Here is a 288,358-nt window from a genome sequence, read left to right on the forward strand (position 1 = left end):
AGGACCGATTGCGGGCCTCTGGTACAGAGCCGAGTAGAGGGTCTGAATCAGAGGCTCATACGGTTCTACGACCATGTAGGCTGCAGATTCCTCGACTTGCACCATAGGGTTGTGGGGTTTCAGATCCCGCTAAATAGGTCAGGAGTCCATTACACGCAGCAGTCGGCTACACGGGTAGTGGGGATTGTGTGAAGTGGACTGGGCGGATTTTTAGGTTAGAGGGCCTTGGGGAAACACAGAAAGGGCTTCAGTCTCAGAGGATGCAGGTCGAATACAGGAACAACGTAGATCTAGGAACCATCGGTATAACAGTTGTAAATTGTTGTAGCTGTGTTGGGAAAGTTTCAGAGCTCCAAGTGCTAATAGAAAGCACTAATGCTCAAATCGTTTTAGGCACCGAAAGCTGGCGAAAGCCAGAAATTAGTTCAGCCCTAATTTTTGCGACGCACCTAACGGTGTTCAGAAAGGATAGGCTAAATACAGTTGGCGGTGCCGTGTGTTGTGCTGTTAGAAGTAGTTTATCTTGTAGTGAAATCGAAGTAGATAGGTCCTCTGAGTTAGTACGAGTAGAAGTCATTCTTGGCAACCGGAAGAAAATAATAATTGGATCCTTTTATCGACCTCCCAACTCAGATGATATAATTACTAAAAGATTAAAAAAAAAGCTTGAGTCTAATTTCAAACATGTACCTGACTCATACAGTTATAATTGGTAGTGACTTCAATTTACCCTCGATATGTTTGCGAAAATACACGTTGAAATACGTAGGTTCGCGTAAAACATCATCCGAAATGTGTTAAACGCATTCTCAGAAAATTATTTCGGGCAATAAGTTCACGATCCCACTGGACTAATAAATGGTTGTGAAAACACACTTGACGTCTTAGCAACAAATAATCCTGACCTATTAACGAGCATCAAAATGGATACAGAGATTAGTGAACACAGGGTTGTCGTAGCGAGACTGAATACCATAACTCCCGAACCCACCAAAAATAAACGAAAAATATTGCTGTTCAAAAAAGCAAGTAAAAATTCGCTTGACGCCAACTTGAGAGACAATCTCCACTCCTTCCAAACTAGTGTCGACAGCAAGTGAGATATTAATTAACAAACGACGGAGCTCATCCCCCATGGTACTCAAAACAGGTCAGGACACTGTTGCATAGACAACGTGAAATGCATGCAAATTTAAACGTTTACAAAAGCCCCAAGATTGATGATCTTTTACATAAGCTCGAAATTTAGCGCGAACTTCAATGCGAGATGCTTATATTAATTTCCACAACGAATTTTTTTCTCGAAACCTGGCAGAAAATCCAAAGAGATTCTGGTCGTATGTAAAGTATGCTAGCAGCAAGAGACAATGTCTCTTCTGCGCAATAGTAATGGAAATACTATCGATGACAGTGCTGCTAAAGCAGAGTTACTGAACACAGCCTTCCAAAATTCTGTCACCTAAGAAGACGAAGTAAATCTGATTCGAATCAAGAATGGCTGTCAAGGTGAGGAACTTAGAAGTAGATAATCTCGGTGTAGTGAAGCAACTTAAATCACTTGATGAAAGCTAGTCTTCCGGTCCATATTGTAGTCCTATTAGGCTCCTTTCAGAGTATATTGATACAATAGGTCTGTACTTAACAGTCGTATTCAGCCGCTAGCACCGAGCGAGGTGGCGCAGTGGTTAGCACACTGGACTCGCATTCGGGAGGACGACGGTTCAATCCCGTCTCCGGCCATCCTGATTTAGGTTTTCCGTGATTTACCTAAATCGCTTCAGGCAAATGCCGGGATGGTTCCTTTGAAAGGGCACGGCCGATTTCCTCCCCCATCCTTCCCTCACCCGAGCTTGCGCTCCGTCTCTAATGACCTCGTTGTCGACGGGACGTTAAACACTAATATCCTCCTCCTCCTCAGCCGCTAGTTCGGCGAAAGATCCGTACCCAATGGCAGGAAAGTTGCACAGGTCACACCAATATTCAGGAAAGGCAATAGGAGTAATCCACTAAATTACAGGCCGATATCATTAACGTCTGTATGCAGCATGATCTTGGAATATATACTGTGATCGAACATTGTGAATTACCTTGAAGGGAATGGTCTATTTACACACAGTCAACACGGATTTAGCAAACATCGTTCTTGTGAAACAAAAAAAAAAAAAAAAAAAAAATGGTTCAAATGGCTCTGAGCACTATGGGACTTAACATCTGTGGTCATCAGTCCCCTAGAACTTAGAACTACTTAAACCTAACTAACCTAAGGACATCACACACATCCATGCCCGAGGCAGGATTCGAACCTGCGACCGTAGCGGTCACGCGGTTCTATACTGAAGCGCCCAGAACCGCACGGCCACACCGGCCGGCTCTTGTGAAACACAACTAACTTTTTACTCACTCTAAGTGTTGAATGTTCTCGACAAAGGATTTCAAATTGATTTCGTATTTTTAGGCCTCCAGAAGCCTTTTGACTCCATACCTCACATGCAGCTTGTAATGAAATTGCCTTGTTTATGGAATATGCGGCTGCATTCGTGATTTCCTGTCAAAGAGGTAACGGTTTGTAGTAATTGATGGAAAGTCACCGAGTAAAACAGAAGTGATTTCTGGGGTCACCAAGGTAGTGTTATTGGCCCTCTGTTGTTACTTATCTATACAAATGATGTAGGAGACAATCTGAGCATCCGTCTTAGGTTGCTTGCAGATGATGTTGTCGTTATCGTCTAGTAAAGTCATCAGAAGATCAAAACCAATTGCAAAACGATTTAAATAAAATATCTGTATGGCGCGAAAATTTTGAAAAGTGTGAGGTCATCCACATGAGTGCTGAAAGGAATCTGCTAAACTACAGTTACACGATAAATCAATCAAACCTAAGCGCCACAAATTTAACTAAATACCTAGGAATTACAATTATGGACAACTTAAATTTGAAAGAACACAAAGAAAATGTTGTGGGGAAGGTAAACCAAAGTCTGCGTTTTGCTGGCAGAGCACATAGAAGATGCAACAGGTCTACTACTAAAGAGGCTGCCCTCACTATGCTTCTACGTCCTGTTTTGGAGTACTGCTCCGCGGTATGGGATCCTTCCCACGTAGGATTAACGGAGGACATCGAAAAAGTTCAAAGAAGGGCAGCACGTTTTGTATTATCGAGAAACAGGGGAGAGAGCGTCACGGACACGTTACAGGATTTGGAGTGGACATCATTAAAACAAAGGCGTTTTTTGTTGCGGCGGAACCTTCTCACGAAATTTCAACCACCAACTTTCTCCTCCGAATTCAAAAATATTTTATTGGCGCTGACCTACATATGGATAAACAACCATCATTAGTAAAATAAGGGAAACGACGAACTTTTAAATGCCTACTGTGAAACTTTGAAGAAACTTAAGTGAGCCATTCAAAACGAACTTCGCGTTATGTTGACATCTGGTGTTGTGCTTTTGCATGACAACACTCGTCCCCACAGTGTCTGGGAAACTCTAGAGGTTCTGAAGCAATTGAAATGGGATGTTTTTGATTATCCCCCATACACACCAGAGTTGGCGCCAAGTGATTTTCATCTCTTCGCTCACATGAACAAGTTGCTTGTGTCAAAGTACTTCGATAATGATGAACTTCAAAATGTTGTGAAAGATTGATTGTGCACCTAGCGGGCAAAAATTCATGAAGAAGGAATTTGTAATTTACTGTTACGCCATGACAAATGCTTAAATTTAAATGGTGACTATGCTGGAAAATAGCAAAAAGCTGTAGTTTCAAGATGCATATAATAATTTTTCTCCATGCCCACTTTTTATTTACAGCCAAATGGACGTTACTTTTTGAACCGTCCTCACAGCATTAAGCATGTACGAATTCTTGCAGATCGGAAGGTTTCCGAAAGTCCTACTAATTTCATTAAGAGATTTCTTAGAAAAGTACACATGCATTTTGCTGTTCAAAAGCGATGTTTCTTGTGGTGTGCAAGCGCATAGTAAATTCCTGTAAGATCCTGTCAGCATGCTACTGGTCCCACCTAAAGACATATGAAGCATCAGCATTATATTATATATGCTTAGTGGCTGAGTACCAAGCATTGCTCAGGTATGTATTTATTGCACTCTTCTGTTAGTCCATCTCCTCCTTTCCTCTCTCTCTGTGCACCTCCTCTTCCCCCCCCCCTCTCTGTCCATCTACTCCTCCCCACTATCTGTCCACCTCCTCCACTTCCTCCTCTCTATCCCCTCCTGGTCCTCTGTCTGTCTCCTCCACAATCCTCTCTCTGTCCATCTCCTCTCCCCCCCCTCTCCCCCTTCACCTCCTCTTTCCTTTCTCTGTTCATTTTCTCCTCTCCCTCTCTCTGTTCAACTTCTCCTACCTGCTCTATCTGCCTATCTTGTCCTTCCCCTTTCTCTGGTCACCTCCTCCTCTTTCCTTTCTCTGTCCATCTCCACCTCTTCAATTTTCTGTTCATTTCCTCTTTCCCCTCTTTCTGTTCATCTTCCCCTCCCCCTCTCTATCTGCCTATCACTTCATCCTCCTGTCTCTGTACGTCTCCTCCTCTTTCCTATCTCTGTTCATCTCCTTCTCTCTCCTCTCTCTGTCCATTCCCTCACCGCCTCTCTCTGTCCATCTCCTCTTTCACCTATCTGCATCCATCTCCTCCTTCCCCCTCTCTGTCTGTCCATCTGCTCCGCCCCCTTCTCCCTCCGCCTTATCACGCTCGTCCCAGTAGTAGGCTGGTGGTTCTTACCCCACAGTACTTCTTTCCAGATCGTAGCTGGACGTGTACTAAATTTGGTTGAAAGCGCTCCAGGGGTTTAGGTTGAGCTTTTTACCTGTGACTTTGTCCATGCACGTACATATCAAATATATTTCACATATATTTAACATAGTTCATACGTATTTGTACGAATATTTCACCTGTATCTCTAGCGAATTTCACCCTACAGTTTCATTTCCACACAGCTCAAAGTTTATGATGTTGCCTCTCCTGAAAAATTTGTTTTTACAATGACGTAATTTTGCAGGTACATTCAGTGGTACGTGTGGCTATTGTCTGCGAAATGTGTTGTGAATACCGTCAGTATTAAAGAATTAATAAATTAAACCGTCATGCATGATGCAGCAGTTTTTCTATTATCTCAGTAATTGAAGTCTTATCTCCTGAACTATGTGTCGTACAATTATATATTTTTGTAGGTACATTCAGCGACATATATCAATATTGTCTGCGAAACGTGCCGCGAGGAGAGTTGGTAGTAAAGACGTAATAAATTAAAAAGTCAAGCATAATGCACCAGTTTTTTTGCGCGTCTCAGTATTTGACATCATATCTTGTGAATTATGTGTTGCAAAAGGATATATTTTTGTAGGTACATTTAGCGGTATATGTGGATACTGTCCGCAAAAAATGTTGCAAACAGATTTACTAGCAAAGAAATAATAAATGTAAATGTCTGTAAGTGTTGTGTTGCCAGAAGAGCCAACACCGTGTTACTAGAGGAGGCCGAAATGCACGCGTTTTAGCTCACGCAGGCTGGCGTGAGGAGGGAAGGACTATACTGACGTGAGGTCTGGAACATGACATGGAATTAGAATTCAGAAAGCGGACGGAATTAGTTTGATACTTAACTTTAATCCATTAATGATGAACGTCGCTCTTGACGGTACATGATTCACAATATTATCTGTTCAGATACTGAATATGGCGCCTCACTAGGTCGCAGCAAATGACGTAGCTGAAGGCTATGCTAAACTGTCGTCTCTGCAAATGAGAACGTATGTAGACAGTGAACCATCGCTAGCAAAGTCAGCTGTACAACTGAGGCGAGTGCTAGGGAGTCTCTCTAGACTAGACCTGCCGTGTGGCGGCGCTCGATCTGCAATCACTGATAGTGGCGACACGCGGGTCCGACGTATACTAACGGACCGCGGCCGATTTAAAGGCTACCACCTAGCAAGTGTGGTATCTGGCGGTGACACCACGGTAAGAATGTGGCAGTTTTTCACACACCTCAGTGTTTGAAAAATGAAATGTGTGTGAATTCTTAAGGGACCAAACGGCTGAGGTCATGGGTCCCTAGACTTACACACTACTAGAGCTAATTTAAACTAACTTACGCTAAGAACAACTCACACACCCCATGCTCGAGGGAGGACTCGAACCTGCGGCAGGAGGGGCTCATCTCAGTGTGTATGATGTCATATCTCCTACCCTACGTGTCGTGCAGTAATATCATTTTTCTGGCGCATTCAGTGGTATATGCGAATAATGTCTGTAAAATGTGTCATGAATGTAATTAGTAGTAAAGGAGTAATAAATTAAAACGTCATGCTTCATGCAGCAGTTTTACTGCATGGACTGCAAAAATGTTGGACCATAAATGATTAACTTTTTTTTCCTTTCGCCATTTTGTGTTGATTGTCAGCGAATAATTTTTGTTAGGGGTTTGAAATTACGTTTAAGGTTTGTTGCAAGTTACTAAGTATTCTCATTCTCAAATACTGCAGCCGCGCGGGATAGCCGCGCTGTGTGAGGCGTCTTGCCACGGGTCACGCAGCTCCCCCCTCGGAGGTTCGAGTCCTCACTAGGGCATGGATGTGTGTGTGGTCCATAGCATGAGATAGTTGAAGTTAGATTAAGTAGTGTGTAAGCCTAGGGACTGATGACCTCAACAGTTTGGTCCCATAGGAACTTACCACAAATTTCCGATTTTCAAACACTGGATGACTAAAATATGGGCATTCACACATCATGTGCTACACTGCTTTTTCACTCCAAACCCACCTCTTTGATAAGTCAGTGATTCTTACCCCCACAGCGATACTTTCCAGACGGTAAGTGATACATGTGCCAGGTTTGGTTGAAATTGGTCCAGTGGTTTAGGAGGAGATGTGGAACATGCATAAATACACACATACATATACACCCATGTTTATAATATGTATGGTTCTCGCATTGGTGCCTCAACGGCACCCTATACATGTTTATTATGCATTGGTGTCTCGCTGACACATAGCCAGTTGCGTCATGATTATTGTGAGTGGTAACCTTAAGTTAATTTTACTATACAGTGTAAGGCACTAACTATTGTCACCAAGAATAACTCTGAAAGTATGATAGGAGCTGAAAAGTTTATGGGACGGAAGTTGCATGAGACAACGGGAGCCATAATATGATATTGGTTTTTTATTGCTAGGTGGGGTCGCTTCAGAGATATGAAGGTCAACTTTGTTTTTTCAAATGTGATGCTATAGTTTGGTACATATTTTCAGATAGCGGCTATCGAGACGAATCCAATGATGTGCAACGTTAAGGTCTTTGAAGGTCAACGAAGGTCACAAAGGTGGCATGAACGTCCATTTACAGATGGTGTTCGAAGTGATGACCATTGGTATCACTGCAGTGCTGCAGGTCTTTTTATCATGGATTGAATGGTAGTTCTTATCACTTCGGCACTTCTCGAAGCACATGCTCGGACAATTCTCTCTCACATATCTTCAGATGTAGTTGGAACCTCTTGATAAACAATGTCTTTTACGAATCCCCACAAGTCCTTCTCAGACGCACAGCCGAAGGCCTTCCTAGAAAATGGCCTCACGGTTAGTGAGGTCTCCTTATCAGGGTGATTATATTATGCAGTTAAATGATTGTTATGCTGTTTGGGTGGTTATCTGTGTTTAGGAGTGGGGATGGTGGGCGGGTATTGTTTGTTATTTACATTTCGCATCTTAATGCGGGAGACCTTGAACGGGACTTAGTCTCTGGCGAGCCTGTTGCAACGACACGATCTCTAGTTTTACTTAGATCATGTTGCAGAATAATTCACTTCCGGTTGCGGTAGTGTGTTTACATTTTGCGGCGTGCATTGCAGCTGTAGCGGTTATAAGCTAAGTACTGACAAACTTATTTGTGCTCTGTAATACAGTTATTAAATTTAATAGTTTTCAGCTGTGTTGCGTGCCGTTTGCGGCGAAATAACGACTTAATAAACTTTTGTAATCGTTCACTCGCTGTGTTTTAGAGAGTTTTCAGTGTGTTGAAGACGTTAGTAATTTTCGTGCTTTAGTTTTCTACTGACGTTTATTATTCTTTCTAGTGAAATATTTCAGTAAAATTTTCATATAGTGTTTTAACTTCGCTTAGTGTTACAGTGGTAGTTTTAATTTTTTGGTTGTAGCTAATAATTCTGTGAAGTTTTGCTGGTATTGGTATCGGCTGTGTTGTAGTAGTATTAATACAAGTAGCTGCTTTCTTAGTAGGCAGAGAATTTCTAGACCATTATTGCTAGTTCTTAAATAGTTCTACTGGTGTAACTGAACTTTGGTAACGTAGACGTATAGTTTTTTTTTTCAGTAACTGTATAATTTACCATGAGTGAAAAGTGTGGGCTCTGTCGTAGGTTTGTGAGTAGTGGATTACGGTGTGGGATTTGTTCAAAGTATTTTCATTGTGGGGAATGCAGTGGGGAAGCCAGTGGTCATTTTAGGGAGATCCTCTCCTGGGAATGTAGAATCTGTAGTAGAAACAAATCAATAGAGGAGCAGGAGCGTAAGATATGTGCCCTTCAGGTGCAGTTACAATGCGCAAAGGAGGAACTAGATAGGTTGAGGAGGGTGAAGGGTGGTGGGGAATGGGAACTGGCAGTTGGCAAGAAGGTAGCTAGGAAGAGGAGGTACTCAGACAGTTTTACTTTGCATACATGCAATAGATACGACCAACTGTCAGAGTTGAGTGGAGAGGAGCCTCGTGTAGCCGTAGATGTAGGTAACTTGCAGCAGTCCTCAGCAATTAGGAGGCCTAGGTTAGTTGCAAAGTCTAGCAGAAAGAGGGTTCTGCTGCTAGGTAGTTCCCACGGTAGAGGTGTGGGCCAGCAGTTGCAGGAAGTGTTGGGGAGTGAGTACCATGTCACCAGCATTGTGAAGCCTAGTGCAGGGTTGGCTCAGGTGATTGAAAGCATAGGGGAGTTATGTAAGAATTTTACGAAAGAGGATCAGGTAGTGATAGTGGGTGGAGCAGGGAACAGTCTCGATAGGGACGGGGAATATGATGTCAGTGGTGACTTGGTTAAGATAGCTACTCAAACTGGTGGTACTAATGTGCATGTCGTGCAATTGTTTCAACGTCATGATCGGTCTCACCTTAATGCGGCTGTTAGGCGCGTTAATGTGGGGCTGGGGAGGGCACTGATGGCGGAGGGCATGGATCACATCTCAGTGGTGCCAGTTGGGTCTGTCAGTAGATGGGGTTTCACTAGGCATGGCCTGCACCTCAATAGGTATGGGAAGGGGAGGCTGGCTAAGCATGTAGGTGACAGTGTAGTGGGTGGTGGTGGTGGTAGTGGTATCACTCATGGAAAAATTCCTATAGTAGTTGGTGTTAGAGCTGCACCTTTTTTAGACTGAAGTCAGCTGATAGGTATACCTGCTGAAAGGAAGTGCCTCTAACTAAGGGCTCACCTCCAGAGGATGTAATGTTTCCAAGTAGAGAAGGAATTAGCATATTTCATCAAAATATGAGAGGTATTAGAGATAAAGTTAGTGAACTGCTAATAGATGTTAACTCTGAAATTATTGGTCTATCAGAGCACCACTTAAATAATTTGATAATTCAGAGGCTTCCTTTACCAGGCTACAGATTAGCTGGCTGTTTCTCAAGGAGTTCCTTGCGGGGTAGGGGAGTGGCTCTGTACGTAAAAAACAGTGTTTCATTTGAATCCATAGACGTATCACGACACTGCACTGAACAGATATTTGAAAGTTGTGCAGCATTAGTTGAATTTAGTGAAACTAAACTTGTAATTGCTGTTGTTTGTAGGTGCCCTAACTCCGACTTCAGAGCATTTTTGCTTAAGCTAGAGAGGGTTCTTGATTCACTTTGTAGGAAGTACCAGAAAGTAGTTCTGTGTGGTGACTTCAATATTAATTTTGTACATGATTGTGCAAGAAAAAGGATGTTGGTAGATCTCTTAAATTCATATGATCTAATGCAAACTGTGTTTTTTCCAACTAGGGTGCAGGGGAACAGTAGCACAGTCATAGACAATATTTTTATTCATTCTTCATTACTAGATGGGCATTCTGTTAGAAAAAGGGTGAATGGCCTTTCAGACCATGATGCACAAATTTTAACACTAAAAGGTTTTTGTACTCTAACCAATGTCGTATTTAATTACAAACTACGTAGGAAAGTTAATCCAACAGCAATAGAGAGTTTTTCAAAACTTGTCAAGGATCAAGAGTGGCAAGATGTTTATAGTGCCGATAATATAGATGATAAATACAATGCTTCGCATAACACATTTCTCATGCTCTTTGAGAGTTGCTTTCCATTAGATAATTCTAAACGGGGTACTAGCAGTAATGGACATCCCGGTTGGCTGACTAGTAGGATAAGGATATCATGTAGAACAAAGTGGGAATTATATCAAAATGTTAGAAGTAGTCACAATCAAGCTACAGTAGCCCATTACAAACAGTATTGTAAATGTTATTAGCAAGGCAAAAAGTATGTGGTATGCAAATAGAATAGCTAATTCACAGGATAAAATTAAAGCCATATGGTCTGTTGTGAAGGAAGTGTCTGGTCAGCAGCACAAGGTTGACGATATAAAGTCAGTTTGCAGTAATAATATTTCTGTTACTGATAAATCAGATATATGTACAGTATTTAACAACCATTTTCTGAGCATTGCTGGTGAATTAAATACATATTTAGTATCTACAGGAAATCATGTAAATTTCTTAGCAAATGCCTTTCCGAGAGTGACGTCTGAAATACTCCTCTGTGATACAGACAAGAGGGAGATTGAGACAATAATCAAATCACTGAAGACTAAGGACTCTCATGGTTATGATGGAGTGTCTAGTAGAATATTAAAGTACTGTGCTGCACATATTAGCCCTGTATTTAGCCATATTTGTAATTTTTCCTTTAGGAATGGTCAGTTTCCTGAGCGATTAAAGTACTCAGTAGTAAAGCTGCTTTATAAAAAGGGAGAAAGGGATAATGTAGATAATTTTAGACCTATTTCTATGCCATCAGTGTTTGCAAAAGTTATCGAAAAGGCTGTGTATGTAAGGTTAATTGATCATTTTATATCACACGATTTGCTATCAAATGTACAGTTCGGCTTTAGAAGTCGTTTGACAACTGAAAATGTTATATTCTCTTTTCTCTGTGAGGTACTGGATGGGCTAAACAAAAAGTTTCGAACACTTGGCGTATTTTTTGATTTAACAAAGGCATTTCACTGTGTTGATCACACAATATTGCTCCAGAAGTTGGACCATTACGGAATACGGGGAGTAGCTCACAATTGGTTCACCTCTTACTTTAGCAACAGGCAGCAAAAAGTCATTATTCACAATGTTGATAACGGCTGTGATGTGGGATCTGAGTTGCGTACTGTCAAGTGGGGGGTGCCCCAGGGATCAGTGTTGGGGCCACTCCTGTTCCTTATTTATACAAATGATATGCCCTCTAGTATTATGGGTAACTTTAAAATATTTCTGTTTGCTGATGACACTAGCTTGGTAGTAAAGGATGTTGTGTGCAACATTGACTCGGTTTCAAGTAGAGCAGTACATGACCTCAGTTCATGGCTTGTAGAAAATAAACTAACGTTAAATCACAGTAAGACTCAGTTTTTACAGTTCCTAACACACAATTCAACAAAACCTGACATTTTAATCTCACAGAACGGGCATATGATTAGTGAAACTGAACATTTCAAATTCCTAGGTGTTCAGATTGAAACGTCCCCTTTAAACATTTATACATGACTGTGCTTAAACTGACACACAATATTTTGTTAGCGCAACGCAATCTGACTTTCAAAATTCCCTACAAAAGAATGGGCCTGACTAACATTAAACTATACCTTTCACAAATCACTTACCTCACAAAAATCTTCGCTGCTCATGCTATTGCAATACAGCGAGCGCCACTACTGCCAGCTAAATAAAAGATTCAAACTATGGAAGGCACTAACTACTGATAGGGATAGTTAGCAAATGAAAGATATTAATAGAGAAAAAACAATGTATTTACCTTGATATCATCATATATAAATATAGCAGTTCATGACAAATTTGAAAACTCCGCCATCTCTCTCCCCACATCCACCACTGCTGGCGGCTCACCTCCAACTGCGCAACGCTACGCGCTGTTCACAGCCAGCTGCCTAACACTACAATGGCGAGTATTACAACAATGCAAAGCAGCCACAGACTGCATACAGCACAGCCAGTGATTTTCATATTGAGCGCTATGTAACGTTGCCAATAAGAAAACATAAACAGCCTACTTACTTAGCCCCCATGCTCCCCACAAAAAATTTTACAAATTGGATTGGGCAGTGGCCAATACAGATTTGAAAAATTTTTTTTCATAATTACAATAACAAAGAAATCAAATGCACACACTTATTGATACAATGTTGGTCAAAAGCTAAAATTGTCTCACACTCCATAAAGACAGTCCTAGTCGTACATAACAGGAGAATAGCAGTGTTTTTCTCAAAGTCTGAGCAGTAAAAGAAAATGCACACGGAAGTAGTGGATTTCCATGCAGTCTTGGAGAAGTAGTGTTGTCCTTCCAATGGAAAGACAGTGCTGACTCTCGACATGCAGACAGGTAATGGGCCACAACAGAGCAAACCCACAGCAGAGGCAGTCGAAATTTTGAAGAGTGTTGGTAGGTAGGTCATCACAGAGCAGACCCACTGTAGTCCTGGTAGAGATTACGGTATTGGTGGGCCACCAGAGGTGCAGACCCACTGCAGTCCTTGTAGAAATAATGGCATGGTGGGTCATCAAAGATGCAGACCCACTGTAGTCCTTGGAGAGATAGCCAGCAGCCATCTGTTGTGACTGTGCGGGTGTACAATCACCGCTGAAGAGTCTTGCGGATAATATAGCAAGTCCATAAACCACCACTTGTGCACTCACAAAGTTTTTGAAATTGTCCTTAGAACCAGCAATGCTGTTATCCAGTCCCTTGCTGAATCATTAACACACGTGCAAACACTATCAGTCCCTACTTCTCACATATTGTCCATATACTATGACCAACAGAAACGTGTGCAGTGAAATGTAACTAACAAGTTAATAATATCATGAACTGGTGACAATTACAATTTTATAACATAAGAATACAATAGCAAAGGTACAAAACACATCATTAAAAACATAATAATACAGATAACGTTTGTAGTAATAGGGGCTTTACAAAAGAATAGAAATAAACATATACATCAGTGTTACAGGAATTATGACGTAAGTAAATACATAAAAGATCAGAATAACTTTTGAAACATCAACTTTACACATGAGCATTAAAACAAAACAGAATTAATAATGTGTAACATCTTTACAAAGTAAATAACATATTATTAACGCAAATTATATTTGAGGATAACAGTATTCCTCATCATAGTTCATGTAGCTGAGTATGAGAAAAATTCTACAACAAAAGTCTGATGAGGTAAACATATAAAGACAGGAAGAACATATATACACAAGGGTACCCAAACACATAGTGGGATAACACAAAAGGAAAGGACAGGGTTTGTTTCATTGCAGTATTTTGCAAACAAAACTTTCTTTGCTTCTTGGAGATCTCCCTTCATTCATCATTATTCCCAAAAGTCCTATCTAAGCCTGCCTTCTGTATTTCGTTCACATCCTCTGTCAAAAATAGTTTTTCTCTCTGCTTTCTGTATTCTGTTCGCAGCCTCTGTCAATAATAGTTTTTCTCCACTGTACAGTATCCTTTTTATTTTGCCAGACCATTTTCTGATAGCTTCTCAATGCATTTCTTATAAATTTATAATAGTTAGTTTCTTATATAGTCTCCTCTTAAGCTAACTTAAATCTACTGAGCTCAGATACTAAACTAAGGGACGAGGCAATGCAGCAGCACATAACAAATTAACACAAACAGCAATGCAAAAAAAATGGAAAATTGCAAAGCAAGCTACAGTAAATATAAATTACCAAGCAATGCAGCATTACAACTAATATGAGCCAATGTACAGTAGCAAGAAAAATAAGTCAGTAGTAAAATTAGCTTAACAGAGTAACACAATTTAAAATTCAGTAGCACTATGCCTGGCAAACAGCAGCAGCAAATATAAAAAATATAAAACTTATATCTATACATGACAAAGCTCAAGCAGAAAAAATATTACAGTAAAAACAACAATGCAGATAAGGGAAATGTATATTCACATCTTAATATCTATGTAATTAAAGTGGTGCACCACAACAACTGATTGTAAAAAGAAATATTACCATGTACTTGAAAAGAAAATTATGTGTTACTGTTACTAGTTCCTTCTTATTGTTCTTTCATTTCCAAGTGCTCCTTTTTTAAAGAATGTGGATCATAAAATAATTATTTAATAGATCTGTTGACAGAAAGTGTTCACATTAGCAAATGCATTTTATTTTATAAAAGCAATGCTGCAACACAGCTGGAAACCAGATATCAAGTGAAATAAGCAACTACGAAAAGCAAAGCATAAAAATATCATTCAATAGTCATGTGGCATATCGTAAGTCAGTAGCTCTCAACTCTCATAGAAAGACACTTGTCATAATCAGGTCTGCAGATGTACGAATATTTCCCATCAATTCATAAGCATTGCAGTAATTAGCACAAAGTATGAGTAATCATATGTTTTCAGGTAATGAGCGTGTAATATTTGCGATGCTTTCTACAAAGGAATGTCAATAGCAAGGTTAATGGAAGTAATGAGGGTGTCGCATTTGCAATATTTTCTCTAAAGGAATGCCAATGGCGAGGATAAAGGCCTGCCTTTTTTCTTTTTTTTTTTCTACCTGTGCTTCCGGAAAGGCACACCCTAATGGCTTGTTCTCCAGGTGTTTGACACAGCTGCGTGCCCACGACGCATTACGTGCAGGTGGTCACTTAACTTTCTTACGGAAATATTTACGACACCAGTTTCCGCTACAGTGACAGTCTCACATAAAACTATTTCACAGGTCAAGAATTAGCGTTGCAAATCTGTAGAAAGAAAATCCTATGAATATAACGTTGTCCAAAAAATTTTCGCCGGCATTGTGATACATTCACGCATTTACACACATTTCATAACTCTTAAAGTACGATTCTTGGTTTCCAACATCCTTTTTCACAAGTCAAGAGTCCCTACCCACTATTCATTACTCCTTACCTTATTACACATATACATATCCATCGACACTCGTCAATATTTCGTCATTATAAATATGAAGCATAATCAAATAACTCATACAGCCTCAGCCTATTAATCGTAAACATACCTCAGCAGCATAATACACATCGTCGTCGTAAAAATAACATCATAACACCTCAGTCAAATCTCAAAATCGTCGTAGCTTCCTCCAATAATTAAAAAAATTCTCTGCTCATGTCAAAAGTGTCATCTGCCTCAAACGTACTTTAAAAATCATGAATCCATACCAAATACATCATTCAAAGCTCTCATAGTATCACAATGGTTCCAAAAAAATATGAAGAGTTCACACAGTACAGACAAAATACAATTTCGTAAGTGTGAAGTTATCCAACGGTGTAATTACGTAAACATGTGTCACTGACGTAGTAAAAAACATGTTTATCTCCCAGTTAAATGATCAGATAGCTGTGTAATTTGTGTGTTAGAGAAATATGGTACCGATGTGTAAAGTTGTATAAGCAAATACCATATTAGCTAGGGTTCCTTGTGGTTGCCACACACATGGTACACAAAGTAAGCATGTACCCCCCTGAGGATTAATGTAATTATACCCTCAGGTGTTACAGATTACAGCAATGGAATGAAATGTATCACGGAAAACTTTCTTTGTAATTCAAAAATCTTTAAAAATAAATGTTTTAAGTACAAAATTAATCACTCAAATACGTGTACTGTAGCGCTAAATGTGCGTCTTGTTGCAACATAATCTGTGTGGAAGTGTAGTAGTTATCGTCCTCCGAAAGCTAAGTTCTGCAGAAGTCAATGTACTTACCTCATAATACACAAAAGTGAAATGCTTTGCGTATAAATGTCTTAGTTATTACGCTTATTGCCGTGATGAAGAAAGTACTGTGCTGTAACGTATTGTTGTGCTATGGAAAAGACAATCTCATTGTTGCTGTACCACAAAAGTTACTACTAAAACATGTTTTACTTTCCAGAAGAATTCAGAAAAACTGTGCAGATATAAAACAGAAACACTGCAAAAGCAACATTGTAAATTGTCACTCATTAGTAGCGTCGTGATAAAATCGTGTAGCTGTCACATAAACTAACCACTGTGCCATCTGGTATCTCACTGAAAGTACTTTAAATCCAGAATATATTTTCAAGTAAACCAAAATGTTGCATTAAAATCTCATTAGCAGTACTGGTAAATGTTCTAAGTATGTAAGCCTTATAGTCGTTCCATAATCGTGCAACTAACAAGCAAGAATGTACACACACAATAACACTGTGACGTCTGTTCACTATAACAATGCATTCGTCATTTCTGTTTAAGTAAGTTCTCTTGGTTCTTGATTGGATATTTAACTTCAAACATTGTTGTATGTTAACAGATTCTAAGTCTGACAATGCATATTAGTAACGTGAAGCGAAAAATTTTGTGGCAAAGACTAAGTTAAAAAGCAGATTATCTTTCAATAAATGGTTTTACATGTGAAATGTGGTGTAAACCTTTACTCTTCCTAGTACGCAGAGTTTCAACTTCAACGCAATTATCATGTGGTATACGTTGGATTCTGTAAGGTCCATTGTAAACTAGAAAGAATTTGTGACTCAAGTGTTTCTTCTTATGTGACAATGAATGAGCTTTAATGAGAACTTTCTGACCAATATACAACTTCTTTGCATTTGCTTTACCGTGTAGTTTTCTCCTTTTGTCTGCTGCAGATTTTATATTTTTAAGAGCCAAATCAATTATGTCTTTGTGTCGAAGTTTACGTGTATTCGGGAAAGGTACAAGCTCTCTGATTCTGTTCGGTGGTTCTTCATTCTTCAGTACAAGAGTAGGTGGTAAAGTAGTGGAGTCGTGAGGCATTTCATTCAGCACGTTTTGAAATAAGTGTAAATATCTGTTCCAATGCTGATGCTTTCTGTGACAATAAAGTCTGCAAAGCTTATTGATTTCTTTCATAATCCGTTCGGAGGGGTTACAATGTGGTGAGTACAATGAAATAAAAACAGGTTTGATTTTATGGTTGCGAAGCATGCGTGACCAAACAGCAGATCTGAATTGCGGTCCGTTATCTGAAATGACTTTACTAACGTGTCCAACTTCACGTAAGAAATTTTTAACAAAGGCGTTGGATACAGATCGTCCAGTGGCTTTACGTAACGGTGTGAAAGAAACAAATTTTGAAGTAAGTTCAACAGCGACTAGAACGTACGAAAATCCATTAGATGTTCTGACAAGCGGTCCCAAGAGATCAACAGCAGCAAATTCTTTTAATTTAGAAGGAATGATAGGAAACAACGGAGCAAGATGTGAGACAGTAGATGGTTTCGCCTTTTGACAAAGTTTACAAATAGACAAGACTCTTCGAATTCTTTTTTCCATATTGTTAAAATAACAAGTCGTTCGAAGAATATGATAACATTTTCGTGGACCAAAATGTGCGTAGCTAAAATGAATGTACCAAATGAGCTTATTAACAAAATCGTCTGGAATGCAAAGCACCCATAGCTTGTCATCAACAGTGCAGCGTTTGAAGAGTATGTTGTTTCTAACCAGGTAATAATGCCGAATCTGTGTGTGTGTCTTTTCATGCCATTTGCTCTTGATGTCTTTCCAAATCGGATCTTTATCTTGTTCATGAGCAATGTCCTTTAAAGATGTGGTGATGAAGTTTTCAAAGGCGACTTTCTGAATGTAAAGAATACTGAAATTTTTCTCAATGTTGCCTTGTGTGTTACTTTTCTCAAGCCCAGCCGGTGCGCGTGACAGTGCGTCCGCAACAATGTTCTCCTTGCCGGGAATGTAGACTATTGTGAAGCGGAATTCTTGCAGAAACAATGCCCAACGTTTTAACCTGTCATGATTTAATTTTGAAGACATAAGAAATTGTAATGCACGATGATCACTGTATACTTTTACGTGCTTACCAGAAAGAAAGAAACGGAATTTGTTAAATGCCCAAACGATTGCTAAAGCTTCTAATTCAGTAACGGAATAATTTTTTTCAGATTTTGTTAGCACTCGGCTAGCAAAAGCAATGGTTTTCTGAATAGTAATGTCATTTTCTATGGCTTCTTGAAATAAATGGGCACCAAGACCGACTTTAGAAGAATCCGTGCTAAGGCAGAAATCTTGTGATAGATCTGGATGAGCTAATATTGGCGCATGAAGTAACGCTTCTTTTAAAGAATCGAATTCCAACTGTGCTTGTTCGTCCCAGTTCCAAATAGTATTTTTTCCAGTGAGAGAACAAAGTTTTGGTGTAACAAGAATTTGCATATTCAGAAAACGACGGTAAAAATTTACGAGACCTAGAAAACTGCGGACTTGTCTTTTTGTGGATGGAACTGGAATGGCTCTGATTGCTTCTAACTTTTCAGGATCCGGCTGAATGCCTTTAGAAGAAATAATATGTCCCAAAAACTTCACCTTTGTCCGACCGAATTCAGACTTTTCCAAGTTAACTGTAATTCCAGATTCTGCAAAAATGCGTAACAAACTGTTGAGGATGCGATTATGTTGTTCCCATGAAGCTTCTGCTATTAGAATATCGTCCACATATAAGGTGATGTGACGTTTTAAGAACTCAGGCAATATGGAATTTAGCCCGCGAATGAATGCTGCTGAAGAAATGTTCAAACCAAAGGGAAGTTTCCGAAACTGATAACAAACGCCGAAACAAAGGAAAGCTGTGTATTTTCTACATTCTGGATGAAGTTCGATCTGATAAAAGCTGGATCTGAGATCAATGGAAGACAACACTTTTACACCATTAAAATTTTGAAGAAGTTCTTCCAACGTTTGCGGCCTGTCTGTTTCAGGAATAATGATAGTATTGATTTGTCTCGAATCTAAGACAAGTCTGATCGATCCATTTTTCTTCTCAACAACATGTAATGGATTGTTGTATGAGCTTACTGCAGGCTCAATAATGCCCTCATCAAGCATAGATTGTACTTCTGTTCTAACACGGTCCCTATAATGCGCCGGAATTACGTGTGGTCTAACACAAAATTTAGTATGCTCACGAACACGAAATTGGTATTGAAATCCCTTGATTGTTCCTGTTTTGTGAGTAAAAACTGTGGAATGTGCTTGTAAAATCTCAAAGAGGTCCTGCCTATCAGTGTCATTACAATTCTCAATTGTTTGAATTTTATTCTGAATTAACTTATTAGTTTCAAATATGCCGTCGACATCATCCCTGTCAGTACTTGCAGAGTGATTGTTAGTGTCAAGTTCCGTTGAAAATTCCGAACTGTTGTCTAACAGGAGGTAAAGCCGATTAATTTCTTCGTCATGGTTTGAGAGCCAATCTTCAAATTTCAAAGCTACTGACTTACCTTCTTTTTCTAAACTTATTTCAGCATCGTGAAAGCTTAAGATTGCTTTGTATTCATTCAAAAAGTCTACTCCCAGTATAATTTCCGTCGACAATAATGGAACAATAAGAAAGCTCATAGAGAAGCTGTGGCTTTGACAAAAGAATTCTAAGTTGGTTTGTTGGCGTACATCTACACTTTTTCCAAAGATTGCACCTTGTAATTTAATCTTACGTAACGGAAGTGTGGGACAATCGTTCGATTTGTTGCATTTGCTAAAGGCTGTTTCACTAATTACTGAAATGGGACTGCCAGAGTCAAGTACTGCCGTAAATTTTACATCATTTACTGTAATGTGAATCACAGGATATGCAATGTTGTTATGTTTTATGTCGCGTTCCTGGAGTAAGATGTCCCTAATGTCTTCCATTTTTTACGTAATTACTAGCTACGGCAGCTGCGTCGTCAGTTTCATAAGTATGTTTTGTGGCTGCCAGCGGTGTGAGTCATTGCCTATTGTCTCTTTGTTGGCGCGCGTCGTTATTGGGGTTTGGAGACCTAACTTCTACAAATTCACCGTGACGAGAGGGCCCTGCTCTGTTTGAATCCCGCCAGTTCTGATGCAATTCAGGTCTGTCGTTACGATCACATCGTCTGTCGTCATGTCGGTAGTTCCTGTAGTTTCTTTCTTGTCGGTTAAGTGGTGGAGAATTTCTCCCTGAATCGTAACTGCGCGCTGGACCGTTGCGTCTCAAGTTATTCTGTCTCCCGTAATAATAATTGTTTTGGTTCCCATATTGTCTGTTTCTCTGATTGTCTCTGTGATAGTCATTACCGCGGAGAGGTGATCTTTCCCTGTAATTATTACTACTCTGCCAACGGTTGTCATACGGGTGGTGTCTGTTTTGGTCACGATTTGTGTTGTGAGAATAGCCTTGTCGCGTCCAGTTATTAGCGAGGAATTGTGACGGATGTGACCTGTAATTGTTGTGTTCCTGTTTCCGCATTCCGCGATTGTCAGTGTCAATTTCCAATTCTTGTAACAGTCCCTGAAGAGCTTCAATGTCGTCTTTGCAACGTCCTGCCAAAATAATGTGTCGTAAATGTTCAGGCAATTTGATTAAGCAAATGCGGATAAGTTTTGAGGGGCTGTATGGGTTTGACAGGTACTGATTCTTGTGCAACATGTCTTCAAAATATTTCATAAGACTGGAAAATTCAGATTGTTCGAAACGTTTCATCATTATGATGCTTTGTTTTACTCGGTCTTGTGTGGCCTGAGACCAATATGCTGAGAGGAAGGCATGGTAAAACTCTCCTTCACTGTGGCAATCGTGAATGACCGACCGCATTCTTACAGCTGGTTCATTCTCTAAGTAGCCACACATAAATTCTAATCTGTGCTCTAATGACCAGTTGGGAGGAAAACAATGAGAGAATTGATGGAGCCATGCTTGTGGATGAATGTCGTTGCCAGAATTCTTAAATGTTTTGAATTTACGTGTAGTAATGAACAGCTTATAGTCAAAGTCATCATGTCGGCGAGTCGCATATCGGTCATTGTTACGTCGTTTCGGCGGTTCCATTTCAAAATTCGGTGCACCTTGCCAATTTCTTTCATAACTTCCGAAGTGTCCTATGTTATTATTTTGTGGTTGTTCCGTATTTCTAAGTCCCTCTTCCCGTATTGGAGCGCGAGTGGCCTCTGAAATACGTAATTCTTGTATTACCTGAGTCAGCTGATCTTGTACTTCTCGGATTTCTCTTTGGTGTTGCGTATTAATTTGATTCTGATTTTGTTTGAATTTCCTAATTTGTTCGCACTCTTCTGTGTCATTAAAGACTACCGGTTTTGTGTCGTTCAGATTATCATCTACCTTCGTAGATAAGTTAGTGAACTGATCCGAAAGTTCGGCTACTTTCTCCGATAGTGAACACATTTCCTCAATGTGTTTTTCTGAACCAAGTTTCAGAGTGTCCATTTGTGTTGAAATCGAATCTATTGTGTTCTTTAAGTTTTCCTGAGTTTTTGCAAGTTGCGTAACCGAATCGGTAGATGCAACTGAGTCAAATTTAGCTTGCAAGGTCTCATGATTTTCATGAACAATAATTTGCAGTTCTTTTATGGCTGCTTCGTGATTCTGTAATGCCTTTTCATGCCGCGAAAAAATAGGTTGAAAATGCTCACAAATTTGAGTTTTTACGTCATTACAGACTTTTTGACATTTCGATTCAATATTATGTAACTCAGTAGTTAAATCTTCACGCGTTTGTTCAAGAGTTTGTTCCAATGAGTCTAACTTTTGAAGCTGTTGCTGTGTTTGTCTCTGATTTTGTTCCAGTGTGTCTAACTGTTGCTGTGTTTGTCTCTGATTTTGTTCCATTGTGTCTAACTTTTTAAGATTTTGTTCCACTGTGTCTAACTTTTTGAGATTTTGTTCCACTGTGTCTAACTGTTGCTGTGTTTGTCTCTGGTGTTGTTCCATTGTGTCTAACTTTTCAAGCTTTTGTCCCATTTGTTGCATTAATTGTAATAACAATGCACTGGTGTCTGAAACATGTTCCTCAGTGCTTTTCGGCAGTGAAGTTGCACCGGCAACATTCACATTTTGACAAGCGGAAAATGTGTCTTCACTCATTTGAGAAAACGGTGAGAACCCAAAACCTGAGTCTGCAGTATTTGCAATATTGTGTTCTGTCATTCCCGATTCCTGAGGCGAGCTGTTGCCGACCAATCGATCGATAACGCTTCCCTGTTCACTACCTGTTTCACTGTCTACACCATTGTTTGCCGCCCGCTCCATTTCCCTATGCGCAATTACCAAATTACTACTTTGAACATTAGTTAATTCATTACTCTGCGGCGCTAACACACTGCTTTCGTCTTCACTGTCATTTCTCAGTTTACTTTGGAGCCTAGTATTACGTTTTTCACACGCCATAATTGTCACAATATTTCACACGATAACACAGAAAAGCACAATTTGAAGAGCAAAATAAAATAACATAGCAATGGAAATAATGTCTACTTAATTGCCAGCGCAGCTGCGAAATACTTGGTGCAAATCTACATGCATGCCACAACTGTTTTACTGTACAACAATGAAAAACTACAACTACAAAGGAAATTCTCTCTATGATTACGCGCTATCAATAAACAAAATCTACACTAATTACACAAACTACAAGAAAAAAAATCAGAAGATTCCAGTGAGGTATCCTCGGCTAAGGGTCGACATATGAAACGTCCCCTTTGAACATTTATACATGACTGTGCTTAAACTGACACACAATATTTTGTTAGCGCAACGCAATCTGACTTTCAAAATTCCCTACAAAAGAATGGGCCTGACTAACATTAAACTATACCTTTCACAAATCACTTACCTCACAAAAATCTTCGCTGCTCAAGCTATTGCAATACAGCGAGCGCCACTACTGCCAGCTAAATAAAAGATTCAAACTATGGAAGGCACTAACTACTGATAGGGATAGTTAGCAAATGAAAGATATTAATAGAGAAAAAACAATGTATTTACCTTGATATCATCATATATAAATATAGCAGTTCATGACAAATTTGAAAACTCCGCCATCTCTCTCCCCACATCCACCACTGCTGGCGGCTCACCTCCAACTGCGCAACGCTACGCGCTGTTCACAGCCAGCTGCCTAACACTACAATGGCGAGTATTACAACAATGCAAAGCAGCCACAGACTGCACACAGCACAGCCAGTGATTTTCATATTGAGCGCTACGTAACGTTGCCAATAAGAAAACATAAACAGCCTACTTACTTACAGATAGATAGTAAGTTGTCGTGGAAAGCCCACGTTCAGGATCTTGTTCAAAGACTTAATACTGCCATTTTCACTATTCGAACGGTATCGAAAGAGAGTGATATTTCAACACGTAAATTAGTCTACTTTGCTTATTTTCATTCACTTATGTCGTATGGTGTTACGTTTTGGGGTAACTCTTCCTATTCTAGAAGGATATTTTTGGCTCAGAAACGGGCGGTTCGGGCAATAAGTGGTGTGAGTTCACGAACCTCTTGTCGACCTCTTTTCACGAGTCTGGGTATTTTGACATTGGCCTCTCAATATATATATTCCTTATTGTCGTTTCTTGTTACCAATATTAGTTTATTTCCAACAATAAGCAGCTTTCACTCGGTTAATACTCGGCAGAAATCAAACCTCCATTTGGATCGGACTTCCTTAACTCTTGTGCAAAAAGGTGTGCAGTATACTACTGCATCCATTTTCAATAAGCTGCCACTCTAATTCAAAAATCTTAGCAGTAATCCACGCGCGTTCAAATCGAAACTGAAGAGTTTCCTCATGGGTCACTCCTTCTATTCTCTCGAGGAGTTCCTTGAAAAATTAAGATGATTCTCATTGTATTGCAGATAGCGTTTGCTTAAAGTTATGGACTGATTTTCTTTCAGGTTCATGAACATTTATTTTTATCTATTATTACTTTTTATGTTGTAAGTTCATGTACTGACACGTTCCATGACCTTGGAGATTTGCTCCTCAATTTGGTCCTACGGAACTTGACATTTAAATAAATAAATAAAAAAAAAATCCAGAGGCGTCAAGTCTGGCGAACGAGCCGAGCCGACCACGACACATCTCCTCCGCGTTCAGTCCAACGATTTGGGAATTGTCTCTGAAGCTCATTTCTAGCCATCAGCAAAAAATGTGCCGGACACCCATCGTGTTGGTACCGAATTCTGTTCCTTGTTCCTAAAGGTATTTCTTCCAACAACAGACCTAATGTTCCTTGCAGGAATATGGTGTACTTCCTACCATTAAGCTTTCCTTCGATGAAATAGGGGCCTATAATTCTGTCCTCCATAATCCCACACCATACATTTACCGAACACGGTTTTTGGTGTGCAACGTGCTGCAGTCAACATGGATTTTCAGTTGCCCAATAATGCATGTTACGCAAATTAACATTTCCATGGTTCGTGAATGTAACCTCGTCTGTAAATAAAATCAAATTAATAAATGTATCATCCCTCTAAATCTGAAGTTCAGCCTATCGGCAGAATTCAGTGCGACGCATACAACTCGTACCAGTTAATTCTTGGTGGAGACTGATGTGGTAAGGATCATGTTTATGGGGATGCAGAACACGAACAACACTACTCTGCCTCATGCCAGATTGCCTTGCGATTTGACGCGAATTAACACAAGGATCTCAAACCACAGTGGCAAGAGTACCAATTTCCGTTTCCTCGTTAGCAATTTTCCTTTGCCGGATATGTTTCCCATGCGTTGTTCGCCATTTATCATACACATATTTAAATGTACGACGTGTAGGGTGAGTACGTTGAGGATATTTTTCAGCGTATAGGTCTCTAGCTCTCACTGAATTTCGTTGGCAATCTCCGTAAATGAGAAGCATATCGACTTGTTCTTGGAAGGAATACATCATTTTAAAAAATGGCTCTGGGCACTATGGGGCTTAACTTCTGAGGTCATCAGTCCCCTAGAACTTAGAACTACTTAAACCTAACTAACCTAAGGACATCACACACATCCATTCCCGAGGCGGAATTCGAACCTGCGTCCGTAGCGAATACATCATTCACATTCGCTTGATTCGACGATACTAGTCTTACCGTTCCTGTTAGTGTTGTATTGCGAAACCGTAGAATGATGTTTACATGTATGTGGCACGGAAGATGGACACGCCGTATTCGGCGAATACTTGCTATTTGCACGATATACAAGAGAGAATTGTCGGAGCATATGCTTTGGTAAGAGCCGAAGTGATTAGGAATACCACTCAATCCACCATAAGAAGATCGCAGCAATGCAGCGATACCAATCGTCATCACTTCGGACACCTTCTGTAAATGGACGTTCATGCCACCTTTGTGACCTTCGTTGACCTTCAAAGGCCTTACTGTTGCACATCGTTGGATTCGTCTCGATAGCCGCTATCAGGAAATAAGTACCAAACTATGACATAACATTAAAAAAAAAAAAAAAAACCAAGGTTGACCTTCATATGTCTGACGTGACTCCACCTAGCAACAAAAAAAAAACATCATATTATGGCCCCCGTTGTCCCATGCAACATTTGTCCCACAAACTTTTCAGCTACTATCATACTTTCAGAGTTATTCTTGGTGCCCATAGTTAGTGGCTCACCCGGTATAATGGAAGAATGTCTTGACATTTTTATAAGACATCAGCGTTATATACTGCAGAGGAGCTTCATCTACTATGAGGAAATAAGAGTACACACAATTATTTCAGTACAGTTAAACACTAACATTACAGTGAGAAAACATTATTTATACACTCCTGGAAATTGAAATAAGAACACCGTGAATTCATTGTCCCAGGAAGGGGAAACTTTATTGACACATTCCTGGGGTCAGATACATCACATGATCACACTGACAGAACCACAGGCACATAGACACAGGCAACAGAGCATGCACAATGTCGGCACTAGTACAGTGTATATCCACCTTTCGCAGCAATGCAGGCTGCTATTCTCCCATGGAGACGATCGTAGAGATGCTGGATGTAGTCCTGTGGAACGGCTTGCCATGCCATTTCCACCTGGCGCCTCAGTTGGACCAGCGTTCGTGCTGGACGTGCAGACCGCGTGAGACGACGCTTCATCCAGTCCCAAACATGCTCAATGGGGGACAGATCCGGAGATCTTGCTGGCCAGGGTAGTTGACTTACACCTTCTAGAGCACGTTGGGTGGCACGGGATACATGCGGACGTGCATTGTCCTGTTGGAACAGCAAGTTCCCTTGCCAGTCTAGGAATGGTAGAACGATGGGTTCGATGACGGTTTGGATGTACCGTGCACTATTCAGTGTCCCCTCGACGATCACCAGTGGTGTACGGCCAGTGTGGGAGATCGCTCCCCACACCATGATGCCGGGTGTTGGCCCTGTGTGCCTCGGTCGTATACAGTCTTGATTGTGGCGCTCACCTGCACGGCGCCAAACATGCATACGACCATCATTGGCACCAAGGCAGAAGCGACTCTCATCGCTGAAGACGACACGTCTCCATTCGTCCCTCCATTCACGCCTGTCGCGACACCACTGGAGGCGGGCTGCACGATGTTGGGGCGTGAGCGGAAGACGGCCTAACGGTGTGCGGGACCGTAGCCCAGCTTCATGGAGACGGTTGCGAATGGTCCTCGCCGATACCCCAGGAGCAACAGTGTCCCTAATTTGCTGGGAAGTGGCGGTGCGGTCCCCTACGGCACTGCGTAGGATCCTACGGTCTTGGCGTGCATCCGTGCGTCGCTGCGGTCCGGTCCCAGGTCGACGGGCACGTGCACCTTCCGCCGACCACTGGCGACAACATCGATGTACTGTGGAGACCTCACGCCCCACGTGTTGAGCAATTCGGCGGTACGTCCACCCGGCCTCCCGCATGCCCACTATACGGCCTCGCTCAAAGTCCGTCAACTGCACATACGGTTCACGTCCACGCTGTCGCGGCATGCTACCAGTGTTAAAGACTGCGATGGAGCTCCGTATGCCACGGCAAACTGGCTGACACTGACGGCGGCGGTGCACAAATGCTGCGCAGCTAGCGCCATTCGACGGCCAACACCGCGGTTCCTGGTGTGTCCGCTGTGCCGTGCGTGTGATCATTGCTTGTACAGCCCTCTCGCTGTGTCCGGAGCAAGTATGGTGGGTCTGACACACCGGTGTCAATGTGTTCTTTTTTCCATTTCCAGGAGTGTATTTCAAGACAAGAATTCTTCTTTGCAGAAACTTAACGCTATTGGTAGTGGAGTCAGCCTTTGGCAACCTGTCACAAGGCTTTCAGTACTACCCATAAACAAGACGTTTCAAGTCATGAAAGCTAAAAAGTAACCACACCATATGGACATGCTGTACTTGTGGAACTGATCATGGAAAAAGTGTTTCTTCTCTCACGATTTTCCAATACGAGTGAGGAGGAATCAGTATTCCTCAATAATGGAAATATGTTTTATAGCGGAAGAGTAAATGCGATGGAGACTACGGATTTTACCTTGTAGTAGTAAATGTTCCTGAATCATGAAAAAATGTGAAATACACATTTGGTGTTAAACTTTTTATTTCTCTCTCCGTTCTAATTTTTTACACATCGCCTCCATTTCTCAATATGTAATCATCTTACTAAAACATTTTCTTCATGTCGCCTGGCTTTCTGCAGTCTTGACTCTTTCGAGTGTATACATAAGAAGCTTCGAAGGTAACACTCTCCCTAATAAAATGGATGTCTGAGTCACAGCTATTTTGAGTCAAATATTGTACGTCACTTGTAGTCTGTGCAGAACCGGAATACACCTGCATTCATCTTTTGAATCAGCACCGTCGTGCAGTGCAATACACTGGGCTTGTTCGCCCTACATTTTGAACATATGATGTGAGGCTAGCTTCCTTCGATGGCTGCTCGTTCACAATACTCTGTGTGATTTAGCTGACATTCTGTAATATATAATGTTGCTAATACTCTCATGTGAACATACCCATTTGTTGGACATGTTGATGTTAAGTTAATTTCAGCTTAGATTCTCATAAGATCATTATTTCCAATGTGTTGAGGAAATATCATTGCATTTCAAGCTACTTGTTTGCAAGGGTACTGGAAGTGGAGCTTAATTTTTTGTGAACATCTGACTCGATACAGAAGACCAGAAGAGCACGAGTCACTGAATAGACAGTATCGTGTCAAAGACAGTTATGTCCATGGATTTCAGAAGAGTAATAAACGAGGTACTATTTGGCAAATGCTAGGCATTTGTGTGAAGCAATATAGTATGTTTCGCAAAACAGGAGTTGCTTCGTTGACGTACCTTCTTCTCCTATACATCATGACATGCAAATTTACAGTCTCAACGAAATAATTATAAACACAATGGAATGGAACATGGCAAGGACGGCATGTGTACATATTAAGGTCATTTACAGTGTACCTGCACTGCAGTAGCACAAGCTTCAGGAATAACATTATTCCATTAATATTTTCCTGGTATGTGTAGGGCTAACACTTTAGTCATAAATCGAAGCGTAACATACAAACAAACACAATAAATAGTGTAATAAGATCAGACACATACTGCAAAACGTGGTAGCACATCCTATACAACAGTGACATACAAACACACAAAAGAGTGTAGTAAGATCAGACATGTGCTGTAATACGTAATACCACCTCCTATACAACAACGTCTTGATTTCCCCATTAAATAATTAAAACTATAGACAGACAGATAACAAATGGCTCTGAGAACTATGGGACTCAACTTCTGAGGTCATTAGTCCCCTAGAACTTAGAACTAGTTAAACCTAACTAACCTAAGGACATCACAAACATCCATGCCCGAGGCAGGATTCGAACCTGCGACAGTAGCGGTCTTGCGGTTCCAGACGACAGCGCCTTTTACCGCACGGCCACTTCGGACGGCTACACAGATAACAGTTGGCATTAGATCACACTTGTTAAATGCAGTGGTTTAAGCTTATTCTACATACTGGTTATTTTTCTTAAGACTTACGGAATAACATGCTGATAGGATTAAATCATAATTCAGTAAGAGTCTTATTTGATGGTATTGTGGCGAAAAATATGTCTGTCATGTTTCTTTAATATAACACTAACGCAATGGCATTGGCATACTCTTCATTTTTTAGTTTACACAAGACATTTGATTCGATCAATAGACGAAATGTCCATACGCATTTTCATATCAGCGAGGCCTGATGAGTTGAAGGCTTGCAAAAGGCACTTAGTCAGCGAGTCAACACTTTAGCAGTCATTGGTAGAGAAGAGTTTGCTTTTCACAATACAGACTGAGACGTGTTAAAATCCTAGTTCAGGATTGTTGCTACATAATTGGCGTGTATGCCAAACAAATACTCTACAGAGTCATACCTATCATTCAAATACCAGTGGCTCAAGTCTCTCTCTCGTGACTGCTGACACATGATGTAGATCACAGCACTCTAATGTTTAGTGTAAGAGAGTGTGCTGAAAAATAGTGCGACCTAATTTTTTATGTGAAAACTCTTAAGCTTTTTAAATAGAACAAACTTTATTAACTATCTACATCGTTATTCTTCATGTCCATATATTTATTTCTCAACATACGATGAGCACACCTCTCTCAGTGAGAGATCAGTTTGTTGATACCGTCACTGTAGAATTTTGGACTTTGTTGACGGAGCCACAACCTTACTTCTGCTTGTATTGCTTCATCATTATCAAAGTGAAGTCCTCAAAGGTGTTCTTTACGTTTTGGAAACAGATGAATATCGGAGGGGGTCAAGACGGTTTGTATGAACGATGATCAATGACAGTGAACCCAAGACGTTGGATTCTTGCAGATGTCGCAGCGCTTGTGTATGGTGTGGCGTTGTCATGCTCAAGGAGATGGTGCACCATGAGTGGAGGCACGTTTTCTGCTGTGAGAAACTCGATTGCCTCACGCTGTTTCTCACACGCTGACATTGTTACATTACACACCACCATGTTACACATTACAATTTGAAACCCTCTAGTGACAGACTGGCAATGGCAAGGAAAGCGTTTCTGAAGAAGAGAAATTTGTTAACATCGAGTATTGCTTTAAGTGTCAGGAAGTCGTTTCTGAAAGTATTTGTATGGAGTGTAGCCATGTATGGAAGTGAAACATGGACGATAAATAGTTTAGACAAGAAGAGAATAGAAGCTTTCGAAATGTGGTGCTACAGAAGAATGCTGAAGATTAGATGGGTGGATCACATAACTAATGAGGAGGTATTGAACAGAATTGGGGAGAAGAGGAGTTTGTGGCACAACTTGACTAGAAGAAGGGATCGGTTGGTAGAGCATGTTCTGAGGCATCAAGGGATCACCAATTTAGTACTGGAGGGCAGTGTGGAGGGTAAAAATCATAGAGGGAGACCAAGAGATGAATACACTAAACAGATTCAGAAGGATGTAGGTTGCAGTAAGTACTGGGAGATGAAGAAGCTTCCACAGGATAGAGTAGCATGGAGAGCTGCATCAAACCAGTCTCAGGACTGAACACCACAAAAACATCAACAACTAGTGACAGAGGGTTGCAACGTCTATCAGCGAAGTAGGAAAGCCGACTGAGTAACATGCATCGTACTTGGGAGTCCAGTCAACAAACCTGAGACCGGTTAATCCTGCACGAGCTCCAAAACCCATGGATGCCCATGTGGATGTTCCCCAAAACATAATGAAGCCGCCACCAGCTTGTCTCTGTCCTATAGTACAGGTGTCAAGGACCTGTTCCCCTCGAAGACGATGGATTCACACCCTCCCATCGGTATGATGAAGAAAGTATGGGGATTCAGCAGACCATGCAGTGCTCTGCCACTGCACTAACGCCCAATGCTGATGGTCAAGTGGCCATTGCAGTCATAGTTGCCGATGTCGTGGTGTTAACATTGGCCCGTGCATGGATCATCGGCTGCAGAGACCCATCTTTATGAGTGTTTGGTGCGCTGTGTGTTCAGACATACTCATATTCTGCCCAGCATTAGAGTTTGATGTTAGTTCTGCCACATTTTGCCGCCTGTCCTGTTTTACCAGCCTGCCCAGCCTACGACGTCTGACATCTGTAATGAGAGTTGGGCACCCAACCCCATGATGCCTGGACATGGTTTCAGCTTAGTTTCACCATATATTGAAGGCACTCACCCCAGTACTCTTCGAACATTTGACAAGTGGAATTTGCGACATGCTTGTACCGAGCCTCTGGGCCATCACAATCTGCCCTCGGTCAAACTCAGATAGATCGTCTGCCTTCCCCATTCCACACGTGGGCAGCACACTCAATGATACTTACATACACCGTGTGTGTGTCTGACTAACAGTCATTCCTCGCCAGGTGATGTTTCTATCGCCTGGATGGGTTTATATCGATAGTAGGTCAGTGATTATAATGTTCTGACTGATCAATGTATGTCCTCCATACAGTAGTCAAATGGTAGTATGTCTGTACAGTCCTTCTGCATGAATGATTCTTTAAACCTTTAAACACGAGATTTTAAACGGCAGCTTTCCTTCACTGCGGGTGGTCTCTCGTAATACCAGGTAAATCTGTGCCCTGATGTTGTTGATTCCGCAAAGTTTAACCGTGGGGCATTGCACTACCACACCACTTCCTGCGAAATGAGAAAGAAATCATAATGGCAAGCGCAAAAGATCGCTCATGGGTCCAAGTGGAATTGCACTCTTCATCCATATTGCATCATCACCGTTGCGCCCTTGTCTTCTGGGATCTATCATGATGCAGTGCCCATGTCTGGATGTGGCGTTGGTGCTGACTGAATTGGTAAGGATGAGAAGTGCTGTTGGGCCTGTGAAGCCATGGAATGTGATCCAGTAACATCAATGGCATTCAGGTATGCCACTTTAAATCGATCAATGGGCACGATTTTCTTTCTTCTTTTACATGGATTGTCAGTGCTCCATCAACATGAATTATGGCCAGGAAGGGGCCTTACTAAAGCAGCTCCAATGCTTAACACACTCCAGCCTAGCCACAGTCACTGTTACAGCCCCCCAGATGTCATACACCTTTTGGACTTCTTTGTGTGGCGCCCGCTTATAAATGAAGTATCAAGCAGAATACTGTCCATTTCAGAAATACTGTCGTCGATTTCAAAAGCATTATCATCAATTTTAGAACCAGACTCTTCAAGCAGCCTCAGATATTCATCAGTCAAACTGTCTCCCATTTTACGACATACTTTTGTGATCGAGACAACCACGGAAGCGCACAGCAACAACGATTATGCGGGAGGTTATTATGCCCATAATGTGTTTTTTAAGTCGTGTAGCACTTTGTGGAAGCACGAACATCCATTTATCGGCTTTCAAAATTACTAAAAGAGCGAACAACTAACTCCACACCTTTACTGTTCGGACATAATGCATCTAGAATTAACACTTAGGGAAGTCACATGCGGAAATTCTTCGTGCGTCGATTATTAGGGAAATCACAATGCGCCCATAGTTTCTGGGGGCAGCGACCAGAATGTGTTAATATAGTGTAACTCAGTGTAAGAAGACATGTTTCATCGCGGCCAGGTCTTTGAAAACAAACATGAGTTGTTCATTATGGTGCAAGGCAGGCGTTGGTTGCAAATCGTCCTCTGGAGGTTCGTTACAAATTTAGGTGCTGTACAGCCTGGTGTGACAGATTGGAGGAAGAACTCATGTGGTGACTACAGGGTCTCACCATACATGAGATCTACCACAGATGCCTGAAATTCCTCCTTCCATGCCATTAGAAGCTGCTTGATATGGTGTTGTTCTGCTGAACAATAGTACCATGATACAGAAGCTCTCTGCCTTCCATTGGCGACTCTGTTTCATATCACCTATTCTTGACAGCAGAAACATGCTATCTGGCCTAAGCTAAAGGCACAGTCCATAATTTCCACTGAAATGATCTTGTAGTGGCCACGCTTCTGGTCACCTTGTGAACCTTTTAATCATTGTGAGGCAGTTTCAGGAGTTGCGGGGAACAGGTAGTGGGCCAAATGGCTCCACATACAGATGTGCAAAAATAATATTGGTGTTAACAACGGTCCCATGTGGCACTTGTTCGTAACATGTCTCTTTGCCCTTCTCACGGGGGGCTGCATTCCTGGGTCTGTGAATGGCAATCTTGCAGCACACCAGGTCACACAAAGCATTGTGGCACCCATGTCATTGTATTGTAGAGCAGATGCCTATTTGATGCCTTTTGGCTTAGTCCGTGCAAGGACTAAGTTTTTGGCAGCATAGTGATGCAGGTACATACAAAGATAGCCAGCCTGTGGTTTTGTCACATCAAAGGGTGACATTGGTGCCTGGCGGTGGCAAGCAACATTCCTTGCAGCAGCTATGTCAGTTCTGCATTGTTGTTCTGTGCCATTATCAGCTCATTAAAATCTATTGTCTGAGATATGGCACCAACTCTGGGCAAGACATTAGCAATCACATTTTCTGCGCCACTAATGTGGGTTGTGAAGTGGACAATTAAATTCAGGTGGTTAAGTTAGACTGGCAAGTAACTGCTCTGGGACAGAAAAATGTGAATATCAGCAGTTAATGGATGGTATGTATGGTGAAAATGTGGCCTTCGGCTGTAAACAAGTAACTTTTTATGGCTTTATAGGTAACGGGGAACTGTGTATATGATAGACAAGAACACCATTTTTCAGGCGGTTATTTGGAGAAAAGCCCAAGGGTTAAAATGCTTTGTTCATACGATGTTGCAGAACCACACTGAAAGAACGAATTAAAGCATCTGAAAAAAATTGCCAAGAGCAAACGGATGCGCAAGAAAAGCAACTTGTGTGAATCTCTCCTGACATCAGCTTGAGAGATATGGAAGTGTGGGGCCAGCTGGCAAGGTCCATGTGGAGTGACATCTTGACACTCGCAGCCCGAGGTATAAGATGGCTATAGAAGTATACCATGCCTAGACATCCATACAGTTCTCACATTGTTGTTGTCACCAGATAATCTCTAAGGGCAGCAGGTATCTTTAATCCGATGACGATCACTTCTATAGTGCCACTAACACATTTGGTGGAATCCAGTAGTTTTCTATAGTAGTCAAAAAGACGAGAAACTTCTCAGAGAAGATGTTTGTGTTCTTTTAGCGGAGATGATACTACCAGCATGCCATCATTGTAGGCAATACAGAAGTCTAGGCCCGGTAACAGTTCATTAATAAACATTTGGAATGTGTGTAGCGTTGCACAATCTGTAAGACAGATAAGGGAGTTCAAAGGCTGAAAATGGTGTTGTAATAGCCGTTTTTATGTGTCCTTTGGGGCCACTGGGATTCGGTTTTAGTCCCTGACAAGATCCAGTGTGAAAATTACCAGATAACCGGAAAGGTGACATGTAGAAATCCAATGTTTCACTACAGGTAACAGTCGAGAATCGTAAGAGCATTAATTACTGGATGGGCGCCAACAAACAGGCTTCTTTGCTACCAACAGCAGTGGCAACATCTACTTGCTTTCTGACAGTTGTTCGGTGCCTGTGTGAATTATTGCAATGAGTACCGCCTTGGTGAATTGTAGCTTGTCAGGAGTAAGATGCCATGGTTGAGAGAAGACCGGAGGACCACTGTAATTTTTTTGTATTTTGTAATATTCCTTAAGACAGCAAATTAATTGTTGTAAAATGAAATCAGTCCCACTTCTTTGTTTTCCCTAATCATTTCATTTCATTTCCTTTTCCTTCCATATACTTTAATTACATTTGTAATGTCCACCTGCTTAGCTGATTAACGGGCACGGCAGCTCAGCGTGTTCAGTCAGACGGTTAACCGCCGTCTATAAATAAAAATCTGAGTTAATGGAACTACATGGACTTGAACAAGCTTCATGGGACGTTCGCCCCTAACAAATAGAACGAACAATCACGAAATCCTGGCCAACAATGCCATACGATCATTTCATTTCATTTTTCCGTTTGTAATCCGAAACATTTTGATTTTCATGAGAAATCAGCTCTTAAAGACTGACAGAAACCCATCTGTAGATACAATAAATTTTGGCATTAATAACTGTCATGTTGTAAAAGCTCATCTAGTCAGCTTCCTGTAAGGCTGTCTTGAAATATTCCGTTGCTTTTTTGGTAAGTACTGAAACTGTTTTCCACAATACCACTTCGTTGTAATCAGTAAAGTTATTTAGTATAGCTAGTTATTTAGTATAGCTAGTTATGCACTATGGACAGAGAATCCATTCCCTACTGGCTGAACACTTATATTATCACTGATTAAATGTATCATGTACAAATACATTGCCTATTAGTTTACTGTTTTCCAGTGAAATTAACGAGGGATAATTAACAAGGGAACTACGGTTACAAGTGTTGAATAACGTTTCGAAGTCGTTTCTTGTTTAACCCTTCTAATACCGAGTATTTTTTGTTACACTGAGTACCATTGGGGTCTTTAGTGACCCCAACGGAATTTATTTTTTATTAGGATAGTTTTAATAATGGTAGAATAAAATCACATTCCTTATTTTTTCCACAATCTGAAACATGATGTCAGTGACATTACATTAAATTAAAACGCATATTTTTTAAATTATTTCTTTCTGTAAAATTTACAGACGATTCTAATGAATCTACAAACATTTTTGATTAAATTCCGAATTGACATTTATGACGCATTACACTTACAGCAATTAATTGCAGAGTGGTTTTTACACACAGAACATCAACATTTTGAACATTTATCTGTGAATTTTCTATGCTCAGACCTTTTACAAAACGGACACCTTCCTCTTTTTTTTGTCTGTACTGTTGATGGAAGTGATGGGGAAATAATTTTGTCTGGCTTTCTTCTGACGAGCTGCTTTCCTAATTCTATGATAAATGCCCGTCTCTTGTAGTTGGTCGTTTCTGCTCAGTCTGGTGTAAGATGTAGCCATATGATAAAAGCATTCAGTGCACTGATATCAATCATGTTGTAAAATAATACCACTGGCCACCTTCTGCTTATCCTCTTTGTAGTGTACGTTCTAACCAGCTTGTCCATGGTATCTACTCCTGATTTTGTTTTATTATAATCCAGAATCATTACTGACTTGCATTCTTCATGATCTTCCACTTCCTTCCTTGAATGCATTGTACTGAGCAAAGTTACAACTTTTCCTTTTTTGGGCAATATGAAACAATTGAAGCATTCTCTTGGAATCCAAAAATAGATGAATATTTGACTCGACCTTTGGTCTGAGTGAAAGCTTGTGGTACTCCTTTATTTTTTCTAATTGTTCCTAGGAGTGTGAGGTTGATTTTCATAAGTTCTCTCGCCAAACTAAGGCTAGTGAAAAAATTATCAGTTGTTACATTTCTGCCACTGTTTTCTAAGCCTTTCACCATATCTAAAGCAACTCTCTTGCCTTGACCAACTTCACGAGATTCATTCTCTTGTCGACCAGTGTAAATTTGGAGATTGAGAACTTAAGACGTTACACTATCACATACAGCCCATAATTTCAACCCATATTTTCCTGGTTTTGAAGGAATATGATGCTGAAATGGACATCTACCACGAAATGCCACAAGTTGTTCATCAATTATTACGTTGCTGTGAGGAACATATGCTTCTTGAAATGTGTGTACCCACATTTCAAATATTTCTCTAATGGGAGCCAGCTTGTGAGGAGCTTGGTTGTGATGTCTCACATCTGCGTCATCAAATCGGATGCACCTTGAAATTTGCGTAAAGCGATTTCTAGCCATTGCTTCACTAAAAATGGGTCTACCATCCTCTTTGTTCTACAGATGTGTAACTGCTTCATTATGGGCCTTGTAAGCATCTGCTAGGGTCAAGACACCGATAAAGGACTTCAGTTCAATGGCATCTACTGGTTTCCATTTACTGCCATAAACAAGACTACCCTCTTTGTTTGTCCACTTTAGAATTACATCAACAATGTTTCTCCTAAGAAACAACTGAAAAGCTGATTCTATGGAGTCTACATTTTTCACTGCGAATTTTGTTGGACCTAGCTTTACTAGCATTATGTTCCATCTCTCTTCTCTTCCACAAGCTCTTCTCAACTCGTGTTTGTGCCACAATTCTTCTTTGTTTTTAGACCTACACAAAATAAAAAAAAATAAAAAATACGAAGGGTATATCTTGGCGCTAGACCCTAATGCACATTTACGAAAATACAATGTGTACTTACATATGTCAGAAATATGTGTTACTTCCTGTTCAGGCTGGACATTTGCGCTGTCCAAATCTTCTTCTGAACTTTCGTGTGATTCAGGAATATTCTCTTCTAAGACATCAATTTCTCCATCGCTGCATGAGACATCAGAAACTATATCGCTGATATCACTATTTCATTCTCCAGATAGAGGATTATCCTGCAGTAATATTTCAAGCACTTCGTCTTCGGAAAGGTGACGAGACTTTTTCACTAAATGCAAAACACACAATAGTAGTCTCCACTTATATGGAACAAATAACTGTCGGCTTATAAAGTATTGGCAACAATCACACGTTACAACAATATTTACAAGAATAAAACAAAGGAAATATAGCAACAGTTAGGGATTCAATGCAGCATTATTACCCAATAATACCGCAAGAGAGAAATGGGGTCGCATTTAACCCCAGTGGTATTCAGTGGTTCTCTCTTGATTTTCTGCAAAACTAAATATTTTCAAAAAGTTATATTAATATGTTACGAACCCATTACTTAATTCAGGAAATGTCCGAGTTTTTCGTAATTTTAGCAATAGGAAATAAGGCATATTTTACAGAAAATTACGGCCTGGGGTCATTATAGACCCCATGGTATTAGGAGGGTTAAGAATCTTTCAGAGAATTAGTACGAAAATTTGCACTATCATTTTTTTCTGTCTGTCACTCAAATTTTCTTAAGGATATTTAACAACTTTCCAGTGGAGATTTATATACTGTAATAATTATGCTATTGATCTAAGCAGAAACTACCGGTTTCAGCAGAGTTGAATTTCATGTTATTTTTTACATGCATGACAACTCCTTTCTCCATATTTTACCTACAGAAAGAGGTTCTAATTTATTGTGTCTATATTTAACATTTAGAGTCCTGTGTTTACATGATGCTCGAACATAGTACCGTACATCATTTTTTTGTTGCCATCCTAGATCGCATAAACAGATAAGAAGTTTGTTAACTTATTTTGTTTGCTCCTCTGACATCCTGATGGATCAGGGTAAGCTTATTTGAACAAATTTCATTTGCGTGTGACCTATTATCCGGACTTCTTTTACGGCAGTCTCTTTAGGTGAAGCAGAAAACGCTTACCTATAACATCTGAAATCAGAGTAGGGTAATTCTGTCATTTTGACGGTGCCCCCATTCCCCTTATCTTTTCAGCTACCAGTTCAGCTACTCTCCCTCCTCCTATCATCCTTACATTTTCGGCAATACAACATCTTTCACGTCGAATTGGCATTTACGCACTAGAAGTGATACCCATTAGTTTAGCCCTCACGCTTTGTGAAACGATTTACAGTACTTGCTTCATGTGGGATTTGATTTGTGTCGCTGCATTTCTTCTCTGCCAATGGTTTTGACAGTAAAACTCGTCCAGCGCATTCCATCACAACAGACATCTCATTTCTTTAGGTGTTGATCATTTTTCCTCGTTCCTCTTGCAATTATTTCAGAGAAAATATAAGCAATTTTGTGTTGGCGCCGTCTTGCCTAGTACGATTGAAGTAAGTATCGATAAGTTGTAAGATGACCGAGAGCCAAGTATTTGTACAGTGAGATTCGACCAAAGTGCAAACCACAAATACATCAAGAAACCAATGAAACATATCAAGCTGACTGACAGCATTAAAAAAAAAATCATTAGAATGTTTGTAGGTATGTTACCTTAGTTGTTTACTCAACCACAGAACATTTTACACTTGTTTTATTTAATTTGGGTATAAGCAACATTGACCATGCAGCCAGCAGTAATCATTTTACAATTGTATTAGAAATGTTAATTTGGTACAACAAGAAAACAATCAAAAGTTAATAAACATGCGAGTATATAATACGGTAACTTAAGGGTCTAGTAAATCCTTAAACTAATGTTACCCCATTTATTCAGATCTTCCCACGAATCACTGCACACATTGCGCTCAGTCCAACTACTTCTTCACAACTCACTGGATATATTGGACTCAGTGCAAAAGTACACTGGCAGAAAGTATAAAGAATAGAACTAATCATGTTTTTTTTATCAAAGAATTTTGATTGAAATTGATTAAATGATTGAGCTCTTAAAAACATTTGGAAGCAGTACGTCGGCATGAAACATAGTTTTCTGAGTATTGGCTGAGAAACCGCTGCTGGCAAGAACTGTGACGTTTGCACAAACACAATCAGTTCGATGATGAATCGCTCCAAAATAATGAAAGCTTACAAAACAATATAGGATTACGGTCTGATACAAAACATGCTTATTGGTAACGGGCCCTTATAGCACGATATACAGTGAATTAGCAGTGTGCAAGCTGACTGGTATTAATCGCAACCATCTCATGTATTTGTTTTTACGGCACAGCTGCACATTAATTACAAAAAACGACTGCACTTTAGAAATGAATTTCGCGCCACAGAAGTAACGGGCATTTGTTTAACTCCCATCGTTCAGTGTCCGACTGAGGTCGGAAGCAGGTACACGCGGGTCGTAGAGTCTTGGATGTTTATTTTGTGCTTCTTTATGTACATCCATGTGTTTATTTCTATCATGTTGTATTATCCATATTGTTTCAATGTTAGATGGCAACATTTACGTTCAATCACGCCTTTTAGCTGGAAAATATGACGCATTCAATCATCTTGCGAAAACTCTCCGCCATTCCTCATGACGTAACCCATCTAGCGTCGTGTGAAGGTTTTTGTGAAAATTGTGCTCAGGACGGTGGTGTATATTTGTTCCCAATAATGAAGACTCCAATATATGTATTATTTCTTATAATTAAGTGATGAACAAGTGTACTAGTGTTATTTTAATTATATTAGTAGAATGTTAAAGACGTGTAAGGAGTAATTTACAATTATTACAATGTCCTAAAGAAAGAAAACCATGGATTCAGTCCGAGCATTCAACGCAGAGGTTAGTTAAATTATGTAAATAGTTATGAAGTGACGTATTTATTTGTTTTTATTGTTTGTACACTTCTTTCGAAATGTCCTGCCTCGTGTTGAAGCCCGATAGATTATACTCGGCTGCCAGTCAACACATCGTTAATTGCCCTTTCTCTGAATTCTGTTTCGTGTAAAAAGATGTTTTGTAGTCTTTTAAATAGTAGAGTATTTGTTGCACCTTCAAATTCGTGTCTAATTGTTGTATTCAAATGTACGTAACGCTGATCCGTATTTCCATGTCTTGCCTCGTAAAACAAATTATCTGTAGTCTCGTGGTTGATTGTGGCTCCGTTAATTTATATGTAAATAGTTGCATGTCGTATTTTTTATTCACCTTTGTATTTAATCACTTAAAATACCTAGTATAGAGCAGTTTCCATACAGGATACCGTACAGTGTCTATGAGATGGTGGAATACATGTACTGAAGTAATTCACCGCCATGGTTCCCCAAAGAAAAAAAGACTAAAATAAAAGATAAAAAATTTCTCTTTGCTTCCCGTGTGAAATGTATACTATGTACTATTTCATAACACCCCCCCCCCCCCCACGCATAAATTTCCCGCGTGGTTTTTGTTTTCAACAGCTGGTCAAGTGCAAAAATTCTTTTCAACGTGGAGTATTGTGCCCTATTATAATTACTAACGCCGCCCGGGCAAATTAAAGTATTTTTTTCAGTTGTCGTTGATGATTTTCGTATAAAGAAACGGTGATAGCGTACTGCCTATTTTATACCTTGCCCAAGTATGATGGTTAACGTTTATTTAATTATTCCATTGGTTAATCTTTATTTACTGCATTAACATTTTTCATACATCATCAGTCTTGTGCTAATTAATACATTACGAATTTCTTCTCCCTTCTCACCTTTCGTTACCTTTTATAAATCTTCATTAGGCCTAAATGGTTTTCAATTGTGTGCTGTGCATGTCACTGCCCAGGAGAGTACTTTGAAATCACAATATATGTCCAAGACTGACTGTGTGTATTGGAGCAATGTAGAGTTTTGAATCGACACCAAAAGTCAGTTGCAGTAAAAGTTGAATCCTTTGCTTTGCCATGTTACTTCAGTCGTCTGTTGTATTGATACTGTAAAATGTAGTATTGTAAATATTGACAAAAATCATGATGTTCACTTTGTGCATTATGTCGTGAACTTAACAGGCACTTATTTAGCTTCTATAAGCATTACAGATTTTATTTCTACAATTTAACACACTTCTAAATACACATCATTGGTGTAGTGTAATGTTTAGAAGATACTTTTTCTGTATAGAAGATACTTTTTCTTGCATTGATTAATGTTTTCTGGTATACACTACCCTCTCCCTTTTCATCAACTAAAATTCTCCTTTGAGTTTCTGGATGCAGTTTCTGTGTGTGGAGACTAGTAGTAAATTATTCAGTGTTTTATTGCTCTTGGATCACCAAAACATTTGTACCAGTATCCTGTTCAGAGTTAAAGGAATACCAATTGGAGAAAACCTGAAAATTTTGTGCTAATGTGAATAAACCTGCATGAATGCATGACTTTGTAGTGAATATGATTTACTGTTGTATTGAGGTCTTACACAAGCAGGAAATGTAGCAACTGTTACACAGATGTTAAAATATCAAACACTTCAGGTATGGCAAATGAGGATAGTGTTCTTCGGCTTTTGGTGGGATTATTGAGGTAAAATACTTTAGAAACTCATTGAGCTGTCTAACAGTGTTGTATCCATAGAACAGTGTGATACGGTAGAGATCAGTACTCAGTTGTAAGTGATATGATTTGAACTACTATAATATTTAGCCTCTGCACAAACCCAGAAATGAGTAATATTGAAACAAGTATTCCTGGAATTGAAATCCAATTTAAATTATTCAGAGCAAACAAGATACCATGCCCTGACAGAATTCAGATAGGTTTTTATACCTAGTAGACTGTTGAATTAACACATTGGCTTGTATTTGTTGAATAGCCCCATGCGATTGGAAAAAAGTGCGTGGAATTATTATGTATAAAAATGGTTTTGAGACAATTTGGGCAGTTTTGCAGAGCAGTAATACTAAAATCAGTTTTGCATAATCTTAGAGCATATTCTTTGCTCAAAAATATCGTCAGCACTAGAGGAAAACAAGCATCTCAAAAAATCTCAGCATATGTTTGCGAAACCAGCTTTCTTGAAGCACTGCTTCTCCCCTCCCCCCCCCCCCCCCCTCCTCCCCACAAACACACACACACACACCATGTGTTGAAAATATTAGGTGGTTCTGATTGTTATTTGTCAGAGTGTTAAGTATCTTAGGGCTAATAATACGAAATGGACTGAATACGAGGAATCAGTACTAGGGAAGAGAAGGGAAAGACTAATATTTTTGAGGATGGGGAAATTACAAATAAGTACTGCAACAATAAAGGAAACTGTATATGGCACCAATAGGAAATACTATGCAGGATTAAAAACAACTTAAATTCTTAAGTACGTATATTGATGGATGCTCAGAATTGGAAAACAAACATATAGCCTCTTCCAGTTCAACTACTTTTGCTGTAAGAATAAATAAGACCACACACAAGAGGGTAGTGTGGCCATTACTCTAGCATTTGGAGTCCTTAACAGATACAATTGCCAGCAGACGACAAACTAATTGTGAGGCAGGCTTCTATGGTCATAAGATTCATTCAGCTCGCACAAAAAGTGCGTAGCACAGATACTTAGGGTACGTCAATAGGAGTCTTTATAATAAAAGTTACACTTCTTGGGAAAAAAAACTGCTGGGTAAATATAACAAACAGTGATTTGAGGAAGACTGTTCATAGTTTTGCTTCCTCCATCATACATTCCACAAAGGGACCATGGGAATAAGTTAAGAGAGAGTAGGACTCATACCAAAGTGTATGATGTCATTTTTCACCTCAGTCCATGTGCAAATGGAAGGGAACAGGAAATCTGATACTGATACAAAATGCTTTATGCAATGCACTGAAAATTGAGTATGGAGTATATGTTCAGTAAGTGTACAAATGTGACTAGCCTCTCAAAACACAAAGCTTGTGTTTTCGATACTAAGTAACAGCTTTAATGTAGTAATCAGTTGGTAGATGAATGCTAATAATGGTGCTTTGTGTTAATAATCACACCTTTCAAATACTGACTCAGTAGCTGAGTGTTATTTGTAATAACTTTTATTCCACTACCATAGGTTAACTTGTGAGATAATGCATAGTTCCTAGAAGAGAAAAGAAAATACAATGTTAACTTATATAGTTAATTTTCTTTTCATTATCCATAGGCACACATTGATCTTACCTGGTTTTGAAAAATTGTCTTCACAGTACTGAACTACTTTGGAGCAAAATATTAACTTGTATGAACAATATATTAGTACTTAAAGATGGACACAGTCTGTTCTCTCTCCCCCTTCCCCCCCACCCCTCCCTCCCTCTCTCTCCCTCTCCCTCTCTCCTCTCTCTCTCTCTCTCTCTCTCTCTCTCTCTCTCTCTCTCTCTCTCTCTCTTTCTCTCTCTAATACCAGAGAAATTATCATTGACAAAAATTGCCAATTCCTGAGGACTTTCTGTTGTTTTATCCCCATCTTTCACTTGTATGTTGTGTGCCCCGATAGCTGAGTGGTCAGCGTGACGGATTGCCATCCTACGGGCCTGGGTTCGATTCCCGGCTGGGTCGGAGATTTTCTCCGCTCAGGGACTGGGTGTTGTTTTTCATCCCCATCCGGAGTGCAGGTCGCCCAATGTGGCATCGAATGTAATAAGACCTGCACCAAGTTGTCTGGTCCTGCCCCGCAAGGGGCCTCCTTGTCAATGATGCCAAACACTCATTTCCATTTCATTTGTATGTTGTTATTCTTGTCTGGCTTTTTCAGTTTCTTGTTTTATGACCTCCCACACTACTTTGCCTTTATTTTCTGCATTATATATTAATTTTACATTGAATGATTTTTGCTTCAAGCAGTATCTTCCTGTATATTTTTTTATACTTATGATAATTCTTGAGAACTGAGAAATTAAAGTGTATCTGAGGAGTTCTTAATATCCGCAATTATCCATCCATTTTCCTTAGCTGCAGCAGTAGAAATGGCTACTTTTACAAATATCACCTCAAAAATTGATTTAAACAATGAGCAAAATTTAAGTTTTATTTATCTGAAAACCATGAATTTCTTTTGAAATTATAGTGCAGCCAACACTGTAGTTACTATATTTGTTGACTTATGATGGACCTTTTCTACCTTTCAATATCTGCCACATACTTATCCAGTATCTTCACCATGCTTTTATTGCCAGTGATGCATGTTTCTTTTGGACACTTCAGCTGTTTCATGATTATGGTTTTAACAGATCCAGCCAACAAAAAGAAATTTTTCCTGCTTTTCTTTACAATTATGCAAGCTTGGTAGTTAATAATTTATCTGTTGCTTTATAATTTTACTTCAAACTAAATGTGCTTTATACAGTAAGCATTTTTGTATTTGGAGGCTTCATTGTTTATTTTAGAAGTAATATTCACATGAATGACAATGAATTGCGATCATTCAATTCCATAGAGCCGTTATGGGCAAAGTTTTAAAAGATTGTAAATCGTCCTGTGGACAAGTATTTGCCTAGTAAGTGGATTAATGATGGGGAAAAGACCCACTGTGGCTTAGCAACAAAATTTGATTTGGAAAATGCTGAGAAAGCAAAGATTGTTTGTAGACTCTTGTCAAAAGAGAACACGCACATGATAAGAGGCAAAGGTTAGTAGAAATTCAAGCATCTGTGAAAAAATCCAAGTGCAAAGCATACAACTTCCACCGTCATATCTTAGCAAAAGATCTGGCCTAAAACCTGAGAAAATTCTAGTCCTACGTAAAGTCGCTAAAAGGGTCTAAGGCTTCCATCCAATTACTCATTGACCAGTCTGGTGTGGCAGTTGAAGATAGCAAAACGAAAGCCAAAGTTTTAAATCCCGCATTCAAGAAATCATTCACGCGTCATTTGACCATCACCCAGAGTCCCGTGTGAACAACATAGTAATAAGCGTCCCTGGCGTAGAGAAACAGTTGAAAACAAATAAGTCACCAGGACCGGATGGAATCCCAATTTGCTTTTGCAAAGAGTACACTAAGGCATTGGGCCCTTAGTTTACATTATCATGAATCTCTCGCCCAGCACTTCTTAAAGTCCCAAGCGACTGGAAGAAATGCAGGTGACTCCTGTGTACAAGAAGGGCAAGAGAATGGACCTGCAAAGATACATGCCAATATCCTTAACATTGGTTTGCTCCAGAATTCTAGAAAATAATCTGATGTCGAATATAATAAATTTCCTAGAGATTGAGAAGCTTATGTCCACAAATCAGTACGGTTTCAGAAAGCATCTCTCTTGTGAAACACAGCTTGTCCTTATCTCACATGATGGACTGCGAACTATGGATGAAGGGCAACAGGCTGATTAAATATTTCTTGATTTCCAAAAATCAGTTGACACGGTACCTCACTGCAGACTGCTAATGAATGTACAAGCATATGGAATAGGTCCCCCAATATGTGAGTGGCTCAGAGACTTCTTTGTTAATATAACCCAGTATGTTGCTGTTGATGGCAAAGGTATTGCCAGGACTGCCCTGACGAAATGTGATAGGACTGCTCAAAAGCAAACCCGTAATGCTCTGATACATAGGTCCTGCTTGACAGAGTCACGTCATTTAAATATCTGGATGTAATGTTGAAGAGCGATATGAAATGGAATGAGCATGCCAGTGTTGTGGTAGGGAAGACAAATGGTCAACTACAGTTTATTGGGAGAATTTTTAGGATACTGTTCTTGAGTACTGCTCGAGTGTTTTGGATCTACACCTGGCTGGATTAAAGGAAGACATAGAAACAATTTAAAGGCGGGTTGTTAGATTTGTTACCAGGAGGTTCGAACAACATGCAGGTGTTACGTAGATGCTTTGTGATCTCAAATGGGAATCCCTGGAGGGAAGGCGACGTTCGAACAGAAAAAGAGAAGACTGCATAGCTGTATAGGGTATCCTCCGCCACGCACCATACGGTGGCTTGCGGAATATGCATGTAGGTGTAATTTAGATATTCACACTGTTGTCCCTTTCCTTCCTTCCATTTATTCTCTATGAGTGATGCATGTCTCTTGAGTTAATATCTTGTAGATTGAAATTATTATTATGAGACCGATGACCACGCTGTCTGGTCTCCTTCTCCAAACCAACCAACCATTGAAATTATTATTATGGTTGAGTTAGGTAATTTATTGTTAGCACTCTGTAGAGACTGTAAAAATTTTTTCTGTGGTTTAGACATTTATTGGGGAAAGAAAGTTCGGGTATCCACATACAGTTTTGCATCTGTACAATTGACACCCACACTATAGTATTATGTATTCTCAGTTGGTATTGATAATGACCCCACACAAACTAATTTCCTGGCAGCATCTAGGGAACTACCCCCTCTAGTGTGCCACTTAACCATCCTGAAGATTTCTTGGTTACTGAATTTGGTTTTAAGGAGCTCATTTTATGTAGAATTCTCCTTTTTTTCATATTTCTGTTGGGTCATTCAATGCCAATTTGGAACATTGTCTTGCTCGACCATCGTGGATTTCATTGAATTTTTGTGTGATCATTCGCACATGGCCCCAATAAACATTTGTAAACTTTCATGTTCGTCAAAGAAATACTCATTGAGATATAGTCACTTCTTTGACTCCATGCGCGACTTCGCGCAGACCGAGGATGAATTTCTGGTGAATATGAACTGTTATATCTCTGACAATGTTTTCTTGAAAAAAATAACATTTGATAATCTTGTATGGCATCATGCATTTGGCTGGAAATAATAATGCAATGAATTTTACAGGTCATATTCAACCATAAAATTTTGGACAAAGTTGTTGAAAAAATATTAAAAGTTAGGCTACTTATATCTCTCGAACTAAATGTATGACACACGTGAAACTTGGCATGTAGTAACCAATCAACTCAAGGTTCTCAAATACAAAGTTCCATTTATGTACCACTTTCTCATACTGAATAAATGAAGTGCAGAGTTGAAGATCCTGTAAAAAAAATGCAATATTTTCGACCTCATTTTCCCAAAAACTTGTGTACTGTAAGATTTTATAAACCGGGCTCATTAGAAAGACCATAGTTTTAACCGTCAAAACAAGTCACACGCTAACAATGCTAGATAGTGTACAACAAAGTTGGGCACGAAAATTCAGCACAGAAAAAACATAAACTTCGGATTCTTTTATCTTGTAGAGTAAATGCATGACGAACATGAAACCTAATATGCAATAGCTTGGCAGCACAAGGATGTGGCATACAAAATTTCATTCACCTTCTGTGTTCCAGTAATCTGTAAATTAGTCGAAAAGATGATCTTTGTGAAAAGGTGAAAATAGAGTGTATTCAGCACTTCATTTTACTAACACAGTTTTATGTTGAAGCTACAGAAAAGTCTTATTAGAAACGATGTGTTTTAACCCCCACCCCACCCCACCAGGTTTGATTTCCAACATGGGCTAACAGTGCTGTGCAAATTGAGGCAAACTAACCGGTAAAATCACACTGCTGATAAAGTTTTAACTTTGGCTTGTTATATCTCACTATTAAAGGCAGGATAAACATGAAACTCACAACAACTTAATATCGTAAAGTATTCCAATAAAAAACATCATTCACACATTGCTTTCTAAATTTCTACAAAATCAGTTCAAACGTGAAATTCGTAAATATTACAAAAATAGATCATATTCAATTTCGTCTTAGAAAATCTGTTTTTTTGTAATCAATTTCAGACCAATCAGAGTTGGAAAGTGCGTGTTTTCAAGCATTCAGAAAATCACGTCCTATCTTTCAATGTGGGCTAACAATACCTGCAAATGACATACAAATTTGAGGGAGCCCGTCAAGCCATTCTACGTTATAGCAACCTGTCTCTGTGTGTCGTGGAATGTTTTTTTTTTAATTTTTTTTTTTAATTTTTAAAATAAGATATATAAATGAGGTACATGACAAATGACTTTGTAAGCAGGCAGATATCACCACAAGGTTTTGGAACCTGAATTAAGAAACCAAATTACAGGCTTGGGAACCTGGATGAAGAAACCCACCAGTGGCTTGTATTGCACAGCTATTGGGCATGATCCCTGTGGCATTGGGGTTGTTGGTTTGTGTTATTCAACTGGTAGTGACAATGTCTCCATGGACCAATGTGATATAGTGATATATTACTTAACAATTTAAAAATAAAATCCACATGCAACAAAACATGGACAACAGGTTGTTGCAATATAGCCTGTTTGCTTGATAAGAGTCCCTCAAATTTGTCCGTGATTTTCAGGTATTGTTAACCCACATTGGAAGGCAGAATGAGATTTTCTGATTGGTTGAAAACATACTCCTTCCAACTGTGATTAGTTTAAAATCATTAATGGAAAACAGATTTTCTAAAAGCAAATTGAATGTGTCCTATCATTGTAATATTTACGAAAATCAAGTTTGCCGGCCGTGGTGGTCTCGCGGTTCTAGGCACGCAGTCCGGAACCGCACGACTGCTACGGTCGAAGGTTCGAATCCTGCGTTGGGCATGGATGTGTGTGATGTTCTTAGGTTAGTTAGGTTTAAGTAGTTCTGAGTTCTAGGGGACTGATGACCACAGCTGTTAAGTCCCATAGTGCTCAGAGCCATTTGAACCATTTGAAAATCAAGTTTGGACTGACTTTGTAGAAATTTAGAAATCAGTACGTGAATGGTATTTTGTATTGGAAAACCTTATTTTACTAAGTTGTTGCCTACAAAGTTTCATGTTTATCATACCTTTAATCAACGAAATATAAGAAGCAAAAGTTAAAACTTTACCCACAGTGCGATACTTCTGGCTGGTTTGCTTCAATTTATGTAGCATTGCTAGTCCATGTTGGAAATTAAACCCTCTCTTTGAGGCTGGAGGCATGGATTAAAACATGTTGTTTCAAATGTGACTTGTTTTGAAGCTTTAATAGAAAATGGTATTTGTAAACGAGGTGTCGAATATACCCTATTTTTACGTTTTCACAAAAATCATCTTTAATTGTAAGTGAATGTAATTTTGTATACCACATCGTTATGCCGCCAAGTTATTGTGTATTAAGTTTAATGTTCAGGATGTGTTTACTCTACAAGATATAAGAATCTCAAGTTTACATTTTTTCCATGCTGGGATTTTTGTGCCCAACTTTGCTTTACACAATCTAGCATTTTTAGTACGCTTTGGATAATCAAATACACTATTTTGGTGGTTAAAACTATGGTCTTTCTAATGAGCTCAGTTTATAAAATTTCACAGGACATAGTTTTTTGGAAAAATCAGGTTGAAAATACAGTGTTTTTTTTTTTTTTTTTTTTTTTTTATTTTTCCAAAATCTTTCATTTTGCACTTCATTTATTCATTATGGGAAAGTAGTGCATACATGAAACTTTGTGCTTGCGAATCTTGTGTCATTCGCTTACTACATGCCAAGTTTCACTTGCATAATACCTTTAGTTCCTGAGATATAAGAAGCAAAACTCTGATATTTCTTCTGGCGATTTTGTCTAAAATTTTCTGGCTGAATATGGCTTGTAACTCTTTATAGTATTATTTTTAAGAGAGCGCATAAAGTTGTAAAAGGTGGCAAAATTTCGTTTCTTTCAACAAATTACTGCCCGAGGGATAACAGCTCAAAGGCTCCAGAAATTCATACATAAGTGACTGTTTCTTGCCGTGCACTGCTCCAACGAATGTCAAAGTTTACCAATGTTCATTGGGGCGATGTGTAAATGTTCACACAAAATTTCAATGAAATCAATGACGGTCGAGGAGGGAGGCCTAGGTGATTTGACATGGACTGACTGTATTGACTAACTTGGGTCATGTAAAAACTTCAGTTTCTCTTATTTCTTTGTTATTTCATATTTTTTCAGTGCTACTCCATCTTCTTCCCATGTTGCCTTTTCCTTGTTGTGTCGGTGTTTTAATGACTTGACTAATTTTGTAAATTTTCGATACATGCTGCAGAAATTTAATCTAAATGAAATTAAATCATCATATTAGCTATAGAATCCAGTAATGTATGTCATTTCCACTTCCTCAAGAAAAATAAAGAAAAACAGTTATTTGGTTCTTAATTGATGTTTTCAGTGTTAAGTATATGCCATACTCATTCCACATAGCTCATAATACTTAATTACCCTCTGACAATTTTATACTTGTATTTAGTATATTTTATTGTCTTGGAATAACAGTTTCTTACAAAGTTGGTTTTGCTTGTAAGAAGAGGTTTTTTTTGCAGGAATTGTTGCAGACAATCTGTATTTTAGGGGATTGCTGAGAAATTATTGTTTGTAGTTACATCTACATTTGTGCTCCACAAATACACCCATTGTGCATCATCACCATCATTATCATCATCTTGAACAGTTTCCAGCCCCAGGCTGAATCAGTTTGGAACATAAACCTCACCATCTAGACCTGTTTTCCCACTATCTTTCTGTATTGACTGTGGTCCAGTCCTGACATTTTTTTCAACATAATCCTCCACACTTTTCAGCCATCTATCCCTTGGTCTTCGTCTTGTTAATTTCCTTCACATCTCCATTTCATGTACCTTCTTGGGAATCCTCGTTTCTTTTTCTGCTTAAGTCCCTTTCCTTCCTTAGCATTGATTTTCTATCCTGCTCTGCAGGGGCCTTCTCTTTCAATATTTCCATCACCTTTTCAGTCCTCATCCTGTCTCTCCTTGTTACTCCTATCCTAATTCTGAAGAACCTCATTTCACATGCCTGTGATCTGCTTACATCTATTTTCTCCATTACCCATGTTTCAGATGTGTAGGTCAGTATTGGGATGTGGTAACTTTTGTTTATTACGTCTTTGTGTGTGTGTGTGTGTGTGTGTGTGTGTGTGTGAGAGAGAGAGAGAGAGAGAGAGAGAGAGAGAGAGAGAGAGAGAGAGAGAGAGATGTCTTTGTTGCAAATCAGGCTCCTAACACTTCGTGCGAATTCTTCTGCCTGTGTGCCACATTCACTGATATCTTTCTTCCATTTTCCTCTGTCGCACCTCCCAAGTACTTGATGCTTTCCATGTTCTTCATTCTTTCACCTGTAATCCATATTCTGCTAGTTGGTCTATTTTTCTTTCTAGTTGTAACAAGGATCTCTCATTTGTTCACATTAAATGTCATTCTGTACTGTCTCACAGTTTCTTCCCAGGTGTCCAGCTGTTCCTGAACCTTCTCCCTCTTTCCCCAGATCATGAAGTCATATGCAAATAACATTGCTTTCATCTTGTCTTCTCCAGTTTTTTCTGCCATCTTAGTCATTATCTCATCCAAGATCACAATGAAGAGGATAGGTGGCAATGCACTGCCCTGTTTCCCACCAGTTGTTTGCTAGAACCAATCTGTCCTTCATTTCCCACTTTCACACAAGTCATACTTGAAGAGACATCTCCTCCACTACTCTGCTTGTTGTCTCTGTTTCCACTCCCTTCTTTTCTAGTCCCTGCTTATTCTGCAGATGCTGTCAAATGTTTTTTCTGTATCGAGAAAGGCCATCAGAAGGTCTTCCCCAGATTCATAATGGTGCTCTTGGAGCTCTGCAAATATATCAACAGTTCACTTGCCAGATCTGAAGTCGTGCTGTTCCTCCCTCAATTTGTTCTCGATTCTTGTTCAACTTCTGCCCTCCAGGGTCTTTTCATACACCTTGGCACAGTGTGGTATCAGTGTGACTACCCTGTAGTTTCTACTATCCTTCCTACTACCTTTCTTGAATATAGGGACAGTTGGTGCCCTCTTCCAATCTTCTCATTCCATACTACCATCATCACATGATACAGCCACTGTTTCCCAACCTCTCCTGCTGGCTTCACCATTTCGACACTTCGCCCATCCATACCTGGTTCTATTCCTCCTCTCATCTTGTGCGTTTCAGGTCCCCCTCCCCCCGAGTTTACTTCTACCTCCTCCAGTTTGTTATCCTCATCTCCAACTCTTTTTGGATTTAGCAGAATACTCCTTCCACAATATCTTCAGTGTCTCTCTGTTATTAAACTCCTTCCCATTTTTATTCATCATAGTTGCATCCTCTCTCAAACATCACCTCTTACTTTTGACCATTCCATATATAGTGGTTTCTGACTTCCTCTGCTAGCTGCCTCAGTCATCTTTGTCCATTCTTCCATCCACTTTCTTCTCTTCTCAGTGACCCTCTTACTTGCCTCTTTGTTCTTTTTCTTATACTCCTCTCTTCCTAATTTGGTACTTTCGTGGAACTACAGCCTGAAGGTCTTGGTCTTCTTTCCCACTACCTGCTTGACTCTTTCATTCCGTCATGGTGTCTCCTTCTACAGTTTTCTGCCACTCATCCTTCTGCATACAGCTACTGCACTTTCTACCATAGCACTTTTAAATTGTCCCCATTGCTTTTTTCAGGTTTTTGGTTCATCCTTTGGTAATCTTTCCCTTATAATCTCCTGATATTCTTCCTAGATTTCTTTTTTTCCTTCAGTTTCTGTACTCTAGTCATCATTTTCTGGTTATCTGTTGTCTCTGATTCCTTCATGATTCTCATACTCTTCACCAGTAGTGAGGGGTACCAGCCATTAGCCGCAGACAGTAGTAGCTTTATATCCGTTACAGTCATCTTCATTTCCCAGTCATAGAGCATGTAATCCACCAAATATTGTTGCCCTTTATTCCTGCTGTACCTCATTACTTTGTGGATCTGTTTCTTCCAAAATCAGTGTTACTAAACCATTCCTCTTGCAGAATTCCTTCTTCATTTCTACTTCTCCATCCTTCTGTTCCCAGTACATTTCATACCCCTGCCTTTCACTCCTTACACGTGCATTAAAGTCTCTGATGACTATTATCCTTTGTCCATTCACCTGCTTTTGCAGTTCTTCAGAGTTCTGCTTCTCTGGTGGAGGTATACAGCTCACTTGAGGGGGCTACATCTGAACCACCTGATGTCACTTCTGTGCCAGCCACATACTTGGGGATGGGCACTAGCTAGTGGCTACAGGAGCCACAGACTGCCAGTTTCGGGGCTTCACTGCTGCCGCCGCCGCCGCCACCACCACCACCACCACCACCACCACCACAACAACAATCATCATCATTACCTGAAACTGATTCAGAGAAGCACTCACAATCATACAAATTCTCTAAGGAGAGGAAAGATAAGAAGTAGACCTCCAAGAAGGAGATTCCAGTGGCCCCTACACCACCAGATCCCACATTTTCCACTCCTGTAGTCCAGGTGGAGAGTCCGGCAGCCCCTGAGTCCCCGGGTCGCACCACACAACGGAAGCCAGAACCTGTGTGTGTTGATGCCATAACCCCTCAACCAGTGGCAGCAGGTGACCCTGTGGCATAACCTGTCTCCTTGATCTCTTCATGGCCTCACAGTAGAGTGACAACCTTATTCTCCAGTGGAATTGTAGTAGTTTGTTTCATCATCTGGCTGCAGTAAGACATATTTTAAGCATTTCCCTTGCCTTCTGCATTGCCCTTCAGGAAACTATGTTTCCAGCAATGTCGACTCCAGCCCTTTGTGGATGCTAGGTCTATTTTAAGAATCATGCTACATATGACAGGGTGGCAGGCAGTTTCTGCATGTATGCTCTGGACACTCTATATAGCACACTTGTGCTTCTTAATACATCTTTGGAAACTGTGGCTGTTCAGGTAAGGGCATTTAAGGATATTACTATCTGCAGTTCTTACCTCTCTCCCAGTGGTGAAGTGTCTCAGAACATATTGTTTGCATTGGTTTCTCAGCTTGCCCCACCTTTCTAGTTTTGGGTGATTTCAATGCCCATAGCCCTCTGTGGGGTGGAACCACGATCACTGGCTGTGGTCAAGACCTTAAAAACTTACTGGCAAAACTTGACCTTTGCCTCTTGAGTACTGGAGCCCACACACACTTCAGTGTGACACATGGAACTTTTCTGCCATTGACCTTTCCATCTGCAGTCCTTGTCTTCTCCTATCCATCCACTGGAGGTTCACGATGACCTGTGGTAGTGACCACTTTATGATCTTTCTGTTGCTCGTTCAATGTCACTCCCCTGGATGCCTGCCCAGAAAGGCTCTCAATAGTATTGACTGGGGTGCTTTCACCTCTGCTGTCACCCTTGGCAGCCCACCACATGGAGATATCAATAAGGCAATCCACAATACAACTACAGACATTCTTTCAGCAGCTGATTTAGCGATCCCCTGTTCCTTGGGCCCACCCCAACTTAAGACAGTACTTTGGTGGTCATCAGTAATCACAGACGCCATTAGAGATCTTAAGGTGGGGCTCTCCAACACCACAAGTGTCACCTGTCAGTGGAGCACCTCATTGCCTGTAAGCAGCTCTGTGTCTGGATCCGTCACCGAATAAAACGACAGAAGCGAGAATGTTTCAAACATCGGACTATGCACATCTCCTTCACAGGTTTGGGCCAAGATCGGACATCACTACAGATACCAGACACCTGCAGGTGTACCTCGTATTAGCTTGAATGGGCACTGTCTACACTAACTTAGATGCTGTCACCAAACATTTTACTCTGCATTATGCTCGAGCCTCTGTGTGAGAGAATTATCAACATGCCTTTCGTGTCCCAAAACAGTGTGTAGAGCGAAAGCAATTATCTTTTACTGGGCGCCATCTGGAGCCATATAATGCTCTGTTCAGCAAATGGGAATTTGTCAGTGTCCTATCCCACCGCTCTGATACAGCCCCAGGAAGGACCACATTTACAACCAAATGACTAAGCACTTATCGCTGGATTGTCAGTGTCATACCCTTGCCGTCTTTAACCGCATTTGGAGTAAGGGCGAGTTCCCATTGCAGTGGCGGAAAGCAGCATTGTCCCAGTACTGAAACCGGGTAAGCACCTTATAGGGATGGGTAGTTATCACCCAATTAGTCTCACCAATGGTCTCTGTGATATGGTGAGCTGACAGCTTTGTTGGATCCTCGAGTCTCGGTGTCTTGTGACTCCATCCCAGGGTGGTTTTTGCTGAGGCTATTCCACTACTGATAGTCTGGTTTACCTGGAGTCTGCCATCGAAACACCTTGCGCCTGACGTCAACAGCTTATAGCCACCTTCTTTGACCTGCAAAAGGCTTATGACACCACATGGTTACACTGAATCCTAGCTACCATACATGAATGGGGTCTCCAGAGTCTGCTACCGATTTTTATCCAGAACTTCTTATCACACCGTACTTTCCGGGTTTGACTTGCTGCTTCCCACAGTATCATCCTGTATCCAAATCTCCTGCAGTGGCAACCTAAATCAGGGATTACAATTGCAATCTGCATTGAGTCCTTCCTCTCTGAGCTCCTTTTGTTCCCTCTACCACCTCTCCTCTTGGCCGACTCATGTACACCTCTGTGGCACATCCCTCACCCACAGCTTCATCTTGACCTATTACAAGGTCCGAAAGACTTGGTTCATCTTAAGGCCCTCCACCGCCAATTTTTCTCCATTTTTGGCACATCCCGGGGTTCGGAAGTAGTCTATACTGATAGGTTGATGGTTGCTGGTCGCGTACACTTTGCTTATACTCAGGTGGGACGTACTGAACTGCAGTCCTTGCCGGATGGCTGTACTGTTTACACTATGGATTTGGTAGCTGTATTTCGTGTTCTTTAGCATATCCACTCCTGCACTGGTGAGCCCTTTCTCATCTGCAGCGATGCCTTGAGCAGTTCACAAGCTTTCAACCGTTGTTACCCTCGCCACCCCTTGGTCATGGCTATCCTGGATTCTCTGTATGCCCTTGAACAGTGTGGACACTAAGTGACTTTCGTCTGTACCCTGGGCCGTGTTGGGATCCCCGAGGAATGAACTTGCTGATAGCTTGGCCAAACTGGCTACCAGTGAGCCAACTCTTGAGATCAGTATTCCAGAAACAGACTTCTGATCTACATTACACCAGCAAGTATGAGGGATCTGGGATACAGAATGGCTCACTTTGACTTTACCAAAGAAATTACGGGTGATAAATGAGACTACACAGTCTTCTATGCAGGCCTCTTGCAAGAACTCTACCGTCCTTTGTGCACTCCGCATCAGCCGTACTTGGCTGACTCGTGGTAATCTCCTCCATCACGAGGACCCACTTCACTGTTGTTGTTGTTGTTGTTGTTGTTCTTGTTTGTTGGTGGTCTACATTTTTCTGGACTGTCAAGATATAGCCACCCTGTGGCAAACACTTCAATCTTCCAGACTTGCTACTCCTGGTGTTAGGAGACGATGCCTCAGCAGCTGACTTAGTTTTATGTTTTATTCATGAAGGGGGCTTTTACCAGTCTCTTTAAGGGAGTGCCACTTAACCTTATCGGCCCATTGAGGGGTTGGTAGAACACTCTGATGCCTCCTCTTCTCAGACTGGGCTGCTGCTGTCCAGGCTTCCTGGTCCACCCCGGCCCTCACACTGCCTGCTATTTTACTCTTCCCCCCCCCCCCCCCCTTTTCCCTTCTTGGATGATCTGTTCAATTTGTTTGTCTTACGTCTATCCATGCTTCTCTTCCCCTCTCCATGTTGCTAGTCTTTTCTGGGCAATTTCTGAGTGAGTGTGGCACCTCTGTATGCTGCTTTCTGGGGGCTTCCGGCTGCTCCCTAGATGGGGCACCTTGCCTGTCTTTCTTCCCATATCCCCCTTTTCTTCTTCTTCTTCTTCTTCTTCTTCTTCTTCTTTTTTTTCCTAGCCTTTGTTGATCTGTGGTAGACCTTGGGGTTTTCTTCCCCTAGGCTTTTCATGGTGGGCCATCTCTGATATACAGTCATGTAGGGCTGATTACCTAGTAGTTTGGTCCCTTTAACCAACCAGCCAACCAATGAATGGTTAAAAGATATACTCGAGGCTCGTTTTGTCCCCCTTGGGTGACATGAGTAAAGAAACTTTACTGAGAAGTACAAAGGAAACATTGTAACACAACTGATACTTTTTTTCCCAGGAAATGCATATAGCATGCTGCAGTTGATAGCCTACCCCCCACTCCCCCTCCCACTTCCTATAAAAAACTCGATCAGTCTGTATAGTCGGTGCAAATTACTTGCATTTCAATGTGAGCGTATAACTTTCAGTTTGTGTGTTTTATCCAGCAGCATCAGAAAGAAACAGATTGTTGTTTACTTGTCGCCCTCACCCAACATAAAAGATTCAGCTTTGAGAATAAATATGTGGAGTAACTATATCTCCACATAAAACATATTTAAGCTATGTGAAAGATAAATACATGCTATAAAAGATAGTGAAAATGGGAGACAGGTTGAAAATCCCATTGGTATTGTCTAAGATTGAGCACAGGCTGGAATTGGAAAAGACTGGGTAATGAACTCAGCTGTGTCTTTTTTAAAATAATCATTTTAACATTCATCCACTGCAGTTTAAGGAAACTGTGGAAAACCGAGTTGTGGAAGGCCTGACTGGAATTTTGAACCCTTTTTATCCTAAATCCAGTGCCATAAGAAGTGCCATTCTCACTTTGTAAAGAAAGTGAATAATGAGAAAAATTAACCATCGTTTCCCAGTGAGATTAGGAAGCATAGAGTAGCAAATACACACATCAAAAAAAGTTTTGCATTGCCCCGGTTCCCAGAACTCCTGAAGGTAGACGTTGACGTGGATATTGTATCACAGACACAGTCCCTTTGACTGTTCAGAGATGTCACTAAACCCGTCCAAAGATGTAAACAACCATGCATGAGCAGTGCCAATTATACAGAGGGTGTCAGACAGCTGATCGGTCACCCCTCCCCCCCCCCCCTTTGCCCCCCTTCCCCTGCGGGTCCGAGGGTTAGAATAGGCCCTAGGTATTCCTCCTGTCGTATGAGACGACTAAAAGGAGTTTCACACGTTTTGGCCTTTATGTGACGGTCCCCTGTACAGTTTGACCTTCATTCTTCAAAATTTTCCCGAAGAGCGAGCCAATCGGGGAAGGGTGCCTTACAAGGTGCATTGTATCCATTGTGGACTGAGATCCTTAGCCGATTTTCTCGTCGTCGCATTACAGTCCTGCCCATTCTTCATCTCTTGGGCGAGGACACCTTCCTGGGTTCATCTTCCACCATGCACTATGCAGTGCCGATTTCTGTGTTGACAATGACCATGGACTTCTTTGCACCTGATACCCAGCACAGTAGCCAGTCCGTTGTGCTGGGGCTGCCATGTACCCTGTTGGTTGTAGCCCCCTGACAACACAGGCTTGCTCTACTGATGCCTGCACTGTTAACTCCCCACATATGCCAAGGAGTGGATGCCTGTCTCCCTGGGGCATCGGGACTCCCGGCAATGGCCATCCTGCCAGGTGGCCCTTGCCGTGGCAGGGTGGCACCCGTGGGGAGGGCCCTTGGTTGGTGTAGGTGGCATCAGGGTGGGTGACACACAATGAAGCATGGCACATCTTCTCTTGCCGGTGGCCAACCACCAGCAGTCTCTAAGCGTTTGAGGGCTCACTTTAATGCAAACTTGTGTGACCCCAAATCGTTCTCCTCCCTGGCCACACCATGGGAGGAACGAAAGGCTATGAATGACAGCGAGACATATTCGCCCTGGTATCTAGTCTGTACGAGAGCTGATGGGGAATCTTTTGTGTCCATAAAGCCTCAGTTTGTTGTAGAGCACGTAGAGGACAAGTTCGGGGAGGTGGAGGGCTTGTCAAAAATGCGGTCTGGGTCAGTCTTGATAAAAACAGCAGCCTCTGCTCAGTCACAGGCATTACTCGCTTGTAAAAATCTGGGGGATGTTTCTGTTACTATCACGCCCCACAAGAGCTTAAATATGATCCAGGGCATTATCTTCCACAGCGACCTTCTTTTACAGTCCGATGATGAGCTGCGTGCCAACTTAGAGGGACGAGGTGTCCATTTCATCTGGCGCATTCCCCGGGGTCCGAGGGATAATCAGGTTGCCACCGGTGCCTTCATCCTGGCCTTTGAGGGTGACACATTACCCGAGAAGGTGAAGGTGATGGTGTACCTCTGTGATGTTAAGCCATATATCCCTCCCCTGATGCCGTGCTTCAGGTGTTGGACGTTTGGCCATATGTCTTCCCATTGTGCTTCCAGCCTCATATGTCGCGATTGTGGTCATCCATCCCATCCCGATACTCCATGTGCCCTGCCTCCCATCTGTGTCAACTGCCGAGAGTACCATCCCCCTTGCTTGCCGGACTGTAAGATTCTACAGAAGGAACGAAAAATAATGGAATACAAGACCCTGGACCGACTGACCTACACTGAGGCTAAACGGAAATTTGAACGGCTTCATCCCGTGCGTATGACGTCATCTTATGCCGCCATTGTCACTCCTGTTACAGGTCCATCTGCTGCACCACATAGTCAACTCTCAGAGCCAAAGGATCACACCTGCCTCTTTGATGGTGAGGGGCACTTCCCTCCCTGTTGCTCCCACACTACCTACCTTGAGAGCAGCATCCCCTCAACCGTCAGGGACATCAGTCCCCACTTCTAAGCTGGAGAAGTGTAAGTCTTCTCCGGCTTCTCTCGGTAGGAAGGGATCCCTTGGTCCCAGGTTCCTAACAGTGGCAAACCAGACATCTGCCAGGGGCTGAAGGAGCCCCAGGTAGCTGGTTGTAGGGCTTCGCGGTCCTCTTCAGTCCCGGAGACTGAATCAAAGAAGCCCTCCCAGCAAGGGCAACCAAGGGAACAGCATGAGAAATCAAAATCAAAGACCCCTAATACCAAGGGAATTGTGGTGGCACCCACTCCACCGCTACCTACAAGCTCTGCATCTGAGGACGCGATGGAGATTCTGGCATCTGCTGTGGACCTAGATTTCGCCGGTCCCGCAAACATGATGGACGTCGCTCCTGTCGGTACTCAGTCGGTGGCAGCAGGTGACCTAGTGGCGTAATCTGCCTCCTCGGTCCCGTCACACCTTTCTCGGCCATGGACAATGTCATCCTCCAGTGGAACTGCAGCGGTTTTTTCCATCATCTTGCTGAGCTCTGACAACTTCTCAGCCTTCACCCTTTCCTCTGCACTGCTCTTCGGGAAACATGGTTTCTGGTGATGTGAACCCCTGCCCTCCATGGCTATCGGGGTTGTTATAAGAAACGGGCGGCTTAGGAGAGGGTATCTGGTGGCGTCTGCATCTATGTCCTTCACTCTCTTTACGGCGAGTCTGTACCTCTACAAACACCTTTAGAGGCTGTCGTTGTTTGGGTGTGGACGCTTCAGGCTGTAACTGTCTGCAGTCTCTATCTTCCACCGGATGGTGATGTCCCGCAGCATGTCCTGGCTGCGCTGATAGACCAATTGCCGCCACCTTTTTTTGTTACTGGGCGACTTCAATGCCCATAACCGTCTGTGGGGTGGATCAGTGACAACAGGCCAAGGCAGCATTGTTGAGCAAGTATTGTCACAGCTCGACCTTTCTCTTTTAAATAGTGGTGCCTTCACACATTTCAGTGTGGCACATGGCACATACTCAGCCGTCGACCTTTCGATCTGCAGCCCTAGCCTATTACCATATGTCCAATGTAGTGTGCATGATGACTTGTGCGGTAGTGACCACTTTCCGATCTTTCTGTCACTGCCACAGCATCACTCTCCTGGGTGCCCCAGCAGATGGGCTATGAATAAGGCTGACTGGGACTTGTTCACCTCCATTGCCACTATCGAGCCTCTTACCAATGACGCAATTGATGTGGTGGTTCACTCGGTCACCACCGGCATCGTTACTGCCGCAGAATCTACCATTCCCTGTTCTTCTGGGTCCCTGCGATGGAGGACTGTGCCTTGGTGGTCGCCCGATATTGCTGAGGCGATTAAAGATTGCAGGCAGGCACTCCAGCATCACAAGCGGCATCCCTCGTTGGAACACCTCATCGCCTTTAAACGACTCTGTGCGTGAGCCCACCACCTCATTCACCAACATAAGCAGGAGTGCTGGGAAAGGTATGTCTCCACCATTGGCCTCCGTACCTCTCCATCGCAGGTTTGGGCCAAGATCAGGCGACTCTATGGCTATCGGACCCTCTTTAGCGTACCTGTGCTCTCACTGAATGGAGCAGTGTGTACTGACTCTGACACAATTGCAAACCGCTTAGCAGAGCATTTTGCTCAGAGTTCCGCTTCTGTGAATTACCCACTGGCCTTCTGCTCCCTGAAAGAGTGGTTGCAACGTTGGAGCCTTTCATTTCACACGCGCCACCCTGAATCGTACAATGCTCCATTCAGTGAGTGGGAATTCCAAAGTGTCCTAGCTGCTTGTCCTGATACAGCTCCCGGGCCAGATCGCATCCACTGTCAGATGCTCAAACACCTCTCGGTGAACTGCCAGCAACGTCTCCTAGACCTTTTCAACCGTATCTGGGTTAAGGGTGGGTTCCCGTCGCAGTGGCGGGGAAGAATCGTAATCCCTGTGTTGAAACCTGGCAAGAACCCACTGGAGGTGGACAGCTACCGCCTCATTAGCCTTACCAACGTTCTTTGCAAGTTGCTTGAACGCATGGTGAGCCAGAGGTTGAGTTAGCTACATGAGTTTTGGGGCCTTCTGGTTCCGTCTCATGGTGGGTTCCATAAGGGCCGCTCTGCAACCGATAATCTGGTGTGCCTGGAGTCTGCCATCTGTACAGCCTTTGCCCGCCGTCAGCATCTGGTCGCCGTCTTTTTTGACATGCGGAAGACATACAATACGACATAGTGACGTCACATCCTGTCTATGCTTCATGGTTGGGGTCTTTGGGGTCCGCTCCTGATTTTCATACAAAATTTTCTGTCACTACGTTCCTTCCACGTGCAAGTTACGGCCTCCCATAGTTCCTCCTGAGTTCAGGAGAATGGGGTACTGCAAGGATCTGTCGTAAGTGTCTGCCTCTTTTTAATTGCAATTAATGGGCTCGCTGCAGCAGTGGGAACGCCTGTCTCAGCTTCCTTGTATACTGACGACTTCTGCCTATACTATAGCTCCACTGTCATTGCAGCTGTTGAACGGCAACTGCAGGGTGCTATCCCCAAGGCACAGTCTTGGGCTGTAGCGCATGGCTTCCAGTTTTCGGCTGCCAAGACCTGCATTATGCATTTCTCCTGGCGGTGCACTGTTCACACTGAGCCATGGCTTTATCGTGACGGTAAACCTCTTGCTGTGGTGGAGACGCATCAGTTTTTGGGATTGGTTTTTGAAACCCGGTTGACTTGGCTCCCTCATATTCGGTAGCTTAAACAGACGTGCTGGCGGCACCTTAACACACTCTGTTGCTTGCGCCACACCAGCTGGAGTGCCAATCGGTCTACCCTTCTACTGCTGTACCAGGCGTTAATTCAGTCCCGTCTAGATTATGGGAGCCTAGCTTACGGTTCGGCATCCCCTTCAGCGTTGCAGTTGCTGGACCCCATCCTTCACAGCGGGATCCGACTCGCCACTGGAGCTTTCCATAGAAGCCCTGTCAACAACATACTTGTGGAGGCAGGTGTCCCTTCATTGCGATTCCGCAGCCAACAATTACTGGCCGCTTATGCTACACATGTTTGTAGCTTGCCTGGGCATCCCAATTATCGTCTCCTGTTCCCTCAGCCGGTCGTCCATCTTCCGGAAGGGCGGCCCCAGTCAGGGTGTACAATTGCAGTTCGCGTCAGAGCTCTTCTCTCTGGGCTTTAGGTTTTCCCTCTTCCACCTCTTTTCTGGGCCCCTCTGTGTATACCCCCATGGTGTGTGCCCCACCCATGCCTTCGGCTCTATTTGGCACAGGGCCTGAAGGACACAGTCCCTCCTGAGGCCCCCCGTCGCTGCTTCCTTTCAATCCTTGCCGTGTTTCAAGGCTCTGACGTTGTCTATACTGACGTTTCGATGGTTGCTGGTCGTGTCGGTTATGGTCTTACTGTAGGGGATCATTATGAACAACACTCATTGCCGGCTGGCTGCAGTGTTTCCCCTGCCGAGCTGGTCACCAACTCTCGCGCCCTGGAGTATATCCGCTCCTGCTCAGGTGAGACCTTCGTTATCTGTAGTGACTCCCTGAGTGGTTTACGAGCTATTGACCAGTGTTTCCCTCGTTCTCGTCTGGGGATGGCTATCCAGGAGTCCCTCCATACTCTTGCCTGTTGCATCCGCTCTGTGGTCTTTTTTGTGTGGACCCCAGGTCATGTCAGCATCCCGGCAAATGAAGATGTTGACACGCGGGCCAAACAGGCTGTCGGTGCACCAGCCTTGGAGATTGGCATTTCGGAGAGTGACCTCAGATCAGTTTTGCAGCAGAAGGTACTTCACACCTGGGGTGGAGAGTGGCACACCCTTCCTTCACCCAACAAACTTCGGGCCATCGAGGAGGCTACCGGTGTGTGGTGCTCCTCCTTGCGGGTCTCTCGCAAGGACTCTGTTGTCCTGTGCCGGCTGCGCATTGCCCACACCTCGATGACACACAGCTATTTACTGTGCCGCAAGGACTCACCTTTATGTTGCTGCAGGTCAGTTTTGACGGTGGTCCACATCTTGTTGGACTGCCCACTTTTACCTCCGCTCAGGCAGACGTTTGCGCTGCCCGATACGCTTCCTGCCCTTTTATCAGATGACGTTGAGATGGCAGATTTAGTTTTGAGTTATATTCGTGCAGGGGGTTTTTATCGCTTGATCTAATAAGTGTTTGGCCCTTTTTTTTTTGTGTTGAATGGCCATTGGCCTACGACTTAAGACTGGGGTTTTTAGTGCGTTTCTTGGTGGTCGGCTTTTCCTTTTTTGTTTCTATGGTCTGTCAACCACTGTTACACTCAGTGTGATTTTAATTCCTTTTTTCTGATCTCTGTCTGTGTCTTTCTTGTCCTGCGTCGTCTCTTGTCATCTCCATTGCTGGTTCTTATTCTTTGTGGGTGTTTCAAGTTCGTGGAAAAAGGGACTGTTGGCCCTAGTAGTCTGGTCACTTCAATTCCACAAACCAACCAACCAACCAACCAACCAACCAACCAGCTGATCGGTTCCAGTCATTCCACCAGGAAGGAGGTACACGGCTCGTGATGTATGTACTTCAACCATGGCTAGATGGTCAATACGGTGGTTTAATCGCGTCCGCATTGTTACTTTGTGCCAGGGAGGGCTTTCAACAAGGGAAGTGAACCAAAGCGATGTTGTTTGGACATGGAGGAGATACTGAGAGACAGGAACTGTCAATGACATGCCTCACTCAGGTCATCCAAGGGCTACTACTGCAATAGGTGATCGCTTCATACGGATTGTGGCTCGGAGGAACCCCGACAGCAACGCCACCATGTTGAATAATGCTTTTCATGCAGCTACAGGACACTGTGCAACTCAAACTGTGCGCAATAGGCTGTATGATGCGCAACTTCATTCCTGACATCCATGGCGAGGTCTGTCTTTGCAACCACAACACCATGCAGCATGGTACAGACGGGCCCAACAACATGTCAAATGGATCACTCAGGATTGGCATCACATTCGCTTTGCCGATGAGTGTCGCATATGCATTCAAGCAGACAATCGTCGGAGACGTGTTTAGAGGCAACCCGGTCAGGCTGAATGCCTTAGACACACTGTCCAGCGAGTGCAGCAAGGTGGAGGTTCCCTGCTGTTTTGGGGTGGCATTATGTGGGGCTGACTTACGCTGCTGGTGGTCATGGAAGGTGCAGTACTGGCTGTACGCTACTTGAATGCCATCCTCCAACCGATAGTGTAACCATATTGGCAGCTTATTGGCGAGGCATTCGTCTTCATGGACTGGGAAAGATTGAAAAGGGCTGTTTATGAATGACGTGACCCACTAACCACTCTGAGGGATGTATGCCGAATTGCTATTGAGGGATGGGACAATCTGGACCAACAGTGCCTTGATGAACTTGTATGTAGTATGCCATGATGAATCCAGGCATGCATCATTGCATGAGGATGTGCTACTGGGTATTAGGGGTACCGGTGTGTACAGCAATCTGGACCACCACCTCTGGAGGTCTCTCTGTATGGTGGTACGACATGCAATGTGTGGTTTTCATGAGCAATAAAAAGGGCAGAAATGATGTTTATGTTGGTCTCTATTCCAATTTTCTGTACATGTTCCAGAACTCTCGGAACCGAGGTGATGCAAAACTTTTATTTGGTGTGTGTATAAATGACTTAGCGTGGTGATTCTCCTGAAAACTCTGAATTCTCAGGGAATTATGTTTTACCTGGAAGAATCAGGGAAATCTCAAGGAATTCTGCACTTTTAACCTAGCATTGAAACTGAATTTGATTGACTTACAAACCACAAATTTTAAAATACTTACTAATTCAAAGTTTGTTAATTATATGAGTATTATTTCATATAAATTATCAATGTTTGAAAACTGCAGTTAATCTGCTGCTTGTGGATGCCATATAGCTCAGAGCTGAGAAGAAACTAAAGTCATTACTGTCATATGCTGGACCCACCCTCTGCCCCACTCCCCATCGCTGCTCATGATTAATTTATCAGGAACTTCTTGACAATATCTTCCTTCTTGCATCTGGAATTCTCAGGGATTTTTTTCTTTCCCAAGTTCGTGTAGCCACTCTGGTATATAGTGAGGCTGTGGTACATGATGGGACACCTAGTAGATTCTATATTGATTACACAACAGAACTTGTAGCCAGCATTTGTTAAATGTTGCTGGAAAAACTAAAGAAGACACAATTATTGCCAGTTATGCATATATAAGTTTCATTCATATTGGTTTGTTATATAATTACTGAACTCATTTTTAATGACTGTGATGACTTTTGGGGACGAAAGAATTGTATTAGAGCCAACATGGATTTAGGAGCTGTAGCTGTAAGATTTTCAGGTCACCTATTTCATTCAACACACTAAGAAAACTGTAGAAAGTGACAAGATGTTTGCACCTTGTTACTCACCTTGCAGAAGGGCTGTGATTCAGTTTTTCATAATTATTTTATAAACAAAATACAAAAGGAAAATCGCACCAGATACATGACTAAATTGAAGATTTTCTAACACTCAGTGTTCAGCATTCTTTTCTTGATTGCAGAACCTTCATTAATGTGAAAATAGTATTGAGCGTGCAACAAAAAAGTGTTGAAAGACTTTCACAATATATAATAATAATGTAATAGATGATGATTGTCTCTCTCTGAGCTTGTTTGGAACAATATTGCTGCACAGAGAAGTGGCATTGGCACATTATTGTTGCAAATGCCAGAAGCTGTACAGATTATCAGCAGTTCATCAAAGGGTGACATCTGAATCTCAATATAAGCAAATGTAATGTTATTTTGAGCCATTGTCATTTACAGCAGATTAAGTTGGAGTGAACACATAACTTTAGTTGTTAGGAAAGGATACACCACACTATGTTTCAGTACAATAAACTTCAAAAGAAGTTGCTTAAGTAATGCTTTTCTGACATACACTTCAATATTGTTTCATTATCTGAGATCCTTAGCAAGCAGAAGTAATAGTATAGAGAGAAAAAGATTCAAAGGACTGTGTGATTCGTCCCAGATTTATCTTGTTAAAATGAAAATGTTACAGATATTCTCAACAAACATCAGGGCAGATGCTTAAAAAAGGACATTGTGTATCACCAAGGTGCTTACTCATAATATTCTCAGTTATAACCCTCTTTTTGATAAGACACAGTACTTCAGACATATACAGGGCACAGAAAAAAATCTTGGTACTTATATCATAGCAGCATAATGGGGAATCAAATCAAGCAAATTTGGTCAAATAGCTGTAGACCAGAACTTTGCAATAGTGCAGCTGCAGCCATAAAATGCCAGCCAGACAGTGACAAGTGCACAGTAGTGTGTCTGGTCAGAGGATAAGGTTGACCATGTTCAGTGTTATAGTCTTGTTTCAGTGAGCTGTTGTATTGTGTTTTGCTGCAGTTGCTGTGCTGCACTTCAGATGAAATTTCATTGCTGTTACCACTATTATGGCAAAAATTAATACATACTGCCTGTAAATTTCATTATTAACAGCATTGTAACATACAGTATTTTATTTCAACACTCTCACTGTTTTGCTGTTTCTGTTGTGCAGTGCAACAAATTTTTGGAGTTATGGTGCTCCTAACATAGCTAATTTAATAGATATACACTATGTGATCAGAAGCATCCGGACACCTGGCTGGAAATGACTTACAAGTTTTTGGTGCCGTCCATCGGTTATGCTGGAATTCAATATGGTGTTGGTTTACCCTTAGCCTTGATGGCAGCTTCCACTCTCGCTGGCATACGTTCAATCAGGTGCTGGAAGGTTTCTTTGGGAATGGCAGCCCATTCTTCATGGAGTGCTGCACTGAGGAGAGGTCTCGATGTCGTTTGGTGACGCCTGGCATGAAGTCGGTCTTCCAAAACATCCGAAAGGTGTTCTATAGGATTCAGGTCAGGACTCTATGCATGCCAGTCCATTACAGGGATGTTTTTGTCATGTAGACACTCCTCCACAGGCCACGCATTATGAACAGATGCTCGATCGTGTTGAAAGATGCAGTTGCCATCCCCGAATTGCCCTTCAACAGTGGGAAGCAAGAAGGTGCCTAAAACATCAATGTAGACCTGTGCTGTGATAGTGCCATGCAAAACAACAAGGGGTGCAAGCCTCCGCCATGAAAAATATGGCCACACCATAACACCACTGCCTCCGAATTTTACTGTTGGCACTACACACTCCAGGCAGATGATGTTCACCGGGCATTTGCCATATCCACACCCCTCCATCAGATCACCACATTGTGTACCGTGATTCGTCACTCCACACAATATTTTTCCAGTGTTCAATCGTCCAATGTTTATGCTCCTGACACCAAGCAAGGCGCCGTTTGGCATGTACCAGTGTGATGTGTGGCTTATGAGCAGCCACTCTACCATAAAATCCAAGTTTTCTCACCTCCCGCCTAACTGTCATAGTACTTGCAGTGGATCCTGATGCAGATTGCAATTCGTGTGTGATGGTCTGGATAGATGTCTGCCTATTACACATTATGACCCTCTTCAACTGTCGGCAGTCTCTGTCAGTGAGTAGACGAGTTCGGCCTGTACGCTTTTGTACTGTACATGTTCCTTCCCATTTCCCCTTCACTATCACATCGGAAACAGTGGACGTAGGGATGTATAGGAGTGTGGAAATCTCGCCTACAGACATATGACACAAGTGACACCTAATCACCCGACCGCGTTCGAAGTCCGTGAGTTCCACAGAGCACCTCATTCTGCTCTCTCATGATGTCTTATGACTACTGAGGTCGCTGACATGGAGGACTTGGCAGTAGGTGGCAGCACTATGCACCTAATATGAAAAACATATGTTTTTTGGGGGTGTCGGGATACTTTTGATCACATAGTGTACATCCCAGAAAAAATTGGATTTACTGTTACCAGCATTGGCTACAAATCTGAAATTTTCCTGACTTTAACTGTTTGGTTTATGCAAATTAACCATTATCTGTGCTTCTTAGCATAACAGGCAAGTTACTTCCATACAGTGGGTGAAGAGGAATATTCAGTACTAGTCATTGGCATTGACCAGTGCTGTAATGTCAGTGGCTGCTGTTACATCACCTTTTGGTGCCTACTTTCACAATTTGATTGTTAGTTGTTGAAGCTGATGTATGTGAAACCAGAGGAATCTGGTTGTGGTGACTGATTTGTAGCTTAGCCAATCCGAAAATATCGCCACTGGTATCGTATTATAGTCTCCATGTTGTTTACGATGTTTGTCATATGTTTCCTATGTCACTCGTAAGATGCTGAATAGTATGGAACATTCATCTTTATACCATACACTTGTTAATCTGCAGACAGCCGTTTTATGACTGTAGCTCCAGAACAATACATTTCCAACTTATGCATGTTTTGGGAAATTTATTCTGTTTGGTGGCACCTGCCTTCTTCTGGTCATACTGTAGTTTTTTGTGTTTTAATTCTGTTCCCTATAGGACATGTAATGAATGTAATGCTAAAATTAAAGAAATTAGATCCCTAGAAGGCTCTAGCATTTTCCAGAGTCATAGAATAGTGTGATCATTTCTAAAATGCATTTCTATATGCGATTTTTACTCTTAGTTACCATAAATGTTAAAGAATGCACTTTGGGTGTATGGTATACATACAACAGTCATAATTAGTTAAATGTTTTGTAGATAATTTACACGTTTTCATCATAATGATGGAGAACAGTCAGTTCACATGCTACATACGTATGATTTTTTGTGAATATGGCTGGCTGCTGGCCATTTTCAGGTTTTTAATAGCTCACTGACCATAGGTTAATAACAAATGTATTAGCCTTTAACACTCGTCATTTAACTACCAATTTTTATTTTTTAACCTACATTTACTATCATTTTTTAATTAAAAACTAATCTATGGGATAGAAGTTATCAAGAAGAAATTATTTTAGTCTAGATTTGAAATTTGTTTTGCTATCCATCAGACATTATAGATTGTTGGACAAACGATAATATTTTTGCCTGTGTATTAATCTCCTTTCTGAGACACTGATACCTTTAGTTGTGGGTAATAAATGTAACTTTTTTCCTTATGTTGTTGCAGCTGTGAACAACATTGTTCCTATCAGTTTGTCATCATTGACAGATTTCATTAGGTGATGGTCAAAAAGTATATGACTTTGATTTTGTAAATAAATCTTTATTCAGATAAAATTGTTTGACATCAGTCACCTTCAAAGTAATCTCCTTCAGCTTCTACACACACCTTCCAATGTTGCTACCACTGCTGGAAGCAATGCTGGAAAGTGCCTTTTTGTATGATGTGGAACTGCTCCATTGAATTCTGTGCATAATATCTTCCCTGTTAAAAAATCTGCTTCCTTTCACATTCTTTTTCAGTTTAGGGAAAAGCCAGAAGACACCCGGTGCTCGGTCAGGGAAATAGCTGGGCTGGCAAGCTACAGGTGTGTTGTGTTTGGTCACAAATAACCCCTGAATTAATTGAAAATGATGAGTGTGTTCCAGTGTATAGCCCGATCGAAGTGGTGACACAGATTTGCAGTTGAGTTTAAATCTGGGGAGTTTGGTGGCCTCGAGAGTGAGGCAAACTCATTGTGGTGGTGTTCGAACACATCGTGTACATTGCGAGCTGTGTGACATGTTACATAGTCCTGCTGGTGCATGCCGGCATGCCAAGGAGAAACAAGCTGCATGTAAGGGTGGACATGATCCCTTGTGTTGATCCAGTGCGCCTTCCGGAATGACGAAATCACCTAAGAAATGCCATGAAAACATTCCCTAGACCATAACGCTCCCTCCTTCCAGCTTTCATTGCTGATGAACAGCAGTCAACATGTCATCATGGGTACATGAACCAGGTGCCTGCTGTGGAAGCCCATACACAGCTACACTCACCGAATGGTCCTTGTGGAGACACTGATGGCAGTTCCTTGGTTCATGTGGGTGGTCAGTTGCTCAACAGTTACATGTTGACTTGGCCTACACATCTATCATGCACTCTTGTCATCTATGGCCTGTAGTGCATTGCAGTTACCTCGGTGCCAGTTTTGCATGGTGCCATTTTGACATGTATGGTATATGTTACACATGATTATACACGAGCGGCCTACAAACTTAGCTGTTTCTGAAATGCTTCCACTGGCCCAAAAGCCAATGATCAAAGGTCAGCTAAATCACTCCGTTTCCGCATTACAAAAACGACTGCACTGTTTTCCGCGACCTCCCAGCACACTTTATATACCCTCTACTGCTAGTGTCACCTGCGTGTGGTTATTGCACATTGATGTTGAACATAGTTGGTGCTCACATTAATGTGACTGGACCATGTTGAAGTAGAACTACCTTTATGAGGCTCTGCGTGTGAAGCTCTTAGGCATCCAGATGAATAATACACCGAGATGACTCAAGTACATGGATAAGTTAATGGAGAAAGTTCAGTTCTGCTTGATTTGCATTTAGAAATCTCTCTTTGTGTTGACCTGCAGAAGTGATTTACTGGCATACATTTCAGACTTTGTCAGTACTGTCCTATTGCATAATTGTCAAGAGCAATACAGCTAAGGATAAAACCAGTATTTATTCTACAGGCTGTAGAAGCTTTGCCAGGGACCTTGCAATTCTTACACTAATGTGAGAATACATTTAATCCCTAATGGTCTTTGTTGTTATTATAAGTGTGAATTTAGGGTGAAGTGTAAAAGTCACATCCACAATACTAGAAGTAAAAATAATTTCCAAATAGACTGTGCACTTACATTTAGATTTCAGAAATTAGTTTTCTTTTCTGATGTTAAACTCTTTTATGGGTTGCTGGCAGGCATCAGGCAGGGAATTAGAACTGCTCCGATATTGAAAACTAAAGTAAAAGAAAATGTTATTTGCCACTCTTACTATTATTGGTTGGATTATTTGGACACTGGTAAGTAAATTCCAGTTTACATTAACATTCACCTTAAACATGTTTTTAACTTTTTCAGTGTATAGAAAGCTGGTAGTGTTCTCAGTAAAGTTATTATATGCTTTGTTTGAAGTTTTGGATAGAAACACCAAGAGAAAGAGCTGTGTTTTTATTTTTTTTATCTCTCTTTAATGTAGCTGCTTTTCTGTTGAGGTACAGATTAATTAATCTAGAAGTTATTCTCATAATTACCAGTGTGAGTAGATTAACGTTATACAATCAAGGCCTTCACGACTGGATGTTTCAGCTGCTGAGAATTCTTCCAGGTTGTATGGCCGTGGTCCATGGAACTCTTCTATCCCTGACATTTCGTCCAAAGCTACGTTGGACATCTTCGGAGGTGCTCCTGGTTGTGCTGAGTCTTGCTGACTGACGACTCGTATGTCGAAGAATTGCCCAAATACCGTGGAAAGTGGGTGTGGTCTGTATTTCACTTGATAGCAGTGATAAACCTTCGGACTAACTAAGAAAATAGGCCAAGCACTTTGTTCCGTTAAGAATAAACGCCCCCCCCCCCTCCCCCTTCTGTAAGTGGTGTATACAAGATTCTTTATACATGTGGTAGGGTCTGCGGTTGGAACTACAAAGAGAAGTGTGAATATAAGGTTGAAAGAACATAAAAGTCTTTGCCAACTAGGGAAAACAGTCAAGTCAGCCATGGTGGAACATGCTCTTCAGTCAGGTGATCACTTAGTGAAGTTTTCAGAAACTGAACGAACTATTACCCACGTCAATATAGAGAAGCCATCGAAATCCACGTTTATATAGAGAAGCCATCGAAATCCACGTCTATATAGAGAAGCCATCGAAATATATAAACATGGGGATAATTTTAACAGAAAAGAAGCAGCTGTGAAACTCTGCGATATATGGACAGTGGCGCTACAGAATCGATGACAAGTTTTTATCTTTGATGTACTATGATTAATATTTACATTTTATCCTTGACGAGGTTTATCTCTGCTATCACGTGAAATCCAAACCACAACCACTTTCCACGGTATTTAGCCTGTTCTTTGATGTCCAACTCGTCAGTCGGTAAGACTCGGCACAACCAGGAACACCTACGAAGATGTCCAACATAACTTTGGACGAAACGTCAGGGATAGAAGATTTCCATGGACCACAGCCATACAACCTGGAAGGATTCTCGGCAGATTAACGTTAGTTGTAATAAATCGTTGCTATAGTTTACAGAAGCTGCTAATTAACCTATAATTAGACTTGATGAACACCCTTGAAGGCTCTCTTTTATTATGGAATTTATAGAGCATAACGTAGAAATTAATAGGTGAAAACCAACCTTTCTTCCTTCCACATTGAGTGTGTTATAACAAGCCCTTGTGTGGTTTACTTTCCATATTCTTACAATCAAAGTGTATTGGTAAAACATGGTTTATAAACCATGTTTTACAAAATACTTTTACAAATACCTTCAACATCTTTGATTTTTTTATGTTATTTGGTCCATGCAAAATGTTCTCGGAATCCTTAGAGGAAAGGATTCCAGTCCCATTCTGAGTGTTCAGCTATAATTTCTTGTGATTTTCTAGAGTTAATATAAATACACACCGAAATTGTTTGTACAAAGCTTTATTAATTTCTCCTCCACCTTTGCCATGAGAGGCGTATACTGCCCTCTTAATGTATACATTTGATACAACATAAAAAACTAAAGATCATTGTCTGGAAATTTTAATCATCATCCATTTTCCAGGTAGTACTACCAGTGCTAGACAGAGGACCTTGTCCATTAAACATCTCAAATTTCCTATTGACTTACCAATTTTCACATGTAACACACGAGATATTATTTCCAAATACCTTGGTGGTGGTGGTGGTGGTGGTGGTGGTGGTGGTGGTGGTGGTCTGCAACCAGAAGTTACTCTAAAAAGTATTTACGCGATGTATGGATAAAATTTATTGAAGAGCTCTGTTATTCATTGATGAGCTTGGCTTATCATAACGTACAGGGCCCCAAGTTCAGTACCTGATTTTCCCAAAAATTGAGTTCTGATGAGGGCGCCCATTCTGCATTGCGATATTAACTTGAGGTGCTTCAGTGCAGATGCAGTGGATTCATTAACATGTTCAGGGCAGGAGGTATGGTACTGTATTTACTCGAATCTAAGCCACACCTGGAAAATGAGACTCGAAATCAAGGAAAAAAGATTTTCCCAAATCTTAAGCCACACCTGAAATTTGAGACTTGAAATTCAAGTGGCGATAAAAGTTGTAGACTGCCCCTCCAAATCGCAACAAAGTTGGTCCATTGTAACGTGACACACAATTGAGGTCGAATGGTTTGAAGATACAGCTACAGTAGTTTGGTTTGAGTCATAAGCTTAACAGTTAAGCTTTATCAAGTAGCCATTGCTATGTGTCAGGCGGGCACCCTTCCTTTTGCACGTGCTTCGTCTGGTTTGAATCGATTGCTTATTTTGCTTTGATCTGATAAGTGCCGTTCTCTTTGTTATAGGTGTTTACGTCACTCTAAGCTGAAAATGCATTATTGTACTGTGTCATGCATTGTTTGTCGCATTCTGATAATGAGTGTTTACGACCTGTCGCTGCTCGCGGCATGGCTTGCTTTTGTGCGCTCTACCGCAGCTTACAATTTAAAAAAAAAAAAAAAAAAAAAAAAAAAGAGAGAGAGAGAGAGAGAGAGAGAGAGAGAGAGAGAGAGAGAGAGAGAGAGAGAGAGAACTCTCCCCGAATTTCAGTAGTAATCCTCTCCATGATGCACATCATCTCTCACTTGTAGCATTTGCCATTAGAGGTTGTGGAGTATCTCCTTAACACTCTCAAGCTCAAGAAGAAACATATTAGTCATCATTGGAGCTTCTCTGGTTCTTCTATTAACCCCTTAACATATTGATATTTGTTTCAAATTATGTGCCAAAAAATATTATTTTTTTATTAATGAGAAACATCGTACAATGAACAGCATTACATATAGATGTATAAAGATAGCTTTTAAAGTTCAAAATAATGAGTTACAAAGTTTTGAACATCACCGGTAATAAAATCTTGAGTATACTCGTGCGCTAGACTTTGACTATAATAGCCTGAAACTTGAAGTCAATTTTTTAGTTTATGTGTAGCTGTGAAGACTAACCTAACCATTTATTTCACAACACTTTCCTGAAACCATTGTCTAAACAACAATGCAGGAGAGAACAGAAAGTGCGCATTTCGTTGTCTAGTATCCAAAGCTGCACACAATAAAGACAATATCTAGTGGCAACCACCTTAATCATAAAATGACAGCCGGTCTACAAATGTAGAACCAGATGCTCTCTAGTGGCCGAACACATAACTATCAGTGCTGAAATGGTTATAAGCAAGGGTTTATTTTTTCAAAGCTCTGTTCTTAAGTTGTCCAAGTATACTCCGGATTATAAGTTTCTGTCAAAATAATAAAAAAGACATAACTCTGGGTTTTGTGTTAAGGTAAGGGTCCCAGACTGATGATCAGTTCTCAAGTATAGGTTGAACAAGTGGTTTGTAAGCCACTTCGTTCTTGGATGAAATCCATTTCCATGAGATTCTTTCTATGAAACTGTCTAGCATTTGCTTTCCATATAATTTTTTTTATGTTGTCATTCCACCTTTATGTTACTTCGAATGGCTACTCATAGGTATTTTATAGTAGTTATCGTTTATAATGATTTCTCGCCAATAGTTGAAGTATATGGTAGTGGATTTCTTTGCATATTAATGCAAAATATGTTACATTTATTTATGTCCATGCTAAATGCCAGTCCCTTGCATCAATCATTGATCTCTTCTGCGGGTCCTCCTATAATTCACTTCAGTTTTCTGGCTTTGGTACCTTGTTATAAGCAACTGCACAATCTGCAAACAGCAATATGGAGCTTCTTCAAACTACCTCTACATCTGTAGATTTTATCCTATTAAGAGTCACATGTTGATGTATCTGCAAGGAAGTCTTGAATTCAGTCACAAATCTGGGCCGATACTCAATAGGCTCATATTTTGTTCACTAAACGGCAATGCAGAGCTGTATTAAGTCAAGGAAAACAGCAGCCACCTGGGACTCTGAAAGTCATAGTAGGGCCTAAGTCCTATCACATATGCAACAGTTTCGAATTCAGAGGCTCTCTGCCATCTTGTCGATAAACGGATATTTGCAGATGCATTGAGCTTCATTGACACAGGGTTTTCCATATTTTTGGCATGGCTTTTATCTGTTCATTGCTTAATGATAAATCATTAAACAGCGTATCTAGAAAGAATAAATGTCAAATTATGCTTTTGTGTCTTTCGTATCAACATGTAGAGTTTTCATAAGTTACTCACAAAATTACCATTTTGTAGCTTCTTTCTTAAGCTATGTATTGTGTGGTTTGCTACATCACATAATGCTTTTGTGATATAGTAATGCAGCAGTGGTGGGGGCAGTATACAATCATCCAAGAGAGACCACTTTATGTATGTACCCAGTCTAGGGGTTGCTTTCTCAATTTGATTTATTTGAAAATAAAGGCAGCCATAGCATGACAGCAACACAAGGATCGTTGTGGTTTTTAGAACAGCAATTTGCTGTAATGGAATCTTCGTCAAAGTCCCATACTCAGGTTGCATCCTTTCTTAATATTTAGTCGTGCCTTGCATTGATTTGTTGCTGACAACTCTAAAATTGGTTTGTTTGCAAATATAACCATTATGCTTGTTTCACATTCAGGTAAGAAAATGAATAACATAATCTCATCTTTTGGAGGGAAGCAACTCTTGATTCACAGCTAAGAGGCTGGCTTGTAAGTGCAGTAAAACTCAGAACATCTAGTTTCTTATGCAAGTTGCTTTTTACACTGTCCTTCAACACTCTTACAATGGTAATCTGATCATTTAGGTAGAGGATACCAGATATATGGCATTGATAGTAGATAGAGATCGCTTACTAAAGGCCCATCTTCATGAACTGTTGCAGAAACTGAATGCCACTATATTTACAGTTAAAATGTTTTCAACAGTTAGTGCCAGTGACAAACTAAAACTTGTTTATTTTGCATAATTTTATCATCTTGTGGTGGTGCAGTTCTTCTTACGTCTTTGAAAATAGGACAAGGAATTCCGCCTTATATAAGACACCTTTTCAGTTTCATTTTACCCAGACATGTTTCAGCACTTTTTGTGATATCTTCAGTAGGTTATTTTATTTTCTTAACTTACATGAACCTATTGGGTATTTATGTTGGTAGCTAATCTGCTACACAATCTACAACTTGTCATGGCTTTGATGTTGTAGTGTTTCCATTGAATAGTGACAAAACTCTACCCATGTTTGAAAATTCATAGAAAGTGCATTATCAAACGACCATAAGTCACAGAAATCAGCGTATTCACCTCGCCAAAACATATGAGAAAACACTATATTATCAAAGCCATGACAAGTTTTACATTGTGTAGCAGACTAGTTATCAACATAAATACCCAATAGCTTCATGTAAGCTAAGAAAATAAAATAACCCACTGAAGCACAAAAAGTGCTGAAACATGTCTGGGTAAAACAAAACTGAAAAGGTGTCTCGCATAAGACTGAATTCCTCATCCTATTGGCATACTTTTATTCCTTGATGTGGTAGAGGATATCATCTTGTGGGCAATTCTGCTCAACCACAAAGAATAGTTTTAACCAGAAAGTGAGCAACCTAACCTCTATATAATAAGCTTAAACTGACACCACAATAAATCTTCTCACTTATGAGATTTGTGATTGACAGTAGGAACTTGGTTAACAAGGGCAGTGATAGCTATTCAGTTCGTCATAAGATGACGAACAGTTTTTGTCGTGAGCATATCTTTAAGTAAGGTTAAAACATTGCACAGCACTTTGCTGTATACAGTTTCAGTAGACAACAACAACAGATGAAGGCTGTTTGAGAAAAACTGCAGGTTTTTTAAATTGAAACTGTAAGCTTTTCTCTGAGCAGGTGACTTTTATTCCATCCAGGAATGCTTAAGTAAAGGTTAATTGTGATTTATTAATGAATTCACTAAAATGAATGGAATAGTGGACAAAAATTCTAAATATTTTAGTATCATTCCATGAAAGTATGGTTACTGTTAACTATTAAAATGAATTCAAAATTTAAAGAAACTGTTGATGTAAAGAAGATTCAGGCTTGTTTATGTAATCCAGTTACGCCAATTGGGGTTTTCCCCGTTAATTCCAGGTGAATACCGCTATAGTTCCTAACATTGGGCAAAGGCTGACATGTTTCCCTTTCATATCCCATAATTAAGCGTGAGGAAATGAGGTACATTCTTATGCTGTATGTTTATTATTATTATTATTATTTCATAGTCAGCATTTTGTTTTTATATTTCTATTTTAAACGATTCTGGGTATATTACGTACCTTATGTGACTGAGTAAATGAAAAATAAATATTTTGGTAATTTGAATGTAAGATCAGAATTTATTCACTTTGCTTCTTTTCTTTCAACTAAGTGCATTTCGTTATTGTGAACATTAAAAATTATTGAAACCTATATTCCTGGCATCCCCCCCCCCCCCCCAACAAGCACATTCACTTTCACTAAAAGTGTTGACACACAACAAATAGTAAAGGGTAGAGTAGTCAGTCACAAATAATGTTTATTGCTTATCCAGACTTCAGTCACTGTGTGGCCATGTTCACTGCTCAAAGAACCAATTACAATAAGTTAACTGTTAACTGAAAAACATTAGTCACCTTTTGTAGTTACACCATGTTTGTTTTATGTAAATAAGTTTTTAAAAAAGTATAAAATAATAGCATGGGAGTTTACTAATTGTAAAGTAAAGTAAAGTAAAGTAAAGTTTTCAACACATCACACATGTAAAGAGGTCATTGTAGATTCATATGAAGAACACTGAAGCCATCTGCATTGTAACTGTAAACAGCAATCTCAGTGCAAAATTGGCCTTTGACATGAATAGTCCATTTGGGACTGTGCATATAATGTGGTTTTAAACTTTTAACTTGCATTTATTGATATGTATTTCTGATTGACACATTAAAGCTTATACAACTCTACATTTAATGAGGCATGCACATTACCTTATTGTAATGGTTTCTTTTTATGTCTTTTTTTAGCACAGATGATGGCCATACTGTGACCAAAATCTGTATATGCAATCAATGTCATTTGACTAACTACTTCCCTATGGAACCAAACATAGTTGACATATAAATATCCTTTGATGTCTGTTTCTTCTGTTGCAGCTGTCAGCTCTGTATGAGGTGAAACCACCTATATCAAAAGCCAAAATGACTAGCATAACTAAAGGAGCTATCAAAGCCATAAAATTCTACAAACATGTTGTTCAAAGTGTTGAAAAATTCATTCAGAAGGTATTTAGAATGATAATCAATCATGACCTTTTTTACTTTATTTTGTTATTCACATCTCTTGTCAAGCTGATATATGTAGAAAGTACGCTCATTGAGTTAGAGTAATGTTAATGTGTGGTTAATAATGAAGAACATGTTCTGTTAATTGCAATGGGACAACATTGACAGACTGATATACTTAGTATTGAGGTATTTATTACTGAGATATTAAGTTTTATATTTAACTTTCCTAAAGTAATTTATGAAATCATGTTTTTCATATCAGTACCATTTGCCCAGATAGGCACACTCAAGACACGTGTGGTCTCTATTTCATTATACGGTAAAAGTTAAATAACATTATTTTAAATGTGATACTATTTTTCACTGATGTAACTGAATTTTTTTTTTTAGTGCCGGCCTGAGTATAAGGTTCCTGGACTATATGTTATTGATTCAATTGTTCGGCAGTCGAGGCATCAGTTTGGAGCTGACAAAGATGTTTTTGCTCCCAGATTTGCAAAAAATCTGCAAAATACTTTTGTACATCTTTTCAAGTGCCCACCAGAAGAAAAGGTTGGTTGTCAGCTATTACTTCATGGCTACTTTTAGGAGGGGGAGTAGTCCTCGAATTATTGTTATACTATTTGTGAATGTTGACTTTTTTTTGTTACAGAGCAAGATTGTCAGGGTGCTGAATTTGTGGCAGAAGAACTCAGTTTTTCAATCTGAGGTTATACAACCTCTTTTTGATCTTGCAGATCCAAATCATCCGATACACAAGGAGCAGGCACAAGTAAACACCCCAAATAATGGCTCAATAACAACTATGAATAATGTTGGGAAAACACCACCTCAGTTAAACAGAACACCAAACAAGACTCCTTCATCAAATAATAAATCAACCGATAGCAGCACACCTTTGTGGACATCTCAAAGTGATTCAAGCAACAGTTCTTCACTTCAAGTTTCAAACCAAGCTGTTGACACTGCAAGTTTGAATAGCAATCAGGTGTGTGCAGAAGTGGTGAGTCCACAGGCAATTGGCAGTTTTATGCTATTAGTTATATTTGGTAGTACACATACTTGCTATTTGAAAAGGAACAAAGGAAGTATTGCTCTCACAGTTCAGTCCAAAATTATGACAGCTTAAAAGTTAGATGTGAAATGAACTATCTGCAGCTGGAAAAAAGCAAATCCCCATTCCCCACCATTTCCTTGTCTGGCAATTAACTTCTGCTGCCTGTATCTGGATCAGAATAATTACATGATTGATAATGGAACCTGGTTAAGCATGAAGAAAGGCAATGTTGTAAGTTTGCTATTACTTGCTCGTGCAGTATAACTTGTGGTCACAGTTGTTTGGTTTAGTACTGAATACTGTCAAAAGCTTCCTTTTAACAAGCAGTTTTGCATAAAGGGATCCAACTCTTAGTAAAAACACAATTTTATTCTTATTTATGCACAACCATTTTTCACCACTGTTGTGGCATCTTCAGGGGTCATTTTTTTCTACTTTCATTACATAACGTCTTTCCTGTGATTTTATTATTGCTTTCCATTACAGGTCTAAGCTACGTGCAGCATAGACCTGTGCTTGCAAGTGGTAACCAGGTACAGGAAAGACTAAGTGTAATATAAGAAGTAGTAAATACACACTCACGGAAGATGTCACAACAGTTAGAAACATGTTCTTGCAGAAATGCAGACCATGTTAATCATTATTTTCTGTGAACATTAGAACAGAGCATAAAAATTTAAGATGATGATGGAATTTCACTTTGTGGATTCATAATATCCTTATCACTTTTCTGCACATTTTTATTGATACCGTCAAGACATGTTGTTATATTAAATGAAGATACTGCACAAAGAGTCATCAGCTTGTGGTCTTGTGGTTAGTATTGCTGACTTGATCTCGGGGCCCTATGTTTGATTCCTGCTGGCTTGGTTGGGGATTCTTTGCACTTGTGTGCATGTTTTTTGTCTTCGTGATGGTGGTGGTGGTGATCATCGATGGGCAAGTTGCCAAAGTGGCATCAACTAAAAAAACTTGCACCTGATTGCCAAATACCCCAGAAGGGTGATTCCAGCTTCAAAAGCCTTAGGCACATTTCATTTCATTTCATTGCACGGAGAAACAAAGCACATGACAAAAACAAATTAGATCAAATACTTTGCAGGGGACCAATCCTGTTTTGTCAACTTTTGAGCAGCTCCCCCTTTTATTCTATTTTAAATGCAGTTTGCTTCCTTTTCTGTTATATCCTATTTTTCGTTTTGGGGGTACCACCCTGTTGAATAGTGGGCACTCTTTAGCACCTTGACAATAATGTATCAGTGATGGGATGGCTATAGTGTTGCATGCAGAGCTCCAAGGACACCCACTTGGTGTTTTACCTACTTCTCTCATTTTGTTTTTATTATTGGTAGTCCAGTTGATAAATCTGCCGACTAGAAGGCATTCTTTGTTCTGTAACTGCCTTCGTACTTCATCGGGTTGGCAGGGGTCAGATGCAGCAAGGGGTTTCTCTCACCAAGAATGAGTCCTCGGAGACTCCTCATCTGCTGTGACCTATGTACTGGCTATGGCATCAGCTTTGCTTTCAAAGCCTCGATTTTACCGCTTCTGTGTGGTTTCATCATCAGAACGTGTTCCTTGTGGATGTCACTAACTCTTGATGAACTACTCGTAGATTGATTGGTTGATGAGCTTGCTGTTTAGACCCTTAACTCCCAGTGAACCAATCAACCAAATACTTTTGCAGCTGTAAGTATTTTCAGGAACTGACAGTGGCAACTGGCACCTGATATAGCACACTGTTATGACACTGTTCTACAGAACAGAAGGCATAGCCAAGTTCATTCTCTGATTGGCTGCTGCTGGGGTTCTACATCTATATCTACATATATACTCCGCTAGCCACCAAGCGGTGTGTGGCGGAGGGCACAATCCGCGCCAAAGTCATATCCCCCCCCCTGTTCCACTTGTGGATCGCGTGAGGGAAAAATGACTGTCTGAACATTTCAGTATGCGCTCTAATTTCCCTTATCTTTGCACAATTAGAAAGTTGGTGGTAATAATATATGCTCTACATCCTCGGCGAAGATCGGATATCGGAATTTAGTGAGCAGCCCCTTCCATTTAGCAGGCCGTCTGTCTGTCACTTCAAACTATCTATAAGATTTGTAACACTCTTGCGATTGCTAAATGTACCAGTCAAGAATCTTGCTGCTCTTCTTTGGACCTTTTCAGTCTCTTGAATCAGACCCATCTGGTAAGGGTCCCGTACAGATGAACAATACTCTAAGACTGGACGAACTAACGTATTGTAAGCAATTTCCTTTGTTGAAGGACTGCATCACTTCAGGATTCTACCAATAAACCACAATCTAGATCTCGCCTTGCCCGTAAACTGTGTAATCTGATCATTCCATTTGAGATCATTTCGAGTAGTCACTCCCAGATACTTGACGGATGTTACCGCTTCCAAAGACTGGGCATTTTCGCCTTGTTATATGCAGTATGATACACTTACTAATATTGAGAGATAACTGCCAGTCATTACACCACACATTTGTTTTCTGCAAATCCTCATTGATTTGTTTACAACTTCCATGTGATACTACTTTCCTGTAGACTACAGCATCACTGGCAGACAGTCTAATGCCACTGTTGGTACCATCAACCAGATCGTTTATGTAAATCATAAAATGCAGTGGACCTATTACGTTGCCCTGGGGCACACCTAAAGTTACGCTTGTTTCTGTTGAAGTCACCCCATTCAGGACGACATACTGCTCTCTGTCTGTTAGAAAACTTTCTATCCAACCGCATAGAGTAAGCGACAGTGCAGAACTGAGTTGAACGCCTTTCGAAAGTCGAGAAATATGGCATCAGCCTGGGAGCCAGTATCTAGAACCTGTTGTATATCATGCACAAAGAGGGCCAGCTGTGTCACGCATGACCGCTGTTTCCTAAAACCGTGCTGGTTTCTAAAGATGAGCTTCTCAGAGTCTAGAAGAGTCATTATGTCTGAACACAAAATATGTTCCATGATTCTACAACAAATCAGTGTCAGTGAAATTGGCCAGTAATTATGTGCATCCGATTTTCTCCCCTTTTTATAGATTGCTATGACCTGGGCCTTCTTCAAGTCCCTTGGAACTTTTCGCTGTTCCAGTGATGTTTGATGGATGATGGATAAGCATGGTGCTATATTTGTAGCATAGTCAACATATAATCTTACGGGGATGCCGTCTGGGCCAGATGCCTTCCTGGCGTCTAAGGATCTTAACTTTTTTACAATCCCAGATACACTAACCACTATGTCAGCCGTCCTTGTGTTTGTTCGATAAATGAAAGGGGGACTGGTGCTGCAGTTCTCTACCGTAAACGAGTTTTTGAAAGGTAGGTGTAGAATTTCGTCCTTCTGTTTATCATCATCTGTTACATTACCCGTACTGTCAGCAAGAGAAGGTATTGAATTATTTGTAGCGTTGATAGATTTTACATACGCCCAAAATTTTTTGGGGTTATTTTTAGAATCTGCAGAGAAAATATGGCTTTCAAATTCATTAAAAGAATCTCTCATTACCTTTTGACAGCTGCTTTCATTTTGCGTAATTTCTGTTTGTCAGCGGGGCAGTGACTACATTTAAAACGACTGTGCAAAATTCTCTGCTTTCTCAGCAACTTTCTAATATGTTTGTTGTACCAAGGTGAATCCTTTCCATCCCCTATATTTTGCTAGGCACATACTTCTCTAACATGTGGTGGACAATACCTTTAAATTCCGACCAAAGATGCTCGATATCTTTGTGTCCTGCAGTGAAAGCTTGGAGCTGAGTATGAAGATATTCATTAATGACACTTTTATTTGCTCTCCCAATACCTTCTTCTAGATTAACTTCCTTAAAAAGATCAGGTCTGTTTGTCGCCAAGATATCTAATATGTTCCCATCCTGAGTTGGTTTTCTAACCAATTGCTCAAGGTTGTATGTTGAGAGCGTTCCCAGAATAACTTCACACGAGTCTTTGCTTCTGCCCCATGTGATGAACATGTAATTTTCCCAGTCAATGGATGCCAGATTAAAGTCTCCACCTATAACTAATGGATAATTTGGATATTTATTTCCTATGTACTCTAGACTTTCCCTGAAACATTCTGTGACATTTTTTGCGGATGCTGGTGGTCTATAAAACATCCTAATACAATGCTCACTCCTTGTCTGATTGACAGCTTTATCCAGACTATTTCACAGTCTGACCCAGTATCAATTCCAACTGCGTTTAAACAGCTTTTAACTGCAATGAACACATTATCTCCTGTAGCATCAGTCCTATCCTTCCTAAACATTGTCCAATCCGAGTTCAAAATTTCACTGCTATTTTTGTCTAGTTTCAGCCAGCTTTCGGTATCTAATACTATATTGGCATGGCTACAGTTTATTTCAGAGAGTAACTTGGGGAGCTTGTTACAGACACTTCGACAGTTTACTGACATGAGATGTAGCATATTTAAATCCTCTGGAATGACCTGTTTAGGTGAACTAACAATTTTTACAGTTGGCAGACCCACATCAGTGTCATGAACTGGTAATTTTTCAGGCCAGCTGTTTGTTTCCCGTGGGGAGGAACCTAATCTAAAAACCCACAAGTACTGTGCTACCCATGTAGCTGCTTCCTGTGTGTAGTGCACCCCTGATCTATAGAGGGGCATCCTACAACCTTCCATCCCAAAGCATAGATCGAGGAATCTACAACCATTTTTGTCACAGAGTCGATGTAGCCTCTGGTTTAGATTCTCCACTCAACTCCAAACCAGAGGACCGGACTCCAAACCAGAGGACCCCGGTCCACCCTGGATACGATGCTGCAGATCGTCATGCTTGACTTCCACTCCTCGGGAGATGGAGGCCACCTTCACCAATATAGCCAGTCGTAAGGACCCAAGAATTTCCTCAGAACACCGACGACAGGCATCGTTGGTGCCAACATGTACAACAATTTGCAGCTGGCTGCACCCCGCATGCTCGATAGCCGCTGGAAGAGCCTCTTCCACATTCTGGACAAGGCCCCCCAGCAAGCACACAGAGTGAACATTGGACATCTTCCCCACCCTAGTCATTATGTTCCTGAGGAGCTCCATGACCTGCCTAACATTGAAGCTCCGAATAACTAACAAACCCCTGTCCCCACATGCCTGTCCAGACCTTGCTGAAGGAGCGGCCACCATACCATCGTGGCAGAAGGTGCATTCTGATCCGGCTCAGCCCCCCCCCCCCCCCCCCCCAACCACCAAGCATCAGATAGCACACTGGATTTATTATCAAAGTGCATGGGATTTGGCAGGAGCCTGCGTCCCCCATGCAGCCTCAGCCTTTGCCTTGAGGCTCGAGACCTCGACACAGTCCACCACCCACACTGAGGTGAGAGTTGGCCGGCCAGCTCAGTCGCACCTGAGGTTGGCTCAGTGACACAGAGCTGTGACATCCCCCCCTGCACATCTAGTACAGCAGAGGCTGCCCCAGGCACCTCGTCCCCGTCACACCTCAAGGTGGCACTCTGGAGCTTGTTGACTGTGGCCAACAAAGCTTGCAGGTGCGTTTGGACTTTGGCCACCTACTCCAGCATCTGCAGACAAAAGACACAGTCCGTACCCATCCAGCTAATAACTGATTTACTATAAGAAACTTAAGGAAACCTCCTGTCACACAAGGTTAACAGGTACACTCTAGTTGGCAGAAAGGACACTCAACAATGAAAAACAATAAAAATGTATGGTAGAAGCTAGATCTGGTGCTTATTTTCCTGCTAGGGGCTGTCTAGTGAATATTATTAACAAATTAAACAGTAACCTATGGTAAGGTACACCTACTGATTATCCCTAGTATTTATAATGTAAACAAGTGTTTACGTACATGCAAAAATGACCTAATAAAACTAATAACTGTCAATCACTTTTAACATGCTGATCTAGGTATAGTATGTAAAGTTCAGTGCTTGAGATACGTGATTGTGTAGTATTGTGTTGTCTTTGCACCCTACTATGTGGTGCAGTTTATTTCAGCTGCGTGGTATCAGTAGTACCAGCTGAGGGTAGGTAATCTTACAGAGCAAATTTCATATTCGCTCTATATGTTATTTACAGATCTTGTTAGGCAGATAAATCAGTAAGGAGAAATCTAATTCAGTTTGTGCAAATTGTGTACAATGTACACATTACAAGAGACACATGTATTAAGAAGTTTGTGGGTAAGCTGGTTCAAGGACATTGTGTGATCTTGTAAATGTTTAAAGTACAGAACAAAAGAACACAGGTAGCAGTCCAAATTCCTTAAGTATGTGGTCAACTTTTATTATGTAAGAAATATTGGTTTTTAATTATTTTTTCAGAGTCTCCTTTACTTGGTTGACATCACATTTTGTATACAGTAGTTCAAGAATGAAACAATGGAAAATCCAGGATGGAATGATGACAGAATTATGAAAAGGATAGTTGCTACTCACCATATAGTGGAGATGCTGAGTCACAGATAGGTGCAATAAAAAGACTATTAAACAAATAAACTTTCGGACAGAAAGGCCTTCATCGGAATCTCTCTCTCTCTCTCTCTCTCTCTCTCTCTCTCTCTCTCTCTCTCTCTCTCTGACACACACACACACACACACACACACACACACACACACACAAAATAATAATTAAAAAAATGCAACCACAGTCTCTAGCTGCTGAGACCAGACTGCTAGCAGCAGCACATGATGATAGAAGCAACCTGGGTGGTGGGGGTAAAGAGGAAGCTGGGGTGGGTAGGGTGGAGGCCAGTAAAGTGCTGCTTGTGGGAGCATATGGGGATGAGGTGAGGAGGGGGTAGGGCAGCTAGTTCAAAAATGGGTGGTGTCTTGGTTTTAATGTAAGTTGGCATTACTGTTGTTCTATTTTATACTACAGTTTTTTTTTTTATCTGGTATTCATTTTGCAAGGAAGTTATCCCACCAACCATAGTTAGAGAGTTTCATTTTCTAATACACTGATGTTCAAGGTGTTTTGTAAATGCCAGCATCAGAGTGTTGTGATTGTTGTGGTTTGTATTGTGGCCAGGTCTCCCATATTAGTATGATGTGACTGAAATCTGAATTAATCTTCTCTCTTATGGCCTTCGTAAAGTATGCTTTATCCAGTAACCCATAACATTTTAATATTATCCATTATGGATGGCTGACACTTTTATCAGTGACCTAGAAGATAGAGTTTTAAACTTCGACCAATCCATTATGGGTAAAATTGTTTATTGTAAATGTTGTGTAGCTGAAACTTTGTTACTCATTGACAATTATGAGGAAGATATACAAGAAATAGCAAAGCAGTTCAGCAATGCCAATAGAAACAGTAAGTTTACCGCGGAGCATGAAATTGACAGCAATTTGTAATTCCTCGATTTGAAAATTAAAGGCCAGGGTAATAAGCATGTGTTCACCGTTTATAGGAAACTGACAACAACTAACTGTTCCACCATACATAGGGCTCATAAAGAATGTTCCTTCGGTAGTTTAGTGGACAGGACAATCAACATGCCAATGAGCAGGAGGGGGCACCATTAAGACAGTAGTGGTCAATAACAGTTACAGTATAGGAATTGTTAATAAATTGCTGTGCAAAGGTAATAACAACGGAAAGAATAAACTTCGTGAAAAAAATGAAAAGGGTCACTATGCTGTGTTATGGAACAGATCAAACTTGCTGGAAGAATTGGAGATCACCATTTATAAAGAAACATGACAATATTGTGGGTGCATAATGTAATGAAAATGGAATGAGATTTCTTAATGTAAATAGTAATTTTGTAGAATTATTTCAAGACAGATTCATAATTATAAATACACAATGCCTCTTCAACAAAATAGCTGGAAGCTGACAACCGTAGATGTAGGAAATGAGTAAAAGAAGGTGACCAATAGAAGAGAATTATGATTGAGCCAATAGCTGCGCTTACTTGGTAGTACTACAGGCATGTCAGTTCACAACAAACAACCCTTGGACCTCTGCATAAGCATGAAATGACATTCTTGGAGCCCAGAGCAGATCAGTAGGATGTGGCCTGATGCATTGCGCAGTGCCAAATGGGACAGCCACAGACAGAACTCATCAGTTTTATTATAAGAGGAGGATCTATAGTCCACTGTGTTTTGATTCCATTTTATTTTATGAATACCACAATTGTGTTGGTAGACGTGTTAGGGTTTTAATGTCATGGGCAAAGTTTTGCAACCTGAGAGTATCGTGTCTTGAAACACATTATTGAGTAGTTTGTAGGGCAAAAATATGGGTAAATTATTACTGTAGACACAAAACATACTTTCTTCTGTGGTCTTTATATCAGACACTAATTTACAGAATGAAATTACAATGAAATCCAGACCATTAGCTGCTTACGGGCATTGATAAATATCAACAGGGCCAGTTGAAAATGTGTGCCCCGACCAGGACTCGAACCCGGAATCTCTTGCTTACATGGCAGACACTCTATCCGACTGAGCCACCGAGCACACGGAGGATAGTGCGAGTGCAGGGACTTATCTCTGGCACAGTCCCTGTGAGACCCACATTTCCAACTTACAGCCCACACACTACACTTGCAGTGCCACTATTCTCATTACTAGTGGCAGCCAATCTACCGATTCCCATAAGTGTTTGAGCAGTGTGAGTGCATTCTCACTGAAGAAAATCATTGGCCGATAAGACTTACGTATATATGAAGATAGTACCTGTTCTTTCGGACATGTTCCCGTTGATAATTATCAATGCTTGTAAGCAGCTAATGGTCTGGATTTAATTGTAATTTCATTCTTCGAGAGCTGCAAGACCATCTTCATATATAGATAAGGCACATGTCTGAACATGTCCGAAAGAACAGATACCATCTTCATATATAGATAAGGCTTACTGGCCAGTGATCTTCAGTTGGATGCACTCATGTTGCTCAAACACTTATGGGAGTCGGTAGATTGACTGCTGCGAGTAATGAGTATAGTGGGCAGGGGCACTGCAAATGTAGTGTGTGGACAGTAAGCTGGAAATGTGGGTCTCACGGGGAGCATGCCAGAGAGACGTCCCAGCAGTCGCACTATCCTCTGGCTCAGTCGGATAGACCATCTGCCATGTAAGCAGGAGATCTTGGGTTCGAGCCCTGGTCGGGTCACACATTTTCGACTGTCTCCGTTGATATTTATCAACACATGTAAGCAGCTAATGGTCTGGGTTTTATTGTACTTTCATTCTTCGAGAGCTGCAAGATCACCAATTGTATCTGTTCTTTCGGACATGTCCGAAAGAACAGATACCGTCTTCATATATAATTTACAGAATGGCTGACACAAATTCTGCTATACAGTTGCCTTTTGATTAGTAGTATGGATTTCAAAGCAGATCAGTATCATGATTTCAGGCCAAGTGATGTTGATTGTTGGCAGCAGATCAGTGAGGAACGTGACTGAAAGTAAAATAAGAAGCTTTTTATGCCATGGAGGGAAGTGAAAATGAAAGAAAATGGCTGTGAGAAAAGGTAGTCATAGGGGGAAGCAGAAGTGATGTGTGCGGAAGTAAACAGTGTATAAAATTCCCGATGATAAGTGTATTTTTTAAAGTATGGAGTACTTATTATCATTCTATAGCAATCAAGATTGCCGTCTGCTCCATTTGTTTTGTGTTATTTGTTTGTTTTTGCTGTGGCTGTCAGTGTTTACATGCTGACTGCGAGAGGCGATGTGTTCGGCATCAACAATTCTGTTTATTCTCTGACTTGATACTACTACATTCATTGATGTTAATTGCTTGTTTTGTTAAGGATCCATTACTCTTCAGAAGTGACATTTCTACATGGATGTAGATATTTTCTTTCTGTGTTATGCAGAATAAAGGTAATTTCCTTGGTGCGTGGAACTTAAGTATTGTTTATAAGACAGGCTGAACATCATGATACCCATACAGTTAAGTTGTTCACACGGCCCTCACCTTAGCGTTCTGAAACTGATGCCTCCGACATGATTGGCCTGCATAAACAGCACAGAAAATGCAAGAATTTCCATAAAATCAAGTCAAAAGATGATAGATGAACCGACTGAGACAATTCCTTCAGTGTCCAAACTTGCCATGCGATTGCTGCCTTGCTGGCTGTACAACCCCACACTATGGTCTGCGCAAGTCAAGGCAAGTTTGCATTATGCTGGAATCTCCACAGATTACATGAAGTGTGCCTTAGAGGTCAGTCAACTGGATCACCATTTCACTGCAGAGGTTCAGGACCTGTGATTAACTCCTACAAAAAAACTAGAGGCAGAACTGCTCTGCAGTGTCTCTGCCTCACAAGAAGAATGCATATGCCAAGTTTTGACACAGGAAGGCGTCAGCGAGAGGAAACCACCAAAGTACCTGAGATTTTGAGAAGCAAAGTTAATACTGACATTGTGCCAGACAACCTACTACTCATGTTCTGCAGCAGCCACCTCCACTGCAAGTCAAGGCTATTATAGCGTCACAAGCTGAGGTGCCCTTAGACACAGTCATAGACCTGGCTGACAAAATACAAGAAGCCATGACACCCACTTCTATCAGTATAGTGACAGTGCCATGTAACAGTGTATCAGCATCATTTTTACACACATGGACAATGATTCTCTTACAGCCAAGGTCCATGTGTTAACGAAACGAATTGGTGAAATGTTGTCTCATTGTGACTCTAGAAATGATAGGGGACACTACCGCAAGAGGTCACTTACCTATACCTCAACAAATTCTTCAACTCCTGGTGCAGAACAGCAGTCCATTTATTTGTATCACAAAAAATTTGGAAACCAGACTTGCAAGTGCACTTCACCTTGCACAGTGCCGTGGGATGTAATTGTATCTGCAGCCTATTGCCAGGCAGTCATGGTGCTTATTTATCAATGATTGAAGGTCAGGTTAGAGATTCTTGGTGGACACTGGATCACACTTGTGTATTGTACCTTGTTACATGGTTGGTGACGACAGACTTTGTTCTTCTTGTCTGTGGCAAATAGTTCTTCAATATCAACAATATAGTACGCAGCAGTTTGAGTTAGCATGGGACTTTGATTGCTGACATCACAGAACTGATAACTAGAGCAGACTTCCTAGCACACTACCGCCTGCTGCCACACATGGCGAATGCAAAACTCGTTGATAGTGTTACCATCCTGACCGCTATGGGTTTCCGGTGCAGTGCAGCAATGCACACCGTTAAGTTTGTCCAAGTGGCAAGTGGTGCATAGCGTTGTTCACTGATGGACCACCTATCTCGTGTCGACCCAGCCAATTAGCTCCCAACCATTTGGACACTGCAAAGACAGAATTTGATTCCATGCTCAAGGAAAGCATTATTTGCCTGTTAATTAGTCCATAGTCAACTCCTCTCCATCTTTTGCCGAAGAAGTATGGTGCATGTCACCCGTGCAGAAACACAGGCACAGTACCGGACCATTCTATGTTACCCCTGTTGTAGGACTATAATTATGCTTTACATGGTGCAACTGTGTTCAGTGTGCTTGAGTGTGCTGAGGCTCAAATCTCACTGGCAGACGAGGACATTCGTAAAGCAACCATCATCACACAAATTGGTTTATTTGAGAGTCTTTTCATGACATTGAGCCGAGGTAATGCTGCAGTCATGACAACAGTTTATCGACCAAGTACTGCAGGGTCTACCATTTTGTTTCACCTATCTGGATGGCATCCATGTCTTTTTGGCCACTGTAGTGCATCACTAACAATGCTTAATCGACATTTTCAAACACTTGGAACAGAGTGGAGTGGTTCTGAACACTGCTGTGTGTGTGTGTGGCCAGTTGCAAATTAACTTTTTATGCCACTGGATTTCCTTTTCAGTCTCACTGGCATTACCAGAAAAAGTAGAAGCCAATTTGAAGATAACATGACCAAACACTGTTAAAGAATTATTCCACTTTTTGTGTATGTCGAATTTTTATCGTCACTATTTGCCACATTCCACTGAAGTACAGGAGTTGCTGACTGCAGCACTTGCTGCTTCCAAAACCAAAGTAAATTCTCCAATTCAGTCGATAGATACAATGAGCTTTGCCTTTGAAGTGGCAAAACAGAGCATAGTGATTACAAACAGAGCATAGTGATTGTCATGCTCTTGGCACACCCTGAAGTGGATGCATCTCTTGTGTTATTGGTAGATGCGAGCCGGACTGCAGTCAGTGCAGCGTTGGAACAATTACACAGTGGCCCATGATAGCCACTCGCTTTAATTTGCATAAGTTGTCACCATTGCAGCACAAGTGGAGCACATATGATCAGTAACTTCTCACTGTCTGTGAGGCAGTTGAGTACCTTTGCCCATAATTAGAAATCAGTGTGTTCACCAGCTTCACAGATCATAAGCCACTCACTTACTCCTTTTGACAAAACAACAATTGCTCACCATATGAATAAAATCATTTGCAGTTTATTGCCCACTTCAGTACCGATATCAAGCATATTTTGGGCATCAACAATGTGGTAGCTGAGTGTCATTCTTGCGTCATCAATATATCAAGCACCATTCATTTCGCACAATTTGCCAAGGCACAACATACAGACAAGGGGCTCCAGAATCTCTTCAGTGACATATCATCAACCTTGGAGTTGCAACTAGTTGACATTCCTGGCAGAGATGTCAAGTTATACTGCAATGTCTCAAGTTGAAAGCCTCTCCCCTTTTTACCTTTTTACCAACTACATTTCACAAGTGCACCTTTGACTGCTTGCATGACTTGTGCCACCCAGGAGTCAGACCATCATTTAATCTGGTCTTGAAATGATTTATTTGGCCTAGAATGCAAAACAACTGCTACAAATGGACTTGTGCGTGTTTCCAGTGTCAACACTTCTGTCGCTTGCATTCATCAGTGGGAGACTTTAACGACACAACTTAGATAACTTCACGATTGCTGCATGTGCACATCGATGTTGTAGGTTCACTACATTCTGGAAACATCCCCCAGGCTGTGGCTAAGCCATGTCTCCGCAATATCCTTTCTTTCAGGAGTGCTAGTTCTGCAAGGTTCGCAGGAGAGCTTCTGTAAAGTTTGGAAGGTAGGAGACGAGGTACTGGCAGAAGTAAAGCTGTGAGTACCGGGCGTGAGTCGTGCTTCGGTAGCTCAGTTGGTAGAGCACTTGCCCGCGAAAGGCAAAGGTCCCGAGTTCGAGTCTCGGTCGGGCACACAGTTTTAATCTGCCAGGAAGTTTCGTATCACTAATACATGCTTGAATGGCACCCGACCCGGGGGTAGGCCGGTTTGAATCCTGGTGGTGGAAAAAATTATCGCTGCTGGTATTTGGTCAGTGAGGGGAGGAGAGGTGGTCGCGTAAAGTTCCTACTCACCATACTTTTCGCCAGTTCCTCATTTAAATACCAAACCTCTCCACAATGTCTCATTAAGTGAGGACATATGACACTGTTGATGGTGATCAGTCCATTGGATGGGGACATTAAGCTTGGCGGCCCCCTTCGTGCTATTCGCGAGGAGTAGGCTATGTGTTGGCACTGGGGTTCCCCCACTCCCTTCTCTCACCAACATCACTACACACACACACACACACACACACACACACACACTACGTATTACAAATATTATGTAATTGAGCATATTGTAACTAAACAAATGCTAGTCTCTGCCTGTGTATAAAGTTGGATATTTCGTTTTGATTGCCCACTGCACATCACAACAGACTGCTGCTGACAATACGAATGTGATCTGTGTGCCCCAACTTGCCAAACTTTCTGGCAGTGTGCACACAAAACTACAAGTTATTATCTGGCAAGCAACAGAGTGATTGAATGTTGGCACCATTCCATAAAAGCAGCACTGATGTGTCATAAACTAATTGGATGACAGCTCTAGCAATAATTCTACTTGGTCTGTGGAACGCGTGCGTACAAGCCTGGCTTGGATTCCTCATCAACAGACCTAGTCTACAGTGAAGTGCTACGGCTTCCTGGAGAATTTATTGACACAAAGTTCCTGCAGCCTTCTAACCAAGACAAGGCAGAATTTGTTCATCAATTGACAGGTCATATAGCCAGCATTTGCCCTCGCAAAGCTTGGAAACGTGCATGCATGTTATGCTACATAGGGGTTGTGTTAAGCTCTCAGCACCTACCTTACACAGGTCTGTAGTGTCTCTGACAAAGAGGAGCACAAACACTGGACATAACAGTAAACAGCAAACCCTCTACAGTTTCCATTGACAGAGTCCAACCAGCGTCTGTGTTCCCAGATGCACTGCCAACTGATGCTCCACAGAACCAGCCTCAGCAACAAGCACCGATACTCCCCAACCCAGATCTGCTTCCACAACACGCAGCAAGTTCCAGATGATGCACACACTTCCATGCAGTTTTTTTGGATGATGCTCCGCTTCCCTGAAGAGACTGTTGTAGCAGTCAGTTTTGCCGTCTGCTGCATTTGAGTTGTGTGTTTCTTTTTGCTGCAGCTGTTCAAAATGGTTCAAATGGCTCTGAGCACTATGGGACTTAACTTCTGGGGTCATCGGTCCCCTAGAACTTAGAACTACTTAAACCTATCTAACCTAAGGACATCACACACATCCATGCCCAAGGCAGCATTCGAACCTGCGACCGTAGCGGTCGCGTGGTTCCAGACTGTAGCGCCTAGAACCGCTCGGCCACTCCGGCCGGCGCTGCAGCTGTCAAAGTGCTTATACGCCAACCGCTGCAGGTGTTGTATTCAGCATTGACAATTGCATTTATTCTCTGACTTGATAGTACTACATTCAATGAAGCCAATAGCTTATTTAAATACAGATTCATTACTTTTCTGAAAAGGGTGTTACTACTCACATGTAAGACTTCTCTCAACTATTTTCTCCTAATGAGATATTTTTTGACTGTGTTATACTGAATAAAGATATTTTCCACAGTCTGAGGAAGCTATATTTCTGTATCAGACAGGCTGAAATTGTGACATATAGTTAAGTTGTTCAGGTGGCCCTTGTCTTAGCCTTCCAAAAATTCTTTGTATCCATTGTGGATGACAAACTGCAGCTATAATGTATTAATATAATAAAATAAAAGACCAATAGCTGTAAGTATTCATTGCGGAAAGTTCTCAGGTGTGGGCATGCTAAATCATTGTTACACCAGGTATTACTTTACAGTGTGTATTTGTATGTGCCAGTAAAAAGAAAACTTGTAACCAAGAGGCATTGTAGCGATAATTCAGCTGACTATGTACTGTTGAAAGAATTATGTATTGTCACTGCACAGTTAATTTGGAAAATTACTTACCTTCATTTGAGGTGAATCATTCCACGTTTTACTGAAATTAGTTAATTTCCTTGATAGGCATGTTGAGCGAAATCTTTTTGGGTTTCTTGGCACGTCAATTCGTATTTGTGTTTGTGACCCGTTTGAAAGCATATACTATCCTCCATTTTTTGGTAGAAAATAAAAAGAGAGTATATACATTCTGAAACATGTAAACAGAAAGGATAATGTTTGGGTTCAATTGCCTGCCATGCTGATGCAGTTAAAAGGTATCATATAAGGATAATTTGTGTATAATACAATGAAAAATTTTAGAAACCCAAAAAATGCAGAGTTTGACATGAAAAAGTTCAATTTTTCACATAAGTGTAGTCAACTGACTAAATGTGTAGTACTGACATGGAGAAACATCAGTTGCTGAAGATACACTGTGAAACCATATTTGCAAATGTTTAAAATGGTACCAAAAGGAGATGCCAAAGTATTGCTACTGTCACCAAATGTCAATGAAAAGGAAGCATAGGTGAATATAATTTTGGAGAGGATGTATGCAATACTATTAGTTGAGAATGTAGCTAATACTGCGGACAGTTTTAATAGCAAATCTTTAACAAATCATTTACAGTTACCTCTTGTTTAGTACAGAAGTAACTGAGGTATGTGTTATGAAGAAAGATAACATATGTTGTAGAAGCAACATTGAATAGCATTTAGGCCCAGAAACCACACATTGTTGACTGGAGCTCATTTCTTGGTCTTGCGCACTTTGTTGGTTTGTGGTAAGTGGAGGGAGAGGTGGCGGGGGAGGTAGGTTTGTTGTTCCACTTAAGGTAATTGTTGCTTTTTCTTTGGATTGAATCATTAGGTCTCTGGCAATGGAGCATGTGACCCGGCTCTTATACGACAGCTACAACACTTACAGTTGTTACTGCTACAACAACAACAACAACAGCAGCAGCAGCAGCAACAGCAGCAGGAGTCTGGTTCTCGATCTCAAACTGATCAGGTAAGTTTCCTTGTGTGGTAACATTCAGTTCTCTTTTCTGTAATATTTCTGCACCACTAACTGAAAAATAAAATGAAATACATTTTTTCACATTTGGTTCTTGAGTGACTGTATGCTGTTTTATTTAGTTACTAACAGGAATCTTTTTTATTTCTGTAGGCTCTTCAATTACATATAATGGAGTATTAGAGTGAAATTTTTATCGTTCGTTTTGCATGTAGCTTTATACTATTACATTTTAACATTTACTTAATAGAAATTTTGTTTCACCTCAGTGGAGAATGTTATAAATGTTTAACAAGATTGTGAATGGTGTCATGAATAAAACACCATATCTTGTGTGTATCCACTTTCAGTTTTGATGGTAATAATTTCCTCCTTGCTTTAATCACTTCTGGTTGCAAGTGATCAGACCACTTTGAGTCTCAAGCCTAAGCTTATTGATTCAAGGGTTTAATATGTTGTAGAGTAGCAGGCTCATATATTTTTAAGCCATGAATCTGCATGCCACATTTTTCTGCTTTAATATTTTAGGTAATTTAACTGAATTCTTGCTTTTTATCATAGTCTGTATAACAGACTGGAAACATAATTGTAGTATTTAAAAGATTTTAGTATATGTGCGTAAGACCAGTGGGACAATAGGACAACCAATTCTCGAAGACCAAAGAGAGAACGGTCTGCTTCCTCTTTGGGAAATGTAGTATTGTATTTTAGATTTTAGTACAGGTGCCCAAGGCCAGTCTCACATATGGACAACCAGTGTTTGAGGACCAGATAGAAAACAATCTACTTGCTCTTTGGGAAGTGTAGCATTGTATTTTAGAGTCTGTGTAATTACAAGATGGATGAAATGGCGTGGGAAAAGATATATTCCTTTGCATTAAGAAACAATATTCTTACATACCAAGTTACTGAAGAAATTATGAAACGTTATTTGTAATTCAGAAACTTCAGAGCACCACTAGATGTCCAGCATAAAAAATGTTTGTACTTAAAAATTATTATTAAGGGCCACATTATGAGCTCTTTTCAACAGGAGTGGTGTGATATGGAGGGACATCATGCACAAGCGGATGAGTAATTGGAGAAATGAATTATTACATGAAAAGAGTACCATGATTGAAAACATAATGAAAATAGTCAATGGTTGGCTAGAGAAAAAAGCTTGATATGAATTTACTGTAATACATGAAACAAAGTTTGTTCACCTTAAAGCATAGCTCTGCTCCCACATCAGTTTCTAATGCCATTTCTGGGGCTATACCACCTTCACATCTATAAAAAGGATGCGACTAGGAAAAAAATTGCTGAAACGTCTTATGAGTTAGGAGTGCCATATTATTTTTTAAAGTCTGCTACTGCTTTAACTTTATTTTCTCATTTGCTTTTCTGGGGATGGCCTTCATATTTTTAGAAAAAGAAAATACTTTACATATAGGAGATCTACCAGCATACATACCTTGAAGTGAAGAAAACTGTACAAAGCTTTGTAACTGCCAATTTTTACATCTCTGTTACACCAATATTGAAAGATTCAGTCTTTAATTTAGTTGTAACAAAACCTACACTGATGTAGCATTAAGTACAGCGACTGTCAATTCATCTCTCCCTTTCAGAATTATGCCACTGAAGATAGTTACCAACCCTCATTCCAATGTGTGCTCCATGTCATGCATAAACAGAATACCTTGTGCCTACCTGTCTGTGTTCACTACCTCCCACAAACAAAATCTTGTCAAAATTGAAACTGAGTTGGAGGAAATGGGACCAAAAATGCTGATTTGACAACATATAACATAACTAATGTGAGCAACTAGAACAGAAATACAAATCGTGTTAGGCAGAGACAAAATCTCATGTCTCTCTTACCCATTATAGTTGGAAAGAAAAGGGGAAGTTGGAGCTCGATCATGAAATGCCTCACATGTTTATTTGGTATACAAATAGGTTAAAAGTTCACATGGTAAATTGTGTACAGAAGATAGATTTATTTACGTTCCCCTTAACAGTAACTAACTCAGCAAGGCCCTTCTCTTGTTTGTGATAAATGTATCTTTATTTTGGGGGTAATTGCAATAACCTAACCATTCATAAAATTTAACACTTTTCTCCTTAAACTTGTTATAACAATTTTGTAGGTAAACATACCAAGCAATGGAAAGCACTCTTAGTTACATTTACCACTCCCTGCCGCCGTTGGATAAGCAGCTGAGCAGCAAGTCGTATACTCCTAGCTCACTCATTTGTTACATAGTTTAATTCTTAATTTCTTTGCGTGTTTTTGGTACTTGCATTGTTTAATTCATAAATTTCGGGCGTATTATAGTATTTGAGAGTGTAGCATCGCGTTTTAGTATCTGATTAGTGTAAATTCGCGTAGTCTCCTTCCGCCGCCGAGCAGTGTCAGCAGTGCGCAAGTAGCAGCATTACTGCATTTACTAGGCAATCTTGTATTTTAATAACCGTTTAAATTTTGTTGATTTGTTGCACTCTCTGTAGATTAGTTCAGACGTTCTTTGCAAAACAGTTTTTAGCATGGATAGGGACTGCAACTGCTGTGTTCGGATGCAGGCTGAGTTGGCATCCCTTCGCTCCCAGCTTCAGGCAGTGTTGGCTTCGGTCACACAGCTTGAGGCTGTTGCCAATGGGCATCACTGTGGGGGTCCGGATGGGGGTTTGTCGGGGACGGCCAGCTCGTCCCACGCATCCCCTGATCGGACTAACACTGTGGTTGCCCGGGATACTGCCCGCATTGAGGCTGATCCCTCACCTGTGGTAGAGTGGGAGGTCGTCTCAAGGTGTGGCGGGGGGCGAAAGACATTCCGGAGGGCTGAACGGAAAGCCTCTCCAGTTTGTCTGACGAACCGGTTTCAGGCTCTGTCTCAGGCTGATACTGATCTTCGGCCTGACATGGCTGCTTGTCCTGTTCCAGAGGTTGCCCCTCAGTCTGCAAGATCCGGGCAGTCGCAGAGGGTGGGCTTACTGGTAGTTGGGAGCTCCAACGTCAGGCGCGTAATGGGGCCCCTTAGGGAAATGGCAGCAAGAGAGGGGAAGAAAACCAATGTGCACTCCGTGTGCATACCGGGGGGAGTCATTCCAGATGTGGAAAGGGTCCTTCCGGATGCCATGAAGGGTACAGGGTGCACCCATCTGCAGGTGGTCGCTCATGTCGGCACCAATGATGTGTGTCGCTATGGATCGGAGGAAATCCTCTCTGGCTTCCGGCGGCTATCTGATTTGGTGAAGACTGCCAGTCTCGCTAGCGGGATGAAAGCAGAGCTCACCATCTGCAGCATCGTCGACAGGACTGACTGCAGACCTTTGGTACAGAGCCGAGTGGAGGGTCTGAATCAGAGGCTGAGACGGTTCTGCGACCGTGTGGGCTGCAGATTCCTCGACTTGCGCCATAGGGTGGTGGGGTTTCGGGTTCCGCTGGATAGGTCAGGAGTCCACTACACGCAACAAGCGGCTACACGGGTAGCAGGGGTTGTGTGGCGTGGGCTGGGCGGTTTTTTAGGTTAGATGGCCTTGGGCAAGTACAGAAAGGGCAACAGCCTCAACGGGTGCGGGGCAAAGTCAGGACATGCGGGGACCAAGCAGCAATCGGTATTGTAATTGTCAACTGTCGAAGCTGCGTTGGTAAAGTACCAGAACTTCTAGCGCTGATAGAAAGCGCCGAAGCTGAAATCGTTATAGGTACAGAAAGCTGGCTTAAGCCAGAGATAAATTCTGCCGAAATTTTTACAGAGGTACAGACGGTGTTTAGAAAGGATAGATTGCATGCAACCGGTGGTGGAGTGTTCGTCGCTGTTAGTAGTAGTTTATCCTGTAGTGAAGTAGAAGTGGATAGTTCCTGTGAATTATTATGGGTGGAGGTTACACTCAACAACCGAACTAGGTTAATAATTGGCTCCTTTTACCGACGTCCCGACTCAGCAGCGTTAGTGGCAGAACAACTGAGAGAAAATTTGGAATACATTTCACATAAATTTTCTCAGCATGTTATAGTCTTAGGTGGAGATTTTAATTTACCAGATATAGACTGGGACACTCAGATGTTTAGGACGGGTGGTAGGGACAGAGCATCGAGTGACATTATACTGAGTGCACTATCCGAAAATTACCTCGAGCAATCAAACAGAGAACCGACTCGTGGAGATAACATCTTGGACCTACTGATAACAAACAGACCCGAACTATTCGACTCTGTAAGCGCAGAACAGGGAATCAGTGATCATAAGGCCGTTGCAGCATCCCTGAATGTGGACAGAAAATGCTAGGAATTTCTGGTCTTGCGTTAAATCAGTAAGTGGCTCGAAACAGCATATCCAGACACTCTGGGATGATGATGGCATTGAAACAGAGGATGACACGCCTAAAGCTGAAATACTAGACACTTTTTTCCAAAGCTGTTTCACAGAGGAAGACCGCACTGCAGTTCCTTCTCTAAATCCTCGCACAAACGAAAAATTGGCTGACATCGAAATAAGTGTCCAAGGAATAGAAAAGCAACTGAAATCACTCAACAGAGGAAAGTCCACTGGACCTGACGGGATACCAATTCGATTCTACACTGAGTACGCGAAAGATCTTGCCCCCCCTTCTAACAGTCATGTACCGCATGTCTCTAGAGGAACGGAGGGTTCCAAATGATTGGAAAAGAGCACAGGTAGTCCCAGTCTTCAAGAAGGGTCGTCGAGCAGATGCGCAAAACTATAGACCTATATCTCTGACGTCGATCTGTTGTAGAATTTTAGAACATGTTTTTTGCTCGAGTATCATGTCGTTTTTGGAAACCCAGAATCTACTATGTAGGAATCAACATGGATTCCGGAAACAGCGATCGTGTGAGACCCAACTCGCTTTATTTGTTCATGAGACCCAGAAAATATTAGATACAGGCTCCCAGGTAGATGCTATTTTTCTTGACTTCTGGAAGGCGTTCGACACAGTTCCGCACTGTCGCCTGATAAACAAAGTAAGAGCCTACAGAATATCAGACCAGCTGTGTGGCTGGATTGAAGAGTTTTTAGCAAACAGAACACAGCATGTTGTTATCAATGGAGAGACGTCTACAGACGTTAAAGTAACCTCTGGCGTGCCACAGGGGAGTGTTATGGGACCATTGCTTTTCACAATATATATAAATGACCTAGTAGATAGTGTCGGAAGTTCCATGCGGCTTTTCGCGGATGATGCTGTAGTATACAGAGAAGTAGCAGCATTAGAAAACTGTAGCGAAATGCAGGAAGATCTGCAGCGGATAGGCACTTGGTGCAGGGAGTGGCAACTGACCCTTAACATAGACAAATGTAATGTATTGCGAATACATAGAAAGAAGGATCCTTTATTGTATGATTATATGATAGTGGAACAAACACTGGTAGCAGTTACTTCTGTAAAATATCTGGGAGTATGCGTGCGGAACGATTTGAAGTGGAATGATCATATAAAATTAATTGTTGGTAAGGCGGGTACCAGGTTGAGATTCGTTGGGAGAGTGCTTAGAAAATGTAGTCCACCAACAAAGGAGGTGGCTTACAAAACACTTGTTCGACCTATACTTGAGTATTGCTCATCAGTGTGGGATCCGTACCAGATCGGTCTGACGGAGGAGATAGAGAAGATCCAAAGAAGAGCGGCGCGTTTCGTCACAGGGTTATTTGGTAACCGTGATAGCGTTACGGAGATGTTTAATAAACTCAAGTGGCAGACTCTGCAAGAGAGGCGCTCTGCATCGCGGTGTAGCTTGCTCGCCAGGTTTCGAGAGGGTGCGTTTCTGGATGAGGTATCGAATATATTGCTTCCCCCTACTTATACCTCCCGAGGGGATCACGAATGTAAAATTAGAGAGATTAGAGCGCGCACGGAGGCTTTCAGACAGTCGTTCTTCCCGCGAACCATACGCGATTGGAACAGAAAAGGGAGGTAATGACAGTGGCACATAAAGTGCCCTCTGCCACACACCGTTGGGTGGCTTGCGGAGTATAAATGTAGATGTAGATGTACAATGTTAACTCTGTCACCTGAGAGATAAATAGTTAGATGTCAACAGCCTGCAGTTTTTTCCTTCCCTTCCTTTGTCTTCCTCTACTTCAGAGGGTTGGTAGAGAAAACCTATTTTATTTCTTATTTGTGTTATTCGTAAGTTCAGCTAGAACTCTAAAATGAAAAAAATCCAGAGTAAGAATAGTAGCTACTGGGGCCTTGTTCTGTTGAATCTCCAGATTAATGTACAGCATTATTTGTGAATATTGCAACCCCCTGGAAGAATGGTCTCATTCGATCCAAACTGTGAAGATATGTGGAAGAGTGTAACAGCAATAAGTGTTCAAGATGACTGAGATCCAGTAGAACTCCCTCTAATATTATGTGGAAGGTCAGTGTTATGCTATTCTGTCATTTAAAAGATATCAAAGGGGAAATGAAGCAGCAAGTACCCTTATTCCTCTTTGACATCAAAGGCTACAGTCTCAGAGAATGAGGGAGTTAAAATGGGACAGTGATAAGCATGTGACAAACTGACATACCATAACATTTTTGGCTTATACAGGGCACATTCCTACACTCATATTTGCAGAACCAGCAGTGTAGTTGGGGTGGGTGTATATGTGTTGATTATATGCACAACACTGTTGGGGTGGATAGATGGTATGCATGCTGTTGCATCAGCATGCACTCTCTTCAATGCTGTTGCTGATATGCTGCACACCAAAATGTTTTGTTTTGAGATGGATCCCACTTTCACCTGTTCCACAGTGATAGGCGCACAGGCGATAGACACTACTGTGTTGAATGCTATCGAGCAGTCTGGGTTGCTGGATAGTGTAGCAGAAAAATGCAAATGTGGTGGTTTGGCATGATGTTGTGTGTGTAATCTGTGTTATAAAATTCTTTTCAGTCATATGTATCATACTTGACCTTATGTATCATACTTGACTGTGTTGCCATTTTCTCGAACCTGCATTTTTTATAAACTATCGTTCTTTGTTAATAGTGAGATGTTGCCATTCTAGACACACTCACTTTAATGTTATGAAGTTGTAAGTGGTTGAAATTTGTCATGGTAATATACATTCATGCAGCAGCTGGTACAACAGCAGACACAGCAGCTGCCCATACATCAAATACAACAGTCACAGCAACAGCAGCAGCAGTTGCTGCAGCAACAGCCACAGCCACAGCTACAGCTACAGCAACAGCCACAGCTACAGCCACAGCAACAACAGCAGCAACAGCAACAGCAACAGCAGCCGCAGCAGCAGCAACCACAAATACAGTCTCCATTGTCTCAACAAGTACAGCAACAGAATCAGCAGCACCAAACAACAGTGCAGTCAGTTGAAATGCAGGCTGTGCAAGTGCCGCAGCAGACGCAGGCTCAGTCTCAAACCCAAACTCAGACTCACACAATATTATCTGCCGTTACTTCACAGCCATCAGCTACTGGACTTGACAGGTTTGGTACTTTGTATTTTTTTTAACTCGCAACAGTTTCGTTTGGAGTTATAGATTCAAACAATTAGCTGAACTCTAATTTCAGTTCCAGGTCGTTATTTCTTTTTTCTGTGGAAGCATCTAATTTTGACTTTTTGACAGGCATAACTGATATTATGGGTGATATACACTGACAAGCAGAAACTGTTTGCTGTTCTGTTTTGAAACTAGTCAACCACATATTGTGCAAGATGAATAATTGTCATCTCCTTACAGTTTTGGCTAACAAAAACTGCCTTCAGATAGTTATATTTGAAATTTATAAATCATGCTTGTAAGGAACTGAAGTAATTTTAATTTTTAATGAAGTGAAGCAGTGATTCAGTTACTTGTACCGTAAAGGAGTATTTACCGTAATAGTTTCTAATAGAGATACTTTTACAGCATTTTATCAAACCCAGAACTCATACGGCAGCTTCAGAACATACAGCAGCAGATATCACTCCAACCAGTCAATCAAGAATCTGAGGATAACCTAAGGAAGTTACAAGAAATGAAACAGCAAGAAGAGGAATTTGACAAGCATTTGAATCAAACAGTGCAGGTAATTGTGAACAAAGATCATGAAAGCTGCACGCATCAGCAGTGTGTTGTCGTCCGCGAGTGTGTGCCGCAAAAGAGCAATACTGTGAACTTCCGATAGAGCCTGTCACAGACGAGTGTCTATTCACACCCTGCCGCGCTACGCTCTCGCTCAGTTATCATGTTATAACTGCTTAAATACATTTGCCTTATCTTATTGTGTTCAGTGTATGTTATGGTGATTGGCATACACGGCACAGTCTAATAAAGTTGTATTAACGTTCTTAGTTGTGTTGTGCGTGCAAGTTACAACACAAGTGAAGATGAGTGTGAGATTGTTGTCCGTGCGGTTTTCAATATCTGGTTAGCCCTCTGTTGCACCTACAATATCTGACAGTACCACTGACGAGTTTTTACGCTGGCTGGTTGATCAGCAAGGGTTTCTTACTGCAGCGTTGCAGCATCTCTGTCAAAAACAGGTGGTGTTCACCACAGCATAACACAATCAAACCCAGGTATTCCAAATGGTTGCCTCTGTTTGGGTCAGTCTCAGTCTACATCACCCGCTGTCACCCCTTGTACCTCCTGTTCCTGTTTTGCCTGTCACTACGCCGGTCGTTTATCCCCACGGTTTCCGGCTTACGATGAGTATGTTGAAGAATGGGAAGCCTACGAAAAACGGTTCCAGCAGCATTTTCACACATTTGGATTGATTGACGGATCTTATGCCAAGCTTTCTATTTGTCTTGGTTGCTGCCTCGCATTTATCAGCTCCTTTGGCAACTGTTCCCCCTGCGGGATCCATCTTTACACTCTTTTGATAACATGTACGACCTACTTTCGAAGTACTAATGTAAACAGACACATGTTATTGCCACTCGAGTTGATTTCTATTTATGCTGCAAGAAATTGGAACATACATATAAAACTTGGGCGGTTAAACTTCATGGTTTAAGCCGTCTTTGTCGCTGATGTACGTAAGGAGTTGTACGATGACTAAACGGTTCATGATGCGATCATTTAGTTGGCCCCCAGTCATGAGGTTTGTTCAATGTGAAAACCCTTTCCTCTCCAACGTTCTGACTACTGTACAATCGTTTGGGATTTCGAGGGCTGCGGGTACTCAATTTGAATCGTAGTGTGAGGTTGCAGAAGTTGAACCCACTTTCCCCCGCCATTTGTCAGACGTTTCACAGGGGGACGATACGGTGGCAGTGGTTCGCACGTAAGTGAAACGTCTCGACAGCCACCCCAACTCACTGCGGCGACCACACCTGCAGCAGTAGCACAGCAGGCCCGATAATGAACGACAGCGCAAGCGCTCCATGTGTTCCTCTTGTCCATCGCGTTTTGTCACTCATGATAGGTGAGATTGTTCTAAGCAGTGCGCTGTTTGCCGCCAGTACTAGAAAACGGTCCTCATTGCTCCTGTTTGTAACGCAAAATTCCAACAGCCTATTGCAGACGCTGACGTGGATGTCAGTTGTGTATTGGCAATGTCCATTGGAAATTATAGTCTTTTTATTGATGTCAGGATTTATCAGAAGGTTTTGCAGATGTAAGTTGTACATGGACTTGGTTTCTCGCCCTTTACCACCAGTGTCATGTACATCAGTCATCTACAGTAAACAACTCATTCTGATATTGGGTAGTTTCTCGGCCCCAATCACGTAGAATTCTGTGGTTCATCCACTGTCTTTTCTGGTGGTGAACAATGCATGCACCAGAAATTTGTTTGGTTTGGACACTCTTAACTTTCCAGGTTTACTATTTCTGAAGAAGTTAATCTCGTCTCTGATCAAGAGCCTTATACACAACTCAACTCTTTATGCTCTGAATTTCCTGCCCTGTTTTTTGTGGGCTTGGGTTTTGCCAATAATTTCAAAGCCCACATCACCATGAAACCTTTGGCCAGGTCCAGTTTCTTTCGGGCTCGCCCAGTACCAATGGCACTCCATGACCAAGTCAAGGCAGAGCTCAACAGCCTCACGGCCTCTGGGGTTGACCAACTGATTAAATCCAGCAAATGGACTACTCTCTTAGTCATTGTCATTGTCAAGAAGCTGTCGGTGGTTTCAAAGTTTCTGTCAATGTACAGTCCATCGTTGACTTGTATTCTTTGGTGTGCCCTGATGAACTTTTTGCTAAGCTCACTGGTGCTCAGTATTTTTCCAAGATCAACCAAATTGAAGTCTGTGTTACAATCTGCACTTTGACTCATAAATGACCAACTGGGTCAATATTTACTGTTAGTAACAGATGTGTCCTAGCATGAGCTGGGGGCGATATTAGCTCATAAATATTCTGATGGCTCCAAACGCGTATTGAATACACGTCGAAGACATTTAATTCGGCTCAGACTAGATATTCACAAATAGAGAAATAAACCTTCGCCATTATTTATGCTTTTAAGAAGTTCCATGTTTTCCTGTGTGGTGTAAAATTCCATCTCATCATGAATCACAATCCGTTTGTGTTGCTGTTTAACCCCTCAGCGTCATTGCCAGACAGCAGCGCATCTCCTTCAACATTAGGCACTATTCCTCTCTCAGTACAACTGCAAGATTCACTTCCGCCTCGTGGCTAAACATGCAAATGTTGACACGCTTGCCCATTTTCTGGTTGGTCCAGATCCATTTTTGATTGGGAGGAGCTATTCTGTTTCTGCGTTGACGAATGCGCTCGACAAACTGTCGATTGTTTTCCAATCACCAGTGCTTGGATGGTACAAGATAGTGGTACCGATCCGATTTTGCAGAAAGTGATACATTGCATACAACATGGCCTGATGTGCCTCCATCACGGGCTTCCGAACCTCTCCGTAACTACTATGTGTTTTGGCATCGTTTCTCTGTCATTTGATGGTGTTCTATCCTTTGATATGGACTATTGAAGTTCTCGTGTAGTGGTTTCTCTGGCTCTCTGTTTGGAGATCCTACAGTTGCTGCATTCTGATCACTGGGAGGTCTCACGCACCAAGGCATTAGCCCTTGGTCATGTTTTTTGGCCTGGTTTCTACAGCGACATCACTGGTTATGGTATGTTCTCAATGCACATGCAGCAAGCTGCCCCATGGCTAGCATTGTCTCTGTGACCCAACCTTCACAGACCGGAGACCGTCTCCACATCGATTTTACCAGCCCTTTGCTTAATGCGTATTGGTTAATAGTAATTGATGCATTCTCTCGATTCCCATATGTTGTTTTTTGCCTGTCAACTTCGGCCTCTACCACCGTGTAAGCCCTGTCAAAAAAAAATTTCCATTGAAGGTCTCTGATATCGGCCCTCAGTTTGTATCACAGGGGTTTTGTCTCCTTCTGCAGTTCCTGTGGGATTCACCACATTTTCGCCCCGCCCTTCCACCTGCAGTACAATGTTGAGGCCAAAAGGTTAGTTAGAACATTCAAAATGCAAATGGAAAAAGTATGTGACTTGGTCACTGCTTGACGTGGCCTTGGATCAGTTTCTGTTTTCCTATTGGTTCACGCTGTTCTGCGAAGACAGTCTCGCCAAACTGCTCCACGGGTGTCAACCCCGGGAACTCCTGCATCTCCTGTAGCCCAGCCAGGTACGCCAACGTGTGCAGCCGTTGGCCCATTTCCAGCTCAGTGTGGCTGTCTGGGCATGCAGGTTTGGTTGTTGCCCAAAATGGATTCTCACCGTGATCTCCTGATGCTGCGGCCACCGTCTCTTGTGATGTCTGTACGGAGTAAGGCCTCTGTGCATGTGATTATGACCAGTTACGCCTGCGTGTGGACAAGGACGACCCTGGCTGGGACACTGATTTCGCCATGCCAGTCTGCGTCATTCAATGGATCACCTGATATGGCTCAGTCCCTGCCATGACATACAAGGGATCCCTTATCACTGGTGGATGAACCTGGTGCAGCATCTCCAGTACCGCAACCAGTAACGGTGCGGCTGCTGTCTACACTGGAACCATGTTCTCCGCCTCAGCCTGCCAACTGTGGGGGCACCACCACCAGCAGGCCCTGGACATTATGTGGACATGAAGCTCACTCCACCAGCCATCCTACCATCTGGGTTGACGTTAGAAGGCAGACTGTGACACTACTCACACCACATGTACTCCCGACGATATGCCCCAGTAGCAGCATGTCATCTCAGTCAGAGCCTCGTGGAGGAAGATGCCATGGACATCTCAAGAATTGGAGCTGTTCCCCAAGGGAAGAGGAATGGAGTATTTCTTGCATACTTGATAGCCGTGCACATTAGCATCATGTTGTCATCCGTGAGAGTGCGCCGTGAAATGCAATGTTGTGAACTTCCAATAGAGCCCACCACAGTCAAGTGCCTATTTAAACCCTGCCGCACTACGCTCACGCTAAGTTATATGTTATTACCGCTTGCATACATTTGGCTTACTTTATTGTGTTCAGTGTATGTTATGGTGATTGGTGTATATGCTACAGTCTAATAAAGTTGTACTAACATTCTTGGTTGTGTTGTGTGTCCAAGTTATAACATTAACAAAAACAGTGAAATAACAATATGAATTTGGATAAATTGCTACCTACCACATAGAGGAGATGTTGAACATCATTCAGACACATTTGAAAGTAGACTGTTAGTGATTTTTAAAATAGATATCAGAGAAAGTTCTTTATCACTCCGACATACTTGCATGCATGCACGCAGGGCCACTGTTAAGTTTTGGAGCTGTGACGAGTACCAATCTGAGATGAGGTAGGTAGTGGATCCAGAAGAGCTGAGGGGAGGTGGAGAGATAACGGGTTAAGGGTGGAGTAAGATGCTGCTGCACAGCCTGTAGGAATGAACTGAGGCATGGCTGGTACAGGATGTTGGGCTGCTAGACTGCAGCATTGGTAGTGGTGTGCTGGGGGGAGGGGGGGAGGGAAGTGAGACTAGAAGCATAGAGAGGGAAAAATATATACTGATAATCTGGGTGGGGCTAGTAGACATGTGAGGATGAAGTGGGAACAGGGAAGGGTAGGATGTGTGCTGTATGTGGATGCAGTAAGACCTGGCTGCAGTTCGTGAACAGGTGAACATGCTGTTACGTTTGGTCAGTCACCTTCAGGCTGCTGCCTCGGTGTGTAGTGGTGAAGGAGAACCTGGTGTGTTGCATGGGACATTTCAGGTGTCACTTGTTTTGCTCACGGGCTCAGCTCAGCTCCTGAGGCACCTCCTAGCACGCACGATGCAGTGGATCTGCCCTCACAGCAGGGTAAAGTGGCGGGTGGTAACGTGTTCGCGTCGCTTGAAGCGGAGGGCCAATGTGGAGGCTGGCTGCCTGGTCTTGCCCATTCACCCTGTTAGTGGACAGTTGGCCGATCCTTCAGCAGGGTCTGAGCAGGCTCACAGGGGGAGGGGTTTACTGGTTATTGGGACTTTTAGTGTAATGTGTATTATGGAGCGCCTTAGGCAGATAGCGTTCAGGGCTGGAAAGAAAGTCAATGTGCACTTTGTATGACTGCCAGGGGGGCCTCATCAAAGATGTGGAGATGGCCTTGTTGGTGACTATCGAGCGTGTAGGGTTCTGTCGTCTGCAATTTGTGGCTCACATCAGCACCAACGATACCTGTCGCATGGGTTCTGAGGCGATCCTCAGTTCGTACAGGTGGTTGACGGAGGTGGTGAAGACTGCTGGCCTCGTCCACGGGATGCAAGCAGAGCTCGCAATTTACAGAATTGTTCCCAGAGTTTATTGGGGTCCTTTGGTTTGGTGCCAAGTGGAAGATCTTAACCAAAAACTTCGTCGACTCTGTGACGGACTTTCCTTGATAGGTCAGGAGTGCACTACACAAAGGAAGCAGCTACTTGGGTAGAAGAGTATTTGTGAAGTGCACATGAGGGTTTCTTAGGCTAGGCGGTAGTTTGCGTTGCTCATCAGTTGATTTACAGCAAGTGAAGTCAAATGGCATTCAGAATAAAGACACCGACTGTCACAATTTTATTTGTAAACTGTCGAAGTATTTGTAATATAGTTTCTGAATTTACTGCCCTCCAGGAAAGGTCTCGTGCTCGGATTATTCTTGGCACTGAGAGCTAGCTGAAACCCAAAGTGGAAAGCTCCGAGATATTTAGCGAATCATGGAACATATATTGGAAAGACAGATTAAAGGCCATAGGAGGGGGTGTGTTTGCTGCAGTTGACAAAATCATTTTCTCTATTGAGGCCAAAGTTGGGTGTTACAGCGAAACTGTCTGGTCACATATAATAGGTGTAAGTGAAACTTTAGTTAATTTTTCAATGTTTTTACTGGCCACCCGATTCCGCTGTGGCAGTTTTAGGGTCATTCAAAGAAAGTCTACCATCAATAACGCGTAAATACTTAGATAATGCAATAGTAGTTGGTGACGACTTTAATCTACCGATTATAGACTGGGATGTCTATGGATTTATTGCGGGTGGGGTGGGGGGTACAGATAGACAATCATGGGAAATACTTTTGAAAATGTTTTCTGAAAGTTGCCTAGAGCAGCTAGCTCAGCAACCCACATGCAATGGAAATATCTTAGACCTTGTAGCTACACATAGGCCAGATCTTAGCAACAATGTCAGTATAGAAATCGAGATTAGTGGTCATGATGTCATTATAGCAACTATGATTACAAAAGTTAATAAATCGGTCAAGAAGGTTTGGAGAGTGTTTCTGATAGATAGAGCGGATAACAAGTTACTAACATCTCACTTATACAGCATCACGTAGCACCAGTAAGACGGATGTAGAAGCATTATGGACAAAGTGTAAGCAGATTGTAGATCGTGGTCTGGAGAGTTATGTGCCTAGTAAGTGGATAAAGGATGGAGAAGACCCACTATGGTTTAATAACAAAATTTGTAAGATGCTGAGGAAGCAGAGCCTGTTGCACTCTAGGTTCAAAAGGGGCTGCACAAATGATGACTAGCAAAGGTTAGTAGAGACTCGTGTGTCTGTGAAAAGATCTATGCATGAAGCACACAACTGCTACCACCATGACACCTTGGTAAAAGACCTGGCAAGGAACCCAAGAAAATTCTGGTTGTGTGTAAAATTGCTAAGCGGGTCTAAGAGTTCCATTCAGTCCTTTGGTGATCAGACTGGTGTGGCAGTATGTTGTCCTCGACGGTGAGTATTCATCAGAGACAAGGGTATTGTCTGGAGTGCTCTAGAGAAGTGTGATAGGACCTCTGTTTTTCTCTATATAAATAAATAAGTTTAAAAACAAAGATGGTGGCAGGTCGATAGACACACAAACAAAGTGAAAGCCGAAGTTTTAAATTTTATGTTCAAGAAATCGTTCACACAGGAGAACCACACAGACATGCCATCATCACCATTAGACAGACTCCCGTGTGGACGACATAGGAATAAGCACACTTGGGGTAGAAAACAACTGAAAGATGTGAAAACAAATAAATTACCAGTTCTGAATGGAACCCCAGTTCGATTTTAAGAAGAGTACACTATGCCATTGGTCGCTTACTTAGCTTGCGTTTACCATTAATCTCTCGCCCAGAACCAAGTCTCAAGCGCCTGTAAAAAGGCGCAGGTGACTCCAGTGTATAAGAAAGGTGAAAGAACAGGCAAGCATAATTACAGACCAGTATCTGTTTGCTGCAGAATCCTTGAACACATTCTCAGTTCGGATATAATAAAGTTTCTTGAGGCTAAGCAGTTTATGTGCACAAATCAGCATGGATTTAGAAAGCATCACTCATGGACACTTGGCTTGCCTTTTTCTCACATGATACACTGAGAACGATGGGTGAAGGTAAACAGGTAGATTCCATATTTCTAGATTTCCAGAAAGTATTTAACATGGTGCCCCATTGCAGGCTGTTAACAGAGGTACGAGTATATGGAATAAGCTCACAGATATGTGAGTGGCTCAAAGACATCTTAAATAATAAAACCCAATATGTTGTCCTCGACGGTGAGTATTCATCAGAGACAAGGGTATTGTCTGGAGTGCTCTAGAGAAGTGTGATAGGACCTCTGTTTTTCTCAATATAAATAAATAAGTTTAAAAACAAAGATCCTGGCAGGTCGATAGACACACAAACAAACACAAACATACACACAAAATTCAAGCTTTCGCAACCAACGGTTGCTTCGTCAGGAAAGAGGGAAGGAGAGGGAAAGACGAAAGGATGTGGGTTTTAAGGGAGAGGGTAAGGAGTCATTCCAATCCCGGGAGTGGAAAGACTTACCTTAGGGGGAAAAAAGGACAGGTATACACGCGCGCGCGCGCGCGCGCGCCCACACACACACACACACACACACACACACACACACACACACACACACACATCCATCCGCTCATACACAGACACAAGCAGACATTTGTAAAGGCAAAGAGTTTGGGCACAGATGTCAGTCGAGGTGGAAGTACAGAGGCAAAGATGATGTTGAAAGACAGGTGAGGTATGAGCGGCGGCAAATTGAAATTAGCGGCGGATAACGAGAAGAGAGGATATACTGAAGCGCAAGTTCCCATCTCCGGAGTTCTGACAGGTTGGTGTTAGTGGGAAGTATCCATATAACCCGGACAGTGTAACACTGTGCCAAGATGTGCTGGCCATGCACCAAGGCATGTTTAGCCACAGGGTGATCCTCATTACCAACAAACACCCGCTAATTTCTAATTTCAATTTGCCGCCGCTCATACCTCACCTGTCTTTCAACATCATCTTTGCCTCTGTACTTCCACCTCGACTGACATCTCTGCCCAAACTCTTTGCCTTTACAAATGTCTGCTTGTGTTTGTGTACGAGCGGATGGATATGTGTGTGTGTGTGCGCGCGCGAGTGTATACCTGTCCTTTTTTCCCCCTAAGGTAAGTCTTTCCGCTCCCGGGATTGGAATGACTCCTTACCCTCTCCCTTAAAACCCACATCCTTTCGTCTTTCCCTCTCCTTCCCTCTTTCCTGACGAAGCAACCGTTGGTTGCGAAAGCTTGAATTTTGTGTGTATGTTTGTGTTTGTTTGTGTGTCTATCGACCTGCCAGCACTTTCGTTTGGTAAGTCACATCATCTTTGTTTTTAGATATATTTTTCCCACGTGGAATGTTTCCCTCTATTATATAAATAAATAAGTTGGCAGACAGGGTGGGCAGCAGTCTGTGGTTGTTTGCTGATGATGCAGTGGTGTATGGTAAGGTGTCGAAGTTGACTGACCACAGGAAGACACAAGATGACTTAGACAAAATTTGCAGTTGGTGTGATGAATGGCAGCTAGCACTAAATGTGGAAAAATTTAAATTAATGTGGATGAGTAGGAAAACGAAACCTGTAATTTACAATACAGTATTACTAGTGCCACTCTTGACACGGCTCGTTTAAATATCTGGGCATAATGTTGCAAAGCGATAGGAGATGGAATGAGCATGTGAGAACTGTGGTAGAGAAGGCAAATGGTTGACTTCAGTTTATTGGGTGAATTTTAGCAAAGAGTGGTTCACCTATAAAAGAGACCGCATATGGGATGCTGGTGTGACCTATTCTTGAGTACTTCTCGAGTGTTTGGGATCTGTACCTCGTCCAATTGAAGGAAGACATCAAAGCAATTCAGAGGAGGGGTGCTAGATTTGTTACCGGTAGGTTCGAACAAAACGTAAGTGTTATGGAGATATGTTGGGAACTCAAATGGGAATCCCTGGAGGGTAGGCAGCATTCTTTTTGGGAAACACTATTAAGAAAATTTAGAGAACCGGCATTTGAAGCTGACTGCCAAATAATTCTGCTCCTGCCAACATCCATCACACATAAGGACCATGAAGATAAAATACAAGAAATTAGGGCTCATACAGAGGCGTACAGACAGTCCTTTTTCCATTGCTCAATTTGTGAGTGGGACATGAGGGGAAATGACAAGTAGTGGTACTGGGTACCCTTACCACGCACTGTATGTTGACGTGTGAAATATCTATGTAGAAGTAGATGTGATGTAGATGAAGGGTATGTGGGCAAGTGAAGGTTTAGGCAAGGAGTCTTTTAGGGATCAGGGATACGTTACAGGAGAGTTTCCACATGCACATTTCAGAAATTCAGAGAAGGTGGTGTTCATAGGGACATAAGCTGTGATGCACCCTTTGAAGCCAAGCACAAGCACACCATGTTGAATGGCATATGCGGCAAGTCATTGGCCACAATTTGACGTGTTTGCATATTTTGCTAAATCTTAAGTGAAATATGATACATGATCATTATTTTCTCCCCTTTAAAGATTTAAACTGCAGGTCCACATGTGAGACTCAATAGCACAGATGAAATAGTGAAAGAAAGAAAGAAAGAAAGAAAGAAACATGTTCAGGACACTTGCAACACTTTTGGTAATCATCTGTGTACTGGTGTTGCAAAGAAATGTGATTTTTTAAACGAACACACCTGTACTAGATGTATTTAAAAGAAATTAAAACACTAGGTGCAAAAAGTTAATATTGTTAGAGAAACTGCTAATAGAAAAAATAGCACACTTGTGTTATTTAAGGATAAGTACTGAATTAATTTAATAACATCCTTGGAACTATTCCCATTCTGTCAGGCCTGACTAAATTAATCTGCCTATGTGGAGATTACTTCACTCATCAATTCCCTCACAACATGGTGTAACATGCGAATTTTGCTATTGCTGCTTTTCATGTGCTACATCATACAAACCATACATTGTCATGTCAGATACTAATGGTATGCTTGACTATATAAGTGCTAGAATAATTTGACAATTTTTGTATCAATTTATACATTTACTCCATTATGTGTTGTGGATTACTGAGAAGCACGTAACTTTCAGGAGTCGAAATTCTTTGTACTGACAATAGACAGATATGAAAATGGGTTGGGGGGAGAGGAGATACTATCCTAGCTTTTGAAACCATTAGTTTCTTCCTCAGAGAGGAAAGGAGGATTGGTTGGGGAAGGCCAAATAGACATCAGGTTGAGCGAGATCTGCCTGCTTGGAGGGTAAGGGGAGATAATCTAAAGGGTGAGACATCGGGGAAAGTAGAAGTTCAAAGGCAGTACATTAGCAAGCAATGTCCTGGTTTTATTCCAGATTTAATAGAAGGTGAAGTAAGGAGAAAAAAAAGTATCAAAAGAATGAGAAATGAAATGAATAGTGAAATTAACCCTTTCATGGTACAGACATGCTGTCTGCATTCCTTGCTGAGGGCGGCTTTAATTATGGCTGTCCTGCTTGCGAAATGCTGGTGCCTGTGCTGAGGAGCAACGTTCCAGCTTATATGAAATACATATCATCCAATTTTTCTAAAAACTATTTGCTGAAAAAAAAAATATTTCTGCATATCTTTACAAAATTTTAAAGTGTTTGCAGAGGAAAAAACGCATTGCGTAAACTTTGAATGTGATTGATCTTAGCTCATACATTGCAGTGGATGACGTGTAGACAAGATATCAAAATTTTATGCAAAATTGTGAGCAGAATGATATCTCATTTCATTCACAAGTTATTGGATTTTGTATCTGACAGACAGTTGCATGCAATGTACGCATTCACGTCCTTGCACATCACAAATCATGTGGTCATAACAATTTTCATATCTCATAATCATTCAAGATATTGAAGCAAGTTTTTGTTTTGTTGTGTGTGTGTGTGTGTGTGTGTGTGTGTGTGTGTGTGTGTTTTATGCAAATGATAGGTCACAATGAGGCACAGATGTTGTATGACAAATACTTGAAACTTAGTGTTCACTGAGACATGGAAGTAACTCACCTGCAGTGGTGAGAGGTCAGTGGCTCAAGATGCATATGGATGTCCATAGCAGTGTAGGAAAACCCGAGCGGTGCAAGTCTACATGTCCACAACACCCGGGGAATGACGTAGCAGAATGTGTGTACACGTCCACAGCAGTGAAAGGGTTAAGAGTTAGGATGGAAGCGAGAAAGAAAATGAAAAAAAAATGTAAAGATAAAGTGGAGTTACAAAGATGAAAAACAAGAAGTAATTGAGTGAATAATTGAGAAAATAACTGAAGAAAATTACAATGAAAGGGAAAAGAAAGAAAAATTGGGAAAAAGGGAGTTGGGGGGGGGGGGGGGTGGTAGTAGTGATCAAGTTCAGGAGGGTGACAGTATATTAGGATATGTTGGAGAGCAGATTCCCATCTGTGAAGTTCAGGAGAGCTAGTAGTGGGTACCTTCAGTCAGGAGGGTAGAGCATGCGCAACAACTGGGTAGTAGGTCTGGGATGACAATAACTTTTTTTTAGATACTTTCAGGTGATTTCCAGGTGAAAGAGGAGTGGGATTGGATTTGAGGCTGATCAGAGCTTGATTAGCGTCATTTTTGTGTAATGGGAGGCTCCGTGTGAGGGGTTTGGAAGGTTTACCGGGCATGAGATCTGTTTGACAGGGACTTTGAAACCTGCTACAATGAGGATTTTATTTCACACACACACACACACACACGGTAGAAGTTGTGACATGGATGATTTAGTGTCCATGGCCAAGGCATGCAACAGGTCACAATTAAAATGCACAGCTAGTAATAACAACTGTTTATTCTTAACTAAGAAATGGAACTTGGTACACTGTTTCTGTGGGTGAGTGTCCAAACTGAAAAGCCAATTTCTAATGTTGCCTTATAGGTGCTCACAATGATGAGGTCCAAGAATGCCGTAGTCGGCTTGGCTCTAAATGGTTCTAAGCACTATGGGACTTAACATCTGAGGTCATCTGTCCCCTGTAGTCGGCAGTGAGCAGATTGGGTGATGGTGGATGATTAGCAATAAGGTCCCACAGGGCCGTAGGCTTGTGGGCAGTTGATACAAAAGTCCCTTGTGTTGAGCTTCACTATGGCAGTGACACAGGTCCAATGTAATGAGGCACTCCATGGCGTTGACGGAAGTCCATTGATATGTTGAACAGCTGGTGTTCATGGCGGGGCAATGGCGAACATGATTCCATTTGATGGGCTGCAGATGCCGCCAGCCTTAAGCCCAGAGTCTGTGCTAAATACCCACCAATGGATGCATTCTTGTGGGGCATTCATAGGGCATGTGATTTCCTGTAGGAAAGTGGTGCCTGTGACTGCAGCACTGTTTACTCTGATCTGTGCACTGCGTATCGGCATGGCTGGCACCACCCAATGCCGTGGAGGCTATGTGAAATTTGATTGAAAGCAGCCTGATTTGTGTTGATGTATGCCATTTTTGTGCGATCTTATGGGTTTGTGTTACTAGTGGGACAGGTCTGTGGCTACCTGCACTACATGTATGTAAGAATGGTGGCTGTCCGGTGTGTATGGTATATGCGGGGGGGGGGGGGGGGTTAGGGAGTTCTGTGTAGACAGATATGATCACCTTTTGAGGAGCCCACACTTTCTGGCATTCCTGCAGGTTGGTCTGTATGGAAAGAATAGAGTCATTAAGAATAGTTTTGTGTGTCGAGGTGCTCAAAAGCTAAGTTTCTTTGCCATGTACTCCCCTCAGTGGTGCAGCTTTTGTCTGCAGGGAGGGTGGTGATAAGAGTGCCTTTGGATCTCAGATGTCTCCGTATTCATTGTTTTTTGTCATACCTTTCAGGAAGGGTTGGAAAACTGAAAGAAGTGAGGAATTCCCGAAATCCTGGGGGAGAGGAGGAGAATCCCAATGGGATTTGGGTTAAAACTGTTCATCTCAGTTATTTGATTGTGGGTTAAAATTGTTTAGTGAAATGGTATTTCCAGTTGATGTTGGACCTAGATAACAGATCTTTGGCTCCTTTACTTCATGTTCCCATACAAGAGATGAGTCACCACCAACATTGTCTCATGCTCTTGTTCCACAATGCGCTACAGGAAATAGATTTTAACCCAAGACATTGTGCACAATCTGCTGATTGGAAGGTAAGTCACCATGTCTCTCCCTGTATTATCACCTCACTGATCATATTCTGATAATGAAAATTTCTTACACTACATAGATATGATTTAACTGTCTAGGGTTTAAATGCCACCACACTGACATGCTAAGTCACCTTGGCTGTGGTAGTGACTTTAATTTTTCGAGAAACAAACTTCTGAATGATTTTCTGAAAACAACTCAAATTTTTGAGTGTTTACTGAAATTTAGTAAAGGCTGTAGATGAGACCACAAATAAGCGAGAGAAGTAGCAGGAGTGCTTGTAGATTGCCCTTTAGCTACCCATATTCTAACAGAACCACAGAATAGACTCTTGTTACTTATTTTATGTAGGGTGAAGTGGGTATTATTATTTTGTCTTGTTTGGTGTACTGAGGACCACATGAAATAACTTAACATCTTTCTTTCGTTCTTTTTCTTTCCAGTAGTTTTTTATTGTTTCCTATGTTTTTCTTTTTTCTTCTGTCCATACTGCACTTTTTCTTTGTTTTCTTGGGGAAGCCTGTGAAACGTTTTACTTTTGCCCTGAACTTTTCATTTTCTCCTATTTATTCTTCCATTATTTCTATTTCCTCGGGTCTGCTGAGGATCCACGTCATTGATGTTTTTGAGTTTCTGTCAGAAAAGTAAAAAAATTGTTTTTGTTGTAATTTTTTTTTTTTTTCACCTAGGCTTTTTAGGTATCCATAGAGTACAACTCTCCTCTTCCTCATTGTGTCCAATATTGGATTTATTCTTTTGTAAACTTCTTTATTACTCATTAATTTCCATTTTCTATTGTCATGTTTTGATCCCAAGATTTTCCTGATTGTTTTCCTTTGCTTCTTTTCTATTTCACCAATTGTGTGTCTGTATTTAACAAAAAGCATCCTGAAGCATAAGGGCATTCTTGTCTAATGATAGTGTTGTAGTTATTGTAGTGCCTGAGTGTGGCATTTAAATAGATTTCGTGTTACATAGGTGTTTTGTTAATTGAAAAGCTACTTCCATTTTCGTTGTCCTTGCTAAGTTAGTTTCATTGTCCAAAGCATTTGGTTGTATTAGTTCACCTACATAATTAAATTTTGTGGCCTTCTTTATTCTGTCATTATCAGTTTTCATGTATTTTGGTGCCTCATTCACATCTGTCATTATTATTATTATTATTTTGTAGATTAGTTCTCTAAGGACCACAATCAGATGTTTTTCATAAATTCACTGCATCTATCATGTTGTTCATTTTGATAGCTGTCATGAAGAGGCTTTAGATCTGTCATCTTCAGGTCAGATACTCATTTCTTCTTGATCGTTTTTAATATTTATGTATCAGCTTATTACTGTTCTACATGTTGAAGATGTAGTTCATCTATCTGCAGGCCTTCATTCTTTGTAGTTTACCATAAAACCAAACTCCATATTTTCATGTTGTATTTTGATTTTCTCTATTTTAGAATTACATTATTTTGCTATTTATGTGAAAGCACAAATGTTTATTGAAGTTTGGAAAGCTATTTCCAGTTTTCTGACTATTGCTTTCGATGCTTCTATATCTATCCTAGTAGCTTCCATCCATGTGCTCAAGAACCATTCGCACATTTTATTGTTTTGTAAATCCTTGATTCTGAATAATTCCAGTAACAGCTTCATTGTCAACTCTTATCGTTGTCACTGTGATCAGTTTATTAAGCCCAGTTGGGAGACATGTAGTCCAATGATTTATACAGCTGCTTTACTATCGACAATAATCTCAGCTGGTATTCTGGATACTGCAGCTGATGTTTGCTATCAATTAGTACAGATAATCGGCACACCAGTGTAAAGACAAAACTCCTCTGGATGTGGGTAGTCGTGTACAAAGATCACCACTGTGATCAGTGTTACTATAACACACCAGAATCTCTGCGCTGGCATTGGTTTTGTTCATTATACTTTGATCAGAAATGCCCTACAGATACTGAAGGATTTCTTTGTCTTGGATTACGTTGTGAACTATTTGATTTTCTAGCTTTCTAGGTATTGTTATTACTGCATATGCTGTATTAGGTCAAGTTCCACATATCAGGAACACAAAAACTCCTGCTGCTTGCCTGTAAGGGAATCATTAGGTGACCCTTCTTCTGTATCACTGTCCTCAATGAGTTTAGTTTCTGTAGGCTTATGCTCACTCACAATAAAGCATTCCAAAATTTTCTTCGTGCAATGAAACAGACCCATTTGTAGATATCCATCTTACATTTGATGAATTTTCAAGCCGAATTTAAATGACACTGGCTCTGAAGCAATTCTGAACTCTTTCATCAAATCACATATGAAGGGAACATTGTCCTATGCTGCCAATGTTAAAGTATCAAACTTTGTGACCAATTATCTTATAAAGTTTTCAAGACAACTACTTCCTATTTTTCACAATTAATGACTGTACTTTTTTAGATAAACTGAACTAGATTTATTACAAAAATTCTATATGAGGTGTGTTACAATATTTTCCACAAACACTTAATTCTCCAGGCAGAATTTTATAAATAAATGAACATAAAAACTAAACAAAATAGGATATTTTTATTATTTTAGTTCCCGTATGTTTTAAGTCTTATTCTTGACATGCTTTAAAAATTTCATTTATCTATGTACAGTGCTTTTTGAGGTAATGGGTCATTTACAGAAGGAAAATAAAAAGTAGTTCAGGGATGTTGTACAAATTTTTTTAATTACGGACATTTATACACACTACCAGCCCTGACTCTGTCATTCCAGAATTGTCTTGGACAGTATTCTGTGCCCTCTTCAGTGTTACAATCACCTAATGCTAGCCTTCTTCTTTACTGTCGTGCTTCCTTTGTCATTTACTGAACAGCAAATTCTGCTTGACACATGTGAAGCACATGTAGTTTTCACGGTCCTTTACGTGTGTTATGCCTTAACTTCTCCATAACCCCTGTGTTTTGCCTGAACTTCTCCAGAACCTTCAGTATTTCATAGTTCCCAGCGTTCGTGTTATTACAGCAATAGACACTGCTAACTTCAGAGTCATGAAACCAACAATAACATTGTAGGCATGTGGCACTACACATTACTGAAGGAAACAGTCACATTCTATGTCTTCCCATGCAAACATTTCTATAGTAGTTCTGGATTTGCTAAATCTGTGAATATAGGTTTGATTGCCACCATTACTGTCAAAGGAAGAGAATGTTTATGTATACACACATTTAGGTTACCAGAAAATTCGGCTTTCCTATACTTTATGCCAAACACTATGGAACATGGTCACTCCAGAAACATTATTCTTGTTATTTATGCTCCCTTCACTGCTTACACACAAGTTTTCTGCAAATAGAGATGCAATTTCAATTCTCACGTATCTGTTACCCACAAATTGGCATTTCTTTTGTGCTTAGTCATTATATAGAATAACAATATATGCAAGTAAACTACAGAAATCACTGGATAGGACATTATTTTCTGACAAACACATGCCAGAAATGAAGGACTGATTAGTTTATTTGTAATGTCAACTACTGAGACATAACAGTGGCATGGAAACATGGCATTCTCAGCCTTCTAGGCTGTGTAGTTCCCAAAATACGATTTTTCAATTCTGAAAATGTATATGAGGTGGTGGAAATTGTCAGTCACATGTCAAATTTAAAAACATTATTTGAAGATCTTAAAATTGTCTGTCTTCAGTGAATGATACACGAAAATGTTCAGGAGATAAAGTTCATCATGGAATAGAAAACAGGAAATGTAAAATTTCGTCAATTTTGGCATACAGTCCCATCTTAATGTATTAAGTTCTTTCTCACTGTTACCTGCTATTAAGTCACTGTCACTGTAAGTGGGGGAAAGTGACTGGAGTGTTTGAGCTTCACAAAGTGACGAGGATCAGCTTCATTTCTTTCAAAACCTAGCTCAGTAATGTGGTTGTTGGATACTCTATTCCAAGAATCAGAAGCTTTTTTTAGTCCATATAAAATGTTCTGTAAATGATACACCTTATCAGAGCCATCATCTCAGGTTGTTTCACATCATCTTGGATTGTTTCACATAGATGGTCTGCTCCAAATCGCTACACAAAAAGTAGTAGACACATGTATTTGGGTAATATTAAAATGCTCATTTGTAGCCACAACTGCTAGTGTGCAAATAGTGGATGTACATGCCACTGTATTAAAATTCTAATCATAATTAACAGTTTTTTGTTGTGAAAAACCCTTAATTACCAATCTAGCCTTAAGTTTATCAACAGAACAATCAGTGTTCATTTCTGTTTTGTAAATCCGTTTGCAAGGAATGGTTCTTTTCCCTGAAAGAACAGCTTCCAAAATTCAGCTCTGATCATCTTGCAGTGCATCTATTTCTTGGTCGAGTGCTTCCTTCCAGTTGTCTTGTTTATCTAATCTCATGATTTTGTGAAATGTTTGTGGCTCTTCACAATCTTTTAAATCAGAAGTTATATAAACTTTGTTTGTTATTTGCTGTACGAGTGCTGACTAATCATGTAACTGTATTTCTGTTATTTATTGTCTTGTAGCATCATTGTCAGTTTTCTTTTACAATCTTCACGTTGAACGCCAGCTTCAGGGTTATCTTCAGTTGGAGTTTACCTGAAATTCTTGATAAGGAGTATCCATAGTTACTATAACAGGCACGCATTTCTTCTGAAGTTGATGTCTTTTCCTGAGAATGATATCTCTTGATCCGATTAATTTATTTTTTGATGACATATGATAATCTTCCATGTCTTAATGAATCAAGATTTCTTTTCCAGCTTCCTGTTTTCTTTCTTATTTTCCATTAAACATGAGTGTAGCAAACAGATCCATTTATACTGTCTGACAAAAAAAGTGAAGCACTGAAAAGAGGAGGAGGAAATAAAATGAAACTTGATGGTTTGTACAGATGTTGTTGTTGTTGTTGTTGTTGTTGTTCTTGTGGTCTTCAGTCCTGAGACTGATTTGATGCAGCTCTCCATGCTACTCTATCCTGTGCAAGCTTCTTCATCTCCCAGTACCTACTGCAGCCTACATCCTTCTGAATCTGCGTAGTGTACTCATCTCTTGGTCTCCCTCTACGATTTTTACCCTCCACGCTGCCCTCCAGTACTAAGCTGGTGATCCCTTGATGCCTCAGAACATGTCCTACCAACCGATCCCTTCTTCTAGTCAAGTTGTGCCACAAACTCCTCTTTTCCCCAATTCTATTCAATACCTCCTCATAAGTTATTTGATCTACCCATCTAATCTTCAGCATTCTTCTGCAGCACCATATTTCAAAAGCTTCTATTCTCTTTTTGTCTACACTATTTATCGTCCACATTTCACTTCCATACATGGCTACACTCCATACAAACACTTTCAGAAATGACTTCCTGACACTTAAATCTATACTCGATGTTAACAAATTTCTCTTCTTCAGAAACGCTTTCCATGCCATTGCCAGTCTACATTTTATATCCTCTCTACTTCGACCATCATCAGTTATTTTGCTCCCCAAATAGCAAAACTCCTTTACTACTTTAAGTGTCTCATTTCCTAATCTAATTCCCTCAGCATCACCCGACTTAATTCGACTACACTCCATTATCCTCGTTTTGCTTTTGTTGATGTTCATCTTATACCCTCCTTTCAGGACACTGTCCATTCTGTTCAACTGCTCTTCCAAGTCCTTTGCTGTTTCTGACAGAATTACAATGTCATCAGCGAACCTCAAAGTTTTTATTTCTTCTCCATCGATTTTAATACCTACTCCGAACTTTTCTTTTGTTTCCTTTAGTGCTTGCTCAATATAGAGATTGAATAGCATTGGGGAGAGACTACAACCCTGTCTCACTCCCTTCCCAACCACTGCTTCCCTTTCATTTCCCTCGACTCTGCCATTTGGTTTCTGTACAAATTGTAAACAGCCTTTCGCTCCTTGTATTTTACCCCTGCCACCTTCAGAATTTGAAAGAGAGTATTCCAGTCAACATTGTCAAAAGCTTTCTCTAAGTCTGCAAATGCTAGAAATGTAGGTTTTCCTTTCCGTAATCTATTTTCTAAGATAAGTCGTAGGGTCAGTATTGCCTCACGTGTTCCGACATTTCTACGGAATCCAAATTGATCTTCCCCGAGTCGGGTTCTACCAGTTTTTTTATTTGTCTGTAAAAAATTCGTGTTAGTATTTTGCAGCTGTGACTTATTAAACTGATAGTTCGGTAATTTTCACGTGTCAACACCTGCTTTCTTTGGGATTGGAATTATTATATTCTTCTTGAAGTCTGAGGGAATTTCGCCTGTCTCGTACATCTTGCTCACCAGATGGTAGAGTTTTGTCAGGACTGGCTCTCCCAAGGCTGTCAGTAGTTCTAATGGAATGTTGTCTACTCCCGGGACCTTGTTTTGACTTGGGTCTTTCACTGCTCTGTCAAACTCTTCACGCAGTATCATATCTCCCATTTCATCTTCATCTACCTTCTCTTCCATGTCCATGATATTGTCCTCAAGAACATCGCCCCTGTATAGACCCTCTATATACTCCTTTCACCTTTCTGCTTTCCCTTCTTTGCTTAGAACTGGGTTTCCAATTGATTTACACCTCGTGAGATAAGCCTCTACATCCTTACATTTGTCCTCTAGCCATCCCTGCTTAGCCATTTTGCGCTTCCTGTCGATCTCATTTTTGAGACGTTTGTATTCCTTTTTGCCTGCTTCACTTACTGCATTTTCATATTTTCTCCTTTCATCAATTAAATTCAGTATGTCTTCTGTTACCCAAGGATTTCCACTAGCCCTCGTCTTTTTACTTACTTGATCCTCTGCTGCCTTCACTATTTCATTCCTCATAGCTACCCATTCTTCTTCTATTATATTTCTTTCCCCCATTCCTGTCAATTGTTCCCTTATGCTCTCCCTGAAACTCTGTACAACCTCTGGTTCTTTCAGTTTATCCAGGTCCCATCTCCTTAAATTCCCACCTTTTTGCAGCTTCTTCAGTTTTAATCTACAGTTCATAAGCAATAGATTGTGGTCAGAATCCACATCTGCCCCTGGAAATGTCTTACAATTTAAAACCTGGTTCCTAAATCTCTGTCGTACCATTATATAATCTATCTGAAACCTTTTAGTATCTCCAGGGTTCTTCCATGTATACAACCTTCTTTCATGATTCTTGAACCAAGTGTTAGCTATGATTAAGTTACGCTCTGTGCAAAATTCTACCTGGCGGCTTCCTCTTTCATTTCTTAGCCCCAATCCATATTCACCTACTACGTTTCCTTCTCTTCCTTTTCCTACTGTCGAATTCCAGTCACCCATGACTATTAAATTTTCGTCTCCCTTCACTACCTGAATAATTTCTTTTATCTCATCATACATTTCATCAATTTGTTCATCATCTGCAGAGCTAGTTGGCATATAAACTTGTACTACTGTAGTAGGTGTGGGCTTCGTGTCTATCTTGGCCACAATAATGTGTTCACCATTCTGTTTGTAGTAGCTTACCCACACTCTTATTTTTTTATTCATTATTAAACCTACTCCTGCATTACTCCTATTTGATTTTGTATTTATAACCTGATCAAAAGTCTTGTTCCTCCTGCCACCGAACTTCACTAATTCCCACTATATCTAACTTTAACCTATCCATTTCCCTTTTTAAATTTTCTAACCTACCTACCCGATTAAGGGATCTGACATTCCACGCTCCGATCCGTAGAACACCAGTTTTCTTTCTCCTGGTAATGACGTCCCTCTGAGTAGTCCCCGCCCGGAGATCCAAATGGGGGACTATTTTACCTCCGGAATATTTTACCCAAGAGGACGCCATCATCATTTAATCATACAGTAAAGCTGCATGCCATCAGGAAAAATTAATGGCTGTAGTTTCCCCTTGCTTTCAGCCGTTCGCACTACCAGCACAGCAAGGCCGTTTTGGTTAGTGTTACAAGGCCAGATCAGTAAATCATCCAGACTGTGGCCCCTGCAACTACTGAAAAGGCTGCTGCCCCTCTTCAGCAACCACATGCTTGTCTGGCCTCTCAACAGATACCCCTCCGTTGTGGTTGCACCTACGGTACGGCTATCTGTATCGCTTAGGCATGCAAGCCTTCCCACCAACGGCAAGGTCCATGGTATCCACTGCGGCAAGGCCGTCGCCCTCAGAATTCGTATATTACTAATGAATCAAGCAGGTTCTCATTTGCAGATACTGAAATAGCAATCGGTCGAGGAAACCGACCGAACTTCCAATCGCATAAATTAGACACATCGCGAGTGCATAAATTACCCTAAATCTTCGCTGTCTTCACTTACAAGAGATATGTGATGTTATTCCAGTGATTACTATATTGAGTGAAATCTAGAAATAATATGGTAGTATGAGCCAACTTACCAAAATGACATTGCACTCAATCTGGCACGGATGAATGAATTGATTTGGTAAGCCATTGTATCCTCTCCTTAGGCAAACTTGCCCACAACTGTTGTAACTGGTACCTGATATTTTGGTACTGGCACTGGGATGTAGTTGATGCACGAGACAGTAATTCCTTAGTACAGCTGCTGCTGGTCTCTGACCGATGGTGCAGCATAATACAGAATATTGCTGGAGTCCATTTTTTGTTGTTGGATGAAAGGCACAAATTTAAAGAGACTATGACATGCTTGGTGCACAATATGACACTCCTCCCTTGTTGTGGTCAGATGTGGTTGACTGGAACCTTGACAATGACACACATATGCAGCATCTTCATGTCCTTCAAAAATGCTGTTCACACCTCTTAAATGCCATTCCAGGTCTGGTAACAACACTAGTGCACACTCCTGGCTGTTTTACCTGTTACAGAGAACTGACATCCAGCCGTGTCTTCAGATATTCCACGTTTCTTGTCAGGCAGTGTATATGCAAATGCTTTGCTCTAAATTTCTTAACATAACACAGTTTGTATGGAGATACCTAAGATACATTTGAAGAATCTGTTAGATTTAAAACGTGTGTTGTTGAATCCCATTTCAGAGAACAGACACTGGATGTTATCATGAGCATGGGTCATGGCTATAACGGTTTTGAGAAGAGTATGGCTTTCACAGTAGCCCTTTTTCTGTTGAGTGTGGGGCATTGTCAAATGTTGAAATGTGCTCTCTTTATGAAGAATTCCTCTAACCTTTTTTATCTAAATTTCCTGCTATTATCATTCAAAAGCACCTTAACAAATATCGGTCTTTGGTTCAGCTATAAATTTCCTCAAGTCACAAATAACCTTGTATCTTCTTCTGATCAAATAAACATTGAAATATTGTGTAATCATATTTAAAAAGTACAGAATAATGATATCTGAACCCAGAAATTTGAACTGGACCACAAACATATGAATATATAATTTCTCCTGGTTTTGTAGCTTTTTCTGTTCTGCCAAAAGGAATTGTATGAACTTTTCCATAAACACAACCTCCTAAGAAACCCAGATCAGCATTGAGATTCAACTCCTTGTGAATAATTTATTTCACGTGACATTTATTTTGATGTCCAAATGTTTTGTTGATGCAACTGTAGTACATTAACTTGATTGGATGCATTCGCTACAGCAAGAAAATGGGCTTTAATACTTTTCATACCTGGTTTGAATAAGCCATTTACTATCCCCACTAGTAAGATATTTGAGTCGATTTTGAAACTGTATTTTACTACTGATGTTACAAATTTAGTATCTGGATTTTTGTACTGTGCAGGATGAACAGAAAGCAAATGACTTTGAATCTTTGGCACATACTACTCGTCTCCTAGTGTCAGTTTCTACCAATTTCTATTTACCTCTGCTTCAATATCCAGTTCTTTACCACTCACTTCATCAGTAAGCCCATCTGCAGACAAAAATTGTTCAAATGGTTCAAAGTTCTGTTATTTCATTGGTAATGTGGCTTGTTGCTCCATTAGTTACTTACACATCTATATACTGTAAGCCACATTATGGTACCTGGCAAAAAGTTGTTTTGGTACCATTGTCATCCCCTCCTACTCACTTTTCCTTGTTCTGTTTTGAATGGTGTGTGAGAAAAATGACTGTCAATAAAAGTCTGTGTGAGCCCTAATTTTTCTTGCGATGGTCATTTTGCAAGGTGTATGTGTGAAGAGGTAATTTCCTTAATGTAAGAGTATTTTGTGAAGTATAAAATTTTGAAATTTGTAAAAAGCTGCACCACAGCTCAAAAACAATTTATTCACAATATTGTTACAAACATTTTTCGTGGAAGTTCTGGCAGTATCAGATTTTAAATTGAGGTTGAAGTTTTTAAAAATAGTAAGAAATTTAGTAAATACTATTGTATTCTATGCTTGTACACTAAGGTGAACACAGAGAAAAGTCAAATAACGAAATACTTTATTTAATAGAAAATCGAACTAATCTTCATCGCTCTTCACTGCTATGACTGGAGTAAGTGCACGTGGAAGAGTATATACAAATACAATTCATGATAGACAAGAAACAGCTGTAGGCACAGAGCAGCATATAATGATCAGTGTGTGTCTTGAATTCTGAATGTCTGAATATAGATCAACATTCCTTGTCCATAGGGCACAAGTTAACACACTGTATAAATACAAGTCTGTTAACACTTTGAGCACTGCAGATGTGAAATTCCGCCGCACTCCACCTTTCTGCAGGAGCTGTGGACGCCATTAGTTGCCGCAGTGGTATTTCCCATGGGCACTGCAGATGGCATTCACCATCATGACCTGGCCAGTACCTGAGTCCTAATGATGGCATTTACCATCAGCCGGTTCTGCTACCTGTGGTCTTGCGGATGTCTATTGCCGCTCAATGGTGTTTCCGTTAGATTTCACGGTTGCTGTTTGACATTCACGCTAGCTGGTTTGTGTGACCATCTGCATTCTGCTTCTGTGGTGTTGTTTAGCTTTCTGCCTATTCCACAGGATTTTTAGAGTGCTGCCACTTTTTGAGTTCCACAAAGAAATGGCACATTGGCATGGTTGCACTGGCAAAGAGATACTGGAGATGCACACAAACAGTGACAGTGACATTGGGTGTGGCATCTTCAGAGACTGTAGTGATGGTGATGGTTCTTCAGAAGAATCTCGTAATAATATGCGTCCATGTACTTCACCTAGTACAGTTCCACAAAGAAATGGCACGTTGGCATGGTTGTACTGGCGAAGAGATACTTTAGATACGCACAAGCAGTGACAGTAATATTGGGTGTGGCATCTTCAAAGACTGAAAGTGAAGAGGAATCGATCGGTAAAAGACCACACCTTAGTGACAAATTTGATTTGCAAAAGCATGATTTCAGTTTGGCACTGCACGCATTTGATGACTTATCTTCAGGGCGTAATTGCCAACAAGCACTTGATTCAAGCGTGATATCCTTCTTCATGCTATTTCAATCAAAAAGTCTGGTGAAAGTTGTAACACTTGAAACAAACCAATTTTACACTTTTGCCATGGAAAATATATCGGAATTAGTTCATTCTTGACTGTCCAACTGGGAAGATACTGGTTTTGAGACACTGTATTGCTTTATTGGTATTTGGCTTCTCGTGGCCTGTGGTTAAGAAGTTGAGGGTAAGGAATTATTGGTCCAAAATTTAGATACGCACAAGCAGTGACAGTAATATTGGGTGTGGCATCTTCAAAGACTGAAAGTGAAGACGAATCGATCGGTAAAAGACCACACCTTAGTGACAAATTTGATTTGCAAAAGCATGATTTCAGTTTGGCACTGCACGCATTTGATGACTTATCTTCAGGGCGTAATTGCCAACAAGCACTTGATTCAAGCGTGATATCCTTCTTCATGCTATTTCAATCAAAAAGTCTGGTGAAAGTTGTAACACTTGAAACAAACCAATTTTACACTTTTGCCATGGAAAATATATCGGAATTAGTTCATTCTCGACTGTCCAACTGGGAAGATACTGGTTTTGAGACACTGTATTGCTTTATTGGTATTTGGCTTCTCGTGGCCTGTGGTTAAGAAGTTGAGGGTAAGGAATTATTGGTCCAAAAATGTACTACTGAGCACTCTAATTTTCAGCAAAGTTATGTTCCGTGACCATTTTATGTTACTTTTGAGAATGTTGCATTTTAGTGACAACTGTGCTAGTCATGGAGATGACAGTTTGTTTAAAATTAGGAAAATAATTGATACAGTTTGTATGGTGTTCCACAGTGTGTTTAATCTGTACAAAAATTTCTGCAACAATTAAAGCCTATTATTGTTCAAAGGTCGCTTATCTTTTTAAACAATTCATTCCTTTGAAATGAAGTAGACTTGGAATCAAGAAATTCGTGTTGCGCGACTATAAAAGTGGATATGTCTCACATTGTATACATGGGCACAACAGTAGGAATTGAAGTCCATAATTTGGGTACATCCCGCTGTATAGTGGCGACACTAAAGGAGCCATACTGTGAACGTGGACATACACTGTATGTCAACAATTGGTATACAAGTCCAGACTTGTTCCTCTGGCTGCACAACCATAGAACAACAGCATGCAGAACTGTACATAGCAACAAACACAATTTGCCGAAGCTACAGAAGAAATTGAAACGGGGAGAAGTTGAATTTATGTCAACTGACACAATGCTTGCCATCAAGCTATGGGACAAGGAAGGAGTGTTGATATTGACTACCTGTAACACTATAGAAATGTATGCCATGGGAAAGAACATCAGGAAGACTGTCGAGAAAGTAATGAAGCCGCAATGTGTTGTCGACTACAATGCAAGTGTAGTCGCTGTGCGCTGACACACACAGACCGGATGCTTTAACAAAAAAATAATTTTATTCGTGTCGATCGTTTCAATTGCGACTAATGAAAATCGTTAAAATCCTCAACAAAGAAAGAAGTGATGTTTAATTAGGTGGTGTAGAAACTTCAGTATTTCTTTATTGATTTCTTAAACAAAGGTTGTACATCATCATCTGTTTCTACTGTATAAAAAGAATTCAGAAATGTTGACTTTTTGGTTTTGAAGTTTTTCTGGAGGCAATTTATTGAGTTAGTGGTCCCAAAATATAGCAATTAGCTTAAAAAGTGTGTCTTGGCATTCAGTCTCTTCTGTCAAAAGTTGTTTGTGGGCAAATTACAGACGAATCTCAACGTTTGATCGTTATGGGTTCTCCAGCGTTTACATCATAAGTGATGTACAAAAAACTGACAATTAAGTATCAGTATACTGATGACCTCAGAAGTTAATTCCCATAGTGCTCAGAGCCAGAAGTATCAGTACATCAAATGAAACTCAGATGTATACAGAAACCTTATGTGGTTCCCAAGAACTTCATGCAGAAGAAAGAAAGCCTTTGATGAGGAGTTAGCAGCATTGGCAGTCTCAGTGTACATTGTATCAGCCATGCAATTCATCTCCAGATTCAAAGCTATGGAATGAATATCCAGATACACTGTGTTTATTTGTAATGTCGGTGATCTCTCAGACTGCCAGACAATCGTGATCACACTGGCTCCTGAAATACTCAGCACAGGGCGAGGTCAGTCAAGCAGAGAGCTCAGGCAGACAGCAGTCTGCGAAGATGGCTATCAGCACAGACAAACGGATTAGGCGACCTCAAGAGCACGCTCGACGGGCCAGTCGCACATGCAACTGCGGCAGCCAAAGGGTTATAGCTCAGCAGAGTGCCAATGTGTTGACTCTGTGCTCTAGAGGCAGAATTAGAACACCAACTAGAGATTTTGCCGAAGCTGGAACTCACACAGAACTCTCTCTCCTGATCCTTGCAGTTATGTTTTTTAACACTCGCACCATAGTGGCGTCTGGCAGCTCCGGGAGGCACGGCTCTCGCCTCGTCCAGATTTGATCTGCCAATGATGCTACTTGGACTTGCAGCATCTTTGCAGTGGTTTACCTTGGTGCGGCATTATCCACTATCGGCAACACCGCAAATAGGGTTTATTTAAAAAAATCTCTGTTTGTTTTTAGAAAATAATTTTGTAATAAAGGCTAGTCACTTAAGTCTAAAGTAAGAATATAAGTTATTTGAGGGAGAGAGCTGAAGTTAAAAATATTAGCATAAAATTGTTGTGACCATAGTCACAGCCCTATAAACAAAAAGTCTCATAACAAAAAATTTAATTATTATTAACACCATAATAGTAATTTCCTGTGTTTGTAGGAACCATATGTTCACTTCTTATTTCACAAATTTGTAACTTCCATTACCAAGCGAGGTGGCATGGTGATTAGCGCCCTGGACTCACATTCTGAAGAGTGACGTTTCAAACTCGTATCCCTAAATAGCTCTGGGCAAATGCCAGGATGGTTCATTTGAAAGGGAATGACTGATTTCCTTCCCCATCTTTGACACAATCCGAGCTTGTGCTCCATTTCTAATGACCTCGATGTTGATGGGATGCGCACACACACACACACACACACACACACACACACACACACACACACACACACAGTAACAACAAATTTTGTGAAACAGGTTTCTATTACTACACAGTGTCATTTTGAGATACATGAAGTTGTACATTATGTATGAGATCCAGAATAAAACTGCTCAGAGATGCAGCTGTTGCATCTGGTTGTTTTGTAAAACACCTAAATGTTTATTTTGAACACCTGTGTATGGTAATAGTATTACTCACAGTTAGGCATGTCAGTAATTCACCTTGTAATCTTATCCTCCCACTCATCACTCTTAAAATTCCCTGTCTTTGCACAAATTTTGCAAGCTTTGAGAGGCATAAGATATATGAAAGAATAACTATTTACTTATCTTCATTATCTCTGGTTGTTGTTGATGGCTCAGAGTCTTGTCTAGGGGTACATTCTTGCAGCTGAAATTTCGATTTTGTAGGTTCTTGATGACTAAATAACTGATGAAGATTTGTCTATATTATTCTTGAATTTTATTCTTTGTCACATCTTTCAACATCACACTGTTTTTACATTTTCCACATTCAAAACAACCAGTAATTACATTGTTGGTGATGAATTTAGAAAAGTCTACTTTCATCAGAGGCATGCCCACCACTACTTACATTCTGCGGTACTCAAATTATTCCAAAGAATTTACAAGGCAAAAGAGGTTACAAACTTTCTTTATCAAAGAATAAACTTCACCAAATTATAAATTATTTTATACATAAATCCCGAAATAAATTCAATAATCAGAGTTAGAGTGTACAATTAATAATATGAATTTTAAATATACCAGAAATTTTGTAATTTCTAATATTTTTGAAAGAAGAATAATTTTGACTGTTAGTACATATCGATTGTAACACATTAATTTCTTTTTTTATACATTTTAGTCTGAAATTCAATACACCGTATACAAAATCGCATGAATTCTTTTAGTGAAACAGCTGAGATAATTTTAACCTGTGCAAGAATCAATAGTACACATGGTGTCAGTTATCTCTATAAAAAGAAAGGTGGTGATAGAGTAGGGTGATTCGTTATAACCTTCAAGGGAAAAAGAAAGAAAGAAAAAAAAAGTTTATTAAGAATATAATCTGTCAGTACTTCATGACTCTTGGCTTATTGTTTCAGCAGCATCCATTTAACTAACTTCAAGTAATTCAGTAGAATGTTACATGTTAACAAATGTACTGCTAATACTGATTGAAGAAGAAGAAGAAGAAGAAGGATCAGCATCAGCACTGTTACTGCTGCCAAGTACAAACTTACTATGCAGCCCCAAACAACGTTGCTAATGTATCATGGAAGTCCTGATTATATATGTAACCTCATATTAAGCATGCAAGCAAAATTATGCACATTATCTGTCTTATCAAAAGAAGTTGAGCTGGAACAAGCCACACTCCATGTGATTGTTTTTAATTATGGCAGTAAGGATGTTAGGAATAAGTGATACGTTATTTCTGTCAGTAGCGCAAGTGAAATGTTTGTAGATCTATTTACGGCCTTTATTTGTGTAAAGATTTTCAGATTTCATCTGTATCCAATTACCATCTTTTGTTATTGGAGTCAGATTACATCACAACTGATATTACAGCAAGCAGCTCCATATTCAAATATGTGCAACATTGTCAACTTAAAGAATCACAGCTACTTTCAAGTTTGCTGGCATTTCATCTGCTATCCACTTTCAACATCAATCACATGAATTGCCTTTTTGTAGCAATTATATTATTTTCTCCTTCTGCTTGAGCTCAGTACAATATTTCTTCTGTATTTTTGTGTCCCTTGTGATGTAGATGTTTCTGTCTTTTTTTTTTATGAAGTCATTTCATAAGCTACCAGCTGTGTTGTCAGATTATCAACTGTTCTGTCACATAACCATCTAACTGGATTTAAAAAAAAAAAAAAAAAGAAAAAAAAAGGCAGATTTATGTACTGATTTTTCTGTCAGGTATGTACCTTCTGCAACTACGTTTGGGTTTTACAAACTTACATTCAACATAATCAAATACTCCTGAAATAACCTCTCAAACAAACACTTGTTTTGTACCTCAATGTGTTCCAATTAGATTCTTCTTTCAACTTACCTGATGTTTGTGAGTCTTGCTGTATCCATTTCCATGCCACCACTGAAACTGCAGTTTTTCGACAGCGTATTTGTACTTAACAAATTGCTAACATCAAGTACTCCAAGACGTATTTGACTGGGCCAATTTTGCAGAGAACATGTTTTCGTTTTGTGTATGGTAACACAGTGACACACATTCAGCAAAGTATAGTATAAAATGAAAACCAAGGCAAAGATACTAGCAGTGGAGAATCGAATAAACGAGATGCACGAAGTTTGAAATTGTACACAAGTTATTAACATCTTTAAACATCAAGAAAGGACTTACATCGATTGTATCACAATTATTGTTATTGTTGTTACTGCTGTAATTGAGGACATTCTTGTACTTAGGTGCTTAGAAATCTGTATCTTTACTTTCAGAGCCACCCCTTCACTTCAGACTGTGATCCTAGAATGGCAGGTGACATTAAAACCACTACTCCGACTCCTTTTGAAAAAGTTGAAATAGAACAGCACAAACCTGCATACACATATCCAGTTCTCAACATGTCTCATCCTCCACCAGGATTCATATCAGAAACCAGTAATGCTGCAACAACTGATAATCACAAAAGTCCACTGGAAGATGGTGAACATGCTGATTCTGAAGTGGAGTTTGTTGACAGAACTGTGTAAGTAAAAACATGTAAATATTTTTGCTCTGTTTTAAAATTTGTTCATGGGCTGCAATAGAACTACTTTTTCTCAGTACTTCGTCTTGTTTTGTGAAAATGTAAGCTAAATTTCTATTGCAGATTTCTATTGCTGGTGTGTGAAGTAACTTTCCAGGTAGATGTAAGAGAAAATAGTAATACTTTTGTATTTGAAATTATTTTTAGTGCAGTGCTAAGCATACCCAATGAGCATTATGGGAGCCAAGGCATTTGTAATGGCTATAGAGGTGTCACACATCTGTAGAGATCAGAAAAAGAAAATGTAAACCTAATGTGAGATTGCTATATAAACATTTAGAAAAGGTCCCAAAATTACTCTCACTTAGTAACACTATTAACAAGTATACAATAGTTTGAACAGAAAGCTACGTGGGATTACAAATAAACTGCAGCAAAACCTTATATTCTGAGTGGAATATATTTCTGAGAGATAAGTTGGACTCTAATTATGGTAATGTGCGTACGGCTGTAAAAACTCAGTAATGGGACAAATACAGAGTTAAATCCAAATAATCTGGCTGAATTCAAGTGAAAAAAGTGGAGCCAATAATAGTTACGTTTCTCTTGGCCATTCACATCACACATCGAAGCTGTGGAATTCTTTAGAGACAGCTTGTAATATATTATATAAATTGTCAAACCATTTTATAATAATAGGAAAGAGCTGCACGGGATTAGCCAAGCGGTCTACGGCGCTGCAGCCATGGACTGTGCAGCTGGTCGCGGTGGAGGTTCGAGTCCTCCCTTGGGCATGGGTGTGTGTGTGTGTTTGTCCTTAGGATAATTTAGGTTTAGTAGTGTGTAAGCTTAGGGACTGATGACCTTAGCAGTTAAGTCCCATAAGATTTCACACACATTTGAACAATAGGAGGAAAGAAATCAATTTGCTAGCTGTATACAGAGATAAGCACCTGTTTAGAACAAGTGGAAGGCTAATAATTCAGGTTACTGTGTACTAAATTTCTTTCTCAAAAATATACTCTGGAAATATTCAATACAAATGAGGGAGCAGCATTAGATCGATACAGATAGCAGTACTGTAGGTGCATCCATAATGCAGGGGTATACGTGGAGAGGCTAATTTGTTTCCCGAAAGAGGGGCAGCAGCCTTTTCAGTAGTTTCAGCAGCAGTCTGGATGATTGACTGATATAGCCTTGTAACATCAGCCATCGTGGCCTTGTGTGCTGGTGCTGGTACTGCAAATGGCTGAAACCTAGGGAGAACTACAGCCATTAGGACATGCAGCTGTACTTTACACTTAAATGAGAATGTGAAATGTTATATCCCTTAATCAGGTAGATAGGTTAGAAAATTTAAAAAGGGAAATGGAGAGATTGAAATTAGATGTAGTGAAGATCAGTTAAGTTTGATGGGAGGATGAACAGGACATTTGGTCAGGTGAGTACAGGGTTGTAAATATGAAATCAGATAGAGGTAATGCAGGAGTAGGTGTAACAATGAGTAAGAAAATAGGAATGCAGTTAAGCTGTGATGCAGCAGCATAGTGAACACTTATTATAGCCAAGATAGACACAAATGAAGCAGGTGAGAGGGCATACAAACGTTTAAAAATGAGAATGACAAAAGGTGCAAAATGGCCAAGCAGGTATGGCCACAGGACAAGTGTAAGTATAACTAGGGAAAAGATAGATACTGCCAAAAGGAAAATGAAAGAGGCCTTTCTAGCACAGAGAAGCAGCTGTATGAATATCAAGAGCTCAGATGGAAAACCAGTTCTAAGCAAAGAAGGGAAAGCTGAAAGAGGGAACAATTATACAGAGGTGCTAAAAGCAAATGAACTCGGAGACAATGTTACTGAAAGGGAAGAAGAAGTAGGCCTAGATAAAGATGAGATTAGAGTTATGACACTGTGAGAAGACTTTGACAGAGCTCTGAAAGGGCTAAGCCCAAACAAGTATAGTAGATGGCATTCCATCTGAAGTACTGGTAGCCTTGGGAGAGGCAGCCATAGCAAAAATATTCCATCTGATGTGCAAGAGGTATGAGACAGGTGAAATACTCTCCTACCTCAGGAATAATGTAATAATTACAGTTTCAAAGGAAGCAGGTGCTTACAGGTGTGATTGTTACTGAACTGTCTGTCTAACAAGTCATGGTTGCAAAAATACTAATACAAATTCTGTACAGAAGAAGGGAAAAACTGGTAGAAGCCAACTTCAGGGAAGATCAGTTCGGATTCCGGCAAAAAGTAGGAACATGCAAGACAATACTAACCCTGTGACTTCTCTTAAAGAGTAGGTTAAGGAAAGGCAAACCTACATTTTTAGCATTTGTAAACTTAGAGAGAGCTTTTGATAGTGTTGACTGGAACATGCTCTTTGAAGTTGTGAGGGTTACGGGTGTAAAATACAGGGCACAAAAGCCTATTTACAACTTGTACAGAAATCAGATGGCAATTATAAGAGTGGAGGGACACGAAAGGAAAGAAGTGTTTGAGAAGGGAGTGAGACAGTGTTGTAGCCTATCCCCGATGTTATTCTGTCTGTACATTAAGCAAGCAGTGGAGGAGGCCAAAGAACAATTTGGAGTAGAAATTAAAGTGCAAGGAGAGGAAATGAAAACTTTGAGTTGTGCTGCTGATATAGTAATTATGCGAAAGATAGCAAAAGAACTGCATTTGAATGGAATGGATAGCGTCTAAAAAGGAGGATATAAGAATAACATTAACAAACGCAAAACAAGGGTAGAGTAATGAAACAATTAAATCAGGTGATGCTGAGGAAAGTAAATTAGGAAATTAGACACTAAAAGCACACTGCACAACACACTTAATGAGTCATTTCTTTGAAACCCTGTATTTGTCTCCCATTGCAATGCAGCCCCTCCCCCCAGTTTGGCAACACAATTGGTGCCACCCACACACCTTTGTCGAGCTCTTCAGAGACAGTCAGTCACTGATAATAGGGTGCCAGCATGACAATCATCCTGTTGGACAACCGCTAGATTTCACATTTGGCTAGCGGCTGCTAGTTCAGCAACATAGGGCCACTCAGATCAAGGGTGTTGAAATAGTTGTCTGTCACACCAGCACCTAATAATCAGTGACTACCTGTCTTTGTACAGGTACAGTTTTAAAGTGCTCATCAAAGGTGCGTGAGTGGCATTGAGGATGTTGCCAAACTGGTGGATCTCAGAGGGACCCTTTAACGTTTTAGTCACACATGTGTCAGTGTTGCACACCTCAGCCTCCTCCACGATCTCCACAGGGAGGGTGTGAAACAGGAGGGCTGAATAAGTATAAACACCCTTTGCTGTTTTGGTTCACATTCAAATGTTGTCAAATGGTTTTGAATGCCCCTAGTAATTCCACCCTGGGTGTGATCACTTGGCAGACCCATAACGTCCTTAGAGAAGGGTTGAATTGTCCAGGTGGGGGACGGGGCAGTTGTTGGGTGTTAGCAATGTCAGAGATTGTCAAGAATGTCATCTTTTTGCTCGTTTCACTGAGAACTGTGGTTTTCGACCACAAAATGTGTGGGAATCAATGCCCCCTAGGAAAGGGGTGGCTTTATCGATGTCCTTTATGCGACCCTCTGAGGCCTTTTCATGTTGAAACTGAGCAGTGGTGTATCTGAAATGTTTTCCTCAGGCCACCAAAAAGAAAACTGTGGTTTCAATGCTGGGTGTTGTAGTACTGACCTAAATCATAGAGGCACCAAAAGAAGGTGTGAAATGTGGGTAAGAGGGGATGTGATGACCTTCTTTTCGTGTGACATGTCCACAGTGGCATTGGGCAGAATTGTGGTGAATTTGGTGCCAGTGTGACATCATTAACCCATCTTACACCTCACTTGAACTTCTGAGCTCTGGCTTATTTTTTGCATGTGTTGAAACCCAACTTATTGGAGCATTGTCACATCTGAGGGTGATGTCACAGTACCGCACTTTTGCGCCATTACAGAGGAATGTTGTAGGCAACCTTTGAGCCAAGTTTCGAACTTCTGTGTTACAGTCGGACAGAAGAGAGAAGGGATGGATTTTCAAAAAAGTGGCCCTATAATTGTGTCACGCAGTGTAGTGTGTGTTTTTTGTGATTTGGGCAGTAAAATAACTGATGATGGCCAAAGTAGAGACGATATAAAAAGTAGAATAGCAATGAGAATAAAAGTGTTTCTGATGAAGAGAAATTTGCTAACATTGGATATAAATTTAAGAGACAGGAAGTCTTTTCTTGAAGACATTTGTCTGAGGTGTAGCCTTTTAGGGAAGTTCAATGTGGACGATAAGCAGTTCACACAAGAAGAGAATAGAAGCTTTTGAATTGTGGTGCTGCAGTAGAGTGCTGAAGATTAAATGGTTAGATCGTGTAACCAATGAAAAGATAGTGTATAGAATTGGGAGAAAAGAAATTTGTGGTGCAACTTGACTAGAAGAAGGGATTGGTTTATAAAAAGTATTCGGAGACATCAAGAAATTGTTAATTTATAATCAGAGGGAGGTGTGGGGGGGTAAAAATTTCAGAGGAAGACCAAGAGATGATTACATTAAGCAGGTTCTAACGGATGTGAGTTGCAATAGTTGTTCAGAGATGAAGAGGCTTACATGAACATAGTAGCAGGGAGAGCTGCATCAAACCAGTCTTTGTACTGAAGACCACAACAAACAACATGATACATAAGCAAGGATCCTTGTGGCACATTCAAAGCCAAATTTTTGCTGGCAAACCAAGCTGAATAACATAAGGGCAGGTAAGTGCAAAACATTCAGCAAATTTGAAAGCAAGATTTGACCTGCCAAACTATCAAGAAACTGTAGACATTTGGCTCCTATGTAAAATTGTGAACTGTCAAAGTTACCTGTTGGATTGCTTGTTGATCATGATGGCACCAAAAAGAAAGATCATAAAATGGAGGGTGAAATACAAAATTCTGCCTCATGAAATTTATGTTTTGGCCTAATTCCCAGTCACTGATCACTGTGCAAATGCAAAAGTGACATACAGAAATAGACGAAAATTGGAAGAACAACAGGTATCTACAGAGTTGACAGCACACTCAGTACAGCTGGTCGCCCTATATGGGAATCACATTTTGATTTAGAAATACCATGCACCTGTTGACACCAGCATCATTGTGCCCGTTGTTAGAGGAGCAAGTTCCTCACGATGAATTTCTGTTTCAGCATTGAAGTTGTATGCTGAGCTAAGTTTAAATAAAACTATCATTTGCAATTTGTCTGACAATGTAACCAACGACCTGCGCCAGCTTCACATGGGCAGCACTAAGTACCAATAGCTGGACAACTTGTCTGGTGTAGCGCTAATAAATTGTACTCACAAACCTTCCTCGTGAATCACGCTGTATATTAGTGAAAACAATATAAAAATTGCTGCAGTAGTTCCTGAGATTAATCTTCACATACAAACAGAAAAATGTGGCAGGAGATTTTAATTTATAAAATATAGTGATGTACTTTCACGTCAGTTGTGTTGCAGTGCTTGATTTTTTATCTGATTGTGATTGACATTCTCTGTGGCCACACCCTTCCAGTTTTACGTGGGAAATGTAATGATACAGGATTCATTTCAGCATCATTTATGCTGTGACAGTGTCAGCAGTCTTGACAGCAATGAACCATAGTCGGATGAGATATGCCACATTAAAGCTTTCTTTGTATGTCACTTACACACTATTTTAGTTCAAGTGGACACTTTAGGTTGTGTAATGTTATTAATTTTGTTTTAATGCTGATAGTGAAACTTTGCATCTGCTTGTGGCAAGTGACACATTTTATTGAGCTGTTATCAGCTACTGCTCAGTGTAGCAGATATTTGTTATTACATCTCCTTCTATATTTCACTACTGCTTCATTGTCAGCCTAACACCACAGTAAACAGAAACAGAATCAGAATATCTCTCTCTCTCTCTCTCTCTCTCTCTCTCTCTCTCTCTCACTCACACACACACACACACACACACACACACACACACACACAAACTGATATTTAAAGTGATCTCTGTTGAATCAGTTGTGTGTAATGTGAATATCAGCAGCCCTTTGTATTTTCTTGGAGCACTCTTATAGTTACATTTGTTTCTGGTGATCTGCCTCCATGGTAATTTATTGGATTCTTTCAGTCAGTAAGTTCTCAGTACAGTAAATTTATTCAAGCTCATAGTTTTATTTATTCCTTATGAGAGAAACTAGGGTAGAATAGCATAAATTTTACGGTCTTTCTGATAATTTTATCATTGTATTACCTGTATTTGTTCTGGAATCTATGTAGATCATAGTAATTTAAGATGATGATGCAGTTATAGAGCCATAAAATTTTTGGGTATAGCGTTTATTCTGAGGGATGTGGAGTGGATCCTTTGTAAGAACCACCTTCCTTTTACAGAAACCCTGTTTAGCTTAATGCCACTTCATTTATTTTTTTTAAATTAAGGCCTTACTTTCTATTAAGTAAATTGCAGATGATTGTGACAGTAATCATTATAGTTCACGTGGGATGATTCTGAATTCCATTTAATTGATATAGAGACTGTTCAGTGATGATCTTGTTCCCCATGGCAGGATGTCATGTAGTGTTTATAGATAATTGTGAGGTCTGTGTTTTCCATCATGTAGTTTGTGTGAGTGAACCTAGCAAGAATGTGTACTTAACATCTAGGTACTTACAATATCTTTTATTTTGTATTTATTTTTACTTGGGAGATGCAAGAAGTGGTGGGGCGAAAAAAAAAGGGTCGACCTATAGTTGACCTCGTGTAGGTGAAATGATGGGGCTACTTTTGCAGATTTGATTTCCTGAATTATTTTGGGAGGCTTTATGAAATGCAGAGAACTGAGTTTCTTACATTTTAACTGTATCGACTCACTGACTCTACAACAATTGGAAAATGCAGGTTGTAATAAACAATATTATGAAAAGGAAAGTTGCTACTCAGTGTAGTGCGGAGATGCTGAGTCACAGATAGTCGCAGATACACAACAAAAAGACTGTCGTAAAATAAGCTTTCAGCCAGCAAGGCCTTCATCAAAAATAGATGACACACATGTGACTGCAGTCTCTGGCAACTGAAGACAGTCACGTGTGTGTGTGTGTGTGTGTGTGTGTGTGTGTGTGTGTGTGTGTGAGTGACTGACTGAAAGCTTATTTGTGACAGTCTTTTTGTTGTGTATCTGCGACTCAGCATCTCCGCAGTATGGTGAGTAGCAATTTTCCTTTTCATAATATTGTTCTACAACAATTGACAATTTTTTATAATTATCAAGTGCAAAAAAATGTTGATGTGTACAAGGAGTGCTTAAGTTACAGGATTTTTGAGAGATAGATGGTACTCTATATATATTGGCAGTGTATACCATGTTTACCTGATTATAAGATCAGGTTTTTCTCTAAATTTGCCATGCAAAAAATGTAGGGTCATCTTACATTTGCAGATGAAGCTTTGGCAATTGAGGTCATGTGCTGATTTATTTTGAAGAATTTGGAAGGACTGAAAAGGTAACTAGGACACCAGCTTGGCAGAGAACTAGGGCAAATGTGGGGAGGGGAGAGATGAACAGATGAATTTCGTAATGCTGCCAACCATGTAACACATACCTCGGCTTTTTGTTAACATCTGTCATGTTTAAACTGCAGTTTACCTGAACCTACTTGCAGTCAGAATTGAAATGACTTTAAAATTGGACAAATTCTCAACAATAGTGTGTGTTTCTGCAGGAGATGATAAAAGTCTAGGTAGGGGCCAGTGGCATACTTTCTTGCCCTGTGTAACACAGTTGTCACTGTGAGATATGATGGGAACAAAAGAGGATCTGTCAGCTGCTGGGTCTATACAGCCAGTGAGAGAGCAGTGGGCAGATGATATGTTTGGAAACAAAGACGAAGTAATATTGTCACATTCTCACATCTATAAAAGGTTTATCAAAATGGACTTTACAACTTCGAAAACTGATATTGATGTATTCATTTAACTTGTAGAAATGGTTTGGTGTCCATTTATAGCAAAATACATAAAGCTTTTTAACCTTTCACATAAACAGCTTCAGTGTGACTTCCATTGGTTATGCATCGCATATCCCATCTGAAGTTGATTTCTTGCGAGACTTGCTGCAGTATGACAGGCATGACTTGTTCAGTTGCGAGATAGTCTAGCTGTGAGCTCTGGTAGAGGAACCGGTAATGGTGGAAAAAACATGATATCTTCGATGAATCCCCAAAAGAAAAAGACAAGAGGTGTCAGGTCTGGTGAACATGGGGACCATGCAGTTGGCACATCTCGACCCATCCACTTTCCTAGAAAGCGGACATTTAGAAAATCCTGGATGTCGTCGGAGAGTTGATGTGATGGTGCACAATATTGTATAAGCTGTACACTGCGTTCTTGGTCACCAATGTCAGTCTGGAGGATTAAAAAGTTTTCCAGCATATCTAAGTACATAGTTATGTTGACAGTTTTGTCTTGGAAAAAGAACAATCCATTAACTTTGCTCTTACTTAATGCACAAAACACGTTCAATTTTGGGCTGTCATGTACCAGAGATTTCCATGGATTTTCACAGCTCCATATCGTACAGTTGAGTGTATTAACTTTACCACTTAGGTGACAAGTTGACTCAGCACTATAGATAATTTTTCTATTGAAATCTTCATCCAACTGATGTAACATTTCCACACAAAAGTCCTTAAGAGTCATCCTATCTGTGTCATTTAGATCGTGCACCATTGTAAGCTTGCATGGTTTGAGATTCAACCATTTTCTTGGCATGCGTCAAACAGTCACATGTTGGGTGCTCAGCTCTCACAAAGCACACAGGGTTGATTTTATTGGACTTTTCACAAAGCTGTGTCTCATTTGCTCTACAATGTCGTCAGATGCATGTGGACAACCTGAGGATTTGTTATGTCTTACTGAACATCCAGTTTTAATAAAACATGTACGTCACCCATAAATAGTAGGCCTACTGGGAGGATCTTTACCACACACTGTACGAAAATTATGCTGCACAGTTGTCGCAAACTTCCTCTTCAAACCAGAACACACAATGAGAATACTCGGGACCGGTAAAGGCAGTCATCTTTGCTGCTGCGGCCACTAGTGCTTGCATTCGTGCAGTTCTATAGTAGCATACCACGTGAGTCAAAACTTGATCTATTTTCCTTGATGATGACATCAAGACTAAATGTGTAAGTCATTCATAATAAGTTTTTACTAATTTTCAAAGTTGTAAAGTCTTTTTTGATACATCGTGTACAGATGCAAAATCGCTAGGTGAAACTGTCATCCCATTGACAATGCATACCTGACACATTGCCAACTTGTGAGCATTAGACACACTCTTTCATGACTGGTAGTGGCCCCAGTGTAAGCTATAGCCCAGGAGACAAGTTAATGCTAACAAAAATGTGTTCATACAGAACACCTGAAACACAACACAACAGATAAAAGTGCAACAGCTGTACAGCACTGTTGATTTTCATGATTTATTACAGTATTATAGAAGTCTTGAGAATTCTGCCCATTCAACTGTAGGGAGAGCTGAGAGGACGAGTTACGGTATTGTTGTTATTCAATTTGCTTATATTTCCAGTGCTGCAAGAACTCTATAATTAATGTCAAATTACAGCTGTGACTTTTGAGAAATACGGATCTACAAGTTCACAGTTTGCCGCTAGTCCACACAGACAATATGACACTAATTTTAAGTTAATAAAGGGTGATTCACGAAGCAGAAGCCAGAAGCAACTCTGTTACTGCCACAGATGCAGAATAAATGAAAGAGCACCAGACCTATGTACCGAACTTTAAGGTGACCAAAACAGGCAAAGTTTCACAAACTGTACCAGCACATTTTTCAGTATTTGCAAGAGAAATGCAATGAAGGTATCCTGGTTACTAGAGAAATTATCAGAATGAAGACCCTGGAGACCAAGAAGAATTTTCCAACTGCATGTGTTGCGGGATTCAAAGTGAGTAGTAGCTGGTGCATAAGGATGATGAGAGTGCAGGGCTAACATTATGACGCAGAACAACACTAGCCCAGTGACTTCCCACGGCATATGATGAAAAACCAGTTGTATATCAGTGTTGCATAATCAGTCTGAGGAAACTGTACGACCATTTGCTAGGCCATATGGTCAGTGCCAATCAGGTGCCTGTTTATTTTGATATGCTGTCAAATGTTGCTGCCACTGTGAACAGCATTAAGTGTTCGTATAAGGTCTGGCAGTAAAGAGGCCAGAATAACAGTAATGCTGGGTGTGCTAGCGGATGGAAGAAAGCTCTCCCCATATGTGATTCTTTGCAGGGAAAAGATAGCGAAAGTAAAACTGCCCGCAGAAGTTATCTTTAACTGCTGAAGAAAGTGATGGATGACAAATGACCATCAAGATTGGTTGAAGGTGCCTTGGAACAGAATACCAGGGTCTTTGCTTAACAGAAGGAAAATGTTGGTGATGAATTCTTTCAGGGGATACCTCACCCAGGAAGTTAAAGATCTGATAGCAAAGAACAACAAAGACCTGCCAATAATTCCTGGTGGCATAATCTCATAATTTGAGTAATGGATGTTGTCGTGAATAGACCTTTTCAGGCTCACCTGCAACAGCCTTACGATGAGTGGCTGCTTCAAGGAGACCGTCACCTCTCTCCAGGAGGGGAAGTTATAGAAAACTGTCAATATCCAGACTGGGCTGGTGGATCCTTACTGCTTGTGATAGAATCTTGAGTGAATCTATTATGAAAGGATTCAAAAAGTGCTGCATATACAGTGCTCCGGATTGCTCATAAGATGACATACTGTGAGAGGAGTATCAGGAAGAAAGAAATGCCAGTAGGCTTAAGAGGAGGAGGAGGAGGAGGTGGTGGTGGTGGTGGTGGTGGTGGTGGTGGTGGTGGTGGTGGTGGTAAGCCATTTGTTTTTGTTTCTTATTGTATTATCAGAATGTACACAATCAATAAACAGCATTAATTTAGAATAGTTATAATGTTAAAATTTTTAGCCAGGTACTTTATACCAGTAAAACAATTTGTACCTTTGATTAGTTGGAATATGTTAAAAATAAAACTTTCTTCAGGAGCCTTAAAAAAAGGGGAGGGGGGTGTGGTCTTATATTCAGGGTCGTCTTATACTCTGGTGAACATGGTAAATCACTTTGCTTATTTCTGTAGCATTTTAGTGTCAAAAATGTTAATCATAAAATAGGTGTATTTCCAAGTGTGTGTGTGTGTGTGTGCCAATAACAGGCAACAGGAGAATGGGAACTCAGTGGAAATAATAAACCTCGATCGCAGCAGATCTGGCAGTCCATCAGTCAACTCAAAGAACTACAGGCGTAGGCACAGTCGTTCTCGGTCACGAGATCGTCGCCATGGTAGAAGATCCAGGTCGAAGTCATCCGACAACAGAGCACGATCACAGTCAAGGCAAAGGAGGAGAAGGTATAGTGTGATAAAATTGTTTTTTTTTCTATTTAGATAATATTCTGAGAAAATTTGTGATACTTAGCTTTTTAATAATAGGTCAAGGTCACGAGACAAAGAACGTGATCGAGAGAAGGACAAAGAACGAGAGAGGGAACGGGAGAAGGAGAGGGAGAGAAGAAAAAAAGGTCTGCCACCATGTAAGAAAGAACATTTGAGTGGTAAGGATTCATTTCATACATTGTGCATTTGTATGAATGGAAGTGTATTTAAAAATGTATTGTGAAAAAATTTTTGCTTTTCAGTTTGTAGCACAACTCTTTGGGTTGGACATTTGTCAAAGTTGGTTCATCAGGAAGAATTATCAGACACCTTTGGAGAATATGGTGATATAGTATCAATAGATTTGATACCACCTCGAGGTTGTGCCTTCATATGCATGAATCGACGACAGGATGCTTTTAGAGCACTACAAAAACTAAAAAATCACAAACTACAAGGAAAGGCTATTACAGTAAGAAAACTAATTCATCTTTTGTCACAATATAACTTTCATTTAAAGGCTGTGCTTACATGTGTGGAGAATATTTGGCCAAAAACAGGTTTCCAAAGCTCTGTTTCAGAAAATCTCCATGTGTTTACATTATGAAGGAAGCAGAGAGTTTCAGTGTGTAAAAACCTTGACATTATCGTTTATATACAGGGTGAAGCGAAATTCGCGCACTCGGGCTTCGCAGCACGATTCCATACATGCCAGCGATAAAAAGAAGTGTGTCTCAAAATTTTGTCCGACGAGTACATCCAGCAGAAAACGGACATTAAAGAGTGGCAATCTGGCAAAACTGTAACCACAGTATGGTAACTACCTCTGTCAGCACACATTACTTGTGCTGTACAGTTGGTGCAGTGGGTAGGGTTTTGGGTTAGCATGCAGGAGGTCAATGGTTCGATCCTGGTTTGAGGCATATGTTTTAATTTGGTAAATGTAGTGCAGGTGATACGGTACTTGGCATATTAATTGTCAACAATGACTACAGCGGGTCCTCTAGAAGACATTTGCAGTTCCAAACGGCAGTCGTAGAAGGTGGAAGATTGGTCAGTTTTTAAAGCAGCCCTTTCCACATTGTGGGTGTGAATTTCTTCTCACCACTTCATTTACTAGATGCGAAACTTGTTTTCTTTGTATCGTTCTCCAATGGTACCATAAATTAATACTGAGTATTATTCTTGCCTCGTTCAGGTCCATTACATTTCGTTAGGGTCTTATGTTACCAGTAGGACTAACAGCATGCTTTGCGAATACTGTAAGTGGTTCCAACAAGAACAGGAAGCCAATGACAACTTCGTGAACACTGTAATATGGCCAGATGAAGCAGCATTCCCTCTTGAGGGTGTCTTCAGTTCACACAATGCCTACCATTGGTGTGTGGTTAACCTGTACGTCACCTGCGACTGTGGATATCAAGTTTGCTTTGGTATCAATGTCTGGGCCGGAATATTGAGTAACAGGTGTTTGGGCCATACATATTGCCTGACTAGTTGACTGCACGAAGATATCATTCATTCCTCTCAAACTATCTTCCTGATGCACTGGAAGATCTTCCACTACATGTTTGGCAGAGTATATGGTTGCAGCACGATGGTATGCCTCCACACACTGGAATTAATGTGCGACAGTATTTGGACAGAACATTTCCAGGGAAATGGTTTGGACAAGGAGGTCCAGTTGTATGACCACCGTGTTCACTTGACCTAAATCCCCTGGATTTCTTCATGTGAGGACACCTGAAGGAGCACGTATACTCTACTCCGCCAATGAATATGGAAGAATGGGTAGTGCTTGTTCATGCTGCTCTTTTTACTGTGGATGCAGATTTTCTGTGAAGGGTCCAGAGCTGCGGTGGATTGCGCAGCGGTTGGAGGTCGCTTTGGGAATCTGTTGTTCTGAGGACAAAGTACTCTGTTGTGAAGGTCATGCGGTCATTAATTTGGACATTGTTACTGTCACCGCTTGCTAATGTGCGTCATCTGAGCGCTCATATTACATGTAGTATAAATGACAAGTAGATGTGTTATTTTACTGTGCTGTCGTCTTTAGCGTCTTGAAATTGATAATGTTTTTGTAGTTATTTTGCCCTATGACAAGTCATTTGTTTCAACTGTCTCTTTCTTATTTGTCTAATCACATGTTTGTTATGTTCAACATTACAAAATGTTGTAAATTTAGAATACATGTGACCTAAGGAATGGTGTATATTATAGTATGAAATGTCAGAATGAAATTAGCAAATAAGAAAAAAATGCGCCCCAACCCAGGGTCGAACCCTTGACCTGCATGCTAAACCGAAACTATCCACTGCACCAACTGCACAGCACGATTATTGTTTGCTGACAGAGGCTGTTAACATACAAATGGTTACAGCGTTGCCAGATTTCCACTTTTTAACGTCCATTTTCGGCTGGATGTACTCGCTGAATGAAATTTTGTGAGAGACCTATTTTCATCACTGGCATGGAAGGAGTCACGCTGCGAAGCCCGAGTGCGCGAATTTCGCTTCACCCTGTGTAGTAGACTTAGGGAGAATGAAATATTGTTACTGTAGATTTAATAGTAAGGCCTACGCCCGAACTTTGGGGAAAGTAATGCAAATGTCTGCTTCTTTTATATATATAAAAATCCTTCATATCTTCTGAAAATATTTTTCTTAAATGAACATTATTTATTGAAGATGATTTGCAACAACAGTAATATATTTCAAAAAATTCATCACACAAAACTGTATTAATACTTTTTTATTACTACTACTGATTTTGGTAATATATCATCTTCTCAGTATCTGTATTAACCAAAAGAAAGCAAAGCCAACTACAGAAAAATGTGGACATATATTGTTAGGTTAATGGCTGTATATAAAGTAGTACATACGAAAAAGATTAATAGTACTTATTTGTTACCACAATTTCTGCCATGGAAATCCTCATTTTCATATAAAATCTTCACAGTTGTCCATATAAAGAAAAGTAATAAATGCTATAAGCATAGAAAGGCATAGGACTCATTAGGACAGTGAGTTCAAAAAATTTAAAATTCTTGGTTCTTTAAATTGTTTGTGAAGCTAAATTCGCTACATACACTACACAGTAAACATTACACTGTCTTAAACCATGTAGTGAACACACTGTGATGTGATTTTCCAGATTGATTTGAAGGCAGAAACATTTTGTTCCAAGGATTCTAGCAATCTGTACAGTTGGTTATTTTGTTTTAGCACAGAGGGGGAGCTTAAGGGGGCAGATATCTTGTGATGTAGATGCAGAAGTATATGGATTTTGAGCTTCCAGCTACTTGTTTGGAAAGCTGAAGGAAGCTCACTACAGCAGACACAGTTAGTTTTTATTGCTGTGTCTTCTTGTAGTGTAATTTTGACAGTTAAGTTCTGTTGCCTTGAAGAAACTACAGTGTTCTTTTCTTTTGCTAACACTCTTCGCTCTCTTCTATTGTGTTGGATAAGTGTCCTTCGATGACTCCTGCTTCATTTCAATAACAAATAGATACATCCGTCTTTAATTACAAGTTAAGATACCGAATATCATAATTATACCTGTTGAGCATCTGTTATTGTTCTTAGGTCTTCAACCATCAGGTTGGTTATCAGCAGTTCACTATGTATTTCTGTCTTTGACCTTCTTCTTGACAGCAGTGTAGGTGGTGCAGTTGGTATCCTACATGATCTAGTTGATGTATTCTAGTTTCATCCTTCCTCTCATACTTTTCCCTTTTACTCTCCTTTCAACAGTACTTTTAATGATACTATCATGTCTCATTAGTTGGCCAACTTAATAGTGCCTTCTGTGTTCACTTACCTTCGGGAGAAAAGGCTTCTCTTCATCCACTTTGTGGAGCACTTCTTCGTTGGATATCTTGTCTACCCAGAAAATTTTGAGCATTCTGCGGTAGCGTCACATCATGAAGATTGTTGTTTTACGTTTTCTGATTCTCTGAGTGTCCATGTATCACTTCCGTACAGCAGCACACTCCAAACAAACGTCTCTATTAGGTTTTTCCTAAGATGTTTGTCTTTGCTGCTGGACGTGGAAAGGTTTCTCCTCTTGTTAAAAGCAGCTTTTGCCTGGTTTGCAATATCCTTCCTTGACCTTCCATATTATGTATTTTTACTCCCTCTGTGAGCAGTGTCCAGTCACTCATTGTTGTGTGAGCACTGGGCAACAGTGTTTTGTCTGCTCACCACTAAGATTTTTGTTTTACCTGTATTTATTTTCATATTATAGGAAGATCTGAGAGTGGTTTCCATCTGCGCCAGCACCATTTCTAATTGTTCTGCATATTCACTTAACACTGTGATATCACAGCAAATCTCAGCATGTTTTTTTCGGACCATGAATTTCAATTCCTCCTATGGCTCCCAGTTTCTCCATAGCTTCATCTGTTGCCCCCTGAATGTATCCATTGAACAAGACAGGAGAGAGTGAGCAACCCTGTTGTACACCCTGCTTAATAATAGTAGCTTCTTCTTGATGTTCTCCACACCTTATCCCACCCACCTCTTCTCTTCTGTCCTTATACTTTATGCCAATCTCTCTCAGCTTTTTAAAAGGCTATGTGACCAGTCTACCCTATCAAATTCTGTTTCTAAGTCGATGAAGGCGATATGTGTATCTTGACCATCCTTTATTCTTTCCTCAAAAATTAATCATGAGCTGAGTATTGCTTCTCTAGTGCATACACCTCTTCTAAAGCTAAACTGGTTGTCCATTATCAATGCATCTATCTTGCCTTCTGTCTGCCATAAAATGATAGAGATCAAGATCTTCGAGGCATATATTACCGAACTGAGAGTCCTGTGTTGTTCACATCTGTTTGCAGTGCTTTCGTTGCTACTCTTGATTTTCTTAGCATTCTCCAGTTCCAGATCTTCAGTATTTCCTGCATAGAGTTTTTCATGGTATTGTTTTCACCTTCTACAATGCTTCTGGCTCTGTTAGAGAACATTATATACAGAGCCTTCTATTCCTGGAATAGTGTGATGTGCATGTACAAATGTTCTGAACATGAAGGTTTTACAGGCACCTGCCATTGATTCCAAGAGCAGATTGAATGTACTAGTAGGTGTGTTGGATGGACACAATGTGTTGGCACTAGAATGCATGCTTCTTTGTCTCAGTCAGCTGAAAACTCTTGTTGTGGTTCCATGTTCATATAAGTGTCTCTGAAGCTTTATAAGTACAAAAATTATTATTTATTTAACAGATGCGTGTTCTTCAACCTTACATTGTATTGCAACCTGTTCTGTGGTTTATTCTTTCCTAGTGCTGGACTGCAGTTCTTTCCATTCAGGCCTAATTGTGCAAGGCACGTCCAGAAAGTGAGGGTACTGTGCCTTCTACACTCAAAGGGAATTTTTTCAACAGTTGCCAGTACTGTTCTCAAGGATAATGTGTTGGCAGTAGAATGCATTGTTGTTTGTCTCAGTCAACTGAAAACTCATGTTTTGGTCCCATGTTGAAATAAGTGTGTCTGTTCTGAATCCCACCAGCTGTGAAGTGAAGAGCATAATCCAGTCTCTTCTTGCAAAGGGAAATGTGCTGTTTCAGATTTTTAATGAAATTGGAACTGTTTATGGGTGTGGTGTGTTGAATCATACTGATATGTACAAGTGATATTGTGAGATTAAAATTGGCAGAATGATTGTTCATTATGAGCAAAGGAGTGGGTGTCCGTCAATTATGACTGATGACATGAAATTTTTCCTAAATATATTGCCTTTTCAATTGACTTTAGACAAGATGAACACAATGTTTCTGCATTAAGTCATTACTGAAACATATGGTTTTCAAAAATTATGTGAGAATTGAATACCAAAACCATTTACCAATCAATACGAAATCAACAGTATTGTATCTTCAGGGATACTTCACAATCGGTTCAAACTGGAATATGAACAATTACTTGACTACTGTTACTGGTGATGAAAAGTGGGTGATCCACTAGAGCCCTGAGGTGAAAAGACTATCCATGTATTGGCGACATCCCTCCTCTCTGTCAGTGCAAAATTCAAAACCCTTGTTTTGACCTTAAAAATCATGGCCTCAGTTTTATGGGACTGTAAAAAGGTTTCTCCTCTCTGAATTTTTTGCCCAGGGGAAACAGTTGATACTGTGCAGTACTGTGAAAGCTTAAAAGAACTTTGGAGTACAATACAGGACAAAACAATGGGATGGTATCAAAGGGATTGTGCATGTTGCGTGATAATGTACGTCCGCACGTAGCCAATAGTTGGGACATCATCAGCTACCCCATTCACAGCTCTGATCTGGCATCTTCAGGTGCCTGAAGTTGTTTCTATTGACACCGAGGTCCAGAGTACTGTCAAACAATGGGCCAAAGTGGTGAAGGGAGACTTTTTGAAAAAGGTGTAAGAAATCTCATCCCTCAGCTCATGGATTGGGAATGAAGCTGACACTGTTGAAAAACAATATTTCATGTAAATTTTTGAATTTGTAAGTTTTTCCTAAATATATTGTCTTTTCAATTTGTAAACAATTGCGTATTCGTAATATCTGGACAAGCCTCATACTCAGTTTTTGAACAGCTGCAGTGAAAGGAATGTAGTAGTCTAGCATGTAAGGCATATGGACTGCAGAACTGACACAAAGATGTTATTTAATATATACTGCTCAAGTCCAGTAATAATAAAACGATTGTGAAAGTTGGAACTAACATTCTGGGGATGAAGTTTTCCTTTAAAGAATGTATGATTAAGTTAGTGCAATTTTTCTGTACCAGATCTGATATTTGCCTCTCTCTCTTTTTTAAAAAAACAGAGCGATTTACTCCAAAAAGTTTCTCAGTTTTAACCACAAAACTTGAAGGATTACAGAAAGTGTGGATTGTATACATTGTTGTACATGCTTTTTAACTCTTACTGTTATTCTGGCTTAATAGTCACAAATTTCCATTACAAGCATTCTTACAAGAAGAAAAATTGTGTCCTGGTATATAAGGGGTATATGCCAGGAACATGAGCTGATTAGCTGTGTAGGAATAATAAACATGAAAATGAAGAGTTTTGTTTTTCAGGTATCGTACATATGCCTTTCATTTTTCTATGTAACCACACTTTAATTCAAAAGCTCTTTGCTTCACAACAATTCTTTTCAAACCCCCTGTTAAACATTTTCTTTTTGCATTCATACACTGACTTACATTTGTTGTCTCTTTAAAATAACCTATTGGCACGAAACTGGCTATTAATGTAGATCCAATAAATAGAAATTAGCAAATAAAATGGTAGTTTTAGTGTAAACAGAGTCATTAACCATTGACTTAGAAGTGTGTTGCCTGGTATTTTTGTCAACATGGCACTGAAATGTTCAATTTCTTTTTCCTCAAACTGTTAAAATGTAATACATGTGTTGTGGTGCTGGAAGAGATTGGTGATACTCACAGGGTACATGATCATTGTGAAAACAAAATTATGCTGGCGCATGCAATTGTGAAGGATTGTAATTTCAGAGTAACCATTGTTAATTGAGTGTATTTTGTTTCATTTTTCAAATTGTTTAAAAAAGTGCTTGCAATGTGAGGGATCTATAAAGCCTTCCAGAAACCCACAAAAGGCACATTATACACTGAAGAGCCAAAGAAACTGTAACACCTGCCTAATATAATGTAGGGTCTCCGTGAGCATGCAAAGTGCCTCAACATGACGTGGCGTGTCTGAAGTAGTGCTGGAGAGAATTGACACCATGACTCCTGCAGGGTAGTCCATAAATCCATAAGAGTACGAGGGGCTCGAGATCTCTTCTGAGCAGCACATTTTAAGGCATCCCAGATATGTTCAATGATGTTCATGTATGGGGAGTTTGTTGACCAGCAGAAGTGTTTAAACTCAGAAGAGAGTTCCTGGAGCCACTGTGTAGCAATTGTAGACGTGGGGTGTCACATTGTCCTGCTGGAATTGCCCAAGTCCATCAGAATGCACAGTGGACATGAATGGCTGCAGGTGATCAGACACGATGCTTACGTACATGTCACCTTTCAGAGTCATATCTACACGAATCAGGGGTCCCATATCACTCCAGCCGCACACGTCCCACACCATTACGGAGCCTCCACCAGCTTGAACAGTTCGCTGCTGAACCATGGAGAATCCATGGATTCGTGAGGTTCTCTCCATACCCACACATTTCCATACGCTCGATATAATTTGAAACAAGACTCGTCTGACCAGGCAACATGTTTCCAGTCATCAACAGTCCAATGTCGGTGTTGATAGGCTCAGACGAGGTGTAAAGCTGTGTGTTGTGCAGTCATCAAGGGTACATGAGTCTGCCTTCAGCTCCAAAAGCCCATATCGATGATGTTTCGTTGAACGGTTCGCACGCTAACACTTGTTGATGGCCCAGTTTAGAAATATGCAGCAATTTGCAGAAGGGTTGAACTTCTGTCATGTTGAACGATTCTCTTCAGTTGTTCTTGGTCCTGTTCTTGCACGATCGTTTTCCAGCCGCAGCGATGTCGGAGATTTGATATTTTTACCAGATTTCTGATATTCGTGGTACACTCTTGAAATGGTTGTACATGAAAATCCCCACTTCATTTGCGATCTCTAAGATGCTGTGTTCCATTGCTTGCGTGCTGACTATAGCACCACATTCAAACTTACTTCAATCTTGATAACCTGCGATTGTAGCACCAGTAACCAATCTCGTGATCAAAAGTAACCGGACACCTGGCTGAAAATGACTTACAAGTTCGTGGTGCCCTCCATCGGTAATGCTGGAATTCAGTATGGTGTTGGCCCAACCTTAGCCTTGATGGCAGCTTCCACTCTCACAAGCATACATTCAATCAGGTGCTGGAAGGTTTCTTGGGGAATGGCAGCCCATTCTTCATGGAGTGCGGCACTGAGGAGAGGTATCGATGTCTGTTGGTGAGGTCTGGCATGAAGTCGGCATTCCAGAAACATCCCAAAGGTGTTCTATAGGAATCATGTCAGGACTTTGCAGGCGAGTGTCGTGTAACCACTCCGCCACAGGCCGTGCATTATGAACAGGTGCTCAATCGTATTGAAAGACGCAATCGCCATCACCGAATTGCTCTTTCACTCCACACAACGTTTTCCCATTGTTAAATTGTCCAGTGTTTACACTCACTGCACCAAGTGGGGCATCCTTTGGCATTTACCGGCTTATGAGCGGCCACTTGACCATGAAATCCAAGTTTTCTCACCTTCCGCCTAACTGTCATAGTACTTGCAATGGATCTTGATGCAGTTTGGAATTCCTGTGTGGTGGTCTGGATAGATGTCTGCCTATTACACATTACGATCCTCTGTCAGACAACAGATGAGGTTGGCCTGTACACTTTTGCGCTGTATGTGTCTCTTCACATTTCCACTTCACTATCACATCGGAAACATTGGACCTAAGGATGTTTGGGAGTGTGAAAATGTCGCGTACAGACATATGACAGGACACCCAATCACCTGACCAAGTTCGAAGTCCGTGAGATCCGCGGAGTGCCCCATTCTGCTCTCTCACGATGTCTAATGACTACTGAGGTCACTGATATAGAGTACCTGGCAGTAGGCAGCAGCACAATGCACCTTACATGAAAAACGTATGTTTTTGGGGGTGTCCGGATACTTTTGATCACATAGCGTATCTCTGTATTTGAATATGCATGCCTATACCAATTTCTTTGGTGCTTCAGTGTAGGTTCCTGAACATAAGTTTTTCTCTTGAGGCTAGTTTTTGTAGGTGGACCAGGATTATTATTTTGCAGTGTGAGTCTTCTGTATGAGCAATGACATTCGAAAATCACACGTCGTAAACCTGTGCCACATGAAGTAAGATTTCCTGTAGTTTACTTGACAGCATGTGACACCATCCAACCAGGCACTGTAGGCTGTATTCTTTTCTCTCAGTGCTATCTGCATTGGCCAGTGAGGAGTCTTGTCAGTATATTGCATCACAAACTGCAAGTGGGGCCATGCTACAAAGGTGCTCAGTAGGCAGTGCATGACCTGACAGGGCCTTTTAATTATCTCGCTTGGCTCCTCAGTGCAGTGATCTTCAGTCCAAACATTGGTTTGATGCAGCTCACGATGACAGTCTGTCATGTGCAGGCCTCTTCATATATGCATGACTACTGCAAGCTTCATTCACTTACTGTAGCCACTCCTTGGTATCCCTCTACAATATTTGCCCCCAACACTTCCCTTCATTAATAAATTGATGATTCCTTAATGAGTCCGGATGTGTCCCATCAATCTAGCCATACTTTTGGTAAAGTTCTTCCACAAATTTCTTTCATACCCAATTTAATTCACAGCCACCTCATTAGTTATTCGATCTACCCATCTGATTTTCAGCATTCTTTTGTAGCACCACATTTCAAAAGCTTGTATTCCCTTATATAAACTGTTTATAGCTCATATTTCACTGCCTAACTAGGCTGCACACAATACAAATACCTTCAGAAAAGACTTCCAAAAATGTTATTTTATGTTCAGTATTCTTTCTCTTTTTCAGAAATGCTTCTCTTTCTGTTGCCATTCTGAATGTTATATTCTCTCTATTGTGCCAATTGTTTGTTATTTTGTTTCCCAAATAACAAAACTCATCTACTACTTTTAGGGTAGAATTTCCTAATTTAATTCCATCAACATTGCCTGACTTGACTTGGCTACATTCCATTACCGTTGTGTTACTTTTGTTGATGTCCATCTTAAAACATTTTCCCAGATCTTATCCATTCCCTTCAACTGATTTTCCAAGTTCTTTTGCTGTCACTGTCAGAATTACAATGCCATCAGCAAACCTCAAAGTTTTTATTTCGTCTCCATGAACCTCAGTTGCCTTTCCTAATGTCTGCTTGGTTTCCTTAACTGCTTGCTCTATGTACACTTTTTGTAATATTGGGGACAGGCTACAATCCCCCCCTCCCCCCCCCCCTCTCTCGCTCTCTCTCTCTCTCTCTCTCTCTCTCTCTCTCTCTCTCTCTCTCTCTTCCGCCCCCCCCCTTCCCCCCCCCCCTCTCTCTCTCTCTCTCTCTCTCTCTTCCGCCCCCCCTTCCCTCCCTCCCTCCCTCCCTCCCTCCCTCCCTTCCTCCCTCCCTCCCTCCCTCCCTCCCTCCCTTCTCGACCACTGTTTCCCTTTCATTTCCTGTAGCTCTCAGTCTGCTTTCTGTACAAGTTGTGAACCCCCTACTCCCCGTATGTTAACCCTACTTCCTTCAGAGTTTCAAAGAGTGTAGTGCACTCAACTTCGTCAAAATCTTAAACTAAATCTACAAATGTTATAAACTTAAGTTTGCCTTTCTTCAACATATCTTCTAAGAGAAGTCATAGGGTCAGTATTGTGTTACGTGTTTCTATATGTCTCCGGAACCCAAACTCGCTTGGCCAAGATCGGCTTTTATCAGATTTTTTTCATTCTTCTGTGAATAATTTGTGTCAGTACTTTGCAGTTGTGATGTATTAAACTGATAGTTCGATAATGTTTACACGTCACTGCTTACTTTCTTTGAAATTGGAATTGCATTCATATTTACAAAAAAATTAAGTATTTCACATGCCTCATATATCTAGCACACCAGGTAGAATTGTTTTGTCATGGCTGGTTCCTCTAAAGTTCTAAATAATTCTGAGGAAATATTGTTTATTCCAGAGCTCTTGTATTGATTTAGGTCTTTCAATGCTCAGTCAGATTCTTCACGCTCTGTCATGTCTCCCATCACATACTCATCTGCTACTTCTTACCTTTCTATGATACTGTCTTTAACCTTGTATACCTTGTATAAATCTTCTATATATTCCTTCCATCTCTCAGTCTCCCCATCTTTACTTAGTACGGGCTTGTCATCTGAGATCTTAATATTCGTACCAATGCTTCACATTTCACCAAAGGCCTCTTTGATTTTCCTTCATGCATGCTTCTATAGCTTTGCATTTCTCCTCTAGCCATTCCTGCTGTGCCACTTTGCACTTTCTGTCAATCTCATTTTTTTTAGATCTATATTCCTTTTTGTCTACTTCATTTGCAGCATTTTTATATTTCTCCTTTTGTCAGTTAAATTCAGTATCTTGTTTGCTATCCATTTATTTCTACTGAGTCATGTCTTATTCTTCGTGTGATCCTCATTTGCCTTCACTATTTCGTATCTGAAAGCTACCCATCCTTCTATTTCGCTACTACTATCCCCTGTTTTCGTTACTCATTGCTTAATTCTATTTTTCAAACTCTTCAACAACCTCAGTTCTTTCAATTTATCCAGGTCTCATCTCCTTATTTTCCTACCTCTTTGCAATTTACAAGTTTTAACCTACACTTCATAACCAATGAAATATGGTCAAAGTCTACATCTGCCTCAGAAAATGTTTTACAGTTTAAAATGTCATTTCAAAATCTCTTTCTTTTTCTGTCTGAAACCTTCCAGTGTCTTCAGATCTCTCCCACATATACTAACCCCTTCCATGGTTCTTAATTCAAGTACGAGCAATGATTAAATTGTACTGTGTGCAAAATTCTACCAGGTGCCTCCTCATTTTATTCGTTTCTCCTCGGTCTATGTTCCATTGCTATTTGTACTAAAGTGCAGAAGGAGAGGATTACAGCTTCAGTTAAAGTGCTTAGTGTGTTGTCATTATTATGCTGAAAAAACTCTCAGTTATTATAAGATACATCTGCACCTGCAACAGCATTTTACTGCCAAACAAATTGCTGTAGGCCATTCACTATGATAGCTTTGGCAGGTGAGGTAGTCAGCCACATTGAATGTGAGTAAACTTAATGGTGAAACTGCACCATGTGGTAAAGACTACAAATGAGGAAAAATTGCCCCCAGCAGTTCATAACATTTAAAATTTTGAACTGTTTTGGAATTGAAACTTCCTAAAAGGATAAATGATTCAGGGTGAAAATTTCACTTTCCTGGTTGTACACACCATGAAATTGAAATTGCCAATTTATATTCAAAGCATGTCACAATTTGACTGGCTTTCCCCAATTCATGGTGCCATGGCATCATTTCTCATGTAATAAACTTTGTATAGTCATATGTTTCACACAATTTACAATGTGTTACACAGTCACACTAATACACCTAACTGCTGATCAGACTTCATTACTGCTAGGAGTTCCAACTTTCCCGATTATTTTAATGTGCTGTTACTCAAATGCAAACAACTGTATGATGATTATTTGGAAGGTATGTGTCCAACACATCATTTGAAGTTTGTTGTCTTCTGGAATTTAATCAGGATTGCCAATCAGTTGGGATTTTTAAACTCTCATGATTTTGGAGTGCTCCTATTATGATCGAGCTTAAATCGCAAATGAACCAAGAATTTTTCTTAAAAGCATGGGTCATGCCCTGCTTTGTAGTATTTCATTACATTATAGTCTTTCATGTACATAGATGAGTTTTAAAGTGTGAATTTCATTTTTAGCTTGCGTGGGCCCCAGGTAAAGGAGTGAAGGGGAAAGAGTGGAAGGATTACTGGGAAGTTGATTTAGGAGTATCTTACATTCCTTGGGATAAGCTCACTCAAGCAGCAGATTTAGATGCTTTAGAAGAAGGTGGCATGATTGATGAAGAAACTGTGCCTGATTTTCTGAAAGGTATGTATTAATATTTTCATATTAATTGCACCATAAACTACACTACATTTGATGTGATATCTTCAGAAAGTGCTATTCTAATGGTAACATGTGACAGGTTTCTTCACTGTTTGTGTCTCAGGTCAATTTTCATACAGGGTGTACACAATTTTTTGGGGGAGGGGGGGGGGGGGGCGGAAGAGGAGGAGCAGTATTCCTTGGACAAAAACTAGAAAAATGAGTCGTTATGTCTTTGTCATTCCTTAAAGAGTCCATGGGAACATAATGTTCCTTCATGTTCTTAAAAGTTATTGATGATAGAGTGTTTTATATAGTTCTCAAATCAGAAATTTGTAACAGACAATAAAAATGTCCATTTGCTTCAACATATGAATTAATTTATTGGTTTATGTATTGTCACACTATTTTGAAGAAACCCAGGACAATGTCAGATGGTTTCACAACCTTTCATGACTGCACAACCAGTTGTTTCAATTGTCTGACAGGTACTCGAAAGGATTGAGGTCAGTTGAATGTGCAGGCCATAAAACTAATCTTCTTGTAACTGTCTGTCTGTCATGGTAGATATCATCTAGAGTATCTCAAACAATATGACCAAAATGTGCTGGAGTTCCATTACATGCAAACCATATCTTTCCTCTTATTATAGTGACAAATTGGGAGGAGGGTTCCAAATATGTTCTTGTACACCACATCTTCAAGATGTGATGGAAGAACGTTTGGATCTACCCAACAGTGAACCAGCATTTCTGCAACAAATTAATCTTAAATTGCTGCTGATGTTCTGCTTAAATTGTATCAGATATTTTCATACGTCATGAACCTGGAGCAGAGTAATGTAAACTTAAGCAGCCTGAGTTGAGGTTTTCCTCTAAACCTGTAGTGCACTAACCATGATATATCTGATTTTTACTAATTTAAAATTTTGTTTTTGTAACCGGTAGTGCTATCAGTCACATTTGTCATTGGACGAGTTGAGGATATACATCAAATTCTGTGTTAAATGTGGAAGATCAGGAGCATGCTTTAACAAAAACTACTGAGAGAGAATTTTGTCTAACTACTGTGTACATTATTTTTCTTGCCTCTTGTCATTTTCCAAAGAAACAAGAAAAGGATGAAGGAAACTTTGTTCAAGATTGTTACTGGATTGTCATGGTAGCTTTCCATTATTTCAACAATTGACTTTTAAAACATTGTTTTGAGCAGTGGATACAGTGGTGAGATCAATATGTATCATAAAGAATGAGCTCTATACAAAATTATTCACAACTCCTGTAGTTTTTTAAAGTAAATCTAGTAGTTAATATCAGATGCTATATGTGGTTTCAGTTTCTTCAGGTAACTAAATTACTAAGTTATATTCCAGTTGCAGTTTTGTTTTATTTACACTACATAGTATTTTTATAATTTGAAGAAAGAGTTGTGTGAGATTTCTGGCGCACTACAGCCTCAAGGCTGTATGAAAGGTTTCTGCATTCAGTAAAAGCTAAATATTAATGTGCTATTTGCATAATGTGTATCACTGCAGGGGAGGGGGGGGGGGGGTTACTTTCATAGTCTCAGATGTTATTGAATTTAGCATATGTTAAAATTCAGGCATAAGTAAAAAACACTGTTTTTTTGTTTTCTCCACAAAAAAGTGCCCTGAGATACAGGCATCCAAAGATGACACTACAGACACCATTTTGAAGATGCGAATTTCGGAAAAAATTTTTAAAATGCTGTATCTCTGTAACAGTTCTAGATATTTTGTTAGAGTTTTTTTATTTGAAAAATAATTGCTTTTTGATTTCAATGGTATCCTCCATTTTTTCAAAAATGCCAATCCAGGAAAGTTAGATTTTTTCTGTTGGTTGGTACCATGTAGTACTATATTCTCTGTAAAGGAGAGCTTCTACTTTTAATTTGGACAGGTTTTATTTTTAAAAAATCATTTTTTGTAACTTTCAAGGGTAATGTATGTCTTCACTGAAGTTGTTTCTTACTAATTTCTTTGTTGCAATGTTTATTTCTATTGTCTTTGTTGCAGTTATTTCTTATCACTTTCTTTGTTGCATTTATTTCTTTTCACTTTCATTGTTGCAGATATTTCTTACACTTTGTTGTAGTTTCTTGTCAGTTTCTTTGTCATGGTTGTTCATTATTTTCACTTTCATTGTTGCAGATATGTCTTACACTTTGTTGTAGTTTCTTGTCAGTTTCTTTGTCATGTTTGTTCATAGTAAGTTTCTGTATTGTAGTCGTTCAGTGCTAATTTGTTTACTGAAGAGGCTTTTAAGAAAGCTGAGACCATCCAGTGGGTTCAGTGTTTTCGTGAGGAATTTGCCAGTGGACATAGTTGCAGTGTTTTGTGGAAAGGGCTGTTCAAAATGTTTTCTGATTGGGTCCATAGGAGAGTGGAGTGTACTGACTATTTGCACATCCATAAAAGAGTGATATTTAAGAGAAACAAAAAACCAGACTTTGTTCAGGTTGGGAATAAAGTGTTCTCATTTGAAGACTGTTTCAAATTGAAGGTGTTTCCAGTGACGACTTTTGTGTTCTAAATGTCTTGACAGAATAACAACAATGATAGTATCTGAAAAGAGTGAAGCCTCCAATGGTTCATATGATGCAGATTTTGCATCAGTAGAGGGAGAATTAAATACCCTGAATCAGTCAGCTACAGAGGTAGGTGTTAGTCTTGTTAAGAAACTGTGATCAGTGAAGTCAAGTCGTAAGCTCTATGCATCAAGAAAGCACAGAGAAATGACTAAAGTGTGGATGAATACACTACAGCAAAACTGACCAAACTCTTCACAGTAGAAATTCCATCTTCAGAAGAAAATGAACCAATGCACTCTTGCACCTCTTGCCAGGAATTTTTCACAAATATCAATTCAGCTGTTGAATATTGTGCACCCTACAATGAAAAGATGCAAGTTTTAACTGTTATTCCAGAAAAATTTTCAAAAAAAAAAAAATTTTTTTTAATCACATTCCATCAGTATCAAAGTAAATGGTAGACAAATCAAGAAATGTGAGGTCTGTAAAAGGAGTCTTTGGAAGACCAGATCCCTATTATGGTATTCTGTAGCTCAAGTTCAAATAGTGCAGTCATTTTATCTGGAAGATAAATGGGACTCTTCTCGTGAGAGTGCCAACAAGGACGACATTAGAACTGTAACAGTTGAAGGTCAAAAAGTTGTGAAAGCGAAGAGGTACATGACTCACAGTATTAAAGAAACTTTTGCAATTCATAAGAGCAACTATACAACTTATCATACTGGAAGATCACAATTTTATGCACTACTACCTAAGAGGGTAGTTCCACACCCATCTAGAGATGTCTGTTTATGTGTGTACTGCGCAAATTTTGAACTTTGTGTGGTAACTTTGAAGACCTTACTTGGTTGGGTGTGTGAAGTAATTAGTAGTCTGTGACGTAAAACGAGAGACTTGTTTGTTTCAAGAATCTGACTGCCCTGGAAAAGGAGGAATGTCTTTACAGGCACTTGGCCTGGAAGACGTAGTAGATAACTCTGCAAAAATTACATATGCGACATTGAAGGAAAATAAAGGACAGTTTCATTGATGAACCTGGTAAATGGTCAGTGAAAGTAGTAACACACCAGCATCTAAAGAAATTGCAACAACAGCACATTGCAGAAGTGAAAGGGTGTGTACAGGCTGAAGAACTATGTTTAGTGCTTCACTGTGATTTTGCTGAGAACTGGTCTGTAATTCTCCCAAAAGAAGTACAAAGGGTATCATTGAAGTAATGACCAGGTTTCAATTTTTACGTATTTTCAAAACAAGACCACAAGTGTTACAGTTATGAGTGATGGCACAGAACATGACTCAGCCCAAGATTTGCAAGCAATGCGCAAAATTCTTCAACTGCAAACAGGGGCAGAGAAGATCATTATTATTTCCGATTGTGCTCCTAGTAATTTTAAAAATCATTACCAGCTGTTTGAATAGAGTAAGTAGTTTGCAGAAACTGACTGGGTATACAGTGCTACTGGTCACAGGAAGGGGTCATGTTATGGTGTAGTGTACTGAAGCACCATACTACAAAACGTAATCTTTGCAGACCAAATACAGCTGTGATTCAGAATGCTGAGGATTTTATGAGAGTCGTGAAATCTTACACATCCACAGCCCTCATTCTTTTGTCCAAAGAGGATATTGAAGAATTGCATGAGCAGAAAAAAGAAGAATAGTCCAAACAAACTAATCCTGTAAAAGAAAGCCAAAATACACATTTTTGGACTCGAAGTGATGGGCAAATTCATATTGCACACACTTGAAAGAGCAAAATAGAAGAAATTTCATTCGTTTGACCAACACCACAGAAACAGTAAGGTAATATTCAGATTCACAATCTTTGAAGGGGGATGTTTGTGGCATGTGTGTATGACTGTGAGTTGTGGACTGCAGAGATTATTGACACCAGTTATGAGTTAAACGAAATTATAGTGAACTTTATGCTACCATTTGGACTAGCTGCTGGATATAGGTTTCCAGCTGAAGGACAGCAACAACTCCATCAGTGCTCACTTCCTGTTCACAATGTTTTGAAGTTCGTAAGTGCTCCAGTTCCTATTGGTTCAACAGGAAGGCATCACTTTATACCAAAGAAAGATACTGCCCCCCGTCGGGCGGACCATTCGCTGGGTGCTGGTCTTTCAATTTGACGCCACTCGGGCGACCTACAGTCGATGAGGATGATAGGATGATGATGAGGATAGCACAACACCCAGTTCCTGGGTGGAGAAAATCCCCAACCCAGCCAGGAGTTGAACCTGGCCCCAGAGGATTGACAGTCCGTCACGCTGACCATTCAGTTACCGGGGACGGACAAGGAAGATACTGAAGCAGTGGAACACAGAGTGCACAGAAGTTGTATAAATTGAAACCTTTAAGTCTTTGGACCTTTCACATACATTTTGGAACTATTTAAAATTCTTGAAAAATGAGTCTTTTTCTCATCTTTCAAAACTAAAATTATGTTAAATAAGGCTATGTTTTGATTTTTATGAGCCTGTTATGTGATAATGTGGTACTAAAACAGGTTTTATGTATGGCAAAAATTTCAATTGTTCATAAAAGCTGTTCAGCCTAAAAGTGGAAGCTCTCCTTTTGAGGGTATGTAGAACTATATGGCACTAACCGACAGAAAAAAATCAAAATTTTATGGATTGGCATTTTGAAAAAAAAAAAAAAATTCTTTTCATAAATTATGAAAAAAGTTCAGAATGCTATAGTAAAAGAACTTCGGCAGATAAGTCCACATGGAGGATTTCTTTGTAATCATAAAGCAGTTATGTTTCAACTGTTCCAGAGAGACAGCATTTTAAGATTTTTTCCAAAATCCACATCTTCAAAATGGTATGCGCAGTGTCATCGTTGGCGGGCTGTATCTCGGAGCAGAAATATTTTTGCAGAAAACACGTGTTCCTTACTTTGTCCTTCATTTTAACATATGCTAAATTCAATAACATCCGAGACTATGAAGGTACGATTTTTTCCTAGCCCGCCTGAATTGATACGGACTATGCCTGTTAGATTGTTCAGGCTCATAGGACCTTTCTTTCAAGGCAAGAGGTTTATTCTTATAGCCTGTTAACAACATTATGCTGCTACTTTGCAAACTTTTCTTGTGCCCATGTAAGTACAATTTCTTATTAAAGTTAGCAAATTTCTTCAGTAAGGTAATGTAGTCCATTTTAGTTGAAGAATTTCATTGGCTATTTCGGAAAACTTTCTTCATAATGTGAGCTATCTGGACAAAATAATAATAATAATAATAATAATAATAATAATAAGAGCAAAATTTTGAGTTGTTATTCCAGAGGAAAACAAAATTAAGTTAAACTTAGTGTGAGACATAATGTTTTTGTACTCAAACCCCTATTACGTTTTAAAAGTGTATGCTATGCTTAATAATTTAATAATTGCTACCAGTTTTTGTATCATAACTCGGAAAATATTGACACTATAAGTAACTCTTCAGAAAATATACAAAGTTATCTCATTGGGTGATGCATTCTATGTGGGAATTACCAGCAACAAACTGTCCATTCGCATGAATGGACACAGGCAGACAGTGTTTGTTGGTAATGAGGATCACCCTGTGGCTAAACATGCCTTGGTGCACGGCCAGCATATCTTGGCACATGTTACACCGTCTGGGTTATCTGGATACTTCCCACCAACACCAACCTATCCGAACTCCGGAGATGGGAACTTGCTCTTCAATATATCCTCTCTTCCCGTTACCCACCAGGCCTCAATCTCCGCTAATTTCAAGTTGCCGCCACTCATACCTCACCTGTCATTAAACATCATGTTTGCCTCTGCACTTCCTCCTCTACTGACATCTCTGCCCAAACTCTTTGTCTTTAAATATGTCTGCTTGTGTCTGTATATATGTGTGTGTGTGTGTGTGCACGCGAGTGTATACCCGTCCTTTTTTCCCCCTAAGGTAAGTCTTTCCGCTCCCGGGATTGGAATGACTCCTTACCCTCTCCCTTAAAACCCACTTCCTTTCGTCTTTCCCTCTCCTTCCCTCTTTCCTGATGAGGCAACAGTTTGTTGCGAAAGCTTGAATTTTGTGTGTATGTATGTGTCTATTTGTGTTTCTATCGACCTGCCAGCGCTTTCGTATGGTAAGTCACATCATCTTTGTTTTTAAATAGATTTTTCCCGCATGGAATGTTTCCCTCTATTTTTTTATATATATATATATATATATATATATATATATATATATATATTTTTTTTTTAATGGTGCCAGGAAACGACAACTATGGTAGCACATAGCAAGCAGCAAATGCCTGAGGACGACAACTAGGGAAGCTGTTGACATAGCGTGTAGAGGAAATGGGAACTTTACTGCAAACACAAAATCCTGTACATCATCTAAACCTTTGTCCCATTCTCACACAAATTTTATTCGGCGCATATGGTGTTTAATTCATTTCTACAACGAAATCCTCATTTCACTAAATTTTTTACTCTAACATTTTTGTATTTTATCTTAATACTTCTTGGTGCAAATTCATCCTATGATGACTAAAATGTAGATCCTAATCTACATCAGAGATTTTAAAATTGGCTCCACCCTGTAGAAAACTGTCACTCTCTGGTTTTCGTGGTACTGTAAAAGTTTCTTGTGGTCAAACAGAAATTTCTGCCTAACGACCCCTTAACTTCTTCCATATGAAGACACAATAAAGATAATTAAAAAAGTAACAGTTGTTCCTTTGCATCAACACTTGCCTTATTATTGTTATGGACAATGATCAATATATTATAAAACAGTCAGAGGTTTTGTGCTTAATACGGTAATAAACTTTGTATTTGCTTAGAGATAAGAGGCAGAATGCTCAGAACTAATGTGTTGCCCACAATCTGTTATTCTGCAGGTTTTATCCAAAAATAATGGCATTGTTAACTATACAATGAAAATAAATTTGTAGCTCAGACTCAGCAACAGCAGCCGCCGCCACCACCGCCGCCACCGCCACCTCCCCCGCCACCTGGACCACAGCAGCAGCAAGAACAGCAGACCACCGCATCAGACCCAGCAGTATCTTCAGCTCTGTCTCCAGCTCCAACCCCAGCTCCAGCCCCAGCCCCAGCTCCAGCAGCTTATATTCCGCTACCAGATGGAATTCCTGTACCGAGCACAGCTGCCCAAAATGTTGACACCTCCCAGCCACCTCCACTGCGAACTGCTGATATAACTGGTGTAACAGCTCCAGCTGGAGTTCCTGGGCTGCCTGCACAAATTCCTACTGCTGTTCCTCCACCCTCTGGACCTCCAGTGCCCATTGTAACACCGTTTGGGATTCCTAATGTGCCTCGTAAGTTGTCTTTTTGTCGTATCGATGTCACTGATAAAAATCGTATTCGCATTTTTGCAGATTCTTTTGTAATCTATTATTAATGAATAGTCATTTAAGTGAAAAATGCTTTTCGATATGTGTAAAAAGCACTGAGGAATATTTCACAGTAAGTTATCTTGAGAATAAAGTGGAAAATTTCAAGTGTTTGAGAGTTAAAACTGTCATTTCAACATCTGATTGATGTAAGTAGCAATTCAACTTTAATGTCCCTTAAAATGAATCACCTTATGAGCATTAATTGGGTACACAGTAAGGATAATAAGGCAATCTAATGGGTGATGTTCAGTTTACCTACTGATTTCTCTTTGATTTTGATATTTCCAAAGCCAAATTTTTGCAATATTTACTTAAAGAATTTTTTCCCCCTTCAGCTAACTGATGATGAGATAGATATGAAGATCAGCTGTCCTGATGATTTGATGTAATATTTTGTATTTCTTCAGATATTGTTTAGAGAAAAATCATCCTCCATTATTCATACTTTATGTTACTGCTGTTAATGACTGTTGACCGAGGCAAGTTTAGATATTTTAGCCCGTCTGTTTATTGAGTGTTAACGGGTATTGGTAACAAAAAACCTGTTTGCACTGTGTTCTCAATATAGTTGTGGTGCACAAAAATAATTGGTAATAAATTGTATAATTTTTTGGATGATAGAAATTGAATAATAATATGTTTAAAGACTGATAAGAGAGAATAAACCAAGATAAATCAACCTAATGGCAGAAATGTGAGTGAATTAACATAGCATTATGTTTTGCTTATGGATCTGTTGAAAATTTCCTATTGCATTTAATTAATTATATGCTATTAATACCTGTGGGGGATATACTTTTCATGTGAACTTAGATTATTCTGCTAGTTGTTTTGTAAGATTATAATGTTCACTTTTTGTAGCAGTTCTAATGTGTGATGTTTCCTCTCACAATTCAGCACCCATTAGCATGACAATGGGACATGGTATTATGCCTAGTGTGCCAATTGGAGTACCACCACCAGGTATGCAGAGTTTGCTGATGCCTGGGAATCAGATGGTCCATCACCAGCAGATGATGGGTGGGGTACCTCAACCAGTGAACTCCCCATTTACTTCAAGTGAGTGAAACAGATGTACAAAGAGGCATATAGTGCTGTCATATTGTTAGTTTGTATCATTGTAAAATTTAGAATCATAATTTGTGAGTGCTGTATAGGTACGGCATTCAGAAAATAATAGTGACATCTACAAATTTTAGGAATGGGAATTCTCGTCCAACTCTTGATGTAAACAATGACAATCTGTAGTTTGATAAATTTGTGGACAGTTTTTATATGTCTCCTCATGTTGGCATTGATGTATGTGGTTTTCTGGTGATTTAACATCAGTCATTGGTTTGAATACCATCTGAAATTTTGTTTTCCTTGCCTGTAAATTTCTAATAAAAAATAGCAGTGCAGTTTTCTAATATTCAGCAGAATATGGTGAAATTGTTCCAGAATTTGTTGAGAAATTTGTGCTGTGACATGTTTCTCAGGTTTTCTTAGTGTCTGATAGAGATCTATTTTTAGAACTGACTTGCCACTATCTGCATTTATTGTTGTAGTGATAGTATTGGTGTAATAAGTGTATTGTGTCATAGATAAATGACTAAGAGGAGGCAGTTACGTCAGTTAATATGTGTGTCTATCAATTTCACTGGTGGCAAAAGTGTTAAAAGATGTCACAGTTGGAAGCTGCATAAATGAAATGTCTATAATGTGTACATTTGGCAATTTTTATTATCACATGCCCAAACTATGCGCTCTTTATATGGATACACTTTTTCATCCCTAGAGTTCTGACCTTCAGGAAGTAAAGACACCCTAAGGATTCATCACACCTGTGAAAGTGTTTTGTGTGTTAGAGAAAATGTATTTGTTATGAACATGTTACACATGGAAAGAACCTTTGTAAGCAGTTATGCTTATACAACCAAAGATCATGTCTTGTTGTCACGCATCTTCGTTATGTAGACAATAATCATGATAAAAATAGCAGAAAGGAACAAATTACTGTGTTAATCATAAACTCAGATAAATCAAGGTAAATCATGTCTATGCATCTTGAATGTGTAGCTACTTCATTGATCGTTAAGTACTCTTCTCACTTTTTTGCTGCCTTACTTTTATGCCGCATTTGACTGAAGATATGAGATGGGCAATAGGACAGTACCATTATCTGATTAAATAGAGATATGGTGGAAAAAGATGAATTGTGTGTTGTACTGAGTTGAAGTGTTTAGCCAGAAGGGAACTTGCAATGGAAGAAAACCCAGTAAACACATAAAATAGGAGTAACACAACTAAGCACAGATACATTAAAGTGGAAATTGTCCCATAGGTAATGTATGTGCATAAGCATTTTAAAAAGTAACAAATAATATCTTTTCTACGTAACATGCAACTCCACACCAAGCCATAAAGGCTGCTCCAGAAAATATTAGGCATTGTACCTGCAAAAGTTTCAACATTTTCATTTGAATGCTGCTGATTGAAGATAAAACAAAAGAGAATAAATATTTTTTTAAATCCTTATAGCAACAGCGTTTGGTGCTTCTACAAAACCTTTAACACTTTTTTTTTTATTTTTCTTACATGGTTTTCTGAATTCAGGTTCTTCTCAACATTATTCGTCTTTTTGCATCTTTTTAGATTATTTAAAGATCTGTAGAACACTGATTATGAACCAGTAGCATATAGCCCCTGATTAGCATATTAGAGAGCCTTTTCATGGTGATTCAAAGCTGTGCAACTCATAATCGACATTTGACAATGCTACAGATAGAACTGACAAGGTATTTAAGTATAAGTAGGACCAAAAAGTGTTGATTTACGCTTACAGAAAGACTCGGTGTGGTTGAAATACATTACCAGTTTTGTCTCTGGACTGTATAGTACATACACTATAATCGGTCACTAGCATAACCAAATGAGAACTTCCACCATCTGTGGGGCGAGGAGCAGCGTGGAGAAGCTCCACCTCTTCCTCACCTGATAGAGCCCTGCAAGCTGGCGGCTCGTATGTACTTGGCAGTGTGCAAGTGAGAGTGTGAATACACTTCGCATACATTGGTGGAAGTTGCTGAAGATAGACAATAATGACAATTGCGTGAGCACATGTACATCAGCTGCGGGACGGTCACAGTGCATGAGGGTTTGTCCGCAGTCATGGGAAATTCACATGCCTCCACTCACTTACGCATAGGTTGTGATTTTGTAGTGTGCACATGCTCAGTGCACTTTGCTTAGCACCAGACTATGGCAAAATTTATACGAATACTGAAAAGAGGATATAAATTACTCTTTGTTATTTGTGAATAACAAATGTTATTCAAAACATTATTCACTTACACAAATGAAAACACTTATTCGTATCGGTGAACAAATCCAACTGCATTTATTGCTTCACTTCTTTATCATTTATTAAATGAATGTACTTCTCATTTCTTTTAAATTAGTGGTCATAAAAACTCTTACTTTGAAACACCTCATTAGAAACTTTGATTGACAGAGATTTACTGTTGTGACAATAAAGTAATACATTCTACACATGCAATGCACTTCGGAATTCATCTTTAATCATGACTTCATTGCGTGACTTTCAGCTCACGAGCTTCTTCAGCAAACATTGAGAAATCATCGATCCCGCGGTAGTTTTCATTGAATAATTTGGTATGATGCCACTTTAACTTTGCTGCTCAACTCACATTCCAAACAAAAACTTCTTTTTACATCATAATGTCACTCAGAACTCGTGACCCAATTTCTTTGACATTTCTTTGGCTATTATATGCTGGAAGTTTGTTGTAATCCTCCATTGGTCATAAATGGCAACAGAGGCGAACTACAACTATTTTGAATCACATGTAAGACTTTACTTCAAGAATTTTGTTTGGTATAGAATGGTAAAAATGTTTTTTAATTGTATCTTGACACTTTCACAGTACACAAGTTGCAAGTGCAATATTACGAACTCTTTTATGTACTTGAACTCAGTCTCTTCTGAAATTTTTGAATCTCAGAGCTCTGCGTAATTGCATAAACAGATGTTGGATCAAAAAAAACTATTCCATATTCTAACAGCAAACTTACTCAGAGTTAATCCTAAAAGACTTTGGGTGACTTTGAACTTCCAAGGGCTTTCCATAACATTTTAGGAGACATTTATTAAATGTCTGACGATGTTAATCATTAGGAACCACTGTGCCCTTGCTTGGTTCACCCATTTTGTAGCATTACAACCATGATTTGCGTAATTATACTAAGGAGACACGCTTATCTGATATTGTTAGCAATCTAAGAAAGGTTCTGAAGATGGAGAGTTATTGTTGGCTGCTTGTGTAGAGTACTTGCACCATGTGAGCAGTGGGAGGGGGAAACGTATTGGTAGATGCAGAGATAGCTGAAGGGTTCTGAGCCAGTAGTGCAAGGGCTGTAAAGTGCTTGCCAGGCTGTCTACAGCAGCCAATAAAAAAGTGACATGCATTGTAGTCTGTGTACTGGGCAACTATAGTTTCCTGGCTGTGGCAGTCACTAGCACACATCAGACTGCACAGCAGCCACATGGCTCTGTACAGGTGGTTGTGACCAGGGTGTCTAGTGCAGAACGCATGTGGGAATTTCCAGTTCCGGAGGATGTTCAATGTGTCTTCAAATTTGTAGCCATCTCTCTGGCACATAATTTTATAAAACACAGCACACACGTATTATGGAAGCTACAAATTCTTTTCGAACATCCATTGGGCGATGGAAAATTCTGCGTTCTCCATTTATTTGCCAGAGTGCCAAAAGTTCATTCTGTAAAATACTTAGTCTGAGATAATTGGTATGTAAAGGTTCTTTTATTGTTTGTTAAACTCCTTCCTCCATAAGGATGCATTCAATTTTCAGATAACCCAAATGCCTCATCTCCGAAAACAGTCTCAAGTCCTTCCACAGTTGCAGAAAAACTTGGTGTTGGTGAGTCCACATCTTCATCATCATCATCATCATCATCCTCGTCACCACCAATTTCAGTTTTTACACCAATATCAGCAACAAACAGCTCACTCATGTCCATAGTGGGTATAGAAGTAAGGACATTATCATCACACAAAATAAAATCTTCGAATGTCACAGTCTCAGGAACATGTATAACATTCCAATCTTCTTCATGGATATCGTCCTCCACAAATGATGTTGCACCACAGCCAGAATTTGCAAAGCAGTTTATGACAGTCTGCTGTGTGACTGCATTCCAGGGGGCAACAAACATACGCATGGCCTGTAAAATATTCAATTTCGTAACTTGCTTCCTCTGCAAGAATGAAATTGATTTCTGCACTAGAGCCATTCTATATTTAGCTTTAGCTGAATGGATTATGCCTAAGTCCAGTGATTGCAAGTGACTTGTGCAGTTAGTAGGAAGGTACACAACATTTATATTTCTTAAAAAATCAGGTATCTTTGGGATGAGCAGGACATCTATCTAGGATAAGTACTATCTTTCTTCCTGCTGCACCCATCTTTGAGTTAAAGATCCTCAGAAACCTTATAAAAATATCTGTCGTCATCCAGGAATTTTTGTTAAACTCATATTTGCATGGAAGTGTCTTTATGTTCTTAAAACACCTCAGAGTTTTAAATTTACCAATAATTAAAGGTGGCAACTTTTCACTTCCATCATTGTTCACTCACAATAATGCTGTCATTCTCTCTTTACTTTTTTGTCCTCCATGACATTTTTCACCCTTAATTGAAAGTGTTTTAGATGGAAGGAGGTTATAAAATACACCAGTCTCATCAGCATTAAAAATATTTTTGGAATCGTACCGTTGAATCAGATGTGGCAAAGTATAACTTTTCCAGTGCTCCACACTTTCATTGTCCACAGACGCACTTTCTCCACTTAAATTTTGGGTTGAGAGATTGTCATGTTTTTTTTAAAGCGATCTAGCCAGCCATTAGATGCACTGAAGTTCTCATGTCCCATCCTCAGTGCAATTTCTCGCCTTCTCACGCAACACATTGGCAGCTATGGGAATGTTTGCGGCTCTTATTCCCTGAAACCAGTCTAAAAGAGCAGTTTCTACGGCTTTGAAAGACGACTCACAAATATTCTTCCTTTTTGATGAACATGAACCGTGTGCTTCTAAATTTAATAAAGCCTCCTTATTTTTTATTATTCTGCACTAAGATGATGGTGGCAAATCGTACTTCTTTGCAACATCGCATAATTTCATACAGGTATTGCGATTCTCTTCAAAATCCCGAATAATTGTTAGCTTCTGCTGTATTGTCAGTTTTCTTCGTTTGCTGGCCATATTACACATACAAAAACACTATTGTAAGTAGACTACACAACTACCGTATACACTTAATGCTTTCACTTTATAGCGTCAGACACGTCAGCTGGAGCGCAGTAGTGCGGAAGAATTGTGTTTTCAAATCTCGATAACTTCACAGCTATCGATATGAGACCAATATCAGAACGCTAACGCGGACATTGATTTTAAGAATGCAAATGATCAAAGCCTAACGTTACGGTTTAATGTCCGAAAACAAGAAATGCAGCTGCAGACCATATTTTAATATGCGAATTGTAACACACTTATTCCTTAAAAGCGGGATTTAAAAGAAAGTGCAGTTTGTTAAAACTGAATTTCAGGAACACTGTTTTTATGGCGTTATCACCGGGACCAACAAAAGTATTCCTTAAAAGCGGGATTTCCTTAAAAGCAGGTTCGTTAATACGGGGTTTTACTGTAGTTAATTTGCTCAATTTACTCATGAAAGCATATGGTGTTGCTAGATTGAAGTTTCTTTTGTTAATTATAAACAAAGTTGACAATTATAGTCTATTGTCACACTCCTCAACATAATTATTTTGGATTTATTCTGTTCAAAAGTCCAATGTGATTTTAGCAGCTGACTGAAAGCTCGCTAGCTATTATTTCATGGAAATATACAGTTCCATAGCTGAAACAATAACATTCAATATTTGGTTATCACTTAATTTTCATGGTACTGTTGTAACACTTGGTGAATCCCAGGTGTACAGCACACACCTTCTCTATATAAAACATGGAAAATTGACAGCTTAAAAGAAACTCTAATTCTAAACACATTTGATTACTTACCAGGCCCATTAATGCTACTACGCTGTGTCAAAGCTGTATAGGTAGAGGCTTTGGTTCCTTAGCCCCATGGTAGGGCCATGCAGCTGTTGCCTGTCACTCCATCAGTGAGCACAACGTGTTACCCAATGAGTGAACTGCCAGCCACATAATTTTGCATGCTCGTGTGCAGGGATTGATGTAAATGAAAGCTGCTCATACAGATTTGCCATTCAGATGCAGCGCTCTACTGATGGGCAGCCAGCATACATCTGTGTTCTCTGTTTCTGCGAAAGCAGAACTGTCACATGGTCAGTGGTCACCAATCCCCCCTGCTATTGTGTGTGCCGTGCTTGAACCTCATGGTTGGCCATTATTAAGAAAAGAAAATGACACACAACCCAAATCAAAACAGTGTGTGTGTAGCATTTGGTAATGAACTACCGGGTTGCTGAGGTTTGCAGCATTGTAAATGAAGTAGTTCAGGCCCAACCTATTCTGGAATCTTACACAACCACAATTCAAAATATCCCCACCTAAAACTGGCACATTGAAGTGCCTGCTTAAATACCAGGTTTAGCCAGCAGCTAGATGTATGTGTTTGTTTCTTCTAAAATGCTAAATTTCATGGAATTGATGTGGCAGCAGTTTATAACTTAAACAGGTGCACTGATATGTCCTTGCTTTCGTGTACAAGTGCCCTCTTTATTTTGCAAATGTGTTCATACTCTTTCCTAATTGAGCTTTGCCAAAAGTTGTGAGATACCAGTAACTGAAAATTTGTTCCTTTTTTATATTTGCGTTCTGAAAATAAATCTGTTTCAAAGTATCTCTGATAAAATAGTTCCTCAGTACGATTTGCTGTGAATTAGTATTTATTAGGTAATTTAGCATTTTTTTTATTTTGAGGTAGAATTCTTATCTATATTTGTATTTACTACAAACAGATTTTCCAGGTCTCTACCAATGATTGACTGATAGATGAGCTACGCAGAAAAATGTTTGTACGTCTATTTGAGCAACTGAGTTGGTATTTTGGGAAGCAACACAAATGATGGTGTGATACATAACAAATCAAACTGTAGCATCATTTTTAGGCTTCAGTTCATTTTTACAACGGCTTGTTGGGTTCCTATGATCACTGTGGGAAGTCACAAGAAGTTGATTGTGAATGTATTACACCACATATCTACATCTATGGTGCATGACGGAGGGTTACGCGTGCCATTACTGGTCATTTCCATTCCTGTTCCAATTGCAGATTGAGCAAGGGAAAAGTGACGTTCTGTAAACCTCTGTGTGAGCCCTAATTTCTTATGTCTTTATCTTTGTGATTCTCACGCAAAATGTACATTGGAGGGCAGTAGAATCAATCTGCAGTTGACCTCAACTGCCGATTCTCTAAATTTTCACAATAGTGCCTCTCAACAAGAGCTTCATCGTCCCTCCAGGGATTCCCATTTTAGTTGATGAGGCCTTTCTGTGATACTTGGATGCTGATCAAACCTACCGCTAACAAATCTAGCAGCACGCTTCTGAAATACTTCGATGTCTTCCTTTAATCCAAACTTGTGGGGATCCCAACCCATTGAGCAGTACTCAAGAACGGGTTGCACTAGTGTTCTATAGGCTGTCTCCTTTATGGATGAGCTACAGTTTCCCAAAATTCTCCCAACAAAACGAAGTTGAGCATTCACCTTCTCTGCTACCAACCTAACGTGCTCATTCAATTTCATATTGCTTTGCAACAGTAAACCTAGATATTTAATTGATGTGACAGTGTCAAACTGCACACTACTAATGCTGTAATCGAACATTATAGGGTGTTTTTCCTATTTATCCACATGAGCAAGCTGCCGTTCATCGCACCAACTATAAATTTTGTCTCATTCATCTTGTTTCCTCCTACAGTCACTTAATGATGACACCCTCCTGCACACCACAGCGTCATCAGCAGACAATTGTAAATTGCTGTTCATCCTGTCCAGCAGATAATTTATTTATATAGAGAATGAGAGTGATCCTATCACTCTTCCCTGCGGCATTCCTAACAACACCCTTGGCTCTGATGAGCACTTGCTGTTGAGGAAAATATACTATTACTTGAAAAGTCTTTGAGCCACTCTCGTGTCTGGCAACCTAATCTGTATTCTTGGACCTTTGTCAATAGTCTGCAGTGGGGCACCGTGTCACTCACTTTCCAGAAATCTAAGAATATGGAATCTACCTGTTGCCCTCCATCAATAGTTTGTTGAATATCATGTGATAAAAGGGTAAGCTGAGTTTCTCACGAGCAATACTGTCTATATCTGTGCTGATTTGTGAACAGAAGATTTACTTTCTCAAGGAATTTTGTAATAATTGAACTCGGTATGTGTTCAAGAATTCTGTTAAGGGTATTGGTCTGTCATTATGTAGGTCTATTCTTTTACCTTTCTTTATAACAGGAGTCATTTGCACTTTTTTTATCCCGCTGCATGGGACTTTGCTCTGGGCAAGAGATTCGTAATAAAAGCAAGCTAAGTAAAGGGCCAGTGCTGTAGAGTATTCTCTGTAAAACGTACAGTCGTATGACAGAATGTTTGTACATTCCTCCTGCTTAAATGATTTCTTAAACATGAAATTTAAAACTTCAGCTTTCCTTTCCCTGTCTTCTATTGCCACATCAGACTGATCGACAAATAACTGGATAGAAGTCTTTGATCTGCTTAGCGATTTTATGTGTGACCAAAATTTTCTTTTTCTTCGCACCATCTATTGCTAACATATGATGGTGGAAATTATTGTATGCTTTCTACATTGATCTTATGGACACATGATTTTCTACTTTTACCTGTAAACATTTGTGCATTCATTTTTTAACAAAGAGTGCAACAGTCTCTCTTTCCTAAGATTTTCTGAATTTGATCATTAAATGATGCAGGGTCTTTTCCATCCTTAATTCACTTACTAGGCACATACATCGTCAGAGCATGATTTGCAATCAGTTTAAACGTTACCCTTAAATCTGCTACATCCATTGTATTTAGCTAAATGATGTGCATTTATTGTCTAAGTGGGATGTTAACAACTGCTTATCTGCTTGTTCTAGCACAAATAGTCTCCTGGCCTTCCTTATGGCTTTATTAACTGGAATAACCACCATCGCTATAGTGAAATTGTGATCACTAATCCCTGCCAACAAGGTTAGGCCTGCTGTCAATCCTGGTCCGAGCTGCTGGAGATGGCAACCGTCTGTGTGTGTGTGTGTGTGTGTGTGTGTGTGTGTGTGTGTGTGTGTGTGTGTGTGTGTGTGTGTGTTTTAAGAAGGCTTTGTCTGAAAGCCAAATGTGTAACAGTCATTAAAGGTTGATTGATGTAGGTCTGTTTTCCTGAATTTATTTGAAATTGTGCAGTGTGTTTGTAATATTGCTTTTTAAAGGCACCACCAATCATCTCAAGTATGTAATAGGATGTTTCTCCCTACATGTCATATATTTGTAAAATTTGTCTGGTTGTCTAATAACTGACAAAAGATTGTATAGTAATCGTCATGTTCTTTTCAAGGCTAATATTGGTTTGAAAAGATTGTAACCTCCTTAGTCTTGCCAAAACTGACGACTGGGATTGGACGTACTGTGACTAAACTGTTGACCAGTATTATCAGGCAGCCTGTGGTGACTGTGTCTGGCGACCGTTGTCAGTGCCACTGTTAACACAGCATAAGTTATGATTTATATCTTTTTCATGTATGAATTCCTATTTATTTTAATTGCTTTCACCTTGGTCATCACCATCATATTCTGAGTCCAGAATTGCTAAGAAACCTACCAGAAAGAAGGAAATACCGCCTACAGATACATAGTGTTTCGAATAATAATGACAGAATCCACAGAGGTGACTGACAGTCAGTCAAGATATGTCCAAGGACATCACATTTTTGCAGTGTTCACACAATACCATTTGCAAGTTGTAGCAAGCTGCGTATGATGTGATGGTAAAGGAGGAAATCTCCCAAGCACTGCAGGATGATTGGTGTACCTCTGGCATTAGCCAGCTTGGCACTATTCAGAGTACTGCTGTGGAGTTTGGATGTTATGAATGTAGGGCTTGAACTGACCTCAGCCCACATCATGCAGTATCGCCTATGGCCAGTCTCGTGCACCAGTGAGTATGTAAGAACAATCTAAGACCAGTGTGCTTACGGTTGCCAAGTTATGTGCAGTTGTTAAAGATTTGTAGTGTATGTATTTTGCCCATAGTGAAAATTATATATAACAAGATAATTTACTGTACTGTGTATAAAATGGTTAAGTGAATCTCCAGTGTGATTGACTTTCCAGCTGCTGGTGGCCCAGTGGGAATGATGACAGGCCCAGTGCATGGACAGCTTTCACAGATCCCATTGCCTGCACCTGCTGCTCCACAGGATAAAACAGCAACTGGTCTTCCACATGCTACTCCTCCTGCTCCTGTTGGAGTTCCACCTCCCACATCGGAGGCAAACCTTCCAGGCATTAGTGAAGCTTTGCTCAGAGTTCCTTTTGGGGTACCTGCACAGATGCAACAACTAGCAGGTAAGCAGGGCATCTCAAACATTAACTGACTTGTACTGTTGTATAAATTTTCTTATTGAAGCATCCAGATGTTAAATAATGAGGGACAAAGAAAGAGGATATTTTATTTATATGATATTACACTGTCCACTGAATTCAGTCACTATGTTTATGGTAAAAGTTTTGTTTCTGTAATTATCTGTGGTAAGTAGAGCAGGGGAGATTGCTAAGCCTTGTCAACACTATACTGTACTATGCGGTGAGTTTCTTGAATTTTAAACAGGTCAAATGTTTAGTATTTTCTTAATATGATTCATGGTGGTGAAATGGTGGCGTGTGTGACTCACACATCAATGAGCCAAACCATTATGATCACGTGCTAGTACTTGGCAAGGCAAAGTGGTAATTCAGCAATATCAGGAACTAACGTAACCACATTATTAGATACAACCACGTTCCAATTAATGTAGTGTGCATTGTTTCATCACAGTACAAGCATAGAAGATGGATGCTAAAAAAAAGTCTTTGTGGGCTGGCATGACTGCTTGTGGTTAATGTGATTAAATTTGTTGACAATGAGAAAGAGAAGGGACATACTGTGCTGTTTGAGAAGGCGATGGAACGTACAGCCAGAAAGTTAAAAACTAAGCAACAGAATGGTTTGCAAATTATGGAAGGAGGTACTGGAATTCAAGTTTTGGTGTTAAGGAAGGAGAAGCAAGATCCTTGCAAGAAGTATTCCATTGACAGTGCGAAGAAAGGTATTATTAGGCAGCAATTTCTACGCTATTACAAACAACATAAAAAGATAGCAACTTTGCAAAAACCACACAAGTTTTGTTATACATAACCAAACTTCAAAGCTAGCAAAGAAACTTGTAGAAAAATTGTTTTCTGTATGAGATTTAGTGTTAAAAGGTGCCAAAATAAAAGTGCTATTATCTGTGAATGAGAGGACATAGTTGCTGAAAGGACATATTATATTAGGTATGCCATTTCTGCAACAATCAAAAGCACCAGAAACAAAATGGACAGCGATTTACTTTGATGAAACACAGGCTCACTCACATTGCACTGTAAACAAATGTTGGCAAAGTGACAGTGTCAGGTGAGTATTGTTGAATAAAAGTGCTGGTCAGTATTCTATTGTTCTGCATGCAAGGCAGTGATGTGGGTTTCAGTTTGGATTCACTTCTCATATATGAGTCTAAAAACAAATTGCCTGCAACACGGCAGTTACAAGATTTCTTCTTGCCTTTTAAACTCTTGATTATTTGGAGGAAGTGATTTTGTGGGGAATAAAGGGAAGAAAAGCATTTTGCTAATTGTGAAGTCTTTACTTTATCTGTTTGAGGAGGATCAAATTTTCTCTTTCTTTTACAAAACGAGATACACACATGATGAAATACCTTCTGAACTAACAAAATTAGACTAATTGATGACAGTTGTATTATCCTTTGTTGTGGGTTAATTTGTAAATTATTATACCCACTTTCTCTTACTGGCAAATGCACTTGTCCACATTCGTTTCCTGGTGACAAAATATCCGGTAACTTACAAGTGAAGATGTGGAGTTGACTTTTTGAAACCATCTGTAGCATAATGGGCAAATAGAAACTTAACACAGTGGTTAAATGACATGACAAAGGATTGGAACTAAAATAAATACAATCAATTGGGTAAAAATAATTAATCAAGTAATTTTCCTAAGGATTAAAAAGTAAAGATTTCAAAGCACCTGACACTATTCCAACCCACAAGCCTTTGCTTGTTATGATTGTATCTTAACTACCATGCTGTGCCAATGCTTTGAACATGAATATTAATTTTAGTTGTGTAGAACATCACGTGAAATAGTTTTTGTGATTAGTGACAATATTTATATCCATTTTGAAGCTGGCTGCGGTGGTCTAGCGGTTCTAGGCGCTCAGTCCGGAACCGCGCGACTGCTACGATCGCAGGTTCGAATCCTGCCTCGGGCATGGATGTATGTGATGTCCTTAGGTTAGTTAGGTTTAAGTAGTTCTAAGTTCTAGGGGACTAATGACCTCAGAAGTTGAGTCCCATAGTGCTCAGGGCCATTTGAACCATTTTCCATTTTGAATATTTTTGGCCATTGTAAGTGTCCAAAATGTTTCATTACAATAATGTTCAGTTTCCATAATGCAAGTGATCTGGTGAGAGCAATAAAACTATCTTGCATGGATAAGACTTTTGAATGTCTCTTCTTGCTCCTCTCTCTGTTAAAAAAATCATATTTGACAAGTGACATTCAAAAACCGATATTTGATTGGTTTAGCAAAATAGTTTCAGGCCTAACATGTAAACACGATAGCAGACATCAGATACTGATTTCAAAACTAGATTTTCATCTTCCACAGATTGTGTCATGTATAAGCGGTGATAAACAGACTACATGGAACAGTGCTCCACTTGTAAGAATACTGGTATGTGCACAAGTATTACTTCCCCTTTTTGTTTCTTGGGCATAAGTGCGACAGTGTTGCCACCTTGGTGAGAATGCCACTTCACTTTGCCAAGTAATAAATACCATGTTGGTCCACCTTTGGAATGCAATACAGCAGCGAGACTACGTGATGTGGATTTGACAATTCTTGCTAGGTTTCTGAAGGTATGTGGCACTAGATGTCTATGCACAGGTCACGCAATTTTCGTAAATGACAGACTGGTGATTTGTTAGTGTGGAACTGACATCTGATAGTGTTCCAGATGTTCAATTGAGTTCAGATCAAGCAAATTTGATGGCCAGGACGTAAGTGTCAGTTTGCTATTGTAGCGTGATTGTGGCATTCTGAGGCATACAATTATCCTGCTGGATGATGCCATCTCCATCAGGAAAGAAATAAAGCATTAAGGTATGCAGATGGTCTGCAATAATGTTCACACAGTCCACAGCTGTTGAGGTGTATTTGATTACTAGCAGAGGTCTCACGGAAGCTATGGTGAACATCCCTTGTAGTATAATGCTGTTCCCACTGCACTGTGTCCATGGCATAGTGCGTGTTTCGAGTAACCATTCTCCAAGGTGAAAGGGTGTCCATAAAGTACTATTAGCCTTGTGTAACAAGAAACATGATTTATGCAACCAGGCAACATCTTTCCATTGATCCATGGTCCAATCTCAGTGATCCTGTGCTCACTGCCATCATAATTGATGATGCTAGTGGGTCAGCAAGGGAACACACAGTATTTGTTTGCTGTAGGCACCCACTTTCAACAGTGTACACTGAAAGGTGTGCTTCAAAACACTTGTGCCTGCACCAGCATTGTACTCTGGCATCAGATCACCTACTATCTTGCTTGGACAGCGTGTACAATCCTCAGACCTCCACATTCTGTGATGATGCTTTGAGTCCAACATCTAATTGCCCACTCATGGTTTCACTGTCCTTAAACCACTTTCCATAGATGGTCATAAGAATAGAATGAAAACTGCCAACCAGCTACACCATTTCAGAGATGCACATTCCCAGGAGCTGGGCCAAAACAATTTACTCTTTTGCAAAGTCGCTTATGTCAGTGGATTTCCCCATTCATCCCTTCTCCTCTTACATACTTTCTGTACTGCATCATGTACCGACAGCGACACTAGGCAACAGTCAGTCTTGCAGTGGGCAGTGGTCATAGTGTTTTGGCTCATCAATGCAGTTGTACTCTAGTGATAGGTGTATGCATGAGTAGAAGATGGGTTGAAGTGAACAGAAGTTTCAAAATCTTCATCTTTATTATTGGCACAGTATTGGTGCACTGCCTCAAGTGTCACATTGTCTACAACCACAGTTAGGTAGCAAATTATTTCACTGTGAACTGAGTATACACATTCCTTTAGTCCACCAACACCAAACCAAAGATGGCACCCGGTAGGGGGTACATTAAAAATGGCTCTGAGCACTATGGGACTTAACATCTGAGGTCATCAGTCCCCTAGAAGTTAGAACTACTTAAACTTAACTAACCTAAGGACATCATACACATCCATGCCCGAGGCAGGATTCGAACCTGCGACCATAACAGTCGCGCAGTTCCAGACTGAAGCGCCTAGAACCGCTCGGCCACTGCGGCCGTCTAGGGGGTACATTAGTGTGTACGGTGCTGTACTAATTGGTAGCTAGTAATCTTTTATTTACTCATCCAGGGCTCATCTCACAATAATACAGGATTTGTCATAATACCCACTGGTTACTCCAGGACCAAGAACATGTATGTCTCGACACACTCCTTTCAGACCATCTGAGTTTCCTCCTTCTCTGAGGAGCGAGATTTTGAATTCAGAGGATTGACAAGACATTAGTTATGCACTATACACCTTGGCACATTTTCTTACAGGAGTATTGCATTGTCATTATTTAGTATAATTTGATGGTGTTATAGTTTTCTCTTTTCATCATTATTCTCTACTCTGAGTCCTCTAAGTAATCTTTTATTGTATAATGTGCATTACTTACGTGCCTCCATAGCCAAGGTCGCTAACTCATGCCTCTGGGGTAGCACTCGACTCAGAGGTAAGCTGGTTCAAACCGGGGATGAAATTTTCACTGCCAATATTTCTCCGTCAAGGAGAGGAAAGGTGGTGGTGTAAAGTTTCCGATCACCAGTCTTTCCACCATTGTCTTGGATTAAATTCCAAACCTCCCTGCAGTGTCTCGTGAAGTGAAGTCATGTGACACTGTTCTATGTCTACATCCATACTCTGTGAACCATTGTGAAGTGCGTGGCAGAGGGTATGTTCCTTTGCCTCTGTCCATGCTGTAATTAATCTAATCTTATCCTCATGAGCCCTATGGGACTGATATGTAGGAGGCTGTAGTATATTTCCAGAGTCATCATTTAAATCCTGTTCTCAAATCTTCATTAGTAGACATTCTGGGAACAGTTTCTGTGTATCTTAAAGAATCTGCCAGTACAGTTCTTTCAACATCTCCATGACACTCTCCCACATGTCAAACAAACCTATGACCATTCTTGCTGCCCTTCTCTGTATACGTTCAATAGCCTCTGCCAGTCCTATTTGGTACAGGCCACACACACTTGAGCAGTATTCTAAGATGGGTCACACAGTTGCTTTGTAAGCAGTATCCTTCGTAAAAAGAGTGCATTTCCCTAGTATTATACCAGTAAACCAAAGTCTGCCACTTGTTTTACCCATGACTGAGCCCATGTGGTCATTCAACTTCATGTCCCTACTAAGTCATTCATGCAAGTATCTGAGTTTACAGATTCCAGCTGTGACTCACTTATATTACATTCATAGGGTACCTTATTTTTGTGAAGCGCACAATTTTACGTTTTCGAATATTTAATGCAAACTGCCAATCATTGAACCGCTTTGAAATATTATCAAAATCTGTCTGAATACTTGTACAGCTTTGTTGAGACTGTATTTTGTTGTAGATAACTGCATCATCTGTGAAAAGTCTGAGGTTACTATTAATATTGTCTGCAAGATCATTAATATACAACATTAACAGCAAGGGACTCAACATGCTTCCGAGCAGTACACTCAAAGTTACTTCTATATTTGTTGATGATTCTCCATCCAAGATAATGTGCTGTGTCCTCCCTACCAAGTAATCCTCAATCCAGTCACATATTTCATCTGGTACCCCCTGTTATAGAACTTCTGATAAAAAGCATAGGTGTGGTACCGAGTCAAATGCTTTTCAGAAATTGAGAAATACTACATCTACCAGACTGCCTTGATCCATGGCTTTCTGGGTGCCACGTGAGAAAAGTGTGAGTTGGGTTTCACATGATCTACATTTGCGAAATCCTTGAAGGTTGGCATGGAGGTGGTCATTCTATTCGAGATACTTCATTACATTGGAGCTTGTCAGTATCTTATATAAACTAAAAGATATCTGAGGTGAATAAGTTTAGTCCTTGCCTCATAGGACCAAAAATATGGTGTGAATTTTTCATATCTCTGATCATTCAGGTGTAGAAAGTAAATACTTCGCTAAGTTTCAGTACCATGTTCTAACATAGCAGATTATTATGAGTTGTCATCTTGCATGGATGTCTAGGATATAGGATGGTACTTTTGTGGGCCACTTTTGTTACCCTTCTTGTAGACAGGTCTGACCTATGCTTTCTTCCAACTACTTGGCACAGTTTTTTGTTTGAGGGATCCATGATAGATTACAGTTAATGGAGGGGCTAACTCAGCAGTGAATTGAGTATAGAATGTAATAAGGATTCCATCGGACACTGGAGCTCTGTTTATTTTTAACAATTTCAACAGTTTCTCAACACTACTGCCACTAATATCTATGTCATTCATCTTTTCAGTGGTACAAGAATTAAGTTGGGGCAATACTGGGTTTTTCTTTGTAAAGAAATATTTGAAAACAGAGTTGAGCATTTCTGTTTTTGCTTTGCTACTCTCAGCTTAAGTTACAGTCTTGTCAGTGAGTGATGGAACATTAACTTTGGTGCCACTTAACAGCCTTTACATATGATGAAACTTTCTTTGGGTTTTGTCAAAGCTAATTTGACAATATTCTGCTACAGTAAGTCACTGAAGGTTTTATGCATTGCTCTCTTGCCTGACAAATGTGTTTCATTCAGCATCTCTGTCTATAGCCCTATGCTTTGTTTTATACCTATTATGTAGTAGTTTCTGTTTCTGTAGAAATTCATCAGGTTACCTTCCATAAGGAACGTGGGTACACTCAGCGACAGTGATCTGATTTATAAATGATAGAGCACAGCAGTCAGTCATCCTTTTTTGCAGGTTTCATTTGGCAAATCCAGATTTTGGCTAGTGCCTAGCCATTATCAATGCACTATTTCGTAGTCTCAATGCATGTCAGTTCCCTGTTGTTTGGGTGTCTGTCACAGTTCTTTCAATATTCAGTAACTGCACACTTTTTCAATGGTAATAAAATGTTTTAAGGGTCATCAATGGCTGATGAAATGAGAATTAGTGTGCCTTGCAACAGCAGAAGTGAAGAAATTACTGATACACATTTATGATAATAATTATTTTTTTCTGAGAATGTTCTCTTTCATAAGCTGTTGACCTGATTTCCCCTTAGTTCCTTGTTTAATTAAACTCTCTCTCAGGATTTTGTCATTATCACAACAGCAGTAACATGTTAGTGAGGAGACATTATGTAAATTTCACTGTGTTGTGGCAGAATAAGCAAATTTTAATATGGCAACAGGAGAAATGTTACTGTTACTCCAAATTCACCACTGATGTTGCTTCTCAGAAAGTAAAGTAAGTTCAGTAAGTTGAGCGAAAATAAATAACTCCTGTTGCAGTTTTAGTCGACTCTGGTAACCCAGTGTGTGTGTAATAATGAATAGTGGCTGAGGGATTTTATTTCTATGCTCCAGTGAGAAATACGAAAACAATTCGCAGCACACAGGTCTTATCCCCATTTAAATGGTGTTGCTGAACTTTTTTACCTAAAAGATCTTTTTGATACATTAAAGATATAATCTGTTTTGGCCTTGATGAGTAGTTACAGCAGCATATAAAAGGAATTAATGGTGCTTTAACAAATAGAACTATGCTCCTTTTTGGCTCCAGAATAGTACTTCTTGTTGAGGCAATGTATGTTGTAGCTTTGAAGCTGTTATCACTTCACCGACTTGCAGCATCATGCCAACTGCTTGTCAAGGGGAAAATAGATTGTCAGTATCTTATATAAACTAAAAGATATCTGAGGTGAATAAGTTTAGTCCTTGCCTCATAGGACCAAAAATAGTGTGTGAATTTTTCATATTTCTCAGATCATTGAGGTGTAGAAAGTAAATACTTCGCTAAGTTTCAGTACCATGTTCAAACATAGCAGATTATTATGAGTTGTCATCTTGCATTGAAAGCATAGCTTGCCGTGGAGCTGGGAGGAGAGCTGATGTTTTGTTCTCACACTGACACAGCTGGTGCTGGCTACTGGGCTGAGCGAGCCAGATACTTACTTAGCACTGCGTGCAGTACATTACACATACACTCTGTGCATCTGAAGAAGTACCATTAAATATTAATCGAACTTTTTCACACTAAGTATACCAAATTCTATGGGTAACACAACCCTATTGTTAAAATTTCAAATCAATAACTTCAGTACTTTCGGAGATGTAATTCTTTACCTAAAACACACAATACCTGTGCTGGCATTGAGAAACTGAATAAGGAACTGTAATGTATACATCTATAGTTTCATTTGAAACTACAGCCAAGAGGATAGGTTCCTATAATCTGATTTTCTGGAATTATGTTTGGTTTCATTACCACAAATTTCTGAAATAGTTAAAAGTACTTTGGAAAATTATTGTTTCATCGTGTTGTGGTGGTGTGAGTGTTTTGGGGAGAGTGAATGAAGGGCATACTTTAAGTGAGGATGTGGTATTTTATTGAAACTGTGTAAATGTATGTGAGAAGGTTGTTGTGCAGTAGGAGGATTTGTGATGTATGTTTGAGTCAACGTGATTTTGTAAAAGGCAGCCAGAAGGGGTGTTGAGTATTAAATTTATTAGTAATTTATTTTGTGGAAAGTAATTGTATTTTATTTTTTCATTAAATTTTATTTAGTTTCAACATTATGAGATTTGTAGTCTAAATTACTTGTGGTAATAATATTGGCTGCTTCACATACTAGCTAGTAGGAATTTGGCATTTTCCGCACATTCAAGTCGGGCTCTGTGCCTAAAATCTATGAGTCAGTTTAGTCACTTGGGAGCAATCTTCTGGTAAACACCTACGTTAAACCATGCTGATCAAATTTATACCAAAATTAAGAAATTCGCGCAGTTTGATTGGTCCTACGTGTCGTTGACGAAAAGCGAGTACAGTAACCAGTACTTTGGGAAAGTTTGAGCTTTGAGAGTAGTTGATTTTAGGAGATATTCACATTTGAACATCACATGTCGTACATAAACTCCACGTGGTGTGTTTCCTGCTGATTACGAGACATTATAGTGAGCACTTCTTTACTAACAGAGACGTCAGTAGAATTGCATAATGATGTCGGGATATTAAATATGGGCTTGAAAGGTATTTTCTGTGTTTTAATGACAACAAACCAACTTAAAGGAAATTGTAGACATTTTTTCAAATGAATCGTGCAAGTTTAACCAACTTTCAGCCACTGCTCATGGACTGGAGTTATGTGGCCTTTGCGTGGTAGGTATGTAGTCGAATTTTCGTCAACACTGCATTTGTCAGCTAATCAAGTATCTACCATTGCAGCGTGAAGGGGCAGACAACCTTAAACCTATCTAGGCATATGGACTGATTGTTTAATGGATAATGAGAGAATAACCCACCACGCCCCAAGCTGTTCATTATTAGAAACTTACTGTGTTACAGATTCCATTGAAATTGAAGCAGGAGCTGCTTATTTTCATTTGACTTATTAACCTTTCTTTACATTCAGAGAAGTGTCATCAGTGGTGAATTTTGAGTAACATCTACATTTCTCTTGTTGTCACATTAAAATTTACTGCTTGTGCAAAACACAGTGAAGTTTACACAGGAATCCCACTAACATGCTAATGCAGTTGCAATTGTGATGGAATCATGAAACAGTGGTTTAATAAAATAAGGAACTGAGGACAAATCAGGTGAACAGCTTATGAAAAACCACATTCTCAGGATAAAAATAAGTATGTAATTTCTTCACTTGTGTTGTTACAAAGCCACACTAATTCTCATTCCACCAGCTATCGTTGTCCCTGCAAAAAATGGATTATTCCATTAATTATGATTTTGTGTTAATCGTATAGTGAAAGACTCCCCTCTTTATGTGCGAGAAACCCATTTCAGTACCTCAAACAAGTTAGGAGATACAACAGATGTTATGAATATTTCATTACTACTGTACTTTTAAGAGTGCATGAGTAGAAGTGAACCCGCTACTTAAAATCCATTTTCATGAGATTGAAGTTAGATATAGATTTCCTCCGAAGTTTAAAGAAAAATTGAGTATGTTAGCTACATTTCATTTATAGCAGTGTATGACCTAACCTGCACAAAGTGTAAATTCATAGCAACTCCTATTTTTTGTCGCAATCTATTTGAATTTTGTGCAGTGTGTTAGTTCATTGGGAAATTTCACAGTAAGTATGACCATTAACTAAATGATGGGCACTTCACTGTGAAACTGAAGACTGAAGCTACATGATAAAAAAGAATAATTTTTTTTACCAAATAGTTTCTTTAAAATGGTGTAAGAAAGATTGCAGAACAGCCAGTGTGCCCATGCTATCAGTCCCTCTGTGGAGTGTATCAGCCATCTGTTGTGTCAGAGTGGCCAAACAATGTTTCGTTTATTCTGGCTTGCTGGTGGGCTGGTCCACTACAGTCAGTGCTGCCACCCAGCAGTCTCTGTTGCTGTCTTATTAGATATGCCTCATGCTGGTCTCCATGATGTGGGTAATCTGTTTGCTTTTGAATGGGTGACCTGAAACTACTGATGATGATTACGATGTTTGGTTTGTGGGGTGCTCAACTGCACGATCATCAGTGCCCGTATGAAGTCCCAATTTTTACACAGTCCAATTTTTTCACAATCCAGTAAAATTCGACATGAATGTCTTTTGAGCTTTGGATTTTAAACATGTCATGTGCAATTTTATTTGAAATGTGAGCTAACGGATTTCAGTGTAGTTTACACTGACATAGTGACAAAGACCTGCATAAGGTTTGCATTTTTCATTTTACACGTGGAATTCATATCTGTGAAAGTAAGTTGTAACTTAATTTGACAGTAATACCAAATATAATGCATATTTTTTATGTGAATTGTGCTATCTAGTGATGTATGAGCAAGCTGAGCCCATTACCATGTTTATTACTAACCTTTATGGTACGATATGTGACTACAGTTTTTCACTGTGACGGGAGTGTAAGTAGTTCTATGTATATCGTGGACTTAATTTTTCTTGAAGGTGCTGTAACTTTCGTCATTTGTTTCACTACCAGGTATGTTACAAAAAGTTAATCCTTGCTCTTCCCGTGCAATCAGTTTTCATCACTATCCTCCACATATGATGAGTCATTAGCAGTTAATAGTTGACTGTTATGATCATTAGTGATGACACATTGTAATTGTCCTAACTGATAACCGGCATTTAAAAATTTCGTCTGATAAATTCTTTCTGGAGACGATATACTTAACTGAGACTTCAAGCGGCAGAGAAACTCTTTTATTATTATTTGTGCTGTCAGTTGTTATTATCAAAGAAAATCTCTGGAGTGGAGAAGTAAGTTGGGTCTTTGAGAGTTACACACGTTAAGAGTGTATAACATTTTTGGTTTATTTGCAGGTGTTCAGGTGCCTAGAATTAGCCGTGATGACACTTCCAACATGGATATGGATATGGAAGATATTGATGGTAAAGCAAACAGTTCTGCAGACTCATCATCCAGGTAGACATCTAATTTTGCTGTGCATCTGCCCCCCCCCCCCCCCCTCTCTCTGTCTCTCTCTCTCTCTCTCTCTCTCTCTCTCTCTCTCTCTCTCTCTCTCTCTCACACACACACACACACACACACACACACACACACACACACGTCTCTTCAAGCTTGTCCCTTAAATTAAAAGTTTTATGCTTTAAGGCTAGACTGTGATAATTTACTGTTGAGATCATAAGGATATTTTTATTTTAGCCACAAGCAGTTTACACCTCATCTGCTGATATCCTTTGTAGGAGACATACATGCAAAGAAACTATCATAAATAGTTTTGATTTTTTAGTCTGACATAATTTTCCAGTTAGCATTAAGAAGTCTGGAGCTTGTAGTATTCAAGCAATAGTGTTAAGTCTATTTTATTTAAGCTCCAAACTATCATCAGGTATTGCCTGTGGTGCCCAAAAGACTACACTCCTGGAAATTGAAATAAGAACACCGTGAATTCATTGTCCCAGGAAGGGGAAACTTTATTGACACATTCCTGGGGTCAGATACATCACATGATCACACTGACAGAACCACAGGCACATAGACACAGGCAACAGAGCATGCACAATGTCGGCACTAGTACAGTGTATATCCGCCTTTCGCAGCAATGCAGGCTGCTATTCTCCCATGGAGACGATCGTAGAGATGCTGGATGTAGTCCTGTGGAACGGCTTGCCATGCCATTTCCACCTGGCGCCTCAGTTGGACCAGCGTTTGTGCTGGACGTGCAGACCGCGTGAGACGACGCTTCATCCAGTCCCAAACATGCTCAATGGGGGACAGATCCGGAGATCTTGCTGGCCAGGGTAGTTGACTTAACACCTTCTAGAGCACATTGGGTGGCACGGGATACATGCGGACGTGCATTGTCCTGTTGGAACAGCAAGTTCCCTTGCCGGTCTAGGAATGGTAGAATGATGGGTTCGATGACGGTTTGGATGTACCGTGCACTATTCAGTGTCCCCTCGACGATCACCAGTGGTGTACGGCCAGTGTAGGAGATCGCTCCCCACACCATGATGCCGGGTGTTGGCCCTGTGTGCCTCGGTCGTATGCAGTCCTGATTGTGGCGCTCACCTGCACGGCGCCAAACACGCATACGACCATCATTGGCACCAAGGCAGAAGCGACTCTCATCGCTGAAGACGACACGTCTCCATGCGTCCCTCCATTCACGCCTGTCGCGACACCACTGGAGGCGGGCTGCACGATGTTGGGGCGTGAGCGGAAGACGGCCTAACGGTGTGCGGGACCGTAGCCCAGCTTCATGGAGTCGGTTGCGAATGGTCCTCGCCGATACCCCACTAGCAACAGTGTCCATAATTTGCTGGGAAGTGGCGGTGCGGTCCCCTACGGCACTGCGTAGGATCCTACGGTCTTGGCGTGCATCCGTGCGTCGCTGCGGTCCGGTCCCAGGTCGACGGGCACGTGCACCTTCCGCCGACCACTGGCGACAACATCGATGTACTGTGGAGACCTCACGCCCCACATGTTGAGCAATTCGGCGGTACATCCACCCGGCCTCCCGCATGCCCACTATACGCCCTCGCTCAAAGTCCGTCAACTGCACGTACGGTTCACGTCCACGCTGTCGCGGCATGCTACCAGTGTTAAAGACTGCGATGGAGCTCCGTATGCCACGGCAAACTGGCTGACACTGACAGCGGCGGTGCACAAATACTGCGCAGCTAGCGCCATTCGACGGCCAACACCGCGGTTCCTGGTGTGTCCGCTGTGCCGTGTGTGTGATCATTGCTTGTACAGCCCTCTCGCAGTGTCCGGAGCAAGTATGGTGGGTCTGACACACCGGTGTCAATGTGTTCTTTTTTCCATTTCCAGGAGTGTATATACAGGGTCAGGGGAAACATTTCATGGTCTGAAACTGTGTGTCTTAAGTGAAAAATGCACTTCTTTTCCGACACAACCCCCTTTGAGGTAAGTGTATTTTGTTCAACCACTTTTTTCTCATCGTGAACACATTCATTGATATGTTATTTTGGAAGGTGCGCTGAAAACCCATTCATGACTGCCATAACTTCTTCATTTGATTCCTAACAGCTTTCTGGACACAAATTTCATTTTATGTATCAATAACTGGGAGTTTGAGATTGCCAAACCTGGTTAATAAGGTAGATGGTCCAGCAATTTGTACATCAGTTTGCTTAGTTTTACCATTGCCAAAACAATTGTGGTCGCATATTTTCATCAAATTATTCCAGAAAACGTGCTTAGTATATCGTCTTACTGTTTGAACTGTCATAAAGTAATCATTAAGAGTCACAGAAAACAAAGGCTATATTCTTCCTGGCAGATCAACATTGGTGCAGGGGCACAACATCCACACACAATTATGGTTGCTGTTTTGTTTCTAATATTAAGTAATTAATCTAAATGTTATCTACAGTAGCAAATTGGTACATAAGGTCAGTTGAATTATTTTAAAGCCTAACATTGCTGGGAATAAGATTAATATTAAGTAATTAATCTAAATGTTATCTACAGTAGCAAATTGGTACATAAGGTCAGTTGAATTATTTTAAAGCCTAACATTGCTGGGAAATTCTTTTCGCATTTGTTTTGGGTCAGCATTCAGCAAACGCAACACCCAACTTACTGAAAGCTATCAATTCTTCATGTAAAATAAATCATACTCATTGTTTTAACATAGCTTTGCTGTAAGGTTTTTCATATATATTTAGTCACAAATTGTTCAATACCATATTGTGCCCCATTATAATGAATTCACATGTGGAATTTTTGGGTTGTCTTCCATGCACATCATATTCTGAGCAGTAAGGCCACATTTGATTTCAGTGGTCATTTCTTATATGTTCTAAGTAAAGATGAAGATTCCTAAAAAATATTCACAGACTGTGGATAAAATTGCATTAGTGATAAAATATATGGAGCAAATCATTTTTTAGTGGCCTGGTGTTCCAGTTTATTTTTTGCACAAAGTAGACAGTACACACACAAATTACAAACAAATCTATTCCATCAATCAAGTTGACATGTTACTGCAAAATGTGCCAATGTAACAAAACTTACATTTCATCCATCTTGAAAGTATATATCTGAAGTGAAAATTTTTCCGTAGAGCTTCACATATCCCACTCCATCTCCACTTGGGAGAGAGTGGGGAGGGGGAGAGAGCTGGGACGGGAGGAGAGGGGCCAGAGAGGAGTATAGGGGAGGGGAGGTGAAGAGGAGGTGGTGCGGTGAGGGGGAGGTGAGAGGAGGGGGAGGTTATGTGAAGCCCTCCCAGCTCTCCCCTTCCTCCCAGCCCTCCCCCTCCTCCCAGCCCTCCCCCTTCACTGCCCTCCCCCCTCACAGCTCTCCCTCCCCCTCCCTACCCCTTCCCCTCACCCATCCCCGTCCCGGCTCCCCCGCCCTTCCCTGTCCTGGCTCCCCCGCCCTTCCCTGTCCTGTCTCCCCCGCCCCCTCCCCCTTCCCTGTCCTGTCTCCCCCGCCCCCTCCCCCTTCCCTGTCCTGGCTCCCCCGCCCCCCCCGGTTCTCTTGCTCCTCCCCTCCTGGGTCTCCAGCCCCTCCCCCCGGTTCTCCCGCCCCTCCCCCTCCCGGTTCTCCTGCCCCTCCCCCTCCCAGTTCTCCCGCCCCTCCCCCTCCCGATTCTCCCGCCCCTCCCCCTCCCGGTTCTCCCGCCCCTCCCCCTCCCGATTCTCTCGCCACCCGGCTCTCCCGCCCCTCCCCCTCCCGGTTCTCTCGCCTCCCGGCTCTCCCGCCCCTCCCCCTCCCGGTTCTCTAGCCTCCCAGCTCTCCCGCCCCTCCCCCTCCCGGTTCTCTCTCACCCCCCGCTCCCGCCTCTCCCCCCCGCTCCCGGTTCTCTCTCCCCCCCCCGCTCCCGCCTCTCCCCCCGCTCCCGCCTCTCCCCCCCCGCTCCCGCCTCTCCCCCCCGCTCCCGCCTCTCCCCCTGCTCCCGCCTCTCCCCCCACTCACGCCTCCCCCCGTCCCACACCCCCTGCCGCCTCTCCTCCCTCCCCCACCAGCTCTCGCAGTTCCCACCTCCCCCACCCGCTCTCGCCTTTCCCACCTCCCCCACCCGCTCTCGCCTTTCCCACCCCCCCCCCACCCGCTCTCGCCTTTCCCACCCCCACCCCCCCACCCGCTCCCGCCTCTCCCCCCTCCACCACCCGCTCCCGCCTCTCCCCCCTCCACCACCCGCTCCCGCCTCTCCCCCCTCCACCACCCGCTCCCGCCTCTCCCCCCTCCACCACCCGCTCCCGCCTCTCCCCCCTCCACCACCCGCTCCCGCCTCTCCCCCCTCCACCACCCGCTCCCGCCTTTCCCCCCTCCACCACCCGCTCCCGCCTTTCCCCCCTCCACCACCCGCTCCCGCCTCTCCCCCCTCCACCACCCGCTCCCGCCTCTCCCCCCTCCCCCCCCTCCACCACCCGCTCCCGCCTCTCCCCCCTCCCCCCCCTCCACCACCCGCTCCCGCCTCTCCCCCCTCCCCCCCCTCCACCACCCGCTCCCGCCTCTCCCCCCTCCCCCACCCGCTCCCGCCTCTCCCCCCTCCCCCACCCGCTCCCGCCTCTCCCCCCTCCCCCACCCGCTCCCGCCTCTCCCCCTCCCCCACCCGCTCCCGCCTCTCCCCCTCCCCCACCCGCTGCCGCCTATACGCCCTCCCCCACCCGCTCCCGCCTATCCGCCCTCCCCCACCCGCTCCCGCCTATCCGCCCTCCCCCACCCGCTCCCGCCTCTCCCCCCTCCCGCTCCCGCCTATCCGCCCTCCCCCACCCGCTCCCGCCTCTCCCCCTCCCCCACCCGCTCTTGCCTCTCCCCCCTCCCCCACCCGCTCTTGCCTCTCCCCCCTCCCCCACCCGCTCTTGCCTCTCCCCCCCTCCCCCACCCGCTCTTGCCTCTCCCCCCTCCCCCACCGCTTTTGCCTATCCCCCCTCCCCCACCGCTCTTGCCTCTCCCCCCTCTCCCACCCGCCTATCCCCCCTCCCCCACCCGCTTCCGCCTCTCACCCCTCCCCCACCCGCTCCCGCCTCTCACCCCTCCCTCACCCGCTCCCGCCTCTCCCCCCTCTCCCCCTCCCACCACTCTCCCCCTCCCGCCTCACCCCCTCCCCCGCCTACCCCCTCCCCCTCCTTCCCCCTCCTCTGTCACCCCCCCTCGTCCGTCTCTCTCCCCTCTCTCCTCTCCCCCCTTGCCTCTCTCTCTCTCTCTCTCTCTCTCTCTCTCTCTCTCTCTCTCTCTCTCTCTCTCTCTCTCTCTCTCCCGCCTCTCTTCCCCTCCCCCCTCACGCCCTTTTCCCCTCCCCCCTCATGCCCCTCTTCACCTTCCCCTCCTCTCCCCCACCCGCTTCTCTTCCCCTCCCCCTCCTGCCTCTCTCCCCCTCCTGCCTCTCTCCCCCCCTGCCTCTCTCCCCCTCCTGCCTCTTTCCCCCCCCTGCCTCTCTCCCCCTCCTGCCTCTCTCCCCCTCCTGCCTTCTCCCCCTCCCGCCAACTCTCCCCCTCCCGCCAACTCTCCCCCTCCCGCCAACTCTCCCCCTCCCGCCAACTCTCCCCCTCCCGCCAACTCTCCCCCTCCCGCCAACTCTCCCCCTCCCGCCAACTCTCCCCCTCCCGCCAACTCTCCCCCTGCCGCCAACTCTCCCCCTGCCGCCAACTCTCCCCCTGCCGCCAACTCTCCCCCTCCCGCCAACTCTCCCCCTCCCGCCAACTCTCCCCCTCCCGCCAACTCTCCCCCTCCCGCCAACTCTCCCCCTCCCGCCAACTCTCCCCCTCCCGCCAACTCTTCCCCTTCCGCCTCCCCCCCTCCCCGTCCCCTTCCACCTCTCCTCCTCCATCACTCCCCACCTTCCCCCTCCCGCCTCTCCCTCCTCCCATGTCACTCCCCCACGCCCCCTTCCCCGCCTCCCCTCATCCTCTGTCACTCCCCCCTCCCCTGCCTCTTTCCCATCTCTCCCCTCCCCCCTTGTCTCTCTCTACCCCTCCCCCCTCTCTGCCCCCTCTCTGCCCCCTCTCTGCCCCCTCTCTGCCCCCTCTCTGCCTCCTCTCTGCCCCCTCTCTGCCCCTCTGCCTCTCTGCCCCCTCTCTGCCCCTCCCACCCCCTCTCTGCCCCTCTGCCCCCTCTCTGCCCCTCCCACCCCCTCTCTGCCCCCTCTCTCTGCCCCCTCTCTCTGCCCTCTCTCGCCTCCCCCTCACCCCCCTCTCGCCTCCCCCTCACCCCTCCCCCTCTCCCTCTGCTGCCCACTCTGTTTTGATTTTTTATTTACAGGAAACTTTGATTATGAGACACTGTTTTCATCATTGTGGTGTGAAAACATTTTTAATTCTTTTGATGTATTCATTTTATCAATTTGACAACTCTCCCACAATTTTATTTTTTGCTTTACATCCTTTTTTTCAGGGTTGCTGGTCAAATTCTTGCAGGTGTTGGCCATGGAATGTCACCATTTTCGGCACCTCCGCCAAATCACATGGGCCCATTGTCACACCATCAGAACTCTGGTCAACATCTTGGTGATCATAATAGTCGTCAGAATAATTCAGTGCTTGTAAATGAATTGGATTCCCTGAAAGAGGGCAGTGGGGATTATCCAGGACAGGTTCGCGGCAGAGAAAGGAACCGTGACAGAGACAGAGATAGGGAAAGAGATATAAGGGACCGTGAACGTGATCGAGATCGTGATAGAGACAGAGGTCGTGACAGAAACCGTGATCGTGATAGGGATCGTGATCGTGAACGTGACAGGGATCGAGATCGTGGCAGTAGATGGAGTGACAGAGATAGGGATAGAAGAGATCGTGACCGTGATCGTGATAGGGATCGAGACAGGCCAGATAGGAAAGATCCGTCAGCTCCTGATACACCTTCTACACCATGGTCAGAAAGAGGAGAGAAACCAAGTCTTCTGGAACGCCTAAGGAGCCTAGCGAATGATGGAATTGCAACTTGTAACAAAGAGGAAGCCAGGTAAAGCAAAATTTTAATTGATGCTCCTTAATTTCAAGTATGTAGCAGTCATGGAGGAGGTAGGTGAGCTAAACTAGTTCAGATTTATTTGACTATGAATATGATAGGATAGTTTTCCATATTATCCCATTTATCTTACTTTCTTGAAATAATTGCATCTCTTCAATCTGCTGAACACATTCATTGTTTCACACTGGTAAGCAACCCTCCTTCATACAAAATTTTCACTTCTGAAAATGCAAGCAGTCACACCGGGGAAGATCAAGGAAGGGACCACAGAATCTTGCAGCATACTGAGTCAATATGAATTTTAACCAATGTGTTGGAACACCATTGTGACTAAAGATCCAACTCTTGGCTCTCGGTGTTACTTGGAAGGTGTTAAGGCATCTGCAACTCAAGCCAGGCATTGTCCTGCACACCACTTTCTAACAACTTTAATTATTGTTATAATAATAATAATGATAATATAAATAATATATAATAATAATTGTTGTTGTTGTTAGCACTACATCTCTTTGACATAACATTTTATCTTCATTAGTTTCCCTTCAAGAACCAGTGAAGGTGGTTGTCATTGAACCATTGGAATATGGTGGAACAATGAAGACAGTTTTCTGCAAACACAGGAAATATTTCCCCTAAGCATTGAACAGCTGTCAGTCTGTTGCAAATTGTGAAACTACTAATTTATTTTCTTTCTTCTTCTGTAACGTTACTCGATCTTAACCAATAATTGCTGTGGCAAAACTGCCTGGAGAAGGTAAACAAAAAGTTGCTTCTGCCTTGTTCATCTCAAGTCATATTGCAAAACTTTTCCTTGATGTACTTCTGTGTAACATTAAAATACTGTAAATTGCAGTGTTTTTGATGTGAATGATTTTTAATTTTCATGTAAACAATGACTGACTAGATCATACTTCCTCTGACAGGCATGGTTTCAACATAAGAGAGGGTAAAGCAACACAAGAAAGAACATCTGCTGAAAGAGAACGGCCTAAGGATCGTGAGAGGGACCGTAATCGTGGTCGGGACCGCGATAGAGAAAAGGAGCGTGAACCAGATCGTGAACGCAGTCGAGACAGGGAACGTGATCGGGATCGAGACCGTGAACGTGATCTTGACCGGGATCGAGAAAGGGATGGTGAGTAGTCTAATAATATGCTGTTTACTTCTCATGAATTGTTGTGACAATGCTATGTGACTAGTTCAATAGGTCTGCTTGCTTTTTAACAGTGTATGTAATCTAATGCCTATCCATCATATCATAGACTACTTTATTTTTTTGTTGTCTCCACTCATCTTCATCTTTAACTGGTCTGAATATCCTTGTCATAACCCTTATATTGAAGAAAGCAAGTGTTGTTCTACATACTTATCTTTCTACATATGAGCTGTATGTCACAATGGGTTGACGATGATGTCTTATCTATCTTTATCTTTGTTGTATGTGCCAGGACTTAGAAATCCTGGGGAAGGGTGTTCGACAGTGCCCCGTTGGATAAGGGTGCACATCAGCTCACTCATGGGCAGACACAGGCACTGTATTCTAACTACCAGGTGGCCCAGTTGCACATTTTGCAGCATGCTATGTGATTTCTTCTGTCACATTTTTCAGCTCATCTTTGTCTTGACATATTGCTACATTATAATTTACATACATCCACCACGTACGGGGCACGTTCAATTCTGAACCACTGCATTCCTTATGGCCCACTGCAGCTTTAGATTGGGGAAAAGAAGGAGAAGAAGAAGAAGAAGAAGATTTGTGTCACCCTCTCTGAGCTGTATTTCATTTAAAGTGTCTGACACATTTCCATCACACTGCAAACCATTGTATGCACATTCTTGTTAGATTGACCAGATTTTTGCGTCATTAAACACTCTTGCAGTATTATTTAGTCTCTCTATGTGAATTCAGTTTTGTTCCTTTTTAAATTCGATGTATAGGGTGAAAAGTTCATGTTATACTCATAGTGTGAATACATTGCCCTTAGTTGTATATGTAGGCAATATTTTGTATACTATGTTACAGAGGGAATGCCTTGGTAGTTGTAGCAGTTTGTCTTTTGGCCTTTTTTGGAGAATGTGTATTTCAGAGTTATTTCTATTATTCAGACATTTCCTCCTGTGTTTCATATCTTATGAGTGAGATGCAGTATTTCACTTTGGATCACAAATTTCTTTTCTTTCAGCATTTCTGCCACAATTTCATGTTCTCCAGATGTCATGTTGTTCTTTAACCTCGTGATTCTCTTCTTCAGTTTTTCTGTATTGACTGCTGGTGTCTCATCTCCCATCTCACCTTCCATTTTCTCAGTACATTATATTGATCTTAGTGGAGCTTAATTTAAGTGGTGAAGTGTTGTCTTTAAAACTTCGTCTTTACTGGCCACTAAGCAACTATTCCTATCTAGAATAAAAGTGGCTCTCATTTCAGTTCTTCTTCTTGAGTTTTTAATTGCTTAGAAGAGCTGCCTCAATTTGTCACCGACTTACTTTTTCTGATTGTATTAATCTTCGTTTCCCCCTCTGGCCTCCCAGAAAAGTTCTTTCCTCCTGTCAATGATTGCATTGGCTAGTCATTCAACTCTCCTCCTTCTGAATCAGTTGTGTGTTGACATCTACATCTATGTAGATACTCTGCAAGCCACTGTACAGTGCATGGTGGAGGGTACCCTGTCCCACTACTTTGGATTTAATTTCCTGTTCCGTTCACAGAGCAAGAGAAAAACTACTGTCTAAGTGTATGTTGCAGCAGGAGAATTATTTGGCAGTCAGCACCAAATGCTGATTCTCTAAATTTTCTCACTAGTGTTTCTTGAAAAGAGTGTTGCCTTCCCTCCAGAGATTCCCATTTGAGTTCCCGAAGCATCTCCATAACACTTGTGTGTGTGTGTTCAAACCTACTGGTAACCAATCTAGCAGGCCGCCTCTGAATTCCTTCGATGTCTCCTTCAATCTGACCTGGTACGGGTCCCAAACACTACAGCTGTATTCAAGAATAGGTCACACCAGTGTCCTATATGCAGTCTCCTTTACAGGTGAACCTGTCTTTCCTAAAAAATTTCCCAATAAACTGCAGTTGACTATTCACTTTCCGTACCACAGTTCTCTCATGCACCTTCCATCTCATATCGCTTTGCAACATTACACCCAGATATTTAAACAAGTAGACGTGCTTTTAATTAATTTCTCTTCTGTTGTGTCCAATAGTTGCCTTCACTGTCTTCGTCATCAAATACCTTATTCAGCATCTTCACCCTCTGGTTGATTTCTTTCTTCTGTGTTATCAAACTGATTCCTAATTTACAATTTGTAACCAAGCCTTACTTTATTGTGGTTCAGTTTCTTTCTTTTAATACCAGATAGTCTATTGCTGTTTCTCCTGTACTTGGTTTTCAATTCAATATCCAGCTTGCAAATGACCAGGAAATGGTGTATGTTTAAGACCTTGGACTCTAACAGCTATTAATGTCTACAATGGCTACCTGATTTATGGTTTTGCCACGTGGTGAGACTAAATGTTTGTGTGGGAACATGGTTGATTTTACATAAACACCCCCAAAACTTGTGTTAAATTAAAAAGTTGTACCCTATTCACAGTGAGTTTTATGTTTGTTTGTTTTTTGTTTTGTGAAATATATTGTGTTTCTCAGCTTTTAAGTTAATGTAAGAACCTAAATAATTGCAAAACCATTTTTGTAATGAAAATTACACAATTCTTCCATATAACTTTGTTGTGCCTTGGTATTAAATTCCATCAAAAGTTTTGAAATTGTCATGACACCTGACAAAATTATCTTGCACAAATAAATTTCTCTACATTACCGTTTCATAAGTCTAATAATATTTTGCCAGTTTGTTTTTTTTGTGATCCCTCAAAGTCTTTCAAATGTCATGATACACTCTTACAAAAACTCTAGCTTCATGGAACTGAAAGCTTCACACACAGTTGATTTGAATCATATTTGACAAACAGAATGCAAGAGGCTTTCTGCATAATTCAGACAGTGTTGGAAAGGTAGAAAATTTTGGTGGCTGGGGAAAAATTTTGGATCCACTCCTGTTCTTTGTATATGTGAATAACCTTCCACTTACAAGAAAAATTCGTATGTTTTGCAGACGATACTTGTGTTACAGTAAATCCATTTAGAGAGAAAGAAACAGAAGAGTTGTAAATTATACTTTCCAAATAATTATTAAGTGGTTCTCTGATAATGGACTCTATCAGAATTTTGAGAGGAGGGGGGGGGGGGGGGGGGGGGAAAGAAAGAAAAGAAAACAAAGACACCCTACATCAGTCAGTTCTGTACAACAAATACTCATACCAACAACTGATGTAGCACATGAGTGTGTGTCAGTAAGTAGAGTAGAATGCTCCAAATTTTTGGGTATACACATTGATGAAAATATGAACTGGAATAAGTGTATTACTGAGCTTCTCAAACAATTAAGTTCAGCTGCTTCTGCTAATCTTGGAAACAAGACATATCAACCTCATGACATATTTTGCATATTTCCACTTGATAATGTCATACAGAATACTTTTCTTGTAACTCATCTTGTTTCTTGTAACTCATCACTTAGAAAGAAAGTATTGCTTGCGCAAAAGCGAGCAGTAAGAATAGTATGTCGTGTTCACCCATGAATGTCGTGTAGGTACCTGTTGAAGGAGCTAGGCATTTTAACTATGCCATCAGAGTACATATTTCCGCTAATGAGATTCGTCATAAATAATCCCTTACGGTTTGAGAGGAATAGGAACATACACACAGTACTAGAGGGAAAAACATCCTTTATTATTAAAGTTGTTGTCAGTGTCTCAAAAAGGAAAATTATTTATCCTGGACAACTCGTCCTATTCCACTGGCAAATTTCTACTTTAAAAATGCAGCTTGTTTTCAAGCATGAGTAGGAATAAAATCATAAATATGATCATTCATGTTAATACTAATCATGTATACATATCCCACCAACTGACTCGTTCCACATCATTTCCATAAAAGAATCATTCAAATGACCTACAGAACATATAACTAACTACAGAAACTATGATTTAGTGATGGTTTTATTATTTATATATATACACACCAATGAAGGTGATTACCACCACAATTCAAGTTCCATAATAGTGATAATGCAACTTCTGTGGACACTGCTTGTATGTTGTGATGAGTTAACTTGTTCCGTAGGTGTTTGAATTACTCAAGATGAATGTGAGGATGTGCTTTCTGAAAACTATATGACTAATTTTGTTCCACTCTCTTGTTAAATGTGAGCTTGTACTTCAATCCTAATTATCTCTTCATCAATGACATCTTTAACAGTAACCTTGCCTTTTTGTTTCATAGCCATCAGAGTTATGATTTTGATAATCCTATGGAACTGTAAGTAAGAATAAGTGACAAAATCACATAATTCTGTATTTTATGATTGCCAGGGCATATACAATGATATGTAGATTATTTTATGTACTATGATAACTAGATGTGAGCTGTGTGTTACCTGCAAATGACTTCTCATATCATCAGTCACATGAAACTTTGTAAGTAAAGTGCGACTTCTTCCATTCATGGCTTCTACTATTAGAGAACTTATACAGGGTGTCCCAGGAGGAATGGTCAATATTCAGGGATATGACAGGAAAGCTCATTCAAAGCAAAAAAGTCAAGTAAATGTAGACTCTAAAGCACATACTTCAAGTTTTATGAGCACTTTTTCAGTGGAAGAGGTGTTTCATAGTAGGGAAGATATATATGTGCTCATAGCTCTTAAGGTATGCACATTAGAGCCCATGTTTATTGGACATTTTTTTCCTTGTTTTGGTCCATGCTACCATCTCTCAAAATATGGAAAGCAAAGAGCATGTAGTAGAATGGATTTGTTTCACAGTCTCAAAGACATAGTAGTGCTTATATCTCTTAAGGTATACATTTTAGAGCCCATGTCTATTAGACGTTTTTGCTTCAAATGATCATTCCCCTCTTATCCCTGAATATTAATCCTCCTTGGACACCTTGCATAATCGATAATAAAATATCATTCTTCTTTATTGCAAAATTCAAAAACAGGAAGATATAACAGTATCTAACAATCCATGTAGAAATGGAAGTAACTTTGTAAAACATACTGTTCATTTCAGCAAGTAATAAAAAATTTCTGCAATAATTCATTTAGTTTTTAAAGTGACTAGTCGCCATGATGACATAATCATGATATTTATTAACTACTTGTATTTCACAGTCAGTTTGAGAAGACATGTCGTGTGTCACAGAACCTTTGTAAGCAATTATACAATATTTATTGACACCTATTTCATTAAGCAGTGATAATTTGGTAGCTAGTTTAATCCTATCATGCCCCAAATTATTTACAAAACTTGTGGACTTTTTATGAGCACTTTCTTGAGCGAAGAAATCACTCATAAAATCACTTTTTAAATCTTGAAAGTGAGAGATTAGTCTTTTGGAGGAAAAAAAAAAGAATGTAGATTATTGTTCCCACTAAATGCTTGAGTACTTCAACTTGAGAATTTAAAAGAAAATATTTATTTCTAAGTACAGAAAACGTCTTTAATATTACATTTTTTGTGTTTATTTCTGTTTTCCTTTGAGCCCACTGAGGTGATCTACCATGGAACTTAGAGAGGCGTAGTATTGCACACAATGTACTTGACAGCTACTACATGTTATGTTTGTTGTCTTTTCTTCATTATTTGTGCTATATTGGTGGCATATTCTGTTTGTTGCATCTTTTTTGGGCAAATGAGTCCTTACTTTCTGCATATGGAACTCCATGCATTCCTCTTGTCAGCATTCAGAAATGCACTCTTCGCTTCTGACTTGAGAAGCCAAAGATGAGCTGCCTTGCCAAGTGCAACCTTAAAGGTACCGTATTTACTCGAATCTAAGCCGCACTTTTTTTCCAGTTTTTGTAATTCAAAAAACCACCTGCGGCTTAGAATCGAGTGCAAAGCAAGTGGAAGTTCTGAAAAGTGTTGGTGGGTGCCGCCACAACTTACTTCTGCCGTCGAATATATGTAGCGCTACACAGGCATGCTTTGTAGGTACAAAAATGAATACTAGCGCCAAAACCTCTGCGTCTGTAAATAAATTCTAAAAAAAAAAAAGGCTGGAAGATGAGCTTTTTTCTCCGCCCCGAGTTTAAACCGCTGCATTTTCATACATTATCCAACGAAGTAAATACAAATTCCGTATTGTTCATCTTCGAATGTAGCAGCATTTCAATGTACTACGAAAACCCGACTGGCAAGACTGTTTGGGATGTTTGTCAATATGGCCAACTCTACATTCTGGATTTTTTCCTACCTGTGAGAAGAGATGGTTGCTAATAGAAACTTTTATAAATTGAGAATCAGATGCATTATTCCTGTCATCATAAGAATAATACGAATATAAACATTTTGCCATGTATTGTTTCGTGTTTGCTGCTATCTCATTTAAATCCTGTCTGCCTAATAAACCACAAAACTAGAGTGAGACAACAGCAAACGCGGAAGAATATACATATCATGTCATGTTTATATTAGTATTATTCTTGTGCTTAACAGTGATACAGTCAGAAATGAAGTACGGCAATTGACTAGATTTTTAAATCTGAGATGACTCTAATTTCTGTGCAGAACGTAATGTACTAAAGAGGCGCCTGTGAAGATTTTCAAACGGAGAAAAATTTTCACTAAACTCACGTTCAGAACATCTTCTATCATACGCAGTTTATTATTTGGTTCTTGTTGATCATTATCAAAGAAAGCAGCAGTATAAGTAACAACGAATAGAAGTCTCTTGCCATTGTTTCGCTAATGAGACGATTCCTCTCTCTCTCTCTCTCTCTCTCTCTCTCTCTCTCTCTCTCTCTACACGCACTATCAGAATGCGACAAACAATGCATGACACAGTACAGTAATGCATTTTCAGCTTAAAGTGACGTAAACACCTATAACAAAGAAAACTGCGCTTATCAGATCAAAGAAAAATAAGCAATCAATTCAAACCAGACAAAGCACGTGAAAAGGGAAGGGTACCTGTATAAATACGGACGGAGCACCTGACGCGTAGCAGTGGCTACCTGGTAAAGCTTAACTGCCAAGCTTACGACTCGAACCAAACTACTGTAGCTGTATCGTCATTCATTCGACCTAAATTCTGTCTCATATTACAATGGACCAACTTTGTTTCAATTTGGAGATGCGGCCTAAAACTTTTCTCTCCCCTTGAATTTCGAGTCTCAAATTTCAGGTGCGGCTTAGATTCGGGAAATTTTTTTTTCCTGGATTTCGAGTCTCATTTTTCAGGTGCGGCTTAGATTCGAGTGCGGCTTAGATTCGAGTAAATACGGTAGCTTGTCCATCTGTGTCCTTTGAAGTTTCCATGTAATGTAGGAACAAAGTGTCTGTGCCACCATTTCAATGAACAGCATACCATTCTTGCAGCTGATCATATCTATCAACTCCTCCCATTATTTTATTGTACTCTGACACAGCCAGAGGTTAGAATACTTCACTTCTGCTACCATTTTCATTTGTTCTCAAAACGATAGTTATGTTCTTGGTTTGTGATAATTTGATAGTATTCTCACACAGGTTTACCATCCTGTCATTTGACTGCTGCTGCAGTGCAGGACCTGACAGCAAATTCAAATTCTCTTCTGCTAAGTTGTGATTTTTTTTTTCAGCATATCTGGCAAATCCTTCCTGTTTGAATGAACAGTTCCAACATCATAAAGTCTGTAAGACTGTAACTCTTCCATTATTCGATATATTGTAAAATAATTGTTCATAAATTGTAAAATAATTACCAAAACCCACCGAAGTAGGTGCGTGTGTTAATGTGACCACTTGCAGAACAGGAAGGTGTGCCGACTCCGGATCAAATTACCCTAGCAGATTAACAGTGAGGGGTCAGTGTGCCAGCCAGTATAGATGTGGTTTGTAGGTGGTCTCCCACATTCCACTATGTGAATACTGAGCTGGTTCCCATGTTCTGCCTCAAATACATGCTAAGCGTACACTTAAAACACTTTTTCACACTTCCACACACAATTTATTCTATACACAGACAAATTGGATACATTGCTTGTGTCCTTGGGGGGGGGGGGGGGGAGGGTGAATAGCTGTTTGGTCTCCTTAAATTCTTGCTCAGCATCTGCAGCATAATTATCAAATGCCACCAGCCTTTTGCTTCCAACCATTACATTTGGTTAGTATAAGCAACTTCTTCATCCAACAAAAATTCGGACCTATCATCTTTTGTCTTCTTTTCCCAGTGTAGATGTCAAAGTTTATAATGTACCCAGCCTAAAGCTAGGCACCACTTTATAGCCATGCATGATTGGTTTTATTGACATATATTATTTGTGTTGAATGTCCTTTGAAGGCCACCCTACATTTGTAAAGTGCCAAAACAAGAGGTGGTAGCCACAGTTGGCACAATTTCTTTGATAGAGCGGTGATGACATATCGGACTGTGTGCAGCTTGTAATACCCCAGTTGTCCATTTTTGACAGACATGCTGTTGTCATTGGAGTGCAAATGCTCAAACCCCCCCCCCCATGCTTTGTCATCATTGATAAGATTGCAGAAACACCAGCAATGTTACTCCAATAATTTCAGGAGTGTGGGCTCTGATGTATATCCATCAAAAGTAATTTCCCATAAAAGCTTTTAGCTCAGGAACAGTAATGTATTACCTGTTGGAAGTTACATGATTTCTTCCCTGACTTACCTACACACCTTTTCTGTTCTCCAGATCAGTTCATTTGATTGCAAAAGTGTGACAAAATATCTCTGTAAATAAAGGCTGGAAATATATTATTTCAATATCACGTTCTCAGAAGCTAGCTTGATTTTCTGTGCCTCCTCCTAATGTCATTGGAAGATTTTCAAAATGAGAAGTATTCTCACTCCATTGTTAGCACTAAGAGAAAATGTGGAAGCATCTCCTTCCAGGGCTGAGTTGGATACATTATGACAAGGAGACACATTTCCAGTTTCACTAGCTTCTGTTTTCAAATCAAAACCCATAACATCACATGGTACAATAATGTTATCATTAATTTCATTGGAAACCTGTTAACTATTTGGTGAGTTAATGTCTTCATGAGAATCGAGTCAGTATGGCAGCCTGAGTCTTCTACATCGTCTGATTTCAGAGTGCAAAATTACCAGAATGTCATTTGGTGTGCACACATTCTAAAAATGAGAAACGTAAAATAAACACAATGCTGATTCCACAGCCTCACCCCTAGCACCTCACACACAGTTCAGTGGGATAAATAGTTCCCACTAACGTACCTTGCAATATTTCTGTGATTTTCAGTGAAAGTTGGCAAATATAGGCATATACTTTAAAAAATTTAAAACGGTCTTGAATGCATAAAGTATTTATTAAAATTGTGCCGGTTTCAGTTGATTATGATCATCTTTAAGACAGATCTATGAAATACAGATAATGCTGCAATTTAGAAGGACACAGAAACAATGAAGTCAAAAACACCAATAAAGGAAAACAGAATTAATGAACAGGTGTATACCCTGAGATGGTGAGTGAGTGGAGACAGCGGTAGAGTGCAAATCATTTGTGCAAAGACATAAACGTTGAATGCTGAAGTGTCAATACACTATGGCTTAAATAGGAGAAGCCTCTCAGACAGCCTGCTGCGTGACAATGGTAAGACCCATTGAGGCGATATGTGAGGTAAAAATGTCAAAAATATTAGAAAAATAGATTTGAGTGTTAAAAAATAGAAATAATACACTAAATTATATCAACAGTAACTGCTATGGGCATTAGTTAATCAGTGGAACAATGATAAAAAGTGAATACAGAAACCAGTCATAGTCAGTTATGGGATTATTAGCTGTCCTCTATGGGCAGTAAGTAACAGCATAAAACTAATTGTAGAATACGACTGCAGCAAAGATGATTAAAAGTGAAACCATGGATTGTCATGGAGATGGCACAAAGAGTACCGATGTGGTACACCCTCGGTAAGCTGACGACAAACCGAAGGTGTAATGCAGACTGTATACAGTGCTACACAAACGAAGTTTTGGTGAATGACTAGTGTGTCGAAAAGCAGATGCCATTAGTTGCTGTGGAGATGTATACAGTCGATGAGCCGCCACGAACAGATGAATGTATCTGTGATGATGGACATGTTGTGCCATTAAGATTATGCCACTGGACATGGTGGAGGTGTGAAGATGGGTGAACAAACTGAAGTATGCAGGTTAAAAAGTTGTTGGCCTGGAACTTGAACATAGAAAACATATACCAGCAGCCAAAATATGCTGCCTAAAACTGGTCAGCCAGGAATTGGAAAAAATATACAAACAGACAAAAATAATAAAAATTACCAGTAATTGGCAAATAAGTACAGTTTGAGACTCTATATACGATCTATGGACCATGTAGCCCAAGAAATAAAATGATATTGAAACCAATAATTGAAAAATGTAAAAATACAAGTTATGCCATAAAGAGAGACTGAGATAAAAAGGGAAATAAAGAGCAGGAATATTTAATAACAAGTCATGAAAAAGATCATAAAAATGTTTTTCTCATAAGACCAGTTGCTCATTTAGTAAGGAAAGATGGCTCATTTCTGTAATGTGCATAAATCTCAATATCCTCAAGGGTATTATTATCAAGTACCCTTTGGGTGCATTATGTAGAATTTTTAAGTTATTCTGGATAGAACTTTCAGAATGATTATTTTGCATAAGGTGTTGGCTAAATAATGATTTACCACAGGCACTGCCTGTAATGTGTTCTGTAAAGTGGACAAGAAAACTTCGGACCACTTGCCTGATGTGTTGTTTACCACAGTCATCACAAAGAACTTTGTAAAAACCAGAATCTGAGTATTTGTTATTGTAACTACCAGTTGTGAGTTTACGCACCTTCTGTAGAAAGGTATTAGTAAAGTAAGTTACGGTGGTGTCAGTATTGTTACAAAAATTATTTATATTACCCATATCAGTAATTTTGCTAACTTTTAAATTTGTTCCATTAAGAGACTGCCAATTTCTGTAATTTATTGACCAAATCATCAACTTCATTAGTAATGAAATTGTTGGCCCTAGCAATTTGTTTAAGAATAGCTAGTTCTTTCTGAATTTCTTCCGACTTGAGCAGAAATTTTAATATTCTAGGTATCATTGAATCAGACAACACTTTTTTGTATTTATGATAACATTTGTTGCAGTTTGTTTTCTGTAAGTAGCAAAAAGTTTATCATTGTGATTAGAAATGGTAAGATCAAGAAAACTGATTCCTCTTACATTTTTATGTCGTACAGCAAATGAAAGTTTAGGATCAATGTGTTGAAAAGTTTGGATGAAGTATCTGTTTCAGCCAGTTTGAAGCAACAGTGACACCATATTTACTATAATTAATGATTTTACTGGTAATTTCAGGATTTTCTTTAAAAAGTTTAATTCCAACGTGATGGACAAAAAGTCTGCTTAAGTCCCAGTTAAAGAATTTCCCACTGCTAATGCAGTGCTAATTTTATCACTGAAAGAAACTAACATAATTAAAATTTTGCTGTTTAATGTGTTCTAACATGGAAACTAATTGCTGTATGAGTACCAAACTTGGTAGCATTAATGACCAGCGTATGGGGTGCATGATTTCCACATGTCACAGTGCCACTGTCCATTTCCAACTACGCCTACCAGGTGCCGTGACCATTCATCGTAATTCATAGCCTTACACATGTGACAAGTCACAGTGCAATTGTTGACATGGCACCATGAGCTTGGAGAAAAGGAGTAGGGCCTTTTTGGTGAAGCTCTATTATCAAAACAACAGTAATGCTGCAGATGTACTTCGAGACTATTGACAGCTGAAAAGATTACAGGAGGGTCCTCTTTCTCACCTGCTGTACAGAGCATGAAGTAGTAGTTCAAATCTGGGCATTGCTCTGGGAAGAGGCTGATGACCGGTTGCACCACAGGTTCCTGATGAAATTGCTGTTGCTATGGCAGGCAGCACTGCCCACAATTCCCGATCATCAGGCAGTGCGCATGCTGTGTCATGACAGTTGAACAGCCCATGATCCACTGTACATAAATGTGCTTCGGAACTTTCTCAAGTGGTATCTGTACAAAATCTATTTTGTACAGCAGCTTGCACCACAGGATGTGTGATAACATGTTGATTTTGCTCTCCACTTTCTCGCAAGGATTGGAGTTGACGAGGGCTGGCAGTGGACCATCCTATGAACAGATGAAGTTCATTTTTCTCTGATGGGAGAGGTGAACACACAGAATTGCCGAGTGTCGGGATCTTCACCCCCAGTCACTGTGCATGAAGTTCCTCGGTGTGGTGAATGTGTCACCATATGGTGTGGCTTCACGGCTACATTCATCATTGGCCCATCCTTTTTTGAACAGGTTCGTGCTCAACGACCAAAGACGTGCAGTGTGACTGGCCAGCGTTACTGCGATATTCGTCACCAACATATCATACCTGCCCTACAGGAGAGAGACGCATTGAAATCAACAGTTCTCATTCAAGATGAGGCCCCACTGCACTTTGCTTGTGAAGTTCATCTGCTTCTCCGAAACACATTTAGAAATGATCGACTTATCAGCCGATTGTTTCCAAATTCTTGGCCGGCATGACCACCTGATCTCACTCTGATTTTTGGTTGTGGGGCTACCTGAAGAACAGGGTTTTCCAGGGGAAAATTCACACAAGTGCTGATCTGAAACGCAGCATTTCAAGACAGGTAGCCAGCATACCTATGGACATGCATCGTTCTGCTGTGCAGAATCCAATCCTGTGCTTTCAGACTCTTCTGGACACTGATGGCCACCATATTGAGCCCCTTTTGTAGCAGCAATGGTGCAGGTATGTAATGGTATGATGTACCATAGCAGCACATTAAAAGTGTTTCAATTGAATTGATTCTGCAGTATTTCTCTTCCCCATGTCCTTGACATTAATGCTACCGAGTTTGGTCCTCGTACAGTAATTAGTTTCTGTGTTAGGGAAAGTTTAATTATAACCATCTGCTATTATTTTTAATGCTTTCAATAGCTTACGAAATTGGTATGTTGATGTATAAATTTGTCATGTCTGATGATGCAAATCTAGCATCATCGGGAATGTTATAAATTGTTTGGACAACTTCATAGCTATTCATAATACTAAAATTTTCTTCATGAATGGAAACAGATTTTAAAATATCAATTAGGTTTTTGTTTTATGTATAGGTTCCCGCTTCAATGCATACACGTATTTTGTGAGTGTCACTTGAAGTGTGACCTCAACTTGGGTATTTCTGGACTCATAATTTTGAAAGAAATCTCCTGTGGCAAAAATTAAAAAATGCTGTTATCAATTAGCTTTGTAATTGTAGTTTTAAGTTTAAGCTGTTAGATCTTTATTAATTTCCATGATATCATTGTCATTGAAAAATTTTTAAGTTTTGGAAACATATTAGTCTTTAGTGATCACTAATGTAGTCTCTTTGTCTGCTTTGGTTGTAATTGCTTTAAGTATTGTCAGTTCATTATTTACACTTTTTACTGAGTGAAAATCATTATTTAATTTGTGTTTACTTATTTATTTTGTAATAAGTTCTTTGCTTTCTGAAGCTGTGAAACTGGAGAACTTATTACAAAATAAGTAAGTAAACACAAATTAAATAATGATTTTCACTAAGTAAAAAGTCTAAATAGTAAATTGACAAAAGATACAACAACTGTAACAAAAGCAGAAAAAGAAGGTGAGTGTATTTCCATAATTTTTCAATGAAAATCACATCATAGAAATTAATAATGATGTATTATCAAAATTTAAAACTGCAATTAAAATGCCAATTGATCATAGCAATTTTTTTTATTTTATTTAATTTATTTTTATTTTTGCGAGAAGAGATTTCTTTGAAAATTATGAATCCGTAATCATCCAAGTTAAGGCCAAAAATTAAGTTACACAAAATATGCAAATACTCCAATTGTGAACAAATAAGATGTTCTCCTTACAAGTTGAACAAAAATCTTAATGATGTTTTATTATCTGTTGCATTTATGAAGAAAATAACATTAAGAATAACTATGAACTTGCCCAAACAATGTATAACACAGACATTCCCGATTTTGCTACATTTGCCTCATTAGCCATGACAGATTTATACACCAGCATACGAATTTCAGAAGCTATGGACATCATTAAAAATAATTTGATAAGACATAATATAATGAGGCCTCTTAACAGATACCCCTCTATTGTGGTTGCACCTACACTATGGCTATCTGTGTCACTGAGGCACACAAGCCATTCCACATGGGGCAAGGTCCATAGTTCATAGTTGCAGGAGCAAAAGCCTGGATGATTGACTAAACTGACCTTGAAACATCATCCAAAACTGCCTTACTGTGTTGGTACTGTGAACGGCTGAAAGCTAGATGAAGCTACAGCTGCAATTTTTCCCGATGGCATGCAGCTCTACTGTATGGTTAAATGATGATGGCGTTGTCCTGGGTAAAATATTCCAGAGGTAAAATAGTCCCCCATATGAACCTCTGGGTGGGGAATACTCAGGAGGATGTGATCATCAGGAAGAACAAAACTAGTATTCTACAGATCGGGGCATCAGCATCTCTTAATCGGGCAAGTAGATTAGAAATTTTAAAAGGGAAATGGATGGATTTGAAGTTAGATATAGTGGAAATTTGTGAAGTTTGGTGGTGGGAGGAAGAGGACTTACGATCAGGTGAATACAGGGCTATAAATAGGAAATTGCTTTAAGTATTGTCAGTTCATTATTTACACTTTTTACTGAGTGAAAATCATTATTTAATTTGTGTTTACTTATTTATTTTGTAATAAGTTCTTTGCTTTCTGAAGCTGTGAAACTGGAGAACTTATTACAAAATAAGTAAGTAAACACAAATTAAATAATGATTTTCACTAAGTAAAAAGTCTAAATAGTAAATTGACAAAAGATACAACAACTGTAACAAAAGCAGAAAAAGAAGGTGAGTGTATTTCCATAATTTTTCAATGAAAATCACATCATAGAAATTAATAATGATGTATTATCAAAATTTAAAACTGCAATTAAAATGCCAATTGATCATAGCAATTTTTTTTATTTTATTTAATTTATTTTTATTTTTGCGAGAAGAGATTTCTTTGAAAATTATGAATCCGTAATCATCCAAGTTAAGGCCAAAAATTAAGTTACACAAAATATGCAAATACTCCAATTGTGAACAAATAAGATGTTCTCCTTACAAGTTGAACAAAAATCTTAATGATGTTTTATTATCTGTTGCATTTATGAAGAAAATAACATTAAGAATAACTATGAACTTGCCCAAACAATGTATAACACAGACATTCCCGATTTTGCTACATTTGCCTCATTAGCCATGACAGATTTATACACCAGCATACGAATTTCAGAAGCTATGGACATCATTAAAAATAATTTGATAAGACATAATATAATGAGGCCTCTTAACAGATACCCCTCTATTGTGGTTGCACCTACACTATGGCTATCTGCGTCACTGAGGCACACAAGCCATTCCACATGGGGCAAGGTCCATAGTTCATAGTTGCAGGAGCAAAAGCCTGGATGATTGACTAAACTGACCTTGAAACATCATCCAAAACTGCCTTACTGTGTTGGTACTGTGAACGGCTGAAAGCTAGATGAAGCTACAGCTGCAATTTTTCCCGATGGCATGCAGCTCTACTGTATGGTTAAATGATGATGGCGTTGTCCTGGGTAAAATATTCCAGAGGTAAAATAGTCCCCCATATGAACCTCTGGGTGGGGAATACTCAGGAGGATGTGATCATCAGGAAGAACAAAACTAGTATTCTACAGATCGGGGCATCAGCATCTCTTAATCGGGCAAGTAGATTAGAAATTTTAAAAGGGAAATGGATGGATTTGAAGTTAGATATAGTGGAAATTTGTGAAGTTTGGTGGTGGGAGGAAGAGGACTTACGATCAGGTGAATACAGGGCTATAAATAGGAAATCAAATAGGAGTAATGCAGGGGTGGGTTTAATAATGAATAAGAAAATAGGAATGTGGGTAAGCTAATATGAACTGCATAGTGATGCATATATTAGCCAAGACCATGCTGACTAGCTCTTCAGGTGATGAAGAGATTGAAGAAATATATATGATAAAAGAAATTATTCAGATAGTTAAAGAAAGGAGGTGAAAATTTAATTGTGATGGGGGACTGGAACTCGACAGCAGGAAAAGGGAGTGAAGGAAAAATAGTAGGACTCGGGGGAAATGAATGAAAGAAGAAGCCGCGTGGTAGAATTTTGCACAGAACATAATCTAGTCATCGCTAACACTTGGTATAAGAATCGTAAAAGAACGTTGTATACGTGGAAGAGAACTGGAGACACCAGAAGGTTTCAGATTGATTATATGATGGTAAGATGTAGATTTAGAAACCAGATTATTAATTATAAGACATTTTCAGAGGCAGATGTGGACTCTGACCATAATTTGTTGGTTATGAACTGTAGGTTAAAACTTAAGAAATTGAAGCAAGATGGGTTATTAAGGAGATAGGACATAGATATGTTCAAAGACCTAGAGGGTGTTGAGAGTCTCAGAGGGAGCGTTAGACAATGGTTGACTAAAAAGGGAAAGGAAAACAGTAGAAGGTGAATAGATAGCTTTAAGAGATGAAATATTGAAGGCAGGGGGCCTAGTAGAAATCTTTGGGTGACACAAGAGATATTGAATTTAATTGATGAAAGGAGAAAATGTAAAAATGCACCAAATGAAGCAAGCGAAAAGGAATATGAATGTTTAAAAAATGAGATCAACAGGAAGTGCAAAATGGTTAAGTAGGGATGGCTAGAGGACAGATGTAAGAATTTTGAAGTGTATTTCACTAGGTGAATGGCAGATACCACCAACAGGAAAATTAAAGAGGCCTTTGCGGAAAAGAGAAACAGCTGTATAATCATCAAGAGCTCAGATGGGAAACCGGTAATAAAAAAAGGTTCAAGTTTCCCTGAAAAATGGAAGGAGTATATAGAGGGTCTGTGCAAGGGAGGCAAATTAGAAGGCAAGATTATAGAAAGAGAAGTGGATGTAGAAGAAGATGAACTGGGAGACATGATACTGCCAGAAAAAATTTGGCAGAGCTCTGAAAGGTCTAAGTTGAAACAAGGCCCCGGGTGTAGGTGATACTCTGAACTAGTGATAGCCTTCGTAGAGCCAGCCATGATAGAATTATTCCATCTGGTGTACAAGATGTATGAGACAGGCGAAATACCCTCAGGCGTTAAGAAGAATATAATAATTCCAATTCCAAAGAAAGCAGTTGCTGACAGATGGGAAAATTATGGAACTATCAGTTTAATAAGTTATGTTTGCAAAATTCTAACATGAATTCTTTACAAAAGAGTGGAAGACTGTTTTAAGCCAACCTCAGACAAGATCAGTTTGGTTTCCGGAGAAATGTAGGAACAGGCGAGGCAATGCTGACCCTGCAACGTATCTTAGAAGATAGGTCAAGGAAAGGGAAACATACATTTATAGCATTTGTAGACTTAGAGAACGCTTCTCACAATGTTGATTGGAATACTCTCTTAGAGATTCTGAAGGTAGCAGAGGTAAAATATGGGGAGCAAAAGTCTATTTATAACATGTACAGAAACCAGACGTCAGTTACATGAGGTGAGGGGTGTGAAAGGGAAGCAGTGGTAGAGAAGGGATTGAGATAGGGTTGTAGCCTGTCCTCGATGTTATTCAATCTGTACATTAAACAAGTTGTGAGGGAAACCAAAGAAAAAATTGGAGTAGGAATTAAAGGTCAGGGAAAAGAAATAAAAACCTTGCAGTTTGGCGATGACAGCAATTCTGTCAGAGACAGCAAAGGACTTGAAAGAGCAGTTGAACAGAATGGAAAGTGTCTTGAAAGGAGGATATAAGATGGACATCAACAAAAGCAAAACAAGAATAATGAAATGTAGTAGAACTAAATCAGGTGATACTGAGGAAATTAGGTTAGGAAAAGAGTCACTTAAAATAGTATATGAATTTTGGGCAGCAGAGTAACTGATTGTGACTGAAGTAGCGAGGATATAAAATGTAGACTGGCAATGGCAAGAAAAGCATTTTTGAAGAACAGAAATTTGCTAACATCGAATATCGATTTAAGTGTTAGGACGTCTTTTCTGAAAGGATTAGCCTGGAATGTAGCCATGTATGGAAGTGAAACATGCACGATAAACAGTTTAAACAAAACGAGAATAGAAACTTTTGAAATGTGATGTTACAAGAGAATGTTGAAGGTTAGATGGGTTGACCATGTAACTAATGAGATGGTACTGAATAGAACTGGGGAGATAAGAAATTCGTGGCACAACTTGACCAAAAGAAGGGATCGTTTGATAGGACACATTATGAGACATTGAGGGATCACCTCTATAGTATTGGAAGGAAGTGGGTGGGGGGTATCATAGGGGGAGACCAAGAGCTGAAATACAGTAAGCAGATTCAGAATGATGTAGGCTGCAGTAGTTATTTGGAGATGAAGAGGTTCGCACACTATAGAGTAGCTTGGAGAGCGGCATCAAATCAGTCCTAGGACTGAAGACAGCAACAACAACAACAGCAATATAATTAGCGTAGGAGAAATAATTGAACGTACTGAACTGCTTGAAAATACACTTGCTTTTGATTACATTTATTTCAATGATAAAATTTATTTTAAAAAATGCGTTAGCAGTGGGGCATTCTTTAACTGGGACTTAAGCAGACATTTTTGTTAATCGTTTTGAAATTAAACTGTTTGAAGAAAATCCTGAAATTACCAGTAAATCATTAATTATAAGAAATATGTCGTGCCAATACACTGTTGCTTCAAAAAAGATGAAACAGATACTTCAGCCTAACTTTTAAATACATTGGTCCCAAACTTTCATTTGTTACAGGACATGAGAATGTCAGAAGAATCAATTTTCTTGATCTTACACCATTTCTAATCACAATCATAAATTTATTTTACTATTTACAGGAAACCAACTGCAACAAATGTTATCATAAACTTTTTTTCCCCACTCAAATATAAAAAAGTGTTATTTCATTCAATGATTCGTAGAATATTAAAATTTTGGCTAAAGTCAGACAAAATCCAAAAAGACATAGCTATTCTTAAACAGATTGCTACGGCCAACAATTTCAATACTAATGAAGTTGATGATTTGGTCGATAACTTATGGAAATTGATACTCTCAAAATGCAATGAATTTAAAATTTACTTTAATTACTGATATGGGTAATATAAATAAATTATTTAACAGTACTGACATCACCATATTTTTCTCTACCAACAATTTTCTACAGAAGGTGCATAAACTTGCAGTTGGTAGCTAGAATATCAAAGTCTGGTATTTACAAAGTTCTTTGTGATGGCTGCGATAAACAACACATCGGGCAAACTGTCCAAAGTTTCCGTATCCACTTTACAGTACACACAGGTAGTGCCTGTGGTAAATCATTATTTGGCCAACACCTTATGCAAAATAAGCATTCTGAAGGTTCTCTCCAGAATAACTTAAAAATTCTTCATAATGCCCCCAAAGGGTACTTTCTTAATATCCTTGAGGAAATCGAGATTTATGCACATTACAGAAATGAGCCATCTTTCTTCACTAAATGGGCAACTGGACTTAAAAACATTTTTATTGTCTTTTCGATGGTCTGCCAGTAAATATTCCTGCTCTTTCGTTTCCCTTTTTTATCTTATTTCATCTTTATAACATAACATATATTTTTACATTTTTTAGTTATTGGTTTCAGTCTTATTTTATTCTTGGGTTACATGATACATAGATGGTATAAAGTGTCTCAAACTGTACTTATTTCCCAGTTAGTGGTAATTTTGATTATTTTTGGCTATTTGTATATTTTTTCCAATTCCCAGCTGACTAGTTTTAGACAGCATATTTTGGCTGCTGGTATATGTTTTCTGTGTTCAAGTTCCAGGCCAACAACTTTTCAACCTGCATACTCCAGTTTGTTCACCGATCTTCGCATCTCCACCGTGTCCAGTGGCATCTTCTTCTTGCCACAACAACAATGGCACAACATGTGCATCACCACAGATACCAGAACTACGACTTTTAAACTCATCAGTTCCTGGTGTCTCATCAACTGTATACATCTCCACAGGGATCAGTGGCATCCATTTTTCGATGCGATAGTGGTTCACCGAAACTTTGTCCGTGTAGCGACAGATTGTGTCACCTGTCGGCATTACACCTTTGGTTTATAGTCTGCTTACCAATGACGTACCATATTGATACTCTTTGTGCCATCTCCATGACAATTGATGGCTTCACTTTTAATCATCTTTACTGCGTATTCCTTTGATTTGTTTTACACTTTTACATACTGTTCACACAGGGCAGCTAATACTCATATAACTGATTGTTACTAGTTTGTTTTGCATTTACTTTTTATCATTGTTTTACTGATCAACTACGGCTTGTACCAGTTAATGCTGATGTAATTTAATGTCTTTATTTTTAATTTTTAGTGCTCAAATTTATAATTGTGGTGTATTCAAGCTTTCCAGCAACTGACATTTGTATCTTTGCATATATGTTTCGTGCTCTGACTGCCGTCTGTACTCACCACCTGAGATAAACATCTTTCCATTAATTTTACGTATTTTATTGGTCTTAGTTTTTTAACTTCATTGTTTTCTAAGTTGTTACATCATCTGTAATTCTGAGATTTTTTCTGAATATGATTGTAATTGATTGAAACCGCTGACCATTTTAGTAAATATTTTACGCAATGAACACAGAATTCAAAAAATAAGTTGTTGCCACCAAAATAATCAATCCAGTTTATTCACAAATAATACTTTCGCATTAATTGATCAAGAATGTAGATGTACAACAACATCTGCATGCCCCCTGACAATACTACACACAGTTAGCACACCATAACAAATATAGGTGCTCAAGCTATAATTTGGAACGTTGATTGTCCCTGAACTTAACAGTGAATATAACACAGTGGGAACTATATATAGATTCCACTGGTATACATCAAGTGCTTACCTTCAGTGTTGGGAATGTGAACCATTTAAGTGTCATATTTACCCATTGGTGTGGTGCACAAGTGACCCTGTGTGAATTTTATGAATTCGCCTGTGCCTAACTCTCCTCAACATGCAGGGTAGATCAAACTAATGTTGAAGACTGGGAAGAGGTCTGGTAGCAAAACCTACAGCCGAGATTATTTTGAAATGGGAAAAATACCAAGGAGCAGGAAAAACTGAAATTTTGAGTAAATTTTCTGACCTCATATCGGTGTGTGTTCTCTCTAACAAATGCCTACTATTTTGTGGACTGGGTCATCTAATACACCATATTAAACTCTCACCAACTGTTTGTGATGGGCACTTGGAGTAGTAACTTATTAGGATGTAAATTTTGCTGAACTCTCTTTACATCATATAATAAAATAATGTCAGTTTCTAAGAATATTGGTGGTTTTTATTGTCATTGTGAACACCTCCTTTCCATTTTCTTTCAGCTACTGGACCACCAGTGTTTCCTGGTCCTAGAAGTGACTTCAGGCCTCCAGGTCCTGATGGGTTCATTCCTCCAGGACAAATGGGTTTTAGGCCACCAGGTCCAGGACAGTTTTTAGCAAGAGGGGTTACTGAACCGTTGCCACCAGGACATGAGAGAGAGAATTTTGATCCTAGGGGACCACCACCTCATGAGATGTTTGAAGGTCGACAGAGACCTGATGACTTTGTACAGAACAGGGAAGACTTTGATCATAGAAGAGGTCATGAAGATTTTCCTCCAAGGGGGCCACACCATGCAGAAGATTTCAATATGTCTTTGAGAACAGACGATTTTGAACGCCGAGGGCCTTCCCGTGGACCGCCTGTTGAAGAGTTTGAACCGAGAGGCCCATATCCTGATGACTTTGGCCGTGTGCGAGGTCCTAGACCCGACATGTTTCCACCTCGAGGCCCAGAAATGTTTGGACCAAGAGGAATGATGGGCCCCAGAGGTCCAATGCGACCTGAAGGCTTTGGACCTCGTCCAATGCTAATGCGTGGACCTGGTAAGTTGAAATTCTTACAATTAAAATGTTTATCTGTTGTTCTTTCGTATATAAATTCCAGCAAATTTAGAAGGAACGTGTGTCAGTAATGGTTGGCAAGATTATTTTTGTTTATCTTGTAAGAAGAGGTGGTTATTGTACCCATAGTAAGTGTGTTTTGCCTAGCTTGACTTTAAAGCACTCGATACAGAACTTAAAAAAGAAGAGGGGAAAGAAATGTGTAATCTAGTTGTAATCACGCCTCTCTAGATTATCCTTTTGGTAATAATAGTATCAAACATGACATTAGCAGTCTTGCTTTTGTATTTACTACATTTTATAAAACTTGTTTGATTTCTGTTATAAGGTGCAAGTATTACAGAGGGTAATATTATAGAGAAAAAAGAAGTAGTGAAGAATATATGTGTTTACAGACTAAGATTCTAAGTGTAATTCCCATTGAGTTTGTTCCCTGCTTAAAGGTATGAAAAATTGATAGTGATGGTGGGTAGAAATGTGCACCATTTGTACTTGATGTCAGCAGATTTTCGTTTTCTCGTTGTGTTGTGAAATCATGCAAGTCGTGCATCATTAATCATTTAGAACTGTAGGTGTAGGTGGGTGATGCCAAATACTTATGGTTCCTTTATGATGTCCACTATCATCACTCCCACAACATTCATTTCTATTTCTGCTGCATTCCAGGCAAAATTTCATTCCACTGCTTTCTGTATTCCTTTGTACAGTTCTTAACTGTGTTGACCCTTGTTCTAACAAATCTAGTGTAGAACCAGAATGAGATTTTCATTTTGCAGCGGAGTGTGCTGATATGAAACTTCCTGACAGATTAAAACTGTGTGCCGGATCGAGACTCGAACTCAGGACCTTTGCCTTTTGCAGACAAGTGCTCTACCAACTGAGCTACCCAAGCACGACCCGTCCTCACAGCTTCAATTCTGCCATTACCTGGTCTACTACCTTCCAAACTTTACAGAAGCTCTTCTGCGAACCTTGCAGAACTAGCACTCCTGGAAGAAAGGATATTGCGAAGACATGGCTTAGCCATGTGAAGTTTGGAAGGTAGGAGACGAGGTACAGGCAGAATCGAAGCTGTGAGGGCGGGCCGTGAGTCGTGCTTGGGTAGCTCAGTTGGTAGAGCACTTGCCCTTGAAAGGCAAAAGTCCCAAGTTCAAGTGTCAGTCTGGCACACAGTTTTAATCTGTCATGAAGTTTAAGATCTAATGTAGTTACACACAACGATGTAAACACGACGCAATGACACTCTTAATTACATTTAAAAAGTCATTCTGTTATTCCATGATTTCGTACCTTTTTTGAAAATTGATCAGGTGGTAGGCATACTTTGCTTTTTATACTGGGCAGTTGTGTCAGGATGAAATAAGTTCCCATAGAGCTTACAAAGCAGAGTTCAGGAATGTAAACTTGTTTGTGGCCTTAGTGTAAGATAGTCACTTATAAGAAATGGAAATATTCTGTCACTATTTCAAATCCAGGTTTTTCAGCTTTCAGGACTGTTCATAATGACAGTTGAAATCTTTCATGTTACGTGGTGGGAACTTTTGGTGGCTAATGTGTGGTGGTAGTATGTCAACAGTCTGTGTGATTTGAAGTTGTATTTCACCATTTATGATTTTTACTACATGATATTGATAGAAACAATAAGTAAGGGCTGTATTTTCATTGTAATGTTTTACTAATTTGGTCATTCTGTATGTTTTGTGGGATATCACGCATAATTAGGAACGTGTGGATTTTAACTGACATGAGATCAATTCGCCATTACTTTCCTGCATCTGCATCATCCCAAAAAGCCACATTATGGTGCACAGCAGAGGGTACTGAGTGCACTATCATTACTTCCTCCCTTTTCTTTATAAACTGTGGATAGTCCATGGGAAGAATGTTTATTGTTTAGCTTCTGTTTGAGCTCAGCTCTCTCTAATTTTATCTTCGTGGTCTTTCCACAAGATACAGTATATGGAGGTGTAAGTACTATACTGATTGACTTTACTAGGAGTGTACACTCTTGACATTTTTACAGCAAACCACACCATGATCCACAATGCCTCACTTATAGCATCGAGCATCTGCAACTGGAGTTGACCGAGTGTCTTTGTGACACTTTCACACATACTAAATGAACTTGCAATGAAACATACTTTGTGGGTAGACTGCAATTCTAGGGGACTCTTACAATGAATCTATGTGGCATCTGCTTTACCTGTGATTAGTTTTATGTGGTCTTTCCACTTTAAAATTGCCCCATGCATATATTCCCAGGTATTTTATAGAGTGACTGCTTTCAGTGACTGTTCTGCAATCATGCACTCATACAATAACAGGCCTTTTTGCCTATTTACGTGGAATGTATTACATTTATTTATGTTGATGGTCAACAGTCAATTCCTCCATCAAATATTGGTCTTCTGCAGCTCTTCCTGCAGTTTACTACATTCTGGTTTCATGGTTAATAACTACATTGATGACTGTACTGTAAATACTAGCATTTATATCTCCCCTACAATCGTCTTAATATAGTAAATTAAATGTTACTACTAATGATATTTTTGTGAGAGTCTGCATCATGAGAAATTTTTCATTTAATTAACGTTAATTTGATATCTCATTGGTGTAAATCTCTTGTCATTGTAGTGCTGCTGATATAGATCGTTATGCTTTGTGTTAAGAGAACAGAAGGTTATTGTTGTTATTATTTATCATCATCATCATCGTCATTATTATTAGCCAAACGATTGCTGTCTCGTCTGTCAAAATTAAGAGAATATTGAATCAGCTTACAGCATTTTATCATAAAGTGGGAAACCAGAACATGTAAAGACATAAATGTCGGACTGTGTCCTGCTGTCAGTATGTTTATTAATGGTCTAAAATGACTTCCAACTTATTTGTCCATTATTTCTGCAACTCTGTAGGACCCATGTTTCACCCAAGAGGACCACCTCATCCAATGGCAATGAGAGGAATGGGACCAGGACCGGGACCGGGGCCAGGACCAGGGCCTGGTCCAAGACCTGGTAAATATAATTATTCAGTGAATATTTTCTTTAATAATATTGTTTTCTTCTATAGTGTGCATAGGTTAGGAAAACAAATTTCATTTATAGGAAGCTAGAGAGCAAAGAACATTGTGAAATTTTTTAATGATTTCATTTTTTTTGTTCTGTTAGTAAGAACATTTATTACAATTGTAACAGATTTAAGAGCTTGCATGATATCTGCACAATTAGGTTATGGACTGTCACTGTGTTCTGTTGTATAGAAATGCAAAGAGAGAAATTATCAAACTGTTGCAGTTTTCAACTACAGCTATTGAAATACAAAATTTTTAATAATTTTATAATCTCATATGTAATAGACAACTGTATAATGTAGTGTTTATGTGTTTTTAGGTATGTGGATGGATAATCAGGGACCTCCTATGTATCCACCAAGAGGATTCGAAGGACCTCCTGGCGAGGGCCCACCGCCAGATGGATTCTTTCAGAGACCACCATTTGATGACATGGAGCGGCGGCAGTGGGAAGATGGGAGGCATGCACGGGGCCGTGGACAGGGTCCAAGAAGAGGTCCTGGAACACCTGGACCTGGATTTGCTCCTCATGCAGGAAACCGTAGACGTGAGGAGGAGTCACCACTACTTCAGAGTCCAGCAAAGCGTGCAAAAGCTGAGGATTTGCCATCCACAGAAAAATGTAAGGAGGAGAAGGTATTTAGAAAATCAGAAAGGGATCGTAATAGGCGGTCCCGGTGGAGTAGTGCTTCTCCTAAAGAAGACAAGTTTGAGGAAGTTAGTGTGGAAAATAATAGTGACATTACGTTTAAAAGGTCAGGGGCAGTAGATGAGTCATCACTGTGTTCTATAAAATCTGAAGAGCACTGTGAACAGAAAGAAAGTGTTAATTCTGAGAAATGTGTGACTTCAGAACCTGCAACAGATCTAGACTGTGGGGAAAACACTCCTTGTCCAAGTAACAATCAGTCGGACCACCAAAAGCAAGTCATGGATAATGAATCACATGTAAGTTCCCAAGGTGAACCAGGAAATGATCAAGAGTCATCTGCTGCAGCGAATTTTGATAATACCACAGAAGTGAGTTTTTCTGGTGCCAGAGAAAAGAATTTTGGTGACACCTCCAAAGTGTTTCTCAGCACAGAACTGTCTCATACAGATACCACCGAAGTCAATTTCCCTGACGGAATTGAAATGATTCACACCAATGAAGTGATTCATACTGACACCAGTCAGATTAATTCTCCTGTCGCCTCTGAACTAGTTCATTCTGACACCACTAAAGTGACTCACACTACTGAAGTGGTATGTACTAACACCACTGAGGTGCTTCATACTGACACAACTGAGGTAGTTCGTACCGACACCGTTAAGTTGGTTCATACTGAGACCACTGAGGCATATCATAGAGACACCGCCGATACATTTCGTACAGATGCCACTGGGGAATTTCATGAAGACACAAATGAGGCATTTTGTGAAGACACAAATGAGGCATTTTGTGAAGACACAAATGAGACATTTCGTGAAGACACCAATGGGGCGTTTCATGAAGACACCAATGGGGCGTTTCACGAAGACACCAATGGGTCATTTCACGAAGACACCAATGGGTCATTTCACGAAGACACCAATGGGGCGTTTCACGAAGACACTAGTGAGGCATTTCATGAGGACACCAATGGGGCGTTTCATGAAGACACCAATGGGGCGTTTCATGAAGACACCAATGGGGCGTTTCCTGAAGACACCAATGGGGCGTTTCATGAAGACATCAGTGGGGCATTTTGTGAAGAAACTAATGGGGCCTTTCATGAAGATCCAAATGAGGCTTTTCCTGCAGACTCTACTAGTGCATTTCATCCAGACTCTACTGAAGGGTTTCATGCTGATTCTACTGATGAGTTTCATGCTGATTCTGCTGATGAGTTTCATGCAGACTCCACTGAGGCATTTCAGACAGATGCCACTGATGTATTTCAGACTGACACCACTGAGCCGTATCAGTCAGATGCCACTGATGTGTTTAATACAGACACTACTGATGTGTTTAATACAGACACTGCTGATGTGTTTAGTACAGACACCAATGAAGTGTTTCAGTCAGAATCTGCTGATGTGTTTCGTACTGAGGCCACAGAGGTATCTCAAACTCCAAGCACTCAACTATCTGATAATGACACCACTCAAGTGTCTGATGCTGATGTCACTCAAGCGTCTCATAGTGATGAAACTTCAGCATAATAAGCTACATATTTACAAATATTTTGATACATTTCTCTTACCCCGCAAAATTTTTTGAAACACTCTTATTTTCAGATATTCCTGTTCCTCAACTACTAAATGTGAATGATGTTTTAGTCTCAAGACTAATTCACAGAAACATGGGGAATGAAAACTGATAAAAGTGTTTAACTGAAGTAATAATGCACAGGTAGTCTCCGACTTACTGATGCCCAATCATTCAGTATTTTTAAGAATCAGATTACTGTAAATTGGGTTATAGGTCACTCCTTATTGCTTACTTTTGATAGTTATTGTCTTATGTTAACAATGTCTCTTTTTGGTCACCAATCACAAGGTTGATTCTTGTCACTTATCAGCTATTCGCTTCATTTCTGTATAACTGTTGCACCTCATGTCATTAATGGTTTGCCTTTTGCACTCATATCTAAACCTGCCTGTGAGATTCTTTCCCCCTTCTGTTCCTTCAACTATGGTTTTTAGAAACAACAAATTTTGTAATGTGTGCCAACCATCCTATTTCTCTGTTTCATTATGCTCTTTAGTATAATTTTTTCCTGTTGACTCATTGCAATATGTTCCATTTTATAAAAATCATTTGAAAGGAAATGTAATGCATTTGCTTAGTCTCTGTTTCTGTTGCCTCCAAAATAGAAATCTCAATCTTGTCATCCTATGAATGAAGATGTTTTGCTGTATCAGTCACAGATTTTGTTTACATTTTTGAAAGGTATTATGCATTTCAAAAACGGTCCACTTGTCAGGTGTCCTTACAGTTAGTTGCATTTACGTGATAGTTCTCTGTATTTAAATTCAGTTAATTTCATCAAAAAGTTGGTGCTGCTCACCGGGAGCACTTCCTGTGAATGCGTCAGTGGTAATTTTGTAATTTCAGTATCTTCTTTTAAACAACCCTCTCTTACAAAAGAATACAATGCTTGCATGTAAACTTTTGTGGCTCAATGGCAAAGCATGTTAATAATCCCATGTTTACATTCTCGTGTCACTTTTTCGGAAATGTTTCAAGTGAAATAAGTCAATTCCATGTTCAAAAAATAAGTATGACACGTGCAGACCCAATTTATTTATTTATTTATTTTTCACTAGAAAACAATTGTGAATGCTCTAATTGTCAATTAATTTTTTCCTAAGGACTGCAGTGTGACTTTCTTTGTAAAAAGGAACCAAATACAACGTGATATAAGTAAAAGAAGGTAAACACACAGTGTAATTCAAAAATTTATTATGTTGCTCCTAATATATAACAGTGAACAGTTGTGTTCTTGTTCAGCTGTAATTTCATTTTCCCCAGTCATCATGACTCATTGTGCCCTTTCTCCTTTCAGATCTTTTTTTCCTTGAAGATTTCAACTTAGAGCATAAAATGACTTTTTTCTGACATGATGACGTAAAGCTTGCACTTTTTCTTCAGATCTACAAATTATACCTAGGAACCCATAATTTCATACGTATTTCAGTTACAGTATTTCAAGAGATATTTTGATTAGATATATGTTGTCACATTTTATCATAGCTTAAGCCTGTATTAGGTTGAAGACTTCCTGTGCAGTTAAACGTGTGAGCACCCCATGGTGTTTGTGTGACACACATTTCTTATATCTGTGTTTTTCTTGTGTGATGTAAAGGAGTACTTGCTGAGGAGATTGGAACAAATATTTTAAAATATCGTGTACTAATAATTTTTGTATGTTTTGCTAATTTGTTGCTCCTTTAATAGTGTTTCTGTGTTGAAATGTGCACGTCCATCTTGTTTTGATTGATGAATGTAATGGTGAAATACTATTAATTTACCGTATTTGCAGTTAAAATTAATTATGTTGTTAAGTCTTATGATAGAATTATAAGTACAAGGTGCACGAAAATTGCCATCCTTAAAAGACTGTTTTTGGGCATGCAAGTGAACACAGGACAATTTTTGAATAAAGACAAAGAAATTTTTATCTGTGATATATACAAGCAACTCTTGTGGAGTTAGTTATTTTTTAGAATAACCACATTGGTTTATGATCAAGTTTTTATTCATAGTGTTTTATGAAAATGTTGTTTTATTAAAAGTTTTCATTTCCAAACTGTTCTGAGTAGTTGCAAAATGGCTGGTTTTCAACATGCTTTCTTTCCACATAGCATCTGAGAATCTGAACTATTTTTATTATTGACACAATGTGTTCCCTCAATAGAAAGACAAAATGTTGGGAGTGATATGTTATATAAATAATAAACCTCATTCATTTCCCTCCCTTTGTTCATCCAGAAGCTTTTTCCTTATTTAAAAGTTTTTAATGTCATCATTAGTTGGGACCCTTTCTTTTAATTGTTCAGTTGACATTATAAATTTCACTGTCGTGTAGGTCAGGCTTCCCAATTCATGTCAGTGTTCGGGAATGTATAATGAAGACAATGAGTACAATATTTACAAATCTATTTGTACATACCCATTTTTCTAATTCATTACAAGTTATGATGTTATGTATCAATTTTGCAATAAAGCCAGCAGCATTTTCTGCAAAAGTCAGGCTGTGTAAATAATTCTGTGTGTGCTAGGAGTGTTATTTTAAGAAGTGAGAGTGGTCCATAAAGTGTAACAAATGAAGTAGAATAACCATATAGAAAATACCTCTTTATTTTTGTAATAATTTCTCATCTCTGCTTTCTACTGAACACCAAACAAGACATGCAGTGTTGAGCAAGCACTTGGGAATGCTCTTGCTTTTCTTCTTATTCCATTATTGGGAACCTCAATGACATTACAAACCTTGAATTTCTCTTTCACTATGCTTAAATTCACTTAAAAGTGACTGAAAGACTTCGCAAATTTCACAGTTGTATATGGCTGTGGTGATGTATCTACTGTAGCATAAAAATTACATTTTCATGCGATGTTGCCCAAAATAGTTTCCATTCAGTTGTAAATCATATCTACATATGTATGAAATTTTGCTTTACTTTTCATGGCTGGTAAAGTGGTGAAGTCTTGGTATAACATTGGACTCGTATTAATCATTGCCTTAGTTAATGCATACATAAAAGCAGCAACTGAAAAACAGAAACAGAGTGCCATTAAGTAGTATGATACCCATTTATCTTCAGAAAAAGCCGGAGACAGATTTAGCTGTAAAATGTTACATGTAGTTCAGTGCTTTCTCATCTGTCATCAGATATACTCTAGTGTTACTGTAACACATGAAAAACCTGTGTATCATCTGGATAAGTCTTCTGTTTTTAAATCTCTCCATGAAGACAAAATCATTTCTGAACTACAACTAATGGTGTGCACTAGATCATTAATATACTTGTTCGCTATTTTACTGCCCCTATCCTTAGCTCTTGGAAATGATGATGATGATGATGATGATGATGATACATATAGAAAGTTTTTTTTTTGTGCTCAATCCTCATTTCATTTTACCTGGTTGTTTCTTTTCAAAATATTGGTTGCAACAGTAGTAAATGTTCTCCACAATCCTAATTCAGCTTAACATTAGTAATATGCACACTATATTTCTTTTAATTTTTTAGATGACAGTATCATGTGCTCTAGTATTCTAGTCTCTTGGGTGGAGTGAGAGTTCTGATATTGTACATTAAATAGCTTTTAGTAGGTGTAATTCTAGGACAGATTCTGATAAAAAATAACTTTATGATCTTTGCAGTATCATATTTACACAACTTCAGATAAAAATCCAATGTTTTTGTGCCTTTCTATTTGTTCTGAGCCTAAAAAACTGTTTTATTTTTACACTTCACTATTATGATATTTTGACCACCATTTGCAACCCAGAATTTTTTTGTTTTAGGCAAATGGTGATGGTGGGAGAAAGGGGGTGGATATACACTTCATTTCTGAATGTACACCCATTGTTGGGTACTTTTTTTGTGTTCCAGTTTTATACATCTCATCTTTTATTTTCCACTAGTAGGAAATGCACAAGTGACCTGTTTCAAGAACTATAGCTTGACTATTGACACTCTTATGTTACTGCCAATCTTGACAACACTGCTTGGTGATGGCACTTTTCTTAGGATAGTTAAATATTTAGGGCATTACAAAATATTTATTTTGATACTGAATATAAAAGGTTCAAAAAAATAAAACAGTTGTTTGAGTGCACTAGAGATAGACTTGTACCAAAAACATTGTTTTACTGAAGTTGCAGGCCAATGATAAGCATCTGTGCGATTGGGTTTACAATTTATATAAAGAAATAGACAAATTAGTTATTGGTTAAGTGAAAGAAGTAGCTCTCAATTATTGTCTATCAGCCCATAACATTTGCTACACTCAGTTGATCAGAATAAGAATGGACACAATCAGATAAACAGAGGAAGAAATACGTATGTATAAACATTATCTGCAGCAAGTGGGCAATAGTGCATTTCTTATTTATCAATATTATGTGTGCTGTACATTGTGCTTATTGGGATTTTGTGCAATAACACAAATTTATCTGATGAAGTGACATGTTTTTATGGGTAGAAACTCTCTCTCTCTCTCTCTCTCTCTCTCTCTCCCCCTCTCCCTCTCCCTCTCCCTCTCTCTCCCTCTCCCTCTCCCTCTCCCTCTCCCTCTCCCTCTCCCTCTCCCTCTCCCTCTCCCTCTCCCTCTCCCTCTCCCTCTCCCTCTCCCTCTCCCTCTCCCTCTCCCTCTCTCTCTCTCTCTCTCCCTCACCCTCACCCTCACCCTCACCCTCTCCCTCCCTCCCTCCCCTCCCCTCCTTTCTCTCCCTCCCTCCCTCCCTCCCTCCCTCCCCTCCCCTCCTTTCTCTCCCTCCCTCCCTCCCTCCCTCCCCTCCCCTCCTTTCTCTCCCTCCCTCCCTCTGTCCCGCCCACCCTCTCCCTCTGCCCCCCTCTCCCTTTCTGTCTCCCCACCCATCACCCCTCCCATCAACCCCCCCCCCCCCATCCCCCTCATCTCTTAGAGGGTCAGTGTTTTTGGCTGTCTGTCAGCATGTAACAACCCCATCTTTCTGATGTATAATTTATTTTTGCAGCACATTTTCCATGTTTTCCACTTCATTTTGGTACCCTGCAGGTTTGGTCTTAGTTCATTCATGTAAATATTTGTCTGTTGCGGGTTTCTGCACTATGGCGACCTAATCCCAAGGTATTTGTTGGATTCAGTTTCAGAGAGAATCCATTACAATTCAGGCGCACAGTTTTTCTGTAGTTGGTTTTTTTTTTTTTCAGTTATAACTTTGTAAGCTAAATGTGTATGATAGAAGGGAAAGTTTGCAATGTATTAAACATGTTGGTGTAATTGATTTGTTATTGAAATTAGTACTGATAAATCCACAAGACAAAATTCAGTACTTATTAAATTTGAGGGACTTTTCTTTTTGTCAGTAAACAGTGCACATTTTGCTGAAATTGCTGCTGGCTTTATAGAAATGTCTATCTGTGTACACAATTAGTTTAAGTGACATGATTATAAAGGAAATATGACCAGTGCCAGTCGTACACTTGTGGAGTATTGTGTGAGATTAAGTAACTATCACCATTAATAATAGTGTGCATGGGAGTGAGATGAATGAGGTTTCAACAGGCAAATGCTGAAGTGACTAAAATATGCTGTTGAACTGTAAGAAGGTTTATGAGGTGAGAGACTGAAGATTTCTAGATACTGTGTTTTGCCTTTGTGAGAGTTGACTCATATTACTAATGTTAACTACATGGAACCTAACATGGATAATATATTATGAGCAAAATTGTGAAAATATACTTCAGGTGCATCTTTATGATCAGGACACCTGTTCTACATCTATGTTCATAAAATACATCAGTTTTTCTGATGAATTATACGATTCTTAGATGCTGATCTATATCTTTTTGATTGTTGTAAAGAAAATAAAACTAATGACCTGCTTCTCAATCAGAAAATAAATATTTCTTTCATTTAAAAGTAGCTTCATTAAATAAATTGCTTTTAAATTAATTAATTTTAATTTTTTTATGTTCTAACCTCCAACTATTTCTTATAGTACTCGATCAGGTCATACATAGGCAAGTTAACATACTATGCTGTGCTTCAAAAAATTAAGCAAAACAAACCATTCATAGTACTTTTTGAAAGTCATGAAATTAAGAATATTTGAATAAGGATATTGGAGGACCACAAACTGAATACCAGAAATGTTACAGGCATGTTTGTTGCCATTACTTCACACCTAAAGAATGGTAACCATCTGATACCACCTTCATTTTGTGTATTCAGAATAAATCAGTCATGCATGTATATTTGTTAGGAAAAAATGTTTTACTTCATTTGCTGGCCTGTTGAACCTCAACTCCCCCATACAGGTAATATAAAAGATATTCCATAACACACCATAGACAGCAGGAGAATGTGAACTTTCTACTCATATTCTAACGCAGACATAAATAAAATGATTTGCCAAAAGGACACAAAAGGATCTTAATCGCAATGAATAACTTGACCTAGAATGTATTTTTTGCTCAGCTGCATCTGACAGTCTTTGTGAAGAAGAGCATTAATTCTCCATCCTGAATTATTAGTTCTGTCATTCATTAACTGCTGAATGAGTTTCCATTATTAAAAATTTTTCAGTGACTGCATACTTTTTGCACTCATTGGATCATCTGAAGCAATTCATTTTTATATTCCAACATAGTTAATCAAGAAACAGCATTTTGGACAACTGTGTGCTCAATATTATGTTGAGGCAGTATAAATCGAATAAACAAAACAATACCACAGTTTATAACTGAGAATCTACTGCATTTTTTCAATGTGTTAGAAGTTTATAGTTGCTGTGTCACTGTGTGTATCATCTCATTGATTCTTTTTGGCAGAGAATGCGAATGTGTACACTCCTCTGATTAGCTTAAATCTGAAAGTAAAAAGTCTCTCCAGTGAATAGGTAATTAGTGGCTCTCTCGTTTAAATTCTACTCATTTCTGAAATACTTAATCCTCAGAAAAGAAATGGGACCCAGAAAAATGTTAAATGCAATTTAAAACATGATTTAGCACAGTGTGCGTAATTTTTAACTGTATTTAGTAGATAATGATAAAGACCAATTCATATCAGATGTACCATTGTGAGTAATAGACCTACTGTGACTATAAAATCTGAAGTTTTCGTGACATAATGGGTAGTGTAATAGCAGGCATTGTTCGTAACAACAGGAGTTTGCCAATTTCCATGATGTACATTTAAACCAATCACAGTGTGGTTTTCTGTGTCCTTACAAACGCAGCTACATAGTTTTTGCAACTTTGTTGGTTGGTAAATACATAATTGCCAGATGCAGAACAATCTGTTGTCAAATCTTAAGTTGAATAACCAGCCATCATTTAGCTATCTCCTGAGTTGCATAAGTAACTTCAAAGGTAGGTGTTCCTGTGTTCACGTCTGCATCACCTGACATCGAGGAGGGGGATCTCGTGCTTGCACTCAAATTGAGTGACAAGTGCAAGGTACTGTGGCACTTTAATTTTCATTTATGGATGGGGTGCAGAATTTTGTTTAGGAAGTGCCCTTGTTAAAATTGTTTGGTAATAACTCTGTAATTGATGAAAACTAATAATTAATATCAATCTGTATGATTGTATGACTTACATGCATGAGCATTATGCAGAGTATATATGTATGTATAAAAATGTGCACACAGTTTGACATGTCTGTGAATTTGAACTAGAAGGGAAAAAAATTGTGCACTATCTGTGATGCAGCACCCTAAGTTGTAAGAAGATTGTTAGTTCCTTTTTAATGTACAGTTTTGCATGAGAAATGTACTTTTGTTTATTCATTTGGTTTGATTTTCTTAAAAATATCATGAAGGTAGCGCTGCACTATATATATGGCTTTTGTATGTTAGTATTTTGCAGATGAATTTCTGTATTAATCTTCCATTTTATAGTTTCATAAGTATGATGCAGCATGGCTACATATATTTATTTCATATCAGCTCTTTGCAAAAATATTCTTGTTAAATAAGTCACCTGTTCATATTGTACCTTTTTTTAGATTTTTTTCTTCAACCTACTGCACCAGAAAAAGTCGTCTCATTGGTTTGCTTCAGTTGAGCTTACCAATCTTGGTATTGTAATTTGTGATCACAAATTGAGATTCTTACGAAGAAAACAGTATAAAAGACATAGTCACAACAGTGATATATATGGAGTGGATTTTTAATTGCTATTGTCAGAGCAATGTTCATATGACTGGTATGTGAACTGTATGAAAGGACTGTTGTGTGAGTTTTCTAATTTTTTGTTGCACTGTTTCATAATATTCAGTGGCGACAGACATTCAATCGCTGATGTAATGTGTTCTCAGTTCTGCATATCATAGTGAAAAATGAGCAACATTTTTATTCTAAATTGACATATTTTTTGTAGGCTGTAATCCTACTAATCTATGGAAACATACACCGTAATTTGATGTACATATTTAATGTGTCAGGATGGTATGTATGTTATGGAAGCTATTAAGAATATGAACAAGAAGCCGAGGTGCCTTTATCGTCAGTTCCATACTGCAGACAGCCTTATCTTCATGAAGTAAGAAATGCTATGATTAATAAAGTGGGAAATGGAAGCTGTCATGTAGCCTATTAAGTCTTTGTATAGGATTTTGTGATAAAAGTACAAACCCCATGTTATTGTATGAAAACAACAACAAAACTCAGATTTGGTAGCATACTACATTTTTCTCAAATTTCTGCTGAGGATCTTAAATCATAATCCATTTCTGTACCAGTTGATGCATAGTAATTACAGGAATGGATAGTGAGATTCATTTATATTCATGCAAAACATCTGGTAACTTAAGCTTTGAAGTAGGTATAACTGAAATATGTGTACAGAAATCATATTTAGTATTAATCTTACATGAGAATGGATGACAATGCTTGAATTTTACAGTTGCCTTTCCTTATGAACTGCCTGCAGTTGAATGCTCATCCTGGCTTTCTCTTTTAGAACAGCTTGAGTTGGCAAACATATAACCAATCTCAATAGTATATTAAGTTAAATAGTGGGTTTATTAATAATTTATTGCAGATTATAGAGAGAGATGAAAAAAGTTTTTTTTTCCTTCCAGGTTTTGTAAAATAATTGGTATTTAATATGGCTCCTCTCTCAGCATGCATGATTATCATCATCCTCTCCAGGAATACATGCAAAACTTGTGATTTACAACTGATGTTTCAAACTGAAAGTACTGCATGTTGTGTGTAGTGTTGCAAGCTCTAGTGCAGTCTAAAAGTAAATTCCCTTCTGGATTAAAAGTTTTGATCATTGTAAAAAAAGGTTCTGGTAACACTGTGACAGATTTGTTTATTAATATGCTATTATTATGAGGACAGTTTCCTATCAGCTATGATTTTATATTATGGTTTAGAGTTCAAAATAATGAGCCCTTTAATACATTTTTTAAAAATTTCCTAGTCACTTTGAAACTTACTGCTGTGTTTACTTGAGTGATGTCACGGTTAGTGTTTTTATTGATGAATGGGATACATAATGTCAGGATTAGGTTTGTTTAAGCCACAGAGAAAGTCATTAACAAGTTCATGATACAATCTGCTGAAATTAGTTTTATCTGTTCCTAAACAGTTCAAGCAGGATATGTCCAGTTTTGATGAGTGAAGTCATGAGTGCTGTGTAACTTATATTATAAATATTTGCAGAGTTCAGTTTATTTTGGGCACGTATTTGTCATGATTTTTTTCCCCAAGGTGGCAGTATGGCTAACCAGTGCTTACCTTTGTGAGACAAAATTCAAATACTTCCAGTAAACACAATGAAGATAGGAAAAACTATTCTCAGCTTTCAGAACTGTTATAGTTCCTTCTTCAGGGAGTAGTGATAGTTACATTTTGGAAAGTTGGAAAAGAGGGAGAAATCCCCTTCTCCTTGCATTGAATGGGTTCTTCTCATCGTGGAGTCTGGTTGACATACCCAGTCTAACCTAACCCATCCCTCTTTTTCTCCATGAAATACCTGACCGTTCTGAAAGGTAGGAATAATTTTTTTTTCTACTTCTATTGCATCTATTGGCAGTATTGGTACTAGAATTTCACCTCCAGAATGTAAATATTGGCCAGTCATACTGTCATCTTGTAATTTTTCATGTTTCTCAGGTGAATTTTCCTTTTGATATTTGTGATTTTTTCCCCTAAATTCCCATGTGATTCATACTACTTTCCAATATATTCAGAGATAACTGACTGGTGTATACTAACAGGGAACACAAATTGTACATTTGTAAGTAACTGACAGCTGTGTATCAGAGCTGTATCTACAAAATACGTGATTCAGTGAAGAAATCATAAATTAATACATTAGATGCTATCATGTAAAATACCATATTGGCTAAAATTTGGGAAAGTATCATAAATTAGTTCTTATGCTAGAGCTTGCCATTATGGTAGTCTTCTCGTGAGGAAATTCCAGTGTGAATAGAAAACATCATGACTGGTAGTTATTTTTGAGGGTGTTAGCCAAATTGTAAATGTCATAAGTTCTGTATTAGTGTGTTATTGCCCTTTTTATGATTCTCATATTTTATAATGTTTGGCATGATCTTGCACTTCTCCCTACCTGGGCCATTCCACAGAAATGGAAAACTTCACACAGATAAATTTTTTTCATTTTGTAACTTTATTTACAAGCAATTGGGTACTTTCCATGTCACAATTCTCTCTTAAAGAGCTTTTATTGTTTTTATATCATCCATGTTGGCTCATTCCTTACATTAAGAGAATTAGGCCATTTATAGCAAATGTCTTGGCAAACACTCTTTATATTTTAAAAATGATTTTCAGGTTCCTTGCCACAAATTGCTATGTAACTGTTTGCAACAGCAATAGAAGATAGTGTTGCTCCATTAATTTGCCATTGCAGTGGAAGTGTTTTTCCCTCAGTAATTGACTCCTAAAGTCATAATTCTTGTAAGAAACTAGGACTCTTAAATATTCATTAGTGTATTGTCCAACAGTTTTGTATCTGTGCTGTAATACAGTTTGATGGCCAGTGTTCACTCTTATGAACCACTGGCCATCTGCATTCAGTCCAGCTGAGAGTATAATTCCACTTAAAATAATTTTATATGAAAGTGGCATGAACAGTGTACTTCTCTAAAATTTTTAATCAATTCATAAGTGTTTTTTTAAAAACACCACCTAAACAATTGTCAAATATATTTTCCTAAATTTATTTGTAAACATGTCAAAATAATGATTTGGGTTGTGAATCCTAATGCTCCTTAACAAAATACTATGAAATGCATATTATTTGCAGGATCTGTTTGCTATTTTGGCAGAGATCTTGATTGTAAATGGCAACTATATATCAATTTTGTTCTGCGTATATCCAGTTTGGTCTAATACAATAACTTCTTTCAGTTTTTGACATGAACGTGTTTTTGTAGCCACTTCTCAATGCATTACATTTACAGTAATGGATTTGTTTATTTAAATTTAATTCAACCTTTTGAGTACAACAAACTATTTCTGTAATGCTACATTTCCAACTGAGAAGCCACATGAGGTCACTTCCCACTTTAAATTCACTTCTTCTTATTTATCACTTTCGTGTATCAGGTTATTGCCACAATGCGAATATCTGCTCAAATAGTGGGCATGACTTGCTTTGTAAAGCCATTAATTTCTATTGTAACTAAAGATAATTATCCAAACTTCCTTTCCCAGCTGTTATTTTGCTTGGCTTCAACACATTTCGTTATTATTGTGATTATTACTTCTTCTTTCAGAATGAATGGTTACATATGGTTTGGTATTGGAAGCATCTTCTCTTGCCCATCATTGTACTATCACATGTGTGTTGCTCATAATATCTCTGCTCGTCATGCAGATGTCTAAAAGTGTCTAATGGTTTATCAATAATGTGGTTCCTAGCCTGAATTTTACATGGTATTGAATGATTGCTATAGGCTTATTTCATTTCCTGTCTCAATAAGTAACATGGTGGGTTACAGTTAATTCTCACTATTATTACCTTAGGGGTTGTTTCAGTATAATTGGATTCTTTTTTTTCAACATAAGTAGTGAATGATTTTTGGTTGTGGGTTTGCTGCAGTCTGAAAACTATTGAGAGGGTTTTTGTCACATGCCCATGTGTGCATGCACTACTCCTCTGATCCATGCACGTGACAGCTGCCACTACACCTACAAACCCCCCCCCCCCCCCTCCCAAATCTTCCCTCCTACACACAGAGAGGTTAACATCATTTGTCGTGAACCATTCATTATTTCTGCATCCATTGCTTGCCTGAGGTGTGTGTGTGTGTGTGTGTGTGTGTGTGTGTGTGTGTGTGTGTGTGTGTGTGCGCGTGCATGCGCGGGCACAGCACTTTGTTGGGCGACATACCCTGCTGTGCTTGGAAACTATTTAATGAGTTCGTTACCAGATACTAGCTGAGGTTGTGGTGTGAAGTGCATGATTTGCTTTTAGATGCTACGTATATAGTGGTAATATTAGATAGATGATAAATACAAATGATGAACTTAACTTTCACAAACTTCATTTGTGTTTCTACACCTTTGATTTTTGAGCAGGACACCTAATTTTATTGGGAACTGTACGCAGCTCATCAAAAAATATACTCACTTCTCCATTTTCTTCCTTTTAACATACCATTTTTGGGAGAACAAAAATTTCTAAGAAGTTAGTAGCTGTTGACCTTCAGTCTATTTAGTAGTATGAAAATGCCATTGAAACAAGTTAGATTTCTAGTCTGTTGTGACAAAAATATTTACAGCGGAGTAACGTGGTGAAAATGAATCCATCCTTTGAAGTCCGAAAGAGGCTAGAATTGCAAGGAATTTAAAATGACATTTATGTTATTTTATAAAAATAAAAAAAAAACACCACAAAAAAATTACATCCCATCAATGGAAGTGCCCACAAAAAGCAATAACTAGTGTAATATTGCTTATGAATATCCGAAAGTACCAAGCGGAGATGAACCTTGTACTTTCTGTTACCAGGCATTGTTGTTCCATTTGGGGTAAACTGCAAAATTCAAATTAATGCTTCAATTTGTAAATACAGCTACAGATACAATTTTTAAGTAAGTGTGAGAAATTTTGTGTTTTAGAAAATAATGGTTTTACTGTCATCAATTTTTTAAGCCATTTTTAAGCTTGTCACACTCAAACATTGTAATGGCTAATATGAATCCCAATAGAAGTGTGCCGGATGGGGGAAGGATTAGAGGATACAGTGTATATTTAGTTATTCACAAAGTTTTCTGTGAATTTGTGTGTCATTGTATTTTGGATAAAATTGTTGCACATTTTCTTTTCAACGTACTGTTAAAGAAATGTATTTGTATTTGTCTCATGGAGATCACTGCCGGTACTCAATTTTTTGCTTGAGTGTCAGAGAGCACTAGTCATAGTGCGGCAATTGAATTCCAACTGTGGTAAACCTTGAGAACGAGAACTGTTGTTTTGCATTGCATGTCATATAGAACAAATTATTATAAATTTGAAAGATTAATGTGCACAAAATTTGCAATAGTGAGTTTTCTTCATGCGTGCCTAGACACATGTTAAATATGTAAATGTGTCTCATTGACTTTTGAAAGTTGCATTACGGGTTGTAATTATTTTAACCATGATTGTAGAATGATCCCGGGTGAAAATTTTATTTGCAGCTATGATTTAGCTTTTTGAGTATGAGGTCTGCATGAGTTTTCAATCAGAAGTATGCATATTGTTGGAATGGTCAATTTGTATCTGAAAATAATGCAACATATATGCCTTACAGGCGAAGTCATTCCATTCTGATGCATAGAATTACACAGATGTGAACAAAAGTTTAATATAATTTTAAACATCTGATTACCTAATTTGTGAAGACAACTCAAGCTTGTAATTAGTGTTAAATGTTTCATAAGACGATTCTGTGCCTTAATAAAACACCAGATAAGCAAGAATTGTTGATGTCTAACATTTAAAAGGCAGTGTGAACACCAGGGGGACAGGGAATTACTAATAGTTGTAGCAAATATGTCTTTATTAAGAGAAAATATTTTTCTCTCAGGTTTTGTGAATGTGAATGAATGTCTTGGTGGTTTGTGATGCCAGTATGATAATTTTCTGTTTTACTTCTATATCTCAGTTCACATACAGACCAACAAGCCTATCATAAACATATTCTAAATGAGCAGTGATGAATGATCCATCGGAAATTATGTATGGTAATGTCAGTCTGTGTCTCAGAATTGCAACGGAAGCAAATTGAAATGTCATTTGACAGAAGGTAGTATTTTCACTTTGGAGTCTCAAGGCGTATGCTGATACTAGTTTAAGGCCATGTGATATCAGGACTAGTTTAAGGCCATGTGATATCAGGGGCGATGAGTGAACAATGATCTAGGCTTCAGTTAGGTAGTATACCTGGCCAGTAAAGTGTTCACAGGGCCATTTTAAAATTCTGTGTATCTGTTGGCCAACTTTAATTCGGGTAATAATCTCTAAATTGAATGGAAAACATGGGGACAGTGTGTGCAGAGTTTCAGGATAAATACCAGTTTGCTGTCAGCTGAGCTGCAGGTGTCCGTCAGGACGTGACAACCATTCATAAATAGTCTTCCATTATGTACAAATATAGTAACATTTTTGTTTAAAATTAAATGAGAGTTTTTAAATATTTTCTAGTTAGTCATTTGTGCCTTTGTCATTGTTCTTTGGGAGAAATATGGGATCAGAATGTAATTACAAATGAAGCAAAAATAATAATATTGCCACTTGCAATGAGAATACTTGTTTGCTTTTACAACTGTTGGCTTTTCTGAAATCATTATTTAAGAGGGAAAATGAACTTGATGCAGTTGAGATTTAAATGAAATAATAAACACTCTTGAAGGACAAATTCCACCCTCACTGGGAAGGTCATGAGTGTTGTCAGAATCAGTAGCAGTGAAATCAATAGTAATAGTTTTGGTGCCTCAATGAAACAAGAGTGATGAATCAGTCAACATTATTTTCTTTTCTTAAGTGGTGGAACATGTTGCTTAGTAATTAACAAATACCTTCTAATATTTAAACGTTTGTATGTATTGTGAAAGAATGATTCACCTCTGAGACTACTAACTTCCTACTGTTAAACAACAAAGTTGTAGATAATTAGTATACATTGCTGTGTGTAATGGTTAGAATAATCTTGAAACATTTTTGGGATGTACCAAATTTGCAAGAAATTTAGTGCAGTTACAGGGATTAACAGAGACTGATGACATCGCATGCTTCTGACAGGTGCTCCAATTTAGGTCATGTAAAACGTTTATCCCTTAGAATGAAGCAATGGTTATGAATTAAGGAAGAGATATAATCCAATAATTGTTTTCAAACCTAATGTCTTTGTATTTAATATTAAACAAGACTAAAAGTGATTATTCAAATTTGTAATTACAGCCAGTATATGAATGCATGTATGCAAGTCAATAATTATCCAGTCTGGTTCCTTAGTCAGCTTTGCTATTATTCTGGTAGACGTTAAATGATTAGTATGCTGCTTGCTGTGCAAAATTTTCTCACACCAAGAATGGTTTCATCTGATCACCGGATTAATTTCACTTGAAAGAAAGGAGTCCCAATAACTGCTATTGGAGCTGATGTAGGGAAATAGTCTTTATGATAAGGAAAGAGGCAGATGTAGTGAGAGTTATTTCTTATAGTCTTGGAGAAAAGAATAATCTATAATAGCAGATGAAAAGCAATTTACATTGTTGTAGGAACCTTTAAATGAGTTGTTGTCCACAAATGTTACTTGTGTCAGAATTAATATTTAGAAAAAAATCATTTTAATGTTTTTCCTTTGTGAAAGAACCTGGCAACACTTGTGAACTTGTCAGCATCTGATGATTAATTAATGAAAGCCTACTGTTTTCACACAACAGAGCATGTTGTAAAGAGTTATGTGAATTGATTAAGAAATATAATTTATTTTATCTAGGAGTACACACACACACACTTGAAAAACTTTGATTATGAGGAGAAACAGGAAGGTGAGTGTAGTATGTAGTTATGCATCAGTGCTGAAGTTTACGTGGTATGACTTAACTGTAAGTTTTTGAAAATGTAATTTTTATTTCAATATAAATTGTCAAAAAGTGCCTATACAGGAGCAACACCAAATTGTCGTCTTAATTACTGACCAATGTTCAGTATATGAGTTAATAGTCATTAATAATGGAGTTCTGTGGTGCAATTATAAAACTAACAAATGCATAGTCCTATATGAAACGTGGAGTTTTAGGTGATATTTCACTTTTTTTAAAAAAAAATCTGTTTTGTATGAATGTGCAAATCAAGAAACTGATTCCTTTATTGACAGTGCATATGTTTACAGCAGTGTGAACTGTGTGTTTGCTGCTGCTTGTAGTTTCAAGTGATAATATGTCAGTTGAGTGCTTGATTGCGATGTGGGCTAGAGCAAATCAGTGGATTAAAATGCACATCATTTGTTTACTGATACGTAACAGATACTTCAATTATTCATTTTTTAAAATTTCATTTTGTAAAAAGAACAATCAAATAAAATTATTGTATTGATAATTGTAGATTATATGTGTGATGGTTATAATACTTATTAAATGATGTGTAGCACATAAATAATACAAGAGTACTTATGAATATTATACTTGAAATTTTAAGATACGTTGTTGAAATATAGATCACCATAAGTAGAACATTTGTATTTTATAAGCATTGTGTATAATTCGGGAAACCTTCTCAACTTCTCAGCTGGCTGAGACACTGAGAAGATTTTCGGAATTATATTTGCCCATCAGATTAAAAGAAAGAGTGTATGATAGTAGGTATTCAAGCACCATAGCTTCAATTTTGATAGTGACATACAAGCTTCTTAAGAGTAGCAGCTACAAATAGCTGATATTCATAAATTTAAGTATAATTAAGAGGACCAAATGTCAGTCCATGCATAATTAATATGAAAGAGTATACCTCACAAAATTGTAATAACTGATATAAATAAATACAATTTTAGAATAAGATACCATGTAATTCTAAATATATGCATATCGCTTAGCAGTAATTTTGACTATTACTGAAAGTTTTACTTTGGTAATGTATAGTTACATAGCAGCATACTGAATGCAGTTTTCGAAATACTTGTCATTTGAGATTTGGGTCAAAAGTTTATTAGATTTGATATTATTTGATAGGACTTTGGTTTTCCACTAATGATAAAGCGGTTCATGTACAGTATGACAAAATTAATAAATTGTTGTGATGTAATATCTTTTCTATGCATTTTTTTATCAATAGTGGTGAAAATTTTATTTCAAAACCTCTGTTAACTTGGTTTTGAAAGTTTGCATTCACTGTGCGCAAAGCTGTTACTTATTGTTCTTTTTTTGTCAGAAATGAGGTATTTTCTTGCATGATATAGATTTTATAAGAAACTAGTGTACATTGCTTCAGATAGTCTTCATTAATTTTTTTCTTTCTAAGTGCAGGGCTCTGCATGTATTAAAATGTAATTAAAGTGAAATATAAAAAATCTGTGTTTACTTCTCATGTAATTTAACTAACCATAATTTATTAAATAGTGCAGGATGTCCCACTCAAACCTCCCTGATTTCAAAGACCCAGAAAAAACACACACACACACACACACACACACACACACACACACACACAGTGGATACGGCAGTGAAAAATGCACCACATTGTAGAGCATCTCAAAGAATTTATTTATTTATCATCAGTACACCTCTACATGTGAACCATTTGTAGCACAAAGAATATCGAGTCTATATGCAATTTCTTGCCAAGTTCTTTGTAACATTTCCTCTGTTATTGTTGCAATCGCATTAGTGATACGATGTCCCAACATAGGAATATCATCCACTTTGATCACATACACACGGTCCTTCACGAATCCCCACATGAAGAAAATAAGCGATATAATGTTGGCTGAATGTGGTGGCCAGGCAACGGGTCCTCTGCATCTGATTCTACAATTGGGAAATTTCCTATTCAGGGATTTGCGAACAGCCGTTGACCAATGTAGCGGAGCTCCAACTTGCTGAAAAATAATGTTGGGTAGCAAGTCATGAATCTGAGGGTACATAAACTGCTCCAACATGTCCAGATACACTGACCCATTCACTGTTTGATCCGTGAAGAAGAACGGTCCAACAATCCTTTCGTGCATTAGCCCACACCAGGCGTTTAGTTTAGGGCTACCATGAACATGTTCAATAACAACATGCGGATTTTGCCAACCCCAAATCCAAACATTATGCCTATTAACCCTTCGTGATAGATGAAAGGTTGCATCATCTGAGAATAAACATCGTTTCAGGAAGCTGGCATCCATATCAATACGCTGCAGCGTATCCGCAGCAAGTTGTTGTTGGCATGGTTTGTCATCAGATGTCGCAGAATTTGCACTTTGTAAGCACACATACAAAGACGCTGGTGAACTACACGATGCAATGTTGATCAAGGTCCATCAAGTTGCCTAGATGCATCTCAAATTGACTTATGTGAGCTTCTGAGAAATGTTTGTCTGATGTCCTCCACTGTCTCTTCTGAAACTCCGTAACATGAACTGCCAGAACGTTTCAGAACGCTTCCTGTTGCCAGTAACTTCCTATACCATTCCTTAATTGTTTTCACATAAGGTGGATCATATTCATACACATGATGATAATTTCTCTGCACAGTAATCTGCGATTTTGTTTCTGCAAACCACACGACTGCTGGCGCGCACTGTTGTGGAGTCGCCATTTTCAGTTCATGCGACCACGCTGCACTCTGGCGATGATACTTGGCCCTTCTGATGTGTGAATATAAATTCTTTGAGATGCTCTACAATGTGGTGCATCTTTCATTGTCGTATCTACTGTGGTTTTTCTCTCCTGGGTCCTTGAAATCAGGGAGGTTTGAGTGGGACATTCTGTATATTGTGGTGAAAAGAAAAGAAACCAACATTATGGACACAGTGAGACAGCGTAGTGTAAGGAAGTTTCCTGAAAATTTTGCAGACTTAACATTTACAGTTTGTTAAGACTAGTCTTGCAGTGCTAACCTTGTAAAGTTCATAAAGTTGAGTATGAAGTACATTCTAAACAACACTTCTGAGTAGGTTGTGTGAACAGATGTAAAGTTGAGTTGTCACGTGGGTCAATTAGCACAGAGATGTAAGGTAGTTTTTTTCCCCTCCACTACCCCCCCCCCCCTCCCCCCTTTCCCATCCCTCCATTTTGTTTTCAGTTCAGAGGAGTCAGATGGAAATGTGTCAGAAAACTATTTATGGTTTCATCACAGCTTAATGCCCAACATAAACAATCAGAAAATGAAACATTTACAGCAATTACTTTTTGCACTGCAGGTCAGCATCTCTCTTGTGCTAAGTGCCTCTCACCATTTTATACAGTTGTGAATTTTTAAATATTTCATTCAAATTTTTGAAAAATACTTTAGTGCATTATATCTAAAAACAAAAAATTACATGTTTTGCTTCCTACCACCTATTCAATATTCATATCAATATTATATTTGTTTTGTGTACCAACTCTTGATGTTGCATGAGAAGACATTGTTGCATTTCAGCTAGGTGGTTTATTTCTGTATTGAAGTATACAGTATAAATTTTTGAAACTAAACTTACTTTAAAACAGTTACAATAGTAATGGTAACCTAATTACCGTATAGATTTGACCTTTTGCTTGTGTGTTATGGATGTAGGCTCTTTGTTTCTTACCTACTTGTGAAGTATTTTTCTCTGATACACTGTGATGAGGGAAACAGAAGAAACTGATTTAGATTCATATGGCATAAAATACTTTTAGAACGTAAAGTGCCTTTTAGGCAGAGATGTTACCCTAAAACATACGAGGGTTGGAACCTTAATAGTGGCATCTACTTATTTACGGCTCGTACAAAATAGAAATGTGTTTCAAAGGTTTACTGACCTTCAAAGTAGTCACCAGCATTGTGTATAACCCATGGCCAGCGATGTTGAAGTTGTAGGATACTCTTAGCAGTGCCAGTTGTGTTGACAGTTTGAGCGGTGCAGTCTATTGCCCAACGAATTTGTAGCAGTTCTGAAGCGAATGCTGTGAAGTGTTTCCTTCAGTTTAGAAATCGTGTTGAACTTGCAAGGGCTTAAGTCAGGGGAGTGCAGTATGTGGATAGCACTTAGCAGCCCCATCAATCAAACAAATCAGTAACAGCTTGCACTGTACATACTTGAGCTTTGTCCTGCAAAATGATGGTCAGGTCCTGCTGAAAGTTTCATCACTTCTGTCTCTATGCTGTTCATTTTTGGAACACAACCTATGACCAGCTTAGAGACAGAAGTGATGACACTTTCTCAAGGACCTGACCAACACTTTGTAGTACTATGCTCAAGCACATATATTGCAAGCCGTTACTGATTTGTTTGTACTCCCCTGACTTAAGCCCTCGTAAGTTCAACTCAATTTTTAAACTGAAGGAAACAGTTCACGGCATTTGTTTCAGAACTGCTACAAATTCATTGGGCAATAGACCCCGCTGTTCGAACTGTCAACTCAACTGGCACTGCTAAGAGGATCCTACGACTACCACATCGCTGGCAATTAGTTATACACAATTCTGCTTTGAAGGTCAGTAAAACTTTGAAACACGTATCTATTTTGTACAAGCTGTAAGTAAATAGTTACCACTGTTAAAGTTCCAACCCTCGTATTTTTATCAAATTTCACTACTGTCCATTAGAATATGCTGACTAAACTGGTATTGTGGTCGTGGTCAAGGCAGTGGACTCGGTTGCTCATGTCATTTCCTACCTGTCTGTCCAGATTCTTGTTTCCCAAGGTTTTTCTAAATCTGGGATCTTTGGAAAGTCCACAACTGATTTCCTGCCCACCGTTATCCACACCAAGCCACTGCCCTGTCTCAAATGATTAAATAATCAGAAGGATGTTCAACAGTAGTCCCTCTTAATCTTCCTGTCAATTAAAATTGCTGTGGAAATACAAGGTGCACTTGCTATTGAAGACAATCCCATCACTTAATATACATTCTCAAGGTGACTGCAGTACACTAATTTACACAGATCTGTATTCTCTCGTATGTAAGAGAGTATTTACGTATTTTTATCTTTTTTGATAGTTATCTTTTAGAAAATCCAGTATTACGATAATATGACATAATAGTACAGAACACAATACCTGAACTTCAACACCTTAACATCATTTAACCTCATTTTCACCTTGTTGCAATTTCTTGATTACTATGGATTAGTGCTCCGAAGTGCCATAGTACGGGGGGGGGTGTCGACGACATTCTCCTCATTTAATAATGTTGATAAGAAATGCCGTTAACTTATCTGGTGGAAAAAAAGGAATATAATCACAGTCCAACCATCTGGATCCAAATTTTCATTTGCATTGATCTGAAGGAACTTACTGGTTCCATCAGGAACACAATGATAGATTAGTCACACAGCTTATGAACAAAAATGCTAATATAGTGTAACCTCATCACTCTTTTATGGAATATTTGAACACTGACAAATAAAAAATACTCAGCATACTGTGGGGGGAAGTGTAAACGTACAGGGAACTCGAGACCAAATTAAGGGACATGTAAGCGTCAAAATGTCAGTAATAGCAGTTAAATTGTGGAAGGGGTACATGAATATGCTATCCAGTTACTAGAAGAAGAGAGTAAGTGCGTGGGACAAGCGGGGAGGGGCACAAAAAGGAAGTGAAGATGTAAATGAGTTTGTACATGTGAGTTGAAAAGGGAACAAGTTAGTTGTGTTGAACAAATGAAATAAGAAAGAACATATCTGCTCCATTAAGACGAGAGTGACACCTAATCTCGCATAGAAATCACCAGCAGTACATAAGGTGAAAGTAAAGGGACCAGAATTTACTTTATTAGTGTAAGATTTGTCAAGTGATTGACCAGAGGCAGGAAATTCACACAACCACTTCAGTAATTATCAACAAGAGAAATATTCTCCAAACCCTTTTGTTTTCACTGTGTTTTCCTAGCACTCAAGAACCAATTTTTACCTAAAAAACGAGAATTCTCATTCTGTACTCATGGTTTCCTTACAGTGGAACTATTTCTTCATGTATTAATAAGTACAACCTATTAATGTCTTTGTACATGCTTTTTTTTATTGTTTCCACACTAGTGTAGGGAAAAAACTGAATGCTTAATGAGATGCCACTCAAATATCTTGTTTTTGCCAAAGCAGCAATTGCAGGTTATTCTGACTAACTGATGTAATCAACAGTTTTCATATACCACCCTAGGCAAATTCTGAGCAGATTCCTTCCACAATGCCTAATCAATACATTCCATGTCATGGTTAAATTTAACTGAAACAGTTTCTTCTCTGAGTGATTTTATTAACAGTGTTGTGCACTAACAAAAAAAAAATTAGAAAATTAAATTCTGGTTAAGTGGAAAATTTCTTTATAGCCATCATATTATGTTTCTGTTTTCCATTCTCATTTAGGTCTCATTGTTTACAATTAATTTTTCTATCATAATTTAGGCCGAGGTTCCAATAACTTGGCCTTTTCCAGGAGTCAAATTATTTGTTTGTTCATAGTTTAATGTGAGTTGCCTTTGTTTTAGATTGTTTGCTGAATCAGACTCGATATGGGGAAGCTGGTCAGTCATTACTTGAACAGGTGCACAAATCTCTGTTGAAACCACATGTATGTTGCCAGAAGGCTTTTGATTCAGGTGTCCTTTCTTACTGCCTTGACCATCCTTTTATACCTGTTTTCAAGGTACAATAAATACTTCTACTGCAGTTTATACATTCTGCAATCAAGGTCTTTCTCTGCATTTTAACTTTGGTTACTATTTCCATTGCCAAATTACGTATATCAACTTACCCCTCCGACAGTAAGGCATTCACTGATTTCCTCTCTTTGTTAACACCCCCTCTTTTTATTTTTCTGATCGCTTAAATTTTTACAGTTCTGTTCAGCTATGTCAGCATTTCAGCTCCCTTTTACAAGTTTATTTAGGTCCTTAATTTGAATAATAATGTTTCAAATTCAAATACAGAGCTTGTTTTATTCTCAACAGTTAAAATGTTGGTGATTCTAGTGACATGGAGTTAGAACTTTAGTGTCAGTTTATGAGGAGTGTTCAATAAGTAATGCAACACATTTTTTTTCTTGGCCTATTTTGATTGCAAAAATGCAGAGTTTGTTGTGGAACATTATGGAATATCCCTCTTCAGCCCCTACAGTTTCATGAAGTTTTGATAGGTGGCAGCACTGTATATAGGCTTCAAAATTCCATTTGCAATGGAGGCATGTCCCAAGTGGAGAGATGTCGGTGAGTTTCTTTTGGCAGAAAACGAGATCATTGCAGATATTCATAGGTGCTTGCAGAATGTCTACGGAGAAAAGGCAGTGAACAAAAGCATAGTGAGTCGTTGGGTGAGGTGTCTGTCATAATTCCAACAAGGTTGCTCAATCTCCCACGTGCCAGTCGGCCACACACAGCTTTGATTCCTGCAGCGTTGGAATCTGTGGACACACTCATTTGAGGTGATCAATGGATCACAATGAAATGCATAGCTGCACAGCTGGACGTCTCTAGTGGTGGTGACACACTCATCGTTCAATTGGGGTACTCAGAGTGTGTGCCTGCAGGCTTCTTTGTCACCTAGTGGAAGACTGTAAATAGAATGAAGGATCATCAGTGCAGAATTGCTTGCACATTACATTGGTGGTCATTGATGCAGCAAGATGTTGGCACTGATTTCAACCAGTGGAGTGGTACCACGTGGGCGTACGGCCCCCCCCTCCCCCCCCCCCCCCCCCCCCCCCATAAGGTGGTGTAGGGGATCACATTGAACGGAGATTATGTTGAAAAATAGGGTTTTGTAGCCCAAAGAGTGGGGAATAATATGGTGCATTGGAATCCTGAATAAAACCAACCCGCTTTTAGAAAAATGTTACTCATTGAACACCTCTCGTACAAGACTTGAGACAGTTTTAACATTTAAGTACAATGATTGGAAGACTCTTGCTCAAATATAGTCTGAGAAGACTGAAAATGTCCACTGGTTAATGTCATCTACATTTTGCTGTGGGCTGCAGAAATCCCTGAACATTGTTCGTTCAACTACTAATACTTCTCAACATCCAATTTTGCGTCATTCAACTCCTTGGTATGCCATGCTGCATCAGGAAGTTCTACAGGCTTGACTGTGGACATTGTCGTATGGTTTGAACATTTTCTGTACGCTGTTCTGCAGTCTTAACAGATTGTATTAGTGTGCACTGTTGTAATAATATCCATCAGAGTTGTCTTTTTTATATTGTAATTGCCACTACTGGTTTCTAGCAATGGTCCATTCTCAGGTAGTACATTATAAGATATCACTTGAGAATGAGCCACTGCTTCAAACTCATAGCGGCAAATAAAATTAAAAAAAAAAAAATAAAATAAAAGGTCTTGCTGATCTTATTACAACAGTGTGTATTTCATGCTATCGCGTGCCTTGCAGTGATTTGTTCAACTCCCAATGCTCCCAGATTTGTCTCGTGGTAAATCGTTGCTCTATAGTTGATCCTCCTGTATGAAGCAGTGCCTGGTAACCTTCAACTAATTGTTTAATCGATTTCTTCAATTTATATAATGAGATTAATGAAAGGATTTTGTGTTGTGCACTCAACAATGACATCCCTTTATATTTTTTACAGTCCCTTTTGCTCTTCTTCTTGGGCATTAAGATAATTATCACCACCATCTGAATGAGATTAGAAGTTCGCTCTGCAGTGTTTTCTCTCCTGTCTTCAACAATTATGCAGTTTATTTTGTTCTCATTGTGGCTGGGGGTCTTTCTGTGTTTCAAATTTTCTAATCACCACTCACATCCTCTTCAGTGAGTTCAACTTCTTCTTCCATCTTGTTTACATCCTCAGAAACTGGGAACCTCTTAAGTGGATCCTCTACATTCAGAATATTCACACACCTGCCCCATATCTTCTCCTTACTAGTGAACATGTCTGCTTCTACAGTTATTAATCAGTGTTGGATTCCTTTATCCATTCATTATCTGCTTTATGTTCTTTTGAACATTTGTCTGCAATCTTTCTTACTGCTCATTCTCTCTCTCTCTCTCTCTCTCTCTCTCTCTCTCTCTCTCTCTTTCTGTCTTTCTTTCTTTCTTTTGTTGTCTACAACCTGAACTTCCACTTCTCACTGTGCACTGTTTCAGCTATCTGCTTCTTTTGATTTTTGACTGCTTCCCTTCTACTCTCACACTGATTGTCATAGAGATAAGATATAGTTTTCTTGCTTTGCTTCCAGCTTTTACAGACTTTTTACTAGCCTAATCAAGCCATTTTTCTTTGTTCTTAACTTTTTCCTTAATATTTCTTCTTCTGCCTCTACTGTTGCTACTTGTATGTCTTCGTGTTTAATATAGCATAATAAGCAATTGATTGAAAGAAACAGTCGTCACAGTAATGTACTGTCTAGACTATACAGTTACATATCTGATGTGTGACACTCAGATTAATCACACTCTAGGCCACCTGCCTCTAACAGGACCTAAGTGTGATAGCAATGTGAGTTTTGATAAATTAGCAAATCATTAAATACTTCTCACACTTCAGTTTTTACATGTTGGTTCGGTCCTACAATTCTGTTCAGTAATAAATTCACTGTATTCCGTAATAAATTAGCTTTTTATGAATTTCACTTTGATGATATTTTTGGTGCTTGCTTTTATTTCATAAGAGTGTTAGTCATCTTTCAAGATTTGTATGTATTTGAACCCAGATTGGCTGACAGCATTCTAAAATATTGAGAAACTCTATTATTCTATTGCAAATAACAATTACTGTTGTTCTGTTATACAGGGTGTATCAAAAAAGTATTATCCAATTTGGCACATCTACATTTCTGAAACTAATAAACATATACAATAATTATGTTTTTTGATGAACAGGAAACTCAAAAAATTATTTGTTCAATATGTCCCCCTTGAGACACACGCCATATTTCAATGCGGTATTCAAATTGTTCCCACACTGCAGCAAGCATGTCTTGAGTTACAGCCTCCACAGCTGCTGTTATGTGATGTCACAGTTCATTCATTGTAATGGAGGCACAAAACAGAGTCCTTTATAAATCCCTACAAGAAATAGTCGCATACAGTCAGGTCCAGTGACCTTGGAGGCGAGTAATGTAAGGCTGAATCATTTGGTCCAGTGTCGCCAATCCATCGTTCAGTAATTCTTTGATTTAAAAATTCTTGCACATTCAGATGCCAGTGTGACAGTGCCTCATCCTGTTGGTAAATGAAGTCATTCAAATCAGTCTTCCACTGTGGGAAAAGAAAGTTCTCAAGCATGCTGAGATGTGCTTCATGTAACAGTGTTCTCGGCAAAGAAAAATGAACCATAGACCTTATCCTGTGAAACTGGACATAACACATTAAACTTTGGAGAGTCCCTCTCATGTTTTACAACTTCATGTGCATGTTGTGTACCCCATATTCTCACATTATGACGGTTCACTTTCCATTTAAATGAAATGTTGCTTCGTCACTAAACACTAAGTGTGGAAGAAAACTGCCATCCTCCATCTTGCCAAGAACAAAATTACAGAACTCCATGCATTGTTATTTGTCACCTTCACAAAGAGCTTGCAGTAGCCGAATTTTGCATGGTTTCATGTGTAAATGTTGATTCAACACACACCAGACGGACATCGGGGGCATGTTAAGCTGTCGAGCTGCACAACGAACGGATTTCTGCTGACTCCTTGTGAAACTATGGCGGATGTGTTTGATGTCTGTGTTGGACACTCAGGGGTGCCCCAGTGATTTACGTTTACACAAACAACCTGTTTCTCGGAATTGTCCGTGCCATCATCTAATGCTCCACACTGTAGGAGGATCCACACCATACCTAGTACTAAAGTGACACTGAACAGTTATTACTGACCCGCACTGCACAAAATGTAGAACACAAAACACTTTCTGTTGTCCCGACACCATTTTTACTAGAACTGAACTGGGCGCACACTGCTGCTACCTAGCAGAACCATGTAAAACGTGAGAGTTTGCTCTTTCTGGTAGTATGTTGTTCACGCACATGTCTCAAATAACGTAATAGTTATGATTTTTTAAAATTGGATGATTCTTTCTGATACACCCTGTATAATCTCCAACATTTCCACCACCAACTTTGAAGGTTATCACTGATTTTCACTGTGTGGTCACAGATATATTATATACCCTGAAAGAAAATGTAAGCCTTTTTATTCATTGTGCAAGTCTGCTGCTTATCCTAACAACTTTATCGCCAATGTGCTCTGCGAATGCAGGCATGTAATAGCAGTAGAGGAGTGAGTGCTGTACCACCTCCATTGTCTGAGTGGTGGCAAGGGAGAGGGGAGCCGCATGGAGACTTGGGAGAGGATGAGGCAGACACTGTGTGTTTCTCAGGCTAGTTAATTGTGCAACGAGAAGTATATTAGTCACTGTTAATGAGGTTCACCACTATAAAATAAACTAAAAAAACCTAGTGCTGCCATATAATTTTCTTATTAAGTAGGTACATATTTCCAATTTTACTTAATCAGCTGTTTCACTCTTGATATTCGTGCTCTTCTTCACTTTTACTAGAGCTTCTATGTTTGGTGAAATCATTTGTGTGCATTTCAGACATAGCAGTTAAGTCATATTACCTTCTGACTGAGTTTCTCAACTGCATTTTACTGTTCTTCATTGTCAAAAACAATTGTTCACACTTTACACTTCTGATAAAAATGGGTAGCATGTGATGGTTACCCTTTCATCAAGGGCTAAACTTTCAAAAATTTGCAAGCTGCTTCTGAACGTCGTCTGCCATATCATGTATGCAACACGATTCTCCTATGATAACGGCACCTTGCGAAACTGTTTTACCTTAAGTGGACACATGTTCAGCTGAAACCACAAAGCATTCTTTTATTAAATCACTGCCCGTGGAACCGTGGAAAGGAAAAAGAGCTTTGCTAAAATAGGTGCACTTTTGTATCTCATGTGAATGGTAAACTCCTCTCTTTTTCTTTGTCCTTTCCTCCTCTTCACAGAGCTTCCTTTTACATTTCAAATCTTATTGTGCATGCTCAGGTCCTCCACATTTTCGATTTCCATATTTTTTGATGTGGTAAGAAATGTAGTGGCCTTGTAAATTAAACATCCGGCATGCATTTCATTCACTCTCCTCTCCGCTGTTACTGGTAGTGCTTGAGCAGGTGAGGGCTCTCATTCAAAATCAGTGAGTTGTTAAGCCCTCCTGCCTGCTCTATCATGTGCTGTCAGGCATGTATTGATTGATGTTTTGGAAGATATTAGCAGTTTCATTTTGTAGTTTCTAGATGGAGTCTGTCCAAACACTGCTAATCATGTGTTTTATGTGATGTCCGTAGTTGATGAAAAATGTCACTTTGTTTTGCAATATAAACAAAATGTTTTTTAAATAGAGTTTTATGTGCCCATTCAGTAGAGTTTGCCCAGATTAGTGTGACATTCTGTTTACTGATAGGTATTGACGGGGACAGGAAAATATGAAGAATGACCAGTATTACTCCAGCATTGCCGTAACAGTAGACCCTGACTGTTTGTCAGTAACAGACAATGTGGCAAGTGTTGGGATACAAGAATGTAGCCACAGTACTAATACTGCGCTGTAGTGGCATCCATTGATTATGTGAGGTGTCTTTTTTTTTTAAATATGGACACCACCCCTTCCCCCACTGATGATATGTGGTGGGACCTCCCTACACCTCACATAAGGTTTATCCCATAATTTTTAATTAATTAAATTTATTTGATATGTTCACGCTTTTGCTTCATACCATTAAAAATACCTGAAGCATATCTTCTGTGTGCTACCTTTTTTCTGTGAAATTAGAGGTGAAAATTATAATTACATTTAACATGGGCTATAATGAATTTAAGTAAATTAATTGTCTTGAAAGCTGCCAAATGGCTCTCTACATATCATGATTTTTGCAAATAATTATTTAAAATAAGCAATTACAAATTAGGCTGTGTTACCACCTTCCTCAGTTCTTCTTCACTCACTCTGTGGGCATTCATGTGCTCCCTCTATTCTACTTATTGGACACATGACATCTATGTGTTTTGGTAGTACAGGAATACAGTCATTAAATGTGTCTACGTCCTCCTCATGCAGCCACTCCAGCCTATCATCCACTGCACACAGCAGCTCCTCAGCCCCAAACCCTGATCACAGGTGCTCATGGGGTTGCATGAAATGCTGACCTGTGTTGTGCCAGCTTCACACCCAAAGGAAAGTAGATGCCACAAATCTTGCAGCATCAATTGTGTAGAGTTCAATCATTCATCAAAAGAGATGGGCAGTAGGGATTCTATGGTATTTGGGAATAGCAAGGGCAGTGGTTGTCAAACATTTTTGCTCAAGCACAAATACTGACATTGTGATGAGGGACCTCGCGCCACATATATACTGATCTTATGATTAATTGAAGCATTGAGTTCAAGAAGGTGACTAGTCCATCAGCAATCATTTTGAGAAAAACAGCAAAAACTTTATAAATTGCATAATTTTGCAATAGGCTTAATTTTTTTTGTACATTGCTGTATGTCATTTTGTACATACACTGTTGGAAAAAAAAAAATAGTACACCCTCACTCAAGATTTATTGCTGCGACAGTGCACATAGAGTACATGAAGTGATTACATTAACAGATCAATAGCACAAGTGGGTCTGAGGTATCAGGTATAGACTCACACTGAAGCACCCGTACTAGTGTGTGGTGTACCCTCCAAATACGGCAATGCAGGTGCTGACTGGCATCCAGTCAATCATACAGATGGCAAATACTGTCCTAGGATATGTTATGCCATGTCTGCTTGACCTGTTCACGTAATTCTTTAAGAGTTGTGGTTGATGAGTCATGCAAGTCACTTCTCAAACCATCACATCCCACACATGCTTGATTGGAGACAAGACTGGATGTCATGTTGGCCAGTTAAGTTGCTGCACGTCTTGCAGAGAACATTGAGTTTCATGGGTAGTGTGTTAGCGAGTGTTATCCTGTTGGAGCAAAACATCACCTTCCTGTTGCAAGAACGGAAAAAGAATACCAAAGGTGAATGAGAGTTGTAGCTTATTGCACTCCAGATTATAAGGCTTGGGGTGGAGCCAGTGTGTCTTTAAAAAATGCACTAGGATTTGGGATGGAGCCAGTGTGTCTTTAACAAATGCACTCCACAAGGCAGCGCTTACCAGATCTACGTCGTACACATGAACAACCATCACTTGCATGCAGGCAGAATCTGCTTTCATCACTGAAGACCATGGCACACCATCCTCTGATGGCACCAGTCAAGCTGTGCACATCGATGCTGTAGCTTGAGTGGAAGACAGGCTGGTGGTGTGAGTGCCTGTAATCTCACAGATAATAACCATTATGCCACAGTTTGTTTTGACATGTCTGGGCTCACAAGCCCTCTTACCTGTCCTGTGGTTGCTGTATGATCTGCCGCTGCTCCCCTTACAATACAACAATACTGGCGGGCATCTGCGCTACATAGATGTCCAGAAAATAGTTTACAGATGTGAGAATGTTCACATGGCCACTGATACCAGCATCGTTGCGCAACTGACACAGCACATTCAACTTGTTTGGCAATTCTCTGGAAGGACCATCCCACAGCTCGGAAGGCTGCAGTTTGACCCCTTTTGTACCCGTTCATATGGCTGTAGGAAGCACGAGTGCATCTCCGTGATATGGTTTCCCGCCTGCTTCACACATGTGCACCACACTTATCCTTCTGGCTGTGAGCATTCCCTCTTAAAGGGTAGACATAAATGGCACTCTATTAGCTATGCCACTTACACTATCTGTTGGCACACAATGTTGAAACCATTATCAGTACGTCTACTATCCCCCAGGTGGCATAAGCCGTCATCGGATCAAAATTGATGTTGTCCTTCCAGATACACTAATTTTTTCTAGCAGTGTATGTAGAAGAATCGTTTGAATTTGAGGGAGTTTTACAATCATTAAAATGAGTTTAAAAACTGCCAACAGGGCCACTTTTGCACCGAACAGAAAGGCCTTATTTTGAATAAGTACAAAATAGAAATATTAACTATATATTTAATCTCTTCATACTCTGGCACACTCAAGTTGACATAACTGAAGAAAATTAGATTCATTGCAGCGGTTTTCAAATGAATATTACAAGCAAATTTGAAATCAGTCAAAGTCCCATGCTTCACTTCCTGAATCTTGCAGTGTTGGTTGTTGTCCTTTATCGGAAATTAGCTCAAAAGTGGCCTTGAAATAATGCTGGTGTTCTAAAAATATTAATTCCAGCACTTTAACAATATCATTGGCGTTGGCAGCTTTTATTGCTACTAGGTCAAAGTAGGCTGGGGGCACACCAGACATAGGAGGATGCCTACCAGGTTTTGCAAGTGAGAAATTGTATATAACTAGGGTCACTGCAATGAGGAGATACTGTTATATGTTTTTATGTTACTGGAGACTCAAATATTTGATCTGAAGTCACAGTCCACTTATTTCCTTTCACTGTACAGATTTTTTTGGAAAAGGAATCAAAATGATTAGCAACATTAAAAAACATATTTTGAGGACACATTTGGAACACCAACTTTGTCAGATTAATACATAATATGTCAGACCATTTTGAAGATGCCATATATGAATGGCCATGTGAAGAACACACATGTCATACTACTGGAAACCTACTGTTGTGCATTAAAGTGTACCAAAAATGAACAACTAAATCATAACTGTTTTGGCCTGTACAAGCACCTGAGAAAAATACAGTTTCCTTACAGTAATAGCTATATGATTTTCAATCAAACCCATTAGCAGAAAAAAACTCCATCTGGTCCTTTTCTAGCAGTTGTCTCATCATAAACATACATAAACACTTCATCATTAGAGAACCCATGTATCTTAAAAACAACAGCCCAAAATTGCCTGTAATAGAACATTTCTGTGACAGGTATACGTGCAACTGGAACATTCTGCATATAACTGAAAGTAATCATTTTTTCTGCTCCTTTCTCATCCCTTTTAACCAGTTCCTCACAGCTTTTCATACTACCATGAAATGCTTTCACTCTTAACTTGTGAAGTTTAAGTTCATTTACCGATTGTGTCTTTGAATCTATGTTTGTTTCACTGTTGATTTTACATTTAAGTCGTTCATAAATCCCACATATATCCACTGTAGCATGATCAAATCCATAGCTGAAATGATCTTTGAAACAGTTGCAGAAGTAATGGTACTTCTCTTTGGGACTGAATACATTTTTATTAGTTCCACTGGATTTCATATCTTGATAAATTAAGTACATATCTGGCTCATATTTCTACAAGAACAGCTTCCATAATTTTGAAGTGACAAGTTGCACGATAGATACTTCTTTCTTCCACCGGTTTTCCCATGATGCGCAATCCTATACAGAAATGAACAAATAAGTTGTCATATTAAAACACTGGTATGCTCTGGGGTCTTGCACTGTTGGTTGTGTTTTTCTCAACCATCTGATAGTGAACACACACCCTCCTGGAAAGCTGACACAGTCTTTCCATTCATCGTTTCGCAATGCCATGAAGTGCTACAAATTTCTTTGCATATAACAGTGTCTCAGAAACAAGCTTTAACCTAAGTCAGAATAAAATTATTAATATATTACTATTCCATGTTTCTGTTCTGGCTCATAATACACTGAAGAACCAGAGAAACTGGTACACCTGCCTAATATCATGTAGGGCCCCCATGAGCATGCAGAAGTGCTGCAACATGATGTTGCACAGACTCGACTAATGTCTGAAGTAGTGCTGGAGGGAACTGACACCATGAATCATGCTGGGCTGTGCATAAATTCGTAAGAGTAAGAGGGGTGGACATCTCTTCTTAACAGCATGTCGCAGGGCATCCCAAATATGCTCAATAATGTTCATTTCTGGGGAGTTTGGAGGCCAGCGGGAGTGTTTAAACTCAGAAGAGTGTACCTGGAGCGACTCTGTAGAAATTCTGAACTTGTGGGGTGTCACATTGTCCTGCTGGAATTGCCCAGGCCTGTCGGAAAGCACAATAGACAGCATGCTTATGTTCATATCACCTGTCAGAGTCGTATCTATCCGTATCAGGTGTCCCATATCACTCCATCTGCACATGCCCCACATCATTACAAAGCCTCCACCAGCTTGAACAGTCTCCTGCTGACATGCAGGGTCCATGAATTCATGAGGTTGTCTCCATACCCATACATGTCCATCCACTCAATGCAATTTGAAACAAGACTCATCCGACTGGGCAACATGTTTATAGTTATCAACAGTCCAATATCAGTGTTGATGTGCCCAGGCGAGGCATTAAGCTTCGTGCTGTGCAGTCATCAATGGTATACGAGTGGGCCTTTGGCTCCAAAAGCCCATATTGATGATGTTCCATTGAATGGTTCACATTCTGACACTTGTTGATGGCGCAGCATGGAAACCTGCAGCAATTTGTGGAAGGGTTGCACTGCTGTCACTTTGAATGATTCTCTTCAGTCGTCATTGGCCCCATTCTTGCAGGATCTTTTTCCAGCTGCAACTGGTTTTCAGAAAGGCTTTTCAACAGAAATGCTATATATACTTTCGCTGATCAAATATTAAATGCATTGAATAACCAAACACCACCCATTGGGATATTTTGTGATCTCTCAAAGGCTTTTGATTGCATGAATCATGAAATTCTTCTGGATAAGCTTAAGTATTGAGGTATGAGTGGGACATTGCACAAACAGTTTACTTCATACTTAACTCGAAGAATGTAGAAAGTTGAAATTAACAGAACAGATAGTCTGCAAAAACCAGCAGAGTCCGCTAACTGGAGAGGTATCAAGAATGGTGTCCCACAGGGTTCAGTCTTGGGTGCCTTATTGTCCCTAATATATATTAACGTCTTGCCACTCTGTATTCATGAAGATGCAAAGCTAGTTCTTTTTGCTGATGATACAAGTATAGTAATCACATTCAACAAGCAAGAATCAGCTGAGGAAACTACAAATGTCTTTCAGAAAATTATTAAGTGGTCCTCTGCAAATGGACTCTCTCTAAATTTTGAGAAAACACAGTTTGTACAATTCTGTACAGTAAATGGCATAACACCATTGATAAATATAGACTATAAACAGAAGTCTGTTGCTAAGAGAGAATACTCAAAATTTCTGGCTTTGTGCATTGATGAGAAATTGAATTGGAAGAAACACATTGATGATCTGCTGAAACGGTTATGTTCCTACTTATGCTATTAGGGTTATTGCAAATTTTGGTGATAAACATATCAGTAAATTAGCCTACTATGCCTATTTTCATTCACTGCTTTCATGTGGTATCATATTTTGGGGCAGCAATTCGTCATTAAGGACAAAGTATTCATTACACAAAATCGTGTAATCAGAATAATAGCTGGAGCCCACCCAAGATCACCTAGCAGACATTTATTTAAGGAATTCGGGATATTCACAGTGCCTTCGTAATACATATGTTCACTTAGGAAATTTGTCATCAATAACCAGTGCCGTAGCGTGGTTGTAAAGGTTGGGGAGACTCTACATTTATTATAGGTAGGCAAAATAGTACAAGAAACAATAATTTAAACAAATGAGACAAAATGCATAAAAAAACAACAACTACTACTACTACCGCCGCCACTAATAATAATAATAATAACTAAATTGTTCAAGAAACGATGATAAATTTGTAGAACTCCAGCAGCAAGAGAAGAAGCACTTATATTTTCTTGTACACAAGTGCAATGTGCCTGTCTTTTCTTTCCACGAATGAGTCTATAACTCGGTCTACAAAGATCCGATCACTGGATAACTCTCCAAGTAGTGCTCAAACACGACAGCCGGGTGTTGGACATTGAATTCTTTAAATAATTCTTCACTCGTTTAAGAGTACTCATGCTTCGTTCACTGCCTGCTGTAGTTGCAGGTAGGGTCAAAACCAAACGCAGGAACTTCGTTGTTTCTTCATAAACAGTGTCTAAATCATTGTTGACAACGTACTTTAAGAGTACTCTTGGAGATAAGTGTTTTTCACATCAGCGTATATGTTACACAGTGCATTTTCAAGTTGTCCTTGTTAGAAAAATGGATACTGTTCTAATAACTGAAGCAGTTTCAACTTTGGAAATTCTTTTTGATAGTTCGGGAAACACTTTTCGTTCGAAAGTTCACAAACTGTTTTTTGAGGAAACTCTTGAAATCTTCTTTCCATCTGAACAGTTTGCAAATCCAGTATCTCGTAAGTTAGTGCCCTGAGAGATGTCTTTTGACTGTCACGGAATGATAAGTTGCCATTCAAACACAAACTGCATTTAATGCATTCATCAACGAATGTTTCCGTTCTTAATTGCCGTAAGTTTCTGAAAACAGTTCTTATTTCGTCGTGGCAAGCAGTTATACTGACAGATTTTGACTGAAGAACATAAAAGAATTGAACAACATAAACAAAGCAGCCTCGGTAGAAACAAAGCAAGTAGACAAACGTAGGCTCATCCATCCGTCGTTTCATTCTCACAGCACAGCTCAAAGATTCAGGGTCCCACTGAGAGTCTGTATCATCAAATTGAAAACACTATATCGCTCTGAGAAATGACTAGATATTGTTCAAACTGCCCTGGAATGAAAGTTCCAGTGAGTGTTTTTTGCATGTGGCAGTTTAAGTCCTTTCTCTTAGCAATACAGTTCGTTTTGATGATTTGCTGAAAAACGAATGGAATGCAGTAAAATCACTTACAAACATGCGTACTTGTCGTATGATTTTGGAGGCATGTAACAGTACCAAAATCAGTTGGTGTGCGTAACAACGAATAAACAGCGCATAGGGACAGAACTGCTTCACCAATTGTTGTAATTGTCTTTTTCTCTGCCCGCCATTACGGAAGCGCCATCATATGTTTGACTAACCACTTTTCTTTCCACATTCCATTCTTTCAATACTGCATGAATAATGTTTGACAAACCTTCAGCAGTTTTATCTCCAGAAACATCGTAATATCCAACGAATCTTTCCTCAATTTTGTCTGCAATGCAGTATCTGAATATTATACTCATTTGACTCTCGCATGACACGCCTAATATTTCATCAGCTTGAATCGAAATTAAATTGCAGTTCTGAATTTCAGATCTTATTTTCTCATTAACTGCCAGAGTTATCATTTCTATTACATAATTCTGTATATCTGGAGAAGTTCCTTTAAAGGTTGAAGATGATAACAGATGGTCTTGGATTAACTGCTCTCCTTGAGATAGTAAATTCAATTCCAGATAGTTGTCTTTGTAGCTGGAGGATTCATCCTCTCAATGACCACGAAAGGCTAGTTCTTGTTTACAAAGAATTACAACTGCCTGAATAATACATGCCAATACTCTCCCGTTGTATGTAACTTGTTCGTTGTATTTTGTTGCTGTCAGACGAGCGGCTTCAGAAAGGGCGTGCTCAATTCTACTTTTGCCCAATAACTGAAATGATTCTTTGATCTGCAGGTGACGTTTTGACAGCTGATGCTTTGGTGCTTTCCGGTCAAAATTCTTTATTGTACAAATGCCCTCATTGCACTATTCCTTTTCACCACCAAACAGAAGACATATATAACAATATAATCTGTTATTAACTGCATTCGCAGTCAGCCATGTATACTTTTCGTACCAGGCTGTCTGAACAGCGAGTTTTTGTTTGGCTTCGCTTAAAACTACACTGAGTATAGGAGTAGGTCTTTTTTTGGTACGGTATGTTAATGTAGAAAAAGGCGTTTTTAATAAATATTCTATAAGGTGTTCAGTTGCTCGCTCACTTATGTTGGCGACACAACGAAAATATGCACTAAAATCACACAAGAATGACTATGAACACAAACCGCGCGACTGTCCACTTCCGTGTTAAAATCCTGCGTAGAAGCGGCAGAGACTAGTCTCGATACCTGCTAGCAAGTGCAGCGCACCGGCCTTCATGGAAGAGGGGAAGTGGAGGGGGCGCAGGCGCACACAGCCAGGTAAGGGAAGGGAGGCAGAGACTGAGAGCAGTCGAGTCTCAAGCAAGCAAATACACCAATTCTCGGGGTGCTGCGCGGGCTACAAGACTGATGTCTTCGCACATTTAGAGCTCTTAGCAGAAAGTTATTTATATTTTTGTTATGAATTACTATTGAATCTTTTTTAAGCACGAATACAGGGGAGGCTAAGTCTCAAAGTCTCCCCCCACGCTACGCCACTGGTATGATGTTCATGAATGGCAGCCCAGCAGGTTGAATCACTAGAGTGACGTACACATTTTCAGTCAGGGTGTATCGGATAACCACGAGACAGCTGCTACTGTCACATGAAATCGTAGCCTGGACCATAACTCCAGCTGTACGTCCATTTTTGTTGCAGGTGCTCACCTGGTCTCCTCCTACCCAGCAAATGGCCGTCACTGGCACTGAGGCAGAACCGCTTTCATCAGAAAACTTCCACCCTGCCCTCCAATGAGCTCTTGCTTGACACCAGCGAAATGGCGGCGGTTTGGGGTCAGTGGTATGCACGCCACAGGGCATCTGGTTGGTAGCTGTCCTTGAAATAACCGATTTGTAACAGTTTGTTGTGTCACTGTGGTGCTAACTTGCTGCTCAAACGGCTGATGCAGATGCAGTACATTGCACCAGAACCATACTCTGAACATACCTAATCTTCTTACGATTGTACATTCTTGTGACCATCGCTGGTAGCTATCACGTGCAGTTGCTACATTCCTGCCAAGTCTTTCTGCAATATCGCAGAAGGAACATCCAGCTTCTTGAAGACCTATTACAAGGGCTTCGTTGAAACTCGATGAGGCGTTTATAATGGTGTCTTTGTCATCTTGAGGACATTCTTGACTAACACCCACACACCACATCTTACTAGTATACGATGCACGGCCTATTAGGGCCACTCTTGTGCGACTGGCGCGAAATCTGAGAAGACATCAACTTTCACATGTGGAAATATGCCTACTAACTTTCGTTTATGTTGCACAACTCCTTCTTGGTGTTGCAAATTTTTTCTGTCGGTGTATTTACTTGCTGTCTGCACCAGTTTGTCTTACTGGAACAAGCTCTCCTTTCGTCTTCACCACTTACTTTCCTCAGTTACAAAATATTTTTTTCCAAATTTCAGGTCTCCGTTTCTTTTCCCGAAAGAATTCAGAGCGTGGTGTGTCACTGTCACTGCTACTGTCGGTCATCTTGCCACCACCAAAACAAATGAAAGTGAGCACGTGGCACTATTCCCATCAAGCGGTAGAGAACTTAGTGCAAGAAGAAGACTTGTCAACTGACAAGTCCTCTTTTTCAACTTAGTTCACGAATTTTCCTGTGAACATAGTGTGTAACAAGTCTCGTTTTTAAGCTAAATAATGCCAACTGCACTGGTATACACTGCATGACTCTGAAGTTAGATACCGTAAAATAGCGGACAAGGCCGCTTCTTGAACTCAGTACTTCAATTGATAACCTAAATCAGTTAGTATATCATGAACCCAGAACAGACTAGCACCAGTAGGGCTCAATAACGTGGCTGCCAGACCCCAAGTACTGATCCTTAAAAACCAGTACCATTCAGAACACGTCATGTCGATTGCTCTTTGTTTCAAATTGCTGCCACCCTCAGTGGCCCAAAGTTGTGACACTGTAATTGCTTGAAGAAGTGGTGTTGTATTGTGTATAAGCTGATGATTACCTGATTAATAACAGTAGTTGTAACTGTATTTAAATTTTTTATGCAACTTACACTGAAGAGCCAAAGAAAGTGGTAACCTGCCTAATATTGTGTGTGGTCCTCGTGAACATGCAGACGTGCCACAACATGACGTGGCACAGCCCCGACTAATGTCTGAAGTAGTGCTGAAGGGAATTTACACCATGAATCCTGCTGCTCTGTCCATAAATTCGTAAGAGTAAGAGGGGTGGACATCTCTTCTGAACAGCATGTTGCAGGGCATCCCAGATATGGCCAATAATGTTCATTTCTGGGGGGTTCGGAGGCCAGCGGAAGTGTTTACACTCAGAAGAGTGTACCTGGAGCGACTCTGTAGGAATTCTGAACTTGTGGGGTGTCACATTGTCCTGCTGGAATTGCCCAGGCCTGTCGGAAAGCACAATGGACATGAATAGATGCAGATGATCAGACAGGATGTTTATGTAAGTGTCACAGAGTCGTATGTAGACGTATCAGGGGTCCCATATCACTCCAACTGCACGCAGCCTACACCATTACAGAGCCTCCACCAGCTTGAACAGTTCCCTGCTGGCATGCAGGGTCCATGGATTCACGAGGTTGTCTCCATACATGTACATGTCTATATGCTCGATACAATTTGAAACGAGACTCGTCTGATTAGGCAACATGTTTCTAGTCATGAACAGTCCAATGTCAGTGTTGATAGGCCCAAGCAAGATGTAAAGCTTTGTGTCGTGCAGTCATCAAGGGTACACGAGTGGCCCTTCAGCTCCAAAAGCCCATATTGGTTATGTTTCGTTGAATGGTTCACACGCTGACACTTGTTGATGGCGCAGCATTGAAATCTGCAACAGTTTGCGGAAGGGTGCACTTCTGTCATGTTAAACAATTCTCTTCAGTTGTCATTGGTCCAGTTCTTGAAGGATCTTTTTCCAGCTGCAGCAATGTTGGAGATGATGTCTTACTGGTACACTCGTGAAATTGTTGTATGGGAAAATCCTCACTTTATCGCTACTTCGGAGATGCCGTGTCCTATTGCTCATGCACCGACTAAAACACCAAGTTTGAACTTACATCAATCTTGATAACCTGCCATTGTAGCACCAGTAATCGATCCAACAACTGCGCCAGACACTTGTTGTCTTATATACGCGTTGGCGACCGCAGCGCCGTATTCTACCTGTTTACATATCTCTGTATTTGAATACGCATGCCTATACCAGTTTCTTTGGCGCTTCAGTGTAAGACACTATCACGAATGTTTTGAATGTCATTTTTCTTCTACTCGTTGTGTTGTACTGCAACAGTTTTAATTTAATTTAATATTACGCATTTGAAGATGATTGTCTGTGTAATGCGCATCCATAAATCCATGTTACTACCATGTAAAAATTTATATCCCAGTAGCTGATCGACACGAGTTGCACAAAACATTCCCTCTCTCATGTCCTTTAACCCTGTAGTGGCTGCACTATTTACCCCTCTTCCCTGAGTAAGCAGCCTACTTTACTTAATTTATAGCCGAATTCAACAATGTCAACTAAAATTAAGGACATCTTAAAATATTACCGTCTCCGTAAGTACTTTTTGTGACTGAGCAGGGAAACTACACTCTTAAGAAGCTTTTAACATTAACTGACCTTCTGCATTCAGGTGTTATTTGCTAGAAGTATACTATTATAAAATACGGTTGCGAAACACATATACTTGATTCGGGCCGCATGCAGCATGTGGGTCACAGTTTGGCGACTACTGAGCTTAGGGTGACGAACTCTCCAGTATTTCCCAGGATCTCAAACATTATAGCAATTTCCCCATCTCCCTTATTGATCGGCTGATTCTCTCGTATATTTCCTCTCCCTCTGTGATCACTGTTATGAATTGCAGCCCCACAAAGTACAATCGATACATCTACATCTACATTGATACTCCGCAAGCCACCCAACGGTGTGTGGCGGAGGGCACTTTACGTGCCACTGTCATTACCTGCCTTTCCTGTTCCAGTCGCGTATGGTTCGCGGGAAGAACGACTGTCTGAAAGCCTCCGTGCGCGCTCTAATCTCTCTAATTTTATATTCGTGATCTCCTCGGGAGGTATAAGTAGGGGGAAGCAATATATTCGATACCTCATCCAGAAACGCACCCTCTCGAAACCTGGCGAGCAAGCTACACCGCGATGCAGAGCGCCTCTCTTGCAGAGTCTGCCACTTGAGTTTATTAAACATCTCCGTAACGCTATGACGGTTACCAAATAACCCTGTGACGAAACGCGCCGCTCTTCTTTGGATCTTCTCTATCTCCTCCGTCAGACCGATCTGGTACGGATCCCACACTGATGAGCAATACTCAAGTATAGGTCGAACGAGTGTTTTGTACGCCACCTCCTTTGTTGATGGACTACATTTTCTAAGCACTCTCCCAATGAATCTCAACCTGGTACCCGCCTTACCAACAATTAATTGCTCGACCAACAGATCTCGTATTGCTTTCATATAATAATCGACACTATATTGGACATGTAGTCATTTTTGTGTTCATGCTTCTACAGAAATCAGAGAGTTTTTTGCTCAGAGGAATCCAACGAGTGGAGAAAGAATGACATAGCCTGCACGTAATTAGGCGTTGTGAGAGGGGGAATATTTCTTTGTTTCTTGATCAGTACTGGTAACTCATGGATGCGTTTGCCTTATACCAATCAGCAGTTATGGTATAAAAAACACACGGAAGCAAAAGTACTTGCAAAAGTGGATTACAGAGACGTTCATGTGTAACACTGTTAGGGTTATTGCAAATTTTGATGATAAACATATCACTAAATTAGCCTACTATGCCTATTTTCATTCACTGTTTTCTTATGGGATCATATTTTGGGGGCATTTCGCCATCAAGAGAGAAACTATTCATTGCACAAAATCGTGTAATCAGAATAATAGCTGGAGCCCACCCAAGATCATCTTGCAGGCATTTATTTAAGGAACTCAGGATACTCACAGTAACTTCGTAATACATATATTCGCTTATGAAATTTGTCATTAATAACCCATCCCAATTCAAAAATAACAGCGAATTGCATAGCTACAACACTAAAAGAAAGGATGATATCCACTATTCTGGATTGAGTTTCACTTTGGCACAGAAAGGGGTGAATTATGCTGCCACAAAAATCTTTGGTCATTTGCCAAATAGTATTAAAAGTCTGACAGAGAGCCAACCAACATTTAAAAGCAAATTAAAAGAATTTCTGAATGACAACTCCTTCTGCTCAATAGATGAATTCTTAGATATGAAGCAGTAACTGTAAAAAAAAAAAAAATATTTTGTGTAAAGAAAACTTATGTTAAAGTGACACATTCCACATCATTACGAAATATCGAATTCATGATCTATGGAACAAGGATTAATGTATGTATGTGTGTTACACTATTTATTTCTCAGTTGACTCACACAACACAACAACATTTCACAATGCTTGAAAAGAGATAGTACTGATGGACTGTACAAGTTGACAGTAATCGGAAACGTGAGAACAGTCAACATGAAATATTCCAATTTGTATAGTCATCTTTCTGTAATTGTACCTACTATGCTCCTAAAATGAATCAGTTTTCATCATGCACTCTTACTGTGAAAATGAAGATGTAAAAACTCCATGAAGTAAGAAGATTAAACACAGTACGGTACTCCTGTATTTATTTGAAAAAGTGGGAGGAACAATATTCTTGGTTAAAGCCCATGACTTCCGATGTAACTGAGCTTACTTTGGGCTATGCAGGTGTGACTTCAGTGTCGGTCATTGGGATAATGCTGACTGCAACCAGCATGCTAAATCTCCCTTAAAAATCATGGCCAGATGTTGTTTACCTCTCTTAAAACAATGTTCAGATGTTGGTCACCCTATGAATAGCCCACATGTTTGGGATACACAGTGAGACATCGCTGAAGCATGAATGGTGCGAGCAATCAAATATAAAAGCCTATTAAAAAAAAAAGTTGCATTCGGGTCAGTGGTAAGATAAAGGGTATCAGGTTACATATCCACTGTCAGGTTACCCACCTGGCCGACTTACATTCAAGTCATCCCCACAGCCTCTTCCCCGAGGGAAGAGTCTTGATCAAGTTCACTCAGGTGAATCACCTAGGCCCATCCCTCCTCCCCCACTCCCCCCTCCCCACTGGACCAATGATGATCAAGCAATCCCTCCTCACCTTCTTCTATTATAACTGGGACACTCTAGTGGGAGGGGGGGGGGGTCTGGAGCTGGACAACATAGGAAGAGGTTGCAGGCTGTAACTATTTGTTTATGACAAATTACGTTAAGTCATATCACTTAAGTTCTGTCTTTTAATATCAGTTTAATAATGCATCATTCGAGGCACCAGCAGAGACCACATCCAGGCAGATATATAAGTACTCTGATTTTTATGTATTTTTCCATATTAACCTGTTTTCCTCAATCTTAAGCATTTTCCCCTGGATTAGTATTTTTACTGAGTTTTCCATAATTTTAGGCATTTTGTCCACCTCAGTGTTCCCAACATCACATTGTCATCATAATGCTCTCAAGCAATCACAATACAGTTTGCAACTGAATTAGATATCACTGATACTGAAGCACACCTCCCAGCTCCATCTCTTATAACTGGGACAACTGAGTGGTCATCATAGAGATAGGTTGTAGGCTGTGTCTATTTGTTAATATCAAATTACGTCACTTGAGTTCTATTTGTAAATAACAAATTAATATTTCGTCATTAGAAGCACCAACAGACGCCACACCTAGACAGACATATAATTACTCCAATTTTCCATATTTTCCAAAATTTTACATATTGTATGCATAGCACATTGCTACAAAATACGCACCTAGAGATAAAGTCGACCAGTAATTGAAAACACCTCAATGAAAATCGTGTCGCCACAAGGTAGATCATCCCTCGGACTCAGAGGTTTGGGTGTATTGCAGAGATCACTGGTGCTTGGAGTATGATGGCGAACACACTAGCCAGCAATGACCGAGAAAATTGCATTATAATAAATGTAATACTCTACAGTCTAATGGCTGACTCTGCTACTATATCTTTTCTGGCCGAGGGATCTACCACCCATGGAAATAATGGCAAACAGATTCCAAGACGACGGTGGAAATATCACAGACAGCTAAAAATACACACCTAGATTATGAGGAACTCTCCACAGCATTCACATGTCTAATGAGGCAAGTGAGACGCTGGTGGGTTATGGAACTTCTCGAGTGGCCGCGGTGGCCACCGAATGCGTGACTATGAACGGGATAGTCCATATTTCCGCCAAACACTACGCCAGACAATCTCCCCACGCATGGTAGAGAAATTTGCACAAAGTATGTGTAATTGTCTCACCTTCTGGCTGGCACAAAAGACACTCAATCATTCAAGGAAAGGGGATACACATAGGCAAGCCAGTTGTAGCTTGCAGACACCTACACACTCTCCAAAGGAAATCTGTGGATGCCTTTGCGGATAAACGTTTATAACAGTTTAAGCGCCAGGCACTACCCTCCTCCCTTCCCTCTGCACTCTGTAACTTGCAGGCTACATGCTCGCCAGAGGAAATCTGTGCACACCTGTGCGGATAAACGTTGCTAACAGTTGAGCCGACAAGCTCTTCCCTCACCACAATCTATTCACTCTGAACCAATCAGAAACATGCTGTCCCTCCTCCACCAAGTATCATGCTTTTAAAAATAACGGAGGTGACTTCATTTTCAGCAAGGCAGAACTCCCAGGGGGAATGAAGACACATAATTATTATGTCTAAACAAAATAAATCCTGTGGAATTATTAATATAGGCAAGTTCACTAGAATTCTTGTATATTAACTAAAGGAAAATCCTAGTATGGCCATCGCTATTAACGTAATTCTGACAGATCTTAAGAATCAGAAAAGACAGACGCTAGACACTGTACACCACAGTGTTTATAAAATTATTGCTACAAAAGCATATCTGTGCATTAATAACGAGTATCTTCAAAACGTGAGCAGGACTGGTATAAGTGACATATCCCTCCTACAATTGAACCCTACTGGGTTCATCAAGAAAAAAATTGGCTACAAAACACAATCCTGGAACATCGTCCACAGTGGGTAAGATCTGCCTGTATTTCCAAACATGTAACTCTGGCAATATTACAGCGCAAAATCACTATAAGACTTCTAAATAGATGTGGAAATAATCTGAAGTTCAGAGTGTCCATAAAATCTGGGTACACATTGAATTCTAATATATAATAATGAGTCGCATTTTAGTCATTTTAATGTTAATAAATAACATTTCCAGCAATATCTCCATGCTCTTCAATGCATAATTTGATGTGCTTTGCAAGATTAAGGTGAGCTCGATGGAACACGTTTACACTGTGTCGATTTTATCACACTGACTCGTAACGCATTCTTTCAGAGGATTTAAATTTGTAATCTTCATCAAGTAAACTTTCTCTTTCAGCGTACCCCAGAAAAAGAAATCAAGGGGAGAAAGGTCTGTCGAACGAGGGGATCACTCCACATGACCTTTCCTCCCAATCAACTGGGCAAACCTGTCATTCAACCAATCTCTAACAGCTGCAGGGGCAGAGGCCCCACCTACTGAGACCAGTCTGGAAGTCCCTCAACCAAGCATTCAATCTGAGGCATCAATTTGTCTCTCAGCATGTTCGATAAGTCTGATCTGTTACATGTTCATCAAAGAAAAACGGTCCTAACATATGAGCTTTCCACAGAACGCACCACACCATTATCTTTTATGGCAGCCATGCTGTTTGGATGGACTTATCTAATGTGGATTGCCTTGAGACCAGTATTGAAGATTTTATCTGTTCACTTCACCATTAACATGAAACACAGTCTTTAGTGAAATTGATATTTTCATCCAATTTATTTGCAAACCATTCACACATCTACATGCATCTATCGGGATCATCTTCATTTGAGTGACGCAATATCTGTATCTTGTATGGCTGAAACCTCTCCTCTGCCATGATTTTGTTGATGGTTGATCTTGGAACACTCAACTCCGTGGATGTCTGACAAAGCGATTTCTCTGGGCTACCATAAACCTTGGCTAAGACAGCATCTTTCGTTTCGTCTGAAGTCTTTGGTCGCCTGGAATGGGGTTTGTCCATCTGCCTGTTTCTTTAAACTTGGTGATTAATTTCCAGATGGCAGTAAAAGAAATAGGTTGACGATGAGGATGTTAGAGGTTAAATTCGGCCACAATTTTGTGATATGACCATTCTTCTCGTCCACTTAAGAGTACCAACTCTACTCGTTCTTTAGACAGAGCAACCATTCAATCTGGAAAAAACAAAATCTATTAGAATTGTTAGAAATTATTTTATTGTTATTTATTTATTTATTGATATTTATAGAATATAGAATATTTATTAGAATTCCCTTTTTACCCAGACTTTGTGGACAACCTGTATATACCTTCTCGCCACACAGAAACAAGATAGAGCAAAGACAACTGTCCACCAAAAATAAACTCTTCATACATAGAAAGTCACAATCGCATAGAGATCGTGATACATGTCGTGCTATACAATAAAAGATGCGACCTTACAGATCGAGCACTGTCCGTCGATAAGCATATTCTCGAAAGATCAATCATCTATGTATATATATGAACATGGTATCTGTTCTTTCGGACGTGTTCATTCGGACATTTCCGAAAGAACAGATATCATCGGTGACCATGCAGCTCGTTAGAATGAAATTACAATGAAATGAATATCCCTGGTTGCATACAGGCGTTGATATAAGTCAATGGGGACAGTTGAAAATGTGTGCCCCGACTGGGACTCGAATGCGGGATGTCCTGCTAACATGGCAGAGGCTCTATCCATCTGAACCACCGAGGACACAGACGAGAGTGCGAGTATAGGGACTTATCTCTGGTACGCCTCCCGTGAGACCCAAATTCGCAACTTATTGTCCTGCATTATATTCATAGTGCCCCTGCCCATTACACTCATTATTCGCGGCTTTACTGCCAATTCCCGTAAGAGTTCGGGCACTGTCTGTGCATCTGCAGAGTAGAAGATGGTCAAATGGCCGGTGAGCCATGAAGATGGATATATACAGGGTGAGTCGCGTAAGACGTAACACCCCCTTTATTCCGGGGTCGATTGCATGTATCGGGATGCGGTTTTCGGCGAATCATAGCGGACTATGGGGCACATACGTTGTTTCAAACGCTCTGGAAAAGACGCGTATAGTGATGTAACGCATGTTGCTATTGTGATTCAAACTCTGCTTAAAAGAGGGCGGATGAGGATTTACCTACGTCGCGTAGTCCGTGCATGCTGCATAGAGCACGGCAACTCGGCCTACGGGTCGCGCGAGGCGTGTTTACAGTCTGCAGCCGCTTCCGACCGCCTCGAGCTTCAATAGTACAATATTTCCCAGCGTTTTTTAAGCGAAGTTTGAATCACAATAGCAACATGCGTTACATCACTATACGTGTCTTTTCCAGAGCGTTCGAATGATGGTAAAAAAAAGTATAGCGTCCCATTTAAAAAACATGTACTTGCCTCATTATCTCGGTCAATATAAACGTTGTGATTATTGTGCATGTACCAACGTATGTGCCCCATAGTCCGCTATGATTCGCCGAACACCGCTTGTCGATACGTGGAATCGCCCCAGGAATAATGGGGGTCTATACGTCTTAACGCGACTCACTCAGATGATATCTGTTCTTTCGCTTCTGCGTGTTTTATGCACCTCTCCCAGTCCTGCTGAGTAACGTTGTCAAGAGCTTCGTGTGTTAGCTTCTCGACGTCAGAAAGTTTGAAAGTAGTATATCTTTTCACTACATCTCGCTTTACTTGAACCCATGTCAATTCAGTGCGATTATACTGGCAGTGATACGGTGGTAGACGTACCACTTGGTGTCCCATTTCGTTTGCCAGTTGATCTAATTCGTAAGTCTTTTTGGCACCTACGATTTCTTCCTTAGACAGGACTTCAGCCTTTGTTTCGTCGACTGAAAATGAAACATTCTTTCTCTTTAACCATTCCATAATATCTGCCTTGCGCCAATTTGAACGTGGCAGCTTTTCTATCTGAATGGAGTGGTAGTTGGCACTATCCATTACGATAATTGACCCTTCTTCCAGCGCAGACAACAGTCGAATAAACCAATTCTTATAAACTTCTCCATTCATTTCTGAATGGTAATCGGATTGGCAAGAACTTTTTCCACAACGAAAAACAAGTTTGGCCTCTGGTACGAAGCCTGTCGTTGATGAACCAGCGTGGACGATGATTAATCGGCCACCTCTACCAGTAGGCACTTTCAAACCGCCGTTTCCTTTGGAGTCGTGCCATATATACTTATTGGTGTGGTTCTGTGAAACCCAAGTTTCATCCAAGTACACTACAGGCTTGGTGACTTCAGCACGCAAGAAGTGCATTGTACGCAAAAACTTCGGTCTTGCTGCTGCAATGTCTCTGCGTTCCATTAAGAACTTCCGTCCGTCATTACACTTTTTGAATCGGAAACCAAGGGAGTGGAGAAGACGAAGAACGGAAGTCTCTGAGCCCAAGAAATTTATTTTTTCACGGAGGTCGGCCTGTATTTTTTTAGCCGTTGGATACTCTTCTCTGTCGTAATATCTAAGTACAGTTTACTACGCACGAACTCTTTGTTAAAATCGTCAAAGTCGGTTGATTTACGTTCACATTCGTATCCCTTTCTTGGAGGATCGAAACACTCATTCATGTCTGCAGATTCTGCCAATGACACAGATTTGCTAATACGGCCTACAATTGACTTGGTTGGTTGGTTGGTTGGTTTGGGGAAGGAGACCAGACAGCGTGGTCATCGGTCTCAACGGATTAGGGAAGGATGGGGAAGGAAGTCGGCCGTGCCCTTTAAGAGGAAACATCCCGGCATTTGCCTGGAGTGATTTAGGGAAATCACGGAAAACCTAAATCAGGATGGCCGGACGCGGGATTGAACCGTCGTCCTCCCGAATGCGAGTCCAGTGTCTAACCAGTGCGCCACCCCGCTCGGTACAATTGACTTGGAGACACCACATGCTTTAGCAGTAAGTTTATGAATTTTGCAAAATTTAAGTTATTCCTCGCTTCTTCATTGTCGGCCAGATCAGTAAAAAACTTGAGTATATATGATAATTTTCGATTGTTTACGAATGTGGTTCAAAAATGGCTCTGAGCACTATGGGACTCAACTTCTGAGGTCATTAGTCCCCTAGAACTTAGAACTAGTTAAACCTAACTAACCTAAGGACATCACAAACATCCATGCCCGAGACAGGATTCGAACCTGCGACCGTAGCGGTCTTGCGGTTCCAGACTGCAGCGCCTTTAACCGCACGGCCACTTCGGCCGGCTTACGAATGTGTTTCCGCCCTTTATGCACACTGACCAGAGGAGTACTACAAGTAGGCCGTTGCTCCTGCGTTGTTGTTCACCACCGAACACACGTCAAAGCACCTTTCTAAAGACAGTAAGACACAGATCAGACGTGAACACCCGATATATCATGGTAACACTGAGATTTCAGCTGCTCTGACCTACCGCGCCGATAACGGTATCTAGTTGGCAACAAAGCCGAGAGGCGGGCGAATCACAGCCCGCAGCCCCTGTTGTCAGCAGGTAGCGGCCATGACCTTGAGGATTCTACTTTTGTCCCGGCCAGTATAGAACATCACTGGCTAGCCAGCTGGTCCAAACTAACCTGCAGTGCTGTGAACATTTGTAGTTAAGACACAGGAAGAGACTAGCTGAGAAACAACATGGCTTCGATCGTGAATTAATTTCTAAATGGAATGAAGTAATATGCGGTGAAACTGGCGATATGCTTCTTAGGGTACCAAGCGGAAAGCCCGTATTACACGATGTGCCTAAACCGTACACCTATGCACCAACGCCCCTAACGTGCATACCTGTAACTACAGACTGGTTCACTTCCGACCTATTACACCATCCATGCGGGATATACCTAGAGCGCATTCGCAGCAGCAGACTGTACGCGCGAAAAGAAAATAGATGTCTTATGTCCTGATGTCTTGTAAAGTCGTTCGTTCTACCGCGCGCAACTCAAGGGCGACTGAATGATATACTGAAGCGTCATACGTTCAAATTATTTGTGAACTCAAGGTTCCTATTTATAAAGAAATTGTTTTGTACCATTATGTATTAAGTAATAGTTTTTTCTCTAATGTAGGTTAGTACTGTTCTGAATAACTGACGCAACAGTTTTATATTACGACACTTGATTACATTACACAGGTATATGTATATCGAAATTTACATTTATACAGCATATTGTACATGGAGGATCCACTTGTTTTTGGAGCTATTGCCCTGGCAGTGACAGTAAATCTTCGCATTAGGGCAGAACGGCGACGAAAACGAAAAGTCAAACGTTGTTGGGTTCGACCCTGGCTGACCTGAAGGGTGGAAGGCAGGGAAATATATTCACTGTTAATGAGAGAACTGAGGCCCGAAGATCCGCAAGAATTTCGGAACTTCGTTAGGATGGACATGGCCTGTTTCGAGAAGCTGCTGTCTGTGATAGAAGATGGAAACAGAAAGTGTGGACCGATGACCGTAGCAGTCTGGTCCCTTTGACCCCCCAAACCCCCCCCCCACCCCCCAGAAAGTGTGACACAGTCATGAGGGAGCCTATCTCACCTTCTAGAGAGTAAGAATTACATGGTTATGTTTTGTGATCATACCAGCCTAGATCATTAATAAAAAAAGGTGAATGCCCTGCTATGTTGCTGGCTGGTTGTAACATTACGTTTCCTGGCGAATGGGGAATCTTTTAAGAGTCTGGCTTTTTTTTTTTTTTGTTATTTTTCCAAGTTTGGACTATACTCAGAATTTTGCAGTCCTCGTCTGTCGCACTGGGGCAACTGCAAGGACTTTCTCCCTTTCACTGCCAGTTTCTCTTTTCTGGCATGTTGAAATCAAGCAAGAGGTGCAGTTAAATCAAACCTGAACTTTCGTAAACTAAGGCATTACGATACAAATCGAAAATCACCATATAACGTTATATGTATATTCCTCAGAAAGAAACGATTTCCAACTACCTTATTATGATACAGTGGGTCATACATACACCTTTCCTCGCTGTATGCCTGATTTCAGACGCTTAATTCCTCTCTGCTCCATTTCATTTCTAGATATAATAATAATAATAATAATAATGGCATGTGACCAGGGCCTCCCGTCGGGTAGACCGCTCGGCTGGTGCAAGTCTTTCGATTTGACGCCACTTCGGTGACTTGCGCGTCAGTGGGGATGAAATGATGACGATGATTAGGACAACACAACACCCAACCCCTGAGCGGAGAAAATCTCCGACCCAGCCGGGAATCGAACCTGGGCCCTTAGGATTGATAGTCCGTCGCGCTGACCACTCAGCTACTGCGGGCGGACTTCATTTCTAGAATACGAAGCTATCAATAGAAAAAATCCTTTCACAAACAGCTAGTATATAAGAGTCTACCGCAAAAAAAGTTTATTTTCTGCATTTGTGAAACCTGTTTACTGAAAAAAATGCAAAAGGTCCCCAACGCGAAAAATCCCCAATAAGGACGTCTGAAATTAGCCACTAGACGCCTAACAATAAGCAAACAACAAGCAGAAAGCCCTGTGGTACACCCTTCTGCACATGCGCGAATTATCGCTGCCTACTGCTCATGCGCGGATTGACGGCAGTTTAGAACTGCTCTCTATTCCTGCGTGCAGATAATGTGTATGCTAATCTTCGTAGTTTCACCCGTTCTACCGCTAGATGGCTGTCGCGATAGACCGGTACCGTTCGCGGCGGATCGTCGTGTAATACCGGCTGAAGACATAAGCTCTCGTTCTTAGGTAACATAGTATCACAATTAGAAACAAGAGTGATGAAAATTGCTAGCTTAAACACAGCGCTCAGCGTAATTTTTCTGCATTATCTGAGTATGACGTAAAGGCGTATTGCAGAGATTTCACCATATAGGCATACATAGAAGCCACTGAGCTTATTTCTTAGTCAGTCATCTGGGAATTTCTGAACTGCTTCCATATCCGAATCTGAGAAATACATTTCAGTACTGAAACTATCATCTGCTACGTTGATAACAAGATGATTAACAACAGCAATCACGAAGCCATCCAAATGCCACATTTTCTACTCTTTTTTAATGGTGCATTGTTCTACATCCCGCCAGCGTTAGGCAGTGATGAGCGACAGTGCTTCGTGCATGATTTACAGCAAGTCTGGTTGCTTAAATGTCTTGTTATTTCTCGCAACAAACATCTGATCTTGGCTTCAGATCAATTCTATTGGGTTCAGAGTGCAGTGATATGAGGACAACTTCACAAATGCAGTATCTGTGTTAGTTGCTGTCAAAACTGTTTTCCATTTGTCTACGACGTTTATCACTCTGGCTGGTGTGAAATCACATCTGTGTTATGAAACAGTTAGAGAAACCAAGATTCATTATGCTATCATTTCAAAGCAACACAAATGGGAACCTGCGAAATGATTCAAGGATGTTCGACAGTTGTAATGTAAATAATGCCATTACCTACCTGAATTCAGTTTATTATCTCTATGACAATTTACATGCGGAGTGAAATCATAACACCTACAGTCTGCCGGCCGCTGTGACCGAGAGGTTCTAGGCACTTTAGTCCGGAACTGTGCTGCTGCTACGGTTGCAGATTCGAATCCTGCCTTGGGCATGGATGTGTGTGATGTCGTTACGTTACTTAGGTTTAAGTAGTTCTTAGTCTAGGAGACTGATGAACTCAGATGTTAAGTCCCATTGTGCTTAGAGCCATGTGTGAACTACAGTCTAGTATTCAACATTTATGCAAGATTTCGCCCTTCTTACTGTGAGGGTGTTAAAGAAAAAGATCAATGTCTGCTCACCCTACGGAAATTCAAAGAACTGGCACCACTCATTGTGATAGATTGTTCAAATCGAAACGAATCTGTGGAACCTGATCCCGTGGATGTACATATTGAATTCAAATCTCCAGAAAACTTCTCAGCAGGTGTCAGAGCATACGTTCTAGCTCTGCATGACCGCGTGATCAACTGTTAACCTCTCACTAGAAAATGGTTCAAATGGCTCTGAGCACTATGGGACTTAACTTCTGAGGTCATTAGTCCTCTAGAACTTAGAACTACTTAAACCTAACTAACCTAAGGACATCGCACACATCCATGCCCGAGGCAGAATTCGAACCTGCGACCATAGCGGTCGCGCGATTCCAGACTGTAGCGCCTACAACCGCTTGGCCACCCGGCTGGCCCTCTCACTAGAACTGTGCAACGAGTTGTAGAAAGGAACAAGTGCTGAGCCACATCTAAAGCATTTCACTATGATGCCTCAATGTAGGAACATCATTGCGGACACACAAGGTTTCTATGACGAATGTGGACAATTTTTATTTAGCTGGCCGCGGTGGCCAAGCGGTTCTAGGTGCTACAGTCTGGAACCGCGCGACCGCTACGGTCGCAGGTTCGAATCGTGCCTTGGGCATGGATGTGTTTCATGTCCTTAGGTTAGTTAGGTTTAAGTAGTTCTAAGTTCTAGGTGACTGATAACCTTAGAAGTTAAGTCTCATAGTGCTCAGAGCCATTTGAACCATCTTTTTGAATTTTTATTTGTGGATATCGCATTCATTGGATTTACAAATGACAGACGCATAATAACGACATTCTCAGCAAATATAGCGTCACCAGAACCTTTCAAGTATGTGAAGTGTGGCAATACATAGAAGACTGCATTATGGTTAACAGAATTTTTCCATGGAATTCATTGCAATGAATCTTTACAAGAATGCAGTTACAACACTTCAAACTTTTTGCCTCACAGACACCATTGTCCACATCAAAGGCATCAAGAAGGCAGCATGGATGTGTAGTATCTACCAGGATGCAACTATCTGGGATATGGAATCCTGTGGATGTCCTGCCCTCAGGCAACTCAAGAAAAAATCTGGAGATGAACAAAATAGTGTAATGTCAGCTTCAGAAAAGTAACATTACTTTTAAGTTGGTTGTTAAATAAATGAATTTAAAACAAATTCACGTTATTAATGAGTTACTTTCATTAAGATAATGTGATCTTGTCCGGATATGATGACTATGGCTTTCTTCAAGCACAGGTGATGTAATTTTAGAGATGGCTTCTATGCATGTTTGGGAACAGTGGCGATCACAAGCTGCCTGTTTCCAGATACCTACATGTGCTGATCGGTATGCAAAATCCCAAGTGATCAGTCTATGAATTGTATTATCTTCATCTTTAAATCACACCTTTTTAATAGAATTCAAGTTTAACAAGTGTCTGATCTGCACATTTCACACACTTCATGTACTACACGACTTTGACTGAATTATTGTAACTACCAATATGATATGGGGGTTTGCAAATAATAATAAGGGTGTATGGTCACAAATTATTTTCATTTTTTATTCTTCAATAAAATAATACACTTATACTTTGGTAGCATCAGTAACAATACATTTTTTTCAATAGAGAGATGCTTTTTTGGTAATATTAATGACTAGTAGCAAATACATTTCCTATGAAACTCTTCAAACAGAACAGGAAAAAAACGATTGGATTGTTGTAACATCGCGATGGAAAAAAGATTTTCTTATTGCAATGTTGGAAGTCATTTTTGCAGCAGGCGAAGAAAAACTTATGTGAAAAAAATATATACTTGCATTTCTTTACAGCACATATAATGTGCAATAAACTCAAACACACAACATAAGATATATACATACATTTCTTTACACCACATCCTGACACACACAAAGCGATTTAAACTATGATAAACAGGTCATCCTACTATTCGCCACACACATACACAAACACACACTTGCTATTTAAAATTACTTGAGTGAATAGTGTGAGAATGGGAGATTTTTCAGTCTCATCTGCACAAACGACCTGCTTATCATCAAGAGGCGACAGACTGATTTTCAGCTGCAATACAGTGTACACCTCATTGCCCTATGATAGGAAACTGACTTGTCATACCAAATGCAGTGACTCAGGCGGAGCACCACCAACACCACTGACAGACACTCCAAGTAGCCTTCAATCTCGCGCACTATTGATGCCACACGATGCACACCATTTGTCCACCTTTGGGTGGCACCTGTCACTGTACTATATGCTTACATTTTCGTTCTTTTCCCCATCTTCCATGAGACCAATAACCTTGTTGTTGGTATTATTATACCACAAGGATAATCAGCTTCATAGCAGATGTTTTGAATGCATGTGGGTGGCCCTTTATTACTTCATATGGATCTCGCACCTTCACCTCATAGACAAACCTGTCCATACCCATATAATGTAACTGCAGGTCTACGAAATGAATTTTCGCAAACTCGTAATGAAACTGGTACATGTGGAGTTTGGATAGGTAAAATATACACATACTGACTGTACCAAAAGATTAGGCATCTCCAGAGCAACAAAGTTCTTGTTGGAGATGGTGGCCCATTTAAAATTTGGCCTGGTGGCATATTTCTTTGCATCATAATGCCCATCCCACTCTGTTCTTAAATGAATTTCACGTCATGTTCTTAAATTCTCCATTTTCTTGCGTCAAAAAGTCCTTTTCAAAGTCACACATTGCGAGAGCCCTCTGTTCTGTGTTTACATGAATATACTGCTTCAACAAATGTAACTGCATGAAGAAGATACAACAGGTGATTGTTATATGTCTCATCTTCAAACTGATGCACTGCTGGAGTTTCTGTAATGCATTATGTATCTCTCCTTGTCTTCCAGGGACGTCATCAGCTTGGGGAGGGACCTGCCTTATGGAACTAGTTGCTCTGCACATAGCAGCAAATTGCTGTAGGCATTATGCAGACTATTAGGATACATCATTTCTACATCAATGATGTATTCCACACTAGAATCAACAGCCCAATCATTGACTTCCTTTTCACCTAACCCTGCAGTTTCATCATTGGACAGCCATCAAAATTCCCCAATAAGCAGAAATTGTGGCATGGCATGCCAGTATAAATTGCGTACATCCAAGTACAGGATGTTACTCAGCTCATTGGATGCACTGAACTTCTCACCAATCTGTGGGTTGTTTGATTTAGTGTGGCTATTGACACATTGGCAAAGTCCCAATCAGAACCCTTGTCTGAAAAAGAGGAGTAAGTCAGGATCAGTCAATAACTCAATGGTGACACATGCCTTTTTCAACATACTGTCACACAAAAGCCCTTGCGTGGTGTAATAGAAGGCAGGGTCCAGAGTACATGTGATCATTCATACACTTTGGAACTTCTCGAAAACGTCTGCAAGCAAGTGCATGTCTGCATCCATGTAAACTCTCACATACCCTCGTAAATTAGAGATAGCAAATTCCTGCCAAATATTCACCACACACCAATAATCCACATCAGTTATGCCATTGCCTCTAAGTTTGACAGTTAATGCGGTTAGTCAGGCAATATGGTTTCATCAAGTCTTGTCACAGAATCCAGATATTCTGATGGGAAGACCTCCTTCTTTGTCACATGCTCGAACTGCGTCATTGGGATGTGCACCTCGAGTAATATGTATATCTTCCTAATACATTGTTTCAGCGTATTTCTGATGTGGTGCATGCAAAAAGTGCAGAGAGTCCAGGAAGCAGAATGTAATTTTAGACATCATTCGTTTGAAGAACGAAGTGTAGTTTTCAACACTCTCAGGCAGGACACTAACCTGATCATTCTCCAAGCCAAATTCAGCCAATATCTCAATGATGAAGTGAGCACATTATCCGCTCAAATTCTGGAAGAAGACGGATCTGTGCTGCGGTAACTGATATTTCAAATTGCATGCTCTGTGAGCGGTGCCGCAGAACTTTCCTGTTGGAAGACAGTGGTCCTTATATGGAGTTTCCGCATCTCTGTCTAATGACAGATCACAAATGTGGCATTCAACCACAATATTATATATATCGTCATTCTCCCACAATTTGGTCATGGGGATGTTTTGCCACAACGCCAATCAACATTCCAAGCAAGTTGTTGAAGATTAGTGAGCAGCAGTTTTGCAGGATCATCCCCAATGTATGAGGCAATATAATTATGCTTATATGAGAATGCAACTTGGTATGCTGCCACATACGGTATGTGTCATTATGTGAAGGTGGTGTGGAAGGCTGTAGATGACCCTCACAATGTGTCAGAGGAGCAAGGAGGCACTCAAATTCAATGTACACTATGAAGGGGCAGTGTTCCTGATGGTGGGCATTCTTAGGCTTTAAGAATTTGTTTTCCTCTGTGGGCATTTTGACACATACAAGTTCCTGTTAAGAGCAATCTATTGGATGCTTTGCTAAACGCTCGCTTTTAATAAAGGAGTTGACACATATAGGGCAGAAATGTCGTTTATGATTATATTTACTCGGTTAAGGAGGACAGGAGTTTGGATATTTTCTTGATCCAGCAGTACTGTTGACTGTCGCCCTCAGAGAATAGCAGTAAATCTATATGCATCTTGCACTGACTGGCGAAATCAGAAAAATCCAATGACTTTATTAGTGATTTTACCTATATCATCTGGCTTGCTAACCTTTAGATCATACACATGAACTAGTACATCGGTATTTTGCTTCTCAAATTTAGGTATGTGCTGAACTTCAATTGGGAATTCGATACCATCAAAGTTATAACTGCCAGCGACATTATTACCCACCCAGTATTTAGCTGGACACTCAGGATGACTCTATAAATTTCTTTCATAAGCCAGGATTGACAATGCAAAATAAAACTGGTCGTTAATGTTTTGGACGTTAATACATGCGTTCTTGTACTCAGTACATTCAGTACTCAGATGAAAGCCTTACTAGACCCTCTTACCTTCGCCTCAGCAGAGCAGTCTAGTATAGCACTCAAGGTGAAAGTTCGAAACCACGGAGCAGTTGAAGTGCTCTGCATTATCACACTGTCTTCCCCACAAATATGGATGATGGTCTTCTCTTCAAGACCATTGTCTCATTTCTGAGGATGTGTGAGTTCACAGCATAACAATGCATTACACATGATGACAGGATACTGTGGATCGTTAACGAGTTTGGAGAACTCTCTTTGCACAATGGGTTTACATGTGTTCAAAAACTGAATTGGGTCCCTATACTAAGCAGTCGAGTAAAGGAGATCCACGCTTCAAAAGCACTGCAATCACTGAGTAATTTAAAGGTGATGTGCCACTAACCTGGCGTGTACCTACATTATCAGTTGGAAGGGAGAGAGAACTGCTCCTAATCAGAGGCTCACTACAACTGGTAGTGGGCATCAGCCCAAGATGCTCAAGGGTGGTCCCCAGTGCTGATGGGTCAGATAATTCAGCAGGGAGTGTGCAGTGGCGAGTTGTGGCAGTGAAGTTGCCCGTGATGAAGGACTGAGGCACAGTGATGGTGGTAGTGTCTTCTGCAATGATGGACCAGGTCATGGTAGCCATGCTAGTGTCAATTACGCAGGTGGTATTTCGTAATGTCTGGACCCCTGAGTCCATATCCAGGTGGATTAAGCGCTCTTGTAGAAAAAAAAACAATAGTATTACATTGTAGAGAAAATACTGTGGGTTACATACATACATACATACATACATATATATATATATATATATATATATATATATATATATATATATATATATATATATATAAGCAACTGTAATCGAATAACAAGTTAAAGGTGTATAACATGCACACATAAAACTAAATGTGTACATGTGTTACCGTATTACTCACCAGCATCCTGTGGGCTGGAGCCATTCCAACATGCTTGCCCATGCCTCAGCACTGGAGCAAGCAGTTCTCTAAGTATATGCTTCCCCAAAATTGTCAGTTATGGGTGAGGGAGTAATTTACATCTCAACCCTTAACATAAGGAAAGAAAAAGATTCCACATTGCTCAATACAAGGTTCCAAGCTGCCTCTGCTGCCTTCACCCCTCTATTAAATCCAAAGCGAGTAATATGTCACAAACGTAAGTCTTTTTTCACTTGCGAGTCTGTCTTACACCTCTCGAACAACTTTCATAAGTTTCAATCATGCAAAATCCAATACGTAACTGCAAGATAAATATAGGAACTTTAAATACGGAAATGACAGTTGACAAACACACTGACAGGCCAAAGCCATATTCACCTGACGACGATTTCTGGCGTTAGGCAGCGGATGGCGTACTAACAGCAGCTGGCAGCAGTTATGGGCGTAAACTGTTCAGATCTTGTTGCAGCTGTGGGCTGTGTGATGGAATAGTTTCTGGAAGTCTTTATTATTACAGGTGGATAGAAAGTGAAGTGAATTGTCTTTGAGGCTACACAGACTGGTAACTTCAGCAGTCAACCAAAAAGAATTTAAAAATATAGGGAATAGAGCAGACTCAAACTTGAGACTTCGTATTTACATTGCGCAACGCTTACCACTAGATGATGAGCGGATACAGCGCTCTAACAGCTCTTAAAAAGTGACTGCACATCTTCCAAATACTTCCACATCCCACAGTGTTGCCAGAACATGCATATGGAAGGACTTAGAATTCTGAGGGGCGACCAGTTATACACTGATGTGACAAAAGTCATGGGATACCCCCTGATGTAATATCAGACGTCCTTTTGCCTGGTGTAGTGCAACAGTTCAATGTGAGAAGATTCAGTTTGCCGATTCAAGACCAGGGGAATGCTTTTTTAATCTTTTTTGTTATAAAGCTGTAATTATAGATTTAATCTTTTTCTTTACAGTTTTGTTTAAGAAAAATTTAAAAAGCATCATCTTTGGTCCACAATTTTTTAGGTTTACTGATTTTTCATAATTTTTAGATTTTCTGTTTTCCTATTCCAAAAGTTCAATTTTTCATTTTTAAAAATCTTCCTTATAAATAAGGTAAACCAAATATATATTTCTATTCCAATAAAAGAAAAGAAATTTTCATTTTATTCAAAAAATAAAAATCTAATAAAAAATTTCCCTTAAAGATGGGATATACCAAATCTTATCTTTCTATTCCATCAAGAGAAAATATCATTTTATTTAAAAAAGAAAAATCTAATAAAAATTTTCCCTTACAACTGGCCGGTGTGGGCGAGCGGTTCTAGGAGCTTTAGTAAGGAACCGCGCGACTGCTACGGTTGCAGGTTCGAATCCTGCCATGGGCATGGATGTGTGTGATGTCCTTAGGTTAGTTAGGTTTAATTAGTTCTAAGTTGTAGGGGACTTATGACCTCAGATGTTAAGTCACATAGTGCTCAGAGCCATTTGAACCATTTTTTCCCCTTAGAAATAAGCTATTCAATCCCACTAAAAGAAAATTTCATTTTATTTACAATAAAAAAATTAATAAATTTTTCTCCTTATACATTAGATTTATGAAATTGTGTTACACACTTATTTTTCATTTTAAAAATCTAATATATTTTTTACATTGTAAATAGAAAACAAAATATGTGTTCCAACCCAGAGCTCTTATATACATTACCAGATTTATAGATATATATAACTATGACAATGGATTGAAGAATAAATCTTTAAAAGAGTTTTGAGAAATTTGTAAAAAATATAGAAATTACAATAATTATATTAAAAAATTAATCGGTTTCAATGATAAAATAGTCATAATGATAACGCTAATAATAATGATAATGGTAATAATAATGATAACAAAGTGGAGAATAAATCTTTAAAAGAGCTTCTCATAGACAAATATCAATAAATCAAACAAGAAAACTGTCAGAAAATTTTTTCAGGCCATAACTTTCTAAAACTTGATGATAAAGAATTTAAAAGAACTAAGCAAATTAATACAAACACGTTTGCTTTTTAATCTGGAATAATAATATTTGAAATTTGTAATATCAACAATATTGCAGAACCACAAAACCTTTTAGTCAAATTAAAGAAGAAGTAATCACTAAATTTTAGAATAAGCTGTTATGAAGGAGAATTACAGTTATTATTAGATTTTGTTATAGTTTTAAGAGACCTGAAGAAATACAAGAGTTTAATTTTAAAACAGAAAACCAAATTTTATTAAAAACAACACATTTTGAAAACTATCACGAAAGGTGAACAAAAACATTATTAACTGAAATGGAAAAAATGCAAAGAAAACACTCAGGGTAGGCTTTAGAATTCTATGAATAATTTAGAATTATGTGTTAATAGACATAAACTGGTTTTTGGTTCTTCATGTATCGATTTGCCAAAAGTAATTCTGAAATTAATGTTAAAAATATGATAAAATTGTTTCCTATATTCAGTAAAATGAGCTTTACATCCAGTAAAAGAGCATGTTGACAGGGTTCATAATTGTAAAATAATTGGATTAGAAGTAGAAGAAATTTTTGAAAAAGAAAAAAATTAATTTTCCAGTGCTATTAACAAACAACATTGCACTAGAGAACACCCTATTCAAGATCTTTACAACACTACTGTGCAAGCGTCTTAGAGATATCATCAATGAGAAACTCCCCGATTCACAGTTTGGTTTCAGATGTGGGAGATCAACGACACAAGCTATACAGTCTCTAAACCGATATGGAAATGCACTTAGCGAACCGAATGGGAAAGCTTCATGCAATTCTCATAGACTACACTGAAGTGTTCGACATAATCAACAGATCCATTCTAATGAAGAAACTGGAAACCACTTTAGGTCCTAGACATCACCTGTTGCAAATCATTAGAGATCTTCTCACTAACAACAGGGTGCAAATACATGATGGTACTGATAAGTCCAGCCTGATACAACAAACAGTTGGAGTGTTGCAATGTGACCCACTGAGCCCCTTACTCTTCATCTTAGCTATGGCAGACAACATTGAGACAATAAAACCTGACACTGTAAATCTACTCACG

At 40.0% G+C, this 288,358-nt stretch overlaps 2 protein-coding genes across 4 annotated transcripts in view; both read left to right on the plus strand.

Moving 5' to 3' along the window:
* The first annotated feature begins 39,708 nt into the window (after nt 1–39,708).
* Nucleotides 39,709–231,203, plus strand: LOC124556784. Of its 3 annotated transcripts, XM_047130792.1 has the most exons (21): nt 39,709–40,159; nt 78,850–78,978; nt 79,372–79,533; nt 79,634–79,969; nt 96,137–96,277; nt 103,366–103,739; nt 104,162–104,321; nt 134,995–135,245; nt 146,505–146,699; nt 146,781–146,902; nt 146,987–147,195; nt 160,157–160,328; nt 167,798–168,184; nt 169,160–169,321; nt 179,661–179,894; nt 191,172–191,274; nt 197,683–198,249; nt 199,182–199,393; nt 220,834–221,379; nt 224,313–224,414; nt 224,790–231,203. In XM_047130792.1, exons 1-21 carry the CDS (start codon nt 40,130–40,132, stop codon nt 226,652–226,654), a joined length of 6,459 nt encoding a protein of 2,152 aa, XP_046986748.1. In that variant the 5' UTR covers nt 39,709–40,129; the 3' UTR covers nt 226,655–231,203. The 3 variants fall into 3 exon arrangements, with proteins under 3 accessions (XP_046986748.1, XP_046986750.1, XP_046986749.1); XM_047130794.1 differs by lacking the exons at nt 103,366–103,739; nt 104,162–104,321; XM_047130793.1 differs by lacking the exons at nt 39,709–40,159; nt 78,850–78,978 and having other exon boundaries at nt 79,430–79,533; nt 79,719–79,969.
* Nucleotides 231,204–287,689: 56,486 nt separating this feature from the next.
* The window catches only part of LOC124555960, a 768-nt gene continuing 99 nt past the window's right edge, over nt 287,690–288,358 (plus strand). Inside the window, exons 1-3 of the mRNA XM_047130008.1 lie at nt 287,690–287,780; nt 287,873–287,995; nt 288,054–288,358. The exon at nt 288,054–288,358 is cut by the window's right edge and continues 99 nt beyond it. Coding sequence (XP_046985964.1) covers nt 287,690–287,780; nt 287,873–287,995; nt 288,054–288,358 — 519 coding nt within the window. The remainder of the gene's footprint in view (nt 287,781–287,872; nt 287,996–288,053) is intronic.

Source organism: Schistocerca americana, chromosome X (assembly GCF_021461395.2).
Source record: "Schistocerca americana isolate TAMUIC-IGC-003095 chromosome X, iqSchAmer2.1, whole genome shotgun sequence".
In the NCBI taxonomy this organism is placed as follows: Eukaryota; Metazoa; Arthropoda; class Insecta; order Orthoptera; family Acrididae; genus Schistocerca; species Schistocerca americana.

What these genes read in the sequence shown, in the direction of transcription:
- LOC124556784 (XM_047130792.1), top strand. Translation starts at nt 40,130, where the DNA reads ATGGATTCAGTCCGAGCATTCAACGCAGAG. An exon ending in TACAAGGAAAGGCTATTACA is followed by an intron (nt 147,196 to 160,156) that starts GTAAGAAAACTA and finishes TTTCATTTTTAG; the next exon opens with CTTGCGTGGGCCCCAGGTAA. An exon ending in TGGGATTCCTAATGTGCCTC is followed by an intron (nt 168,185 to 169,159) that starts GTAAGTTGTCTT and finishes CTCACAATTCAG; the next exon opens with CACCCATTAGCATGACAATG.